The following is a 288358-nucleotide window of genomic DNA, read 5'->3' as shown; positions in this document are numbered from 1 at the left end:
AAATACATCATGGCGAGAGAAGCCAGGGGGTATAAGTGCTTTATTTTCTAAACACAGTTTGGTACAGAAATTGATAGAATTTATACACAAACATTTGGTGGCTCTGTTCCTGCTCTGTGCTGACATCGTGTGAACAATTAAATGCGCCTAAAAATATCTCGTATAATTTTTGCATATATGAAACCAAAACAATTTTTTTGCTACATAGGCCACATCCACCGAGGATTAAAGCAAAATTCGAGAGAATTAGGATGATTTGATTGTCAAAATTTCCAACTCAAAACCATAGTGTAAAACGGTTTTCCAATCGCCACTTTTCCAGTCACATAAGCCAACTTTATCGTCATTTTCATCTCCTCTCAGGTGTCCACTTACTCAGTCTCTCAAAACAAACACAAATCATCCGAAACATTAATTCCCACCCATTTCATTTTGGTCAATTTCGGCTGTAGCGACAATTGAAATAATGGTCGTGCTGATGTTTTTCCTAAGGTGTGCGAGAATTTAAGTTGGTTAGAGTAGAAGCAAGAAATAATGTAAGATTGAAGCACATTCGCGAAAATTTACGTATAACTAGGACGGTTGGTAGTTGGCCTGAGTCACAAAAGCAAACGGGTGTCAAATTTTCATTCGTCAACACTTAGAGGAATTAGAAAAAAATAATTCCCTAGTAAAAATGAAAATAATATATAAACTTTAATACAGTATTTCAGCGATATGAGATACGTATATTACCGTTGGTACCATGATATAATGTTTTTAATTCCTTATCTCAACGGTGATTTCAAATATGTTTATTTTCTATCTTAATTAAGCAGATAATGAATAAAATTCGCATAGCTGACATCCATGAGGGGAGGAACCGAACTTTACCCGATGCATGCTTAATGATGCCCTACATGTGAGTTCGATAAGTTCAAGCATTCATCATTTCCCTCTATGACCGTAATCGGATATAATTTTTCAAGGATAATTTTTACTATACCGATTAACAAATGTAAAAAAATAGAGATGTTAACATAGATTAAAACTAGAAAGGAGTATCATGTGCGTGCCGGAGCCGATTCTACATTGTATGTGCAATTTTTCCGATGGCAAATGACTTAATTCTCAAAGGGATAAGGATACGATACGCACATTTAAGTTTCCCGGAAAAATCTCCGTTGAAGATGTAACCGATTTAATTCATTTTGTCACACTTGAGTGGCCAGCCATGATGCTTCCCATAATGTTAAATCGCTTCTGTTATAAGGCGAGAATATGTGAATTATCGGGCTAATATTTTTGCTCACTCGAATGATGTGATATTTATCTTTCAAATGAGACCTATTTCATAAAAGTCTATGTAAATTCATATTTTGGTCAAAAAACCTTGAAACGAGCTCTATGAGCAGGTTTTAAGGTTTCTCTTGGCATTAGTGACACTCTGGAAGATGCTACGATAACTTTGACTTATTTGATTTATTGATCCTGTCTCATAACAGGATTCGTGTCTTTCCAACTACCGAAATATTGCTAAAAAAGATTCATTCGTGATACCTCAGTTGTATGACCAAAAATTGCACATTTCGTTTATGCCATTATAATTATGTTTTAGCCTCGCAGGCTACCAGAATAATTATTCTATACGCAAGAGAACAATTACGTTTTTGTATTCTTTACCAAAAATAACAGTGAATCCTATTATTCCAATTAAAATATGTATGCATACATACCTGCAAGCAACCAACCCGAAAGCTTCGGATACAAATTGCAACAAACAACTTCCAGCTAACCCTTGCTCATTCCTTTGCAACGCGGAAACCTAGATTCGACGCAAATTTTTCACGAGATATTTTGAGGATTTACAATTACCTTATATTATAATGGTACATCATAGCACGATTAGAGGCAATTTTATCCATCTAGATACCCCCTCAGCCGCTATAAAATTAGTTTATTATTATATTCAAATACGTGAATTCCAGCGGGAATGTGATCCTTGCAGTATTTTTGTAGATTACAGTATTTCTCTTTACGTTGCCGAAAAATAAAAATGCATAAACTGTAACTAATTCTGTTCTCGTATGAACCATGTTTAAAACCAATTCGAACACAATTCTTCCATGATAACCCTGTATTTTAATGCGGAATATTTTCGTGCACCTGCTAAAGCTGGAATTTGCAGACCTCCTTGCAGGTTAAAAAGCAGAATGAGCTACTGAAAATTTTGTAGGCTTGAAAAATATATATTGAAAATGTAGCAGTTGAAAAAATTAATAAAATGTGATAGAAATGGAAATAAATACAAACATCCCTTTGCGATAATAGCCTATAATATCACACATCAAGACAGATGATGCGTAAAATATTTCTTGATATACCAATTTAAGAAGACCAAGGTTATGCGATTTTGTAAATCATCACGAGCGAGGGATGTGAAACTTAAGGTAAAGGTGGGTGGTGAAAAACTTGAGCAGGTTGAGCAGTTCAACTATTTAGGCAGTACGTTAGAGGAAAACGGATACAGTAGTAAGGGCATGAGGAAGAGAATCGCGCTAGCAAAGGAGGCGTTCATGAACAGGAAGGAGCTTCTATGAGGTTCGCTATGTAAGACTTTAAAGAAAAGGTTAGTGAAGAGTCTGATCTGTAGTGTAGCGCTTTACGGTGCAGAAACGTGGACAGTTAGGAAGGAGGACGAGAAAAGACTGAAGGCATTCGAGATGTGGGTGTGGCGAGAAATTGAGAAGGTGAAGTGGACGGAGAGGAGGAGGAACGACGAAGTGCTGGACATGGTGGGTGAGCAGAGGCAGCTTTTAGATGAGATACGGAGGAGACAGAAGGTATGGATGGAGCGAGTACTTAGCGGGGAGGGGATGTTGAAAACAGTGTTAGAGGGTAGAATGTTAGGTAAACGAGGGAGAGGAAGGAAAAGAATAGGATTTTTAGATAGAATGAAAGGGAGTAGGCCTTATTGTGAATTGAAGAGGGAAGTGGTTGATTGGGAGGGAGGATCCCAGAATTCTTCTCAAATACTCCATGGAAACCAACCTTAATCTTTTGAATAGTTTAATAATAATAATAATATCAATTTAGGTCAGCAAAGGAAAAGAGAGAGGCTGATTTGAAAGATATATATTTCAGATTTAGGAAAGATGTTTGCACCTTTAGCTAGGTGATGGGGTGAGCTTTCTAGCGTATGGAGGGTGGGAACCCCTCAAATGTATGTGCCCATCAAATAGAATCACCATGAAAACTACTAAAAGGCTGAAAAATCTCGTCTCCTTTTTTACGGTTTATTCTAACACCAAATGCATCACTCGGAAGACGACAAGCGATTTATTTCGTCAATGCGTTTCAAAGAGACGCCATAAAGTTAGAGTCAGTGGCTGTAGGGTCGTCATGCGATTTGTGAAGGATAAGAAATGCACAGCGTTAAAAAGGATGAACGGTGGTTACTCGAGCTTTTCTTTAAGAAAACAGAACTCTTGCGCATACGAATGGAGAGGAACTCGGTGAAAAGCAGGTACTTTTTCTTCTCTTTCCCCCTCCTTAATGTTAAGCAACTGCTTCGGTTAAATCTTTATGCAAGTCGGGAAAAATCTTTATGACTGTAAGAACTTATGATATGGGCAGATTGAAACATTGTATACGACCCATGCGCCAGATTTTTTTTCCTCTTCCACCTCCTCAATCACCACAGCAGCTGATCTTCTTTGCATTTTATCGACGCATCTGGTGAAGTATTAAGGAAGTGAGATTAGCCATTTTTTTTCAGCGAAAAACCGTTTTAACTGCACGCCTCGTCGAAATACCTCGCGTGCATGAATATGACGAGGAGAAGGATGGAAGAGAGGTTTAGCCGGGGTGTAAAAACCCAATATTTCCAACTCGCAAGTCTCATGTCAGAGACGAGACGCAATAACAGTTAACGGCTATCCTTCCGGTCACGTTCGCGTAGCAAATTGTTTATTTTTTTACCAGCGTTAAAAAAAAACTTTTTTCTTACTTTTTAAAGAGAATCACATTTTCCGTCGACGGGGAATGACTATTACGTTTGCATACTCTGGAGAGACGGCGGAGGGTGAGTTGAGGAAAGGGACCTTAGCACCCTTCTTTCCACTCCTTTTCTTGTCGGCATTACATCACCTCCTTAGCTCCGCTCGTTGACTCCTAAAGTGGAGACTTGTACGTCTCAAACGCTCTTCATCGCTCGCGCAATTGATTTTCGCTAACGTGCCTCTCTTTCACTGAGATCACGCGCGAAGAACGCCTCCGTTTCGAACTGCTTCGACAGCTCCACGAATCACATCGTATATTAGTTTGATATGCATATTTTATTTCACAGTTCGAGAAATAAAATAAATGCCGGAAGACCTGAGGATAGGTTGTGTAAATTCTTCTCGGGTTTCACGCCAGATCAAATCGTCCACACGGATCGACGTTTCGCTAGAATTATTTTCTAGCATCCTCATTGTCAAGGTGAGATCACAAGGTTAAGTCAATGCAACTATTTTTATAAACCGTAGCGTTGACTTTCTTATAAACGAGGCCCTTAATTGCACCTCAAGCTAGGATAAAAGAAGGAAAAAGCATGTGGCCCTGAGGATGTTAGAAAAGAATTACAAGCGAAGTGTCGTCCGCGACGGACCAAGGGTCACGGTAAAAAACCTGAGAAGAATTTACGCTAAATATATGCGTGAGTGAATAATACGCCTAAACTCAGTTCGTCAAAAAATACTACGAGCAAATAGAAAGAGCTATTACACAGCATTTACAAGAGGGATTGGAGCCAACGACTCAAAAACAAATTCTTTGGCTTAGACTTCTTAAATTAAAAATTTAGAACAGATATCTTTCAGAGGGACATGAAGAATATCATCGCAGAACCGTACTGCAATTCCACAATTCCAGGTATGACAAAAAGATAAAATGAGTGAGATATTATTCGTAACGAATTAACCCCATTCCCCCGAACAACAAAGACCAATTAATAAAAGCTACTTTAATCTTCTACAGTTAAATTGAGGTACATCGTGAGTACCCCAAGGGGTTTTCACGCCCTATGCAAAAAACTGCGCGCTGCTAGGCTCCTGAGCTAAGCGTTCTTAATCCACTATGATTCACTGCCAGGGAATGCCGTCATTAGAGGTCTTCCATCAGCGGGGTAGCTCCTGAGTCGACTCTTGCCTCATTGCCTCTTTTTCTCTTCAACTACTTTAAACTATCTCGTTGTCTCTACAACTACCGCACTAATACCTGAGTCTCATTATCTCTTTTTCTCTTCCTCTTCAATGGAGCTTCGGTGATCTCGCTGTCTCTTTGCCTAATCCTCTTCTTTTAAGTTTTGCCTTGTTGTCTCCTTTTCTCGTCCTCTTCCTTTTGGTTTTGCCTTGTTGTCTCGTCTGATCTTCTACGGTCAAAACTCCAGCAGCTATCGCATTCAGGGAATCGCGTAAAGGTGTGGTGGCTAGAGTGTTGGCTTCCCACCATGTGAGCTCGAGTTCAAATCCCGGCGATGGCAGAGAATTTTCAGAGACTGCTTGATCACTGCTTGAATGTTATGTAGAGGATATTTCAAGGACACTCCGTCCGTCGGATGGGACGTTAAGCCGTTGTCCCCTTGGCGCCTTTTGTTAAGAGCAGGCCAAATCCGACGCCGGGTTTCTCTCCACACTTCCAATTCCACCCTTCTCTCACGGCGCAAATGACTTAAGCTGTCGGTCGCCTCCTTCAAATACCATACCTTACGAGAGCATGCGTTTTTTCACTCTTATCTATGCGTAAACAGCTGGTTCCCTTGTACTTTAGCACCTTCCGCCACACGCCTATTGAGGAGGTTGGCGGGGAAGAGTGTAGATTTAGAAAAATGTAAAAAAAAAGGTTGGAAAAATAATGTCGAAAAAGAAGGAGAAAGGGAGAAGAAATAAACACGGCGTCGTCAATTTTAGCGCGAATGTGTGACAGGAACGTTAACGCTGAGCGATAACGCCCTTTCGTCGGTTAAAGAAATAATAACGCATTCTAATGGAGTTCTAAGAAGTATTCCAAAAGAAATCGTGATACTCTTCTATCCACGCTGAGAGTTAGCGAGATAATTCGTAGGGCGAGACGATTTATAAGCTCATGATGTCATTCTTTTTTTCGAGTGAGCCTTTGGGAGAAAAAATAAATGAATGAGTGTTGTCACTCGTAAACTGGGACTTAAAGAGGGGATCAACGCCGTTGGAAATATATCCTGGCGCCTATTTTCTACTACAAACAGGATCTGTAGCGTTGGCGTAAATTTTGCTGCGGGAGATTATTTTACCCTCGTTTAACGTGTATGGGTAAAGGTCTGAACCGATCCACGCATTCTGCATAACCTGTATCATTAAAGTGACTTCGCACTGGCGCCAAATCCCTCTCAAGGAATCGGAATTGCGGAGGTAACTCAACGAATGAGTTTCCAAGAAGCGATTCAAAGGTATCAGGGTTCAGAGGCAGTGGCCAAAAAATAGCCTGGTTTCGATCGATCAGGCAATTCAACACGAGCCAAGTCTCCATCATTATGCAGAACATTTCAAGGAATATACCACATTATTCTCTCAGCAACCTTATTCACTTGAAATTCACTCTCTATAATTTAATAACAATAAAAAACGCATTTGTAGGAAAGAATTGAAACTAAGAAGTCCCTTTTTCTGTCCAACCACTAAAAAAAGTGTTCCCATGGCGAGAATCCAGATGGAAGACTTAGAATAGACTAGATTAGACCACATGTAATCATTTGATCATTTGATAAAAAAATTGATCTTTTCCCGGCGAAAACTAAGGATTAAAATCCTCTCACATTTGTCAATTGCGATAATAGCTCCATCTCCAGGGTTTCAGTATGGTTTCAGTCATCGTATTCACGGATGAGGATGGAGCCAATTACCCAGTTGACAACCCAAGAATATATTATGCTGAAATGAGCATGTCTTTTCACCCCTTTTTACATTCTTCATTACATCTTCAATGTATGACAAAAACTTGAGACTGTAAATTCCTTTTTTTCATCCTGCTTTATGATAAATTCAAATATTATTTCATATATATCTTGGGATTTGGCTTTGGTTCGATTGCTAAGTGGTTACCCGTTGGTGTCGACGTCACGTTAGGCCTGCTTCCAAGCGTGCATTGAATACGCCACACTATTTTATTTAATCACCTCTGAAGTCCCGAAGCGGGGAGCTTTATTCAATTGTTTTTACGATCGCTTCCATGCTGCGTTTCCCAGATCATTACTTAAACCGGCCCCTCTTCGAACTCCTTTTTTTCTTTGCCTTATTCAAACCGCTGTAAAATCCATATCCATACTTTCGTCACGTTCTGAACGTTATGCGCTACTCAAAGAAATGAACCATTGGGGAGGAGAAAGGGGTATGGGAAGCGGGCTCTTAACGGCGGCTATGACATGTGACGTGGAAGGGCAGGAGACTTTTATATTTTGAACGACCCGTCTCTTTCAACTGTAGAGTCGTTTCTCCTCAAGCCACTTCCGAAGCTGTAAAAATACCATCCTTCAAAGGATGGGGAAACGGGTACGGAATGTAAACCCCCCTCACAACCAATTAGAGTATGGTGATGTTGGTAGTTTTGTAGTGTCTGAATACGGAAGGAGGAGTTATCCAAAGTCTTATATGTTATCCTTAGCTGACTTTTTTATGAGCCGACGGATAATATCCGATGGCCGTAGTTTTTAGAGTAGTCGAAGTCAGGGATGGATGCAAAGCCCATTCTGTTAACCGAATTTCAATGAGGAGGTTAAGAAGTTTAAATGCTGGCAAAGAATTGATATCCGATGCTCTGTCAAAATCGGTGGTATGGAGGAGTCTAATCACTTTGGCAGGTGACTCAGAGCTGTTATGACACTTTCACCGATGTTAATGGTTTTTCTTTGAATTGATTAGCGAAAAAACATGTCCAGTCTTCACCTTGTGCTAATTTGAGTAAAGGTAACGACAGGGTCTTCGAAGAAAAATCTGGTTTGCGTGATTCAATTCGCCCGGCACAGTATTTTCCATAATTACTACATAAATATGGGATGAATTTAATACCGAAGAAATAGACTTTGGTCGATTTCAGGTAGAAATAATGTCTGTAACAAAAGTTGTTTTTCAAGCAAAATAGAAACCTCTCGAAATCCCTGGGCTAATGTCATTTGAGACGGAGCTTTCAATCTAGTCGACAGAACTTCGTGAATCGTTTTAAGTCCAGGGATGGAAACTGACTTTACTAATTTGCATTTCACGAACGAGTTCGAATTCAACTCGTCTATGGTGTAGATTTTGGTGAGTTCTGCTCTCATTTATTGACCAATCGCTAAATCTTTTGGAGTACGCTAAATCTTTTGGAGAAACAGGTGTTATTCCTACCATTCCTCAAGGGTGTACTGTTTTATCATTGCGAGAGCCGATGAAGGCAAAGTTTTTATTACATAAATTGTCATTGAATTGTCAAGACATGAAAGATGGTGATGTTGTTGATAGTTTTAATAGGGATAATATTGCTAATTTTAGTACACGTAATAGTATTACTTGTAAAAGTATTTGGTATCCTGGATGTAGAAATACTATTAAGTCATCATTGTTAGGGCAAGAAAAGTATAAGAGCTTGCCAGATATATTATGTGCTATGAATGGTATGCGTAATTGCCCTATATATTATTATCCATGTGAAGCACCGCCTATTGCTGATTCTCTGAATCCATTTTCTGTACATGTATGCACTGTTAAGGCATAGAGTAAAGCCAATGAGACAGTAATTACCTACAGAAAGAACTCCATAGCTCCGAGGAATAGGACTGTCACTTGAAAATGATTGGCATGAGCTTCACACAACTGGAGTACCGATAAAAAATGCGGGATTTACAGAGCTTATTCTCAACCTGTTATATAAACGATACACGTATAATACCCGGATGTAGACAGCTGATCCCAATGTATCAGAAAAGAACCAATAAAAGGATGGTTTTTCCGATTTTTACCTCCGGAATTTTTAAAATTGCCCTATTTTACATTAAATTCGCAAAAATTTTCTGGGAAAAGTTTATTGAGGCCTCATAAAAACGGTACTTCTACGGTAAGATAAAGGAAAAATATTTCTCTCAAATCACAGAGTATTTGAAGTGACGTATTTTAAGGTGGAAGCCAATAGTGACGTGGCAAAATCATAGAGATCATGGGTGCAGATTAGTAAGAGTTTAATGTCTTTGGCATTTCCGTGCGGAAATCGGAATCGATATCCACAGTGTATATTGTGGAAACCTACGTCGTTTAAGAAATAAAAGCTATGAAATAAAACAACTGTTTTGTCTTAATCATGATTTAATTGACAAGGGCTTCGGAAAAAAATATATGTGTTAGAACCATTCGTTAGAACCTGAATTCTAATACTAAACAATAGGGTGGTGCAAAAAATAACGGAAAACGGTGATTTTTTTTACATTTTCATAACGAATAGGTATTTTACGTACAAAACCACCCGGAGATCAAATGTCTTCAAAATTCTCACAGCAAGATTCAAAATTTGTGTGCTTAAACTAAAAGATTACACGCATGGAGCAAGATATAAAGTCATGGACTCTGGAATAAAATATGGGAGAATTCCTCATCAGTAACGCTTATATCTTCGCGTAATGCTAGCACATTTATTGAAGCTACTGAAAATTTATAGCCGATTTCAACAAGATACTCCAACGCCAGAGCAAGGCGGAAGAACGAAATTCGAATCGTTTGAAAAACTGCTGGCAATTCAAGGTTTTAGTGCATTTTTATGCCCTTCTTGGATGAAGTTAACAGGGAGTCTAAAATATTCGTCGCATTCAAATGGCTTTTAATCCTAAACTAGAGCATTTGAATTGATTCAAAAATTGAATTCTGGATTGTCAAATTACACCATTCTGCGCATATATTCAATAATCTAATTATGCTGCTAATCCGACTGTCCCACTAAAAGTTGGATGAAATACGGCCTGGAGTTTAAATCCTGTTTTCAACGCATTCGTAGGTGATGCATTTACATTGAGGAACTAGATTTCCTTCATAAATGCTTTCTGAGGAGTGAACTAGTTAAAGAAGTCATACTAAATAGTATCCCAAGATCGGAGGCTAGACAAGCATGAAAGCTGCGCGGTCGTAATTCATAGCTTCACGATTAAGAGCAAGTTTACTGACGATGAACATGTTATTTCATGCATGTAAATATATCAATTGGGTTTTCTCCTTCCATTAAACACATTGCACGAGGCAGATACAGTAAATATTTGAAGCAGGTAAATTTAAAAGTTATAGTTCTATTCGGAGATATAAGTTAATTTAAGCAGGAGAATTTCTTCTCTGGCGAGACTTTCATTAAATTATTACTTTTTCCAGCCTCGACGGCGGATGGGAGCAGTCCTATCGGGCCAAATCGTAGGTCACGTGAGTCCCGCTTGGGTAGGTGGCTTCAATCCAGGCCATGGATGTTGTAGACCGCATATTTTTTGTTTGCTAAGAAAAAATATTGAAAAATCCTCCCTATGCGGTTTCGAAGGTAGTTGGGTATATATAAATCAATTTAGAATGGAACATAGATGACCAAGGATGTATTGGTAATTCTCATTAGGTAATGGAGACTGCCTATATGCGAAGAAGTTACCGCTATTTATTTATTGTTGAAGAGTAAATGCCTCAATAAGTGTCAATCGATGAAATAACATTCCAATGCTAAACACAGAGTGCTTGCGGCTAAGATATGAGGAGCTGAGAGCGCTTCCCAAGTGGGAAAAGTATTTGACGCGCAATGGAGAAGTGATGCGCTGATGGGAGTTCAAAACGGTTCACTTGGACGGCATATGGGAGAAGCTTTTACCTTCACCCGAGCTAATACTTATCAAATATAGCATTACATTTAGTATAATTGAATAAATAATGAAACATCCTGTCTTGAAATAACCGCGGAGGTCTAGAGTTTCTTTATGTCCGATTTAAAACTTAATCTCTCCCTAAATTTTACTTCAAAGCCCACAAATGGCATAAGCAAAGCCTGTGAAGAAATTGAAGATGATTGAGGGCATATTGATGCTAGCCGAAATTAAGAGCATTTTTAGGAAGATAAATGTAAGTTATATGTGATGATGGATCGATGACACAAGGAAATTTGGTGTTTTCGGATGATGGGGGACTACTGCGGGATGCTTCCCCGTGAGCTCACGGAAACACAACATTAGAGGAAATTCCGGGGCTATACCATAAAAACGAAGAAATCACGGATTGAAAGATGCTATTGCATGCATGCATCTGTTCGCTGTATGCATATTTCAATATGCTGTAGTTATTATATTCTATTTCAACATGATTCTCTTGCCATGTGGGTAGTAATCAGCCACACATGTGTAGGATTTACGCAAAAATGTGACTGACACGATGTTTTGAACATCATAATCGGATTCAGGAGACAGAAATAAGTGGATAAAAACGGCTTTTACGAAAAAGTTTTTTTTTAAACCGTTGTATAGTGTAATAGAAGTAATATAGCATATCCAAGAATTCCTTATAAGCATATACGAAGAGCATATGAAAAATAAGGTCTCCCAAGCCTAGGCTACTCAGCATGCTTAAAGCTTAAAAGTATGGTTGTAAACATTAAATTACGAATAGTCTAAGTGTTATAGATGCAAATGGTGCAAAGCAGTTATTCGTGTTTTTGGCCATGTTTTAACAATTTTAAAATTCTGAAAAAAATTATGATTATACTTTGATATAGGGGTAACAACATATATTTTTTTCGGCGTGTCTATTGTTTCCTTAAAATTTTAATTTAATTTTGAAAAATTCAAACTTACATAAAAGTTTAGTTTTCGGTCAAAAACTTTTGAAAAAAATCAGAATGCTAGAACGTAATAATATAAACATTTTAAAACCAAGAACAGGATTTTACAAAAATTGAAACTGGAATTATGGTTAAAAAACTAAAAATCGTGATTCAATTTTTTTTGGGTTAATTTCCATTGTTAAAACATGAAAATTTGGGGAAAAACAAAATTTTTGATGCACTTTAAGGGTTTATTTTTTATTTTTCAAAATATCTGGGGGAACGTTTTACCATCTTAACCGGCTAGACCCTTTGATATTTAGAAAGCGTCAATTTACAAAATCTTTCGCGGTCCATGATCGTCAATTGTTTCTGGGGTAACCCGCGCCGGAGAACATGATTACGAACGTAGGATTAGCGAAACATGGATTCCAGTCATTTCTATATTGAAAAAAACACCCAGAAAACTCTCTGCCAGTACCCACCATCTGCAAGTTGACCCTCAATAAAGGCAGTGACACGGTCATAAGCTCTGATGATGTCTCCAGCATAGGAGAGGAAACGCTGGCCATTTTAAAATCATGACGCGGGTTATCCCAAAAGCCATCAATATTGACGATTTTAAAAAGCACTTGATAACTCAGCTTGGATCGTATTTTATTTATGCCCATACCACCGAAAAAAGCTTATATTGGTCATTACATCGGGGTTTTACAACAAGTTAACAATAGCATGAGCACGAACAACCTTGGCGAATTTATCGTGAGTCGAAACCATCGTGAAACGATTGTAATGTGCACGTTGTAAATAGTTTAAAAAAATGAAATTAATTGATTTTGCACGACTTGATGGAATGAAAATGAATTCATGGTGAAACAAAAAACCAAGTACTGTTCCACAAACGTTTATTAGCTGTCGACTCGTTTCGACAGCTACAGAAAGCGACGTCGAAATCATCTTTCCTCATCTGGCCTTCCTCCATCCCTAGTGTTGTCGAAGATATGTAAGGCTCGACATTGTAAGCTCATCTGTTTATCTTGATAATGACGCTATAGCCGCCGACACTAGTCGACAGCTAATAAAAGTTTGTGGAACAGTACTTGGTTTTTTGCTTCACCATAAGTTTAAAAAATACAAACCGCTTGAAATCTAATATGGTGTCCTAAATCGTGGTAATTTTTAACCACTGACCCAGCTTACGGGGTAGTATGTAGATGAATTCAATTGGCACCTTGTTATACACCTATATCTAAACAGTGGCGTAACTAGGAATATGCTTTGGGGGGGATGGGGAAGGGCGACCTCCCACCCCCCGCCCCGTTTGGGAAAATTTTGTAAAAACATGCCTGCAAGTACTTTTTACATAATTTTGGCTATTAAAATTTGGGTTTCATTAAAAGGTTACGTTAAAATTTACTATGTGTCAAAAAGAGACTATAGTTTTTAATATTATTTTATTTCTCTGAGGCTTTGGAGGGGAACTATCCCCTTCAGTCCCCCCCATAGTTATGCCACTGTATCTACATACTACCCAGCAAGCCGCCTAAAAGACGTGTGGCAGGGGGTGTTAGGACACCAGCCATATGCGCATAAAAAGGAATTGCTCTAACGAAATTACGATTGGCATTCATAATAATCCTTGATGGTTCGGGGGAAAAAGGAATGCGTATATCTATCCGTTCGGCAAAACATCTCTCTTAATTTATCGCTTCTGTCGCACCTCGAAATATAGTGGGGCTCTAATATTATGTTCTCCGTGTCGCTCTTAAAGATATCCATTCTCAATTGGTCAAACAATATAAGCCTATCGCGCAGCCTCCGAGTCTCCAGCGGCTCCCAGCCTAGTTCGCTAACATCTGGGTGACGCTATCAGTACGCCTGTAGCAGTGTTTGACGACCCGTGCAACCTTCCTTTGTGTTTTGCTCAGTTCGCGGATTAAGGCTTTCTATTCTGGATCCCATACGCTCGCTGCATATTCAAGATGCGGTCGGACGAGTGTGAAATAGCCCCTTTCTTATACTTTCCATCCGAAAATCTTCTCACAATGTGCTTGACGAATCCTAATTTTTCGGGTCTATGCCGCAAATATTCCTTCCGCACGAGAGGTTCGAGGTTATCGTAACTCTTAGGAACTTCATTCGTCTGTTGCCTTTATCTTAATACCATCTACAGCATAAACATGGTTAAAGTTTGACGAACTCTGCAAAAAATGCACCGACATACATTTGCTCAGATTAAGTTCGAGTCTCCACAAATGAACGAATATAAGATGAATATATAGAATTATATATTCAAAGTGGTCACTAATTTTGCGATAGATGACAGAAACAATTATATTTGAAAGTACGACGGAATGAAAGCAATAAGGGCACAATCCTCCCGTGTTAGTCCGATGAGATCTCACCGAGAACCGTTCCCGCGTTTGCCGCGTGAACAGAGCAGGAGGATTTAGCAAATATTTCAAACGTGGAAGTTTCGAAGGCAGGCGAGGGTCGGCATGGAAGGGGAGGGGAGAGGAGGAGGTAAATCGTGGAGGGGTGGTCGAGGAAGGGTAAAATGCCGCGTTAGGGGGTGAGGGGTGAACGGAAGGGAAGGAGATTCGGGGGAGAAAGGCGCAGATACAGGCACAGCAGAACACTTTGATTTATCTCGCCATTGTCAGAATGTGGAACAGCAGAGGCGGACGGCCCCCGTAACCAAGGAATAACCCCCTTTCCCTCTCCCCATTGCTTTCTGCCGTCTCCCCCAACCCTCCTTTTATTTCTCCCTTTTTTTCCTCCGCTCTCTTCTTCAAACTTCCTCACTATGCCCCTTATTTCTTTTTTTTTGCTTCTCCTTTTCGCAGATCTTTCAGAGCTGGTCGTGTACCGATGCGCATCAAGAAGACCCTAGACTCGCCCTGTGCGAAACTAACACTTTTGGTAAAAAGGAAAAAATTGCAAAGCCCCGTCTAGTTATCGAGAGAGTCTTTACTCACCTTTTTTCCGAAAGCGGCTACGTTTTCAACCGGTGAGACTGCTGCCCCAGTTTTTCACGTTTTTTCCCCGCTTCACGAAACGGAGTGATTTTATTTATTAGCATGTGAATGGAACCCCTCTTTATTCCAGGAGATGAGATGATTAGAAAGCCTCTTGCGAGGTTAGATGGTTAGATACTCGCCGACCCGTGGATCTTTTAATCTGCACTGCTATGCATGTTTTTTTCAAAAACGTACATCGACTATTTCGTGTCTTTAAATGTAGAAATGTATGGGAATTCAACCGTAAAGTAGGGTAAAAATAGCATAAAAATTTAACCATAAGGTATAAATGATAATAAACATAAATTTATTCAAACTTCTTATCTTGAAAGTCCCAAATAAAATCCCATGAGACAAAAGAAAAATATAGATATTGGAAATGAAATTATTTATGAAGCCTAAAAAACGAGGATAAATTAGCCTCAGATCAAAAAAATTAAGTATCTGAAATGAATACAACAAATGAACTAATTTTTGAGTAAAAATAACTTAGTTTTATTTAAAAATATTAAAGGAATAGGATAAAATAGAACACACCTCTAACAAAATTCTAGAGTTAATCTACTACTAAAATCTCTACCGATCTATTAAATTAACTAACAACCGATCCATAAAATGTTTGAGCAAGTAAGGAAGTTAATACTAAGTGTTGGCAATTCTAATGAAACGTAAGAACTATCATCTTCAGTCACACCATAGCTTTAGCGCAAGTATTCTTCATTTTTTCATAGGATCTATTCATGGATGTTTAAGCAGTCAAGTCATTTTTTATTAAACGATAGAGAAATGATGGAGAAGGGGTTAGAAAACCTAATTTGGTTAACCTTGGTCTCCTAATTACTCATCAATTCTATCTCTGATAAATGAATTTTTTAAACCAGAGTTACACGCTATTAGCCTACTGTATCAGTAATCAGAGGCAGTACTTCATGTCTTTCAAGCGTTCAAGCGTGAAAAACCGCATTCATCTTGCTGATTCAAATAAAAAACTTTCCAAAACTAGAGTGGGTTGCTGATAATATTAACCTCGTTGAAGTAAGTTAATCTCAATTTCCAGTTTATTTCATTACAGCCGAGCGATGAGCTACCGTGAAATAAGACTTCTAACTCGGGTATCTCGAATTTTTGCAAGGACACTGGGTACCATACTGTGATTGGTCATCCGTTCTTCAGCTGAATGACACATTCTAGTTTCTGTGAGGTAATTCATCATAGATTAATGAAAACCACGTTTTCAACACTACAATGGTATGAAGAAATTCACTACTCGCATAAAGATAACGTAGAGAGCAGAAACCCGGGTCGAGTGTTTCTCCATATAGATCTATACCTATATACTACCCCGCAAGCTGACAAAATAGGCGTGCGGGTGGTGGTGTTATAATATCAGAGTTTTAAACAAAAATAAAAGAAATGGAGATGTTTTTGGAGTTAGGTGACTACTGAGTGGCACTTAGCACTTATGTTCTGTATATTTCAAATCTTTTCATCCAACTGCGTCTAGATTCTGGAAATCTCTTCCGCCAAATATAAAGACGTCACAATCACTTCAGTCGTTTAAAAGAAGGCTGTGCTCCTATTTGAAGTCTGGGGCTAAATTCAGCCTCCTCAACCCATTGAAGTTATTATCTTAAAGTTGTGATGTTATCGAAACTCTCTACATAAATGGTATATGTATGTGTGTTTTCATTACTGTCTGTGTTAAAACTTATATTTTTGTGTTTTTAGCATTGAATATTTAACATTTTTTGTATAAGTATCTACTTCTTGTTAGCCTAGCAATAATCTCCATAATGCCATATTTTTGTCAAAGTGCCTTTTATTAAGAGTAGAACATTTCCTATATTTTCTATTTTTTGCTCTCATAGGTTTTACCTAGAGCATAATAAAAATATTCAATATTCAATACTTCGGGGGAACGCAAATTTCTAAATCTATCCGCGCGGTAAAATTTCTCTTGTAATTCATCATTTCCATAGCACCAACTTAGTGTGAGGTTCTAAGATGTTTTTTTTATATGTTGCTTGGAAAGATATCTCTTGTTAATATTCCACCCAATATAAGGCTAGCATGTAACCTTGCAATGCCCAGCCTAATTCGTGTGGAATCTATGTAAGTACTCTGTCCGCTGGAAGCAGTTTTTGACGAAACTCGCGGCTTTCCTTTGCATTATGTAAAGTTCAAGAACAATGTCTTACAGCGTCGGGTACCATACGGCTAAAATTTAAATAAAAGTGGTGTTGAGAAAGGTAGTCCGTTAAATCCTTATTTCTTCAGCTTCTCATCCAATTTCGTGGTTTCCCATATTTTCCATTTAGATTTTCGAGATCTTCTCCGCCCTCGTCAGGAGCTTTTGCAACCCATTCTCTTTCCCTTCCATTAGCCTCCATCCCTTTCCCCACGGATTCTTGCGTCAGTGTCCACCATGACCGCGGCTAGAATGCCACGGAGGGTGGGGCGAGCGAGCGAAAGGGGTTGGGCGGACAAGGGCTGATGAGGACCATGGGGGGGCGGCTGAGTTGTCGTTTGAGGGAGGAGATAATTGCGAGGATTCCGAAGAGCGCATTCCAACGTTGGACTCGCGCATTTTTTTACCTACTCCCCCCCCGAGTCCTCTTTTTTTTCCTTCTCATTTCTCTTTCCCTTCGTCCTTGCCCCAAAGGCGTATCGAAGGGACGGGCGAAGGGTTTGCCGCCGGTGACGAGTTGGAAGATGGAATAGGAAGCGGTGGGGATGGGGCCGATCGACTGAGGGTCGCGAGTTGAAAAAGACAAAATGGCAACAAAAAAACGACTTTAGAGATTGAGCGGGAATTTCGTGGCGCACTTCCCCATTTGAATGTTTTTTTTAGTCAGCCAGACTGCACCAGAATAACGCGCTGCATGGAAACGACAAATATATTTTCCCCGCTGTGGATGATATACTGGGATTTGCAAGAGGAATCTGCAATACTTCAGTGGGTGGTGGGGGACACCATTATAAGCATTTTTTTATCAATAAACATGGGGTCGCAACTCCTGAGTAACTAAATGTGTACTATGGCAACGAAAACATTTTTTAGATGCACTTAGCTATTACCATAAAAAAGGTTTTCTGGGGCATCCTGCCTTTCCGACATTTTATTTAATACTCTTGATTTCTAAAGACATGAAATCATTAAATTTGGACGAAAATATTCGATTATAATTGTCTGAAGCTATTAATCTCAAAATAGATGTGATTATGCAATCGTATTGCTGAGACTCACTCAAAAGCCTCGTTAAACTAAGTTCAAAGATGAACGGAAACGAATGATTGTTTGAAAAACAATGAATAGCACGAAACAAGTGATTTTGTACGCAGTCACGCACACGGCTCCAAATTACACCAATTCTCCTGGAAAAATCAATTGGCTTAGCCGGAATAAGAGCCTAGATTTCCATATTGTCAGTTTGGTGAAAATTTTATGTACTCCACCAACTGGAAAGATATTATCACGCTTTGCATATTCTTTCAAACGTTCTTTACTTCCATTAAAGATCAGTTTGAGAGAGTGAGTCGTGAAAATAAGGGTAGTTTCAATGAATATTAGCATATGAATTGAAGTCAAAACAAAGATTTTTGAATTCATAAATCAGGAAGGGATTTTTTAAAACCCCTTTTGAACGGAGACTGCTATGAAAAGTTATGATACAGGAGAGACGCTTGTGTTTAAAAACAATATATGCATACATATCTGATACAGTGAATTTAACGCAAGGTGGCGAAACGCGATGGGAATAATAGAAATATTTGGTCTCAAAAATTCATAAAAAGATAAAGTTCATAAAGTTGATGGATACTAGAAAAAAAGATTTTTTTCTCTAAAATATTCCCTAAAAATTTCCCTATCGAAATCCGAATGTAAAGGAAATTTGTGAAAGATTCCTTTCATGTCAAAAGTTCTTTTTAAGAAAAAGGAACAACTAACTAGCGCCAATGGGGATTTGATGAGGGCAGTCACTGACGTCAGCAACTACCCTCATTCCCATCGGAGAAATTTTGCTTTGAAATGTTGACCTCTCGACTCCGACTAGGAAACGGAAGAGGAAGTCTTTTCACTACTCAAATAGACCTTAAATTAATAAATATTGACAAGCAAGCCGATGAATTTAGTTGTAGGTCGCAAAAATGGAGATCAGAAGTGCCAAAACTATGTTGAATCAAGTTACTCTTGGTGAAATATTATTTTTTTAGTTTCTATAATAGATAAAACAGTAAGGACATCCGGAGAAGAATTTCCATAGCAAAGGAGGCACTCTTGTATAGGACGGAGCTTATGAGATGTGGGTGTGGCGAAGAGTGGAGAAGGTGAAGTGGACGGAGAGGAGGAGGAACGATGAGGTGCTGGACATGGTGGGTGAGGAAAGGAAGCTTCAAGATAAAGAGGAGACAAGAGGGTATGGATGGAGCGAGTACTTAGCGGGTTGGGGATACTGAAAACAGTATTAGAGAGAAGAATGTTTTAGATAGAATGAAAAGAAGTAGGCCTTATTATGAATGGAAGAGGGAAATCCATTGAGGGAGGGAAGACTGCCGGAATACTTTGTGAATACTACATGCAAACCTACCTTAATAGGTAGAAAACTTTGATAGCAACAATAATATTAATAGTTGCTGTCCATGAAATAGCAGTACACATACTCATAAATCCACATCATGGGAGGAGCGATTAAGTGTAAGTTGGGTCATGAAAGGATATAGCTACCCATTAGATATAGAAACTATTCTACCCGTAATCATAGGCCCCTCTGGGACTTCTGAAAAAGCAATAGTAAGCAAGGGCGTACCCAGGATCATAACTACAGGGGGCAAGCTATGGGATTTATGAGATTATTTCCTTGAAAAAATAATTTTATTTTACATATCTTATACTAATAAAAATCATTTTTCGTGGGTTTAAAGAAAATTTGTTGATTACATTCGTTTCAATTCAGTACTGATCATGCTTAAAGACTTTCGCGATTTTTGCTTATAGGGGGGGCAACTCTCCCAATTGCCCCTCGCTGGGTACGCCCATGATAGTAAGTAAGGTTTTAGTTTTAAGCAATACATCCATTAGTAATAAATTGGAAATAAATTCACTCACTTCAAGTGCACACAGGCATTGCAAACTTATAGCGGAGTGCCAATATTCAAGAGAGAAAACTAGAGGCAACATGAAACCGAAATAAAGAATTCATTTAAGGGAGGATATGGAGTATTATGCTTACGATCCAATAGATAGCAAAATTACAGGTAATTTTTGAACCTTTTGAATTCCCGATTATGAGTTTCATTATTATTTCAGTGACCAGTAAAAGGTGTCAAATGAAAGGAAGTCAAAGGAATCAAAATTGTGTAGCAAAATCATGGTGTTAAAATTTTGTACCATGTGATTTCAATAATAAAATTAGCGCATAAAATTTCCATCTAATAATGCCTAAGCATATAGCTTCCGACTTTGTTATTGGAAAAAGATTCATCTCTTGATACTGAGTCAATAAGAGACAGATATGCATTGTAGGTTCACAAATTTTTAATTTAACAATCAAGCAAGGATCTACAAGAAAAATTGTTTTCTTGTAAATCCTTGCTTTTCACAACTTTAGTAAACTAAATATTTTTTAAAGTAATACCTTCTTGAAGAGAAAATATTCCTGTAGCGTTGCTTAATTTATTTATATATATTATCAGGCTGAAAGTGAGCAAAATGCAATTTGTGAGTATCATGTGATAAGCGCCAGCATAAAAAGAGGAAGAGGATTGACTGCAGATGAAGAGATGTGAGAGATAGTAGCCTGATGAAATAAAAGTTTGCAAGAAAAGAGGCTGGGATAACCAGTGAATACTTGAGACTGGTGCAAAAATGCTAGATTTTTATCGCACCGAGTTTTATTCGTACGACCAGGTAAAATCAGAGAAAGCCAATAAAGAAAAAGCTAAATATTTCACATTCCATTAGAAGTTTCTTTAAATAAAATTTTACAATAGTAAAAGCAAATACAATACCGGCGAAAAATCAAGAGCTAAATGGATCAATGTGTCACACTAGAGAATTCAAAATTAATACTAGAAATTTTAATCTAGCAACATTAAAGCTCCTAATAGTCAATTTATTTAAGAAGACTTTTATTACTAACCCCATTAGGTATCTCACTATAGACATATGTTGTACATGAATACCAATGAAAATTAATTGAAATAGGATTACCTAATAAATATTACATAGTAATAGAAAATCTAACTTTTGTTTGATGAATGAAAATATGCAAATGATTAAGAAGAGAGATATTTTTCGAAGCATTTAGGGTATTTTTCACGTCATCAAGTAGAGCGCAAATTTTGCCAATAAACTTTTTTCAACCATCGCCTAGTGCTCTTGAACTCTTTTGGAAATTTTCAAAAAGTGATGACTTGTGGCCACCCTAATCTATACTATAGAGCTGCGAATAGAGATGTCAGCGCAGTCCTATATCCTAAATTCGAAATCGTACGAAAAACCAATAATCTGTATGTTTTGTATGTAGTCAGGACCATTTCTTGTTGATAGTTAAATTAAAATGAAAATACTGACTCTTTAAGATCAAAATACTTAATGAAATAGAGACTTACCAGCAAATAAAAGCATCAAATACTCCATGATAAGGTATGTAAGGGTATGATCGCATCCCCTATTATCCTCCTAAAAATTAAAATATCACCCATTAAAATTTTTTTAGCGTATCAAGTTTGAATTTATTGGAACTTTACAAGAAAATTAGCTCCTAAATTCACTTTTTTACGCCTATCAATCAGCACATTAATGATTAATGTGAATTTTATGGACAAGACTAATGAATGAATCTAATTTTATTGTGTAAACAGTCATATAAAATATTCACTTAGAATGCGTACTTGAAATTACTATTGGTTGATTGGTGTGAAAAACAAGTGCTATGATAAAACATAATTACATTCAAAATAGTAATTTATTTTTTGATATCATTACGTAGGCCGGAGATGGTAAATTATAAATATTTAGTATTAATATGAAAATACCTGGATTTACAGGGCATAATTAGTTGAATCTTAGGCATATAGAGGTTTTGTTATGCATAGTTCTAGGGTTACCAACGGTGTAATATACAGAAAATGCTCCTTCTTTTGGTGTCCCACAAATTTTCCAAAATTTCTAAATTTTTAGGATGAAGTCAAACTCTTGGGCAAAAGGTCACGTTGGTGAAATTATGCTGACAATTACGAAACTAGGGAATCCTACATGATAGCATTTAACGAGAACACAAAATTCTGAATTATGAAATTTTAGGTGAACTCTGTCATGATAGCCAACGGAACTATATTTTATGAAACTCATTAATGTTGTTGGCCTCTTTGGTAATTGTGTACCTGCTAAGTAGAGTTTCTCACAGTATTTTTCGATTTTTTTCTCATGGCAAGAACTTATTTTCTGGAGTAATAACAATATACCTACCATTTTTTTACGATCTGATACGATATAAGACGAAAAATCGATATTTACCAACGTATTTAAAAAAGGCGAGAAACTGGTAATATTATTTTTTCATACCAATGATGAAGTATCATCTAACTAGTACCACATATTACTTACCTTTCTTTATCTAGACTTCCCCCTTTCCTGCACATCAACGCAGTGATTTTTTTGTAACTTGGACTAAATTTTGTAAGGCCAATTGAGTCCTCCTTTCCACTTTAATTTCTTTCATTTGAGAGTCCGTGGAGCTCAAACCTCCCATTGATTTCTCCTTTAATTTGGTCCATGCATTGGCACATGTTCCGTTCCGGTCCATCGAAATTGTTCAACCATTCAGACATTAACTCGTACGGGTTTACGTAAAGGTCTTTATAAAATAAGCTTTATCGCATTTGTGGAAATGCAGAAAAGGGGTGAACTTGAGCCGACCGAAAGACTTATTCTCTCTCCCGCTCGTTCAACGCGAACCACCACCGGTGTGGTCCACGTCTTCCGGAGAACCGAGTGGCATTTTCCCCGACGTCCGGGAAGTAATAACGCGCGACGAATCGTATGCACAAGGGCGGAGGAGGGAGGGGGACTCTGTGGGGATGCCTCGAGAAAACTCAGCGCTCGAGAGCGCCTTCATACAGAGACAGACTCATCCCAGCCACCCACTCACCACCACGCAACAACCCTTCTAGCCCATTTCCCTAGGCGTGGCCCTACCTACCCATCCACCCAGCCCACTTCGTGTCCGCCCTAATGGGCTACCAAGAAAGAATCCAAAGGGACAGAAATAAAAATCGCGGAAGAGGAATTATTTTTTGCCCATTCCGAGAATTTCGACATTTTTGATGCTCTGACTCGCCTCCATTATTGTTTCGCGAGAAAAAGCTGTTGGCCCGCCATGGTTTTAGCGTATACATGACTCCTCCCCCATTCCGATGGTCTTACTTATTTCTTTTTTCGCCGCATCATTTTGGACGGCTGAGGATGCAATTAGGGTGGGCGGTTGCTCGGTTTTTTTCTCACGAGGTGTTCGACCGTCATAATCGCTCACACGAGCCACCTATGACGGATATCTTTCCGGTTCATGAGCGAGTAGGGACTTCCCAGCGTGCGTTGGAGAGAAGGGGGTGAGGACTGATATTTTCGTGATTTCGGTCCCCGCACTTCCCGGAGCGGAGTTGGAGGACGAGATTTAAGTTGGGACCGATTTATGGAAAATTTGGCGCAGCCCTGGCACTTAGGTGCGTCATAATTCACGGTGACCTTGCGAAGAGAACTAGAATTGAATTTAATGACGAATTGTAGATTGTCACATGAATAGTGTTACACCCTTGTGATTATTATTTCCGGATTTCCGTTGGAAGGGGCCAGGATTCTTCCAACTCCACTCTTAGCATCACACCTCAGATTTTTATGTATTTACTCCAAGGGGACTGCATCGAGGAGGCCCAATTCCATCCCATAAAAGGCTAACCTCTGTTGCCACTTCGTTCGTTTTTCAAAAATGTCCGCGGTGCGGTGATGAACGAAATGCGATCCACTTTTTTCTGATATTTTGTTATAAAATGTTTATCAATTCGAGGAATAGCATTGAAAAGTGATGAATTTGATAGATCACGTCAAAATGTGCAATAATTTAGCTTAACACCCCTAATTAAACCTAATTTCTCAAATGAAATCGGAACAATTTGTCCGTCAGCGACACGAGTGGCGACTTCTGTAAACCATTTAAATGCGCGGTGGGTGGCAACACATTTAGAGGACGACTTGAGGATCCTCTCTGAGGATTCGTGACTAGGATCTTCGCCCGTGATCTTGCTCGTGGTACGCATGTATGTCAGAGAAGTCGCTTGTGTAAATAGCAATGCGTTTCTTTGGAATCTTCCGTATCGTGATAACTATTAGAAAATATTTTTATTAAAATTTAAGAAAATATTTTTAATTCAGAAAATATTTGGACAGAATCCGAATTCATTTTATACGTTACGTCCTCAGTTTATACGTCAAAGTTAAGGTCAAAATATAATCTAGAGATACTGGCAACCTCAAGCTACACCATTAAGTTCGTGACAACTTCAAAAATACTATATTCTTTTAATAACACTGACATTTTTTCTCCACCCCGTCATACTCTTTCTACAACGCCAGTCTCGGTGGCAATGGGGTAAAGTCCTCGCGTGCCAAACCGTAGGTTCCGGGTTCGAATCCCGCCTGGGTAGGTGGTCCCTACCCAGGGCTTGGATGGTTGTGTCGTGCTTCGTTAATTCCTCCGTTGTAAAGGCCTCTGTAAATGTGCTCTTTACGGGGAAGCTGAAAATAAATAAAAAATAAAATACTCTACAAATATCCCTTCGAGCACTAGGCGGTATATTCCTAGGACTTTTGAAATTCGTTCTTGGGAGTAGTATTTGAGGTACCGACCGGCAAAGTCATTTTCGCATGCGGAAGAGTAGGTAAGTAAGGGTGGAGTGAAACCCGGCGTCTCCATTTCACTCCTGTTCTTCATCTCATTAGCCTGCTCTTAACGAAAGGTGCCATGGGAATCGAGACTTAACGTCCCGTCCGATGGTCGAAGTGCTTGAAGTGCCCTTCACAAAGCAATATCCAGTTGAAGCCAGGAAATCTCTAAAATATCGTCGCCACCTCCAGGATTTAAACCCAGATCTACTGGGTGGGAAGACAACACTCCATCCACTAAAAATAACTCCGAAATCTATTGAAGTAACTTTCCTCAGAAATGAAAATAGAGAATAACGCCCAAAAGAAAATCAACATTAATACTACATCTGATTGAAAGTGGGTTAGTCCAAGAAAATTGGTGTTACAGCAACAGAAAGATTCATATTTTATTTTTATTTGTTTATTTATTTATTTACACACCCCCGAAAACAGCACTATTCGGCGTTTATATTGGGGTTTATGATAACATTTAACAGTCAAACGTGCATAAATATCCATGCCCTGGATGAGGGTAAATTACCCAGGCCATGGACTTTTGTTTTGGCAGGTGAGAACTTTACCCCGCCGCCTCCGAGGTGGCGGCAGTAGTAATTTATATAATATGGTAAGAATCCTCATACATTGATCGAGCCAAAAGAATGGAAAAAAGTAAACGGTAAATAAATAAGGGCTTCCTATGAAGAACTTCGGGGAACTGCATTATCTATTAATCCGAACGGTAAGGGAAACATGTTGACGTGGTATCAACCACAGGTCAACATCGAGCAGGGTGGGAGTTGAATACTACTACTGATACTAGAACCGCGTTTAGGCGGGCTAATACACGGCTAATAGTGGAACTCTCACTTTCATTTTAAGTATTGAATCATAAGGGTGGTCCTTATTTTTCGATTTTTCGAATTTCTTTCGGGCCCCCTCATTTTAAGCCAATTGGTGTAAAAACATATCCTGTAAAATATAATTGCAATTGGATAACGGGAAAACGTACAGCATCGCACTCAAAGTAGAAAAATTTTGGTATTTTCGGCTGTTTTTCGGATACGAATGGCGATTAGAAGGCGCTGGTATTTTGCAACTGATTTTCTATGGTAACTAACCATACATTGGACATTTGGCATACCGCTCCTGAACATTTTCCAATTGTGACCAGTGGTTCCCGAGATACGGCCCCAAAAGTGAGCGCGCCCCACCCTAGGCAGACTTTTTTGGTGGCTCGCGGGTTGCATACGCTCAACATTTGTTGATCATTCTCACTCATCGTAAAACCATAAAATTCTTTAGATACACTTTAATAATCGTCAATATAACCTTTAATGCTATATTTATCACTGTTTATTGCCAAAAACGGGCTATTATTTGGTCTTAGTGATCTATTCTCCATAGGTTTTGAAATATTTAAAACAGAGGAACATTAGTGTCCGACGACTTCCCGATCTTCGTGTCGAAGGAGGAGCGTAGCGTTAAATGAGGGTGCGTCCCGAAAGAAATTCGAAAAAATCGAGAAATAAGGACCACCCTAATGGAGCATGATATCAATGTTGCAAAATGAAAGCTTAAAAAATTCCATAACCTTCATCATGCATTCCTCGTAATTCATTACGTTTAATTCGGTAAAATAACCGCTACATTAACTCAATGGAAATAACTTGACAACTGACATCATCCAAGAAAACGAGTAAATCAAGAAGTTGTTTTCCTGACTCCAGATTGCTGTTCACAAGTGCACGAGATTTATTCAAATCCTCTCATTTTACGTATCGATTTAACCAGCGTTATGCTCAAAGTACTGATGCACCTTAGGGAATCCCAAACTTAATCGTGCTAATCCTTTTCTGCAAACGCTCTTTCAGCTGAGAGAATGACTATAAACTCGATCGCCAAGAGGAAGAAGTGGCAACATACCCATGACAGATTTATACTCCTTTTGGTAGCAGTGACCTACTTTAAGATAATCCCTTCAGATATCTCCTGAATTTATTACGAGGAGCGAAAAGACATTTTACATACAGACTTCGCAAGCTTTACGAGTATGTTCGGGAGATGAGCATCCTAATACCCCTGAAAGCAAGACCTGAAGATGCTCGAACGTTAAATGCAGATGTGATTTAAGTCATTTTATACGACCTCCGCATTCAATGGACCAAAATATATCCCCATTGCCAAGAGCGACTAAGGTGGGATGCCACAGGTCTCGTAGAAATAAAAGAACCACAAACCTTGCACATTAAGAACACACACAAGGTGGCGAGTTGGGTATAAATCAAGCTGCTAAAGGATGCCCCATGCCAACGGGTAAACAAAAAAGGTGGGGGGATGAGTTGGGAAGCTGGAGTATGGGATGTAGGTTGGAGAAAGGAAAAACAAATGAGGGTGCTCCTCTGTTTGTATCGCCATATTTCCATGGCAACACGCCCCCAGTATCGAGTGGAGAGTGTTCCACTCGATCAAGGCAGAAGAATCCCATTTTAAATCACATCTATGCGTATACTTATGTGGCCTGCGTCCCCCTATGCCTTCCTCCCGGTCCGCCGCCAATGCTGCGAGATCAGGTTATGCTAATGAGGGCGGCGTTATGGTCCATTGACGTGCATTGACCGTGGGAATTCTGGAACTGCTCCTCTCGTCCTCTGCCCAGCGATGAAGACAGCTCCAGGAAATAAAGAAAGCATTTGCGTGCACATATAAAATCGACGCAAGCCAAGCGCAGTGTGGAGGCAGACGAGAGTGTAAAGTGGACCACGGTAGTGTTATTTATTTTCACATTATGAAAATGCCTTTTTCGTGATAAGGAATTTATGTATGTGCATAGCTTCTCCGCGCCGAATGCCATAAAAAGCCGTTTTTATTTATGTTAATCGATGTCCCATAATAAATAAAAATTTTATGTCGCATCGCTCAGTGCTTGATAGATGGTGTTCAGACACTCCGTAGATATGTACATGCTTAAAACCGGATTAGCACTCAGAGAAATCGAAATTTATCGAATATTTGGCATTTCGCGAGTTTAAAATTGATCTCATAACACGATAACCTCTAAACTAGATCGACTCAGTGAGTGCAGCACGAAAGTGTGATTTGTTTTCCTATCATGAACATTGTGTCGTACTATATGTTTGACTGATCATACATATAGCTTTTCCGTGCCTGCCTTGTTTCATAAAAGGATTTAATTTCTATGCAAAGCGATGGTAGTCTACAACGAAGCGACCATCTACAGTTATCCAAACCAAAATCACGTTACCTCGAAAATACAAGATAAAGTTTCTTACATCATTCTTGCATCTTACCCAATTTAATCACTTTTTTTTGGTTTTTTAAAGGGCTTTCAGTAAAACTACCTTATTTAGCAGCTAGTAGATCTAGTTATCATATTTCTTCTGGAAATATGTCAAATACATACAATTTAATATGACTCATTGTGCATCATGAAGGAATTCCACCATGTTACGCCACCCACCAACGCATTTATCGGTAGCTAAAATATAAAAATTATTTACCCTTCGAGATAGTGCTCTTGTATTATTTTCATATTAGAGGTATAGGTAAATAAAGACAAGAGTAGTCGTTCAACGCCCTGAATATCTCAAGACAATTACGAACTTATTATACGACCGATACCCCAGGAAAAAATATCAGTCGAGTGTGCGCGCTTCGTTCCCTTTACGCTGCCATGCCGCACACATTTTCACCAGCTAAGGAGGGATCGTAACGCGTAAGTGTGTACACTAGGGTGGATCGGAAAAAAATCGATTTTGCTCTAAGAAACCTGGCGTAAACCTGAGCAAAAGCTGTGGAACTAACTCAAAGAAAGACCGAAAAAATATTTTTCGGGCCTTTCTCAGATTTAGTTGTTATCAGAATCCTTATCCTCTTCTCCGCCTCTGAATAAGACCTCTGAATTGACCCTTGGACCCAGCCCCTGACCGCATATGGGGAGGAATTTAAAAAAAGCAGAACTTTACAGTCATTCCCATTGCATTTTGGCGATTTACGGACTTGCAGGAAATATTTTGTCGGTCTCGTCGTTTCTTCCACATTTACCGTTGTACCAAATGCTGACTATTTAGACCACGATGGTGGGGGATGCCGGGCAACCTCGACGCAGCACGGAGTCGAGGTGCGGGAGGGCCGGAGATTGCTCGCGCCTCCTGCCTGCTCGGCGTGAACGAATAAAAATTGATATTCCATGAATCTTTCATTGATGGTTTATCAAATACGTGATTTATGAAAAAATTCAGGGGATATGTTTTAAATTATTTACAGCTTGAAACTAATAGCCACCCTCGGCGGCGGCGAGGCAAAGTCTTCACACGCCAAACCAATGGTCGCGGGTTCGACTCCCGCCTGGGTAGGTCGTCCTTATCCACGGCACGCATATTCGTGTGCATTAAATAGGGTAGTTTCATCAAATAAAAGGAAAGGCATTGATTGCGATTCCTTACCCACCATTAGTGTATTGATAATATGCAAATTATTTGGTTTTAGAAATTCCGGTTTAGACGAATGGCACTGGTCAATTTTATCCTCATTTGAAAAAGGCCAGATTGGCGCCCATGCGATTCCACTCCACGTGACGTTACAGGGACCTAATTTCTATACGAGTAGATAGGAGTTTTACATAGTCTGAGATTACCAATGCATGCATGAGGCACAGAGCTCAAGGAAACATGTCTTAATAATCACCTATTAAAACTGGCTAAGGTCGGAAAGTTTTCTTCGTTTGATAAGGTATTAATAATCCTTATTTAAGCCAAGCGCTACCAGCTAGCAGGGTACTCTGCTACCTGCTAGCATCCTGCGTCGTATCAGCGCTCGAAACCTCGCCCCAAGGTCACCTCACTTGCGGAAGCGGGAACCAGAACGACGTCACACGAGGTTTTCCCAGCATTCATACTCAGCCGTCGCGTTTTCGTGCGCTTGAAAATTTTCACTTTTCATTTCATCGCGAAAAATAGATATCGTCATTTAAAAATCTGAAAGCGTGAAATACGTACTCCAGGAGTAATAATCTTTCGATTTAGACAATAAAAAATAAAGGAAACCACCCTATTGTCAAATTTTATAGAAAACTCCGATGTAAAGGCCAAATAGCGTTGTGGGATACCAAATAGCTTCTCGGATTCCCATTGGGTTCATTTATCCATAATGGCCAACGTTTTAGCTCCGACTCGGGATTCATCCACAGGGCTGAATCAATCGGAGCCGAGTCGGAGCTTGAAACGTCAGCCGTTATGGAAATATTAACCGGAAGGTGATCCCGAGAAGAGTTTACCGACTTTATTCGCTGGGAAAGCATCAAATCACATTGCCAAATAAACACACGATTTGTAAACCACGTTTTCGGTGGTTTGGCAATAGGTAAATAAAAATTTACTACGTTCAACAATCCTCTTTGACATTCCCCCACTCGCCCCAGGCTGTTTATCTTCGGATCCATCGGCGAGGAAGCGTAAAAAGCCGCCTGTGGATACGGTGGCGAAAGAAGTTCCCTTTCCACGACTCGATATTTTCTCCTTTCGTATGCAGGCGAGTTCGCATCGCATTGGCGATCGTTTCGATGCGTCTCGTCGCAGCCGCGATCGTGTTCGCACGGCAGCGTGGCGAATTCCACGCGTTGCGAGGGAGAGAGAGAGAGCGTGTCTCGAGAATCCCAGCGGAAGATTTCCACGCCTCCATCAATTCTAAGCGCCTTTCAGGAAGGCGGACGAAATGGCAGCCATCGATTACACGCGGACGAGTAGATTTTGCATTTGAGGGGGTGAGACGCCAAGAGGTATAAGTGATTTTTTAAAACTGAGTTAGGCACAGAAATTAGATAAAGAAAACAAACGAGATCAGCTTAGTATTTAGTAATACTTGGCGTATCAATTGCCCGGATTCTCGGTCTTTCAGATTATCTGGATTCTGGATTAGTATAGGCTGGGCTAGCATTGCCTAGTGAAATTAAAATTTACACTGGAGAGATTTCTATGTCACTTTTTCACTCCTCAAACGCAACGGTTATCATTATTATAGTATTCTATCGATTAATGTAGGTTTCCATAGAGTACTAAAGAAGTAATCTGAGAGCCTCCCTGTCCTTCCAGCACTGCCTTCTTCAACTCACTTTAAGGCCTGCTCCCTTTTAATCCATCTAAAATCCTATTCTCTTCCTTCCTCTTCATGGTTTACCTAGCATTCTTCCTTCTAACACTGTTTTCAACATCCCCTCCCCGCTAAGTACTCGCTCCATCCATACCTTCTCTCTCCTCCGTATCTCATATAAAATCTACCTCTTTTCACCCTCCATGTCCAGCACTTCATCGTTCCTCTTCCTCTCCGTCCACTTCACCTTCTCCATTCTTCGTCACACCTACATCTCGAATGCCTCTAATCTTTTCTCGTCCTCTTTCCTCAGTGTCCACGTTTCCGCACAATAGAGATCGTAACTCCAGGTCAAACCCTTCACCAACCTTTTCTCTTAAACTCTTACATGGCGATCCTCTCATAAGTTCCTTCCTGTTCATGAACGCCTCCTTTGCTAATACAATTCGCTTCCTGATGTCCGTGTATCCGTTTTCCTCTAATGTGCTGCCTAAATAGTTGAATTAAATGCAACGATAGACAAGGTAGATCACCACATAGCACAGTAGCAAAGGTCGGAAATTCGTAAGGAATAGCACGCCGCAAACGTGAATATGACAATAGTAGTGGAATACAATACTTGACACAATATTCATAGATGCATGTCTTTAGTTTTCTTTAAGTGTTGGCCCTCAAAGGGCAACACAGACAACTAGCAGCAGAATGATATGATTAATACAAGTAACTTGTGTGATAAATTCGGCCTCTATAGTCTTTTTGCATGCTGTTTTGAATCTTAATACCCAAATAATACCCAAAGGAAAATTTTAACAAGCAGCAGAACTTTTCAATCCCTCCATTTAGTTGCTATAGTGACGCAAATGACATGCATCCGCATGACAACCAGAAAAAAGCACTACAATTCCGTTTCTGAGAGCATATTATTTTTTATATCAAAGCAATTTAATTGCTATCAGTAAACATAGAGAGTATACAGTTTTTATACGGTGCTCTTAATTTAAAAATCAAATTTTAAAAATTGGTTTTCAAACTCGGGGGATAACAACTTTGCAACTGATAGTAGGATGTTGATGGTTTGATGCGTTACTTTATGGAATTTATTCATATTGAATGAAAATTAAACTTTGTTTTTCCACATAAAATATTCATTAGATCATTTTGTACAGGCTTGCCTTAGTTGCCTCAAACCATCACCTTCATTAAGTGCGCCTGTCACGCAACTAAGGCAAGCCAGTACAGAAGGATCTAATAAATATTTTATGTGAAAAAACATAGTTTAATTTTCATTCAGTATGATAGTAGGATTGCTGTCGAGTGATGACGAGATTGAAAATAGAGGAAATACGACAAAGGAGATATCCCCACGCTGAAGACCAATAGGCAATCAAATGGGCCAGCACATACGAGATAAAAAATGTAGGGAATGAATGTAGATGAGGTAGTAATGAGGTCATCGCTATCATCTTATCATGGCGGGGTCTTTACCTGTGAATGGGGATCAAGGAGTGTCACGGAAGGCCACACAGGGCAACACCGGCAGCACTTCTACAGCCTTTACGCTCCCCACTTCACATACGCACAAAAGATTATCGAACTCAAGTGTCGGGCTTCATGTTAGAGAACCAGTTCTTCTTTTCATTCCGGCAGGATCTCAAATGCAACGATAGACAAGGTAAATCATTATATAAAACAGTAGCAAAGGTCGGAAATTCGCAAGGAATATACGCCATAAACGTGATATTACGATAGTATTGGAAGACACTCCTTCACACAATATCTCGATTTTGGAACATCCTTAAAAATCGAACCCAAATTCTTTCATTATTATTTATTTAATAGTATGAGATTTCCTAAAAAAAAAGGTTAACCTGCGGACTGCATAGCTTACAGAATAATTTTGTACTGATGAATTTTGCGGTAAGTATTTTGTTTCTGCATATTATTATTATTACTTATTATTATGTGATTTTGTTTCATTCCGATGAGGATCTTACTTATCTCTTACTTCTCCACACTTTTGCATCATCATTGAATATCCCTTTGTATTTAAATAAAAAAAACTTTCAAATATCAAAATAGAATTCTTCAGTTTCCGTAGTAGGAATATTAGTGAGCCGAGAGTATAAAAATTCCCAAAAAATTATATTAGAAAATTTTACCGAGAAATACCGCGCAAAAATAAATGAAATTGAGATTTACGTGCTTTAGCCCATTTAAAAGAGTACAAAAAATATATAAATAAAAAAATTACAGTTAAAGTCTTGTTATGCTAATAAAAATTCCTTAAATATTGCACCCCTTAATTCAAATTTATGATGTACTTCTTACATCGTAGGCAACAAAATTGTACCATTGGCGGATTCGCTGGAATTGATGTCATTAGAGAGTGATGGATGGCATACAGTGAGCTCAGTTCAGAAAAAGAGAAATGACCACGATTTTCAGAGTTGAAATGTAAATATTTTAATTTCATGTGAGCGAGAAATGAGCCCCAGAAAAGAAATTCAAAATTGTAATTTTGATTTCTTTTAGGTGTGATGCATAATTTCCACTTAATTGTGAATATATTTGAATCCCAAATAATTTTCAGCCGATTTCATAGCAAATATTCTTCTCTTCTGAAGTCGTGTGATTCTTAATATAGGTGCATTATATGCTTAAGACATTGAAAAGCATCATGACGACACCTGAAACCGTGATCCTCAAGAAATTACCAATGTTTAACAAGTAGTCAATTGTCAATGTAATCGTAAAGACATTCCTCATTTGGAAGTAGGAAGCTTCATTGTAAATAGAGATCGAATAAAATCTTCCTCGTACTTGCACAATCGAATAAGAGCTGCAACCTTTATTTATTAGGGTCTCAATTACTCCATATTCCTATAAATTTAATGTAATCTAGGTGTATGTAAAGAGCACTAAATATGAGGATTGCACGAACATTCGTGGTCATATAACTTTTCGTCCGGCGTAGCATCTGCTTTCGCGAAAAACATCGCGAAGATTCTTGTTCTTCCGGCGTTCAAAAATTGGAGACCAGCGGCTGGGTAAAGAATATTTGTATCCTAGTCCTGGCGGACAATATCTCTTCTATTTCATCAGGGAGAATGGATCGTTAACACCATACGACTGTAACGGACGCATCTTTACAACATGTCCACAGACTAATAACAACTCAGAAGAACTTCCTCCTGAGAGAAAGGCATATTACTAGCAGAAAGCAGCGGTGAATCTCGCTTAAATCTACCTCCTCGGACTCTTCATTTCCTGCTACCTTTTCTATGACCGGCATAGCACAAGGATAGGATACCTCCTCATAGATATGGCGCTCGCATAGTTACGCTCAGGCAAACAGCAATTCACTATCTCCTATTCTCATCTCCCCCCACCACTCCCCCCACATTCCTCACTTCAATCCTCACCCTCCCCTCCTTTGAGAATACCCCTCCCTCCCCTTTCCCCTCTTTCTCATCCCCTCCCTCTCCTCGAAACTCCCTCCCTCCGAGGCGCGCCATTGGCCCGCCGTCCGCTCCTTAGCCCCGCCCACTCCCGTTCCCGAGGAGTCTTACAATGCCTCACTCTCTCCCACTCCATTCTTTTCTACTTTTACCCCTTCGCTCCGTTTCCTCCCCATCCTCCTGCTCTCTTCCTTCGCGTCCGCTGTGAAAGTGTACTACCCCCCTTAATTTCTCCCTCCCTCCCTCCTCATCGAGAAACTTTCCCCTCCTTCCCCCGCGGGAGACTCCCTCCTGCCATATAAACACAGCCCCTCTGCCTCATTCCCTCCGATTACTTACCTGCCTCCGAAAGGAATACCTCCTATCGGCTTTGCTCTTCGGTCGCCAGTCCGAACGCAAATACAGGTGGGGACTGCTTTGAGGAGGGCCTCAGTTCGTCATGGAGAAGGTTGATTAATGTTTAGCCTCCAAGATGGACAAGCCGGAATATTTCGAATGTCCTTTGGTTGAAATTTTTTGGCCTTTTAAAGCTCTCTATTAAATGTAAAGGTCGTTTCGGCTGTTATTGAATGATTAAATAAATAAAAATTATGGAGATGCTGTAGAATATTACCTATATGAGAGGTTTGGAGTGATTTCTTGAGCGATTTCTTTTTCCTAAACACACTTAGGTACAGAAATTAGGTATAGAAAACAAGCGAGATAAATTAGATACTTGATATAGTGCATTTGGTTTTACACTGGATGTCAGCTCAGAACTGAGAATCACTCGCATCCCTTGGCAACCAATTTTCGTGTATTTCTTCTAATAATTAACTTTACCCAACTCTGTTGAGAAAAAAATCACTTGTACCCCCTGGCTTCTCAACCCCTCATATAACTTCATATGGGCTACTAATATTTGGTTAATACCGAACATTTCTCTGCAATAATTATCATAGTTATCCAGAAATCGCTACTGATGGATTATGAATCGTTTTATGCGATTTTATGGAATATGCTGACATATAATTCGAGCTTCTTGAACTCCGCCATAATAATACTAATATTGTAGGAAGCGACGAAACTTTTTATTATTTTCTGATAAAGGCTTCCTTAAATTCCACCTTGAATAATATCAATTCTATCCCTATGGTATAAATATTTTGAATAAGATTGATTGACGCATAAAATGAGGCGTGCGTCAAGATATAAAACTTTATTGAACTATCCCATAAGAATACTTATCATCGGAAGCGTGTATCCCGCGCTTCACGTAGGTCGTCTAAATGAAAGTGGAGGAGGTAGTGCTTCAACCTGAATATCTCGGAGGACGGGAATGATGCTACCACTTCACGTGCTTTTCATTCGGTTTTATTAAATATTAGCTCGCGCGGCGATAAGCGTAGAGCCATCTATTTATTCCGAATGTGTGCATTAGAATATTTGCATTCGAGAGGAAAAGCAAGGAAAATTTACTGATAGACAATTATAGATTTTATCCGAACGAATATAAAATTTCGGTGAACAGCCCTATATATTACATAATTCCCCTTGCAATACACATCGCTCTACCGTCTCAGCCGCGAGTGGTATGTTTTTTAAAGCGATACAAATGCGTCGTGGGTGACAGCAAATCGTGTAATTGATTTAATTAGAATCCTCTAAAACAATATTTGAGAAATGTATTGCCTCCAGGAAACGATGGTTGCGAAAAAGCAGCTCTCATGAAAGGAGGGACTTTGACTTTAGTTTATTTATTTATTTTTGATTGATTTCCAAATTCCCCGTAAACAGCACATGAAGGCCTTTACAACGGAGGATTAACAAAGCACAACACAAACATCCATGTCCTGGATTGGGACCACCAACCCAGTCGGGATTCGAACCCACGACCTACGGTTTGACAGGCGAGGACTTAACCCCACCGCCACTGAGGCCGGCAAACCTTTTATTTAACCTGGCCCAGGTGAGGTCATAATCCGGCCTACTCTTCCCCTGGACCACAGGGAGGTGGACAAACAGGTCACTGTGTTGTGTGCATCTTTATCGCTTGCAAAAGCGTCTCCCAATACATGCTATCCCGGTGAGATCAAGTGAATGGCATAACACCGAAGGTGTGTCACCAAGCGCCAGAATTGCTATTGCTCCCTCGAGAGGTGATTTATCCTCGCTTTATACAAGCAGAAAAATTTCCTAATTTTGCAAACCCAAAGCAATGGAACCTCAAAATCATAGTAACAATGCGTTTAAATTTTTTCATTCCTTAAAAATCTTAGACAGATTCTAATGTGAACCGTTAACGACTAATTGTTAGCTTTCAGTATTTGATTTACTCAAATTTTTTATCATTTTTTCATACTGAGAGCAAACACAAAAACAACAAAAGGAAAACATTGCCCCCTGGAATCACTGATTTGATTGAGACAATTGTGCGTGTGCATTCTGGTTAATGTCGAAGCTCGATAATTCAACGACTAATCCCCATGAATTGACAAATTCTTCGGAAGTAGATGAACTTGTTTTCAATTAATTCTCTTTTCTGATCTTCGTGGCAATGAATAAATTATAAACTAATCAATAAATATCTTTCCAGCATTTAAGTGTAGCGTATTTTTTAGTCTGCTCAAATGAAGTCGCATGAAGGTTGTACCAACGTATGTTCGCTGCGACGCAAGTCAAGGCTTACTGGATGCCCTTGAATCTCCCCATAATAAAATAGTACCTATTTGACCATGCGCAAATCGGCTAGAACAAATAACAAAGAAATATGTAGGTAGTTCAAAGTAAATGGACATTTTGGGAATCCTTGAAAGATGAGGTAACTTGTACAAAAATTTTACTGGCAAAACTTTATCATCAAAATGATATTTAATAATGAGGTTCGAGAAAATAACTTTTACGGCTTATTTACTGAATATTAAAAATATGAATATTCATAAGGTTTGATGCCACATATCAATTTAAAACAACGCTTCGATTTTGCTTCATTATTTCTAATAAGTATGTTACTTATAAGTGATAGGTGTACTTATTTTTTGAGGAAGAGCTTTTAGGCATTAATTATTAGTCTAAATATTTAGATAGTTAAAAAAATGGTAGCCGAAGTTCCCAAAGGAGGAGGTAAGTACCTACTTGGTGCCGAAGAATTGAGGAAACAAAAACTAGGAAGGATACGAGTGTAAGGAAATAACATCAAGGATACGATGAGACTAGTTTAATAACGGGAGAAATCGAGGGCTGCAGTTCATCAATATTATGATTGCAACTCGGTTTTTATAGAGAAAATATTTCACAAAATAGTGAAATTACATGATTTGGCCAAAATTAAAAGCTCTCTTTCACTCCGATCGGTCTTAAATTTGGTTTATCGTCGTATCATGTGGTCTAAATTGGAAAAATAAATTTTTGAAAAAAACTATATTTTTCACGAATTTAAGTATACCGGGACTAGCCACGGTGATAACTTTTACGGGAGTCACCCGCAATGCACAATTGTGCGAAAAATCCACAGAGAAAAACCTTGTCCGGTATAGTCCACAAATTTCCACAGAGATGAATGACGCCTCGGTAGCTCGGACGGAGTGGACGTGTTTCGGAGCTACCTGTGAGTCAGCGACCGAGGTTTTTTTTCCCGGCGATCGAGCCCTTGATCGCCGGGAACGTGGTTTTTGCGTTCCCGGTGGAGTGCTTTGCCTTTCGGTTGAAGGCAAAAGCTTTGTTTTTTGTGGGTTCGCACCCCTGTACCAGGGGTGTGCGGACAGTGTTTCGTGTCGGTGTACGCAGAGCGAGCCGTCACAATGCCAGTTGAGAAGAAGAACACTCTCCGTGTCAACATAGAGAGTGTGAGTGAGGCGCCATCAGTCCTTGAGGTCCACCAACTGCTCGGTGGAGACCTCGGGCTGAAGACAGAGGAAATATACGGAATCAGGCTGGGTCCGGCAAGGAAGTCGATCTTCGTTAAAGTGAAGCAAGAGACTACCTTCGAAAGGATTATGGTGAAAGCGGGTGAAAAATTCCAGTTCCCGACCAAGGGCCCCCAAAGGTTCTCTTGGTGGTGCGAATCTATTTCCGAAAGATATATATACGTTAAAGTGTGTCAACTACCCTTCGAGGTGTCACGTGAGCAAGTGGAAGCTGCATTGTCCAAATATGGAAAAATATTCGCGTATGTGGAAAATAGGTGGGCCGGCGATGGGTTACACCAGGGCACTTTGACGGGCACTAGGACCGTTAAGATGTCCCTCACTGAAAATATACCAAGTGTCATTAGTATTGAAGGTGAACGCGCTGTCATTCATTACGACGGGCAAAAGTTAACGTGCTCAAGATGCGGGAGTGAAGATCATTTGAGGTTACAGTGCCCCAAAACGAAGGCGGGACCGTCATACGCTAATGCACTTAAAAATTCTGGGGGGGGGGGGAGAAGATGAGAACGACGAGGAGAGGATGGACATCCCAGTAGAAGACGGGGGGGTAGTACAAGTGGCGGAGGAGACGCCCAAATCGGTTGAAAGTGGGGGCAATGTTTCGCAAAATAACGGCGAAAGTGCTGTGAGTGCAACAGAGGGGGTGGAAGTGAAGAAAAAGGAGAAAAAGAGAAATAGACAACGTAAGAAAAATATATCCAACGGCATAAACAACGACAGCAATGTGCTTGTTTCCTCAACCGAGACGGACACGGAAGAAGCAGTAGTGTTGGAGAGAAATGTTGTAGTGAAGGGGGGAAAACCCGATAGTAAAATTGTGGAAATCATAAGTGAAGGGGAGGGAGGAAATGTTTTAATGAATGCCTCAGGCACTGTGGTTTCGACCGAAATCATAGATTTGAGGGAGGGAGGTTGTGATGACAATATGAAAGTGCTGGAAGAAGAAAAAACGTCCTCGGCCGTTGGGGGGGTGGGAGGGGAGGGAGTGTTTTCTTCCTTTCTTACACAACCAGGTCCAAGCAGGCTGTGGTCGCAGCGAGACGACGAGGAGATGGGCTCTAGTGATAACGCGGCCCTCACCCCCTCAGAGGATGACGAAACGAATAGAACTGCAGCCGCAGTCGCGAAAAAACTATTTGGGAAGGACCTCACACAGAAAAAGAAAAAGAAGTGGAATGACAGGCTTAGAAAACGAGGCATCAGAATCCAGGGTGGTGAGCACAAAAAGGAATAAAAAAAATCGTCCAATTAAAAAAAATAAAAAATTATGGATAATAATTCCTCCAAAGTCTTTGTAAATCTAACGTTAATTAATTTAAATAGCTCTTGCTTTGCTTTGATTATAACTATGCATGTAAATTGTCAAATAACCCTTGCTTTGATAATCAGAGTTGTTTTATATGAACCATGCCGAGGGCCAGACTTTACTTTCATTCCTTACTTTATAAATTTGAACATTTTTTCTCTTGAATATTTTTCTTTAAATACCGAAGCTGTCATGAAAACGGTTTCTATTTGTTTCCCCAACATTAGAAAGAACTTTTTTCAAATACAACAATGAGTACCTCTCCAAGTAAACGAGAGATAACGGTGGCGTCACTGAATGTGGCCAGTATTACGAATAACTTAAAAATCAATGTTATTAAGAATTTTATGTACAATGATCTAAAAGCAGACGTCATCTTCATCCAAGAATACAAAGAATCGACTGCTTGGCAGAGCAAACATTACTGTATATTTGGCAATACTGATGGCTCCTCTCTAGGTACAGCAATTTTAACTAAAAAGTCTTTAGAGGTAACGAATGTGCGTCGTCATGCCTCCGGGAGGATAACTGCACTGCAAATCGGGGACACGCACTTTATTAACGTATATGCCCCTGCAGGAGGTGGGATGTGGAAGGACATGCGAGAGTTCCTGGCAAGCGAAATTCTGCCTTACGCATGCCTTTTCAAGGACAAGGCTATAATGGGGGGAGATTTCAACGCTATATATAGGAGGGAGGACAGCTCGGCAAACAATACGCAAATACGATACCCAATAAACAAGACATTTAAAATTCTAGTCAGCAATATGGACGCAATAGACACCGGTAAAAATACAGCTCAAAACAGATTACAATTTACCAGAATAGGTACGCACTCGAAAACCAGAATCGACTACATATTTATATCAAAGAAACTAAAAAATGATTTAATTCAATATAGTACGACCCCTATTGCCATTTCAGATCACCACGCAATTCACATTAAAATTAAACTGGACCTTGTTACACAGAGGACATTCAATAAGAAGGAACAAATTTGGCGCGTAAATACCAACTTACTAAAAGATGTAACATTCTGTAAAAAGGTTGAATATGAAATATTAAGGCTCTCAAACCACGCTCTTAGCGAAAAAGACATTTTAACCTGGTGGGAACAGATATTTAAAGCAGGTATTATAAAAAAACTTAAAAAACTAACTAGTGATTATTATAGAGAGAAAAATGAAGGAATAGCATTTTATAGAGAGGTGCTTCAACAGCTGATAGATTCAAATTGCAGGACACCCAGTGTAAATTTCGAAATTAAAGAACTAAAAAAAGAAATTTACAGACGGGAGGTGGAAAAGCTTGCCCCGAGGGAATGGGAGAGAGGGTACGATACGAGTGAATCAGAAGCTCTGACTTTGGAACAAATACGGATATTAATCAAAAATGCGAGTGGAGGTGAAGTGGGAGGGCTAGTTGACTCCGAAAAGCGGCTCGAGGAGGCGACGAGTTTTTACAGTCGACTTTATAATCAGTACGGGGTATGGGAAGACGGAGATGGGCCGCCTATCTCCCCCCTCCCCAAGCTCAACCCCGAAAACACGAAGAGCTTCGAGGCAACGATCACAGTAAACGAAATAGACGATGTGAAGCTAAAGCTGAAAAAGGGAAAGGCTCCAGGGGAGGACGGTCTGCCTAATGAGTTCTATCTCACATTTTGGGAACAAATGAAACCTATTCTATGTGCAGTCTTTAACGCCATCTTAAAAAATGGGGAAATGTGTGAGCGGATGAAAAATGCATTAATCACACTGGTTCCCAAAAAGAGAAACGCGAAGCACCTTACTGAATTTCGGCCAATCTCTCTGTTAAATACAGACTATAAGATATTAGCCCATATTGTCGTCCAAAAAATGACCATGATAATGAATGGCGCAGGCCTAGAGAATCAGTTTGGAGTGGGAGAAGGGAAATCCTCAATTGACGCTTGTATTTTAATCCGGGACATTATTCTAAGTAGCATGCCAGAAGAGGAAAACTCACTATATATTTTAACTATTGACCTAGAAAAGGCTTTTGACAACATCAGAACAGAATGGATTTTTAAGATTATGAGAGAAAAACATTTTCCAGAAGGAATTATAAGCATGATTAAAACGCTTTATCATGAGATTACATCTCAAATTAAAATAGGGAACAAATTATCCGATCATTTTATGATTAAAAACTCAGTCCGGCAGGGGTGTCCGTTGTCTATGTTGCTGTTTTCTTTGGCAATGGAGCCACTTATAATAGACTTGAAACACAGCATCGGAATCAGGAGGTGTGGAAAAAGTTACGCATCCTGTATATATGCCGATGATATCACTGTCTTTGTAAAAAATAATTTAGAACTAGACAGAATAAGTGGAATAATGGAAAAATACACCTCAATAGGCATGAAAATTAACATGTCCAAATCCGCTCTCATCCATGTTAAAGGGATAGAGTTTTCTGATACAAAAGGTTGGAACAAAGTCGATGGCCAAAATATATTAGGGCTATGGTGGGAGAAAGACCTTGCCGCCACCATTAATAAAAATTGGGACATGGCAACCGCAAAAATTCGGAAAACCATATTTGGCTATGCGGAATACAACACGCAGATTACATCAAAAATAAAACTACTCAACGAAGTTCTATTCCCAAACCTATGGTATGTGGCTCACGTCTGGCCAATGCCTGAAAGAGTAAACGCTAGCGTTATAAAGATGACGAACAAATTTATTTGGAGCGGCTTCCTTCAAAAAGTTGCAAGGAAAAGGCTATACGCGCCCCCAAAACTGGGTGGTCTAAACCTAATCAACACAGCAATAAAGGCACGGATAATAGCTATTAAAAATATCGCTAAGATCTTACACGCAGATGATAACGAAAGAAAACGTTTATTGGTTAACTCCATGGAAAAAACAAGGGGGCTGAGGTACTTTAAGAAAATCGTGCACGAAGCAAATAATTTCGGGGACAAATATGCATTTAACAATACTCTGCAGTCCACTAAACAAATATACGAGCGCGTGCTAAAGGAGGAGCTGGAAGCGACTCCTTACACAAGGTCAAGCAGAACCTGGGAAAATTACTCCAGGCTGGGAAGTGGTGCGAGGGAGGCGGGCATAATGTTCAGCATATGTTCGGACTGCCTGGTGACTAATGCCATGAGAAAGAGACTAGGTCTACGAGCAGAGGACGAGTGTCCGGATTGTGGGAGGCATGACGACATACCGCACACTGTTCTTGGTTGTCAAGAAAAGCACGATGTATTTTGGCAAACGTTGAAAAACATATATAAAGAATTCGATGCTTTCGGCACGGGAAGAATTAACGATGAGGATCTATTAAAATTGAATTTCCAACTCTTCCCATGCACGAAGAAAAAGATTTTAACTGAACTTGTGGCTGCTTATGTTTTTAGCAAACACTATAGAGGAGACATCAGGTATAGTTTAATTGAAAAAGTGAGATTTCTAAACAAAACTGTAAATATTACAAAGGAACAGAAGGAGTGGTTGCAAAATGTTTTTTAATTAAAAAAAAAGTAAGTGATCTCTGCTTTGGCTCATTTCTCTCTTTCTTTTTCTTATTATGTAGTGCTGCCTATGTATATCTTCACTCTATTTTTATATAAATATTTATAAAAATGCATGTATAAAGGTGTGCCATATAACTATTCTAAATATTTGTATAACTGTAAGTGATTTTAAAGCATATTTAAAAAATATGTAAATATGTAAATTTTTATATATTGTACTGTGCCAAAGTAAGCAATAAATGCTTTTTAAACGTAGCTTAACTGGCTAAAGCACTCGGCCGGAAATCTAGGGATCCGGGTTCGAATCCCGGTCAAGGCGAATGATTTTTTCTCTCTGGATTTTTCGCACAATTGTGCATTGCGGGTGACTCCCGTAAAAGTTATCACCGTGGCTAGTCCCGGTATACTTAAATTCGTCAAAGAGAGAGCACCTATATGTGTTCAAAGTTCGGACTTTACTCTCCGGCTGTGGCGCCGTGCGCACGATTTGCACTGCTCGTCGCATAATATGCTCAGCAGTCCATACCACCTTGTCCGGTATAGTCCACAAATTTCCACAGGGATGAATGACGCCTCGGAGCTTAACTGGCTAAAGCACTCGGCCGGAAATCGAGGGATCCGGGTTCGAATCCCTGTCAAGGCGAATGATTTTTTCTCTGTGGATTTTTCGCACTATATTTTTCACCCCAAATATCCCCAATAAGTAGATGTATAGGATTTGACAACGCTGTAATCATTTAAGTATCCCAAGGATTAAGGCAGTTTTCCATGGAGTACTTAATAATCATTCTGGGAGCCTCCTCATCCTTCCAGCACTTCCCTCTTCAATTCACAATAAGGCCTACTCCCTTTCATCCTATCCAAAAATCCTAGTCTTTTCCTTCCTCTCCCTCGTTTACCTAACATTCTAACCGCTAACATTGTTTTCAACATCCCCTCACCCCTAAGTACTCGCTCCATCCATACCTTCTATCTCCTCTGTATCTCATCTAAAAACTGCCTCTCCTCACCCACCATGTACAGCACTCCATCGTTCCTCTTCTACTCCGTCCATTTCACCTTCTCCATTCTTCGCCATTTCCACTTCCATTCCAACAGTGTTTTTCACGTGACACCATTACGTCGACTACCTTTCGTCTGGCTCCTACCCTTCGACCTATCTGGCATGGGTGGCCCTACCGGGAATAATTTAGAATTAATCCCGCCAGTGCTGCTCTAGGGGTCTTAGGAACTCGCAAGCCTTTCTACTGCGACAAGGTTGTAGCCCAAGGGAAAGGAACGCTGTTATAAATGGCAAATTTAGTGTTTCGTCAATTTTTCCGAATTTAGAGGGGGTCGATTCTGTGAGTTTTCGTCGTATCTTGTCTCATACACTTTAAAAATTTTATGAGTCAATGGTCGGAAGTGGGTTTTGAAGTATAACGGATACAAGGTTATCCTAAAAGAATGGTGCGGTTTCAGTAATCCATAGGAAGGTTGGGTAGCAGAAGTTTTTCAGAGTCTGCCCGATGCCTGCCAGAGTGCCTTGAGGAGGGAACTTCAATTTCAGCACTCCGTCCGTCAGATGGGACGTTAAGCTGTGGTCCCTTTGGCGCCATTCGTTAAGTGAAGGCTAATTTTGATGCCGGGTTTCTCTCTTACCGAGCCACCAAAGGCGCAAAAATTTATTAATTACGTGCAAAAAACTGTTTGAGACGACAAATTCGAAAAATAAAAATACATAATCAGTAACAAATTTTCTTTTCTTTAAACTATGTTCAAAACCGCAACCATTCTTTTATGATACCCCGGTATATGTTATGAATGAATGAATTTTCAAGAAGGATGGAACAGAACCTATCATTTGAAACTACTCGATGTTCAAATGGATCATTAACTGTTATTCCTTCCACGCCTTCCCATAGACATCATTGACTTTGTACGGCTCACCATTTTAGCAGTGAAAGTAATTATTCTTTCATTGCCCATTCACCACGATTTAGCATTTCAAATGACATTGGTCGACTGCCGCCTCGCAAAATGCTTATCTAACCAAACAACGTGCCCGTATTGCCCAAGCAGCAGGTGTACCGCGAGGAAGAAAATGCCGCGAATATGTGTTTCATATCATGGGGGCCCATTTGATCGTATTCCGATTCCTTCCCGCCTTTTTCGGAAGCGCAGTCGCTCGCGTGTCGCGCTCTTGGCCGCCTCTGACGCATCGTGCATCGCTTCGGCATTGCCCTCACGCACTCCTCAACAGCGTCACTTCGCGGATCCTCACCGTCCGTGATCCCCACTGATCCCCCTTGCACTCTCTCCCACCCTACCCTCTCCCCCCCCCCCCCGCGAGCCAAGAGTAAGGAGTAGGGACGAGGAGGAATAGGGGATCGGGTTGGAGCGGTGGCTTCCGTCCCGTTGAGTCCGTTTGCGAATTCGGAGCAATAGCTTAGATTTATCAAAGATTGACTATTTGTAACTGATCCTGGAATATTACTGATTGCGCCCGGGCAGCAATAAAATCTGACTGGGATCAGTGGCGGATCCAGGATAAGGACAAGGGGTGTAGGGAGTAAGATTAAGATTCTATCTAGTGTAAATTGAATACCCAAGGGGAGGGGGGCTTGAGTCCCTCCCTTGATCTACCTCTGGATTTAAATATACTAAAAGTATGTAAAACAGGCCCTGAGTTCAGAGCTGATTTGTATTTCAATTCTTTAAAGAAGGTAAACATGTAGGAAAATATAACTAAACACTATTGTGCCAAGTGGTAACCCTCAAATACTTCGATTTTACCTAGTGTGTGTTTCGACCCAATGCACAGTGGGCGGAATCCAGGATTTAGGCGGAAAAAAGTCCAAAAACCGACTTTACAGTTGGGACAATTTTTGCCGTTAACCTTGTCCTGGGATAGTGGGAGCACCCTTTTTCACCCTTGAGGTCACTATCCTCGGCACAATAGCGCCGCTATGGCCATTTAGAGGCACCCTTTCTACGGAGACGTATTTCCGACCAGGCTCAGTTGTATTTTGACAGTGAAGTGAAGAGCTTGCAGTAAGGTGACCAGTGCAAAAGGCATATATGTAGAATTTGGATTATTATTTTTAAGGTATGTTCTACCGTTTTTCATGATATATAGTGTTACATTTACCATTTTGAATTTTTTACTGTTTTTTTAAATAAACATTGCAAAAATACTTGACTTTTTGAGATAGCAAATGTTTGGTTTGGCTTATAAAAAAATGTTCTAGGGATGTCAAGCTCATTTAAGTAAAAATGTCTAGAGAATGTATTCAAAAATGAGGCCATAAAGGGATTTGGTGCGGAAAAGTGTGGAAATATAGTTTTTGTGTTTTTTTCAGGCGCCATGAAGAGCGCTGTCGTGACGCGCGGAGAGTCTACTTCGCGACAACATCGAGACAAAAGACTCATTACCAGATTATTTAATAAAGAAATTTGATTTTAGTGACAGTGATATTGATACTAAGAAGTGTATTAGTGTAGCTATTAGGAATTTTTTAAACAATTACGCCAGGCGTTTAAAAAAAAGTGGAAGAAAATATAATATTTTCTTACAAAATATAATACGTGGCTTCAAAACCCATTGCTCCTACCCAAAAAAGTGACAGAAAAACGTCTCAGAATTTACTTTAGTGCCGAAGCTGAGCCATCAACCTCCAAGGGAAGACCCAGAAAATTGTTCGAACACTGTACGGATAGAGCGAAACGGACGAGAGTGCAGCCGTTGATTAAGTCGCACACAGAGGATGAAATCGTGTTCGCGGCCCAGTATACTTTCCATTCTTCTGGAAAACGAGACGCTACAGCTATGGTGAGAGAAGTTACCCACAATACTCCCCGTAGGGCTAACAAACTAAAGCAAGCCTACTAATCGCCCCCACAACCATCAATAACATACACTGGGGAGGAGGCGCTAGCGCTTCTGATTGAAACTGGATTGACAAAGGCGCAGTACACGAGAATCAGGACAGGAGCGAAGGACAGATTAAGCAACATTTACCCGTCTTATGATGTGTTAAAATTGTCAAAATTGCGGTGCTATCCTCCTAAGAAAACTATAAGAGTAACAGAAAGGTGTGCAGAAATCAAATTACAAGCACTTTTGGACCTCACAATCGAACGCATTGCGCTAGTGCAAAAGGATGTTCTCATGCACTGCACTATTGAGAGAAAACTGCATTTAATATTGAAATGGGGGTGTGACGGTAGTAGTGGTCAAAGCGCATATAAACAGCGCTATGAAACTTATGAGGGTGCTCAGAATGATTCATCTGTGTTTGTCATCTCTCTCGTACCTCTGGAATTATATCAATGCTGGGACAAAGTGGGAATAAAAAGATACTGTGGAAAAATCCACAACCGTCGTCCACTACATTCTGCCGGCCAATAAAAATAATACATTGTGCTTCCATAATAAAATCAGCCATTCTTCCTATTGTACAGTTGTCAGAAGAGGCATAGGAGGCAAGAAACAAGGATTTTAAAAAAAATTTAGGAGAAGGCATGCTAGGAAGATTTCTCATTCCGAAAATATTGAGGATGTCTTCTTTAGGTTGCTAATTTCTTCAGATCCTCTGATTTAATCCAAACGTCAACAAAGTACAAAGAAAAGTAATAATATTTCTGCTGAAGTTTTGCAATTATTAACAGAGACATGTGAGTTTATACCAAGAGAAAGTGAGGTAGATGATAGCAGTGAAATCGAAACGTCAGACAGTAACTAATAATATGATAATATTATTGTGAATATTATCATTCTGCTGCAGAGAAAATTACTTGCATAGCAAAATTTTGACTCGTATATTAATATTAATTAAACTTTTAGCCACCTTTACCATCTGTTTAAAACTATTATTTTGCTATTCTTCGCTAATATTAAGTGAATTAATGAAATAGATATTTTGTTTTATTTGAATGTTTGTAGCCTTGCTCTGCTCATATTTGTTTTTTTTTGTCTTTGGGGAATGATTTGAATACCTGATCGTATAATATAAATCATTTATATTTATTTGTTCTATATTTTACTTCTGCCTCAGTCAAAATCAACAAAATTTGTGCGGAATCGAATTCGTGGAATAAGTTTCTTTGTTATCCGCACGTACACTGTCGCGTGTACAGCCATAAACCGCCTCCCCCCCGCAAACAAAAGTGCCATTATTTCCTACGATTTGGAAGACATATTTTTGGAGACATTCACAATTCCTGGGCAAGTAAAAGGAAGTACCATTATCAGATGTGCATGCAAGGTTGCCATTGTCAAACCGCCAGTTTAGGCCTAGTCCCTAACTACCGTTCAAAGGTATTGAATGGCTAAATTTGAGTTTAAAGCGAATTTATGCTTGAGTAATATTTTTGGCTAATACTTTTCACCAATAAATTAACAAAAATCTGAAGATAGTTCATATTTTGCCCATATTTAGAAAAAAATATTTTTTCCGCCTAGATTGGGCATTCCGCCCACTGTGCAATGGGGGGACTATAGCCCCCTTAGCCCTCCCCCCACCCTTAGATCCACCACTGACTAGGATTGAAAGGGAAGGTGGTTGCACTTTGCACAAAAAATTAAATGCGTACAACGCGTTTCGGCTCACAGATCCATCATCTGGTACAAGACCAGATCAGTATTGTACCAGATAATGGCTCTGTCGTACTTCGAACTTCATATGTCGAACGAAATTTCGAACTTCATATGTCGAACGAAATTTCGAACTTCCACTATAAAACGCCTAAATCGTTTGAACTTATTTTCCCTGGGATTATAAATACGCAGGAATAAAAAGAAACAAATTAAAAATATTGAAATAAATGCTTGTAATTTTCCAGGATTATAAAATTTGTTACGATCTACGTTTCGATGTAGCCACAGAATCTTTAAGGTGACGTGGTAACACTAGGACGTAGGTCTTAAAAATATTTAAAACTGAGTCAAATTGCGAGTATTTATTTCAAGATAGATAAATTTTTCGGCATTAGGCTTGAATCTACAGATTTTATTCAAAATCAAAAAATGCTTGCTAGCCAATTCCACATTGCATAACTTGACGAAACATTATGAAAGACCCCTGAGTCAGGAGAAGAGGGAGCCGATATGTGGCCTCATTTGGGATATAAATAAATAAATCAATCCCTGCTTAAATGCATTATGGAGGGCACCTCAAGTACGCCATACGTCCGTCGGATGGGACGTTATACCGTAGTCCCAATGGAGTGACTAGGCGTTCATTAATACGAAATAACTGATTAGAGATCGCTAAATATTATTGTGAAGAAAAGGCTAGTGATGAGTCTCATCTAGATTGAAGCACTATACGGCGCGGAAACGTGAACACAGAAGCAAGAGATGAGAAAAGACTGGATGAGTGAGGATATGCAAGAGAGTGGAAAAACCTAAGCGGACGGAGAAGAAAAGGACCTAGGAAGTGCTGGACATGACGGGCGAGGAAATTTCTGAATTAGGCAAGTAATTAGCGGGGATATCAGCTAAAAAAGTAGGTATGAGAAGGTATGGGTTGAAGGAATAACAACTTTGCTATTTCCGTGAAATGAAAACCTTGAAAATGTTTCGCTGCAGCAAAACCATGGTCGGAAAATCAATCCCCATGTGGGAAAAGCGAAGTTGTTATTCCTTCAGCTACAACAATATAGGATGCACACCAAGTCACGCCTGCTAATATTACTTACTTGTTATTAGAGGGTCAAATCTTATGAAAGCCTGGGAGGTGGAGGAAGAGAGTTGGATACGCAGATGTAATGAAAGGGAATAAGCCTTTCAGGGATTGGAAGAGAGGAGACAGGCCGCAGTGAATTACATAATTTTCCATTTAAACTATGCTAACCGGTTACAGTTCAATGCTCCAATTTGGGAACAGATTAATAGAAATTCATGAAAATTATATTTAGTATCTGTGATTACTTTCATAGCTTTTTGTACGTAAATAACTTCGTCTTCGCTTCTGTCAGTCGTAATTTCCTCCATAGCTGTCAGCACGGATTCCGAAAAGGTAGATCATGTGTAACACAACTCGCGCTCTTTCTTCACGACGTTCTCAAATCTGGTGAATCGAAAAGACAATTTAACGCATTATTTCTAGATTTTAAGAAAGCTTTCGACACAATTCCTCACAACAAACTTTTGTACAAATTACAGTCATGCGGATTGCTGCGCGGTTCGTCAAAAACTGCAACGGGTGTACAAATAGTGTTACCCGAATGTTAAGCGAATTAGGGTGGAAGCCGCTGGAGACTCGGAGGCTGCGCGCTAGGCTTAGATTGTTTGCACAATTGAGAATGGATATCTTTAAGAGGGACACGAGAACATAATATCAGGGCCGCATTATATTTCCAGATCCGACAGAAGCGATAAATTAAGAGAGATTTTTTGCCGAACAGATAGATATGGGAATTCGTTTTTCCCCCGAACCATAAAGGACTTTAATAAATGCTGGTCCTATTACATATCGTCCTTTTTATGTAAGAATGGCTGGTGTCCTAACACCCCCTGCCACACACCTTTTAGGCGGCTTGCAAGGTATTATGAAGATGAAATGAAGTATTTTTTTAAGTGAATCGCATGACTTGTGTATATATATTGGTCGTTGATTTTACCTTTTTAAAATTCGTTACTTTCCCCACCTCTGTAGTGAGTATGCGGTTTATTCGATAGTTTTCCCTACACTCGCTCTCCAGTAACAAATGCTCATTAATTCAAAAGATCAATATATGTTACACTGTTAAATGTAGTTTTTTGGCCAAGTTTATGTTCACTTTTCAAGCAATAGCAAAATTTTGTGGCGTGTTCCCATTAAGGAAAATGCTTGAAAACGCATTAAAATATTTTTGTTCGGGATTTCTTCCACAATATCTCTTAATTAGTTGTAAAATAAATAGGGTATGCAAAAAACAATAAAAACCAGTAGGTATGTTAGTTCGGTATTTAAAGGTTAAACCGGCACAGAACCATCTTTAACACTGTTTTCTCTTCCCAAATTCAATCAATTTTAATGTGATCTCAAGCTTTCTAATCTAAGCTTTTTAATTTTCAGTATTTTTATTTCAAATATCAATCTTTTCTAAATTCTGATCTGGTCACAGTACCGTGAGGGCAAAGACAAGGAGGGATTTATGGTCGCCGAGGGTAACCACGGAGGGGGAAGCCATCCAATGTGACGGAGAAGGAGGTGGAGATGCGATCGGAAGCAATTCATTTCACGTGCGAAGGGTTTTTTCTGCCCAGACGCCATGCGCCTCTTGCACACGAACCAATTAAAAGGGTAAGCGCCGGCAAGCAGGCCGTCTGCCGCCAGGAGGCTGGTCGCTTGACTCACGTCGGGATCTCTCAATGAGACGGAGAGGGCAAGAACTCCGTCCCTTACTATTCCTACTGTCGTCTCTCTAGATACCCTTCCGCTTTATTGTCAGCTATAAATATTAGTACCGTTTCATTTTCCCAGCTTTGAGTCGTTTAAAGTCACGGGTCGTTGAATGAAATATGACCTCCGACCTTTTTGCACTCGCAAATAATTTGGTTTTCTTTTTACACCTCCCATATATGCTAGGCAAGACTTAGGAGCGTGTCACGAATACTCTCGTGGCTCATTTATTCACAATTTCATTGATGCTTTGGAGCACGTAAGAAGTACTAATGCATTGGTACTGTTTTTGCTCTTCCATTGAGAATCTCCGACTCTCGAACCCTCACTGAAATTATGGAAAGAATATTTTTTAAATAGTCTGAGTAATAGCTGAGACTAAAATACTTTTTGTGAAGTCCTCATTGATTCAGAAAGATATTAATTCACTAATTGGGTAGTTGATTTACTTTAATTTTTTATGAAGTACTACAAATAATTATGACGTATTGCACACCCTCAAATTAATAATGAATTTATTTCAATATGAGAGTTCATCAACTTTCGATCCAGGAATTTAGATCATTTTTAGGCATTGTACAAATCCAACTGGAACAATGGTTTTTCAATTACTCAGAAATGCATATCCATGTACTCCAGAAATTGAGGATTACTGAGATATCTCCTCAAGGTTTAAAAGTGACTGGAATAGACGATTGTAAAGATAGATTAGCAAGGAGACCAAAAGCATTGAAATAAGAATTATTTGTGTGTATAACCTTAGATAAGTTTTATGTTCCTTCGATACGTAGAAAAATAGAAATAGTACGTATAAAAGTATTTTTATTGACGATTGACATCAATTTTGAGGAATATCAATAAAAAAATACAATATATACATCAATTGCTAATAACCTCAGTTAATAACTCCGAAAATAATTCTCAGTTCGGTATCTCCAGTTTTATTCAATTTTTAATTGGGATTCATTAAAAAAAGAAACGATATTTTCCTTTTTTCGATACGCCGCCTACTCCTCGAACCATTCGCGGCGGAAAATCGATGACCTTAAACTTTTCTCAAATAAGTTGATGACGTCACAAACTCATTACGTGCGTGTCAACACTTTTCAGCTACTTAGAACATCCCCATCATGGCCTTCCATATTGTAGCAAACAGTGGAGTAGATGGATTTAAAAAAATTTAAATAGATAAAAGATCGTAGCACTTTTCCGCAAAAATTTTACTGCGTACAACGTGTTTCGGCTCACTGAGCCATCATCTGGTACAAAACGATGGCTGGTACAACGTGATGGCTCAGTGAGCCGAAACGCGTTGTACGCGGTAAAAATTTTGTGGAAAAGTACTACCATCTTTTATTTTGCTGCCACCAATTGAAGCCTAAATCTGTTGAACTTATTTGATTAAAAAGAAACTTGATCTTCACAGGGGTGGACAGGGTTTGGTGTCCCTATTCCTATTAAAGCATAGATCGTCATCAATTCAGGCGTGATTTAGTTCGACATATTGAAAGAAAAGGTAGTTGCAATTTTCCACTATAGTTGATCTACTACAATTTATCGGCATATTTACATTCCTCAAGTATTATGCGCGATGAATCAAAGTTACCAATAAAACGAGTCTTTTGCAATTGATACACCGCAGTATGGTTCCCGATGACCATTTCCCCGGACCAGAATGACATCGACAACAACGAGGGAAGGATAAATATAAAGAGGAATATGTGCTTGACAGGGACGATGCAGAAAAAAGCAGAGCAGCGGCAAAGGGCCACGTACGACTCTCAAGTTCGAACCCAGAGTACCTGAGGCCCTTATTGCGCCGCCTCCGTGCCCCGCATTCTCTATTTGCGACGACAAACGCCGCTGCGTTCGCTTGCGCCTGCTGGTCACGTCGCCCGGGCGGTCAGCGAGCGCGCGCGTGACAGTCTTTTGACTCCCCCGCGGCTCCTGCGGCGGCCTCTCCACGGCTGCCCCCTCGGAGGACGCCGCGCTGACGGCGCACTCTCGCGCCGTGGAGGTCAGGCCGAGGGGGGTGGATGCAACCCCTTCCTGCCAGGAACATCCCTCCCGGCTTTGAAGATGTCATGATGGAGAGCAAGACACTGAGTGAATCGGAAAGTAAGAAAGATTACAGGACCAAATATCCTCATAGGGTGTTTCTAGCTTTCTTTTACTCAGTGGTTAGAAACAAAGTTTGTCTTGAATGGGAGAGGATAGAGCTCACCCCGGATCAAGACATAGGGGTGCGATGGGAGCAAGGCACTGACTGACCGTTACAAAATTTTCAGGAAAATCTCTTATCATCGAGTTGTTCTCCCTTTCTCTCTCTCACTTGGATTGGTAAGGGTAGAGCTCACTCCGGATTAAGCTACATGGGTCAAAATGAAACAAGACAATGACTGACAATAAGATATTATCTACCTCCATTCCTGTAATAGAGTGGCTCCCTCTCTCTCTCATTTTCTCTATCTCCCTCTCTCTATATAATTCAATTCTATGGTTGGTTTGGATAGGTAAGGTAGAATTCACCCCGGAATTAACCTACTCATTTCACACATTGAGGCCAGGTCACCTTGCACTTTCAGGAGTTTTCATTTAAGGCCTTTATGCGGGATTAAAACTCAAGTCCCTTTGATAAGTATCCCAACTCTCAAACCACCCTTTCTATGAATAGTACATTTCAGCTTCCGCTGGTGGAAGTCTGTGCTACCCCAATGGCCGAAGGAGATTCCCCCTTCGCCACCTTCCCGGACCAAATGCCGGAGGACTAGACGTGCCTATCACGTTGAGACCCCCGATTCCCTCATTCCTTCCCGAATTCCAGCCTGGAATTTCAAGACTTCTGACAAGACAAGGCTTCTGGAGCATCACCCTGCAAGTCCGAAAGGCTCTCGTTTTCACTGACCATACGAAAGTCAAAATGATGAAGTGATAAGGAGGAGAAGTGTAGTAAGATTGGTATATAACAGGGGGGGGGAGTTTAATGGCCATTGACTTACTGAGTATTTTCACCAAGGCTTTATTACAAAAAAATAAAAATAGGCTAGAAATTAGTTAGAAAATAATAACTTTAAGACCTATGAAACTACGAAGGTTTTTTTTTCAAATTCAGGTCATATGAATCTAGACTGTAACCTCTAGTATTAGTCTAGTAACCCTCCGTACGTACCCAGGGTAAAAGTGATCGGGAGAATAACACGAACTGGCCATACGATGGAATAAAAGTATGTTATATTAACTAAGGATCACACTTATTCAGCATAGAATATTTCACTGTGGAAAGAAATGCGCCCCCATAAAAATCCTCACATATACCAAAAGCTGTACTTATAATAACGGTCTTATCGAGATTTATAGGATTAGAGCATCACGGATACAGGTGATCATGTTGTAATGCATGACGCCTATTTGACAGTAAGCACCTAGGATATTATCGTCAGTCATAAATTCCCCCGATTTTTTCATTACTGCTCTGATTACAAGGAACTCAAAATTATTAAATAAAAAAATTTGGCTTTTATATTTAGTATCTCTGACAATCATTCCTCATATCGCTTAAAAAAAACACAAATAAAACACACTGATATTCATATAGTTAAAACAGTTTTTAGTTTTGTTGCCTCGAAGTAAATAAAAGTTTGACAATCAAGTTAGCTGTAAGTACTTTATATTTCATTAAGTCTTTTAGAAAAAATGGTTATCTCCTAAATCCCCCACTGGCAATATGCTGGAGTTAATATAGTTGAGGCCATTTCAAGAGCTGTAATGCATAATAGCAACCATTTGATAGGAGTACCATAATAAAAATGGCAATGCATGAGGAATAAAATTTAGCTCGTAAATTTGAAAAGGTAAGCAAGATTACTGAAACGTGCCTTGCACTTAACATAATTAGCAGGATAGCTGGAGTGAATCCTATGAATAATGTTAATTCGTATAAGGGTGACTGGGTCACAATTTTAACTACATCAATTTTTATCCATTTTTATTCAAAATTGATATTCAATGCACCTAGATATAATTGTGTGACATAATTTTCGCCGCATCGTTTAAAATTTGCATTCAAATTAAAATTCAACTAGGTAATCATCTGTAACAGATAAACGGGATACCCCTGTAACAGAGTGGCTGCAAGGACCAAACCATGATGCCTTTAAAAACTGTCTAAAGATGCCCAATTAAAACCCAAATGTAATGATGATCAAAAATTAAATCGAATCCATTTTAATAACATACGTATTTACCCTGAAAATAATGGTCATATATATTTCATAACTTGACTGGGAAAAATGAAGCCTCATCCATCAGGTGTCAAAGCACGGGTGGCCTTAATAGAATGTAATATAGGAGTCACTAACGAATGATTCGAGTCTAGTTTAATTTTACTTAAGTGGTGCGTTTAATGATGCTGCATATAGTGGTAATTATATTTTACAACCAGAAATATTTTCATGGCTATCTAAACGAGATGCATTTCACAGCGCCACCGGAGACCGAGGAAAGTGAATAAAATCGTCATGAATTATTCATGATGCCTCGGGCTCTTCAAATTCACTCGGTCAGTGTTATTTTACGACATAATTCAAGACTCATCTGCCCTGCATAGCGCGCGTAGAGCACAATTTATGATTTCAAAAAAAATTTCAAAGAGATTCAACTCGCGATTTTCACCATAAAATTCAATGGTAGCCTCACAAACTCACGCTAGAATTTTTTTATAGAAGCCGACCAAATAATTACGAAAGGGGTGGAATGCGGTAGAGAAATAATGTATCACTTAACTGAAAATTAATTCACAGCATTATTGCTGAGGGATGGTAGCTAATGACCGATTTCTTCGTAAATAAAAACAGCTTCGGGGAAACCCAAATAGTCTGGTATAAAAAAGGATAGAAATTAGAATACCAACTATAATAGAGAGGAACTGGACGGATAATGGAACAGAGGGGTGCAAGAAGATTTAAACGGAATAGTAAAAAAAATTGAAACAGGAACTCAGGAAGCATTCTTTGAATGATTTTTTGACTCTTCTCTACCCGGCCGGAAGCAGTCCGAGAAATTCTTACCGAAATTTGTTCTTCAAAGTATATGCACACCCCAATAAATTACATATACGAGAAAGGAAGAATTTTAAAATAAAAATTAAACGGGAGAAAATTTATAGCTATAATTCCAAAAGAAGTGGACTGGCTGAGCAGTAATGCAAAAACTTCGGCTATAAACTTTTAGGGTCCAAAAAAATATAAATTCGATATACATGTACGATGAATATAAGAAATGTAACAAGGAATAAAAGCCTAAATAAGGATATAACATTTAGGAAGTAAGGAAATAAAACTTTGTAAGGTTCACTGTTATTTAATTAATTAATTAATTAAAGTAAAGCCTAAAGTTATTAGTTATATAACATTTACATGAACCAATGATATCTTTGTTCTTCGAGTATTCGAAGTGTTGCATTAGAGAATTCGACACGTGACTTAGTGTATTAGTGGCTCTTGACCTCGAGTATTGCAACTGTTATAATTGATATTTTATTCGGAAGTCCATTCTTTCAAAGGCGACACTATTAATTTCCTCAATACAAGAATTCTTCAATTTAACCCGAATAAAAATTGGAAGACTTAGGCAAGCAGGTAAGAGCAAACACAATTATAACCCCTCGGATTGAAATAATGTGAAAGTAGATGTTTATAGACTGTCAAAAAAATTATAATATTTTTCGAGGTATGCGTCGAAAACCATCGCATGTTATCATCTCACACGAGAGAAGAAAATGCAACCTGGTAAAGGATGAAATCAAGCGAATGACTTTCAAAGCAGTATCTTCCTAAGTTATGACGAATTGGAAAATATGAAAATTTAGGAACAAAGTTTGGACACTTAACAAATAAGTACGTCTTAATCCCTATTATTGCCTTTACTATGTTTAAACGACTACATTAAAAGACGATACCTTTTACTTCATGCCTTCCTTTAAGAGGTGATTGAAAATTTATTTCAAACCTTACTTGAAAACGCGTAATTCTATAACTTCACTTCATAATATGACTCTAGGGATAGGGAATAGGATTCAGCATATGAAATGGAGAAGGTATGGACGAGACGCTCAGGTATCTCGAAAAGAGGTGGCTCACTCAAGGAAAAAAAGTCAGGGGTGGTATTACCCGACTGGGTGGAAAGTTGATTGCTGTGCTCCAAAGAGGTCCGACCTCTGATTGGCCACAGAGAGGTCTCCCTTGACAACCCCACGCCCCACCCACTTATTCATCAACTCCCACTTGAAGACCCACCCTTCCTCCCTCCACCTCCCAAAGTGACCACTCCCCACCCCCCCAGCTCCCCTCACCCCCTCCTTCTACCGTCTTATAGCGCCCGGAATTTCCTCGCGTCCTGCGGTGGGACCAATCCGACTCCGAGATTTTTTTTTCGTCCGCTCGTCTGCGGTGCGGGGGCTCGTTATAATAACAGTGGCCATCACAGCCTCCGATGATGTACGGCAAGGGCTGAGTGAATGTCACTGTGGCATCCACGGGCATTTGTCCCGGTTAAGACCCTCATAAAAATATGCCATTACGGACTCGAAGAACTCGTTTGCGACATTATATTCCGACTTCGCTCATAGTCTCTCCTCTAAATATACTCACATTCCTGTTTCAGCACCTTTTACTTGTGATACACTTCAACGCTGCAGTAGACGACATCACCATTGTAGGGACGGAAAAAAGATAATATGTGCAGGTGTATGAATTGAGCATAGAATATGTTATTTGAAATAAAAGGTGAGAAATTTTGGACACCGAATGTTAACATCCATTTACGACGAAATAAAGCGACGTATCCTATTAAAGTCATTCCATAATATATGGATACACTTTCAAGGAGCTAGGAAATGTAAAACACATCTCAAACTTTAATATATCCATCCGCACAATGTCTTTCTTAGCAATCGCGTTGCGCAGCTTAAAATTCCTGTGGGAATTGAATGGAGTTTTGTTTCGCAATTTGTTCTATTAAGTAGCTTCATGTCGCACCTCCTTTCAGTCCATGGGCCTTCCACAATAAGGAAAGTTTCACACTTAACTGGGTAGAGTAATAACATATTGGTAAGTATTGGTATATAAGTAAAATTTGACGGTAACTTTACTCAAATTTTCTAATAGCACTTCATGAACTATTACTATACATTTTTTATTCCTTGAAGATAGCATATAGTAGGTAACGTATGGAAACCGGTGGAGTAAAGAAGTGAAATAAAATTATTTGCGAAAAATTGCCAGCCACTTTACCATAATGATCTTGAAAATGATTGGTTCCCCTAGCATTGGAAAGATCACAGCGACATTTTTACCTCGGTTGCGGAGTTATAGTACGACAGTGGTCCTAATGATTTATTAAGTTGGAGAATCTCATACAACGGCTGCACTAATACTTATCCATCAGGTTATTGCCATACCATCCATTTAGCTCACACTAGCATAACAAAATACATGATCAAAGTAATATTTTCCCTCTGTGCTCAAAATAAAATATCTCTGAGGCAAGTAAAAGAATTAAACTCTATGGAAAAATAAGCTATAGAGTAAAAATATCGTAGAAGACTAAAATAAGCTTTAAGTAAACTTCAAGCCACAGAATTGCAGATTTTTACTCATCTTACAATTCGCATCATTTTTTTTAAGGAATCAAGACTCATATGTTTTAGCTGGAAGGATGATTTGATTTTTATACCTTGATGAATCATTATTTTTTCAATAAATACCTAGGTGAAATTTTATGCGTGGAGAATTTTTGAATAGTAGTGCAATGCGGACTGCGGGAACGCTTGAGAAATTATTATTCCTTCAGAGACATGAGACTTGAGAAAGCTAGGAAAAGTAAAGTGGGTTGATAGAGTAAGAAGTAACTCATAAAAGGGAACAGGGGTGTATTTGAATAGGGTGGTTTCCTATTATTTTTTTATTGCTTTAATCGAAAGATTATTACTCCTGGAGTACGTATTTCACGCTTTTAGATTTTTAAATGACAACATCTATTTTTCGCGATTAAATGATAAGTGAAAATTTTCAAGCGCGCGAAAACGCGACGCTTAAGTATGAATGCCGGGAAATATCTCCGTACGTCGTATTTCTGGTTCCCCCTCCCGCCCGGTGAGGTGACCTTGAGGCGAGGCTTAGCGCTGATACGTCGCAGGATGCTAGCGGATAGCTGAGTACCTTGCTGGATGGTAGCGCTTGGCTTAAAAAAGGTTTATTAATACCTTATCAAACGAAGAAAACTTTCCGAACTTAGCCAGTTTTAATAGGTGATTATTAAGACATGTTTCCCTGAGCTCTGTGCCTCATGCATGCATTGGTAACCTCAGACGATGTATAACTCCTATCCTCTCGTGTAGAAACTAGGTCCCTGTGACGTCACGTGGAGTGGAATCGCATGGGCGCCAATCTGGCCTTTTTCAAATGAGGATAAAATTTGACCCTTGCCATTCGTCTAAACCGGTATTTCAAAAACCAAATAATTTGTGTATTATGAATACACTAATGGTGGGTAACGAATCGCAATCAACGCCTTTCGTTTTCTTTGATGAAGGAAACTACCCTATTGAGAAGGCTAATTTAGATGAACTAGTCGGGGGATAGTGGAAATAGAGAAGATGAATAAGGAGGCTGAAAATTATTGACGAATGAAACATAGACGATTAAAGGTAAAAATAAAAAGGGAGATCCAGACGAGGATTAATTGGATAAAATTCCGGTACTGCTGCATAATTCCTACTAATATACATTATACTATATGAAAAAAACTGATCTAAGAAAAAAAGTTTCTCTAATTAAGCCTCACTTATATCATAGTTCACCCTACATCTTCATTATTTCGGGGTATCGAAGTAATGAGTGAGATACTTATGAAAAGTGTTAGAAAGATCGCAAATACCTAGCCATGGAGCGAAATGAAACGAGATTAAAAGTTCTCGTGGTTCCATCTGGTAATGGTACAATGTTTTTAAATGGGTTCGCTTAATCAGCATAACATAAAAAATGCCCAAATAGTATTTCAATCCTAAGAGTGGTATACTGCAGCCCTCCATCTCTTCCTATCTCATGCTAGTTCTTTTACCTTCCTGATCTGCCCTAGGTACTTCTCACTTCCTCTGGGGACTTTTCCATCAATTATGCCTTTTTCGGTATAGCATCAAAGCTAAGACTGGTAAGTAGAGCCATGGGATGCGATCTATACTGTCTTCTAGAGCTACTACTGCCTTCTATAGTCTTTTTATACAGGTGAAAATAAATGAAAAAACCTGTTTTATACTGAAAAATCATTGCCCACAAAGATATTGGCTATGTACAGAGAAAAAAATCATTTTCGACTCCAATAATTCGCGATGAATGCCGTCAGATAGTAGGAATTTACACCATGCAACCTCATTTCTCCCCTTATATCCAAGGGCCTGGCCTTAAATGAAAATCCTTTCAGAAAAATCTTTCGGAACTTCACACGATGATGCCAAATGCGTTGGCGGATCACGATGAGTCAAGTTATTATATCCACATTTATAAATGAAAAAAGTTTCCTTCATTCCATTAGCGAGCAATAATTTCTGTCCGGATATGAAAGTGGATGTGAAATTCCTGTCGTAGAAAATGATTCTATCAACTCCCTTTTTCATTCTTTTTTAAGAGCTGAAAGTGAGCACGTGCCTATAGCACGTGAGAAACAATGGAATTTCGCGCGGTTTATGGACAGACCAAATCACGGATCAGGAGGGGCGCAATATCTGGGAATTCGATGAATTCGCGCTTCGTCATTGAACAAATAACGAGAGATACAGGTAGATTTCAGCGCTTTCACGGAAGAAGTGGCTGATCTTCTGAGTCAGAAGATGGCTCACTGCATATGACAGCGGAAAATGTTACCAGTCATATGAAGTTATTCCAAGGAAGAAGAATCATAATATTTTTCCCGGTAAAAATGATTAATATACCTAAAAATACAGAAGGACATCGAATCACTACAATTGAATAGTATTTTAATATACACAATTCCTTAGGTAAAAATCGAATATTTCGTCCGCCTCTTCACGATATTTTCAGCATAGCATAGGTACACCTGTAGCTCAATTTTTTCCAGTCGGCTTATCGTCTAGTCGTCTCATTTATCATTACGAATGAGACAAGCTTCATCAAAGTTAAGCTAAAACTACTGCTTATAGTTGGCAGACCATGCTATGTACACATTCCCTCCTACCCACATAGGAAATAAAGCTTCTTCATTATTTAATAATTCTATTTCTTTAATTACTTCTAACACCAATACTAATATTACTAATTCATGAAATTGCAGTCTTAAGAAAATCCCAAGTAGTAAAAGGTATTTTATCTGTGGATAATGTTGGATTAAGTCAAATAATTTATATTTCTGCATCGAGAAGAGAAATGCAGAAATGAAACAAACCATTTAAATAGCCTTAATATAGACGCAAAAAAAATAATTTTAACCGAATGATATTATCTCTAAAATAGTGTGCCTGCAAATTTCGATGAAAAACATTTACCATAAGGATCTTTGACGAATTTATTTTTTTCCTTGCCTGTCTTTGACGCAATAAAACGCGATATTTTCCTTCGATTATCTCTTGAAAGCTGTTTCCCAAGAGGAGCGATTGCTCGCCTCTCCTCATCGCACAAGCGATAACTAAAAATAAAATAAAAGACTGGAAGCCCCGACCATTTTCACTCTGATAGCCTCGCACTCTCTTTCACTCAGCCAAAACCATCCATCAAATTCAAATCGCTAATTCGTTCCGTCCAACTCATTTGGGATCGCTCACAATCACCTCCGAAAAGCACAGACTCCTCCCAAAATGATCCTGGCCCCCTTCCCCTCCGCCCCCAATCCACTCGACCGGAATCACTCCGAAAAAATCAATCAAAATTTCACCCCCTCTCCTCCCTCCGTGGCGTCCGGCAGCGTTCGGGGCACGGTGGTGCGCTCTCGGATCTCTCGTTAGCCAAAGTGCTTCGTGAATACGTGGAATAAGCAGCCAATACGCTCGTTAACCAGGTTTTTATTGACGATTATAGCATCCTCTATGTATTTGATAAAAAAGAGACACAGAGATCAGATAGCAACCTCTTTATCCTTTCCTTTGTGTATCATCATGCATATTTTTCGCTTTTTCGACCCAAAGCCTGCATGTCGAGCAATTTTCTACGATACACCAACGATCTTAACACTTTCGCTGATGCTTTGATGACGTCATAGACTCTTTGGAGATGTCACCGCGCCTCAGCTGCTCCTCTCCTCGACGCATTGGTCTCGCATGGTTATATGTTGTTTTCATTATTGCAAGGATTTCATTCCCTCAAGAAAGGATATCCTAGAACGAGCTAGTGAGCTGAAACTCTAATGATAAAAGGAAAGGGGTCGCACTTTCGCTGCTTCTGTATTAAATCATGCGCAGGTCACAACGGACCAGTGGAATTCTCCCACTCTTTCGTTTACATTTGCCTGCTGGTCTTTTACGCAATAAGTGTTTTATTCGTATTCCCCGATTCCGTCTCTCCATCACTCATTGTTTCCTTCTCATTTTAGTCGATGCAGGTGAAATGGTCACTACATTTCGCCACATTTAAGCAAGAACTTTATTTTTTTTAATTAACGGGTATATTTCTTTATAAAATATTATGGTAACGTTTGTTGAAATATCAAAATAAAATCACATTATTACCTATTATTATTCAAACTATTAAAAAATGTGGGATCACAAATGTGAGCAGTCATATTAGTTAAAAATACTGGCTATTCATAAAAGTTGTAATAAATTATACAAAAGAACTAAAAATATTATTATATTCCAGTCAAGTTACTGACATTACCCAATTCCTTGATATGATGCCAACACCGTAGGAAATTGGTATTTGATTACCTACCACCTAAATGAACCTAACCGATATAACTCCTATTGTTTTTTATGTGAATGTAAAATTTTATGCATAATTAAGGACATATTAATCGGATAAATATTCAGCATGGGTAAACGCTCTCCATTAGAGCTGAGAGATACCCTTATTATTAAGGACGGGATGGAATGTAATATGAATCCACTATTCATATCCTCATCACCCCAAGGATAACTCCACTGATAGGGTTATTGAAATTACGAAATTACACCAATAATGCTCTCTTTGAGGATAATCGTTTGAACCCTTGTCAATGGAGGCTATATAATACAATTTCATCTTAAAAGAGACCACTGAGAATGAGTAAGAAAAAATTGAAGTTTTAAAAATGAAGCTCTTTTACCCCAATTACGGAACAAAAGAAAAGAAGATAGAAACTTAGTGAATAAGATTTCATGCCTCCCCGGTAAATAGCAGTGATTAAATCCTCTGGGGCTTTTCGCAATTTCAGTGAATTTACGCTAGCGTCATTTCCAGATTGACGCTATGTTTAACCACCGCTGATTGGAAGGTATTTTCGAGGTGGACAGCCAGAGAAATTAGCGATGGTTGAGCATAGCCTCAGTTTGGACCATCGGATTAATTGGGACGCTACGTGTGTTTCCTTCAGCTCAGGTAATTTTTGGCGATCGCTTGACAAAGGATGCGATAGAAATAATAATGAAGAGGAGGAAATTAAACCGAGAATCAGGCTATGACATCACCAGCTCTTGGAACAGAATCCAAAAAACAATTGAAATGGGCATAGCGAAGCCAGCGGTCAGCGGCTAAAGTTCAACTGTAGACGTCCTCGAGTCCCACAATCGGGCCTCGACCAATCCTCACTACTAGCGTCCGTATAAAACCATCGGACATTCGTGACGTTTGCTTAGAGGGTGATAAACGAGTCGCTAACCGAAACGTTGGCATCATTAAAGCCACAAAACCCGGTGTTTAGATCAAAGAGAGTCCATCACATAATCGATAGTTTCACCGTATTTGGTAAGGATGCAGCAATGAATGGTCTTATCTCCTTCAGTCAACCATTCCCTCATAACTTTAAAATAAAAAAACGCGAAAGATACCAACCACATTAAATTAGTTGTTGGCGTCATTAGAGTTCTGGTTCACTTATTCAGGAAAAACGCTTATTGAGGGAAGTAATCACTGACAACAGCATAAATGACAACGAACAGCTTAAGACCGATCGCCATGGCCAAGGAGTAGATGAGAAACGGTGACCAGCTTGGTTGGAGTTCGTGAAATTTTCAGTGTTTTAATAATCAACAATAATACTATTCCCACAATGAAGCTACGGGCGATGGAGTGAAGTGCACTGTAAAACGACGCCACTGCCCTCTTATAGGCACGACTCCACTGAAGAGGAATATTTACACAGTGTCAATATAATGTGCTCGCGTAGGGCAACCCTGGGGAAGGTGTGGTCTATTGGTGGACGTGGTTTAATGAGTCCTCAAGCGCCGATGCCGCAAGTAGAGGGATGAAACGATGAGTGAGGGGTCCGCGACACAAAAGCAAACGATATAATGGGGGCGGTCGTGGTTCTAGTGGCGTAGAGGGGATACAAGGGCACTTATGACTGGATGCAAGTGGCGGCGTCAGTGCTGTCAAAGGGATTCAGACCCTTTCGCGGGTTTCGAAGGGGGCTTTAAGCGTGCCTACGCGATATATAGGGAAACTCCCCCTCCTTCCCTCCCCTCTGCTACACCGGGGTGTAATTGCGAACGATCCTCGATTGAAGAGTTTCCGAAGTTCTCTCGGAAGTAGCAGCGGGAGTTGTGTGCGTTGTGCCCACCCCTTCGCGAGGATTTAAAAAAAATGCCGAGCCACAATTCAGAGTTAAGCTAGTGTCCGCGAATATTACAAAAGAGGATCCTCAAGTCGTCCTCTTAAATGTGCTGTCACCCACCGCGCATATAAATGAATTTACGAAAGTCGCCACTCGTGTCCCTGACGGACAACTTGATCAGAGTTTCACGGGGAAATAAGGTATAATTAGGGATATTAACAGTTTTCTAATAATTTAAGCCACGAACACCACAAAAAGGAATCCTCAAGTCGGCCTCGAAATGTGTTGTCACCCACCGCGCATTAAAATGGGCTTACAAAAGTCGCCACTCGTGTCGCCTGCGGATAAATTGATCATAGTTTCGCGGGGAAATAAGGTATAATTATGGGTATTGACCGAAACTTATACACACGATGATGTGATCTACCAAATTCATTACTTTTAAATGCTATCCCTTGCAATTACAAACATTATAATGAAAAATATTGGAAACTAAGTGGATCGCATTGCACTCATCACCGTGACGTGGACATTTTTGAATACCGATTAAAATGCGACCGAAGATGCAACAGAAATCAGCGTTCTGTGGGATGGAATTGGGCCTCCTAAACGAAGTTCCCTTACTAGTCAGTCGATTGAGTCTGGGATTCTGGGGAGATCAGTCTGGGATTTTAATGGAGGAAGTCACTCTAAGGCATGCCAATATTTTGAAGGCGTAAAAATGGACGCTCTCTCATAATGTACACCAAAAGACGCCGTTCATGATGAGGAAAAACAATATTTTACGCGTCGGATGGGAGTTTTGGGCTTTCTCTACCCCTTCGCGAAGACTTCAAAAATGCCGAAACAGTTCAGGGTGAAACTAGTGCCAGTCGATAGAGAGGGGATTTGAATATAGGAAGTTTCTCCAAAACAGAAATATTTCTAATGGCCTAACAATGGTGGCTTTCTCATACTCCTCATACTGCACACCTAAAAAGCTTCGTGCATGATGTAATGTGTAGGAAAAACAACGTCACTGCTTTGAAGATTTTGGAGCCAAAAATGGTGCGTAAAACATGTGGTAGGTAATCACTGTGATTTTAACTTTATAGGTATTTTGTATACGAAATAGCAAAACTACCTCACTATTCAGTTTCAAATGACGTCAAAGTGCTCACGTAGCCAGGCGAAGGTACAACATTTTCTCATTCATTAGTAACCCACGCTTTACTGGGTATGCTTCATTCGGTTACAACTTCAATTCGTATATAATCATCTCTTGATGCTAAAAGAGTAAAGGTTATTTCAATTTGATTTCGGGAAGTCCTTGACGAAAAATCCATCATTCCACCCCGCTAATTCCCCTGCTTCATGCAGCCACGCACTGCATTCTAAGGATTCGGCCAGGAACGAGTTTCACGGAATCCAGTCACAGGTTTATTCATTGGGGTAGTCCCGAAGTTCCGAATCGCCCGACGAATAATGATGAAGTGGAGCACCAGATTTCCCGAATAAATTTGAAATAAAGGCCACCGTTAGCGTCGGAGGCATCCTCAATTACCAAAGAAAGGAGAGTAATCCTGTCACGTAAAGTAGGTCCTCGCAAAGAGAATCGGTCACTCTAATTGCTCCTTAGCAAAGGAGCTTTCTGTTACGGCCGGGATTCAACGAAAGACGAAAATACTCACAGAAGTTCCTAATTTCTTCCCCTTTATTAATATTGCCACAAAGAATCCCAAACTGGGTTGGTCGTTATTTCCACTCTTTCCAATTAATTCAGCTAAACTGAACGAAGAATGTATTAATTATCATAGAGCCTAGAGCTTCGAATACAAACAAGGAGACAAATAAATTTTTAAATTGAGCGAAAAAATGCTATACAACGTTGTTTTTACAAATTTATCTCATTATGTGTTGAAATTTATAACATCCGAGAGTTACGATAAAATATCTGAAAATGATGCAAATGTATGCCTACAGCAATAACTTTGCTATTGGGGATATTTTATGCTATTGCTATGTTTAACACTAGGAATACCGGACTTGACACCCCTCCTAGAACTACCAAATGGAGTCATTTTGACTCCTACCTTATAATTGTTTATTTTTCCAGTTTATCTATGTTTTTATTTATACATTGCTTTAGTTTATCATTATTGTTTATTATTGCATTATTTCAGACGTTATTTAAACAAAAAAATCATATTTTTTAAAATGCGAGTTTCGACTGTATTGCTTTGAAATTCTTTTTTCCTACATGTTATGTTGTTTTTATAGGATTTTCACAGAGTAATTGGATAAAACAGCAAACATAGACATTTCAACACATTTTATTTTCATGTTTGAATGATCAAAAATATTACCTAGGCTATATGGAAGTTGGGAAGAAAATTAAATACAGCAAAAAAACTGCATTTGATAAGCCACTAATTTGGCTAAGGTGCTTTACAGTTCAAGACTTGTCGTTCATTGTCCACAGTTTCCCACAGAAATACTTTTGGCAGGTCGTACAATTCCAAACTGAGCGATTCTTTCTGCACTTTGGTATTGCCTGGAAATATTTTTTTGCAGAATCCCGTCAGAAGAATATGCAGCATTGGACACGCCACGCTTTTGTCGAGATCTAATTTGAGTATCAGCCGACTCTGTATCGAGCTTTTTCAAAAGCGTCTTGCGCGAAATGTTTTAGGTAGTCTCCTTGTACACTGCCCATGAATACCTGCTAAGTCGGAAGTATTTTCCAACGAGTAGATAGGCCATCGCTGAGTATATGTTCTTGTGGTAATAATGTGATTTCATTTCTTTTGGTACTTCTCTTCGAATTATTTACCTTTCCCATAATGCTAGAACCCTAGCTTTTTCGCTGTTCGGCGAGTTTGACTGAGGTAATGTAATTATCTACAGTAACATTTCAGCCTTTTTCAGAAACGTTTACATTAGTTTCAGTACTACTAAACGGCAATCTGCATGAAGTTAATAATCTTTTCCATCATTAGGGAAGGCATTTGCAAAATATTTGCTATCATTGTTAACAGCTAGCCAATATTCATGGCCGTATTTGTCCGGCTTAGATAGAATGTACTGAGTAAAATACACCTGATTTTACTGGGGAGAATTCGTTCAACAACCGTGATGTATGGACCAGGTTTTTAACAAGGAATGTAATTATCTGTGAATCTATCCTACACTCTTGAAAAGATGGCATAATTGACAGTTTTGAGCCGCTGGAATTGATTAGATTTCTCATCAAATCTTAGATAATGCAAAATTTTTACAAACCGGTTCCCAGTCGTTCATTTTAGATAATGGTATTCCCCAGTCGTTTGACCAAATACTTGCAATAGAGAGATCATTTGTACCTCATATTCAATGGCATAAAATATGGCTATACATGCATCTAGCTCCCCACCGAAAAGAGTAAAATCTTCATAATTTTGTTTGCGTGCTTCCACAATTTTACATCACTTTATGTGAGTCAGTTTACACGAATCGATAAATAATTGTGGATAATATCTTTGTTTTGTAACTCCTTATGAAAGGGAAAGTAAATGTAAATTACTGCATGTCTTTTGCACGTATTATGTCTGAATCTTCAGACTAGCTAGAAACGTTGTGAGGAATAAAATCTTTGACTTCGTCAGAGACGAAATGATGTTCCTTTTTGCATTCCGATTTACCTTCCGGTATAGAATGCAACATAGAAAGGACTTCACGCATTAGCCTACTTCTTCTGGTCATACTGCTAGTCAGGAAAAATGAAAGCCTTACTTCACTAGAGTTCTGCAGTCCATTCCAGAGTTCACTGGATTTACTAATGGGATTTTCCTGTGCGGCGCGCGACAGCCAGCGCTGTCAGAGCCGACAATGCTAGGACAATAACTTTATTTCATTCTACTGATTTATTTTCCTGGTTCATCCTTGTATCAATGGAAGGATACAAAGGTAATTTTTCAGGTTTGAAAATGAACTTCCACAAGATCAAGGGTGAAATAAAAGCGCTGCAGTGCAATACTGTGTAACAGTATTGAGCTGTAGCGAGCCTGATAGGCGGGGAGAAGGGAGGGGTAAGGGATGAGGGCAAGACACGGCGGCTTCTAAACACATGAATTTGAAAATGCTCAATATGAATAGCATATTCACCACTTTATCGCAGGATAAAATTATATCAGGACATTCATATGGTTTGTAGTTCCAAACACGGACCCATAAAATTAGAAATGCCTTTAAATTCTCGCAAATATTGGCCTGAAAGCGAAATAATTATATATTTAAGCCATCGGTTGATTTAAATTAATTAGTAACATAAGAAGAAATAAACTCTTGAACAAATATTACTATTTGGCGAAAAGACGAGCAAAATACAATAGGGAGTCAAAATGACTCCCTTTGGTAGTCGAAGGTAAATTTTAAAAAATAAGTACTATTTTACTTTCTAGAACTATTTTGATCGTAAAGTTTTATTTCATGTCAAAAATGAATAAAAGTCACGGAATTTCAGGCCGGAATTTGGAAAATTTTAGTCAGGGCAGAGAAATAAAAATCGCGAGGAGTCAAAATGACTCCATCGGTAGTTCTAGTGTTAAGCAATAATTGCCCCCCCCCCATGAGTTATTTCAGTCAGCATTCATAAAACCGTTTATATTCCTAATCGATGAATATGTTTCGATAATTCTTATGGGATAGTTGCACACGTTATTTAAACTTGAATATTCAGTTTCTTGGGAATCAGTTTATGTCAACATGTTCTCTTCCTTGATAAATAAACTTCCTGTAAGTCTCTCTGGCATTAAAGGGCGAAAGAAAATGAACATATCAGGAGTCGTTATAATACGTGATAGGAATTACTTCAGCAGAAACAGAAGAAGAGATGGTAATAATGTCAGGGTACAAACATAACATTATAATATATGGAGGTGGTTTATTTGGCCAAGGAGAACATGACGATGGGAGGTGGTATCTAAATCATAAAGTAGCTCAACTACGGTCATGACAGATAAAACTAAACTTAACTTGAAGTAAATTCAGAAAATATGTTTCGGATATCTTCAACGTTTAGTTATATTTTATATTGATGCAAATTTTAGATCATCGAGTTCCTAGGGCAGAATGATTTTCGCTAATTACTGAAGACCCGGTAATTTATTTGCACACTAATTGCTAGTAATGGTGATGCCTTATTGATGGATGCCTTACTGTCAATAAATTAACAGATATATTGAAAATCAACAATTCGTGGATATATACCTTCAAGTTTGTGGAAATAATTGTTATAGATGTCTCAAAAATTACTTCGACTAATACATTTTCTCGCACTTTTTTGGAAATACGTATTCCTGGTGGAAAAAGTTGTAGATCTACCTGCATAACTTGGCTATATTAGACATATAGCCGTAAGGATTCTTCCGTTCACTAATTGGAGAATTATTTCCAATTACAGATATGATTTCACACGATTGACTTACATACATTTCACAGCATTTAACACGACCAAACATAGATATGTATCTCGAGTACGATGGCGATGAAAAGTGAAAACGTTTTTCCCAAGCGATTTAAAAGGAGATGAAATACTCGCGGTCAAGTTCTGACACGTTTAGGTTTGAATTTCAGAGGTCAGCATATCCGCCGACCGGCAGGCCCCTAAAACAGGCAGGGGCACCTCTCCTTCCACATTCAGTTTCCAATATGTATTTTTGAATTAATTTTATATATCAAAACGGAAATAATTAGTTTTAGCTCAAAAAATTTCATTAATCATTAGAAATAGGTTAGCAAAATATTTGTAATCTTATATAACCACGGTTAATAAGAATTGGTGAAATGTAATTACCGCTCCCTTGAGTCACTTCACGTGGCAATGGAGTTGATACGTACGTGACATGAAAGTGATATCAGGTAATAGTGCCATTCATATATACCAATGATACTTTTTTAATAACACTTGAGTACATAACGTATTAATTAAAGCGTAAAAATTGCACTAATAATTTATTTCCTTTGACGCTATATTATCACTTCTGTAAAATATAATTTTTAAATCTAGTATAGTTTAAATTAGCATTTATTTTCCCGGAAAATTATTTATCTGAACATGTTTCATGACTTCATCTCAAAGCAGAAAGAGGAAATGTTGTTTCATAAAACTCAAGCTATTACGACTTCGTGATATTCTCCCATGCATTCGATCGCATCTCCCAATTTTTGAGAAAATTTATTATTTATTCCACCCTACGGCTGGGCGCATTATACCTTTAAAAACGAAGGGCTGCATCTTAAATTGATACAACTACAACGCATGCAATGATTTGAAAAACAATTATCTGAGTAATAAAAAAAACTCATACCAGTAGTGACCATTTTACGATCTAAGGGTAAAAAAATTAAGACCTTTTCATACGCAATCAGAGGTGTCATGGTACCGGAACGAGCCGGAACACCGTTCCGACACAGGTTAACAAACGACATAATAATCAAATAACACTTTTATCAATTTTGTTGCCTCAAATTTTCTAATGTATACATTTGAAACCGAAACAAAACATTTTGTAATAGAATGTAAATAATATTTTGTAATAAAAAACATAAAGAGTAATATTGCTCTTCTAAAAAAAGTGAAGGAGAGTGCATTCCGGGCTTCCGGCACTGCTAATTTTTCTATTACGCCACTGTAAAAAATATGCAAATATTCGAATCCCGAAGATGAGGGATAAATTAATAACATGAACGAAAAATATTTGCATTTTACATCAAGGCAGTATTGCAAAAGGCTTACTCGCGAGAATGAACCTGGACTCACTGACGGCAACAACCTTATTTCGGATAATTTAAGTAGGTACATTACCGGCACTGGCCACGGTGAAAACTTTACGGAGTCACCCGCAAATGCACGAACTTGTTTTGGATGACTGTTAACAACTTTGATGACGCCCTTGCTATTTAGGAATACAAAATCATTCCAACTGGAAGGTTCTACAGACGATGAGCTGGACACAATCCAAAATTTTGGAGAAACCCGTCAATAACCGCTCTCAAAGGCACCGCACCATTAATTGCGAGCCTTTCACTGCATTCCCTAGGGGTCCCAATATTGTTCACCTTCCTTCTGAGCGCCTATCGTTAGCAAGGGAAGAGAGGTAGAGTTAAAGCTTGAGGAGGACTAATCCCCTAATTCATTAAAGAGAGTGGAGGATCACGGAATTCCCAAACCTAGACACCGAGGTCGATGGAGGACCGGCTTCTGGGACCCGCGACAAAGGTAATGCCCTCAGCGGGGGCCTCTCTCTCTCGAGGACAAAAGGAATCACTGCGGATGCCTCATCATTTCCTATCGTGGCCATTAAAAACGCGCCGCAAAACGGGGACAGGGAGACGGGAACGTCATTAGGGGTTCGTCGCGCCCTCCACGTACCCCTCCACCCTTTTCCGCGACAAACAAGTTTACGTTTCCCCTTGGCGCACGGCTCGACCCGAACCAGTCTCCGAACCCCTTCCACGTCTCTCTCTCGCGAGGGAAAACCCTTTTTCCCCGAGCAGCGGGGGAGACGGGAGAAGCGGGGATGGGGAGTCTCGGCGGCGCGGATATCTTAAAAGGATCATCCGACTAATCTAGGGTCCGCTGGCGGGAGAGTTCATGGGGGGAGGGCCCCTGTTTGGGGATGGGGAGAAGGGGTTTTGGTGGGGGAGGCCCCTGGGGTGTGTTGTGGCGGGGCGGCGGGGCTGTTTTTCGGATGAGCGTATTGGGCCGTATCGGCTGGGAACGAGGCAGTGAAATAGGACGGACTGGTGGAAATATTGGCGATCATCCCGCAGGTATTTTCATGACTAGCTATTCCCATTGAAAAATTTACAATAGGAATTGTATAGCAATTAAAAATATTCCTCTCAGTCAGCTATTTTCTCAAAAGTTAAGAAAAAACGCCAAAGTCTCTAACCGCATTTCATGAGTTGGTGACGTAATTAGAGTTCTGGTTCATTTACTTGTTCAGAAAAATTCGCTCATTGAGGGAATAAAGCGCTCACGGGAGTACAAATAACAACGAAAATCCTACGGCCAATGCACAAGGGCAAGAAGTAGATGAGAGGTGGTGACCCACTCGATTTGAGCTCGTGATATCATCAACTTATCAGCGAAACTGTTAGGCCGTCGATTTTTCGCCGCAACTACAGATTCAAATACAGAATTTCAGAATAAATTCAGAAACAAGTCGATTTAGATCGAGAGACTGAAAAATACATATATCTTCAAATATTTAACTCCAGCACGATCGAAAATAACAAGAAATTGGTTAACGACCCCATTATTATAAATATATTGACAGGCAAACAGATTGGGTGGAGAGCGCTTATCTTATCAAAATATTCTAATAAAACCGTTCATCTTGCCAACCTTCTTAGTCCTGATGTCCTGAAATTGATGTCTTAACATACTTTATTATTGCACTGTTCCTTACTTTATATTTACTTTCTTTCACGTCACTACATACCTATTTCACCTATTTATTTCTGGGTTCATATCATTCCCATTATTTTCAATCGAAACGAGATCTCAATAAGTAACGCAACAGTTTCATCAAGAGCCGTCAAGAGTATCGTTATGGATTCTAATTAAACTATTCATCTTGCCAACCTATCTTGTCTAAAGTCTTGAAATTGATGTCTTCACACAGTGCATTATTATGCAGTTGCTCACTTTCTCTTTTGTTTAAAATCTTTTCATCTCTAAAGTCAATTTGTTAACTCTTCCCTTCGATTTGAAATCATTTTGAAGCAAACGTTAGTTTATTCAATTATTGATTGGAACATAGAGACAGCAGAAGTTACGTTCGAAATCGTAAATTTCACGTAGCAATATACAATTTTCAGAGAAAGTCATAAAAGGAATGGTAAATCGCGAGATTCTGTGGAAGATAAACTGCAGAAAAATATACAGGTACTTGACGCTTTACATACAGATACTTTATAGCACGTACTGTGATTGCACCGCATCCATTAGATTTATGTGTACTTATTTAGTACTCCATATTTAATTTTTATTTCTCGAGGTACTCTTCCAATCGCAGTAAAAGTGTAAGAACATTGCATTATCATCTAGGTCTCAGCTACCCTGGAAATTTCAGCGCTCTAGTTAATCAGGAAGTAGTCGAAATTTGAGTTGCAAAATTTTTCCCGGAAGGACAAACAAGAAAGCGAGTACTATAACAAAACGTGGTAAAAAAATTGAATGAGTTCATGTAAATTTGAGTATCTCGTACAAACGGAACGGAAGTGCTTTTTTCTGCTTGTGTAACTAATTTTATCAGCTCTTTTTTAATCAATTTCTAAACTTATCCAAGCATTTTCACCTCATTTCACTTCCAAGTTACTTTTAATTCTCTCTATACAGCACTCAAGACTATTTGGTTTCACCATTAACTCTTTCATTTTACCTTAATGTTATATAATAGATCGTATAGAAGAGAAACTACTCCATAGTAAAGCCATTCCCAAATCACTTAATAGTTTTATAGCGTTGATCGTGAGATAATTTTTTAAGTGCTCGACTTTCTATATGGATTAATTGTCCTTGTTAATGAGTATTTGATTAACTTCGAGATTGCCTTCTTATGAAAGCATGCGCACAAGTTAAATCAATATATTTCATTCAATGGCTGGTGGGTCTGAAAGAAATACAAAGTCAGCAGCAAAATGTGTACCCACAGTAAGCTTTTTAATTCTAATTCCCAGCGCGTATTCAAGAAAATGCGGTCAATTCAAAGACCTTTCCAGCATTTGTCTTCGAAGGTTGCAATGAAAAAACCCGTGTACTTCCCTGCAAGTTAATTGCCGACGTCAGTTTTATTATAGACGTCCGATGAATTAACACTGTATTTTTCCATTTAACAAGCATTTATTAAATAAACAAGCATTCATTCACTAAACAATCATTTTATCACCATCATTTCAATTTTCCTAGAAATTCTATTTCAAGCCTATAATAGTTATTCAATGTTTGATTACACGAACGCGGTTATAAACCAATTCAATTTTTAAGCAAAGTCTCCAGTAAGCCGGGGGTTTTTAGGGAATACCTCTGAATGTCTCTCAAAGGCTCAATGTAATTGTTTTTCATTGGTATGGAAGCATTTATGAATAGAAAATCCCATCACTTCGCTTTCAATTCAGCCAGCAAGTTACTGAGGATGACGTTAAGAATAAATTTTTTTTTAGTTTCAATGTCTAAACATAACATGAAATTTAACGCACGGTAAGGACCGTTTTCAAGACCGAAGTGTGTCAATCCAAGAATTTAGAAGTGCAGATAAGGAAAAAAATTGTTAATCCATTTTTCTTTTAAAATACGCATGTTTGAAGTAACGACCAATGCAATGGCTACAATGATCAAATTAATCCGTTCATATAACAAATAGCAATAACAATAGCAAATACGGCACCAAACTACTTCTTCTACGAATATATCTAAGTATTCCCATTATTTTCAATCGAGAAGAGATCTCCAGAAGTAACGCAACAGTTTCATCAAGAGCCGTCAAGAGTATCGTAATGGATTCTAATTAAACTATTCATCTCGCCAACCTATCTTGTCTAATGTCTTGAAATTGATGTTTTAAGGCACTGTATTATTATGCAGTTGCTCACTTTCTCTTTATATCGCCAGGTATTTTATTATAAAATAATTTATTATCGTAACGGAAGAGCAGCTTGGTTAGAAATACGCGAAACATGGCATAATTTCAGTGTTCTGGTGACCCAGTCGTGGAAACGATTTCGAAATGCTCTGCTCTGAGGAATAGGGATTAAAGACTGCGCCACCGCCCACACAAGTTCCCTCACTCATATATGTATATCCCTCAATCGGGGGTGTAAACGGATCTTGAAGCCGGGCCAATGGCACTTGAAGGATATATTCCCGTCTTCTAGCGGAAATACTCGCCTCATCCTCTATCCATTTCTATCGCACTCAATTCAAACCTACGCACTCAAGCTTGCCAATGCACCTTTTGGGCTTACACTACTGAAAAATACGGATTAACTTTCAAAATCATATACTAAAGTAGTTATACTCATATTCGAGATGGTGAGAAGCCAAGGGGTACACGTGATTTTTTTAACTTTCCAGATAAAGTTAATTGTTAGAAGAAATACACAAAAATTGGTTGGCAAGGGGTACGAGTGAGTCTCAGGTCTGCGCTGGTATCGAGTGGAAAATCAAATGCACAACTAACTATTTAATTGATCTCGTTTATTTTCTATGCCTAATTTCTGTAACTAACCTAGTATAGAAAAAAGAAATCACTTCTACCCCTTGGCTTCCAACCCACTCATTTGTAGTGACTCGCTTCCTTCCTTACAACAAAGGGAATTGTAACAAAAAAATTACTCGGTGTTTCAGGAGGAATATTAAATATACGATGGGGGACCCACAAATAACCGAACGGAAATCGCTGCGCGCGTCTCTCTTATATTTTGGGTTTCTCCCACTAGATGTATGTCATTTCACCATTTCTGAGTCAGTATGCGAAACGGCGTGGATTTAGACGGTAGTGGCAAGCCCCTGTGACAGTTTAAATTCTAAGAGTTTTTTGAACTCTTCGATTTTTGAAATGGCTGGTATTCGAGAACAGCGTGCAGCGTTGAAACTTTGTTCTCTGCTTGGTAAAATTTAGTCGGACACGTTTAATACGTTGTCTAGATATTGTAAAGGACTCGCTGGATGATAATGGTGATGAAAAGGAAATATATTCATCACATGACGGAGGTGAAAATTGAATCGAAGGCGGTCATGCAAGGCATCGGAAACAATCGAGTACCAAAGGTGTTTCGCGCAGTGGAAAGAACGTTTTAACCAATTTATCAGTTTAAATGGAGAGTAATTCGAAGGTGACTAGCGTTTGTAACACAAAATATTAAAGCTTGATTTTTTTACACTGTGCCCGGTTATTGTTGGGTCCTCCCTCGTATTAGGAGGTAGTGGGGGTAACAATTTAAACCATTTTCTGCCCACAAACATGGGGTCAAAAATCCTTATTTAGTGAGCTATGACTACGCAAACATTTTTTGGAAGCATCGTGCAGACATTTTTCGACATTTTATTTTTTACTCTGGATTTTTAAGGACATTAAATATTTAAGGTGAAAATACCCCTCTCCTGCGTACCAAGTAATTTTCCCACCAGTTTTTGTCACCTCCTTCCCGCTTAGTACTCGCTAAATCCAAACCCAATGTGTTTTCTGGTTCACAATTAAAATCTCTCTCCCCTTTCCAACCCTATCAAGCACTTCGTCATTCCTTTACCTATCCGTTCACTTCACCTTCTCCATTCTCTTCCGCACCCACATTTCGAACGGACACTATTAATGAACGCCTCATTTGCAGATGGAAGTTCTTCCTGATGCATTTACTGCAGTGATACTCAATAGCCCTGATGATGATGGCCGAGTCAAACACTGAAACGACGTAAGAGTCTCGGCTTCCGGGCGTTTCCCCGCGTTGAGTTGTCCAATGGACATAGCTGATCAGCAGGATGGCGTCTTCAGGTCAGATGTAGCGATGCATAAAATTTTGCCGTCCTATATAGGTATAGGGACCTATATAAGACGGCCAATTTTATGCATCGCTACTTCTGACCTGAAGACGCCAGCAGTATGGCTGGAGAAACTGTCGTCACCTATGGACAACTAAACGCGGAGGAACGCCCGGAAGCCGAGACTCTTATGAAGAAACGCCGGGGAAACCTCAGATCAAACTGAAACGACGCAGACGGCAGCAATACAGTTTCTGTCCCGGTGACCATCCCGAGAACTCTTCACGCAATTCCAGTTGAAATGGTGACAATGTTTAATTCATGCCCGTATTGATATACTCGTAATCCGTTCTTATTAGTATTCTTGACCGTCCTGCCCTCAATCCCACATACGGTTCTAGGGTGTGTAGTGCGTACCCCACTGTACGGCACCCTACTCCTCACGCCCACTGCCCCCGTTCCCTGAATGACACCCTGCGCAGCTCATCCCCACCGATCACCCCACTGAACGCAACCACCACGGTCTCAATTACGCACCACGACGCACATTATGCGAAGTAGTGAGGCTTTGTACATCCCCTAATGTTATGATAATCTTCAAGAACATTAATACCGTTGAATTTGTGCGGCATTTTCAACAAAAAAAAATTATGCTAGAATTCTTGTGTACGAATTCGCAGCGACTCACTTGATAACAGCAGGATTTTGGGTTTTTCAGCAGCTTTCGTTGACTTGATGAGACAGCAGTTACAGAAGCCATCCTGCTTTCGTCATCGAGTCGAAATTATTCTCGAATTTTTAATTACTAAATCTTTATTTTTTTAAAGTAGCACAAAAAGACTTATAAAAAGTACGTCATTATTTGCACTTCAGGAATGGAATTCGCAGATATTATTTGATATTACTTGATCGGAAATTACACGTGGATTTCCAAATGCCACACAAAAATGTCATGCGTGGTTTTACTTGGTGGAGATACCACTCCCTTTCCGTCAAACCAAGATGATACAAGGACATAATAATGAAAATATTGCAACGTACAGTTTGGTTTGATAGCTCGCTCCTGTTTGAGGCAGGAGATGTTATTGCTGCTATTATTTAATTAAGTTTTCCTGACGCTTTATCTCGTAATTTTAAAAAATGTAAGAATTTACCCCAGTATTTTTTCTTTGACGAAGTGGAATTGAAGTTTTAGAATCACTTATAATGCTTTCTTCTTTTTCTTCTTTTAATGTAAAAAAGTGGACAAACGCGACAGATAAAGGATAATACTAGATGCATTAAAATCAGTCGTAAGTCTCCGGAGGTACGAAGTAAAACACAATGTGCTGAAACCGGCAGATAGAAGATGTGAGATAGAACATTTTGTGAATAATTGACCGTAAAATAATATATTAATAAATATAAACGCCAGGATGCTAAGGCAAAAACGACCATTTGGAAGGGAAGGAGGCGATCTCTCAATTTTGGAAAAATAGAGCATCTACATCGCTCCCTATTACCTACCCGCGTCCTCTCTCTGACTGCCTATAACCCTGAGGCCTCACTGGGGTCCCATGAAAAAATTCTCCACCCCTTCCCAAGCACGCTCCCTTCGATACAATACACGTGTATCTCCAGTTCGGTACCGCTCCCCATCGGACGAGTATGTATCGCCGAATCTTCGGCGCCCGCGCCTCCAACCCCCTCTTGCCCCCTCTGCACCCCTCTGCCGCACCACAAAGGGGTCACTTGGACCCCTTAAAAAGGGGTCGCACATGCGCGGCAAAAATCTCCTCTCGATACACACCGGAGAGGGAAAATGTCACCCCATCACTCGACTCAACCCTTTCACTCCCCCAGTTCGCTTCCCCCATCAGTCATGTCCCGCTCACCACTCTTCCCTGAGTACGAAATAACCCGCGTACGTACCAGCGTAACCACTTGACGTCCATTCATACCAATTCTCGTGAACGTGTTACTCCTTGCAAGAGAATCTGTGAATAACAAGTGGAAATTGAGCAGCTTTTCCTGAACTGTATTAGAAATATAACTTCTCAGAGGGTATATTATGTCTTTAAGAACAGAAAGGTCAGCGGATTATGGGGTTTCTCTTCGTTTTTCCTCCGTTGCTCCGTTCTTCAATATCATCATTACCTACTTCAGAACTTATTTGTGTCATTGACACATCAATTCCAGTATGATGGGTGGAGAGAAACCCGCCGCTCAGTAACTCTCTAATACGGCGCATTCATGAAGGCAAAACAACGGGTTGTCAATAAGGTTTTAGCATTACGACTAAGTACTTATTATTTACAACGAAATAGCTTCAGAAGCCGATCCCACGAAATATTTAAAGATGACAATTCGAATTAATTCCCAGGTAGGGGCCATCCATTGAAAGCTGATTGTAAATTGAATAAAAATACTAAACTTATGCCCAAATTACATAAAACTCTTCATTTAACACCTTACTATGTGTTTTATATTACCTTCAATGACTCACGGTAACGATAGAACTCACAGATAGATCAGATGACTTTTACTGTAGCCTACTAACCTATGTATACATTAATGCATGTTTTTGAATTTGATTATTACTTCTAACGGCATGTGGTAGAATAATTTTTTAGTATGCGTAACTTTTTGGACCGAGTGGTGTGCATATGCTACATGCTGGTAATTGATCACCCCCTGCCTAACACCTTAGAGGTCGCAGGGTATTATGTGCATGTAGATGTACATTCACTACCTCAATATATTATGCGCATTTTCCTCTATAAATCCTCTCATTTTACATATTCCTCTACATCTGCATCTTGAAATTCTTTCTAATGCGTTTCATACCTACCTATAATTAAGCATACATCACAAAACGGCATGGGTATTTATGATCGTCATGAGTTGTAATGTGTTAGATTCCCCCGCTCTGAAGGCCTTAAATGCGCTATGTTCGGGGGGATGTGGATTAATAGAAAAGGATTTTATTTATTCTTACAGCACCGAGAGAATTACTATTGACCTTTTACACCGAGGTTTGTCACAAAACATTTAAAAGTACGTGAACATCCATGCCCTGCATAAGAACAACCAATCCAGGTGGGACTCAAACCCGTGGCCTCTTGTGTGGCAGGCAAGGACTTTACCCCCGAGATCGAGATCGACTCCTCTTTTTTCGCAAAATGTTAATAATCAGGATAGTGAAACGATGGCATTCACTGCTAATTTGAAAAAAAACTTTGATGGACCATTATTCATTCGATAAGCCTCTACCACTACCGGTATTTTGCCGGCCTGGGTGGCGGTGGGGTGAAATCCTCGCCTGCCACTGTAGGTCGCGGGTTCGAATCCCGCCTAGGTAGGTGGTCCCTATCCAGGGCATGGATGTTTGTGTCGTGCTTTGTTAATCCCTCCGTTGCACAGGCCTCTAGGTGCTGGAATAGAAAGATCAACAACTTTGTTTTTTCCACATGATTCAACCTTTATAATGTTTCTCTGTAACAAAACCATGGTCGGTCTCAATAAATTACCATGTGGAAATAGCAAAGTTGTTGATCCTTCTATTCCTGCGATTATGGATTTCCACCAAGTTACACCCGCTACTATTAATTACTCTATGTGCTATTTATGGGGAATTTGGTAATAAATAAATAAATAAATTTGAAGGAGGATCATCTAGATGGGATGTAAATCCTTCGTGACTGACAAAATCCAGGCTGGAGGACTGGAAGTCAATGGTAGGTAAGGATCGTTTAGTTCGTAGTAGTAGCGACACTGCACTTTCCCTTACCCCCACCCCTCTTCTACCCCCCCCCACACCACCCTCCCGAACCGCCCTCACCCCACACTTCCCCTCCCTCCCCCCCTCATCCTCCTTCGGGCTTCTTCCACTCTATCGACGGTTGGCTGAGATTTCACTCTCCTCCCCCCGCCCTCTTTCCCCTCCCTTCCCTGACACGGCTCACCTCCTCCTCCTACCTTTCTGTGTGCGGACCGAGAGGCGGGAGGGTGAGTGGAAAGAGGGGAGAGAGGGGAGGGGGGGGGGAGGTTTTAGAGTCCCACTCCTCTCGTCCACACACGGCTAGGCAGACACACACCATTATATTCACTCATTCTCAAAACTCTCTCACTACCACGCACACACCAAATATCAAGAGGCGCGCACACTGCAAAATCCAATCCTCCTTTTTGTCGCTCTTTCTCTTTTTTTTAATTCAGAATTTCGCGCACGCTTTCCATCTCCGAGATTCGTCTCGCGTGCCTGTTTTAAGTGTGTTTTGTTTGCCCTCTCCGTGTGTGTCTATATCGGACTAGTTCGCGGTGGACTTTTTTTTATTTTTTATTTTTTTTTAAGCGCTAGCGTAATTTATTTTTTATTGCGCATCCCCACGTGGTCTACTCCTAAGGACATTTGTCTAGACGATCATCACCATTATTTTGTGGAATCTTCGTCGGGTTCAAATTTGTGTTTTGAAATACTTTTGTGGAGAACATTACGATTTCGACAGAAAATTTTTTATTTTCATTAGGACTTTGCGTTCTTCAGTTATACTTGTGTAATTGATTATTTTTTTCTGCAACTTTAGTGTTTTCAAGTAATTTTTTGTGCTTGACGGGGGCGATTTTCTGAGTGATATCCTATTGGGAAGGTGGACATTGCTGATTGATTGGAACAGTTGATTTGTTTGTGTGTCGCCGAATACGGTAAGACCGACAAAAAGACTCATTGTGAACCAGGAGCACATATCCCTGAACTTGCTACGGAAAATTATTCCATTTTTTCTTATTTTTCCTCGAACCCAGAAACCGTGCTTCACGCCGTGTTTTCATTAAGCGGGACACGGTGACAGTTCCCGAAGTCCCCTTTTGCTGTTTGTCTTGGCGTGCCGCAAGGTCTCGACACATCACCTCCGCGACCCCTAACACCGCTACAGCGGAGCAGGGATATCCCGCGCCCTTGAAGCGCGTGTGTGTGTGAGTGTGCCTGTCTGTGTGCAAGCAAGGAGTTAAGTCTCTTTCTATCCATCCTCTGGAGCCGGAGAATTCGAAGGGAAACGAATTATAAATCACGCTCTCTCTGTTTTCGGAACTTACAAAAAAAAACTTTTTTTATTCTCGCTCTTTCAAGTTGGCTTGTGGAGGGGAGTAAAAAAAAGAGAAGATCTCTGGTCTCCCCTTCCCTAGCAGACACTCCCCTACCGCCGCAGCGCTACGACCTGCCCACAAGCCTCGACCACCGAGGAGCGACTTCCGAAGACCGCCCGATAATCTTCGAATCACCCCGCGAACGAGACGTGGTGGTTATACGGATCCCAATATCCTTTTACCCTGTCCGAGGTATCCTTGGCACAGAAGGAGCATAAGGAGCACAAGTGTTAAGTGTGTCCCCAAAACACCAGTGATATCACGATTTAAAATTGTGCACGTCGGAGAATCTCAACGGCGGAGTGCTTCGGAGGAGTTTATTAGGTGTTCACGTACGATCCGGATGTTCGAATGTTGTTCGGACCAGGTTGACATCGCGTGCGTCGGACGTTGAAAACCTCTTCAGGACAAGACTGACGTCTTTTTGCTCGATAGTACGAGATTCGACCAAACCAACTAGGTGACAACCCCCCTGTGACAGCATTCCGACTTGATCCGTTTCTGAAAAAGTACGTGCAAGATCTAAGCCAGTGTTTTCGGTGTTTCGAATACAGTGAAAAGATAAATAATTTTCGTTTCTTGTTTATTAATCCAGAATAGTTTTCAATGAGAGAGTTTGAGCTTGTATTGTCGCGGACGAGATCATAAAACTTAACTAACGGAGAAACCGTATGAGGCAAACTATTCCGGTGGAAGTGCATTGTTGTCATTACCATGGTGCCGCGGTTACAGTCCTAACAACTTCACGTTGCGCGTGTGCTCTTACTGGTGTTGATGCTTCCCGATCCAGGACGGACTAGACTCGAAAAGAACTTCGATGGACGGACTAAGACAGTGAAGTTCCCTTATCCAATAGTTTGCCGTATACGTACAGAGTGGTGCGAACAACTGCGCGAATTTCCGTGGACAACCCCGCGACCAGTTCGAATGAGCAATCCTCGTTGGTGAACCCAGTGGTTCGAAAAGGTTCCTCCCGTGAAAGAGGGCAGAGCCAAAAGTTTTTTGTGTTTCGCGTTGACCCGCCCCTCTAAGGGCCGGCGTATGCTCAACCCGCGTGGACCCTCGGAGTCGGTGTTATTGTTGCGAGTCAGTTCGGCCCGCACCTGCGAGGAGGGTTCGCCAGCGGCTTGGTGCGGAGGGAGTAGGTCTTGTGTGCCCGGCGGAGGGTCTTCGCCCTAGCCGCCGAGTTCGCCGAGAGACCCGGCCGGACAGCGATCGCAGTGAACGGGGGGGCCGCCGCAGCCTCGCCGGCGGGAAGACATCGCCTCGGCGGGCGGCGTTTTTGAAAGGAAGACCCCTTAAGAGGACACCGGTGGACCATGTGGCCCAAATCGACGCCGATGGCGCTTCTGTTGATTTTCTCCCTGCTGGCCGTCGTCGAGGTGGCCAAGAACCGTCGCGGCAGGGGACGTGGGAGTATGTGGTGGTGAGTACCTACTAATACACCCTTTTTCATTCCATTCTTGCGTGTCATCGATACTAATACCTATTGGTATGCGTCGAACATACCCTGTCCGATAATTCCTTAGAGAGAGGTCAGCTACCCATGTGCGCCCCCCGATACGATTCCATGCGATCCAACTAAATGTGTGTTATTTATGCATTAAAAATAATAAACAAGAAAGATGCTCATGCAGTGTTTTTGTTCACAATCAGTGCAATATTTTTCTATTTAACTTGGATTCGATATGCTGGAAATTACATCCCAAAAAGACACGAACATTTTAACATTCTACTTGCGATAAAGGAATATTTTCCGTCCCTTCCCTTATTAAATAACAAAAATATTTTAAGTTATTCATTAAGCTCCCTATAATGCGTACGAATCAATATAAAGCATGGAGATTATATTACTCTCTAGGCTTGAATTTTCCTACCGACATATAAGCGCACGGCTTTCGCATTCGCATTGTTAAATACTCGCGGGTACCGCTTGAGACGCCGAAAAAACTGGGTGGAAGTTTTGAGTAACCCCTTTAGGCTTCGCCGCGTTCCCAAAGAATCCCCCTTAAAGGAATTTCTGTCAGCACATGAGCGTGTCAAACCCGATAAAAACCCTGAGCGGATCTATATTAATTAGAAATGATTGAATATATTTGCGATTAATGTTAGGTCAACGGCTACATTAGTGTCCATCCCCTAAAAATATTTTTGATATTCTATAGAAAGTGTTATTCCGCTATGCTGCTACCAGCAATGAGTGCTCTGAATCTTGCGATCGAATTATGGATTAACCGACCACTAAGGCTTACCGAGAAAAAAAATGTCGAGCATAAGTACTGAAAGATTTGCTTAACTGAGCCTCTTCTCTCATGAGGTGATGGAATTCCACAAGGAATGGTATAATTTCAATGGCATAATTTAGGATAAATTGACAGGATATCTTCGAATGCCTTGAGTAAATTACTCCACCTTTAGGTGTTATTTAGCTTTTTTTAAGCTATGATGTTTATGAGTCTACTGAAGGATCTTTATATTTTGTGCATTTTTGAGTAAATGGTCCCAAATGTCACACTTTCCTGAGTTAGTGCTTGAAATAACCTAAGGCAATTGGTAGTAAGACAGCAAAACAGCTTTTCTTTAAATATAGCACCCTGTATAGAATTATGCCAAGGAGCTATATCTCCAAAATTAGCAGCATAGCATAGTAGCTATGTCGCGTTTTTGGAACCTCAAGGCAGAATGAATCAAACTCACGTTGATCCAAAGATTCCGAGCAAATGCGTTGTCGCGGAACTTACGATTAGATATAGTTTAAAAAGCTCCATTTTTTTCAAGGATATTAGGGCTACGAAGAATTTGTATTCTCGGGATTTGACCGCGAATTTTTATGCATTCAGTCACAATTCTTGATATTTGAGTTATGTATTTTAGTCCTGACCTGGTACACTACGTTTAGGAGCGGTAGGTTCCATTAATTTCTTCCTTCTATTTACGATATACGCTGAGCGAGAGCCAAGATGCTACACACACGTGAGAAATTCGTAATTTGACAGAATGTACCCAAAACCCTCACGACGGAATGACCCGCCGTCAAATATGTATTTTAGAACGGAGGGAAAATGGAGAGTGGGGAGAATAATCATAAAAATCATGGATTTCCTACACCAATGATTGCAAACGCATTTATATATTGTCTTCAATCACTTAATTCCTTACAACTGGACATTCATATAAATTTATGAGTAATCAAAGTCTATGGTTATTTACTTAGAAAAACACAAGTTAGTACCTTTTTAATATATTTCACGCTTACAAGACAGGGCATGCAGTTATTTCCTATTTACTCCATATGAACATTCCCGTAACCTTGTTGAATAATAATTAAATAACGTTATCGAAATAATTTAGGCAGCGATAAAACATTAATAAATGAATTAATTCAAACAAGACCACATTTGATTTGATTTCATTTATTTATTTTATGACAATTTTCATTTAAGGATATATTCAATATTAAAGCGAAGATTTTTAATTATTCTTTATTCATATCTAACTTTGAATTCTTCCCCCATTTTACTTGTATACATTCGCAGTTTCATAGAGGCACGAAATTTTGTTCCCATTCGCCTAATGTCGCGATGCGCCGAGAGCCCGGGTTCCATGAATCCATTCCTCCCTTCTCCCTTAATGAGCGCATCTTATTTTTACGGGCGGATGAGGCGCCAAGGTGGCTCCCACAGGAGAGTGCCCCGCTGGATGGAAATACACGCATCGGGGTCGGAGCGCGTTGAGCAATGCTGTTTACCTTTCCGTAAATCAAAAGCGCGCCGTGCCCAAAAAATGAAGACGGCGGCGGAGGGCGCCACATTCGAGGGGGGGTTGACACTTGGCGGACTTCTGCAACGCTATTCCCCTCTTCCAGGAGCGCGCCCTTTGCTTTTCCGAGGGAGGACAGGCTTTGAACTTGGAACGTCTTCCCGCGTGCTTCGGCATTACCTAGGTTCTGCGTCGTAGACTCCGAGATGCACAGGTCAGGACATCCGAATTTCGACTGTTATCTGTTCGACATTAGTAGGCCAGTTTTTGTGCATATCCCTATGGGAATACTATGAAAATTCCTTCAATTCAGCTCTTGATATTTAATTCGTACCGAAAATTTGTATCTACAAAATATTATATTTATTTAACAACGCAGCAAATGGTTCATGAAGTGTTTTGTACCTTTTATCCATCATATTAGCACTTCGATCATAACGTTTTTATGTAACACCATTATCCAAGTTATTTTTCCACTAGGATAATAATACATTTATGAATTCAATGAACGAGAAGTGGCCCATAAAATAAGCTGAGCGACTTGTATAACCATTTATGTTACTGAAACTCCTCCATGAAAATACTATAGGATAATTTAATTTGTATGGTAATTTGTATTGACACATGAAAAGAAACGTTTGACAAGATATAAAAAGTTAAACTTTATTAAACTCTGCCATAAGAATACCACTGTAAGTTCATTTCCAACGTTTGGCAAAGGCCGTCAAATGAAAGTGCGGGACGTAGAGTACCGACTTGCACATCTCGAAGGCAACGTTCTGTGTACATCTGCGAAACGAATTGCACGTGGGGGCCTTCACTTATTATTTGTGGCTTATTCCAAATACGCCTCGTGAACGAAGGGAAATTCACATGATTTTCCATGGAAAAAATAAAATTCAAGAAATGCGATCTTTCGGTAAATATGATCCAGGTCTTACATAAAATATGATAATGTTCTCGCGTAAACTGGTGGTTTATTTAATGTTGAAAGGGTTGAAATAGCATTCAAATGCGTTCCGATTCTATTCTTTTTACCATACCTTGAGTCCGGAATAATTATTCAAGTTTATAAGTGACACAATACAATATTGGAAACCCTCGTTGTAAAAGGCCGTCATTTGCTGTTTACGGGGAATGTGATTAAAAATAAATAAATTAAAAAAAAAATTATTCTATTCCAAACGCGTATTAATTTCAGGGAATACTTCAAACATATCGTGGTCAATCTACTGAGCTATTCTTACATTACCGACCGCTGACAACACTACCCTCAATCTCGTTGAAAAAGTGACGGACGCCTTTAAAACAAATATGCTTGAATACTATCTTTGAATTTAAATCAGAAGCCACATCATTCGCGAGTGAATCGGAGCCACATCCAATGATCCACTATCCATACCGATTACAAATTAAATAGTACAAAAATAATCCGTCGTGAAATGCAGCACCGACATGCACACGAGATTTCATAGCCACGGCTAACGATTTCTCCGCAGTTATTAGGAGAGTAGATAGGTTTAAATTCAATTACTACCTACTGTGCACATTTGATTACACAATAACGCAATTTTTTCAGCAGTAAATTATTTGCATGATGCGATTGGACACTCGAGTCAATCAACTGTCCATCCATTACTCTTCCATTTGCCATTTTTTTATACTTCCGCCTCGTCCGTTGCAATCAACCCTATTATAATTGAATACATGTGACTTTTGCGTGAGGAAATATTATTCACCCACTAAAGTTACGGCTACGAATTAGTCTGCGGTTGTGATTGGCTGCACCAGGTGTTCCGCAATGCCTCTGGGCTGTACATAAATTTTCCAACACCATTTGTAACTGCAGGCATTCTGAAACAGCATATTTCTTTTATGGTTTTAATGGGAGCGCATCGGATAGCGAATTGAGTAGAAAAGTGGTCATTAGCTTGCGATAGCGGTCATTAGCTCGTTTCAAGGAACAACAAAAGTTTTATACTCGAGATCCCTTCGATGAAATACAATACATTTACGTTCCTGCGCTTTGATCTTCACTGTGAAGCAAATACGATCCTCGTATTTAATTGAACAAGAAGAGTATCATCTCTTGTAAGAAAGAACATGATGAGGAATCTAAAGTATGAGCTGGTAATGGACCAAGAATGGAATAGCTGCCGCTGCGTAATTGATGAAGCATTGCCGGTAGTAATGCGAATTGTAACTCGTCAATCCGAGTTCCATCATCCATGATCGGTGGCACGATTGGTAGCAAACTGGAATGCAGCAGGTAATGAGTCATTTGCTGAGGTTGTTATTACGCCAATTAGCATTGGTAGATGTGCCATAAATCTCACCAATGATACTAATGAATCTTTAAGTGCCTTCACAATACCCGTTTAGAAATGCATTGCTCTGCCTAATACGTGTTGGGAGGAAAAAACGTAGCAATTAATGATTGTAGAAGATAAACCACGATGAGAAATAGATGATGAGGAGTTTCGAAATTATAGGTCTAGGTAGCATTCAAAGATATATTTTATAAACAATTGCTTCCACTTCATCCTTTACAAAGCAAAAATTTTGGATTTGAGTGAATTTTTTTTGTGCTGCTGTCCCGCCCCGCGACAGATAATGCATCTTACCATACTTACTCTATCAGGGTTTATTTATTTCATAAATGACTCCTCGGACTATGCGATAAAAACGATATAAGGCTGTAATTTTGGAAACACATGAGCGAAGGCAACCTTCATATCACTAAAAGTGAGCAAAAATCCACCCAGTTGCGTTTGCTTGTATTCGAAAACCCAGGGTTCAAAAGATCCTTTATCCAACGGACTTAATCCAAAGGACTTTATCCAAAAGGACTTTATCCTCAGGTTTACCCGTCCACTAATATACAATAAATTAAGCTTAAAAAAAAAACGATGAAAATTTTTCAGGGATTGTGGATTTTCGCAATCGTCCAACTGTACCTTGAATATGCAGCGAGCGTATGGGATCCAGTGCAGAGAGATTTAATCCGCGAAATGAATAAAATACAAAGAAAGGCTGCGCGGCTCGTCTAAAACTGCTACGGGCGTACAGACAGCGTTGATACCTTTACCTGGATACCTTTAAGAGCGACACGGAGAACACAATATTAGAGCCCCGCTATATTTCCGGATCCGGCAGAAGCGATAAATTAAGAGAGATGTTTTGCCGAACGGATAGGTATGGGAATTCGTTTTTCCCCCGAATCATAAAGGACTTAAATTCTAGACGTAATTTCGGTAGAGAATTTCCTTTTATGTGTAAACGGCTGGTGTCCTAACATCCCCTGCCACACGCCTTTTAGGCGGCTTGCGGAGTAGTATGTAGATGTATTTGTATCAAAATGAAATCGGCAACTGCTGATATTTTCTCGGAGTATATAAATTCCTACCGTTGCGTGTGGAGGAAGGGGGTCGGCTCCCGATTCTGAGATAGGCAATCTGTCCGTCAACCCTGTCTCTCAAACACTCATTGCAATGGCTCGTCCTTGTGTCTGCGTGTCGTAAATCAGTCCCCGACGCCGCCACCGAATGATGCGATAAGGATCGCTCATCTCCCGGTCTCCGAGAAAAGTGCGAACGGCTTGAAATATCCTCCCGAGGGGCTGACTTGATGAGAGTTAGTCGCGTTGTCTCTTATCCCTCGGTGCACATCACAATGCAGTGCCCAGGGTAAAAAAAAAGCTCGGGAAGGTCGCGGGGAACCTCTCGGGGAGGGGAGGCGCATGTCTTGGCCATCGGCAAAATGTTTGATATCTCAGGACTTGATCGATTCGACAAATTAGCCGAACCTCATCCGTCTCTGGATACTCCTAGTTAATTCAATAAATCATCACTTAAACTCCAGAAAATATAAGTATGAAAGGAAGCCATGATTTTATTAAGAAATATATGCAATTATTACGGACCGCCGTTTCATTTTTCACCTCTTTATTCGTACGTTTATTAAAATTTTATAATTTCATTTCCTTATACTTTCGGCTGGTACTTCTAACAATTATTTCTTTAACGCCTACTGTGGGTCTTTGAAGACTGTTCCTAATTATAGAGCGCTGAGTTGACTCTAAACACTTTAAACAGTTTTTTTCGTTTTTTACCTTGACCCTAATGTAGTAGTAAAGCAGAGTATTACCCTAATTATTAGAGTAACAGCGATAACATTTAATTCAGCGAGCTCTGATCTTAAATGGCCAGTATATGAATATTTCAACCGATTCATATAGTTCTCAGCACATTCCCGGCAAATTAAACTAACTGTGAAGAATTTCCAATCGGGGAATCATTTGCATAAAATTATGTGCCCAGAATAATTTTAGATAAAACGTTTCTCAAAATAATAGGTAGGAATACAAGCAAATAAAACGTTACTCGGCAATGGAGCACCATTTTTCACTAGCATGAGTGATATACAATATTTCTATGAGGGATTCTCGATATCGATTCCGATTTTTTGCCGCACCCCATTTTACGAGGTCACAGTTGATGCGGAATTAGGATTTTCTGGGGCAAATCGAGGAATCGGGCATGGTGCAGGGGATTGGGGCGACGAATTAGTGGGAAGGGGGAGAGAGGGACATTCATGGCTTATACTTTTGTCCTCCCTCATCCATATTTCATCACGGTCCGTGAGAAGCATTCCTTCCCGCCGCTGCAGAGGCAATAGGCCCGCACTCCCATTCGGCCACTCACGATGGGTCCGATTGCATTTGTCCGGAGATGGATTGTTTCCGGAGAACAAGGACCTTCATTGACACGAGGCAATTGGTCGCATGTCGACCGTGAGAATACAGAGATCGGCGTATCGATTTCATAGATTTATTTTATTTGGACTCGAGATGAATATAATTTACAGCCCAACAATGGCCTGAATGCAATAAAGACGGGCTAATTTATTTCGTACCCAGACACAATATTTTCCGACAGCGTCCGACCATATAGATCAGGTTAAACTGATGCTTACAAGTTCATGATCTTGTTATTTGATCTAATTCAATCACATCCAGTCACTCCTTTTCTTAGAATAGCACCTTAATTCATATTGAATATGTTAACGCCTAAGCACTGGTGACGAGAAACAGTCTTAACCAAGCATAAATAAGTGCTTTTCAATATTAATTTGTGCATTGCCTAAGGAAATGAAACATTACTTTTATTTAGGGCATCCGCTTGTATATAAGGATGAGTGTCAAGTAATTTTTAATTATATGGAAGCTGTATGAAAGCAGCGGGACAATACTGTCAGCGGGAGAGATCTTTTGTAAGAATGCTGGACAAAAATTTTCGATCAACAGCATGAGCAAAATTTACCCCGCGGGGAGTTTAATCCCTTGTCCATCATGTGAACCCTGAGGCTGTGTCTAACATAAAAACTATTTTCACTCCAGTTAATGCCTGTCTATGCAATAGTATTAAAACGTAAAACGGATTGACACGATACGAAAATGAGTAAAACCGTTCGAGTCGGGTACAATTGGGGAAACCCTGGAGTCCACTGAAATCCGCATCGTAAACCGTAATGCCCTCGTAATTGATTCTCGGAAGGGAACAGTCACCGCTATTAACTCGCCATCTCACCCACGCCTCGTTCTCTCACGGGGACTGTTCAGAGGGGGTAAAATCGCAAACTCGGTGGGTCTGCACTCACGCAGTCAGACGAAATTCGCGTCGGCATTCGGCGATGCGTGATTCGCATACCCTAATGGGAATAGGCTCCGTAAGCGGGAAGTGTGGAGACATCACCTGATCCGGGAACGCAACCTTGCCGAATTTCTCGCCCCGGGAGTATCTCTTCTCTGCGTGGGGAATTCCTCCTAGTTGCCGTCACAGACTCTTATGAGTCACCGCCACTGCCCCCGTTTCTCTTTCTCCCTGATGTGAAGAGGAAATCAGATGGATTTTTTCTCGATTTGTCTCCCCTCTTCATCGGCTGCCTCAGCGAATCTTCGCGGCATATCCCACGGTCCCCGCCGGGTGACCGCTTGAACCGTTTCCCTGCCCTGGACGCTGGGCGGACCAACAGCGGGTGCTCCTAAAAGTAGGCCTTCGCTGCAGGCCAGAGGGACGGGACGTTTTTCGTTAGACTCGGCCTGCCGTGTTTTCATAAATTAGAATAAATCCATTAATTATTATCGTAGATCTTCTAATAGCTACCATTAAAATTTTTCGATTCCTACCGATGGATTGTTTCCCATTGCAATGTTTCTGGAGATAACTTTGCCTTTACAGGTGTCAAATTGATATAAAGGGTATTAAAATTATATTTTGAAACTTTAATTCTACTACCAGCGCTACAAGTTTTAGTAATTTAGAAGGATTTGTTATATAGATGATAGAAGACAATAACGTTTCACGTCACGTAAAGTACAACTTCTGCCGTGAAGTAAAAAAACGGGGATTTTTTTTTAATCTTAGAGCAAAAACATGAACTATTTTTGCGAAAAAAATTTTTGATTGAAATACATTGCGTAAAATAAAGCAATATTTCAGCTGATGCAATCTTTTGTCTTCGTGCTGTTATTTTTTACGGAGAAATAAGCTTTCCGACTTGAATGAACAAACAAAAATTGTAATATAAATAAATGTATTGAGCAACTTTATAATATTTTATTACTATCTAGCTGAGAACATGAAGTGAATTACACACACTTGGATAAACTATTCACGGTGGCAATTCAATTTGAGACAGGAAAAGGGCCATACGAAATTTAAATTTTCTCTCCCACCAAACCATGCCTCTATCTTTAAACCACCACATTACACCAAAATTAGGTGATCTCACACTTGATTGTTTTTATGTGCTACAATGATAGCCGCAATTCTAAAGTTCACGCGACCTTTGAACGACTTCGTCACAATTGTGTCATTCTGACTCACATAAAAAACGATCAGTTTTGAAGGTGACGGACTGATGATTTCAATACCGATTGCTTACAAATTTTCATATCACTTTGTGGCAGAGTTCTTGCCGATTTTATGCTAAATAATTTTATTGTGTGCTCACTAAGTTTTTAATGGGAAAATGACCTCCAAAATGCCTAACAATATCGCAATAAAATGTTTCTTGGTCGAAGGTACCAAAATTGATGGCTGTAAGAGTATCCAATATTTGGTTAAAACATGGAAAACTTAGCTGAGCATCTAAATTTGTGCAGAAAAATCGCCAATAAGCTGTTCATTTTAGCCTTGGCGGCTGGATATTAATTTTAGTGCAAAACATTCATTCATCTAATTTCTCGACTAACAAGCTATTCGTGGGGGAGGAATTGCTCCAAAAGCCATCAATAGTAAATTGATATTAGCAATGAAAGACTCTTAGGTTCTTCCACAAGTTTATAAAAAATTCTATTTTATTACCAGTTTCGGCTATTACACCATTATTAAATACTAATAGTCATATGTGAGATCACCTATCAGTGTAATAGCCGAAACCGGTAATAAAATAGAAATTTTTATAAACTTGTGGAAGAAACAAAGTGTCTTTCATTATTGATATGGAGCCCTTCCACCACGTACGTGCTTCAAGTTTCGATTTAATCAATAGCAAATGCCTTCCATGGAGATGTGTATGTCTACAAGTAATGTTAGCCGCAATAGAGAATTTCTAAAGGGAAACCCTTTGAGGAAATTGAATTTTAAACTCCCTCTCCAAGGATTCATTTAGAAAATACAAGTGGATTGCGGAGCAACCACAGAACTTATGCGGACACAAAAAAATAGGACACTAGCGGAAGAGCAGATGCGCGAAATGGTTGCAGGAATGAAAGGGCCTCACTCACAATTCGCCGGAAATGAAAACACGGTGTCACAGGAGTGAATCGCTCCGTTTCCCATAAAGAAATGATTTCATTCCCTTCCGTGGCTGAGTCATCCAGGGATCATCGAGGTGTTCCGCAGCTCCGGCTCCAGGGATTGTCCCAACCTACCTCATTCCTGCGCCCAATCGTCAGTCTTAACGCACTTAGAATGGCTAAGCACCGATTAAGGATCGTCAAAGGGAGACCGAAAATTAGTTTCCGATAATTCAATTGTCAAGGCCTGAATTGCTGAAAAGGTGACGCTGTCGATGATTTCAACGGAAGGGAAGGAAGCACTTGACTCTGCCTTAAGTATTTTCTAGCAAAGCTTATGAGGGTGTATCACTTTTGCTCGATCGATCATTATTTAAGTGACTCATCATTTAATAAACTTATGTCACCATCTTCATAATTTTATTGTAGGCATATGAAGTAGACATTTTTTTACTTTATTATAAACTGGATATTAGGAGTGACGCAGGAGGTACTCGAACCTTCACCTTTGGTTTGACAGGCGAGGACCTTGCCCAGTCTCTACGGAGGCTGGCAAAATGATACGTTATTAACGAGTGATTTGTCGTGAAGTATGCAAAATACAACTGCTCTTGAACGAAGTATACATCCCTTTAACTCTACAATCATCAAAAAAATTCAAGAAGTTTAAAAAAAGGGACTGCGACTGATGTAGCAGGAGTGATGCGTCGTTTTAAACAGCCGGCGGCGTGCGTCTAGTTGCGTAAAGAGTCCTTGATCCCATTGAGGGAACGCCACTGAGAGTGATTTCTATTTGTATAAGATGCTTGCGCCCGATGTACCTACTGCCCACCGGCGTCTTTTAACGGAACACTCATTGCTAATAGGACTCCATTGTAATCCGTCACCGATCGTTGCGTCATCTTCTTGATACACCTGACTGTTTCGCGTCCTTGGGAATGACTCACATCAGCGTTCTAGGAAGAAATTTTCGAACATTCTATACCGACAGGTGATAAATTGAGGAACTCGGTTTGAATGCTCTTCTATGTCGGGAAGAGCGAGTTTGCAGAGGAGTAAAAAAAATCTATAGGGTTGATCAGCGGAGGGAATTGTGGGAGAGAGAAACGTACGTGCTGTTTACAGCAACGCGAAAATTTTTCATCAACGGTGAAATAAAATTAATGGTAAATACGCTATAAAAGGTGAGTAAAAAATTCATATTTTACGAGGAAAAATAAATCGTATGTTCATAATAATTAAATGAAAGAAATTTGTTTCATTCCGCCAATTTGAAATTTAAATTTGTGGAATAAAGCCAAGATTTTTCCATTTTTATTATTGAAATGAACCTCCACAATGTTCAGCTTCAGATGATAGAGATAAATATAGGTATGTTCTTTTCTGCTGCATTTGTCTTGATTTCTTCGCCTTCATGTCTAATTCGTAAAAATAAATCATGGGAATGGTAGAGAAAATATTACACATATTGATTCTCCTTCTAATCAAATTTGTCATTAGCTCTAACTGTACATCCTCACAAGCTCGTCCCTAAAAACTAAATTTAAAATGTACCAACGGACGTATTCCGAAGCCTGCGCGTTGGAAAATGAAATTTAACATGAATCATGGGTGTATTCGGGTATCAGTGCGATAGAAATTCTTCGAAGAGACGGTGTCTGTCAGACACCTCGCCATGAGCCATTTTGGACCAACCGTGCGGGTGGATAGCGTGACAAAGAATGATGATTGTGCTCTGGGCGCTGGCGAAGGGACTCGCAAAAGTTTAACTCTGCTCTGTCCGTGCCGTATAGATGCGAGCCTTTGACAAATCGCACGATATTTTGATAAATGATATTTTCGGGTAGGCTTAACAGGGAACTTTAATGGATTGATATGATATCCTGGGAAGCCTCAAAATAGTAGCTTACGCGTGTTATCGTGATACTGGGATTAATTGGTGCTCCTATTACTTTTATTGGATGATAATGAATTATCGGTTCTGCTCCAGACCAATTCATCTAAAGTTTCAAGCGTGAGAATGGTAGCGTAAAGAAATGCCATTATCTTTTCGGTTACAGGATACTTGATGGAATGATTAAGCTTTACAATACCGCAAATGTAAAACCACTTGATAGGTACGACAGATATTGACGTAGAAAAATGACAATTCAAAGTCTACGTTGAAGTCAAAACGTTTTTGAGTTTTCAACGTGCTTTGTTGGATATTTTTTTCCAGCACTATAGAAAACACATCCTTCATCATACAATACTTACGAACGGAACGTTTTCGGAACCAATTATTCGTTTGGGTAGGAATTTCATCACATCGATCTTAACAAATAATTTTAATTTTGGATGCATACATTCTGAAAAACTTTCATTCTAGTCCTAGGCGTCGAATTTTTTCATCTAGACGTATCATATTTTATGCTGATTCAAAAACATTTGCATGTCATTACATTATACACTATGAATAAAATTCACGCGTCTTCCAATAAATATAGACAATATAATTGTGCGTTCATTAAAAACTTGCTAGTAAAATTAATTTTCATGCCCTGTAGTTACAAGAGAAGACTTGCTAGTCAAATTATTTTTCATGCTCTGTAGTTGCAAAAGATGACGGGAAACAAATTACCAGCTTTGAGAACGATCCATTATATATTTCATTGGTGTAAACTAAACCCATTTCAGAATGGAATGAAGGTGGTATTACTCCATGTAAGAAAAGAAAAAAATATTTCAGCGTTAGTTTTTGACAGAAATAATGACTATATATTAAAAGAAGAGCAGGAATTGAGACCTCATCATAGTCCTGAAGACAGGCATAAAAGTTTTTCCTGCAGTTTAAGTGGTAAAGATGCAGAGTGAGATCGGCAGTGAGGAAATTACTCGATAGTATACTATTTTTTGCCCTGCTTCAATAAGAACGTGGGCTCTCTGACCTGAAACTCCACTTAGTACCTAGAGATGGGATCAACTCCTTATAAGAATGCATACGTCTCGAGCGAAAATCTTCCGACAGATTCCCAATAGATGGTTTTTTATCCTGCATACAGGTGAATATTCTACTGCGGTAGAGCGTAAGGCGGGTGGATGGAATCAATTTCTCCCCGTCATTGGCTAGGTGATCGATTGCTGCATTTATCCATCACCTCTATTGCTGCCTAACGTCTAATTTATCGCGGGTTATCAGCGCTTAATTGTGGCGGGCAAATCTTTATACTCCTGAAGATGATTATTTTCTCCTGATTTATGCACTTGCAAGAAATGCGGCTTTATGAATGATAGAATTGATATTGCATTGCTCTACTAGTGTCATGCAATTGATTCAATTCGATAAAGTTCCAAATCCTTTCAATCAATTTCTATTCCTTTTATTTATTCGAACAAACTTTTGAAGCGTATGTTAAGAGCGAAATTGTTAGAGTGTAAGCACAATTAAAAGTTGTTGTTTCTAGCCCAATGGAAACGCTTAACGTCAGAATCTGAATTTCCTCATGATATTTTTCAGAAATTCGATTTTCCCTGTGGTGAAATTTATTGTATAACCATAGTTCTACAAGAATGGCATTTACAAATCCTTCCTTGTACTTACTCTCAGGAGATAATTTCACAAAAAAGAAAGTGAACTTGTGTCGCTCTCTAGATTCACACGGTAATAAACATTTAAAAATGCGATGGAAAGAAATTACACAATCATACCACGCTCGAAACAAATAGTTTTCTTTGCAAGGAAAAGTGAAATAAATATATCGCGTGAAAGCACAGGCTGTTTGTCCTTTTTCGCAACTCTCGTACGCCGCGATTTCATCCGCAAATTCTGTTTGGATATTAGCTCTCCCATTATATATTCCGACTTAAACTGCAAGGAATGTCATGAATCATAAAAAGAAGAGCTTAGCCCGTGGAGGGCAGAAAAAACACAAATTGGTTTTTGTCGGGGGAAATAAAAAACACACGAGGGAGTTTAGGGGTGCCGTATTTGGAAGCATCAATATACGGAAATATGTGGGGAGAGGGGAAATAGAAGGGCCATAATAAGTAGCTTGGTTTTCTGAGCCCTGAGAAAAGTAAAGAAAGAGCTGCACATACCCAAACGATTTGCGAACGTCGTCCACAAAACGAAACGCAAATATCTCTCACGCAGGACGACAGAAATAATAATGATACGGATGAACAATTTTCGTTGGGAGCATTTGTTCCTGCCTTTTACGGGCTCGGAGCTTACACACATTCGCCCTACCCCGTGCAACCGATGGCTTAATGATTGCCACTCTACTGGAATTCCTTCGGCGCATGCACGAAGGGCCCTTTTCCACGCGTCCCGGGGCCGTTTCTCATCATGCAACATCTCAATGCGCATACATTACCTACTCGAGACCACTCTCGCGAAGAACTCCATCCTTTTTTTTATTCCTTGGACAAAACCCGTAACTTTTTCGATACCTAATTTTGAGCCATCCCTTAAAGTCGAACCCAAGGGGCCATTACCGTAATTGAAAAGTGCCCGCCGTTCCGACATAAACAACGATTCGCCCGTTCTCCCTCTCTCTCTCTCTCCGCAAGAGTTTGCACATAAGTCGTTCTCTTTCCCCGTTGGCTCCCTCGCCCGGGAGAGGCCGACCAATCACCGTTGGGGTCCCGTGTTGTGTATCCATAATTATTTGCAATTTCAGAGTCTCGTTCCATTACCCGTTTGTCAGTATTCATTAGCGGCCTTGGTGGATGAACGCTATCGTTACAGCGTATTACAAAAGCGCCGATCGAAGGAACGCCTTTGCTCAGCGAACAACGCGTGTAACTTCCCCACGAGTACGACCACGTCGCGTTCCTAAAAGTCCTGTGTCCCACACCTCCGCCCCATTTGATCTTCATTTCTTTTTTCTCTTGATTTCAATCCTTCTTATTTCCTTCCGCTCTATCCTCAGGGTTGACGGACAACTGTTCACTCAAGGCGTACCCGAGACAGTGGCCTTTTTCCTGATAAAGCCCGCTATTAATAATTTTCCTAGTCTACCCTTTGAATCATCGAATTTAGCTGAACAATTGGTGGTTTAGCACCGAAATTAAAAATAAAAATTCTACCTACGTTCGAGTCATAATTTCATTTTCTAATTTACGTGAGCACTTTACCAAAAGCAAACATTTTCGTAACCTCTCAAGTGTTTTTGTATGCGTGCACAATACGCGCCGCACAGAAGGGCTTTCTATTTTGTTTTAACATTTGAATTATTAGCTAAAACAATGTACAATGATATGAAATTCCTGTGTTTTCGCGAAAGCTTTCCGCTACAACATACATGAAGGTTACACTGACAGATCAAGCCGTTTTGTTGACAGAAAGCTGAAAAAGCGATGCACCCGTGGGGCGACTAGACAAATTGTGCTCAAATTCCGTTTATTTGCGTGGTAAATTTATGAAGTTTTAAATCAAAATGGTTTGCATGCCGCCAGGAAAAAACGAAAGAGATTTCATATAGTGTATTTGTTTCAAAATCGATTGATCGGCCTTTAAGACATCGTCTTCAATCCCTGCATCAATTTTGCGACGGACGTAAGTCGTGGTTTGGATACTTTTTAAAACAACAGTCGGAGGAGACTGCGTGTTATCGATGCCATATACAATACTGTTTAATTTATCCTTTCGTTGAAAACAAGAAATAATATTTTCTGATGCAAACATACAAATGATCATTTAGTTATGGAAAATAGTCCCTAAAATCGGACCCAATCCTTTACAGTTTTAGAGATGTGAATGTGGAGATCAAAATAAAAAAACCGTCGTACAAACTGAAGATCTTAGCGCACCGTGGACTCCAAGCTGGAGGTTGAAAACAACAGTTGGAGGAGACTGCGAGTTATCGATGCCATGCATAACACTGTTTAATTTATCCTTCGTTAAAAACAAGAAGTAATATTTTCTGATGCAAACATACAAATGATCATTTAGTTATGGAAAATAGTCCCTAAAATCGGACCCAATCCATTATAGTTTTAAAGATGTGAATGTGGAGATCAAAATAATGAAATAAATAACCGTCGTACTTACTGTAGATCTTAGCGCACCGCGGACTCCAATGCGAGGGTGGGAAACGACGAATGAAGGAGATGGGTGAAATTCCGCGGGGGAAGCAGGATAGGAGGGGCACGAACGGGGGACTCCCACGCGGTGGGACGACCGCGCAAATGAATTAGAGGAACGGCTGACCATCGTCGGTGGCGCAGCGTTTCATTTCTCAGCCGCCGACCTAATCGCATTCCTCGCGGTGGAAAGTGCGCGTCTTCTCCCGTTCCCCTGAGACCAATCCTGCCGGCTATCCTCCCTTCGCTAGCTATGCCTCGCATTCTTCGTACTTTTGGGTCGTTCAAGTGTAGCGAGAGGTCAGACATTACCGTCGTAGGATTCCGAGAGTAATGCGATCGCCGTCCGTCCCGCAAATGCTCTCTTACATGCCACCCTTCCACCTCGCTCCGGTTTCTTTTTCCGGCCGCTCCTCCCTCGGCATTTATGTGTCCAGAAGGCGGTTTGTACTTGAAAAAAATTAATTTGCCGCACGTATGCGTTCCTTCCGAGGAGAGGAGATCCAAGCGTCATAGCAAAATTTACTGACTCTAAGAAAATGTATTAAATGAAGACTACAAAAGAATACAACCCCGGCAGTGGCGCCGACTCCATGGGGCCTGAGGGGGCCCGAGCCCCCTCAAAAATTCGTTATGGGTAAGAGGAAAAAATTTGTCTGTCCTGTCGATTTTCCCCGGAGTGTCCAGATATCGAGATTCGATCTGTCAAGGTTCTAATGCTGATCGTGTGACCCTTCTAAAATGTATAAAAAAATTAAAACTCACTACTTATAAAATTTCGCGGGGCAAGAACCTCGGTTTGGGCCCCCCCAATAGTTTTTGTAAGTCGGCATCCCTGAACCCCGGATCTATATACCAAAATTTGAATCAAAACTGTGGAATAGTAACCGAGCTGTTTAAATCTGCATAGCTATATTTTTAGCGCATAATTCAAATTAGCGCTTAAGTGTAGTTAGGATGATATTTCTTGACTTTTCAAAATGAATTATTAAACCGTAAAACCGTACCTATCAAAACGTAAAACCGTTCCTATCAAAAAAAAATTTGAATGACTAAAATACACAAGAAACCGTGCATTTAAAATCGGAATGGCTATATTTGTAGGCAAAATGTTAACATTAGTGATTACATTCAGTTGGGTTGATATTCCTTGACTTTTCAAAATGAATTATCAACAAAAAAAATCGTATCTATCAACCAAAATTTGAATCACTATAATACCCTAGAAACCGTGCAGTTTAAATCGTAATGACTATATATGAAGGAAAAATATTCGCATTAGCGCTTAGATGTAGTAGGACTGATATTCTTCGACTTTTATTATAGTTTTAAATGAATAAAGTAGCCAACAATCATCATTTGAAATGACAAATTTAATTCAGGAATTACTAAGAATGAATTAGAATATTAAGTGCCACATAGACGGTAACATTTTGATTCTTTTGAATGGCATTTGGCCTCGTACTCGGGTCGTAATACTCAAGGACGGCAAATATGTATTTTACTCCCAAGATGAGTCTCCGTATGCAAATTATCTCAGCATGTGAGCTCGCAAGGGTCTTCATTTTCAGTGAGTTGCATCGTTGTTAATGAATGACTCATAAGTTTACCGGTAGTAAAGTATAAACCGGGGCTTCCATGGCGTCGTTTTTACTCAGCTCTCGTGACTTGGGAGGTGATTTAGCACGAGAAAACTTGGATTGAAATTTTACTAGCCTTAAAGCTAACTCATTTCGTCAGGTTTTTAATGCTCTTTCATGAGCTGAAGTAAATTGAATGTTCTACACTTAAAAATGGGACCTTCTGCTCAAGAGAACGCACATTATATATGAAACCTTGATTCTATTAAATATAATTTTCAAACAGTCCCTCGTCTCTGAACGGGTAAATTAATTTTATATCTTCTCATGGGTGTACCCTTTGCTATTTGAGGGGAAACTTTTTGCAACTAGAATTCTTGACCAATTTCTGTTTCTTATGGGATGTCTTTATCCTTACTCTTCAAGCAGTCGTGAAGTTCGTTTCAACTCATGAGGATAAAATTTATACACTCTTGCACAGCTGGAGAGTGTTCCAAGAGGCAGATCGCTATTAAAATGAATGCAGTGTGGAACACATATTATCAATGGCATTTGTCCGATAAGATCAACATCATCACATAACCTTTACACACTGCGCCCGTAGTAATTAAGTGCGTGATTCAGTTCCGCTGTGGTTTTATTTCGTTCGCATTAATGGTGTTTGCCTCTTCACGTCTTAGTAATAATTGCGGCACGAATGTGGGGAGAGATGGAAAGCTTTTAGATTCATTGAATCGAACCATAACAGATTCTAGCCATCATCCATTGACTATTTATATAGCTGATGGGTCATTTTAACGTTGACCACGTGCCCTTATGCACAATGAAGGCCGATTTTTATTGCGTTTGCCCATTCGAGCGGTCAACCGATCGACTAAAAGGGTGCCTTCATTTTACGAGCCGGGTTATTAGGTCCCAAAAAGGTGATCAGGCATCCTTCATCACCCTCCACCGTTGATGTTGTATTAACTGGAAGACTCGCGTGTAGATCTGAGGAGTGGGTTAGCTACGGCAACTCTGAAGGAATGCCAACCACAAAGGGTATACAAATATTGGTAAGGAGGTTTGTTCGATTGAACCAAAAAAGAAAGAAAACGTTCCATCACGATCATTTCTAAGAGGGTTGACAAAAGACATCTTAAATACGAGAAATTTTGGTTTTATTGATAGATATACTTTGTTTTACAATTTTTTCTTTTTTCTTGTAAATATACATTTAGAGACTGCTTCACCTCAGGTGCCGAAGTATCATCCAGTTTATAGTGTATCTTTTATAATCACCATTCAAAGGATTTAACTTGCACCAAGCTTAAAAATCAAACACATTGCGTTTAACTGAGATAAATTATGAAATGATTACTCACAAAATATCCAAAATCAGATGATCCATAATAAAACTTCGTGGCTACAATATACACTACCTACCCACTGCACATGGTATTCACATTATCTATCGCGAGAAAAATCTCCCTGGAGAAAACTATTAATGAAATGACGTCGCATCTGATTGTGAGTTGAACGCGTTCGCATTGAAACGGAACTATATGATCTAACGCAGCGCAATAAACTTATTTGTGCGCCTCTCAACTTGCCTACGATATTACCTACTTCAATGAATATCGAAAGGATATCCTGAAGAAATTTCTCAGAAATAGCCAAAAGACTAATGTATCTACAGTAGGCGAAAATACGGAATACTGCAGCGTTGGTTTCTTTTTCTCCAAAATATTATTATAAGATATAAAATGAACGTCAGATCCAGCTAAAATCAATCGCCTCGCAATAATGAATGAACTCGCGGGCCAAATACAGTATTGGAAATAAAATATTTTGCATACTTATCGGGGAAAAAAGAACAAAGGAAATCAAATGTCAGGAAGAAAACACTGCTCATTTTAAGCGCATGACAAGTGCAAGATTAAATCGCGTGAATGAAGATGGAAAGATAACGGAGCGCCATTCCATCCCGATGATCATCCAGGGACATTGGCCCATCTACAGTTGTGACACCTGAAAGAGGACGGATTAAAATATGCGTGCAAGACAAACGCGGAGGCAGTGGACAGAATGATGTGCCGAGTATATATTTGGAACGGGCGGGAATATTTATTCGAAAATGGTTTCGAATTATCAATCTCTCCGTTGCGTTGAGTGTGAGTCGTAGGAGTCGTGGATCGAAATCGAGTCGCGAGATGGGATTGGCTGACTGGAGCGTAGCAATAGCGTGGGAAAAGAAGCTGCACGAGATGAAGGTGAGATGGAGACAAGATGACGATGGAGGCGAGACAAATTGGTGGCCTTAACGGAGGGACAGATAGGGAGTGGCTGCCTGCATCTCCATGCCGCGCCTTCAATTCCACCGTTGAAAATAGCTGTAGATGAATGTCAAGCGATGAGTTTGAAGGTATTAAAATCATTCTCGAGCAATAAAAGTTTTAAAAAGACGTAAGACGTAACTTCTTTTCCAGCCGCACAAAAGGTCGCGGGTTCGAGTCCTGCCAGGGTGGGTTGCCCCTATACAGGGTATGGTTGTTCGTGTACGTTTCAATTTTAAGTTATAAACCCCTGTGTAAAAGGCCAATGGTGCTCTTATCGGTGGTGCAAGAATAAATAAATAACATCCATCTGAAGCTATTTTAAAACGTAATTGCAAGCTCTTGATTTTTTCACAAGGAAAATTAATCTACGCTACTTTCGAATTATGAATCCATGCAAAATATTCGTGGATAAATAGACCCACATGCGGAAGGATGTAATAAAAAACTGAAGGCTCCAGGAAGAATAGTAACTTCATAAAAGAGATGAAATGGAGAAATTGATCATCATAAAAATATTTTAAGGTTATGAAAATAACCTGAGGAAGTGGATTTAAAATTTTAAAACGCACCGAATTTATTTGGAAATCAACATCAAATGTTTATCGAATGTTAATAATTTTTACAAAAAATGTACTACCTTTTTAAGTACTCTGGCTATAAATTTTTCGCTTGGAAAATAGCATCCCTCCTTATCTACTAATATAAATGCTAAAATACTGGAGTACATGATAATTGCCTGCTGGGAATTAACTTTTTTCGTTTAACTTATTCTATGTTGATTCATTTTGAAAATTAAACACCGAAGCACCTTATCTACCACTTCATTGATGCCACTTTAAGGTCCAATTGGTACTCATATGAAAGGAATTTTGCAGAGGCATTTCACTGCACTAACAAAAATATTAATCCCTTAAATATAATAAGAACTGGATATGGGTTATATCCAGTACTCACCCACTAATTGCCAACCCATACAAATGCATCCTATCAATTCCTTTCCCCCGTTCTTATTTGATATGAAAAGCCTCCCATCAGCGCAAAATGCTAAGAGCGTTTGTGACTTCTCAAGTTTTAATTCCAATCAAGCAATTTTCTCCATCGCGCCAGGTACCCAATAAAGGCTAAATGCACCTGAGACAAAAATCTTATTAGTTGCTCGGTTAATATGTGCCTTTCCCCACATAAGATGGCCACCCTATATGGAATAGCCGCTTCGGGACGGTACCTCCCTTGATGAAGTCATTTGCGAAAAGTGAGTAATCAGAGAAGGTGGGGATTAGTGGAAGGTGCAACGAAGGTACTCGTTCGAAAAATCTTAATGAAAGGCGCCAACTCTTTACATTTTAAAGACCCCTGCAGTGAGTTGCAGACTGCGTATGATTAGTCTCCTCGCAAAACCATCTTTTGAAAAATGATTACCTCCCAAATTGTGTATCCTTCCTTCGCGCATTCCGCGGTCATTTGAAGTATAAATTTACCATGAAGTTCATCTTTGCTCACTGGCCTTAAATTACTGCGATGCAATTTATTCTAAAAGATGCTCCTATTCACGAGTTTTTTTTGCACTTTGAAGGTATAATTTCGTGAGATGAAATGGCAACAACACCGTGAAAAAAATCACCGTTGTTGAATATGCATCGGTGCAAAAAGAAATAGATGAGCATGGACGAGTTCAGATAACAAAGAATGGACTGAGTCGCTCTCATACCGCTGAAATATTTTTCTTATTGGAATTAAGCGAAAGCCTTGTTCCTCGTTCATCACCTGCTGGGATAAACAGCACTCATTCTTGCTCGCATCGAGTTCGATAATGGTGATTAATACCTGGGGACATTAATGAGGTTTGCCCTTTCATTCATAATGAGTAATTCAACTCTTTTTCAGTGTTATATTTATTTATTTTTTTTACTTTAATCCAAATTCGCTCATCTTTTCATGAATCCTTCATTATGTTCCCAGACCCCTCGGCATGCTTCAAATCGGAATTTTTACGGATCACTAGAACTGAAGATGCCATCCTCCGATTCCTCTCTGTCAAATCCTTTTCCCGATTCCTCTCTGTCAAATCCTTTTCCCCACTCCCTTTGATCTGCTTTGCGATTCGACTCACATCGTGCCCTGCATGGCGCTACCGGAAAATTCACGTCTTTTCGTACTCATCCACCTCGGTAGAAGCCCGTCCACATTCTATCATGATCCTCTCATTCCTCACCCTATCTCTTTCCTTACGTGATGAACATGTAGGCATGCACAAATATAATTAAGTGCTTTTTGTTCTTAACATGATGGGGGGTCTGACGTGTGTTTCGGTTCGATCCGCTGGTAATTACTGGAGAAAACTCACGTATTATGTCTCCATGCTATGAAAAGACACGTCGGTAATTACAGCATCATTTGAGTATTTAACGTATTTCGCGTCGGATAGTCGGATAAAAATTATTAGGTTTTTATTTAAGCTTGATCTTCCCGGCATTACTGGTAGTCTAGTAATACAGTTTTATGTTTTCCGGACCGTTTTCTAGCCATTATGAATGTATATGTAGTAAACAGCTTCTATCTGATGAAAATGATAATTTCTGTTTGTTTTCAAACCATATTTAAACCTGAGAATTGGTACTTAGGCGTTCTTTAATATCGTATTTCAAGTTTAGCTACAGCAGTAGGTATTAGCCCCAATGATAGCATGCACAACTCGTCTTCTTTTCTCTCTTATTCATCACGTCTGGTTTCTTATCCTCACTTTGATTTTCATCGCCTCTTGTATGCTCCGGGTATTCCTTCATCAAAAAGAATGTATTTTGTTCGGGTTTTTACATACAAAAACTGATCTCTTTGTCCCATCCTCGGGAGATTCAATTTTGTCAAATTTCTATTCGTGCCAAACATGACTCTTGGATCAAATTAGACTCTTTCAGCAAATAAGGTGAACATATCATTCACCTTGACCGGAATACGAACCCGGATCCCCCGATTTCCGGTCGAGTGCTCTAGCCAGTTAAGCTACCGAGGCGTCATTCTTCCCCGTGGATATTTGCGGACACTGATTTTTTTCTCTGTGGATCTTTCGCACGATTGTGCATTGCGGGCGACTCCCGTAAAAAGTTATCACCGCGGCTAGTCCCGGTATACTTTAAACAAGGTGAACCTAATTATTAATTCGTCCGAGAATGAAAATTAATTGAAATAATCAATGAATTCCGAAAAGCAGAGATGATCAAATCAAAGGGTAGGAGATCGTATTATGGGACACAACATTATAAAGTTTACGGTTAGGATAGAACAAATACATCCAACAGTCAGGACCTATAACTTTGGGTCGACCATAGACACGCCTAAAGAAGCAGCAACACCTGCGCTCATTTCGGACGACATTCCTGAGTAAAGATAAGAATAAAGCGAGGATAAGTGGGGAAGGAGAGAAGAGGCGGTGGAGGAAGATACGTCGGTAGTGAGATTACGAAAAAAAAAGAACGAGAATAACAAACGGAGTGGGGTTCCGCTGAATAAATGAGGGGAACCCGTGAACAATAGCATTATGCTCACGAGAGTTTTTAAGACGCAGAATGTTTTTCGGTGGGTGGAGACCGAGAAAAGGGGTCTTTTTTTGAGAAGTAAGGCAGGCCCAAATGAAATTTACATAGAGAGTCGTCAGTACATCCCGCAAAAGCTTGATTTATGCTGTCATTTCGTTAACTTTTTAATCGGGTTTATAAAATCCTCGCAGCACGGTATTCCATTGCAGAGCGCTCCTTTTTTTTTCAAGAAGTTTGCAATAGAACATGGGGTTGCTTCTGGCTTAATCTGGAGGGATTCTAACATACTTTCAATTAAAATTTATTTCTTAATTTTCCAAAAACTCAGATAACGATGATACGGAAGGTAATTATGCCGGTCGTGTGAATAAAAGAGTCGGTAGAAAATTACCAGTGAGTCTCAATTCGCGATACTTTCACGCTCAAGATGTTAATTTTTGCTAAGTTCGTTGCAATTAAGTTGAGAAATTGTATTCAGTTATGAATTCTACAGATTCAATCTTCTAAAATATAAACTTCGGTTGGCGGCCCAAATTATATTTAATTTCCCCGATACATTCGGATCGCTCGACCATCGTTCGTCGCGAATGGCGACTTCAATCAACACTTTTGAATGCGCGGAGGGTGTTAGAACATTTCCACCGGCCGAACTGGAGAATCCCTCATTGTAATATTCGTGGAAGGGCCTAGAGAAAGAGAGATCGTTCTGGTAAAAAAAAAAGCACGCTACGGTCGGAAGAAATTATAAGAAAAGAGGCGACATGGGATGTGGGTGGGGGGTTGCATGAGGACTCAGTGGACTGTGGAGTGGGGACATGGGTGTGCCATTTGGTAGTGAGTTGTGTCTGTTCTTATGCCGCGACCGAGTGCTTGCGTTTGAATCGTCGGCGGCTGGGTGTGGTGCGACAGTTGTCGGTGACTAACGACAGCGTTGACTAATTGGATGTGAACCTATCCCAGTATAATGACGCCTCACGCTGCACCGCCAGCTCTCCTCCGGTCTCTCTAAATGTAGTTAACCGCGTAATCGATTATATCACATTGCACACGGGCTAAACGGCGGGGGGACCACTTACAAAGAGCGCCCGAATTAGGATGAAATATGGTTCAAATTGCACGAAATCACTTCCGATCTAATTTAAAGATACTAACAAGATACTGCAGCCAGGATGATTACTCTGTTACAAATTATACTTGGAAGGGTGCCGAGCATTACGGCGTAAAGTTAATTGGCATGGATAAAGAGAGGCATATTTTACATTCTCATTATTAAGGACCTTTCCTTAGTAATTTAAGATATTTGGCAATTTTATGGCTTAAAATATAGCGTTTCCTTTGCCCACATGAAAAACAATGGAAAGCGTATCAGTCTAATATGTTAGTTAGAGCTTCGGGATACTTCAGGAGATCCTATTGAATACCTCATTACCTATCAGTTGGATTTTGCAGCATTTTTCTCATTTTAACACAAGGAGATGTAGAATTAACGACTAAAATAGTTTATTGGACTGCCTATTGTTTGAAATAAAATATAGCATTACATTTAAAAAGTATGTGATTCTTCTTATCGTCAAAGATTATAACTATGATGAACAGTGTGCTCGTTATTGTAAATATTTTGAAAATCGTTTCTATCGTGTAGCATAGATGCAAATGGAAATCTTTCAAGGATTGAAATAATACGAACAACAATATACGCCACAATGAATGAGATATAAGATGAAGTTCTCAAGCAATGTCATTCGCAAAATGTGCAAGTACTCTAAATCCTTCCTTTCATCAGCGAGGAACACAATTATTTCAAGGGAGATGAGTTAATTGCAACTAACTTGGCAAGCATAAAAATAATGTCTTATGGTTGAACGTCCAAAAGTCCTCAATGATCCTCAACAGTCCTCAACATTTGCGGTCCATGAAGTATTAATTGGAGAACATTCCCGTGCTCCTTCACTACGAACAGGATAGTCCGCGAGCGCTTTGAGCATAAGAGAAAGTCGGGGCACAGCCCTTCCTGGCCCCCGGGAATTGGAACCCTCCTTCCGCGGCAACTCTGACGTCTGAAGCGCCCGATGACCCATCCTAAGCCCACTACCTCTGACGAGAGGACGGGCCGCCACCGGCGGCTGGGTCGCCGGTTGGAGCCGAGCCTCCTCGGCGGTCTCCTTCTAGCGCCGGTCCCCGAGCTCCTCGGTCACCGGTCCAGAGTCTCCCCAACGCCGAGAGTTGGATTTTGAGGTTCCCCTCGACTGTGCCGAGTGGGTCGCAGCGCGTGTAGACGGACAGCGAGGAGGGGAGAGTGGGGAGGCGGCGGCGGCCTCGCTTTGGCTCAAGCGGGATCGGCGGCAGCGAGAGGCAACCGGTTCTCGGTGGCTGGCCGGACCGCCAGCCGAGAGCTCAAAAGGTCCCGCTCTCGTGAGTGGATCGCATGGCACGGGGGAAGCCCTCGCCTGAGGATCCTTGCCGTGCGCACGGCAGATAACACTTTACTTGCCCGGTTCGGGGGGGATGTTTCAATTTTAGACGATGCGGTTCACGCTCAGTCTCTCCGACCGGGTGAGAGTTTTTTTTTTGCTGGGACGGACGGTGGGAATTTCATGTGTATCGTTTTCTTGTTACTGAGAACGGAGGGGTGCAGTTTTCGAACCCCTACGGTGGGGTATAGTGCACGCGTCCCTCTTATAAAATTTTTATACTTTTTGCTAGTTAACCTCAAGCGTAGAAATTACATGGCAAAGGAAGTGAATGCATATCTGATCTGATTTAGTTTATTTCATCTCTACCAGCGAAAATGATCCTTATAGTTCTGAGGCATGCAGATTTCAGGTGATAACTAAGTAGGTATCTGCGTTTTGACATTAAATAAAATCATTAAATCGATTCATTGTGCCCCTTAGTGAATGTTTTATATGTAACTGTAAAATATGTTTTTATAACATTTACAAGTCTACTTTCTGTCTACTTTTGAGAAATTACTCAATGATAAACATGATTTTTTAAGATGTGAACCCTTGTAACGTATTAAAACCGGCAAACCATTGCAATACGGTTTGTAAAGTGATCCTTTATAAATTATTATTCTCATCGCAATTCCACTTCCACCAACACAAATATAATAGTGGTTCCACGTGACGATACTGAAATATTTATCCTGTTTTGAGTATGTAGAGATCTAATATAGGCTTCTAATATTATATCTTGGCCAATAGTAAGAAAAAAGAACTGCTTAGCATTTAGAGATTTAATATAGGCTTCTAATATTATATCTTGGCCAATAGTAAGAAAAAAGAACTGCTTAGCATTTGTATCCATTCCTTTCATTCCTAATTTCCATGTTATTGTATTACAAATAATAATTTCATAAATACGCCTTTTTATAACTAATTTGAGAGTTGATTAGTTGTGGGCTCCTCATGTTTCATGCCGTCCTTTTCCGCATAACTATTTACTACACGGAATGAACATTGTAGCTTCATAAGCTATAGGAATATGAAAAAATAGTTTTGAAACATGTATCTGCTGCTTATTTCCAACAAACATATTACTGAGTACTAATCTGCGACAATATGCATGCAGTTCTGGGATTGTTCAAAACCACTGCAGTTGACATTAGATAAAGACAGAAAATTGTGCCCGTACACAAGAGTTACAAAAGGAATAACTTTTTAAAAGTGATGGCATCGTTATATTTCCACTTTCTGAGCCTTTCACTATTCAAAATTCTTAGGTCGCGAAGTTCACCCTTGTTTGTAGCTTTAAAAGCCATTTCTGGATCTCATTAGCCATGATTTTTTTTCGCGGCACTGCATGAAAATTGCATTTTAAGAATTCTCATGGTATGCACAAAACTATCACATTGCCGAAATTTTCGTTCTTTCAATATACAAAGAGCTTTACCCATAAAGGAGTAGATGTTTCTCTGATATCTCTAATTTTTATCATATATATTTTAGACTTTATGAAGAAGCTAGCTTTGGAGTGAAGAGGAATATTTCCACCGCTCTCAGAACCATTTCCTGGTTTACGCCGCTATCTTTATCACATGTCCACTCGGAGCATGAATGAATCTAAGCCTCCCCACGTCTTCCATTCCTCAATTCAATTCTCCCACGCTGCACGGAGCATTCCCATGATCCTTTGGCCCGAGAGCGTGTGTATTCGTGCCGGCTTATCGGACCCTGAATATCGGTAGCATTCGGAATTCCTCGTGGAAGGGGTGGGAAAGAGGAGGTTGGCAGGGGGTGGGATTGGGATGCCGGATCGAAAGGGGTGAAAATGCACCGCGGGGAAACAAATGAGGGTCTAACAGCGGAATAAAGAGCGACTAAATCATCGTGCATTCGGATTGGGCGCCAACCCTTCCCCCTTAACGCTCACGAATTCACGGCGCCCCCTCCCAACGGAATCGCAGCAAGCATTATTCCTCATCTCGGTCTTATCGGATCTCTCGTTCCCTTCAACCCTCTGGTCGTGATACCCGGGATCTCTTCGGATTGAGACCGTGAGTGATTCTTCCTTCCGGGGTTTGCCGTGGAAAACCAATCAATTTCTCTCCTTCCGAGTGAGTGATTGGATTCAAAAGAGAAGCCCCGAGAGAAAGAAATTGAGAAGGGAATGGGTGACTCATGACGAAAGGTAAAGTTTCTAGAGCAAATATAAGATGAATGGCGAGATCTTTTCTTCTAGATTTTCGTGAAATCACACGCTCTTTGCATTGCACCTAACTTAACATGGACTGAAACTCAAATAACGAACAGTTGGCTTTCAATAAAGTGGGAGTAGTTATACTTAATCCTGTAACATGTCATTGCACACACAAAAAGATGACATGATTGAAAAATGTTTTTTTATATCATCCTATGCCTCTCTCATGGACTACAAAGAATAATATAAGGCATTTCTGTAGCGAGCGGGAAAGGTTTAGGGTATGTTCATATTCATATTATACTAATAAATTTAGATTTGTCAATGACAGAATAAATAGATTTCCACATCTTAAAACTCACCAAACGGATCCACTCTAGTTATGCCTGACATTAAAATATCAGAAAAACATAGAGGATTATTAAAAGCTAATTTGTAAGATAGGAGCACAAGTATCAACTGTAAATCTACTCTAGGAAAAATCGTCGGTTACTCTCAAACTCATCAAAAGACAGCAGGCAATTAATTACCATGGAACCTTTGCCTGAAGCGAGACTAGGGACATTGAAAACGCATTTAGAGCTGAGAGTAGCTCGTACCCTTAAAAGAGGCGCGACCTTAGTTCCACCAGAAGGAGTCGGAATGAGCGCGTGGTTACCCTCGCTGTTAGCTTCACAAGGGTGCTTCTCAGCCTCTCTCCTCCTCCTCCTTAATGACGCTCCTCACTTAACTCCATCAGCTGCTAAATATAGCGTGCGCTAACACAAAAGCACCCACAGACACCCTTACCTTCCACTCCTCCCCACTCACAACCCTTCGACCCTCGTTTGCCCCAGCACCCTCTCCATCCTATGCAGCCGCCCGTTTCACTCCCACAGAAAAGTACCACAGACTGGCGTTCGAGAATCAAGTCACACATTCATAAGGATCCCTTTAGGCCGCTTTGCAGAAAAAATCGCCAATTGATTTCAATTAATCACTCAACGAAAAATTAGCGTCTCAGCTTTGGGGCGTTAATTACTATTTTATAAACGTGTGTTCGGCGCCATATGTGATTCTTCTGCAGAACTTAGATCAAACTGCCGCACAAAAGGTATTTAAATTTAGTTGAGTCTTTGCTTAGAGCCATTGATGTGTTTTCCGATTTTCCTGACTTCTCGATTAAATAAAATATCCAAGTTATTTTTCATAGCTAGATATCTTCTTCCATGATTCACAGTCAACTAAAAAAAAACAATGAAGAGCGCAAAAAAATTGGCTACGACACAGGATGTTCCAAAGTTTTGCGCAAATTTTCCCGTTTAGTCAGCAATTAGTTAGTTAATTATGGGGTGAAGCAATCCGCTTTTTGTTGCAATTTCATACAAACCACACGAGATAATCTGGAAAATCCATTACTTAGCTACTCGAATATTAAGGCATATAGAATGTCGAGAAATCTCCGCCTCTGTCTCTATTTAGTAAGAGACTATTTAAAAACATGACATTCCTCTGAAAGTAGAGATAGCCAAGTAATAGTATGTCGGGGAAATGATGGTTAGTATTTGCGAAATGTTGACCTTGTACAATTTTATTTAAAAAAAATGTGCACGGCATTGTCCTTTTATCCATAAAGGTATAGTTATACTCCATAAATAAAGAAATAAAATGTATAGTTTTCCTCCTTTTTTATTTTGGATCTCTTTTGTACCTGATAAAAGACAATTATCTAAATTTATCAAAAGATCTGATACATTAAGTTTTCTCACGGTTAACCAATTAATATTTCCAGTTCTCCATCGTTCCAATGAATGTTGAAAGAGCTAAGAATCCATGTGCCGGTAATCCAGAATAATTCACTGTGGAAATTAATAGTAATGATACTACGGGATGATACAAAGGAATGATACTACGAAATAGGAATGAAGACAGATCTAATATATAATTAACAACTATCTTAGGAACTGAATTCATCGGTTGATATGGGACAGAAATATTTTCATTGACATGCTATCAAGATGCTTGAAGACGTAGAAATAACTTGACTATTTTTTAATCCATAAATCGTTGTCAATTTTTTTCTCTGGTGAATTACAAATACGTACTTAGCTATTACAAGTCAATTTTATTTTTGTCCAGGGTTTAGGGCAAAGTATTGTTCCGCGCACGTTTCTTTGCAATCTTATGTTCACCTATTGGTGAGAATAAGATTAAATAGACCAATAGGCTTGAGAAGAGTGGCATGTTAGAGCAAATAATGAAAAAGGAGTCTTAGACGCGTGAAGATCTAATAATATTTCATTCAGTACATTTTCTTTTCTTTATTAATCATGTGCTGCATATGAGGGCATCTGCCTCTCGAGAAAACATTCCGAAAGGATATTTCAGCGTGCACTCCATCAAATGAACTGTACTCGCTCACCGCTTACGCATGTAAACACTCCATTACGCTGGGAGGCAACCCTTCGGGTCATCCGTTTCACGTGTTTACATGTACAAGCCAAAAGGAAAAGGGACGAGAAATTAAGTTGTTACTCCATTGGAGATATCGCGTTACATGATAAACTCTGTTCACGACTCCATCCACCATGGGTATAGCGTGCGGTTCCTGAGATTTCCCCGGACCACCTGTGGAGCGGCCGAGGGATCGTCCGGCCCCGGGACCCACTGGACAGGCGTCGCGCGTATGGGCCGGCAAATACCTGGCTGAAGAGTCCCCCTTCGCTGCTAAGTGTCACGCCCTTCATAAAAACGATATTACGGAGATGCGGCTACTGCGAGCATCAATGCAGTTACGGGGAAATAAAAGTTGGGCGGTACGCAAAACCCCCATTCAGAGCAATACAACTTTGACTTATTTTCACGAGTGAACGCCACGATTTTTCGATCGACCCGAGATTTCGGTACGCACTACAGGACACTCCTTCAAACGAAATAATTTGTTCCTATGAAAAATTGATCAATGGTACGACAAAAAGCGCAAGGTATCTTAAACACACGGGACTTATACACTTGTAGAAACTTCCATACATTATTGAGAGCCGCGAAATTTTCAATCAAAAAATACGCCTTGGTAATTGTCACAAGTATTCATTTTAATTTAGTAAAGTTAAAATTAATTGAATTTAAAATCAATCAGAGCACAGACTGTTCACCAGTCATGCCATTCATATTTTAGTTCTGACAGAGTTATCATTGGTTCTCTGCGCTAAATCCCTTGCTGATTATTCCACTTAGATAGTGAGGATTAAATAGGTAGACAATGAAATTATGAGCTTTGCTAAACTACGCCAGCTCAATTGAAGTCATGCCTTTTAAGTGGTAACGCACAGTTGTCTAATGATTTTATCTAAAAATTAAATCCAATAAACGCTGAATTAGTTTCTTTTAAAAGAAGTTTTAAGGTTAAAAATGCTCCATTGGAAATCGATGTACATACCCTATGTAAGTGCACAGCCATATGCTGGTAATTTATGGTGACTTTTCTCGTTAGAATCAGCCCAGTGACCTGCTTGGAGAGAAGCATGTCTGTGAATTAGTAAGACTAGGGGAGAAAAAAACTAAGGCGAGCGGATGAGCTATTCTAGAAAAGTTGTCGTTGGAATTGGTCTAAATAGCATGTGGGTCAAATTCATTCAATGGTGGGCGATTACCAACACACTAAATTCAGTTGACCTAGAAGTTTAAAAAATTAATGTTAATAAAATTTATAAATAAATAAATTTTCAAATTATTTGAATTATTAGAAAAAATACGGTTGGGCTAAATTGTATATGAAGCAGAGAAGTCAAAGAAAATAAATTGAGCAGTTGAGTGCGGTAAAATCTTGTAAGCAAAGAAAATATATTGGTCGTAGCTTCAGACCTTTCGATGTATGTCATTTATGTCATTTTTATATTTTTGCAATTTATTTTGAGATTCATTCTCATGTCTTATCCTACGTTATTTAAAATTCATTTTGTCTGTCTATTGTGATTCCTAGATCGGCGTCCGCAATGCTATGCTAAATGCAAATGATAACGCAATAGAGAGGAGTACTTATACACTATGCAAATGGTTTATCATAATTTATAATAAAATGCCAGAAATTAGGGCAAGGGTGGCCCGTTGATGGTTAAAAAATATACCAATTTACTGAGTCCTAGTCTCTAGGTTTTTGAATATACTTGTGGAGTAACCCGAAATTGAAATACTTCACTTCGATAACCCACTCTTCAAGAAAATATGGCAGCGGAATCAAAGGGATCAGTAGGTTGGTACGGTGGGAAAGGAACCTGGAGGAAGAGATCTCGATACGATGAGAGACGATCGATGGGAAGACAAAGTGAATGATTTATTTATTGTGTAAAAAGAGGACTGATTGAGAGGGAGAGGATTGACCAGCGGGCGGTCCACGGTGAGGGAGGGGGGGATTTGGAGGCTGGATATTATAGGTATAGTGTGCGTGGAGTTTTGGTGAGGTCCATGGGAGGGAGGTAGGGGAGTGTACAGTGGATTGCATGGGGCGAGCAAAGGGGACCAGCCAGGTAGGGTGGTCTCCCGAAAGAAGACGGAGTGGAGGGAAGACTGGATCAGCGGGAGATGAGACACTACCGCCAGTGGGGAGCTCCGGCGGCGGTCCATCGGTGAGCAACCTCGTGACTCGGCAAAGACCGTGCAAACATGCGTTCTATATTCTGGAATATCCGTATCCTCATTTCGAGGTATCCACCTCAACAACGAGACTCAAAACCAGGAATTGCAAGTGAAACGAAACGAAAATGTTTCGTTTCGACCCGGAGGGGAACGAAAATACGAGGCCTAGGTTTAGTATCGTTCCCGCACGAAATTAAAATCACCAAGGAGTCTAGTTTCGACCCAAGACGAAACTCTACTCCCAGGAACGAAACTAAATTAATCGAAACTCCGCTGCTCATTGTTAAATTTCGATCCCAAAAGTTTAGTGGAGTGGGATAAGAGGAAATAGTTTTGACCCATTACGATTGACATACGCGTAGAGAAGTTATAAGTTAAGCTTAAAAATCGAATAGCCAGTTGGCGTTCACCGTCCTCATGTTCATGGCAGAAATATGAGTGCCCCATGCATCGAACCTCTACTTCATTCAGTCATACTTCGTAATCGCTGTGTGGGTCGAAACTGAACTGTTCGAAGGTGAAGCACGTGATCCCTTCGGTGCTTAACATAATCAACGTTTCGTTTCGCCCCAGACTTTTAGTTTAGTTTCGACCCGAAGTAGTTTTAACTCCGATTTCGTTTCGACCTTAGGTTTAGCTCCCCGGGTTTAAATCCATTTCGTTTCTACATTTCGCCCCTGGGAACGAAACTATTGAAATTTGACTGGTTTTTTTACTTTCGTTTAGTTTCTCTGCTCAAAACAAACATAATTTTACCCAATTGTCGGATGATCAAGTTAGTGAGGTAGGTAGAGTGAGTGCTTACTAGCCTGTGGGTTCGGGTTGAAATCCCGACGTTGCTGTACATTTTTCACGGACTGTCCGACCGCCGCTTTGGTGCTTTACGGTATGCACTTCAAGTTCAGCACTCCGTCCGTCGGATGGGACGTTGATCCGTGGTCTCCTAGTCGCCTTTCTTAGATAGCAATGCTGAAGTCGGGTCTTTCTCTAACTTTCTTCCCTTTCCCATTACGCATATCTTAGCTGTCGGTCGCCTCCTCGAAATACCATTCCATGCCTATTACCCTATACTTTAAGCAAAACATTTTCGTCCTGGCAGCTTGGAATTACTTAATAAATGATTATACTCCAACCACTAGAATCAAGCACTGTTCTGAAAAATCTTAACATCTTCTGTCGTGATTTTAAAATTTCTATAAAGACGAGATTGGAAACGAGGGAAATTTAAAAAAATAGGTTTTGACTGGGTTTCTTTGGTAATGAAGTCACAGCACAATTTCATGAGAGAAAGTCATAGAAGCTTAGCTTAGGAATAAGTTATCTGACCCACTGCCAAAAATGACAATCGATGGACGCCGGGGTCTCAAAAAGAGGAGCATAGATTCTATAATATTTTCGCGAGTTGAAATGTTTCTTTCTCTTGATTGTAAGAAAGACACTTGTAATTATTGCACTTAAGATAAAAATTACCTGTTTTCCTTTGCTGTTTTGGTGGTTTTTGTTTTTTTCATAATTGAGTAACCAATGCTTTACAAAAAGTTACCTCTGTTATTAGGTAAAATGGTTTTTAATTGATCGGGAACATGAACATTGGGAAATTCATAATGCAGCACCAAATATAATAGTTACCCTTTCTTTTCTGATAACCAATCGTTTGTAACCTACCATTTATATTTTACCTGTGTGGCAAATTTCCTCGCAAAAAATGAACATTTTTCTGACATTGACAGATTGACAATAGAGCTGCGTGGGTTGACCAATCAACTATTGGTTTTAGAATAACGGCCTACCCATATTGACCATAGAGCACATTTCTTGCCATTATCACACTCGACATCGGAATCCCAAACCCTGACCAACTTCAAATGACTCCACCTCCACATCTATTCCCACAGGTCTGGCAGCTGGCGAACCATGAACCATGAAATTAGAACTCATACAAACGTCCCTGCAGGGGCTGAAAGACGGATTTCTGTCACCCTCGCCGCGTTAAACGGATGAAAAATATCTCGTTTCCGGTACTTTCCGGAATGCCATTCGGTGATCGATGTAACCACTCCGCGAGGAACGGGGATTTGTCCGTGTATTTTATTTTTCGTCCCCACTCCTTTCAACGTTGCCTCGTTCTCGGATTAGGCGGGTTATGTATCAATGTGGGCGGGCGAGATGGTAGCCGAGGTTCTTGTCGTCGCACGGGCCCTTTCCTTCAGGGATCGCGCGGGAGGGGGGAGATGGGCCCCCCCGTGTTTTCGGACGAGGGAACACGGGCTCTCGGTGCGCCGGGCCGCCGCACGCTGGGATCGCAGACGGGCGGGTATCACTCACGCCACGGATACGTTTGGGGAGGTCGGTTCTCAGGAGAAAACATCCAGGACGCGCGTTTAATAATGGAATGGACATGGTGGGGAAGCGGTTTAGTTAACTAATTGGGGGAAAAAATTCATACTGAATTAATACGAAGATGGAGTAGGTAAAATTTAAGATTACACCAATGGGAGGGTACAAAATCTTTGCAGAGGGAAAAATTTACACTTATTTTCGGGAGGTGCTATCATTGACGTGATTTTTATTCAGTTTTCAGGTCACTTCAGGCCATATCATCAGAGGTAATACCTAATATTAGCTTCAATTTTGAATTGCAAAAAAATGCAGGGCCTAATTAGGAGGAATATGCTACCTAATTGCTGATATTGTTATCATACCTCCAACTTGCATCATTGCTTAGGCTAAAATTGCATTGCATCTGTTAAAGTAACCAATAGGTAAAAAGAAATTAATAGCATTAACATACAAGGAAAAGAGTTGAAATAAATTAATACGATAGATGGAGCTTAACATAAAAGAAGATCAATGAGGGAAGAAGATGGCCACCAAATCAGACATTAAATTCGACTCAGCTGACGCAATGCATGGTGTTTTACAATGAAGAATGTTCCTCATCAATTACTGGTGGTCCAGATAAAGGTTCGTCTCTTCGCGGTAGTTCACTTGCCAAGTGTAGCACTATTAGGTCAGGACGGCTTTTTTGCTAATTTTTTTATAGGAAGTAAGTTGTATGATGGCATAGTTCAAAACAAGAAAAAGGAAATATAACGCTAAAATTTTCTAAGACATGGAATTAATTGATTTCAGACTTTAAAGAGGAAATAGAATGCAGGTGGTTTATATTCAATAGTGAGGTTAGCGTTAGTGTTAAAAATATCAGCTAATTTTAACGGTGATATTGAAAGAAGAACTTACGCCAAATACGCGCTGCATAAATTGGATCTACAAAGTTCTCATTGTCAGAGCAAATTACAAAAGTAAGTTTCCTCAACAGTTGGCAATATAGAAAATAAATCATAAAAATAATGAATTTATATCAAAAAAATTGATTTTAATTCAACTTAACATTATAACAGCGCGACAGGCAGAAGACTGACAACGCGCTTGAAAAGCTCTTGGCACTTCATTCCAAAAAAAAGCACTCTAATCGCTCCACTCCGCGCTAGGCATGTGCAAGCAAATCAGTGTTGTGGCTATCGGAAGGAAAAAAAGTAGCATGCATTTGAATTAGTTACCGTTGACAGTGAGGAATAATGAATTAACTTGTTTTACTATTGCTGGCTAATTACTTTAGCTAAAGCATTTTCCTAATTGGTTTGCGCTGGGACGTTTTATATAGCATTCATTATTCTTGCATTAGTCGTGTCGATTAATCTTCTGGAACGTGAGGTTGGTAAATAAATGAATCATTATGTTATTTGTAGAATCCATTTATAATTATTCCATTTGGTCTTATTAGCCTTTTAAGTATATAATAAATAATCTGGCAAAAACATTAGCCATGAATCACATCTGTCTTCATATTCATTTATTGGGTGGTTTCCAAGCTCTTTGATGAAGTAAGCCAGCGTCTTTAGCTTCATGTTTCCCAGTGATCTATCACCTAGAGCTGTACTTGGCTGCCAGTTAAGGTTGATGTATGTTTTCAAGAAAAGCCAACGAATATCTCTTTGTATGTGTAATGGGAGATTACCTCACGGGAGCACGCTCACACGGAAACTTCCGTTTAAAGTCATTTGATATTTAACAACTCCTTTCCTTTCAATTACCAACAGGCATTAATGTGTTGATTTTTGAATGACGTGAAGGTGCTTGGGATACTCCGCTTGTTGATTACTTTTGAACTAGCGGCTGCACTATATGGCATTTGAAACGTTTTGCTGACTGAAATGGATAGCTTTTAGGGAGCGTGAATATTCCTCTAGCGATTATACTCTGTTTAATGAATACATAGAGCTGAAACCGTAACATGCCCTTCTCATGTTATTAGTTTAGGCAGTAATGTCGCTTCTTTGTCTATAATATTATCCACACCAAATACATATTCAGTCTGGTATCAATAGGAGATCAAATTATATACGTCCCATTGGGAAAAATTTTTGTCATCATCAAGTTATCAGTCCTAAGATCAAGGAAAATACTTTCCTGGGAAAGGGCTGCAAACTTAAAACTTTCATCGGCACACATTATGGCATCCTAATTATCCAAAGAGAATCTTAATTTTCTCAGGAAAACGTTTAACATGGAATACTAAATATTTAGGAATCGAGAAAGAACGAAGAACGAACATGAAGATAATTGATTTCGAACTTGGAAAAGGGGAAACAAAATACAGGAAGTTTATATTCAACGGTGTGGTTCGCGTAGCTACTTTTTAATCCTATCAGCTATTTTTAACGCTGATATCGAAAAAGGAGCAAAGCGAAATATATATGCATAACCCAAGGCATATTTACAAAGTTTATGTAGCTTATTAAAATAATTACATAGGAATTCTTGTACCAGATGATGGCTCAGCGAGCCGAAACGCGTTTTACGCAGTAAAAAGTTTGTGGAAAAGTGATACGATTTTTTATTTATTTAAATATGTCTAACTTCCACCAATTGAAGCCTGAATCTGTCGAACTTACAATATTACAGTTTCCCCAAAAAGTAGGCATTGAGAATATAAATGATGCATAAATTATTTTAGGGAGGGAATAGAGTACGGTATTCGACACTCTCACGAAGTTAAACTCATTTCGCTGAATGATGGGCATGACAACCTTCAGCTAAGGGCGCCATGAAAGGTTGATCAGACTCCTGCCATATTCGCAAGGGATTCATCAAATAATAATAGTCCGCGGTCTCTGCCCATCTTCTCTCCCTCCTTATGTAGTGCCAAACCGTCACTCTCCGTCTTCGTGCATTTTTTTACGCTCTCCTGCAATGTCTGTGGAGGCGATACGTGACACATGGGAGATTGGAGCCAAAAGGGAGCACACTTCCTTTTGCGGCTATGAGGACCGGAAACTTGACGCGGAGGCTCCTCTCCTGTCGACAACCTAAAAACATCGTCCCAAGCGCTACGGAGAATCGTAATGCCATAATGCTTTTTCCCCGCGCCACCTCCACTTCAGTTGCTTCAATGAAACGGAGATGTTGAATGACTTGTGAGCGGAAGGGCGGGAAATAAATTTCTAACAACTGCACACTACTGCTTCGCAGGACAACTAATTGGCGTGTGGTGGGAGGTGTTGGGTTACCACCCGTTTACCGCAAAGAGTTTTCAAAACTTTAGAGCGCACAGCGTGTAATTTGAATGCCTGAATTCACTTCGACCTGGAATTTTTAAGCAATTTTTATTTCCCTGGGGAAAAGAAATTTCCTAAAACCCATCCACCAGGTAAAATATAGATCTCATTTAATTGTTTCTGTCAAATTTAGAAACATTGTGAGGATGATGTATCTAGGATAATTTTCCACTTGCCGGTCACCAAGATACCTATTTCCTCTTGATTACTCAAGCAATCTGAGTCTAGCTCGTACCTCCGAGCCTCTACGGCTCCCTATGCATGTACAAACTGTATAATGCTATCCGTTTTCTCGTAGCAGGGCATAGGATAATAGAATACGGAGAGATAAATATAGGTTGGGAGGGAAGTAAAAGAGGAGTACTGGAGGAGAGAGGAGTTTTACTGATATGGCAGTCCGTGGGTGGGTTCATACAGTCGGAGGATAACCCAGGAGATCAACCGCTCGATCGGGAGTAAAGTTTGCGGATTGAGAGTGTCCCCTGCTGGTCTGGATGACGAATGGCAAACAAAGCACGTACACGAAAAAAAATATCATCCGAATCCGTAATCACCGCGGGATGCCCGTACCAAGTGGTGAATTTCAACTCGATCGGCTTGCATCTTCCCTCATAATGCCACTGAAGCGAGACGCGGGAATACACGACTGTGTATCCCCCGATACACATGATAACAATTCACTACTCCCTGTCGCTATCTTGCTAAGCATCAAATTTTTTTAACACCAGCAGGAAGTTAAATTTTTGGGGGGGTTAAAAGTCATATCACTGAAAATATTCAAATATGAACCTTTTTATTTCATTAGAATTAGTGAGAGGGAAGGAAAAATTCAGTTAACTACCCACTACATACATTTTAAATGTATTATCTATATAACAAATAAGAACATTCGCGACATATGTGATTGTTAGGCATTGTTATCAACAAAAGTATGAACTTATTCTCATTGAAACAAAAATATTATAATAATTGCCTTGGATTATGTTAAAACGATCGCTTTCATTGGCTCGATTTCTTTATAATTAAAAAATATGAATGATATCACTATTACATCTCAGAATGGTAATCAACGACACTTAATTCAAACAAAAAATTTTCCAGAAGCTGAATTACTTGTTCTAATCTTGAATCATCTCAAATGCTATCCTCTCAGTTGTAACTCGCGGCCGTTGAGAAACAGTCTTCGGCCTTCGCGGGTCACACATCAGGCTCTGCATCCCATAAAGGCGTCAATACTCGGCTCCAGAGAGTCTGCTTCCCGCTCCACCCAGCTCTCTCTCTCTCCGCTTGCCTTCTACAAACAATGTCGCTCGTGAGCACAATCGCGACGCGGGTACCTTGACATCAGTTCGTATTAAAGGAGCGCTAAGGAAAAGAGATGCAATGGAACAAAGATTGAAAAAAAAGGAGTCTTCCTTGTGTTTACCCTATTCGATTGGAGGTTAAGGGAAATCACTTGCAAGCCTACTAGATCTCTTTTTTTCCCGCGATTTCCACAAGTTGTCGATTGGCTATTTTACCGCATTTGGTTACCAGCGTGAACTGGTCTACGTACGACCTCCAACACTCTGAAGAGTTGATGTCTGTTTCAAAATCACCATGGCCACGCAGTAAGTCAACATAAATTCACCTTATTGCCTAATAGGTACGCTGAAATAATACCGCATTAATGGTAGGAAAAAGGTGACAGAAGTTTCACTTTGAGGCATAATTTTGATAAAAAAATTAAACTTTAATAATCCTACTTCAATTCGCTACGCTAAGAATTTATTGAATAGTTTCAAGAATGGATGGGTTGCTGAAAATGTATCTTTAGATAAATGAGTGAACATGGCAACACTGTGCCATTGATTCCAGAGAGACTTCAGGCGGACTTAATCGCGCTAATAAATGCCAGATTCAAATTCCATGAATCGGTGGGCTGAGTTAAAGTAACAAAGAACGCACATGAACCTAAAATATTCCAAGGATACTTCAGTCTGTCTGCTAACTTCGCATCAAATATGCTTCATTATGTATTATTTCCAACTTAAAAAGCTAATTATAGTACTTTGTTCTTTCCCAAAGTCGAAAGAAGATGCACAGGGCATGATAGTGATGATTGCTTTTTATTAATATAGGTTTTTCAGGCAATTTCTTAGGCTAAAATAATTAAATTTTTACCCGGAACAAAGAACGGAAAGTAATTAAATTACATGTGTTCCTCCCTTGATAGCGACCTTGCCCTCTTATTTTTCTTCCACGGCGACTTTTATAGCCTCCAAAGTTTTTTTTTATTCACGGTATCATTCTTCGAAATCCCATTCCGGATGGAGTTCTGCCATTTTCTCCACGATCAATAATTTCAAAGAGAGCCGACATTTTTGAGAGTAAGTTCTAAACGGATCCTCGTGAATATTCAACCGTCAGTCATCCATTGAGTGCACGCGCCCGTCGGGGGAACGGAAACTACGCTCGGGAAAGCACGCTGAAAAGAGTCGAGTCTTGGCATGCACCCTTAAAAAACGTGCAAGGGAATGGAGTAAAATTTAGTGAACGATAAAAAAGGAATGAGATAATGAACTGAGTAAAAATACCCGAATCTTATTAATTGCATTTCGAGAAGTGCCCTTCCTATTCCTTTCAAATTAAGTTAGGGAGAGGATGAGATACGGATGGATATCTTTGACGGGATAAAATGTCACTTATTGTGAACTCATGCATGTCAATCTCCCAAAGCGGCCACGCTCTCTTCAGATTGTTTCATTTATTTCGGTATCATTATCATTAAAGCTAGTTATGACTTGATCAACGAATTGAAGTTTGTCATAAGTAATCTTTTCCTCCTTTTCTTCTTCAGCAGCGATAACCTCCTGCATTTTTATCTTTTTCCCTTTTGCTTTTTATCTTCCGACACGCAAAATATAATTCATAAATACATGTATTGAAACAAATTTACATATAAATATAAAAGTACCGTATCAGGCGAACAGCAATTCTGCTGAAATATTCAGTGGATTATTCGATATCTTCATTTCAAAATAAATAGCACGAAAATTATTTCTCCAATGTCCACGAAAAAATCATAGTTTTGTGCCCCTGAGTCTAGGAATGAAATTCAAAGGGACAATCAGGAAACAATACATTGGGTAAATATTGGCATAGCTTGAGACAGTAAAGGCCATCAACTTCGGTAATGAACGCATGCATAAGGTAAAGAAATGTGACGCGTGATAAAATTTAAATGCCTAGCTTATAAAAGGAAATTATTTTTGGATTCGGAGAACATAGAGAAAGGTAAAAAAAACATAATACTGAATTTTAACAAGAGTCAAGTGCATCTTTTACCTTTCTCAACCTTCCCTCATTTCAAAAAGATGTACTTATCGATCCACAAAGGAAATTTGTAGGCAATTATAATTACGCTTCAAATGCCCTTACAGTTTGTTCTACCAAGCGGGAGAAACTTGAGAAATAAGGGAAAAGCCAAGACACTAGGATACCCTGCAAGAATAAAACGCGACGCAAATTGGACATAAATTTTCGTTTCCCCATAGCGCTCCCACCCTGTTCTCTCTCTTCTCCATCTCCGTCCATTTCACCATCTGTCTCCTTAGGCTGAGTGGCCGGGGTCTTCTACCCGCGATCTCTCCGCACCAAAGGCACCCAGCCACCGCATAACTTCGCCATACCGGCGGGGCAAATCCGCCGCTGCTCTTGACTTTGATACCGCCTCTCCTCCGTTTCCAACATCCCCCGTGCCTCCCCTCTTAAGTGACCATGGGAAATAAAGGCAATGGAGGGAGGCAGAATGAGGCAGGCAGCCCACTTTAAGCGCATACAAATTGAAAAGGCTCAATAAATAAAGAGGCGATCTCTTCCCCGGGGAGGCATTTTGTAGCGGCGTAGCGGAGGCAGTGTCTCTTCCGCCCCCGTGCCTCCCCCGTCGTCGCCGCCGCCAGAGGTCTCGTAGGGCCCTTAATGAGGGCCCCGCTATACGACGTCGGATTTTTCCCCCCCTGGGGCTGTCCGCGGAAATGCGTATCCGACATACGTCGCGTACTTTCAAGACGATTGGTTGGGTATTTCACCCGTTGGAGGCCATGTCTCTGATTCTCTATGCCCCAAGGATAGCAATAAGTTGTGGTAAGACCAAGACATGCTCAGTTTAATCGAAGTCAATACTGAACGGTGGTTAAAATTCCATTTAGGATCACTTTTGCAAGGGTATAGGCAGAATACCGTGCAGAATGCTAAAAACCCGTGTGAATAGTCAATGGTCATGAACTTAAGTAAATATAAACGAATTCCAACTTTTACCGAGATACCTCCTAATTTAAGTTACTTAATTCCTCTTCTGCGGAAATCCCATTCTTTGTTATCTTCTGAGCTAATTTTCATTTAACGAATAAATTGAAACTCGGACAGAAATTCATCGGTAATCAAAATTGTGTGCGGTGTCATGTACCACAGCACTCTATATAGAAATATTAGCAGTCTATAGAGTCATCAGATACAATATTGCTAATCTCTTATGTATCTTTCACAGAAATACCTTAAGAGTAGGTTTATAAACCTACTATTTGGTTCAAATTGCAGAATTGAGATGATTTGGTTCACTTATTAGGATAGGGAAACTAAATTACAATTTTTTCAAATGTGTATTCTGCTCATGAACAGCTAAATTATTTCCGTAAAACGCTTGACTGAAGTTAATTGAACCATTATGTTGCCCTATATATCTACAATATCTTAGAGAAAACGTGATAGTCCGGATACTGAATACCATTTCAATAGAAGGCTCCTGCGGTGGATCTCCTGCAGCACCCTCACTACCTGCGAGACTGCTTTTTCTGCCACCCTAGTCCCAGAACACACGAATCTCACACTGCTTCGCAAAGCATTTTATTCGACTATTACACTCGCTCCAAAAATTATCTCCATCCCCCTCCATCAATTCGACCAGTGACTCGGTAAAGGCGTAAAATGCGTGAGTTTATCGCTCCATTATTTCATGCGAAGAAGCTTTTGGGCAAAAGGGAAACTGAAAAGAACCATTTTTCCAAATTAACTCCACCTATTAAGGTCCGGACGACGGTCCCGACTAATTTCAATCACCTCCGATGGTCTTTCCGAGTCAGATGGGCTCCGGCCAACTCTCTGTCCCCATATATACATATCTACATAACACATATAGGTAATTCAAGCGCACCTATGTACACGCTCACGTGCCTATTTATCCACGTAAAAATATACCGGCCACCTACCTACCTTCCCATAGTGGTCTGGAGCCACAAAGGGCGGACATTAATTAAGGATTCAGCCTGCCGAGCGTTCGACAGTCCGCTCCTCCTCAAAAACCGAAAGTCGGCGCCTCGAAGGCGTCCGGACCGTGGGGCATAACATAAAATAAGAGACGGGGACGAAGTGGAGGGGGGAAGCAAGGTGGATAGAGGGGGTTGTGGGGTGGGGTGGCGAGCGTGAGGTTGGTCAGGGGAGGAGGAATGGACTGGACTGCCCGTTCGAGGAATTTATTGCCACCAATAAAAGGATGACACTGAAGGTTCGATCAGGAGAGATAATGTTACTCGATTTTTCCAATCTATGAGGAAAGAAAAAAAACAAACACTACTCATCCCGTCAAGGAATCCCATATCCATCCCATTTATATGTTCGCATTATTTCTCTCCTCCCCATTGCTTTAGGAAGCTTAACAGACTGACTCAACTCTCTAATGCTCAGCGGGCAACCAATCTATCTTATCCTAAGGTGTTCATTCCAATCCTCGTCAATCTCATATGTGAGTGCTACTTTCCAGTCCGGACAGTTTACTCTTCCGCGCGACTAAATTGGGCTTGAACTGCCGATTAACTCAGTCGATAGGCTCCGTAAATAAAGAACTTATAACGCTCGACAGTGCTTTGGGTTTGTAATATGAAGACCACTTTTAGTGACGTTCTCCTGCTCCTCAATATGAATGAAAGTTAAATAAAAAATTAAAAGAAAGAAATATCGTTTAAAGGTATATTTGAAGGCCTAATTACATGTTAAGAACATAGTGGAAGAACGTCTTGGTTACTTCACAGACGTTCCAAGAGTTAATACAGATATAGCACATGAATGTGTACACTGTACATAACACATGGAGTTAATACTGATGAAATTCATGCACAATAGCAACTTAAGGAAAGTTCCCTCATTAAAGTTCCTAACATGGGTAGAGCAAGCATGGAAGGATAACGCAAATATCAAATTCAGAGTATTCAGGAGTTATTGAAATGTAAATCAGATAAATTACTATCCGGGATAGACAAATTCTAAAGTTGCTATGATAAGCTATACCGTCGTAATCGTCGTTTAATTCATGTGGAATTGGCCATCCTTTCATTTATCATTGATAGAAACATAAAAATCGTTGATGCAAATGATAATTCGACTTCATTGCAACATGCAGCACGTCATTTTTCTATATTTTTACATTTTAATTAGCTAGCCGTTGACGAGGAGTAATCCAGGTTAGCCAGCATTTGGACAGCTATGTCATCGAAAATCATTGCAATAAATGTTGAGCCATCGTCCGTCGCTCATACTCCGATGCTCATGTGTGCTCTGGATTAACCGTAGGGTTTACATTTGCACTGGATCGTCGCGATCGTGGCCGTTTTGTGAATTATGGCGACACGGAGCAAAAAATTCCGCGCAACGCATTTCCCTCACGTCCGAATCGCGGCGGCGCGCACGTAGAGCCTGTGACTCAAATCACGTGCAAGGTGAGCTAGAAAAACAAGTCGGGGGAAACTGCAAAAACAACGCCAACGGCGATCGAAACAGTGAAGCACACAGCCTGGAGGCCCCCATGATAATTCTGCGGAGAAAAAATGATCAACAAAGCGCTCATCCTCGCAAAAATCTATATTTAGAACGGCCATGTCGTTTTTTATCTTTCCCTCTCCATCGCGTATTGAGATTCCCGGCGGATCCTACGTCCGAATATGGGCGGATGAAAATATTGGCGGAACGGCTTCGCGAAAAACTCACGAGTGAGTGGAGTTCTCCACTCATTGATGTTGGGGATTCACTTCGCGAAAAACTCGTTCGGAATCACGGCACGTCAATCCCCTCAAAACAGATTACGCTTCCTTTTGAGGCTGGGGTTTTTTTTCCACGTTGCCCCAAAAACCAACTTCTTCCAGAGAGTGTTACGACTGAGTGCCTGCATCGATTCCATGCAAACTCTTGGAAAAGTTACAGCAAGCCATCACCATCAGCTTATTGCGTACTCATGTAATTACTACTCATTACTGGATTGCACTATCACCCGTGGAAGTATGTTTACGAGAAATATTTCATAAAAAAATGTGACGAAATGGTAGTGGACATCATAGAACTGGACAGCTCGATACATCAACTTGGTGGAATAGTTTAAGGAAGCTTTGGAACTAGGGTGAGGTCTCGTCTCTTAATACCAACGTGACGACCGAGACGAATTTCAGTCGCTGGGCTACAGACCGTAGAAGTAGGATGTTAAAAATATGGCTTTTCTGGTGATTTTTTTCAGATTTGTTTTCAGAAAAGTAAAAAAATCATCCTATTATTATAAATAGAATAAAAGCAAAATCTGCACTAAGTGAAAATATAATTCTCCTTGCCCCTAATGGAATATGTACACAGTTAAAGCGTGCGATGCTGCCGTGTAAGCTCATTTGTTTTGAAGCACAATTTCGCCTCGAGAAGCTATAACTTCCATTTTTTAAGATTTCAATTACCTTAACATGATATTTCAAATATTTTTCATTGTTAAAATGACAATAAATTAGACAAAATTCCCTATTTTTCCACAGAGATTTCATCGGTTACTTTACCAGCTCTCCGAGATTGGAGAGATTTCAATGCTCGTCAGAGCGATTTTGAAAACCCTGAAATAAAGCTTAACAAATTCTCAATCCCATATGCTTCACTCACTTCGAGCCTCACTTAATTCCATCTAAGCGTGCTTCACGGTGGCAAAAAACGGAGGGATACATAATGAATGGGATACAATTACAGGGAATAGCGCTATACCCATTTATAGCCATGAGCACGAGCCCGTTCCCATATTTGGCCCCGTTTATCAATATTTATTGAATATTTTGCCTTTTGAGACGGCTAATCGCGACAATCCTACCCTAGGTAATGCACAAGAAGCGATTCTCGGCACGCGTACGAGAAGCCGGGGTCGTGGACGGCCGGCTAAATGATGCGCATAAAGATTTCGTCACCGGGGTAAGCAAAATACTGCGACGTTGAGGCAGGATGGAGTGCAAACCCTTTTTGAGCATTGACTGAGAACGATGGGGAGGATATAGGGGTTGAGGGATGAGTATAGAAGGATGAGCCGCTCAATTACCGAGACCCCTTCGCTTCTCCAACAAACGAGAACGGATTTCCACGCCGCGCAATTGCAACATTCTCAGCATCTCATACACGCGTGTGCGTGTACGCGCGCGTACGACAGTCAATTTTTTTCTCCGTGTGTTGCCCCGGCGGCAGCGAGGACCGCATATCAATGAAATACGAATTCTTGCTCCCTCACCCCATACATGCTACAACTCCCTCCCGCCGCAAACATATCGGTAACAGTGCGACCTCAGTCACTACGTCAACCGACTAAGTCGTTTTGCGCGTCAGGAATGTTTCATGAATCGGCCGAGGTGGAGATGGGTAGAAAAACGGCAAGGGATAGAGGAAAATGTAATGAAAGGAAGAGGTAGAGAGGAGAACAATATTGGACTATTAATCGTGTGGGGGTTCATGCTCTATGTACAAAGAACTGTCTTTGTTGCGTATTTATTTTCAGTCGCATTCTATATGGCATTAAAGATACAATTGGTGTTATAAGCTGTCTAAATAAAATACACGGTTAAAGGCGCAGCTTAATGGAATTGTGTCACAGGCATGACGAATAATGTACTAAGTATATTCCACACTATAAAACTTTTCTTAACATTTCCTAAAATAAACGTCACTCTACTGTTACTGATCTACTTTCATCAGAGCAGCAACTTTGAAAATGATCTCTGTGAAGTCGAAATCTAGGAAGAGTGGGAAATTTTTTTTTTAAATTGTCTCGTCAAGGTATTATGTAAATCATATTTCCTCTTTACACGTAAAAACAATTATAAATATAGCTTATTGTTATTACTAATCGGTTTACCTTCGTTAAAACAGCATTTAAATCAAGGGTAACAGGTAGAAAATTACTAGAAAAGTGATTAGAACTGAAAATTTTCTTTGTTAATATGCGCACGTTATTCCATTATTTAGGGGAAAAAGCGGGGTCATAAAATGGCTCTTGGGATTAGTAAAAGCACCGTGGGTACGTATGTGACTTGTTAGCGTTCGATTAAATGACTGGGCAAGACACAGAGAAAAAATAAAAGGTGACCGAGGATGGCTGAAGACAAAGTTTTTCCCACAGAAGAAAAGGTGAAGATATCTCGAGAGAGTACTTCACGGATGAGGAGTCACAGTGATGGAGACGGAAAACACTACGTTTTTGCACCATATACGTCCACTTAAGTCGCCATGAGATCCGAAGCGACTTGTTACAAGGCTCTTTATAGCGTATTCAGCGCACACGCACCCCGCGAACATATTCAAAAGAACCAACCAGTGGTCGCCTTTAACAGAGTCTCGAAACACAACGGAGACGGAAGACGAAGGGATATAGGGATTGTCGCGTCCCCTACCCCACACCCTCCAGCCCCACCTCTGGTCATTGAAGAGTTTATTCCTGGAAAAGGATGTACATAATTTAATGTTATTAGTGGACGAGGAATCGAGATGCAAGCGGGTTACAAATCCCCGTATAATTTCTTCCATGGTGATCTTTATCACTACATCAATACAAATAACAGAATGGAGACGATATAACTTCGTGCCGTGAATTTCCGACAAGGATTTAAAAGACGTAAATGGAAGAAAGTATAAGATGAATGGCTTTTGATTGCTCATTAAGATCTTTATGAGCCCATGACTCCCAGGTAAAATTGATTTATTAACCCATCACAATCTTGATTGGAAATGCTTCGATTATTAGCTGACCAATGTCCATGATTATTAAAAATGCAATCTCTTAAATGGGTTATATAAATCTGCTTTGCCTAAAGTTTTAAGGTGATCAAAGGGCTAGATTAAAATACTAAAGTGAAATATGCAAGTCTAAAAACAATCATGGATATACTTTTCAAAAACTTTAATTATTCGAATTATCGATTTGGTCTTATCGTAAAATGTGGAGTGGAATTATCAGGTCCTTCAATATAATAAAACACAAAAGTTAATTTGTGAGATGAATAATTAGCATGCAATAAGCAGCAATAATATAAATAAATAAAGTAAATAATGCATAGAAGCAGAAATTTATAACTATTTCGTTGGAATTTCCAAAATTTCTTGTATCATTGATGTACTAATAATTAAGTTTGTGCATTTTGCAGAAAATAAGTATATTTATTATGAAATTTTTACCGAAGGCTGATATTGTCAAATAAATTATACCAAAACTGGTAATAATATTTATGAATGCTGATGCAAAGGACAGAATTTAATTGGAGCAAAATATTTTGGAGCCTGACTATATATAGTGCTAGTTTGATGCCCATATATGTCGCTTGATTAGTATTGCATGTGAATACGCAACAGAACTTAGAATTATAATAATAAAAAAATAGTGTCAGAGCAGCACAAAATGAAAATAAAATTGTCTGTCAGCTGAACGCTATGTTGTTATTCAATTTCGTAGCTATGCGCATTTGTTGAAAATGGAAGAAAGCAACATAAAAAGCATGTATGCCCACAACAAAACGTAGTTCTTTTTTAAAAAATTCACTTTTACTTTACAAATAATATTGTCGATTTCAAAATGGTTGTTATTAATTAATGCGAATACCATATCCTTCCTAATGCGATAAGCGATTGTTGAAGCTCATTCCAAACTTAAGCGTTGCAAAAGTCTGTAGTCAAAAGAATTGAGTACGCCCGAATAAACCGTAGCATAAAATTTAGTTCTTTTCAAGGATTCATCATATCATTTTTCATTAGGAACCAAAAATTTAATAAATTATTTTAATATGTATACAAAGTGCAAGAGACGTAATAAGAGAAATAGTAAAAAGAAAAATCCTTCGCTAATAAAGCAAGACACTCTCCGTGCATACGAATTCCTTGGCGTTTGGCGTAGGTAACTGTATAAGTGAGCTTTTGAGGAGCACTCCGATTGAAATGCATCCGGCGTTCGCATGAAAAGATCGAAAAGCCTTAGATGCGGCTCGTGCATTACGAGGAATTAAAACATCCGCAGCTGCATCCTTTGCGACGACTCGGGCCATAACTCACCACCACGGAGGAGACAAATTTTTATTTCTCCTCCGCAGGAAGTATATTTTTTCTTGCGCCCCGCAGTGGTGGGTGGGTAGTTTTCGTATCATTTGTATGCTCTCTCTGAAAAGGTGACTCGCGTCTGGTGGTGATGCCGATTGGTCTCAGGGACGCCGGAGGGGTGAGGAGATATCCTACCTTGGAGAACCTACACGCGTCTCCTTCGCTCGAGCGAATAAACTTCCACTCGGCTGAATAAAGGTGGCCCAATAAATTACTTGTCGAAAGAGATGGATAGCGTAGGTTGCATTTGGGAGCAGCCCGCCGAGTGGGTGAGACGTGAAGGGGATGTGAGGTGGTCGCCGTACCTCCCAGAATACTAAAGAAACCCCTTGAATCATTGGTACAGGAAGCGGCTGCGAAAGATAAATTGGACCGATGAAATAAGAAATGAGGAAGCGTTTAACGTTTTCGTATTTCACGATTGAATGAGGAGAGCTTTATGGAATAAAATACCAAATGAATTCTCCTAGTTACTTCACTTTCACCGGAAATGATCATCTAAAATCTCAAAACAATTGCGAACAATGAGAGTTTTTTTTCTCTTATATTTAGTGAATCTTACACTCTGTAATGGAGGCTATGCATATAATACTATTCGTAGGTGACACAGATGAAAGTTCCACTATTAATCTTATTTCGCCGAAATTAACCGACTAAAATCTCAAAAAAATTGGTGAACAATGAGATTTTTTAACGAATGTTTGGCGAATCTTACACTTTGCAATGGAAGCTATGCATAAAATAGTATTCAGAGATGACAGAGATGAATAGTCGTCTATTAATCTTATTTAATCTCGTTAATCCACAAGTGGCCGAAAATAATGAGAAATAGAATAGGGATGGATAGCACATTTGTCATATGATTATAAGGTGTACATAGATATGCAGCAATTCTTATGCAAGTATGAAGAACCACAATGGTACAAGTAACATCGCACGCAGAAGAGTGCAATGGTGTATGAAATGATGGAAAATTTTATTCTTTTGCAAAAGTTGAAGCAAAGAAATAAATAGAAATAAAAGGCTTTCGTAGTATTGGAGGAGCTGAAAAAATGAGTTATGAGCTAAAGATGGGACATAAATTCAAGACGAAGATGAAGGAATGAATGAATAAAAATGAAATTGGAAAGACAAACTCCTAGTTATTTAACACAATTTCAAGCGGAATTTCAAATGAGAAGAGAAAAATATCGTGATAAAATTAACAGCAATAAAATAGTAATTAAATTACAGCACCTTCTTCAGCAAATTTTCACAATTTTTTTAGAATGTTTACAAAAAAAAGACTAGTTATGAAAGCCTACTAACTGCCTATTAGGCTCGAGGAAGAATTTTGTATTATAATAACTGGAATTCCAAAGAGCTGAATCCACAAAAAATCGTTTTCTACATCTTTCCTGCTCCTTTGAAATGTGGTAGACTGAATGTCAGCCCGGAACAAGCACTGCGGATATGTTCACTTTAAGTTTCAGCATTTTTTCAAGAAAATTCACTGATAATCGTGTGAGACTACTTCTAACGTAATTTTTTTACGAATACGCGATGTGAATAAAAATTTTATCCCATGAACCTCATATTTAGCTGAAGAGGTTATGGTAATTTGAAAGAATCGCTGTTTAAAAATTTTTATTAACTTCGATTCAATTGATCAAACATTTTCGCCAATTTTTTAACGTCATATTTTTACGGGCTTATTCCAAATATTTGAGTACAGAATTAGCATGTTTTCAAATCTAATGCAAGAAAAGTAGGTAGTGGGTATATGTACTTTTCGTATCCAAAGTAACAAATAAGGAGGATTTCAAATTCCGCATAGATACCTTTAATTTCTGAATGATTATAGAACGAAAATTCTCCTTCCTTGGAGATTCAATGACCGAAACAGCCTTCAATATTAATTACATTGGCTCATAAGAATTTTATAGCTCAATTTTTAGCCGTGAAATGCGATAAAGGAATTCCGGGGTCTTGAAACCATCCCTTCCCATTAAGAAATGACCGATGAAATCGCTCGAAATTTATTTTAGTAACACAGCTATAATGCCTCGTGAGCAGCAACAATCAATTCGGAGCCATTGAGGGCAATGATTACACAAAAAATGCTTAACCCCTTGAGTAGCAGCAAAGCTATCCCCCACACCACCTGTCTCAAAGCTTTCGGAATTATTCAACCCTTCGGACTTGAAAAAAAAATATTACGAGTTTTTAATTCGTGTTTCCGCCCAAATTTACATTACATTACACCTGGGCGAGTCAGAGCCAGCATTCAGTGGATATAAGGGCGTCCATATACGTCTACGTGGAATATATTTTTGCCTCCATTCATTAGTTTTTTTACCATCTCGACCATTCCACCAGCTCCAGCCGTCTGATCTCACCCTATGACACACCTAAGTCAGTCCAAGGAGATTGGATTCATCATATCGCTATGCAAACGGGAATTTTTAACCTCTTTTTATTATCATTATTATTACATTGCTAATCACCATAATTTCAATTAGTCCTCCGTTTTGAAGGGAGTAAAAAAAAAACATACGACTCAAACAACGGCAAGGACGTCCACGCGAAATGCCATTAAATTTTGAGGCCCAGGTTCCGGAAATTCAATTCGAGCCTTAAACACGAGCAGCCAAGAAGAATGGGATGGCATAAATTGAGCCGTAAGATCATGTGTGGAAAAAAAGGACTATGGCGCGGAAAGGAAATTCTAAAGACGGACGTTTCCAAGCGGCGGAGGGAAAAAAAGAGGAATGGTAAATTAGTTTCAAAGTATCGAGGAAAAGGACAAAGGAGGAAGAAATAAAAAAGCTTTCAAGAGATAGCGATAATCGTATTACACCCCTCCGAACGGGTAGAATGGGTGTTAGCCATAAAAACCTCTTTTTTTGCTCTCGGTTCGTAAAGCAAGGAGAGAATGGAATATAATATATTTATATACTTTTCTGTAAGGCCTGTATAAAACTATCACTTCTAGGAAGAACGTGTCCCTCTCAGACCTCACGCTTCTATGCCAAATTTGCCTCAAGGCATCAGCAAATTCATGAGATAATCATGAAATTGTTGTTTTTAACCTTACTTAAGGATATCATTTCTTGGATAATTAATGATGCTAGCGACTCCGAAATTTGGAGAGTTATATTTCGCTTATTTAGATGAGGTAATTTTATTGGGGCTCTTCCACTTCACGGCCAAATAAATTTAAACTACACAATTATTTAAATTTGCATGGAAAATAACGATATCATCGTTAACGTCAGCAAAAACTGCCTCACTCTGGTGATGCCTGTTGTGGCTACTAGGTCCACGCTTGAGATGTTTTTTAGAGAATGTTTTGGGGGCATTTTTTCTAGAATACAAAAAGCCTATCCCTCATAATAAGTGTCATTTAACATAGGCAATAAATCGATATTTTAGCACAAAGAGAAACTTTGAATGCCTCGCACGAGCTACGAGGAGAAAGAGGCTCTCAACAAAGAAGGTATTTAGAAGTTGAAAAACAAAAAATTGCGTAATGCAGGATTCAGTTAGAGCTTTCAGTTTCTAAAATTATAGATTTTCAATTTTATAAGTGAATAATGCCTAAACCTTTCACTATCCTGCTTACTCATAAATACACATATAGATTGAAGATAATTAATTGATGGAGCATAAACAACGCTTACCACGATAATCAGGGTAGCGATAAAATGTAGATCAATTGAGTGAATTTCGTGTTCTTTTCCCTACAGGTAGAATTGGCGTAGGCGGCTAGAGAAAAAAAGTGTTTTCCCATTCTTAGAAACCATAAGTTTCAAGTTATTTTAGGAAATAACTACGAACAAGTAAGTTAGTTACTCTGAAGTGCACACGAGAGTGCGCAGAAGAAAAACCACTTGCCTCGACGGGTTTTCGAGTCCCCATACCCAAAAATTTGTTTCAGACGGAAATTCCGTTTTGTTAAAAAATCAGTAACTTTCTCATTTTCGCTACCGAATACCTATAAACTGACACCGTAACCGCCTCAAATCCCATGTAGCAAGAGGTGTCAGGGCACTCTCTTTGTACGAACTTTTACTTAAACTCTTTATATTTCTTTAAACTCTTTTTTTCTTGAATTTTCTTTCCATACGGGAATCTTGCGAATTCTAAGGATCCGGGATCCCGTCTCGGTTAAAGCAAACGATCTCTCCTCTGATTTCCATGCCCTATGGCTCTACTTTTCATTAACGAATGGGTTGATAGAATTACTTATAGGTGTTACTTTATATTAATTAAATTATGAATAATTATTAATTCGCCGGTCTCGGTGGAGGCGGGTTGTGGGTCTTCCAAGCCGAAGGTATCGAATTCGTATCCCTACGGAGTAGTTACTTCCGCAGTCCCGGACACGGATATTTGTTTATTTATTTATTTCCATGCCACCGAATACAGCTCTATGCGGCCTTTTATATCGGGGTTATTAACACGTTAACAATATAACGTTCGCAAGCAACCATGCCCTGGATTGGGGCAACTTACCCAGGCGAGACTCGAACCCGCGACCTCCTGTTTGGCAGGCGAGGACATTACCCCGCCGCCACCGAGACCACTTGCTAATTGTAAAACATCACAATGCAAAGGCATTTATGTGCTGTTTCCAGTTGTCCCGAGAATAACCAAATAAGTTATGCAAAAGTATCTTACCTTCCAACTGATATTGCCTAAAATATAAAGAGATAAAATTAATGCTTATGAATAAGGTAAGAACGAAATTCAAGCTGTTTTACCTCCTTCAATTTCATTTCTAACTATTCGTCAGATCAAAAACGGTGGTGAGAAAAAGAGAGGGAGTTATTAGGGTTGGGGATGGGGGGAGGCATATTATATGATGGAGTGGGGGGATGGGGAGTTTTGCGAACAGGTGCGTCTCATCGCGACAGGGTGCGTGTGACCTCACAAGGGTTAGGAGGGGAGGGAACGGAGGGGAAGTGAGGGGGTGGGGGGGAAAGAGATGCGAGTAAGGAAAGGAATGGGAGGTGGAGGCCTATGTGGAAACACGGGAGGCTCTTAAAAAGATAAAGGCGGTGGGGATACTATAATAAAAAAAGGAACAGGTTGAAGTAGCTCCGAGCTGGATTTCCCACTCCTTACCTTTTGGGCTCACTCAAAGAGATAACCTTTTCGGCTGCTACCTCCTCCACCACTACCCAATGCCCACGCGGCAAACACACTAAACTCCGCTCCACGTGCGAACTATTTCCCTATCCCGCCTCCATTATCCTGTCTACCTTTCTTCATTCCCATTTTTCCTGCACCTCGTGCTCCACATTCTGTGCGGAATATGATTGTCTTGTCGGTGCCCGATGCTTCCCAAAAGCACATAAACGGATCTCAATGCATCGAGCGCTTGCTCGGAGAAAAGATCCTCATGATTTCAACCATCAAGGTGGAGGAGGCAATAAAATTATCCAGCCCGTTAAAAATTTGGTATTCTGCTGCCCTCAGGTGTTGGATGATTGAAGGCGGGCGGGCTCTGGCGCAACCTTCAGAAGGTTACAAGCATTGGCTTTAGGCTTTGGACCAATGTTTTGAATTGGGAGTTGCAAAGATGAAACTGCTTATGTGACACAAATAATATTATGGGTTCCAGGTAATGTAGGCAGAGAATCCAATGTAGGCATCCATTTATGCCTTTAAATTTAAGCGTTTTTTACATAATATCAAAGGACCTTCCGTATCTATTAAACCACTAAACCGCGTTAACATATTTTCCAACCTTATTTATCGATGAAAGTGCCGCTTTAGTTCTAGACCCCGGCAAAATTTGTCCTCAACATCGATAATTATAAAACGTATCCCTATTCTGCACTTCAAATTTTGATGGTCTTGTCAAACAGGAAAACAATGCCAGTCGAAGCATTTTTGGCAATTATTTTGGTTCAATTTTGACGAAACTTCACACCTGTGCCATTTTCCTCCCACGTCTGCTTTGTATCTTTTTTCCTTTTTGATGGGAAGAGAGAGTGGTCGTCGCGCTGTCTCAATCTCGTCGAGAAACTTTCGCACAGCGTCTGGACGAATTACTTCGACCAGTCTTAGCATGAGGCTGGTTTTCTCAAGATGCCGAAATCCCTTAGAAGTGAAGGCATTCTTTTCCAATCGCAAACCGATAATTGAGAAACAGAATAGGGCTTCCTGAACATGTGCACAAAGACGAGACTTTGCTTTTTATTTTGAAGTAGATGTGCACATTGGTGCTCGTTTCCGTAAGTTACTGCGAATTAGCACTTCAGCATCAGATTTTTCACAAAACACAACCATCAGGGGATAACCCGTTGCGTTTCAAATGATTTTTTCGTAATCTTTTAACTATTTATTATACGGATTAATTCACCACCTCCAATTAAATTGCATAATGTTAGAAGCACAGATATATATCATTCCATGACATGTGAATTTATCATGAAAAATCAAATGATGAAAATATTTTACCAGTTACACAATGATGTTGAGTACAAAAATTCCCAATCATTGTTGGTAATTCTTGAAATAGTGGACGTTATGTTAATAACTTTTTCGGAAATGTTAAACTAGAACTAAAGTTAAACTTTTTGCTTCTTAGATTTTTTGCAGATATCCTTACATATTTTCTTCCTTATCTCAACCTATTTTCGGTATTTATACCCAACGTGGTCAAGATGCGTAATTGAAAGAAAGGAATAAGAGTGCAAATTAGGGGAAAATAATAAGATTGAAATCGGAAAGGTAGGACTTGACTCGTTTTCGCTTACATGTCACCTTTGTCTAAATCTTCATCCTAATTTTAAGATAGTGATTCAAACTTTTTCACCTTATGAATAGGTACTCTATGCAATCATTTTTTTGTACTAAAAAAACCGGAAAATTTAATTTCAAAGTAATTGTAAGTAAAAAGTGGAATAAAATTAGAAAGTGGACGGAAAGCATGGTGGTCACGTTAAGCACTAAATTTTTAAACGCGTAAGTCATAGTTTGAATAAAATATCGTTGTATACTTTGTTTGTCAACCGCGCCTCCTTAAACGCGAGCTATCTCTGGGCTGAATATTCCATTCCCAATCTCGATCCGCGGACGTAATTTCCATGTTCAGTCCACATGGGAAAAGCGGCGCTGTCAGCGTGACACCGGAGCCCCGTTCACTCGACGGAGGCCCCATTCAACTCGTCCCGACAGTTCGTATTTCGTTCGCCACTCATCGCGTCCGTGTTCCTTATCTTTCTAATCAAGGGCCTTTCCCATAATCCCTCCCACAGCCACCCAATTCCCCCCACCATAATCCTCTTTCCCTTAATATACACACACGCTCCATTCTTCGTCAACACTTTCTTTCAGTTATTCTGCTCCATAGACTCGTCACTTCTCATCGGCTCCTCTCCACATAATATCCGTCAATCGTTCGCTCCCCTGCCCTTCTGTCTCAACCGTAATCCAACTCCTAACTTCCTCCCTCCATTCCCTCCGCCCTGTCTCTCCCACCGGTGATGGCGACTGGGAAAAAGAAGCGAACGATCCTGCCAGCCGTGCTGAAAACAACTTGTGACGCTGCTAGATTGAATCCGCTCCTCTTGCTGCTTTGCCGCATGGATTCGGCGAACCGCTGTGCGGTTCGTCTCATTCATCAGCGAGCACCACATTTCCTCAAAGTAACGTCGATCACGCGGTTAATGAAGCGAGGAAATCTGTGCGCATTACTGCCCACTGTTCCCACAGTGACCATTTAATGAAGAGATCACGTGTGAGGCTTGGAAGCGAAAAAGCATCTCTAGGTAATACGAAAAAAGTCTTCATGAAAAATATTTACGGTCCTACACTATCCTCATTATTGATTTTTTAATTTTTGGTGGATCGAATTCCTGTGATACGATAATGATAATATATATGCCTGATAAATTTGAGCCATTGAACCGACTCTTGCTCTTCTGAACTAAGTATATGTTATCCATTCAAAGATGGGTTATTTAGGAATACCCGGTATATACAATTTAATATCTTATTAATTTAGCATTGCATTTGAATTTCTCGTAAAATATATAATTGTTGTCTAATTTACTAAATATCCTTCGAAGTTATGTACTCATGAATTTCAATATATTTCAACTTGTACCGCTACATGAAATTAATGACAGGCGTCAGTTTGCGAAAAAGTTCATAATACATAAAATTTTATATGAAATGCCACCCTATTTTTCAATATTTAGGAAAAATTGTGGAATATACAAGGTTTTTTTATGTAAATTTGTTCCGCTTAGTTTTGCTTAGTTCCTTAGTTTTGTCCTTTCATTTGTTTTTTTATCGTTAAAATAAAAGTTCTTGCGATAAAAAGAATTAGTCAAACGTTTGCACGACATAATTATCCCATAAAAATACATTAAAATTGATAGAAAAGAGTTAATTATGCATCAGAAGTTTTTGAATTAATGCTAACAAAATTTAAAAAAATTTATTTATAGTATTCTTGAGTGCTATTCCATTGTGGGAATGTTCGTTGTCTTTTTCCATTCTTCCATCACACTCCCCTCTCCTCTCAGCACTTTCTCCCCATCCTCCCCTCCCCGCCCACCTTTCTCTCCAGCCCCTCCCCCAACTTCTACTTCCCCATGTTGGAGAGGCGGGAGTGATACAAGGGTCATGTGGAGTGGAGTATGCGGTAACTCAAGCGACACCATAAACTAGCCGGAAAGGGAGAGAGGGGTGCTGGGGGAGGGTGGTGGCCCCCAGGAATGCTGAAGTGGCGGAGGAGGTGGATTCGAGGGGCAAAAAATTAGAATGCTTTAAGCAGGGTATGCACGGCGGTGGTGTGGGAGGCGCAGGGCCGGGTCGGAGGGAGAGAGGGTTAGGGGTTTTGTGGGGGTGGAAAAGTGGGGTGTAGGGAGGGAGGAGGGTGGGCCAAGTGCGTATGGGGTGGTGAGATTCAAATTCGGTGCGCAAAATTTCCCAATCACTAACGGCGCCGATGACCAAATATTTTCATCCTTAGATCCATTTTTTTTATAATCCATCACGACTACATACTAGCAAAATGGCATTGTGCAACCTGGTACAAATAATATGGATTTGAGGCTGCATACAAGAAGCTCATTAAATGACATCAAATGAATAAAAGGTTTTCGGGTGAAGAAGTTGGATAAAACGAGTTCGCCCCCAGCTTTACGCATCGACTCGACAAAAGCCCAGTCGGTAACGCCCGGCTCATTCTGCTGTTATTTTAATATCAGTTTAAACAAAAGCGGGTTTAATTTCCTTTGTCAACCCCAGAGATCGAAAAACTATTCGCACTTTAATAATGTAGACGGGAAAAAAATCGGAATATTAGTCAACACTTAGCGTGCTATGAGCGTAATATTACGCCACGTGTAATCCATCGAATTTTCCTTTAGCGTAATATTACACCGTCCGTCTTTTGAAAATCCGTAGTTTGTCATTTTTTTTAAGAGTCGTAAACCTCCAAATCCAACTTCTAAATAAACAAATGAAAAAACAAAATCGCAATTCATTGTTTAAAATGATACCATACACCAAATCCTCGAATCAAAGGTTGGTTGTTTAGGGATAACACAGAAGTATTGATAATGAACAGCATTGGGATACAAATCGATAGTACTGAGTCATCACGATAAGTATTAATTATGATTTTAAGTATATCATTGTTTAACATTTCCCATTATAATACGGATAGTTTTGGTACTAATGCGTTTTAGCTTTTGATGACTGCGCAATCATCTTGAGTGCTCTTGCATAGAGATGGTTTCCACCCGACGCCATTGATTAAGATCTTCGCCATCTGTGAAACTACGTTGCATTACGTCTCCCCAAGTTCGCTTTGGTGGATGCGTTGGCCTGTCGCTCGGTGACCTCCTTCCGCGGCCGATGAGTAGGCAGGCAGACGTTTGGCCGAGGTCTCGGACGCTGCCTGCGTCGTTTTCCTTTTCACTGTTTTGACGCCCTCATGGCTCGAGTTCCCACGTCTCGACGCGATAACGAAGGTAACGGTGACGCATCGGAGGGAAGAAAACGGGGGACTGACATCAGACCGGACTGAAGTCATTCCGCCCCGAGGTCAAATGCAAGACGGTTTTGAGTTTCACGAGAAAAGACACTGTTGACGTGCCGAAAAAATGTTCTTTGGTAGTGGCCACGATGGTGAAAGAAGGGGAGAACTTGAGGGATGGAGGAGTATGTGTCGTTAAGGAGATATAAATATAATTGAACGATGAGTGGAGGGAGTTGTTGGTTGCCTACAAAATTCTATGGTCCAGACCATTTGTTGGGATTCACACCACTGTAAAATAAAACAATTGTGATCTCTGCATTAAGTTTATATAAGATATACTCTGAGGTGGCACATTAGTCATATCCATTTTAAGAAGCATTAAAATAAAATTTATAGGAATTGAGTAGAATTTCTAAATCTAGGAATAGTGTAGTTTGGGGTTGTTTCACTCCAAAAAATCTAACATTTTAACTCGCAATGCATCGCAGGAACATATACCTTCTTCTAATATCATGGCTGAGTTTTTCCTACCGTTCAAAACCTATAAGAAACTCATTAATCTCTCACACTTAACCAATACAAGGCCACTGCCACTCCTAGATTCATTACCTTGCACGCAACAGGAGTTCCAGAATGAGATTTAAGTGCTGTACACATTCTTACCTCGTCGGGTTACGAGTCATCCGTGGTCAGATTCGAATGAGGTCTGACCCTTTCCTTAAATACACGCTTTCATCCATTACTGAGGAGGGATTTTATGGTGTTCCTTCCACGCCGGATTGCTCGCTCAGGAATCGACGCGAGGGCAGAGCAGTGTGCATGTGTTCGGAGGAAGAGAATGGCTCCTGGGATTGGACTTGAAGAGGAGAAAGAGGGCTGGGGAAAATGGTACATGGGAAGGGGAGAGAGGTTGGGAAACAAAAAATCAGATCCGGGAGTGGCTTTGGCGCGCCCCGCGTTTTTGGTTCTCAGGATCAGGCGAGTTATATCCATCTTCATTCCGCCCGCTATCGCCTTTCCGCGGGAGTCGTTAAATTTGTGAACGGAACGACTTGAGTGGCCGATCTCTTTGCGTTGGAATTAATGATTTAATTTACTGGCGGCCGCCCATCAACCAATTTTAGCACAGCAAGCCAGATGATCCTTGTTGGCCCGTGGTGATGAGTTTTGTGTTCAAGCGAGGTGATTTTGGATTATCCTCCTCACGTTCGTAGCCTATTTTGCTAGATGCTATTTAAAATTGTGATCCAAATTCCTCTCTTTCGTGTGTACTTTGAGTTGATGAGTACATGAATTAAAATCAGACATGGAACATTTATTGCAATCTTTGTATATTGAGCATTGATTTTTTATATTTATCTGATTGATGACATAAATTCACTCGTATACCTTCCATTCTCAATAAAAATTAACTGATCTCCAGATTGTAAAATCGAAATGCGAATATTTTTAACAGGTCTTATTATATTTAAATTTGCTCCTTACACTTATTTCTATACTTTGTTCAATATATTCCACGTTCAGCTCCCTCTCATTCCCGCTTGAATTGAAACAACGAAAGATTCCTCAACATCTTATTAAGACCTAAAAGTTTGGGGTAGCCAAGGAGTCAATAAGGTTCGAAGACCTGCGAGACATCTATGGTGTCTTTCGGCTAAACACGTGCATGGGACAGCATGAATGCCGCTGATGGCCAGATATGACTTCGTATAAAATCAAAACCTCACGGGAAAACTCCATTCCAGATGCGAGATACTGCAAACCAGTTAGTTTAAACTCGCGGACTTAAAAACGCGGGATTGATAGCTTATTGCTTTCTCAGGGATATGCAAAAAATATAAGTCTCAAATTAGCGGCAGTCTTTAGAAAATGTAACGGACAACCGCATTAAAATTTGAGTTTTATTGCAGAAAGGTATCCACCCGTTACGCCAATTATGAGGATTTTTTGCAGAAACCACGACTTCCTAGGTTACTTGATGAGTGTGGGAAAAACGCCTCCTGTACAGCCATTTAAATTCCATGCCGACCGCCCAAGAGTTTCTTTACAATCCCTATCCTATGGCGAGTATATAATGTATATACACTGCCGCGATACTTATAATGTACTGAATTTTTTTCATTGTGATTTTTTCCCAAATTTCCAATAATTTCTAACAAATTGAACATTTATATAAAACTAACGTTTTAACCCTTCAATTTTACCTATAGATTAAATCTTTTATAGAACTGAATCGTTACTAGAACTGCAGGAGTTTATTAATTTGAGTAATTATATCATATGTACCTACATGGACAGGAAACTGACATGATGGTCATGAGATACCTTGTCGTAGTTAATGAACGAAAATCGAGGCGATTCTCAAATATAATAATGATAGTTTACTGAAAAAGATAAGTAAGAGCTACAAGAAATCAATTTTCCTAGTAAAACGTTAATTCTCCGCATTATATTCTTTTTAGTAAAGCAGCTTAAAAGGAACTGCTATTCATAAAATTAACGAGGATTCTCCTCTCTGATATTAATTATGCAAACCAATGTACCAAGTTTTTTATTCAATATCGGATTCAAAATCCAAATATTAAAGTAAACCAGTATATTAAAAATACATTCTATAAAACTCCATGTTTCATCCCCGCATTATGTCCTTTACGGAGTTTTTAGACGGAAAAAGGAGGTGGATGCCAATTCTTTCCTTCAATTTCGGAGTGAAAATCCAAATATTAGAGTGAAATCCAGTTAATTAAATTCGATTTCTTAACGCACCATATTTAATACCCGGATCAGTACTCTAGATCATTTTTTGACGAAGGAAAATAGACTAGGAGGTGGCTGGAAAGATCGGGGGCGGTGTCTGGATAGATGACGCATGCGGAGAGGGGGGACAGGGAGGAGAGGAAGGGGATGCAGAGGAGAGTGATGAGGGTGGGCCGGTCGGGGGAAGGTGGAGTTAGGCAGTGAATAGACAAAGGGATATGTGGGAATGAAGGCATGGAATGGCATGACTCCGGAGAATTCGAAGATCGTGAGGCGGGGATTAGGGAGAATGTGGAACGGTAAAGTAGGAGTGCGGGGGCTGGAGGAGAGGCGGTTTGGGGTCGGGAATATAAGGGCCCTGCGAAGTGGAATGGGGGATATATGTACCTATAGAAGGGGGTTGTAGCTGTCTCATGGAATGAACCATGCGAGCAGGATGTGTAGTGCGCCTGAGGGAGAGGAGAGACTGATGAGGGCGGTGATACGCGTGGAAGGAGGATCTCGTGGACAAAGGGGAGGGACAAGGGTAGGTGTGGTGGCTTCCTTAGCCTTTGGGCCCAGGTTCAGATCCCGATATCAGACGATCATCATCTCGTATCGTACTCTGCATGTATGAAATTCACACGTCTGGGGCTTAGTCCGGGGTGAGCTCTACCGTGACCGATTTAATCAAATATATAGTTGAATCACTGAGTGAATGAAATTTTAGGTGGGGCTAAGTAGTCATATTTCTTAATATGCCTTTGAAATTTTCTGTTTACGTTTGCGGTTGCGCCTTAGTCCGGGCTGAGCTCTACCGTTACCAATTGAATCAAGCATAATGTAGAATCATTGAGTGAGTGACATTTTAGTTGGGGTTAAGTAGTCAAATATTTGGTGCGCACACCTTATTTGAAATATTCTGTAAACGATAGTGGTTCTTACACACTCGGCCACACACCTATTAGGGCGACTTGCGGGGTGGTACGTTTATGTGCATGAAATCCATCAGTCCAATTAAAACTTCCTATTGCGTGTTCCAAATCACCCGAATGAAATAATGCGGTAGGTAATATTGGTTGAGAGTAAAAGGCACAGATAAACCCATATTACAAGTAAGTCTCCAAGTAATCCTCTAAATGTGTTGTCACCCACCGCGAATTTAAATTGGTTTACAAACCAAAAAAGTTTTCACCGCGGCTAGTCCCGGTATACTTTAAACTGGTTTACAAAAGTCGCCGCTCGTGCCGCTGACGGATAAATTTATACGAGTTTCTCAGGGAAGTAAAGTTAAAGTACGCCGACCTCGGTGGCAGCGGGGTAACGTTCTCGCCTGCCAAACTAGAGGTCGCCGGTTCGAGTCCCGCCTGGGTAGGTTTCCCCGGTCCAGGGCATGATTGTTTGTGCACGTTTACTTGTTACTTTTGTTGAATACCCCGGTGTGAATGGCCAATAAGAGCTGTATCCGGTGGTTCGAGAATAAAATAAAATAAAAATTAAATAAATCAGGGGCATTAAACGAAATTTATAGTTACAAATATATGATCTATCCAATAAATAACTATTCAATGCTATTACTTGCCATTGAATACGCAATACTGCAATTTATTGGATCGCAAAACACTCATCTCCATTTTTGAAAAGAGAGTTAAAAGCGGCCGAAGTGGCTACAGAAATCAGCCAAAAATGGATGGAATGGGGCGCCTATATGTAGTCCCCTCGGAAAAGGGTAGGTCTACTTTTCTGTCGAACTCAGTATTCCAAACAGTAAAATATTCATTTAATTGTAAACGCAATCAAATGTGACGGGTGGCATGCCATCCCTGATTGAGATGGATAAAACCAGTTAGTTAATTTAGAAAGAATTGGCTGTCGTTTTCGAAGAGATTTCATTCGTGTCGCTTAAAATTTTTAACAGGGAGACAGTTATACGCTCACGCTAAACAGAAAGATTAGATCTCCTTTCCAATAAAACGTCAATACTGAGGTCAGAAGAAAATCTTAATGTGATCACCCGATATAACATTTTGGCATTCCCAAAAGTAGAGACTGCGATGTGTTTATTATATTTTTGGCTGGAGTTTCGGCATCAAAAGCGATGTTCGAATATTCTTCCATTTTCTTGCGGTTGTGCCCATAAATAATTAGTAACGATTGTATGAAAATTGATAAAAATTATATCCTTGTAAACCATAGGGACTATCTAACAAGAAGTTTAATCCAAATAAATACCATTTAATTGACAAAATAAATTGGCATGAAAGTCTAAACTTTGTATCATTACAAAAACCAACATGAGTGTACCATGTGATGTACTAACTAACACGATGATCTATTTGGAAATCTATTTATATATTTTGCCAAAGCGCAAAATTGTCACAAGAATTCACTCTTAACAATATCCTGATAGACAATAGTAAAAAATTGCACGGCCTCGTAACTGCATGTTATAAAATATTGGAATAATTTTACAAATCACTCATAAAGCACGTAATTTTTTCATTAATATATAATTGATTTTTAAAACGGTGCTGAAAAATGCCCATCCAGCCTTCTAGATATTTAATCCGAAAAAAAATTCTCACGGTACTCGAATTTGACCGCAGCTTTGGGATCACGGACAAATTTTCCCGGGAGTCTCGGAAAATGAGAGAAATTTCACATGGGAAAAGAGTCGGCCACCATTCACCGTTCAAGAAGAGAGAGGAAGGGGGGGGGGAGGGAGGGAATGGCTTCCTGACTGCAGGCGCAATTATTAAAACAACTCCTCCAACTGTGTGTTTAAATTTTTCGACTACCTCATTTTTTAAAACGTCTTTTTCCCCAACTTTTTCCACTTCTTTTTCCCATCCTTCCCGGATTTCATTCGTTCCCTGGAAAAGGACGAAAGGAGATGTGGAAAGATGGCTCAAAGGAACGAAATAAAAAGAATCTTCATTTAACTTTTTGCGAGACGGCATTCCACTGAAAAGGAGGTAGCCACGTGATGTGGTATGGACAGGGGAAAGAGAGAGGGGGGGGGAGAGGTAAGGATAAGGATGCGAGGAGGGGGATGGGGGAAGATAGAGAGAGATAATTGGGTTGGAGAGAGACAGGATGGTATGCATAGGCAGAGGAGAGGAGAAGAATGAATGGAGGAAATTATTTATCACGGGAAAGAATTCGGGACAAGGGTTACATACAATCCGAGCGCGAAATAAATGCCACTACTGCGGCCTTTAGGAATTATGAAACAATATCAGTGTAGATCATTATGAAATCATTCCGGATATTTTTCAAGAAAGAAACATAATGTAGGCATGATAAATCATAATGCTCCCACTTGTTTTTGTTGACGTGAATTTCTGGTGTTTTGCCTATAGTATCCCATTTCAGCCTCATTAGTGTAAATAGGGATTTCGCAGGTAGCCTTCAATAAGACAGCTAGAAAAAATGAAATATAAAATATTATATTTTTCAATTTTAGAACAAAAATATACTACTCTCTGGGTGGTACATGACAAGGATTGGGTAACCTCTCAATTTTGCTAAACCTGTCCATGAAATAAACTATAAAATTACAAGTGTAATTTTCCCCATTCATATTTAAATGAATTATGATGCTTCTTTTTGGGTGACTCTAGTTTCTGCTATCAAAATGTTTTAAAGGGTGAAGAAAAGATATCTGTGATCTTATGGAAAATAAGGATGAGAGCGCTAAAATATATTTTACCGTTAGTATTAAACTGGGAAGTTCTACGGCTTTCTAGCAATGTACACATTATAAAATCAGTATCTTCGTATTCGTTGTAAAAGAAGCCTATAAAACTATGAGTGTTGCATCAAGCGAGAAAGAATTTTGAAATCATTCGTTCAAGTTCTGGTCATTTAGTGACTATACTGGAATAATAGAGGGAAATCGCCAATAATTCTCGGTTTATTGTACTCACTTTAAGCTCAGTATCGTCATATTCTGCTTTATGAGAGATAATTTAGAGTCGTAAAAATATTAAACCGTGAGAAAATTGATGGTTACGACATTTTCATTACGCGCGTAGACTGGCATCCTAGAGAAAGAAATGAATTTGTTCAGACCCGTTGGTTATCGGAACTTCCAAGTCGTAAAAATCCACTCCATACCGTTCCTGCGGACCGTTTGAATGGAGGTGAAGAAGCACGAGTGACAAAAAAAGTCATTTCGGTGATTCTGAAAGGATGAGCTAAGGTGTCCCGTGGATTCTCACCCCTTTGTGTGGGCTCCGCTGAGATCATCTTCTTACAGAGGCCTCCCAGGGGTTCCTTATCTTTCGGCCTGAACTCCCCATCCACCCTAACCTATGAGGAAGAAATTGGATTGAGGCAAAAATTAGCAATAATACCTTTAACCTCCTCAGTCCTTGGACGTATGCCGCTATTAGAGTCTGAATTGCATGTTTTCCAGTTAATTCCGAGTTTAAAAACAACATTAGCATTTTATATGCTTCTTAATGATGATGTCATTTGTCAGGAAGCACTGAACAAGTCAAAATAACGATATTTCACTTAGCAAAGCGGCAAAATAAATCAAACATCGAAGTATTGTTTACAATACATCAGGACCAATGAGTCTATTCCAAACAGCCACACCCAATTACTCGGTATTTACTACATGGACTTCTACACACAACCATGCTCAGAAATCAAGTAACCCTGTTGTTGAACTATGCACAATGGAGTGTGAATTTTCTGCCCTGACGGGTACTCGAACCCGCAATATTCAGTTGAGCGGGCTTGGACCTCGCCTCCACTAACACCGAGGCCATGATTTTGACTTCAGAATCTTCATACGATCCACCCAGCATTCTCTACTCTTCTCTATTGAGCGAACTTGGGCGCTGTTTACATAAAGGGTATTGCACGAGTGAAGAGAAACGGGGAGGGAGATTTTTATTTGTAGGCGAAGAATGACACGTCAGGGAGGAACCTGACCGCGTTGTGCTTTGACTTTGGAGAGGGAGACACAAGGAGGAGGAAAGGGTAGAGTCTGGGAGGGTGACCAGACTGGGACGCAAGGGGGGGGGTTGCGGGAGGAGGAGGGGTGGAGAGTCCGGAGTCAGATGCGGTGGGAGGGTGGTTGGGTGTATGGGACCATCTGATAGGAGAGAGGTAGCAGACAAATGAGAGTTGTTGTTCGGAAGCGGAAAGGCGTAGTCAGGGTGAATATAAAGGAGACGGAGGATCGGAAAGGCGAAAACGGAGAGGATGGAATATGCAGAAGGGGGCGAAAGGGGAGTGGGAGGGTGGTTGGCATAAAACGGGGAGATTCGCGGGGGAGAGAGCGGGGGGGGCGCAGGGGCAACGAGATCTCTGTCCGATAAAGTTTCTCAACGCCTTTCTCCCTTCCACCTCTTCCTCCTCCTCTTCGTCCTCCCGAAGCCCGAATCTTTGATCCACATCTACATGGGAACCGTGACAGAGCCTATGCATGAGTGTGCGCGTAGGTGAAAAGTGAAGCGACCAGAAGTCAAAGAGTTTTATTTAATCATTGCTAGAAAGGTATTGATCACGACAATGCCAAACCTCAAGTGTAAACAAGACTTTTTATCTGCTTTCTATGATAAAAACCAAATTTAAATAACTTATGAAGAACTAAGAGGTAAAAATTATTCTAAAAACCAAACTTTTATAGAATTTCTAGAGTAAAATACATTAATCCTCAGGAAGCACATTCAAGAGTCTAATTGTAATGTTTCTTTTTTAAGAAAAACGTATTTTTATTAACATCTTTTTTAACTAGATAATTAAAGTTATTCATCAGCTTTCAGTTACATAAGAAATTTCTTATTTAAAATATTTGATAAATAACGCACACAAACGGTTGTTACTTATTCTGAACCTAAAGCAGTCGCAAAACTTTTAAAAATAAGCAAACAAAATTTTTTGTAATAATTTCGTATTTTTCCCTGAATTATTGGCTATACATGCAAATATTTTTATTGTTTCAACATTTAATAAGCAGCTCATCGGATATTATTTCCCCTCCAGAGATAAAATGCTTCAGCTCTTCTCGTTCCGTCTTAGAGGCATTTCTAGTGGAAGTTATTGCAAGAAGGAAGAAAGGAGAAGATGGGGTGAGAAGACCGCGGGAGACGGACGCTAGTGGTTGTCAACAGAGTCACTGAAAATGATAAATCTTGGCGATGGGAAGAGATAGTGTCGCAGCGAACAGGGAGGTCAGAGAGGATGTACACTTCTCCGCGGAGGACCCCGGATTCATTCATATCTCGCGATATGCTATACCTCGCCAGTTAAAGCTCTTGGACACTTGTGAGCTGACCGTGGGAGACCAAGGGAAACAAATGGGGTTGAGCAGATAAGAGAATGTTGGAGGACAAGAGAGAACAGCGAAACAGGAAGTGGAGGGTGTGCGAGTGTAAATGGCAATGGATATCTTCTTGGACACGTTTTTCAGTCGTTGAAGTCTCCACCACCGCACCGTGAACAGGAGTCGACAGGCGTTGAAGTCTCGAAGGAAAACGCTGCAAAAGACGCATTAGCAATCGATTGAGGCTTTGATTACAGAGCATTTACATTCCTGCATCGAATTCAAAAGCAGTAAACTGTGTTAATAAATATAAAGTTATGCCCCTTGATCGCTAAAATAGGCATTTATTTTGGACGAGCATATATTTTATTTGGAAGTTTGTTTTTCTATGCACACCTTTTAATTCTGTAGCATAACTAAAATTTACGCTCACCTATATTTCTATACAAGCTAAGAAATAGAAATTAACTTTTATATCCATTAAAACCAAGGAATGGTATTGTTACATTCAATAAACGCAGAAAATATCATGATTTTAAAAATACACTCAAAAGAATAAACCTACAACGATTCAGCGATTATATCGATAGCATATGTCAGTCTTGACGTGTAAATGTATTGTGATTGACTCCATTTACGCGATTCAATTGCGTTGCAAATGGATGCTTAGAAATATCTTCGCCAATCTTTTTTTGCCAAATGAATGATTTAGTAAGGAAAAAAAAGTTCCAATGGTAGTATGAAGAATTCTTGAGATTACATAGTCCGAGATAACAACTTTCAGCTCCTGTTATTAACCATAAAGCGTTACTTGAGAAAAATCTTTTGTTTTAACGAACTACTTGATTAATAAATTATATTCAGATATTCCACCGTTTGCGACTTTAAGAAGCCGTTTCAGAAGTCCTGACGATGAAGATCAACCTAGTATCCAAAAGGTCGGCACAAATGGAAATTCAAAGAATGCGAGAGAACCGAGAAAATATTTACTCATCAGTAAAATAAATAAATGACCATGGCACGACCCCCATCTTATATCCCCGTGAAATCATCCTATAAAATTTTCCGATGACCTCCTCGACGACGAAATAGTCCCGGACTGTCCGCTTCGGGTGAAAGGACAGTGGACGTCGTTCCTAATCTACTACAGAGTTCAAAAAGCGGGAGATGGAGAAAGATGGGAGCAAAAGAGAAGGAACGATGGTGGAAACTCGACAGCGAAGGTAAAAAAAAAATATATAAGCACTGTCGCCGAAGCGGGTGGTGAAGGCAGCGGAGAGATGAGGTGGCCGCGTACCCGAGGTTCTTGGGAGGAGGAGACGTAGGAGACCGTGGGACAATCCAACGGAGAAGTTATTTTTATTAAAGTTCATATAAGAATACCGAGGTTCAATTTTCCACAAAAATTAATGCTAAAATCCTGACGCGGAAATACTGCAAATTTTTAATAAACAGATTTAAGTTAATTTTGAAACTACATAAATTCCTGAATTGATACTAATGTTACCATATATTTTCAAGCGGAAAATGAATGAGAAAGATAATTTCCTTTATTTTTTCCCGGTAGAATTATTTTGGTTCTCAGACCCCACGTGTAACAAGTTAATTCATGAAAACGCCAGTTTAGTTAATCGCCTTTAAAATCGTTCATTCATTAATTCAATACCATTTTCTATTTTTCATCATTTAATTAAAGGTCATTTCTTTTTATAACCTGGGTTTCAATCATGTTACCTCTTAAATCGTCGCTGGGGTGTCATCATCACCCTAATTTTGAATGTGAATAGCAACATAATTGAAGCTACGATCGAATCGATAGTTATTTTTGTGAGAAATTTCTAAATTCCATTACGATTAAATCTTCGGATTTTACGTTATTATAAAGTATTCCACCGGTTCTAGCACTCATTTGGCATTTTGCGAATTACTCCGGCCATTCTCCTAACCCAGAGTTTTCCTCTTCAATTCAAAATTACACCAATTCTTTTCATCCCATAGCTACAAATCCATTCCCCATCCTCCCCCTCACCTATAAAATTCTTCCCTCTAACTCGGAGGAAACATCCCTTCCTCGCTCAGTACCAATCTCACTGTCTCCTCCTTATATCATTTACAAGTTTCCTCTCCTCAGCGTGGAGGTGGTGTGGGCATGTATAAAAGCTCTCCCCTTTCCTCTCTCGCTATCGGGGGGAGAGCCAGGGAGGAAGATTTTTGTGAAAGTCTGATTCGGCTACTTTCTCACGCTCTTACGCGGTCACATTTTATATAAAACGCTCGAGTCTACCACTCCTCCACCTCCGAACTCGACGCAACCCATTCCTCCCGACCAAAAACCTTTTCCACCACCGTCCCACTCCTCCAACCTTTTTCCCGAGGCCCACCAACAAGCACGGACATCAGACTTCACTATCCTCACACGCCGCACCGCGCTGCCCCATTCTCCTCCCATATCCCGCCCTCCCCCATTTGACTTCCCGCTCTCTCTCTCTCTCCGCCCCTTTTAACTTCGCCTCCGAAGAGAGCTGACACTCACCTCTTTCCCACCGTGTCCCATCCTCTAAAGGCTCCTGTCACTCCTCCGGTCTCTCTCTCATCGCATACCACACCGCATCTCTTGCGAGATCCCATCGCATGCCCCCATATTCTCCTTCTCCGCCGCCCGTTGCCCCCGCTGCTATGAAAGCGACCCTCCTCCTCTTCCCGGGCACCCGCTGTACCCTCTCTCCCACCTACCCCTCCTCCGTCCACAATAAAATCCCTTGTTGTCCTCAACCCTTGTTTCTACACACTACTCCCAGAGGAAGTTTCATAAAAGAGCTTTCTTGCTTCAAAGTGCTCTCCATCAAATGAAGCGCACTTTGAAATAGGTGACTATAGTAGCGTAGTCACAAATAGAAGTATTTGCTTCTTCATCTTCCATATTCAAGTACTTAACCCATGCTTCCAAATAGGCAGAGTGAATGTAATCAGGTGAGAGTAAAACATAATTCAAAATGCTTTGGAGTAGAATTTGCAGGCAGAAAAGCGACAATTTCAGACGAAAGGCTGCATTAAAATTAATAACATAAATGTGTTAGAATAGGCAATATTATAACTGTGTAACAGTGGGACCGTCGTTGGAATGTCGCCTCGGTTGCTTAACTGGCTGGCTAAGCTCTCGACCGGAAACCAGGGGATCCGGGTTTGAATCCCGGTCAAGGCGAATAATTTTGCTCTGTGAATTTTTTGCACAATTTATGCATTGCGGGTAACTCCGTAAAGTTATCACCGTGGTTAGACCCGCTATGCTTAAAATTCGTCCATATTTGTCATTTTGAATCTCGCCTAATCTCTTAAAACACTGTTAGCAAGTCGCCTAATGACAATCTATTCCCGTCCAACTAATTTTCTATGCTATCAGCATTATTTTCTCCTCGTGGCAATACTCACTTGTTCATGCACATGCCATTTACGTGCAGCGGTTTCAAATCCACGCTGGTTTCACATTGCTTGTGTACCCACCAGGTGGAAATTTTTGAGAAAGCTCAGCGTTTTAATGATAATTAATCCTCTCCCCGTTAATAGGTCATCAGAGAATGCTTAATTTTGTGAAAGCCGTTAGAATGTCGAAAGGTGGAAGCTGACCAGTTCGTCTCCGTCCCTAAGTAGTCGTTGGGAAAAAAACTGTGGAAGATGCCTTCCGTGCATATTTGTACAAACGAAACGAGATTTTAGGTAGATGGGTGACAACATAATTTAAGCTAACTGCGTATTTTTGGGTATTCATAACAAAAGATTGATCTGGGCTCCTCTTGAATGTGCCAGGTCACCATAGGGTTCTCCTGACATGACGGTAGAAATACAACTATGATGTATGGTTTGATGCTTTTCCGGCGAATGTGGAAAACTCTTCTCGGCACACCCACCGGGTTAGTTTATGCATAATGGCCAACGTTTCAAGTTCCGACTCGAGGTTCATTCTTAGGGCTGCTGAATGTTGTTTTGTGATAAAAAATAAATAATATGTCTCCATGTTTCTGGGTTTCACCGCGTGGATTTTCTTTGTGACGACAGTCCGCGTGGATTTTCTTTGTGACGACAGTCACAAAGAAAACATAAGACACCAGAAATGTGGAGACATCATCTAGACAACGCCGCGGAAAACTACGCATCAAATAAATAATATGGCTAATATATGGATAAATTAACCCGGTGGGAAACCCGAGAAGAGGTTACCCATTCGACTATGATGTCTCCCAGAAACAACCTCAAAGATTGCTCAATTCAATTGCTCCCTCCAATTCCTAATTTGTAACGAGCAGTACTTAAAAAAATATGTAAGCTCTTTTTTTTCAACACACCACAAAGGAGGCAATTTCCGACAGAGAAGTCAATTAATGAACTGTTGTGTAAAATTGCACTTACACTGGGAACTATTTTGAGAAATTACTGCTTCAAGATATTGCGGAAGATTTAAAATTTAATGACTTTTTTTCTAAAGTAAGAAGACATTGGTTGCTGAGGCACAAAAAAATGACAGCTGCCTAAACCCAAGTCGCACGTTATCAAGCGTTGAGTTTATTATTGTTTCATAGTGAAAAATAGAAACGAATAATTCGAGTGGGGAGGATGAATATAGCCTCACGGTGCTCACGATGTTGAAGAGGAAGAAGAAGGTAGGATAGGTTGAGAGGGAAGGGAACGAGGAAGTGCTAGGCATGGTGGCCGAGGGGGATGAAATTGTCACTAGAAATGCAAGAGACGTAGATGGGAGGTATACTTCGAGGTGAAGGGATGTGTGGGAGGGAAAGTCTGTAGTGAAGTGAAGAATACCCCCAAGGGACCATAAAAGAAGGTAATAGGCGTAATGAATATAAAAATGTTATAATAGAATACAATGATGTAATACCTTGTAAGTATAGGAAGAGAGAATACGTCATACGTCGGCGCAAAACCTCAAAAGCGTCACTCTTTCTTGAGCAAACCTTTACCAATTTTTTGCATGCTATAAAAATAGTTTTTTCAAAATTTTTGTTGGAAAACAACTATAGGCTTATGTAATGATTAGCTTTGGATACATGTAATAATCATCGTCACATGGTACAAAACTATCTGAGCATTAAGCATGCGGCTGCAGAACAGGAAGTGCATTCTTTCCTCATCGCGGTTGGCTTTTACATATATTTGTCTCCGTAATCACCGTAACGAGGTTTGAGGGGACAATAACTGGGCCTTTATGCTTCTGTGGCATGTTGAAAGTGCATAAAATGCGAAAGCGCCAACCGCAACGAGGCGCGGCTATTGTAACACGAAGGAAAAGCCGCATGGAATGCAGAGAAGAAGCGATTGGAGGTCGTCACTACAATAATCCGAGGTTAAAACGGAGATTATATTTGTGTTTTAATGGCTCTCTAAATTGCCTGCCATGCTGAAGATTCGATAACAATATCGAAGGGGGTTGAAAGGCATTAATTAAAGAGCCATATTTAGGCGTCTCAACCGAAGGCTGAGCAAAAACGCCGCGAAAAATCTCCATCAATTTCTCAGCGTAGGTATTGAATAGCCAACGAGTATCTTATGGCTTAATAATGGTTATCCTTGCGGATTAAAAGAGAATCAAACACCATCGATGGAATGAAAAGTTTACATCGCAAGTGCACGTACCATGTTTAACCATTTTGCTGTTTCCCATCAAAAGCAATCGCCTTGGCTTTTAAAACCTATAATCCCATTGTTATCGATCGTTCAGCGAAACTACTGCAAATTTTCCTTCATCTCCCAAATTGATAATTCACTTGGCACTGCCGGGATTTTGATGCTCACTTGTAAGACTCAAATTCGATGGAGTAGGTAAAATATTTGCCAAATGGACGTACATTGACGAGAAATTTAAAAATATGACGCACGGTAGATATGTAGCTGAGGGGAGCATTGAAATGGGCGACATTGATCGGTGCTGCCTCCTTTGGGATACCCATCGATGAAAGAGATTATCTCTCTTAGAACGAGGGGATGAGGTTGTGAGAGGAATTACGGATAAAGACAGGCATAAGATGATTGTAATGAGAGCAACGGTGAGCAGCACGAAGTCACGGTAAGTTTTACGACTCGATGCAGGTGATGGAAGGCTGCATATGACGTTTTTAAAGAGTTTGCAGCGAGGGAAAAGTGTATTGGACCGAGGGATGCCGAGCTTAGAATCGTTTTCCATTTTTCCAATTCACTTCTCTCATCAATCGTTCTCCCTGGTCCTCCACCCCTACCTATTTTTTTCGTCAATGGATGAGGAGTACGAGAAAGTTAGTTAAGAGGTCATAATGGCTTAGCTTTCAGATAAAACTCGCACAGGTGTGGAGAATGTATCACATTACCGAGTAAACGCTATGGGTTGATATATCGCCGGTACCTACATGTACGCACGCACTCCCGTATAAACACGAAATCGCGGGAGTGAGAGTTGAAAAAATTATCGGGGTTGAAGTGCTCCCATCGGCGGCGGAGCGCGGCCGATTCCACCGGGGAAATATCCAGAGTTTCATTCCTGAGGACGGGACACCTGCGGGAGGCGCAGGTTATGGGGGACAAGCACGATTATCTGCAATACTTTCGCAAAAATCGCCGTCCGAGCACCTATCCGCTTTTTTGCGCAAAATTTCATCCTCCGTTCGTGAATCTCCTCAACCTTTTAGAAGAATCGCGGGTTATTAAGAATTTCCTCGGATAATGGTGATTGGCGAAATAAACTCACCGGCCGGAGGGTGGAAAAAAAAGACAATTTGGACGATAACTCAACCTGGATGAGCGATTACAAAATCTAAACGTGATGTCTTCTCACCGTGTCCAGCCATAAAAGTAAACGGTTGAGCAAAAAATAGAGCTGTTTGTATAAGAATAAGAAGCGGCGTCGTAAGTATAAATTGGAAAATGCGATGAAATACGGGTTGCACATGAGCAATATTTTTTGTAATTCACGTAAAATTTTAAGTAATATTTGCAAAGAGCCATTAATATTCACAATTAAGATATAATCTTGCACTTAATTGGTTGACCTTTAGCACTCTTAATTTTGGGCAATTTTCATAGATTGCGTGCATTGCGGTGCTTGCACATGAAATTGCGATATATTTTTTTGGGTGATGAAGAGATTAGTTACGGGCGTAAAAGATAACTCACTCATATAAGTCATTTTTGCCGTTGGCTCGTACACGTGTTTCAGATGGTCGTCCTCACATTTTACTACATAGCATGAAATAGCATGTCATCAAAAGGTTCGATTGTCCGTGATTGGTTGAAGTGCTCCGATGCATATAAATACTTATTACCACAAACACGCCAAGTGCAGGGACACAGGTGCGCACGCGTGAATAAACGAACGCAGATGGGAGAAGGTAATAGATCAAGGGCACATCATTGAAGGGGCAAGGTCTCCACATGTCCAACAAGTCTCAAGCTTGCCTAACAACACTCTGGGCTTCCCAACGCGTGAGGCATATCCAATACGGACGAGTAAGTTAAAGTAACGCCAACAAAAAACAATTTTAACCCAATTTTTCTTTTGTTTTCTTTTCTTTTGAGTTGTATCATTAAATATCCACATTATTCTGCCGTTATGCTTGGAAATTTAAAAAAAAATCAGGTTCTCGATGATTACAAAAAACTGATTTATTTAAATTTTAGTAGACTGTAGATCAAGTCACTATAATTAAAATGTTTACTCTATTAACCACCAATCTCCTCGTTGAACGAATGACATTTATTTATTAGAATGGATCGTTTTTAGAACTGACATTAATTCCCCGATGACATTGGTTATCTACAAACCAACGAAATGACAGCCTTAAGCTCATATCCGTATTATTTATTGAGAAATAGGAAATCAATAAGAAATTAAGTCATTATTATAATGTCCCCAATCTTAAATCTTATTACAATCTCTGCTGAAAATTATGTTTTATACATTATTTTTTTCCTCGGTTTGGGATGCATTAAAATATATTTATTGCAAGTCAAATAGATTTTTGCAAACTTTGTCAACAAAATTTCATTCATCCTCTGTTAACAGGAGTCTGGAGACAGCTTTTTATTAATTTATTTATCTCAATAACCCCCGAAAACAGCACAATGAGGCCTTTGCATCGGGAGTTCCACAATCAGTAACAGACGATCACTCACACCCATATCCTGGAAGGGGCAACCTATCCAGACGGTACTCGAACCCGCGACCTCCGGTGTGGAAGGCGAGGAGTTATCCCCGCCGCCACGTTTTTAGAACAATTTTATTGATTTGTACTTCTTATAGTCACGCTTTTAAATGAAAATCAAATTAAAAGCATGTTTTTCATTATTTTTAAATAAGAATAGTCAAGAATGAAACTAACTGCGAAGCAATTCCCAAGCAAAGAAGAGTGTAATGATTGGACTAAATTTATCCTTGGCATAGAAATACAGCTAAAGGCAATATTTACAATGTTTCCGCCTTCAAGGTCGACGGAGAAGCACAACAACATACAACATGGTATTATCCAATGAACTTTTAAGGGCTGTTTAAGCCGTGATTTCCAAGAAACCCATCAATAGGAATGACTGAAGAAAAATCATCATCCAGCTTTCGCCAGTAAAAAAAACACCCGAGCATCCTAATTATGACGTCTTATGACTACCCATATTTTTATAGCCATAATTGGGTTATCTGGCTATAAAGTTCACATCAGCGAAATGAGACGACTCGTGTCCTCGAGGAGTAAAATTTGAAAGCCTACCCCGATTAAACATTTCTACGACCTTTAACCAAAAAGCCACTTAATGTTTTTCTTCCATAATTATTCCATTTTTTTTAGCTTCCCTGAAATTTGGCAAATGGTTCCCCGTCGTCTACCTAACTCAACCTACGCGCTGGCCACTTCTAAGTATCGCAAAAGACCTCCCCACCAGCTGGGTCGGAACTGGAGGAGCTGAGCCTTCAAACCTCTTAGCTGAAATCCAGGGAGAGTCGTAAACTTCTCCCAAGGACCGTAAATATTATATCTTTGTTCCGCTCTAATTTCTAGAAAAAGAATCAAATAAACACGGCACTAAAATTAATTTATTCTACGCACTAGGTCCTTTTATGATATGTACACATTCATCGCTGAGTAGATGCTGGAAAATAATCAAACAAATTGCTCGACACCCGAAGTAATTACTTTATTAGTATTCGTTTCAACATTTGTCTGTTTTCCTACGATGTGCGTAATTTCTGAGAAGGTCAGGTGTACTTTAAACTCGGTAGCGTTGGGGTAAAGTGGTTGACTGCCAATACGAAGGTGAATGATGAAAATTAATCATTCTCTAATTGAACGATGATATATCAATCAATCGACGTCAAAATCACAGGGAAAAGTTTATTCTGAGGCTTTTAAAGGATTTTTAGCAACCTGATTTAACCTGATATTTAAAAAGCTTTAAACGTATACAGGGCATAACTTTCAGTGAATCACTAACAGCAGAATGAATAGCGCAATTAATCTTCCGATACAAGGTTGCTGCCCAAATGAAAGGGAAAAAGCGGCAGAATACGAATACATGTTTAATATTACAAAAATATGTAATCTTGATGAGATATCTTTAAATATTTAACATACACTTTTTTGAACTACCTACCTTTTTGTCCGAAAATTATTATGTATGATCAACAGGATAAACGATGTAAATATTCTCGAGCATATAAAATTATATGTATTTTTCTCTTTTTCCACATTCTATATAACACAAGGAAATTAAGATAAGATAAGTCATAAAATTTCGATCGTCCACCTGGAGGAAGTCCCGCCAATAGTTTTCCAAATGGTATTTCCTTGTGCGATTACCGCAGGATGAAAGGTCATGACGAACAGGGAAAAAAATGTTTCGATGTAAGAACAACAACCATTACAATCAGCCACAAACCTCTCTAAAGCTGACTTATAATATATAAGAGAGACACCTTTTGTTTCCTTAATTCAATAAAATTACCGCGGATAGGTATCATAGGAGGTGGTTTATTATAACATACTCTTGGGAGTTAGACCCGTTCCTCGTCATCTTAATATAAGCATGGCGTTTGTTGAGAAATGAGTCCAATCTCGGAAATCTAACTACAATGAACCATCTCACGTGGTTCACAACTCTGTATAATTTTATCAATCCTGTAATTTCTTCCGATCAGTGTAACTCAAGATACCGCGACGATGACGCGTGAATGAGAGTATTTTTTCGATGAAATCATTGGAAACAGCAACTGGGATCATATTAACGCCGTCCATACATGGAGACATTTATAATCACTCGTGCAATCTCACTAGACAGCATAAAGAGACCTATATCGTTTACGCTCTCTCTTAATTACAGTTATTTTAAAGTTAAATGCCTAATGATTTACAATCCTTAGCTTTATTAGTTCAATTAGCTATCTGTATCTGGTCTATCTCAAGGAGGGGTACCCTTGTCGCGGGAGATTGACATAGTGACTTATCGATATCAAGAATATGTAGAGAGCATGTAAATTATTCATTAACTTTTAGCCACAGAAAAATCTCAAACGGGATTGTTAATACTTTCTGATGTGTTCTTTTATAATTGACGAGGAATATTACATAAGTACGGATATTAAAATTTTAACAAGGATTTCAATTTTCAACATTCCTGCACCAGCGCTAAAGGCCTCTAAAGATTATTTTTCAAATAAAACATGCGATCCGTAATCATATAGTGATGATGCATTAATTTCACTAAAGACATTTTTCAGATTAAAATATTTGAAATCCCATTCCTCCCATAAAAGTAAGAAATCAATTTGGAATAATTAGTTGAGGATTGTAGTACGATAAAAAAATCGCTGATTGATAAAGGGCATACCGAGTGTTCTGAAGGTGAAATCTTCGGAAAAGGAATTATTAATGCATTCTGATGTGTTCTTTAATAATTATTACATAAATTGGAGTATTACATAAATACGGATATTAAAATTTTAGCAAGGTTTTCAATTTTGCCCCTTCCTGCACCTATGCTAAAGGCCTCTCAAAAGTTCTGAAGATTATTTCTCAAATAAAACATGCGATCCGTAATCATACAGGGGATGAAATAATTGCACTTGAGTCATTATTCAGATTAAAAAATTTGAAATGCCATTTCTCCCATAAAAGTAAGTAATCAATTTGGAATAAGTAGTTGATTATTGCAGTACGATAAAAAATCACTGATTGATAACGGGTGACGCATACCGAGTGTTCTTAAGGTGAAAAGGTCTCTTTATTCTTGCCACACATCATTATCTGTAAACTATAGGACAGGTTTTTTCAGGCTACTGGGAGAAATGAAGAGGTCCCCAAATGGGCATAAAACTCACAAAACAAAACCCCTCCATCCTCCTCCATAAACTTGAGAAAAAAATCATCCCGGATCCCGGATGGAAATAAAAATTCCTTCTCGTGATTTCATCTAAAATTATGAAAAAAATCAAGATGGCCGAAGCAGGAGTCCAATTGGGGGAAAATTTTGAAGGAAATATCAAATAATGGACAAGCTACTTACATCGCTTCATAGTTATCATTTTTATTTTTCGGCTCGGATTCTCTCGGACTCCTTTTTGTGCACCTCAAACGAATTCGGAGAGATAATAGTGAGTAGATTCTCAAAATGTCATGGAGAAGCCAAGTCAACATATCGACACAATTGAAAATAGTCATAATGCGAGTGTACTAGCAAATTAGGCCTTGTTGAAGAAAATCTTATCAGTTCCTAGTCCGATTTTTATCCATACGAGTTTTTGAATGCAAATCTTCAGCCAATACCTTTTAATCGATTAAGTGTCAACAATATTTGAGAATGTCCACTATATATCACTTGCCAAAAAGCGTTCCCACATGAAAGTAAGCAAGTCCCGTAACCATTTCAAAGTGTCTATAAATATTTCTATGCTCCCTAACAAATCCACTTTGACGAGTTTTTGAAAAATAGTTTCATTGCAGGTACGTAATTAACAATTATCCTCTCATAAATTTAATAGATTTCTGTTAACAATGAAGGGATGATTTGGCATTGCTTGTTAACCTTCGGAACATGCATGCGCTTTGTAACTTACTCCATTTAGATCATATGATGTACATAATACTTACGCTTAATGAACTCAATTCCGACTTTGACTCTTAAAAACTTACAAGATAAACTTCACCTCAATCTTAAAGAGTCGAGCATGGCCTTCTGTCCTCATTCAAAGTTCTGCAGTGAATTCCCAAATTAAACATTTTTTGAGTGAGAAAGGAGGGGTTGGCTCGAATGGGCATATATACACTTTTTCCTCAAGAAAACAGTCTGGGCCCACTCCCTTTCCACTCGACCCGTAATCAGTCAATGTCGTCTATAAGTCGACCGAGAGGAAAAAACAATGAGAGGCAGAGAGTTTGGAGGGAAAAGGGTTTTAGAAAAAAAAATGAGCTCGTGGAGACAAACGCAAAAGTTGACTTAAAGTGGAGTGGAGTCGGGCAGAGAAGGAAAGAAAACACAGTCCTTTTCCCATCGTCTCATAGTGATTTTTGGGACCCCAGAAAGAGCGCGTTCCCTTAGCCGGGTTAAGCAAACAAGGAGTTGAGGCCCAAAGGTTGGTTGGGAAAGACACCACGGAAGAGAGAAGAGGCGATTTTCGGAAGGAAATGAGAAAAATGATTTTTTTAGCCATAACAGTATTCAGTAGTAAATTCGAGTAAAAATCCAGCTGAGGTTATCCTGAATTAATTATAATGGACTTCGATTCTGATTGTTTCTATTACATAACGAGTTCAGGAAAGTAAATATAAACAATAGTTTTATGCTTCCATGGTGATCACATGGTTTGTTTCCCCTGCCGTATGAGTAAAATACGCGCTGGATATCACTACATTACACTTATTTACGTTATACGTAACAAATATTATCCAATATTTGCTATTTAATTTTTATTACATTTGTTTCCTAATATTTCGTGACTATAAATGAAGTGCTTGTCGTGATGGAGATATCTTGACGTCTTTCATGGAGGCCTCTTCAGAACGGAAATACGTGGTTTAGTGATGAAGGAGCGCGATTATGTAATTCGATTTTTTTATCCTCTTAGTCTTTCTACTAAGTATTAAGAGTTCAAAATTACAGCGAAATTTTAGGATAAGAATTTTTGTCAGCATACAAAACGAGGTAGAAAAACTTGCGTGAATGAACAAGACAATACACATAATTCTTATGATTTTATATCAGTCGTGTATTTGCTAAATTAATTTAACATTGTAATTTTTCAATACATAGGCTAAATACGACACATTAGGGAGAAGCTAATGATTGAAATGCGTTCAAGTGATCACCGGATTTTGTCTGAAAACAAAATAGAGAAAATCGATCATAAAGATAATCATATCAATTGCCGCTATTTATCGCGACTTGTTTTTTACCACAATTAAGAAGGATCGACGGAAAAGAAAGTTGACCGAGATTAAAAAAGGTATTAAAACACTTCTGATAAGTATAATACGTCATGACATTTCGAGGAGCGACTGTGGCTTTGGAAATGAAAGTATCTTTTGTTTTTCGGAAATTTTCCGCTAATTTCTCAGGAAATTGAATCCAATGACATCCTCGCCAACACATCAAACCATGACAATAGAATTGCTACCGAATGCGTAGAGAAAAACAAAAGAAATCGGTATATTCCATCCGCGTACTCTTTTGAATGTACTTTGGACTCATTTGCTCAAATTTATTGCGACAGAGTCACGAGGTCGGTTGAGAAACTCTTAAAATAATTTTCAAACACATATAAAAGTAAGAGGGCATCAACCCGTTTGTCACGTTTCTTTGGGAACACAATGCACGCCCACACACGGACACGAATCTGCAGCTGAATTCCCTGAAAAGTGCAGCGCTCTCGGGAAATCGTTCTAAATTTTTGCCATAATTTATTACAATCCGCACAATAAAGCCGCCATTATGCAACTGTCTATGCGGTTGTTTGGAAAAAAAGAGAGAGAAAAAGATAAACAATCAGTGGAGACGAAACCAGCCGACTAAGAAAAAAATAGTTTCTCGCCTGCCCACGCAAGATGAAGGGAAAATATAAAAGTACACCGTACGGAATAATCCATTCCTTTCCATTTATGTGTAAATAGGTATGCGTAGGAAGGAGGAGTCCGGCTACCGAACAGCTGACGAACGGGCACCGCCACACAATGGGGGTATTCGGTTCCGCGTTTCACGGCAACCGATACGGTCGGCACGCCAAATACGAATGCTAAGCATAGGACGGACCGCGTACACGAGCATTACAAACGGTTGGCATATCCTCCGCCCTAGTATTTCGACTTTTGAAAAAGAAAAAGTCCAACAAGATATTATCCCTTGAGTTAGCTTTTAAAGTGGTTCGATCCTTTTGTGCCAAAATTCAGTTTTATTTCTACAAAGTTGTAAATTATCGTAAATGGCCAAATTGTAGGTCCCGAATGATTATATTGATTTTCTGTTATTTAAGGTAGTATCGCAAGAAATACTAAAAAGAGAAACAAAGTTTTGCAAACATATTTTTTATCCCACTTTAAGCAATGTGACTGACTAAATCCAAGTGACGGCTAAACTCAGACAATATTTTTAACCCACACAATTTTTATACGGATCCAATATCTCAGTTTTAATTCGTAGAAGACCTAAATGCAACGTTGTTTCGTCAAAAATATCGCTTGATACCTTCTCGCAACGAACCTCCCTCGCAGGATTAATTTATAAAGACGAACGTTAATGGAACACTATCAATCTCAGAGGTTTCACTTTTGGAGCCCTTTTTGTATAACGATTGTATTCCTCCAATATTAAGCCCTCCCAAAAATATTCGTAAAAATGAATATTCCATTATGCTCAGGTTATGTTGCTGAAATCAATGAATACACCAAGGCAAACCACTTCACACTCCTGCATCTGCATAATTTTGGAAAGAGAAGTAGATTCCTACGTGAGCGCGACCCCATGTCGTCTGGGAAAGTCGTTGCCGCCGGCGCGTCTGGAGACCTGGGGGTTAAAGAGTGAAACCGCGAAAAGAAACGGACTCGCGGCTCCCACACAAACGCCCGCTCCAGTGGCGGCCTGCTTGATTGAGTGCATTAGCCATTGGAGGCCTGGAGACATCGTCGCCTCGGTGTGAGGCCGGTTTCCGTCGCGACGGAAACAAATAGGACGGCCGAGGTGGCTGACGGAAATGGGCCGCGTGATCTGGGTCGTTATCACGGCGGCAGCCCAGCCAAAGGTGATGGATACTACTTGCTTTCGACGATGGCCATTTACACACGCATTGCCTTCGCCCGAGGAGGTTGAGACGTGTTACCCGATATAGATTAATTCCAAATTTAAAATAAAACACTTTTTACGAAGATGATATCACTTAAAACTCTATCGATATTTTTTTTAGATTCACACTTTTTCCTATCAAAACCAAAAACTTTCCAAATGGTCTCTATATTTTTTATGTGTAACAGGCAATTAAAAAAAATGTGGAATTCCAAATAATTCCCGCCGTGGCAAGGGTATCGATGAGACAAGAAAATATAATTAAATGATACTGCGATGAACTTATTAACTGTCATGCTGGTTACTCGGTAATCGTGATCATCACTCGAGACATCATTCGTGATCGGGTAGAACTTCTTAAATGTTTTTAGGTAACTTAGGGTAACTTCATGGTTAGATTTCAAAGAAATGTTTAGATTATATACGTCTTAAATATTAAAATACATATCTTTAAGTTTGGACTAGTAATTAATTCTTTAAAAATAAATCAGGTATCCATAATCTGGAGTATATTAGAAAAGAACGAAAAAGTTGAGGATAGGTATGATTAACAGCTTTTATGTTACTTACTTTGTAATGATGTACGTGGCAACACGACTATTTCGAGAGGTAGCTCTTCCAATTACTCCCGTGCAGTGGCGTATTGATTTACGTTTCTCCGGCATCCTGATTTTTTGCGCCCTATTCTGAAATTAAATCCGTTATTACTCCCCGCAGTTAACCATAAAACCATTTCTGCCGAGCAGTTGGCCAAAATATAAAATTGGATCCCTAATAAAAGTTCTTGGCAGCTGTGTGCCTCCTGTATTTTTCCTTGCTGAGTATATTTACTCTCGATGCTTCTTCTTTAACTGCTAATTTTACAAGAGTGACCACATCTAAAAAGGTGTCATGTCATGTCATATAGAACATAATTCATTGGCGTTTTTACATTAAAATTGTAATTACTGATCTTTGCATTACCGTGCCTTTAAAATTAGTTCAAAAATTGTACTGAAGGTATTCCTTTAAATGCAACACATGCGGCTCGTTACTTCCGCTTAAAAAGGATTTTATTTATCTTAGCCCAAATACTATTCAAATTTCTATGCATCGTTGAATACTTAATTGAATGAGGATATGCAGGGTGCAAATTTCCCTGCTTTTCAATAAACAAAATACATTGGTCTATAATCACTGAATTTCAAAATACAGAGGGAGATTCCACGCAAGCCAGGAAACTTATTTCACATCCTACCGAAAGGCAAAAGAGGGCAGTATGAAGGCAAACAAATATTAATCGAACCGCAGCACTTGACATTTATACATTTCCTCGCTTAACTATGTCCCGGACACATCGTTATCAATTATTATCGAACAGAACAGCGTCGTAAATCCAATCGCTCTCTGAATTGTTTACGTTCCAGAAAAATGATTTATACTTCGTTTAAGAGGTCGTTACTACTTTAAGGCACCAATAAATCTTCGTGCTTACAGCGGTTGTGGCTTGTTGCGGAGTGAGAGGAAATGCAAGTATCAAATAAACCCCCTTTTTCTCCACCCGCCTCCTCCCTTAATCTCTTCATGCCCCAGCGAATACACTCCGATACTCTAGCACATGAACCTCCATCTGCCCAATGGTTACGTTGCGGAACGAGACCGTGCTTTTGGGCCAGCAATGCAAAAATGCACGAGATGACGTCGGGGAGTGCATGTCCCGGGCGAAAGCTCGGAAACTCAAAAGTAATTAGGATCAAGCAAGATAAAAAAAGGAACCAGTTTCCTCCTTGTAACAAAGGTATAAAAGCTGTCGACTATATCCATGAACGGGGACGCAAAACACGCCGTATATCACTTACGGTATTTCATTTACCTCGCACTCAATCTGCGGTGGAACTTCTTCTAGGAAGTATGAAGCGGTTGGACGTCCCGAACAGAATTCTTCCTCCACTTCGGATCATAAACGTTCGTAGAGTGTATTCATGAGCATAAATTGCGTTCAAATGTTCCCTCGATTTATAAAGAGGAGAACCTATATGTATATATATATTTCTTCCCTTCGTTTTTATTAGGTAAACCGTCCTCCACTCTTCATTTAAATCTTCGGAAAGACCTTTTCTCAACCTGATATCCTGGTAAGCTCGTTATTTCACCTTTTTTCTTTAGTTTTGTCGACATTTTTAAATTTCTGAAAAGAAAAACCCTCGAGGCGTTCCTATTTCTCTCCCAGACGTACAGGCGAGTTCACTTCATCCATAATCCTGAATCCTAAAATCGAATCTTTCTCGTCATTTCGAACTTTCTATCGGAGTCTCGGGAAGAAGCATTATTATGGTCGCGTTCGGTCGTCTCGGAGACGGGAGTTGAAAATCACTGAACGGATGGGAAGAAGCGCACACTCATAAAACTCAATTTTCAATCTCCCGGAAAATATCCTGAATTGCTTCCCTCCCGCTTCGAAACACGGATAGACATGGACGTTTACGGGCACGCAGAAACGTTATCTCCCTCATTTTATTTCACCGTCTCCTCCACGCTAACCCCGTCTCTCCGCGTTCCCCCGCCTCAGAGAGGGATGGTGGCTCGTAAATAAATGAAGTGAGCAAATTAGCGGATCAGACTTAACGGTAATTCGTGGATATATATTTTTTTTCTTTTCTGAAAAATGAAAAATCGATTTTTACGAGCATCCGGCCTTAAAAGCGTCCCATCTGGATGAGGAGAGATGCATCTTGCTCGGGTTTTTCGTCGAGTGAAAAGAAGCTGTTCAAGTGGGGTGGTATTACGGTGATAGTGGCTCTAGGAAGACGCTCATGATGATCAAGGGCGTGGGTCGGGGAATGAAATGCGCTTATAATACCCGCTTCAGCATGTACAGAAGTAATACCCGTCGTAAAATCGTTCGCGCGAGTTTCTTGACCCCCATCGCGCGGGCGTCAGAGAGTTAGATTTTGTTGCCCAATGGGATCCTTCCGCTTTGATATTGCATAAACGTGCAGTTTACCATCAAAACGGGATCACTTACTTTTTTTTATTTTTACGGAAGTCACGCAAAGCATTTTGTTGAGCGCCAATGTACGTGAAACCGATGCTGCGCCTCCATATTTTTTTCGACATTTAAGGGGGTTTTTGAGGCCAAATCCGTGTCTGCGACATGCGCTATCTTCATTGCTTCGCGAGTAGGAAGTAAGGCAACTTTGTCAACAATCTCAAACGGTGAACGGACATTTATGCACGCCCTCGAATGAAGTGGGCATTTTACGCCCATAATATCTAGTGGCTATAACTCGGTCTACGCTGAGGAGCTAAATAATATGTAAAAACTGATGGAAGATATGCGGCAAGTATGAGTGACAGTAAAAGAATTTTGTAAGAAAACGGATGTGCCAGTTGTCACTCATTTAATGAAATGGATGTCGCACTATTTGGGTGGAAGGCTTATTCCGATATCTATCAATTTTTTCCGTGTGTTTATCCATTTCGCCAGTAAATTTAGACTTTGCATTGAGGATAAGTTCATATCAGGTCTTAATATCCGATAATTTTCGGCCATATGGTGTGAAATGATTTTAGGTGGCAATCATGAAGCGATGTGGATCTACTGTGACCAAGTACTACTATATTTACTTTCAGCAGACATACTTGAAGATGACTCAAAATGTATTGAAAAAGGTCGTGAAATCAAAATTAAAGTACTTGTGGAAAATTGTCAGTAACTTTATTTTTAAGGTGCTAGTATCCCACCACATTAAGCCGGAAATGACTCAATTCTATAATTCTATATTCTATGGTTGTATTATTTATATTATATTATATTGCCTTAGAGTACATAAATTATTTCCAATACAATTTTCTCTCTGCATTGTAGCTTCACATTACTTTATTGTCTTTGTACCATCACGCATCCGTAAATATGAGAAGGATCGAGGGCATTGCCCACGGACAGTTAAAAATGGAGAAAACTAAAATCACAATTTACCTCCCTGCCTAAGCATTGAATTTCTGTTATTTATTCCATAATCTCGATTTTATCCATCAAATAAATGTTTTTTCGATTCCGCAGAGCTGCAGAAGAAAAACACAAAAGCTTTTCAAACTCCATTTCTCCGTGTACAAATTATCCTATATTTATTAAGCATGCGTGAATTTTATTCTTTTAATGGAATGTTTCAAAGTTTTCATGTGAGCCAGAATGAAAAATAACAATCATGTCTATTCAATGATACTTATTATCGTTGCATTTATGACATTTATCGTCCAAATTCCTCTCTGTTCCTATTTCCATGCATGAGCACATGATTTCCCAGTTTCACTCAACATTTATGCTCAAGAGTTTTGCAATATATTGACATCTCTCTTGACGAAGTTGTAAAGGTTTTTACAGTGTATTTCCTGGCCTCCATTTTTTCGTACTCTCTATACAGCAAGGCGTATATTATGCTGCTCTTCATTACATGAAATTTTAATTTTTCCGTCGATTATTAAATTAATAACTGCTTCTCTTACTAAAATCTTTTTCTCACCACTCTCTTTCGTCTTAGGGGGATCGCGAGGGCGGGTGAGCCGAACAACCTGCTTCCTCTGAGCCCAGGAGTGCTTACGATGCACTCCACGGTGCACGCCACTCTGCGTCGCAAGCAGCGTCGGCTGGTGCGCGAAAACCCGGGCTCTCTAGTGGCGGTGGCCAAGGGGGCGGCGCAGGCCGTCGCCGAGTGTCAGTTCCAGTTCCGCAACCGACGATGGAACTGCTCCACGAGAAACTTCCTCCGGGGGAAGAACCTCTTCGGAAAGATCGTGGACAGGGGTGAGTACTGAAATCCGTTTTCATTCATTTATGTATCTTCAATACCCCGAAAACAGCCCATTCGAGGCCTTCACAGGTGGGAATCGAACGAACCACAACGTTGGACGATCACAATTTCCCCTGCCCTGAATAGGGTCAACCAAATCAGGCCGGTTTCAAACCCTCGACCTTCAGTTTTGCGAGGACTTTGCGCCGGTGCCATTGAGGCAGGTTTCCCAAAACATTTTCATGTCTGATCCAACGTCGCCGTAGCCAGAGAAAAGAATTAAGAGGTTTTCAAAACATGCAATCTTATTTTATTTATTTATTTCCATCACCCCGAAAGCAACACTATTTGGCCTTTATATCGGAGGTTTTTTTAACAATTAACATAGTACAATCACAAATACAACCATGCCCTGGCTCGGAGTTAACCATCCAGGCGAGATTGAAGCCCGCGACATTCATTGTGGCAGGCGAGGACTGTACCCCGCCGCCACGAGAACGACGAACTAACGAGGTGATGGTTGGTGTGGTTGCTAGAATTGACTTCCCACCCCGTGGGTCCCGGTTCAATTCCCGGCAGCGACGGAGATTTTTCAGAACCACCCGAACTCTACATGAGTGTTTGGTAGAGGGCACTTCAAGTAAAGCACTTCGTCCTTTGGATTGGATGCTAAGCCGTTGTCCCCTTGGCTCAGAGCGGGCTAATGCCGTTGCTGGGTTTCTTCGAATCTCGACACAGATTTATCAAATTACGGGCATTATTTTGAAGCTCATAATTTGCACGCGAGTAACGGCTAACTCCTCTGGATGTCCATTCTCAACTCTAATCCGTTACAATGTCGAGTCGAAGCTTACGCTTACACTCTGTGAAAGGCGGTGTCCGCCATTGTTAGGCTAAACTCCCCCTTGAGGGATAATGAGAATTGGAAATTCCTCTCTAGAATTGTCACACTTCATGTGCGCTTGCGATTAACTGCAAAAATACGCCGTAGGCTAGCGTGCGGGTATTTCCTCAATAGTGAAATATATATGTTGGCTCTTTTGTGGTTTAACATAAATTTCTTGTCTAAGAATAGCATTTAATGACGGTATTTAATTCTGATAGGATTTGAAATCATTTAATTTTTATCCCATCAGAAGGAGGTAATGGGGGAATGATTTTATAAATAGATTGACTAGCAGCAGTGTTAGCATTCTCTTGCCCCATAAATATAAGTAAGATAGAACTATTTGAATTACTTAGGGTTAACTTCCAATTTAAATGTAAATTTTGTCAGGGAAAATTGGAAGGAAATTTGAATTTGCTACATAAATTTTCGAATCAATGATTACATTGTGGAGAGCTGTCGTAACATCTAATCTTTAATGCATTTCTATCACTTACATAATTGTTGATCTGACAGCAGGATCGTATTACTTTCGGTGATTTGAGCCAAAACCACCTGAAATCCTTTTCATCGGCATTCGCGAAATATATGTGCGGCTGCCATTTATATTTCTGATATGCATTATTGTATAACTGGCATAGTATCTCAGGTCATTGTCATCAAGCGTCACAAAGGGTTGCCATGAATAGAAAACCACAAACAACCATGTAAGAGATTGACGGCTATTTACACCTTATTAGCAGATAGGTTATTAAAATGGATGATACTAAGCCTCAAAACGAAAACCGAAAATTCTCCATGAATGCATGCAGTTCAGCATTTTTCTACCATTTAAGGGATAAATGACGGTCCACCACTGTTAGGCTAAAATCTCCCTTGAGGAATATTGAGAATTGAAAATTTCCTCTCTGGAATTTTTACACTTCACATTTACATCTTATTTGGCTCCTTCAGTGGGCGTTTCATTAGAGATTGGAAGTAGTTTTCTGTATGCATTAAGTGCAAATGGCGTCGAAAATGGAACCAGGGAAGGACAAACCACCATTTGGAGGGAGTGGGAAGGAGCAGAAAAAATATTAGGGGATGCGGAGGAAAGGGCGCATGGCTGCAGCGTCGTCGAACGGCGTTTAGTCGTCCTATTTTCACCCCCGGAGCCATTGTGCATATGCAAAATCGGAGAGGAGGGCCCCGGGCGAGCGAGCATGTCACATTAATGGAACGGTGGGGGAGGAGGCGGGGGCATTTAAAAAGGCCCGGCCCTCGGGGTCGCCATGGGACCCGAGCGGAAACGGCCTCGCGGGGCCTCTCGTCATTGGCTCGCCCTCATCTACCTCGAGAAAAGCGCCCTTTTACCCAATGATAATCCCCCCTTTGTCATCACGGGACAATCTAACAAGCGTCGTTACACAAACGCGATGAATGGATGGAGGAGGGGTGGGGGTCGGAGGAGAAATGCACAGGGTAATGGGTTGGGTAAAGGGTAAGGCCGGAGTAGGAGGAAGGATGGCACAGAGGGAGGGGTAAGGGTGAACCATGTGGACATTTTCAGGGGACAAGAGCGACCATACAGGCGGGCGACGCCGGTGAAGTGCAAAAGATCCTAGGGTCTCTCCCTTCCTCTTATCCCATGCCATCTAACCCTGGCTTCGGTCCTTCCCTTGGGATCCGATACCCTCTTGGATTTTCCATGTGTCCTTTTCTAAAAGTAACTCTCTACTCTTTCGAAGCTATTTATGTGAGAGGTATAGTGATCCTCTCAGGCTCTCTCTCTCTCTCTTCTTCAGTCCCGTTCAGAGATCCTAATCCCTGCCTTATCTTCTTCTACTTAAACCTCCATTATGTTCATTCTTCTTCTCCTTCTTTGCGACCCTTTACGTAAGAAGATCCGGTGTGAGTGTGTTAAAGTGGAAGTTCTTTTCAGTCACTCTAGTCTGGTTTTCAGGTAAATCGATACCTACTCAGTCGACAATATCTGTATTGCATTAGAAGGCGCTTTTTTTTAGATTTCTGCTTAACATTCTTCCGGGAATGGGGAAAATCGTGGAAAGTATCACTTAACACTATGCAAAAGTTTGCAAAACCTTAAATACAGTGCAGATTAGGTGGTAATTCCATGAACTTTACTTTTTTGATGATTTTAGAAAGGACAAATAATTTCGAAGAGATATGGAACAAAAAAGAAGATAAATAATAAAAATAAATTTAAGGTGGTGGATAAATTTAAGATGTACACTTCGATTCCTTCAATTTCAGGCAGGCTAACTAGAAAAAAAATTATATTTTCGAGGCAGTTTTATCCTGGCAAATGTGGCATTCATTTATTAATCATCTCATTTGTTTTTGTCCGTCATAAAAAAAATCGCTCATCTCTTTTTAATCGGTTTGATTTGATTAGAAAAAATACGATCTACGAAATAAACAGGTTTATCGTAGTTATAGTTTATGCCCTGTGCGAGAAAACAACTGCTGAACATCACTGACATCATGATGAATTTCTGGCAGAGTAATTACGATTTCATAAAATAAGAATATCACAATACGTATTGTGAATGTTTAACCTGCTCTTCCAGCAGTCAATGCGGAAATACTGTATCCATGTATTCGTGATATGTTATTTCTTTGGCTTTGAAGTGACTCGAAATAGCATTAATTGCGTTCAACACGGTTTAGTGGCATTGCGGAAACGTTTGGCTGGGTTGATTTTGGCCCTCACCTTTACTCAATCAATTATGTCACTTGGTTTCCGACATCAAGTAAAGCGAGGAAAATTCATCTTATTTCGATAGGCAGGCTGAGCACAATGCGTTCTCGGAGCGGTCGTGCGTTCACACAAGACTCTCGCTTTGACACAAATTAGCCGCCTCTGATCACAACCCTTCCCCACTCGCTCACAGGAGAGAGAAAAAAAAGGAGTCTCAAACACAAATAAACTCTTGCCAACCGTTTGCATTACCGCTCGTCACTCCGAGAGGGTTGACGTGATTCCCCATACTTTGATGTGCGACGACGGGAATGGATGAGATGGAGACATAATTGGGACAGTTGGAGGAGGATAAAAAAAACTGTTTGAAAGAAGAAAAAAAAGCTGTTTCCACGAAGTCCCTGGAGATATATATATATTCCGTATCTGGTACGAGACAATGGGATGACCCGCACATAGAAATTGACAACGGCCGGGTGTCCCCGGCAATGGCGTCCTGGTTTCCTCAGCATGTATATACACGTACGAGTGAGGGCCCGAGAATGGAGTTCAGCGGCGGTTTAAAGCGGGAGTGCGTGTTTGAGTCGGGTGATTGGAGTGGGGCGCTGCTAAAGTGCTCCAGGGAAGCACGCTCCCCACAAAAACGCGGCGAGATAATGGACGTTTCCGAATGCGCGCCTTCGCGGAGCAAGTATATACACTGGAGGGGACCCGTAAACACACACTTCCTCGCCAGACCAGCCCTCAGGGAGGGTCAAGGGGGACACTTGCCAGGGGGTCTAGGCCTCGTAGGGGCCATGCTAAGGAGCAGCGTACTATGAGGACGAGTAGAAGTTTTCATGGGTGTGACGTTTCAACGGGTTCGCTCATCTCCCTTCTTCTACAGTCATTTTCACGAGAGAAAGAAAAATTTGACACCAGTATTTGTCCGTTTTCCGATCCGTGAACAACTTCTCGAGTCATTCGCGGAGAAAAATAGATGGCTGCATCCCTTTCGCAGATAAGTTGATGACGTCATAGACTCTTTGTCAACGGCTTTTCATCAACCCATCGGCATAGAAAATCGGTCTAACGCCGAGCTGTTCTTTATCAATAACACACTAGCAAGAGATTCCTTCCCTCAAGGAAGGGTTCTCTCTGAACGAATTTATTAATGAGAAAAATAGACGACCGTATCCCTTTCGTATATAAGCTTATGACACCATATTTACAGCTGCTATCAACTCCTCGGCATAGGAAATCGGTCCAAGGTGACCCGTGATTAACGCTCTAGTGAGCGATTCTTTCCCTCAAGGAGCGGTTCTCCCTGAACAAGTTAATCAATCGAAGCTTAATTACGCCAGTAACTCAAGGAAAGTGGGCAGCAACTTACGAATTAACTTATTTAAAATTTTTAAAAAGATGAGTGAGCGAAAACTTTTATGAGCTAGCTGCTAGCTTTACTTTCCCCGTTATTATGTAAAATATACATGTAAATACAGTTTGCAAATTTTACTACTATAATGGTTATACCTATATTTAATTCTTTAATGAATACATGAAATACATTAGGAATTTTGCAACAGTCGATATAAATGGAATGTATGATCTTAGGTTTTCCCGGCGTATCTGGTGCAGAAAAGATTCTCGGGTTTTCGACCGGTTAATGTTCTCCGTGGCTTCCGACGTTTCGAGCAGCGACTTGCTGTTCATCCTCTGTGAATGGGAGACATGGAGAACGTTAACCGGTGGATAATAACCAGAGAAACTTTTCTGATTTAAATTGAAGTTGGAGAGAGGCATCTGAGGACTGCTACCAAATTTTCCCAGAGGCTCCCGAATATTTCTGAGCGTGCCTCCTCTTCGCCCAGCTCATCCTTCGAACTCGCACTCAAGTTTTCCATTCTCTTCTAAGAGCCTCCCTTAACACACACGGGAAAGTGGCGAACTGGGCAGGTGGGTGGGCAAAGAGGAACAAGTAAGGTGAATGCGTTCGGACTCACTACCACTCGAGAGAGCAGCGTGTGTGGAAGAGAGAACTAGTGTCGAAAAGGGCTACAATGGGCTGTTGTCCGCAGCTCATGTTGGCGATGAAGGATGAGCCTGGACGGATCATTCAGGAAGTACGTATGCACGACGGAAGGGCTATAATCGATCGTTTAGCAGGTACCACACACAAGCTCACTCGCTGGTGATCAACCACTTCAATTTTCCGCGCAGTTACAGCTGTCGTTGGTTTTTGTCACTGTTTACGACTGATGTGTTGCTTAGGATTGGATCAGGACGGAAACGCAGCCAAAATATCTACGGTCCGATTTTTTTTACCGTCTTCGGTCTCGTTGAAAGATGCTGCCAAAATTATCCGTGTTTTGCTAAAGTACACTTTAGGCAGCCTCACTTATTTGTCGCCCAATCAATTATTTAATATGAAAATTGTTAATAACAATTTAAACTGATAAACTGCAAAAAATATTTAGTCTTCCATTCATTAGTCTATTGTAAGCTGAGGTTATCCCGTCATTATTCTGTTTACAGATACTTCCCACAAGCAAACACATAACACTTCCTTATCACGCAAATGAAAATTCTACTGACAATGAGAAACTAAAGATAATTTAACATAAATAATACTAAGCGATCCGTAAAATATATCTCACTTAACAGACCACATTTATTTCGTAATAATATCTGTTAATATATAAACGATTATTTAGTAGCCGCACGCCTCAGAGCTTTCAAAAAATATTATTGAGCACCATTTAAGTTCTAAAACTATTTACTTCAAAGATCACTTATACATTTTGAATGTAATAACCTGTCAAATTTGGAATTAGTTGCACTTAGAAATTCTAAAATTATTTAAAAACCAATACTAATTTCGATTGAATTTAAGAGTTTTAACTGAAAATTAGCGGTGGCGATTAAGGAAAAATAAACAATGTGTGCAGATGACAGCATTTAAGCCGCATTCCAGCCGTGGTAGGAAAACAAACAAAAGAGGGAGAGAGATAACGTGATGATTATCTTCCCTCCTTTCCGCTGGCGCTGTCCACGACACAGGGAACCGATCTCACGGCGGTCATTTCACCGCAAACATCTCCTTTCCTGTGCCGCGGGACGGAGGGTGTGTGTGGAAAATAAATAAATACGAAAACACCCGAAAACTTTGGATAAGCGGGAACCTCTTCAATAGGAGGAGGAGACGACCACGGAGGATGAAGGAAAAACTATATATGTATAGGAGAATCGTCGTTGTTGATGTTGGCATTCTCACTCGACCGAAGGAAACTAAAAAAAAAAAGGCTCGGTGCAAATAAATCGTTTTCCGTTTGAGTAATATTTGAGTGTCCCCTTTCGCTCTGTTAAAGGTGGGGTTTTTCTCCCTGTGGTTGTGTGAGTAAGGAGAAGGAAAAAAAAACACTCCTTTGCCCATCGGGCAGGCGGCGTGCTGACTAGGGCGATGGTGGGCTCCCTGGCTCAGAGGGCCGATGGACTAAGGCGACCGACCATGTAGGAGAGGAAGTAAGGAGGTTCCTTCCCACTCCCTCTTCCTTATGGACACAATACCTTTCAAGAGACTGAAGAGAACATCTTCGCTCTCTCTCCTCAGGCTCACACAGTATTCTGCCGAAGCGGAAGGCTTGCCTCCAAGCTCACCTCAAATTATGTGCCCAGCAAACATTAGGTTCTCTCTCGGTTCCCGGTTATTGCTGATTATTATCATTCGCCAATGGTTAACCTTGTCCACTCAGATTTATTTCCATCAACATTTTTTATGTCCTCACCCCTTACAGGCGAAATCATAATGAATTTATATTTGGCTAATTAATTTTATTAGGTTTGATTTTCGCCTTAGTTATAGAAAAAAATATTTCCGTACATTCAGCAACTCAACGGTAAATTTCAATTAGTAACTTCACCATCGTAAATTGCGAAAATTTCCAACCGCTCGATGCGTTGGCGACGGCGCGCCGCGGCGTCAGAAATCCGGTTTGCTTTACTTTCCGCAGCTTCACTTTCACGGTTCCAGCTGTGGCGCTCATTTTCATTACTACGTGGATTCTCAACAATTTGCCAATTCCCTTACCGTGAAGAATTGAAGGATTTCTTTTTTAAACTACCAACTACGCATTAACAGGAGACTGAATATCAAATAAAAAATATCAATACCTTTGAAATGTCAACAATATAATTATGTCAACGACAATGTTTATATTTCAATGGGGACAAGTCGACTCGATTCTTCAGGAATCCCTATTACTAATATACTCTTTTGCTCTCGAAACTCACAGGAGATAGGAAATTAAACTTTTGCTGAATTCCTGAGTCTTCCATTCTGCAGACGAAAATGGTTACGGTTGAAAAACCATCGGAAGTAGGTTCTCGAGGTTAGGAGCTTTGGAACTCACGCGGAAATCTACTCCTATTTCCGTCTTCTGAGGCGGCACGGGCTGGTGATTTTTTCCTCCCGTCTATACGTGAGGGTGAGACGCGCGGCCCATCCCCTTTAGTGAAGCCCCATCGCCTCTCCATCAGCGGAGAGTGGAAGTTCTTTCTCTGAGTCTCTCCACTCCTCCCACGCTTCTTTCCCGCGCACACCTACCACCGATCCATCCTCCCTCCCTTCAAGAAGCCCAATCCTGCTTATTTGCCCCACTTTCCCACCCCTAACCACCCACCCCACCCTATCCACCACCGGAGTAAAAAGGGGTTGTTTGCCAGAGGGAAGCGGGGGAGGAAAAGGTGGAGGCCGAATGTGGTTCGGTGTCTCCATTGACTGCGTTGGCCCTCCTTCGCTAGGGGCGTTTATGTGGGTTATTGGAACCTAGCGTGATTCTGCTGGCACAGACGACCCGACCACGTGAGGAAACATGGCAATCGTAGGAATGAGTAAGTTTTAGGAATCATGAGAATTTCTGTCCGTGTCAGGGTGCATTCATTGCTTCAGAAACGTGATATAATCTATGCGTTTGAAGTGTGATTTTATTCTCTTTTCGTACAGCATGGTGTAATGTCATTTTCTTCAAAGTAAACTTTAACAAGACCGATTTCTGCTCCTGCTTAGACGACCAAGACAGAAATAGCTAAATCAGAGTATACGTGATCTAGTTGACAAAGACGAAAGCGTTTCTTTTCGGGTCGTTCGTTTAAATTGAATATTTTATTCCCGTAACCAAGAAATCAAAGAAACAAAAAGTAAATAATTAAGCTCCAAAAATGTAGTGGCAAAATTAGGAATAAAAATCGTTCAAATGGCACAGTAATTCTGCTCAAATCATGAATTCCTCCGCATTACAAGACGTCTTCAAATAATAATGATTAGCCAAATCTTATTCCAATTTAGTGGCAATCCAAACGTCTCAGTAAACTTGAGAAAACAATTCTCCAGCATAGCCACACGAGCTTTTTCAAGCCAGTTCATTAAAGTCTCTAATATTACGATAATACCTATGATATCTCTATCTTGGATTATTGAAATATATTTCTTAATTCGTAATTATCTAAAAAATGTAAGAGTATTCTGCGATGTAAAATTGTATATACCACCCAGGAAGTAAAACTAAAATAATGATGCTCGGACTTAAATATTATTTTCTGAGTATATTGAAAGATTTAAAGTATCGGGAAAAGGTAAAAAAGCTGAATTTACGGAAATAAATAAAAGCAATGGCTTTATGCCGTTATGCATAAGAAAATTCACTTTGACACTGGGAACAGATGAGGATGCCAGGTCGGTATGCTGTGTTTCATTCCAACCTGCCTTAGTCGGTAGATTACCGAGACTAACAATGATAATAAGATTATATTGAATAGCCAATTGTGTTACATCGGAATTTTCCCAGCAAATGGGATTACCGCTAATACATCGCCGGAATGTATGATTATTAAATTCTCTTTTACGAAGACAATACAACCGTTTCCTGATTCCCTCGCGACCTTATCGCGAAGTCCTTCAAAGAGGCTTTGGGCAATTAAAGCGCTGGATTAATTCATAGATGAAGAATTTCAGTCCGCGTCAGCCGTGCCCATCATGCACCGCGCGAGCAATCACGCGCGCAATGAAACGCAGGGTCTCTTCACAAGCGCAGCGAAATCGAGCTTTGTGTGGAAATCCGCGCCATAGCGGGCGGCGACTGTCTCTTTTTTTATTCAATTCCCTCGCTCGCTGCGCAGTAAAAAGCGGATGAGAGGAAGTTGAAAGGAGGGAAAGAGGGTGGGTTTAGGCGAGGACTCCTTGTTGCGCAAGCGGGGAAGAGAAGCGCGTGTGCAAGGCTTGCATGGAAGTAGGCGTGTGGAGATAGTCAATTAGGAAGAGAGGGAATTGTATTGGCGGAGAGGACTATTTGATGCGGCGGAAGGAGCGAGTGAAGAGGCCGGCTTGGGTCGTGAAAAGCGCCGCTCTTTCCGATATGAAAGGCCGAAAGAACAAATTTACAGTTTATAGCCGGAGATGGACACCGAAACAGTTTAAAGTATTCGAAACATTAGTTATACAAACAAGCGAGGGAAAACGTTCAATGGCGGAAATTTTGTGAGCTAACTGCGTGGACCTCGTAGCGGTCCAGTAGAATCCAGATGAATCTTGAAAAAAAAGAAGACGTCACGGGGCGTTCACCTAAATTATTGTATTTAAATATATAAAAGATCGTAGCACTTTTCAAAAAAATTATATAATATTTAAAATAAAATATTTATAACTTCCACCAATTGAAGCCTGAATCTCTTGACCTTATTTTATTGTAATACGAAAAAGTTTTTTTCCATAATGTTACGAAAAATTTCTTCATCATGAATGGAAATGAATGCTTTCCCCATTTATAGAAAAGCATACTCGGGAATCAGTTTTAAACTTATCATAAGAAAGTTGTAATTGTTCTGTTATAAACAGATGAAAGACAGATATTTAAAACAGACAAACGGAGATGTATGATTTGACAACCACCGGTCAAATTTTATTCAATCCAAATGTTATTTTCAAGTATTTATTACCATTCGAGGCATGGCTATTACACCAAATAAAACAAGTTTGAGATATTTTTAGAAAGTTTTTTAACCTATCAAGGTCTCCGGTTATGTTTTTCCTCGGTGCATCAATTTTTTTCCCCACTGATTTCCAGAAATCCTTGGATATGAATAAGCTGTCAGTTGTCAGCAAGTTCTTCGCCATCGATAAAATCTTCTCATAGCATTCCATGGGAATATTTTTTAGAGACTTGTGAACTGAAGAGTGGCATCAAAGAAGGAAGGCCTGTGATTTGGCAAAGTAGCTGCTCGAAGGGTATTCAGGGTCACCAGGGTTCCTGCGCACAATCAAGGTGGTTTGGGGTCGGGAGCGCATTTGATGGAGGGTTTTAGGGTTTGGGTGGGGATCGCGACAGAACTCACCAGCGGGTTTTTTTGTTTCGTCGTCAACGACGGAGATGTATGTTTTCAAAGGAACCGAGAGGGCGGAAGACAACGCGATGGGACACGGCTCTTGCTTCGACGGCAAATGGAAGTGGAGATGGGACGGGTGACGTCGTCAGGGGAAGGAAGGGTTACCGAGGCCTAGAATGATAAACTCAACTGTAGATTCCGTCCTTGAGTAAGAAGAATTTGTCGAGGAAATGGAAGACTGTAATTTAGATAACTGATCCCATTGCCATCCCGAACAAAATTTGGACAGATACCTTTTCAAAATTTAATGGATGTCTATTTAGCATCTTACAAACCACACACCTTACACATACACCTTACCTTACCCACAAATGATTTCACTGAGTTCAAACTTATTTTTGTCGCAGCGAAATCGAATTCAATATTTCAATTGCGGGCTATGTAGGTATCTGAATACCAATTTTCCAAAGTTAGGAATGAATTTCCGACTAATAATCTAACATCTTCTTCCATGTTATGACACCTATGTCTCTGTTTTTTCATAAGTCCAAAATGATTAATATTGAATAAGGATTTTAATGGAGATGAGCTTATCTCGTTCATCTATGGTAACACACACACACACACACAATCAATCTTAAACGATTTAAATGAAATCCTATAGATCATGGACGTGGGTATGTCATCAACTGTTTAATTTTTCGAGATTCTTACGCTTACTTACAAGTCCAAATGGCATCTTTCTTAGACATTCAAACCAACGAATGACTAAGATATAAAAATTACCCTTAGTTCGAAAAAAATGTCCGAAGTAATAGATAGAAACTCGGGGGGAAACCCGAAAAATACCATCTCATCCGGACAGAGACTCCGCTTATGCCGACACAAAACTAAGGTGCCTACCTTTAAAATGTGAATGCTGGCCCGAGAAACCTTTCACGAAAGAGAATAAACCCATACCAATGTATAAAAGTCGATACTATTTGAAATCGCCATCGGCAATGCTTCGGACGGATTGCGCGGGACGTGGAGGCGGGGCCGCCGGTTGGGGGGGCGTACTTTAAATCGAGGGTGGGAGGGGGGTGGGTCGCGAATGCGAAAATCGGGAGTGGTCGCCGAGATAGGAGAGCACCCATGCGTGATTGGCCGATCGTGCTCCTTGCCCGAGATAGCTGCCCCATCCTTCTTCCCCCTCGGGCTGCGGTCGTCACGGCCGCCCAATCCGATCACCTCCACCCACGTACGTCACAGTGACTCGTGAAGGGGCACTCCCAAGATCAACTAACTCTACAGGTACGCTCATGATTAATATTACGGATAACCTAGGGATGTAAAGCTGGTAGTGCAATTTTCAGCTCCTGTACACGTTAGCTGGCATTGGCATTCATATACGATGGAAAATTTGTTTGAATATCGGATAAAAGTTTTACCATTAGCTTACTAGTGCAGATTATCACGATGAAATTGAAGAAAGATATAATTCTGGATTATTTCTTCCTTCTTAACATGGTACACGATTTAACGCTACTTCGCAGCCAGCACAATATTTGTATTTATTCTTTCGTTAAGTACATCAGTTTTTATGCTCCGCGGGAATATTAAACATCACAGAACCGATCTACACTGGTGCCGCGTCTTCATTTGCAACGTTATCTAGTATCAAATACGAGTGAGAAAATATATAACTGCTCAGTACGCCTTGGTCAGCGTTAAAACTGTAAGATTTATACCTATGGTTCCTTTAAAATATATACATGAATAAAACATAAGGGCAACAGTAATACTATGAGAAGAGCTACTTCTAGACAAGCTCTCGGAGAAGGAAAGAAAGGTTTTTAATATATATTTTAGAACGTTGATAGAATATAAAATTTGCGTGCAACTGTCCTTACATTATAAAATTCAATTCTTAATTTCATAAATTAAAGTTATATCCTCAATGAGATGAAAGGATGCAAACACTGACCATTTATTAGCACAGGAGCCAGGAATAGCACTAAAAGCCGAAATACGTATCACATTGTGTTGACGGGATATCTAGAGACGTCAAGTGAGTTTATGATTCGGAGGATACACTCCCACGAGTCTTACCGACCACCTCTCCCTTCGCCTGGGAACAAGAATCCGAAAAAACAAGAGGACATGTTTGGAGTGGGGTTAGATTGGGGGGGGGGGCACAGTTTGCGTGGGAGCAGCGGGGATGGGTTCGGTGGATTACCGAGCGACTGAACAGCGGACCGCACGGAGGGGTTGCCGGGACGACTCGAGAATGGTCCATTGAGTACCACTAAATTAGGAGACAAATTGGCATCCGAATAAAAAGAGGAGAGAACCAAGGGTGGGAGGTGGGTGGTTGTGTACCCACCCTGCTCTTCTCTCTATGGGATATTTTGGGGGGGGGGGGAGGGGAGTCAGTCACAAACGACTTTCATGTTATCATTCGAACCGATCGCTCTCTTTTTCTTCTCCTTCTTTCTCTGCCTCTACTCTCCCATATTCTTCCTCCTACTGCTAACCCCACACTGCTTTTCATCCTCCTCCCGTTTGACAGCTCTCCCGCCCCCAACGCAGCCAATACAAGTCTCCCAGGGGCCTCCTCCTCCTTCCCTCAGCCAAAGTTCCTTCCGCGTCTCTGGCGCTCGGATCTCTTTTGCTTAAATGCCCCATTAAACCCGCGCGCCCACATACGATGGCGGCGGTGGCCGACGGAGGGAGTCGAATGGGGTAGGAGTGGGCTGCCGTCGCACGCACTATTTTGCGTCGGGCGTGGGAACGGTCGCCATGTTGGTAAACGGGTAGCGAGCCGCCATGTCGAGTTCATAATTTAAATCGTATTGAGCAATATGGAAAGAGTACCCCGCGGCATTGCGACCTGATGAGCGATTGCGCGAGCATAATAAAATACGGTGCTTACCTAAAGTAATAGTTTCCTTCTTCATTTACATGGAACGAAAAACAGTAAAAGGTAACTTCCAACAAGGCTCTTTTTGTGCCTACTTGAGTTGAAAGTGCAGTCCCTCCAGTATTAAAGTTAAAAATACTTTTTTCATTGAATTAAGCAAAATGAAATCACATCCGAACAATTAAAACTTTTTGGCACGCCTGAGCTTAGACATCTCTGATGACAGAGCAAGTTAAATGGAAGAATGAGCTGAATGTATGTCAACTTTATAGTTCTGAATGTTTAATGAAGGTAAAGTAAAATGTATATTTTAAAAAATCGTGTGATATACTTACAGAATGAATAAATTGATGCACTTACTATGAATCTTTCATCCATAATGACAATTTGGCGCACACCGTTAGTTATTTGGGAAACTTCTCAATAGCCATGTCAAATATTTACGAAAAAAATGCTTAGATTATGCACAGCTATTATAACTAGGAATTAATGGAAACCAATGATTTACGAATGATGCCCCTTATCCACGTCCGTTGCTCCTTAGGTTTTAATATTTGAGTCCAAAAATCGTGTATCAAAAAGTAAGTAGGGGATGTATGGAGTCGAGAGCGTGTTTTATGAGATTTATTCCCCCTTGTCTTCGATTGACGCAGGCCGCCGAGGGCTGTGGGGCTGTCCATTGTGCGAAATGCGTGTCCTCGTGAACGTCTCGCCGAGTTTGGGGCCGATTCGGTGCTTTGGAAACGGATCGGGAAGTTGGTCGAGAGGGTTGGAGAGGTCCAGCATTGGGGGACAGTCCTTAATGTGGTCGAGCGAGATGGATGAAAACGGGAACCGAAAAAAAAAGAAATAGTGATTTATCCCTTTGAGCATGAACGAGATGATTCATTGGTTGCCATATATTTGTCCAAAACTCCCATCTTCCCCAATTTCTCATGGTCTACCCCCCCTCCCCGTTTCCTCGTTTTGAAGACTGTGGTCATACACTTTTCCCTACGCCGCCCTCGATATGTCGATAGGATCTCATCATCAGAGTTGGTCATTCATTTCCCCCTTTCTTTCGATGGAGCTGAAGAATATAATCCGATTTCGAGGAAAAATAATCAAATCAAATACTCAGCATTGGGTATTTTTGTGACCTATTTTAAGCTTTTTAATCTGGACATATATTATAATCCAGTATCGATAGGGTGGTATGGTTCCATAGTAAAGTACAATAGAAAAGAATTTATCTCATGTACTTAATTGAAAACACGAGCATTGCTAACAAGTGTCGCCTTCAATTTATGTAATTTTTCATTTCGAAATTTACAATCATACGTAAAAAGGCACATCAAATGGCACCGGGATATAAATGTTTTTGTCAATGAGGAACTTGCATGGGTCGTAGATTGCTCTAAAAACTATTTTGAATAAGTCAAATGGATACATTAGCTCGCAAAAATACCTTCAGTTTCTCCATTCAACATCAAAAGAAATAAAAATATTGCATTTAAAATCGAGAAAAATTTCTCTGAGCCGACCACTGCGCGAAGACACCCGAGCGTTGCCGAGGCCAGGCGTGACGTCATAGGTGCCTAAACAACCGTAGGGAGTAGGGAAATACGCTGAGCGCATGGTGTAAAATTTGTTTTGAAGGAGTATTTAGCCGCTCATCGTCACTTTATTTTGTTCTGTTATTCTGGGGCAAGTTTTCCTATTGCTATTGTGCCTAGATTATTACTTGGGATATTAATAATGCGGCATCGGGATGATGAAGTACAAGCGTTTCACTTCGTATGTTTTAGTTATCAGAAAAATGGATGATAACGTTGCCACTCGTTCGAATAGTACACCTGAAATTCATCTACGTCTACATAATACCCCGCAAGCCGCCTAAAAGGCGTGTGGCATGGGGTGTTAGGACACCAGCCTTTTTTTAGGACACCAAAAATTGATGCCACGACCCTCATGGAATCTGTTAAGACAAATTATTGCTATACGTCGGCGGAAAATCGAGTTGTAAAAGAAACTTGTAATACTGGAGGATAACGATCGTAAGCTGTGCTGTTGACATTAGAGTAAGCTGTGCTGTTGAATTTGGCAACGCCGGATTAACGGAGAAGGTAGTCCTATCCTACGGTACGAATTCACAGCAAAACAGTCTGCACACAATCCACATGTGAGATCGCGAATCGGTTCCGCTGCCAACACACACTCAAGCTACAACCTATTTCAATAATATAGGTAAATCCATAAACAATATACTAGCATATACCATAAAAATATAGTGGGAAACAGGCAAATACTCTTATCAAAAACTGGATGTCACTATCACATTATTATATTCATCACGTACAACTTACAATAACAGAACTCGTTATGATGAATACAACTATTTATTCACTGATTTAAACCCTTAAATTAGCCCACACATGTGACACAGGTGACATTTCTCACTACTATTCGTTGAAATAATGGAATAACAAACTTCACACACAGTTTTTATTTCAATAGCGTGATCGTGAAATGTCATATCTACGGTGAACAACGGAGATTAGCACGCCACTGACAATTTTTACACTACTGTTAGACATTTATCGATAGCGTAATAGCACTTTTTACAATTCAATCACGATGGAACACTGATAACTCTTGGCCGATATTTTTCAACCTTGTCAAACTTTGTGCATTACAACCACTGTCACTGTGATTATTAGCAGTAGCTTAACGGGAGATGTCACGTTGAAAATAACACTATTTTGGCATAAAAATGTTCCTAGATGTCTCAAATCAGCGAGCAAAAGTTGCATTGACTGGAATTCACCCCATAATACAAGCACAGACAGTCCTAAACGACGAATTCTCCGGTACCTACAAATAAACGGATGAAGCTATTGTATATAAAAGCTAAGCGGACATTAGTAAACATCAAAATCGTTCTAATTACATACTTAAATGAATGATATGCCGTCGATAACATCAACTTACAATTAACGTATCCCCCTTCCAATGGCCGTGGCTCAGACTCCTACAACGATGTTATTTAGGTATTATCAAATTTTTGGTTTAACTGCTCCAGTTTTATATTTTATGCCCTTACTCAGATATTAATATTATAAATAATGCAAAATACGAGGGCTTCCAAGCCTCTATCGTCGGATATTTATCTTTAAATATAAAATAATCAACACGTCTAACAAACGAAGCTCTCACAACTGCTGGCAACTATTACAAACAATCACAACAATAGCTTCGCGTGATGTTTAGGCACCTTTGACGTCATCGAGGCTTCGTCGGCAGTGGCTTGGGGGGTGAGGGAGTTTTTCCCGCGCTTTAAAATTCGTTATATTTATCATTAAATATCTCGCGAAGGAAAACTCAGATTTACATGCGGTTTTCTTTGTTGTATTCAGAAAATAATTTTCTGTCCGCCTATGAAATAAAAAAAATTCATGCAAGTTCCCCATTCACAGCATAGATAATATCCATTTAGCGCGGTCTAAATTAGTTTCGCAGAGCGCAACTACAGATTTTTAATGTCGAATATCATCGATACTGCTGCCTTGCAATAACAAGTGTGTATATAAAAGTTAATATTCAATGGAAATCAGTAAATAAATAAATAAATCTAAAATGATAATTTGCTATATTTCAAGCTGCCTCTAAATACCCTGCCTCCAATTTGCCAAAAACATAATATATTTGATCAATAACTTTCATAAGCTATTTTGTATATGTATTTCTATCGAAGCCACATTTTTCTGTGAAGAACAGCCAAGGCCATTTTCACTTTGCCCATGTTATATGGAAAGAGTAATTATTATCGCATGCGGAAAATAATAGAAAATTTCAAATTTAGAATCGAGTTGTGCCAGCACTCTTTTCACCAAGTGGTCTACACCTTGTCATTCAGAACCTTCTCTCTTAATATGGCACTTTATCCTTGATATTGGACGTTTATTACAAGAAAGCCGCCAATTAGTAAGACCTGACAGGAGAATTACTGCCTCAGCTGAATGCATAGATAATTATAAAATCGATAGATGAACTCGCGATGAAATAGGCATTTATACACCTCTGCAGTAATTGACGGCGGCAACTCTTACCCTAGATGAATAGTATTCTCAAATGGATGAAGACGTGACGAAAAATCTCTTTGGCAATCTTCATACATGCTCGCTTCCTCGGGATGATGATGTTTCCAAAAGAATGGACGGTTTAAGGCCTTTACACAAGCGGACGCATTCGACACGACTTGTCCGCGCCGATGGACAGAAGAAATGGGCACCGATCCTCCGGCCACAGCTTTGAAACATTACCCCCAGCTCACAGTGGATTTAAAATATCGCTTTGATTTGCGGAACGATGCCAATAATGGTAGACGATTCCCACCTTCGGAGGATAATGCGACGATGACCCCAAGCCGCCGTGGGTTTGATTTCCCCGAACAAAAAAAGGAAGAATGGAGGCCGCCAAAGGTATCGATTTGCTCCGCTCGAGATAAGACATCTAAATACTCCGCCGGTCTCTCCCTTTCTTTCTCTCGTGTCCGGGTCTTGTCTCCAGAAATCCTATCGGTCACCCTATCCACAATCGGGTATATTCCTCTTTTTTTTGTAAGAATCGGCGCACCCGGCCACGTAGAAGAAGAAGAAGAAGCAGCCTTGCTCATGTAGTAGGTAGGTCAGTTACGCGGTTCCATGGACCAAATCGGATTAAGTCCTTCGCTTTCCACTGTCGAGGCCGTATTTATCGGATTACCCCGAGTAGTAGGAGGAGCTGGCTGCCAGAGTGAAGGGACTCCACCCCCGTCCAGATGCTGTTTTGCTCCGGTCCCCTCCTTTCTTTCGGTGGAGAGAGGCAGGAGATCTTACCGAGATTTGCTTCGTGAACGGCACCAGAAACTTCCGAAAGCGGTTGGCCCCGGTCGAAGGAGCCTCGCTGATCACAGAATCCATGTTCCGGCGTTGAGGGCGGATGCCTCGGGGCCGGCGGGCCGTGAACTGACCGTTTCCATTTATTCCCAGCGCGCTATCTCCGATTCTCCATCTCTTCTTCTCAATTCTCCGCTAAATCCCACTCCTCCGCCTTCATCGCCTCCGCCATCCCAGGATTCCTTGTTTGCGTATGATGCGGAGATTTGTTATTTGCCATTGGAAGGAAAATTCCCAGGCGCTGCAAAATATCTGATCGGACAGACAGTAGAGAAAATGGCTTCAGTGAAAACACCTCATCGGCAAATACCATTTTGCATCTCTGGTTTAAAAAAACCGGCTAAGTACGTCGAGTAAATTATCTATGGCGTCAAATACTTGGCAAAAGGCTAATATTGAGAACTTCAACGCAAATACTTTCATCTGTTTTTCTTATCCGATTTTAAATTAGAGTCTAAAATGAACAATTAAATATGCCAAATCTTAAATGCCAAATCCCAAATCTTAAATCCTTTAAATATTTTTCTCGTTGTTTTACATAATTTACTACTTTAAATAAAGTGTTCTACACAAGTTTACTCGTGGGGAGGATAGAAATAATATGACTTTTCGTAAATCATTTCCGCAGTTCAAACATCAAGATATCCATGCATCGTTTTGATTAAATGTTTTAGGATATTTCATAAAAAAAAGCTGTAAGTTATTAATCTGAATGTTTGGTACAAAATCATTAATTTCCGAATCACTACAGTCGTATTTGCAAGAGGAAAATGCCCATCAGATCAGAGAAAATGCGTTTTAACCTGGATTAGGCAATGGTTACAATCCCGCAATAAGGTCACCGAGACAACAAAATACTCAAGAATAGATGTCGGTAGCGATTTTCTCGAGTATCAGCGTACCCTGACCGGGAGTTGCGGTGGAACTACAGAGGGACTTGAGGCGATCACATTTCCAGGAACACGCACAAACAGGACAAGCGAAGGCTACCCGTCCGCGTGTGCGCCTAATATGGCCCGCGTTGCGACGCAAAACATTCCCCGAATGTCTTACCTACGCGCATTAAAAGAAAGATCGAAAAAAAAAGAAATGCACAAAAGCTGCTCTTATAAAACCATTGCCGTCCTTGCGTTCTGAACTCCGTTGCAACAGAGAGGACAAAAAAGCGACGTTAGTGGCTCAAACGGGAAGCGTAGAATGGGAAGAGAAAAAAAAAGGAATCACGATTTTCCTAGGCTTTTCTCTCACACTCCAATTCCCCCCTTTCCTTCGCTTCGCCCTTCAGCCATTCCCAACCCCGGCGCCATCTGATCACGCTAAAAGCATTGCTAATCCTCTTTTTTTTCCACCTCCTCTATGTCCTTTTCTTTCCATATACATATATGTATGTACTACTCGTACATACATACAGATCCCCGGAGGATGAGTTGGAAGTGATGGAATTCCACACGCAATCCCACGCATTCGATGCCTTTAGCAGACAATACATGAATAAACTCTTTGCGGACCTTTTTGCTGACGAGATTAAAAGAACTTTGTGCGTAATGGAGGGAAGGTTTAGCAGGAGCACCAGAGGCGGAGTGGAAAGATATGCAAGTTAAGAAATATCGCGCTCTAAATCAAAGCCTTTTCGTATTTCTGCACGCAGTGCGCTGTGACCTTTGTTAGAGGATCAAGGAGGATAGCCGCGCGAACGAGTCGAATATAGTTTTTTTTATCTCAATGGAGGAAACGATGGGAAGGGATTAATTGCATCAGAATTGCCGGCATTATATTTTTTCCTACAGATTACCCGAGAATTTGAGATATTAATCTTCGTCTCGTGTTGTTAAAATTCCAAATCCGAGATTCCAATATTTAAAAAAGGCGTATATAATTCAAGAGGGGTAATAAACACGTACGATGAAGTTCATTTCTATTTCCTAATTCAAGAATTTTTTCCTTCACACAAAATTTAGCACTTATTCCAAAAAATCCTGTTCGCTGTTAGAATACGATGCAGTTTATTAAAAAAGATTAACTTCACATAAAAAAATCAAGGTGATGATCTTTCTTATAATGATTTATATTTCGAATCCACGTCCAGGTCATTATCTTCATCATATGAAATAGATTTTGGTTCATCTCATTTGTTAGAGAGGTAATTTTTGCTCTGCAGCGCGAGACAGCGGATATCCTTTTTTTTAATATATATAAATGAGCGATGATTCATCTGAGAGATCACCGAAGTGTCACCTAGTTAACTCAAATTCCGACCGACACTTATTTCATTTTCCTGAAGTATTGCGTCACGCACTAAATATATCATGCGTTCAGAGCTAAGAAAAAAGTACGGATGAGTTGTCAGAGTGGACAAAAGCGGGCGGCATCTTGACAATTGGCAGATATTTTATCTTTCCCCCTCTTTCTCCCGAGTCATAAAATCCGAGGACAGATATTCACGGGAAGTGAGCAAATTTCCGAAGTGAATTGCGTCCTCAAGGGCTCTCCTCCCAGTAAGAAATGCCCTGCAATTGCACAATGACTTGCTCTCAAACGCAAACAAATGTGGTGAGGAAATTCTCCGATACCTAAGGGCTTGGCCTTTGCGATTCCCTTATGCTTTGAGCGAACCTCATATGATATTGTCAGTGGTGAGTATGTTACCCCATTATATTCTTCACCGAGCATTTTATTTTATTTGTTATTTTTATTTTATTCTCAAACCACCGAATACAGCTCATATTGGCTATTTTACATCGGGGTATTCAACAAATTTAAAAAGTAAACGCACACGAACAACCATTCCCAGGACAGGGGAAACTTACCCGCGCGGGACTCGAACCCGCGACCTCTTCAGCAAGCGAGGATATTACCGCGCCACCAACGAGGCCGGCGATATTTCATATTTTTTGGCATATCAATTGTTCGAGGAATGTCATGTTTTCCCATCATCTTGCAGCTCATAGCAGACGGAAAATATAAACTAATGAGCACGAAATGGAAAGTTTTTTTTCCGGAAGGTGCAGTAAATTCTTTCCTTTTCAATAATCATATCGCTAACTGAAATGCACATTGTCGGGTAATTTAGTCATTGCCTGATGCGTATAATATAACCCACGCCTAATGAAGAAGAAGGGGTATTAATTGGATGGGTAGTATCTCATTTCGAGTCCAATGTGGCTGCCCGTGTGCTTATTAATCTGATCTAAGAGAAATGGTCATGGAATTAGGTTACAATGTTTGAATTTACGATCCTAGAGACGAATTAACAGTAATTCCAAATACTTTCATTCAGAAGTGTACTTATTATCGGAAAAAATACCATTCATATTGATAGAAGAATTTCCTTAAGCCCAAATGGAATGCGACTATATCAATCAAGCGATTTCTTAGGACATTTCTTAAAACATGTAATAACATCTATGTATGTCCATTAAATTACTCGCCGCACTATCCATCAGTCATTTGTATTTTTGTAAACATTCACAACTTAGGCCCAGCCCAAGTCACAAAAGGATATCTGTAAAGCTTGTTGCTATCAATATCTCTAAGCTTTGCATGAACTAAATTTATGTATGACCCTCAAAGACTCAAAAACGAATTTTTAGACTCTTTGGTTGAATATTGATAGCCATTACGAGGTATTTGCACTCCTTGGACTGGCTCATGCTATTTAAAGGTAATCCCCTTGACTCATTCCTTAGGGACTCAGTTTTTTTGTGAATGAGTCTGGATTTGACTAAGGCGGGTCCAGTGGAAGGTTTTAGTTTCCTGTGATTCCTAGTGACATTATGGTGCGGTGTGTGCAGGCGATGGTCAAAAGAGGCGAGTGAAGCGTTGGATGGGGAGTGTGAGGATCAGTTTGGTTGGCTCAGAGAGGGTGGAAATGGACGAGCTATTCCAGAATGAGCGTTAAACGTCTTGTGTGCCCTCCAAGTATACCCAAGTCCATTATGCAAACACATCGTTTCCTAAAAGACAAACAACCACTTCCTCCTGGGGTGATAAAACCGAAGCTGTTATTACTCTCACTATAGGTACAAGCTATTTCCTCCGGTACAGTACTTTAAATGAATGATAACCGTTCAAAATGCGTCCCGATCACGGGTATATATTTATATCCGTAGAATTAAGCCAGAGAGTTTATATTGAAATACCTTTGATATTCAATCCCATTTTGGTACTTCCAAACAGTTACCATAAAATGAGAATGAATATCGAAGGCCTTCACCTGGCGAGGCCAATACTATGCAGAGTTTGTAACAGTGAATAAAATGGTCCACAATTGTTAGATGAAAACGTACGTACAGTAGATTTATAAGGAGGAAAAGACAGATGTATTACGAGGCAGTATAAACTTGATGCAAAAGTAATAATAAATCAAAAGAAGGAAATAGTTAAGAATAAAATGTTCTGGATAGATTTCCCTATGAATTCTCGACAATGGTTACCATAAGTGACGTAAAACAGTGAAATCTTTCATCGAAATAAATATTATAAATTATTCCGAGAAAAAGCAGTTTTGGAATGGTTTGCATCCATTATTAGTCGATACTCAGGTAACATCGTGACGCAAAGTATGCCAGTGACATATAGTCTCGGCAGTTTCATATCGACTGATACGTGATTCCCGAGAACGGAGCAAAGGAGATTCGCCTTCGTTACCTCCACATAATTCAAATAAATAATGCGACTAAGCGGCTTCATTTTTCGTTCATTTGACCTGACTTGTTCTCGGCCGAGAATATTCAGCCCGCTAAAACACGAAGTCATCCGAACGCTCCATCCTACTTCCATCACTTGGATCATTCCACAAAGAACACCACCTAAAATGTTTCACAATGAAAGAAATCCTTCAGGGACTTTCTTCCCCCCAAAACAGTTCGCCCTCTGACAGTTCCTCCCTTGTGCTCGCAACCCCCTCGCGCCTGTGCATTACGAGAATGCACCATTTAAAGAGGGGTCCCCACTTGAACGTCACATTTCCTCCTTTGCCAAGAGTGTGTCTTTCCTTAAAGACCTATTCCTTTTAAGCACGAGGAGATTTTTGACTTCAAGGGTTTCAGTTCTTTCCAGGCATTGAACACGAACAGCCTTGATGCATCATCGCCAAGAAGGTGATGGACAGCACCACACGGGTTGAACCGATTTTCGATTCACGCTCCTTTTGATTACTTGTTAAATATAATGCGCGTCTATTTATTGGAATTAATCTCTCAGGAACTTGATAATATCCTTCTTCCATGATCATCCTATCGGTATATTTCTCACCTACGGTATATGGATATTGGAAGCGGAATAGAAAAGCAAATGGCGAAGCGAAAAAAAATTGAAGAAAAAAGACCTCGAAGGCAATGTACATACACAATCGTTTGCCGACTTGGCATCATCACGTATCAAAATGGAAAACTCTTAAATTACACTAGGCAAATTTTCTTGTAGCTACGATTGTTACCTACTCACATCCAAGGAATATCTCATTTAATGCTTCCAAAAGAATCAATTTACTTACGTGTTCATCTCGAACATCGACGCCATCTCGACATCTCTCGTTCGTGAGTAGGCTTGTACAACTCCGTTAAGGCTCGATCAAGATTAGCGCACTCCATCCGTGGTCTGCCACAGGATAGGGGGGCCAAATGCGTTTGGCTACTCATCGAAGGGTCCCGGTTTCGAATCTTGGTGAACCCCTGCACACTCTCAACAAGAATTCTCTGAGGCAACTTTCCTCTTTAAGTACTGAATCGGCATGACGGTCGTTTCAATGTACGAGATAACTGAGGAACTCTTCTCCAAGTCCACATTTCGGTATCCAACGAGCACTACTTTCTCCATCGCCGCAAATAGGGGAGGTTTAATGGTGAGTGCTCTATACGAATTTTGTGGTCGGCTCAAGCGCCCTCTAACAGCAAGGGCAAAATGCAAAACTCACCGTGCACCGCCAACATTGGCTTCTATTTGATGACTTCACAAAGGTTCACTCGCCAGTCTGAACAATGTTTCAACACTTCCCTTTTCCTCCTGGTCTCGGTAGGAGCTGGGTAAGGTGTTTGACTACGATCTTGAAGTCTTAGGTTCAAATCTCGCATAGGGAAAGTTTTCACCATGCAATGTATGGATAATGAGTGACTCTTTCTCGACCGACTTAAAAAAAACCATGATGCAACACTATCAGTGCCTGTTCACGCTTTAATGATAAATAATAAAATAAGTCAAGAGTTTGGAGCTTCTAGATGAGACACCTCTGCTTTTAAAAAAATTATTTTTACTTTTTTAACCGAATTGAAATTTTTTTAACTTTAAATGCTATTCACCGCACGTTTGATCGAAAAACGTTTTCCAGTTGCATTCATTTTTTTATAATTCTACATTCGATGAGCGCTACAAGATTGCTTTATCTATTTGATCAGGTGTTTTCTAGAGGAATGTGGAAAGGCTGAGGTCATCCTGACCTAAGATAAGACTGTCTGGTCGTAACAATAAGTATGATGTCATAGATGTCCAAAATAATCCGCAATACTCCCTATCTGCCGGATGGGAGTGCGCTATAGGTGTGCCTTTCTTTGGTCCCATTTTGAAACTTATATCGGACTGTTTGCTCGGGAGTACTCATATTTTCTTAGGAGCGTCAGTTCTATTTCAGTTGCGATGTCACTCTCTTCTGAATCGATTCCAAAATGAGAATTGCCATTTTGTCATCGCTCCTCTTTTCGCAAGTAGCTTATCTCTGCTTTTAACGCCGAAAATGTCAAATTTACCATTTCAGTAACGTAATATTAGGGAACGCTGCGCAATTTATGGAAGTGGTTTCTTAGTTAATAACATCATTGAAGCCTTCTTTATGCCCTGCATAACTGCCGGCGTCCCAAGTGACAACTTGTCGCTCATCTTGCAAATGGGTGACGAGTAGCAACTTGAAACTTCGGCAGCTATGAAAGTAAAAGCATTGTGGATTCCGATGAACTCTCACTATTGAGATCGGATTTAGACTTTTTCCCCCTTAGGCCTCACAAAATCCTTTAAATGATGAAAGAATGTTTATTCTACAAATTTTTGCCACTTTATTAAATTTTTAAAGCTTATAGGTTAGGTGAAGTTTTTTATGCGTTTGAATATAAAACATTCTGTGCAATGACCATTAGTTATTTCTCGGACATCATTTTCGACCACGAAATGACAAAAATAGCACTATTCATACAAAATGGTCGCTATTTTATCCATAATAATTTGGTAATGTCTTAAATTGATGTTTTGTGATTTCATCGTAGCACTAAGAAAACTTGAAGTATCTATTGGATAATGCTTATTAACTCGCGACATTCAATTGCTGTGCGCGCGAACTATTGTATACATTTTCATACCATACCAATTAATTGGCCTTACTGAACCCATATTAATCCTCACGAATTGCATTGCAAATACTGAACCTGAAAAACCAAATTCTATCGTTACATTTTCCTACTATACATAGTAGAATATGGTTGATATACCGCAGCTTCAGCACTCGATGCAATGATTCCATTAATTTCGATTTCCCAAACTTATTTCCCTTTCACTAACTTCTGTATTCCTCCCGTGAACCTTTCTTTAAAACACCGTCGATCTCCCTGCCGGTGAGGCAAGCGTATCTTAAATATATTTAGTCCCCCTGAAGGTTGACGACAAGAAGAAACATTATATGGAAAAAACAACTGACGGAACACGGAAACGTAGAGTGCCACCGGACACCTCGTCTCCCGAGGTCACGGAAGTTTCGAGGGAGTAGCCGTGGTAGCAGTAGTGTCCTCTGGACCCCGAGGGCACAGGGAGGGCCGCCTTCCACACGGTGGTAAGATGTTCTTCTCCCGGGCCAGGCTGGGGAGGGAGAGTTATGGGAGGTGCGTGGCCCAGGGGGGGGATAAGAGTGAGGAGATAGCCGTGTCAGGGCGAAGGGTGAAGAAAGAGGCAAGAGGCCACTAAGAGACAGGCCCACTTAATTTTAGGACCCTTCTACCTTCTACCTCCTCCTCGAGTGAAATGGTTCTCGGAACGACTTTTAACGAGGACTAAGAGACAAATAGATAGCTGCCGTAACTTTGGTGCCCCTCTTTAATTCCAACAAGTTACCGATGCGCGTTCGAGCACTTCTTCTCCATGCAGTACCATACCATACGCGTCCAGATTTTCTCTCGAACGTCCACGTTTTTTTTTCGACGATTAAAAACGATCATTAAACTCCCCTGTCGGCCGAGTTGATTTGTTCAGAGCAATAGGAGATAATTTATAAATTTAAAAATAGGATATTAGTTCTTAACTGGTGTGTGCAGATATCCTCGTTTTACTTTAACAATATTGTTGTTTTTCTTTCGAAATTTTTAAGACTGTTTTCTCTTCTCCGAAGATAATATTCTTCTTTCATAACGGAATGTTTTATTTGTATTAACTAATCAAAGGAGGATCTATTACCACTGGTTTCTTTTGCTATTGTAATGAAATTTTTTAAATACACAGCGTCATACTGGTCTGATATTGACTGATAGGAAAAATATGAGTTTTAGTATAAAATAAGCTGCAAAATATATATTAAGACTCATGCTACCCTAACGTCTTTTTCTGACTTTAATGATGTTGGGAGAGGTGCAAGTAAAAACGACGTTACGTCGGATAAGTTCAAAGACAAACCTCAATACATTCGCATATAATGTCAGCACGAATGCAATACCTATTACAAAACAAGATTAAAAAATCAGCTTCATCAATAAAGTAGAGAGAACGGAGATTTTGCTAAGCGTCATAAACATTTTCGGGGAAGAACTCGCTTTGAAATGCTCACTCCATTGGTCTATCACAGTACTCTTGCAACTTCCGCATATATAATTCCAGGAGTGACTATTTACGTACACTTTAGGTACCTGCAGTCAATTGGCTGTGCGCCATATATTTTCCGGGAGGAGAAAATGCGACGTAGGATTGAGAGAGAGGGATGGGATGCTTTTAAGTTTCAGGGTTCCCCTTCCCTCTCATTCAGGGGCGGGGAGGAAGGAGGGACGTCTTCACTACGAGCTCTGTACTCCAGTTCACCTCCCTCCCTCAGGCATCTCTCTCTCTTAAAGGGGAAGAGTTTTTAAAAAGGTCATCTAGGGTGAGAATCCATAAACCACGGATAGGGAGAGAGGGTCGCCTCGTGGGTTTTAATACACCCCGGCCATGTGCATCCCTGGCTTTCAGATGAGATGGCTGCTACACGCGAAGAAGGTTTCCAGCGAGTGAGGCGCTCCCTTGGCGAGTGGCCATTGGAGGACAGAGGGGCCGGGCCAGAAACAACTCGCAATCATTTTTCCTCACTTTAGGCATACATTTTGCATGATTCTCCCCTCTCTTTTGTTCTTACGGTTTGACTTAAGCGTGTCCTGACGATAAAGGGGACGATGAAAACAGTGATTGACGGAAGCGTAACATTGGAAAATAGGGGATTGGGGTAAATAGAACAGAGTTCATGGATTGAGTGACTAGTATTTGACCTAATTCGACGTTGAAAAGGGAATTTTTGTGGGAATGAGAAAAGGACGGATTGGGTTTGTATAAAAGGTCCCTATGTTCCAGGTAAATCTATCTTAACCGATAAACTGCCCGCAATAACGGCAATATTTCGACCTTGAAACATTATACTTACCTATGTAAAATTCACTACGTTTTAAATTATGGTTAAGACTTCGTAAATTGTGTTTTAATGAAAATGTATGGATAGAAAAGTGAAAATAGACAATACACTGTTGAAAAGAGGAAGGTTCAGAACACCATCAACAAATGATGCAACTCACCCCTACTGGAAACATAAAATAAGTTGAACATACCTTGCAAATAGTCTTATAACTCTCCCAGGAATTAAAAATGAAGCGTCCAAGTATGCAACGTAAATATTAAAAATAAAACATTTCGGTTAGTAGCGAAAAGCGTACATAGTTTCATAATATACTAATAAGTTTTACTTTTTTAGTCCATTTCAGCGAAAAGAGTTCATCTTAAAATTTGTAGGCACATCAGCGAATTTTCCTGACGCTAGGATCTAACTGGCTAGTTGTCTTGCCACCCCTTGGAGCGGAGGAGGAGGCGTTGCTGGACCTAACTCCGATAAATAAATGGGGAGGTTTGGAGAGAGGTCAGAGATCAGGGGTGCTGATCGAACGATATATTCCCCGTCTTGATCCTGACGTTTGATGGAGATGCTTACACCCGGTTTTAAAAAGATTCTTCCCCGAATATTACATGGACTGCTTGAAAGCCTCCGTCTCGTCTTCCATTTTTCTCGAAGACTGGAACATCTATATCCCTTTCTCCAGCGCTGTTTGCCTTGCCACGGGAGTTCCGTCATTCGTTAAATGAGAGGCCATATTTAATGGCGGTACGGTGCCTCATCACGATTAAATTTCTAAAATGGGATCGGCTAGGGGGAATGAGAAAACCTCTATACACGTCAACAACAGAAGAGCATCGTCCAGCTGACCACCAGAGGCGCTGATATTCCGACGAAGTTAGAATATTCTTCCTAAGGCACGCAAGATAAATGTGATACTTAAATGCTAATATTTTTAATGCAGGCTGTATGTTCGCACATAAATCAATGTGAATATCACTGGATTAAATATTCGCTATGGGGTATTCAAATATTCTAGTATTGGGATATTCAAATATTGTAGATCTATCTCAATCTTGTGGTAATGATTAGTAGCGCTACAGCACGAGGAATCGGTAAATGATCTTGGCTTTGGCTGTAATTAAATTGCATTATATAAAATATCTTCTCTATTACGGCTTGTGCAGATGCAATTTCACTTTATACAAGTACTTGTCATACATAAAACGATCCATTGATAAAATAACGTTTGGATGTTTTTGTTTTTGCTCATCATTAATGGCATTCGGAACAAATTGGGAGGAGAATAACAATTAAAAATGTCTGACGTAATGGACAAGCAACAGCTGTCATATTTCGATTCAGTTAGAATTGAGTTCCTCAAAAACAACAAGATGCAGCAAAACTCAAAGTGACATTCCCATTGCCATAGGAGGTTCTCAGGTGAGTCCGAAATTAGTGTTACCCCGTATGTATAAACTGCAGTGAGTGCTAAATAATGTTGGTGGGTCTCAGTGGAAGTAGTGCCCGGAGGAGTAAGAGGAGGCGTCGCTTAGTCTGACAGGGGCACACAGGCGCCCCGCCACGAAGTGTTTTGAAGAGGGGCTGTTCGGCCGGCTGCGGAGCACGCGACCAAACCCACCCCCTCCACTTTCCCCTCTCACTCCCCCTCCCATCCCACACACACGATTTTCTGGCCGCCTTCTGCTTTCCGTCACCGCTTCGACACAAAAACGATGCAAGGCGAGAGTATCTTTAAGGAGCGCGCGCCCTTTCTCACCCTATCTTAATGCACAAGTGTTCCACGAAGGGTGCGCAGTTGTGGTTGGGATGGAGCTGACGGGGAGGGGGAATATGGCAAAGAGGTACAGGCCGAGTAGAGATGTTCGTTATGAATGGCAGAGAAGTTGGAAGTGAGTTGCCATGGGATTTTGGGGAAGGATGGTATATTGTATTATGTGACACGAATACATCCACAACCTCATGTTAAGGCCTGTGTACACGGTACATTAACACGTACAGGTTATTGTATAAATGTATGAACGCGAGAATGTACGCCAAAATGCACCGTGTAACCACCCAACTTGTGCGAATGCATGCACAGAAAATACAACCTGTTCTAATTTGATTCATGCATTCGTGTATGCTCCGTTCCGGTCCACAAAAATCATTCACGCAAACGTTCATTAACTCGTACGTGTTAATTTATTGTGTAAACAGACCTTTAGACATAAAACAACGGTATAAGGCGATGTGTGATGAATCATCATGCTTAAATAATAAAAAACAAAGCCATTGTACTAAAATATTGTACCGGCTACAATCTTAATCTTTACTTCGACGCGTTTCAACGCCTAAATAGGGACAATTGATGTCCTGATTTCTGTGTCTTCCTGAAGATGACGCCGAGGCGTTGAAGTATGATTGTGGACAGTTCAAAAGCTTTGCTGATTAATATTACTCCTTCAAGACCCTTTTCAGCACTCTTTCAAGAGCGAGAAACTACGAAGCGATATGAAAAACAACGTGTAACCGCGTAAAATGGGAAAAGACAGCAGATCAAGAATGCTTGAGCATCCAATAGATTACATCACTTTGCATGGGTATTTCGCGAGCCACAACTAAGGAATCTATCTATATAATTATCCATAAAAACTGACTGAGTAAAATGTATGCTTTTCATTCATAGAGTGATCGTACACAGATATATCAGCCATACTGCTTTGAATCATCACTGCGCATACTTGGCAAATTGTAAGCTACGACAGCAATGAGCTGTTACCACATTAGAACGCGAATCTAATCGTTTTTTTTTACCGTCCAGGAGAGCTATCACTTGCGACTTTTCTCTCCTTCGTAATCGGCCTCCTCCAATTACCGCACGGCTGCCGAATTAATTGATGCGTGCTCAGAGAGCACCACGCCTCGTCGCGAGTGCTCCCTTGGAATTATTTCGTGGGAAGCCGCCACCTCGGCGGAGGGCGTCGACGGTCTCCGCCCATCTCCATTGCTCCTCACTTGGAGAATAATTACGGCCATTGTGTTCGCGGAGTGACGTTGGAGGGGTCGCTAAGTGGAGCTCCTTCGGCGAGGTAGGGCGCCCTCAGCCGGTCGACATTAGCACCGCTCCCGCATTCTCTTCTCGAGAGGATTTCTCAACGATTGGTCGCGGAAATTCGATTCGCACTCCGGCATTGGTTGCCCAACCCACATACATGCACTCTTTCGCGTAGCTGGATCAATTGGTGCATGTCCTTCCACGGAATCGCCCTTGAGAAGGCCAGCCGGGGAAAATAGCAAGGAATCCGAGGGAAAAAATCGTTCAAAAACCCGATCTTAAATTATAAAAAAAAACTTAAAGTCGATTCTAATTGATTTGGGCCGTACGTTTGTAATTTAATCGCATAAGCTTGGATGCAATTTAGCCATCAAGGTTTTTTTGTCCGCCAAGGACTAACGAAGGTTAAGGTCATGCACCGAGTATAAGTTGCATTGATTACATATTCATAACCTTCAAAAAGAATTACAGATGCACATGAATTTAGTTATAATTTTGCAATGACATGGAATTTCAGTGGTAAGCCATGCCATTCAAATGGTCGCAAAATAACTGAAAAAGGGACTGATTTTTCATATAAGCATAGACATTAGACGTGGATCAAATTGCTTAGCCATTACAGAATGAATACGGTCAGGCGCTGAGAAAAGTTAAACCTTTTCTCACCGACAGACTTATACTAATATAAACTTACTAATATATTTTATGAATGATGGGAGCTTGCAATTGCTAAAAATTAGTCTCTAAAATAAGAATATACATTGAGTTAATTGGCGCTGAACTGTTACGTCCCTGGGGGAAATAAAACCCTTCATTATTTTTGTCAGTCCTTACTCTCTCAATTATGGCACCTGATCAACACACGCATTATCCTCGGAAGCTTTGGTTTAAGCACTGGATGTGATGGCGGAGAATCCTGGTTTCAGCAGAAATTGAGTAGTTAAACAAAATAATTTCAGGAGGAGGTAGCAAATAGTTTACCATTTTAGTAATCGTTAGGAGATATATAAGGATTTTAGGTGAGCCTTGGTCCATTGTTATACATTCAGGTCATCAGGAATTAATATAAGTAATAAACTCACAATTACAGCTAATTAAAACTCTTTGAAATGCTACTCATCATTACGGATAACGACGATGGATAAATATGTTAAAAGTATTGCGATCTTATTTTATAACTTAATACATCACAGACATCCTCATCTTTACTTCCTCTCTGGACAAAATTGCCTATTAGCGAGAATTTTAAGGGAAGATATTCTCTGGCATCAATCTTGTGCTGTGTAACATGACGGCGCTAGTTAACAGCAGAGCAACGCTGGGCGCAAGCACCATAGTGACATGTCCCAATCCATGTTGGGCCCCATAGAATGATAAACACGGAGGATAGAGCAAATATTTACTACATTCTTCCATCCTATCTTTCACCTTTTCGAAGCAAATGCCATTCATAAATAAAAAGCGTGTTGTTGACACCACGAAAAAGAAATTTTTCGTCACGACTGGCAGTGACAAATACTAGCACTCCTATCCTGGAATGTATTTTGCCGCAAAATATTTCAGCCCCAACACCGCCCGTAATCAGGATTAATGGCCTTGCAAATCAGGGAAGCACTTCGGGTTTGAAAAACTCCTAAGGCCCCGCACACTCATTTAAACCACAACATCTTCAATGAATCAGTGTCACTTGCAGCTTAGACAAGAATCAAATTCAGACTGCAGGAAGTGTTTGGTTTATGTCTCATGGATTATACTCCACGCCAAAAATATCAGAGAAAATAAAACATGAAAAACCGAGGATCTACGTTTAAAAACTTCATCAGGAGAAAAATAAGTTACTTACATTTCAATACTTACGTGGATACTAGCTTTGATTGTTGTGCGCGCATGCATTGAATTTTTTAAAAATATAATAAAAAAATTATTTGAATTATGTAATCTGAAGGCCACACAAAATAAGAATAAACGCAGAGACCATCCCAAATTAATAAGCATAGAAAACTATGAAGAGAATACTAAGCTATCATTTTTGGTAGATGGCGGGAATAACAATATTTTCATAAATGAAACCCAGTCATGGGACAATGAGAATGATAAGTTTCCTCGATGAAGTAATGGATACTTCATTTACGAGTTAAATGAGCGTGTGGAAGTTTAGCTGCTCTTTTCGTTAGTTTCTCTGAGGTACAAGCGCGTCAAGGGTTTATGTAGGAGAGCCTATGTTTAGATGTCACAAACTAGCACACTAAAATCCTCGTCGTATTACCTTTCAGCACTTCTGGGAGAAGCAGCACTCAAAGAGTGTAAGGATCATTTCAACCTCGAAGTAAAATAAGCCTGACTATAAGAGATAATTTAGACCATGCTCATCACTTTACTGACTCGATAAAGACTACTTTCAAAGGTTATTTTGGAATGCCATCATCAACTGAGTCAACCGAGTCTCTCGAGTACAAATATATATCGGTGAGGATTGCTGAAGGTTATTACAAAAGCGTATGCACATCATGTAAAAGCATGTCTTTCTAAATTAATTCAGGATAATAGAAATCATAAGAGACAGGGTTGCTTTCCGAATGTCATTCCACAAAGCATGATTGATTACAAAGAGTGGAAAACTCCTAAAAATTTCCGGGTTCGGCTGGCTATTAAACTCGAAATTCTTATAACTATTTAAGCACTCATCCGAAATGACTTATGGATGAATAAATAAGACATAAGATGCGCCAAAAATTAAAGTAACTATACAAACCTCAATCATATCAACCGCCGCATTTCCGTATTGCCTCTCGCATACGGTACCAGTTACTCCACCCAGTTACAACCATGGAAAAAATTTCATTCTCCTAGCTTCATATACAATTCCATTCTGTTTCGTGTATAAGTTAAAGTATTCGAATTAGAAGTCGGCGTATATTAGTCGACGCTAAAACTATTTACAAAGAATAACATCATTCCATCCTTTACGCGTGCCAAGTTAGTGTTAACATTAAACAAAAGACAATATTAAATAATCACATAAAACCGATGAGAGTGTAATTAAATTTCCGCAACGTCGACATTTTTTTATAAAAGGACCTAAACCTCAATATTTCATCATTATAAAAATTTAAACAAGAGGTGGACAACCAAAAAAATACTTTTACTTATTATCATAAAGTTCTCATCGCACCGTCATGAATTTCGAAAAAATGCCACATTTTTGGCCTAGTCCCGGACCGGAAATCACTCTACACTCAAGCCTTGGGAACTCCCCAACCCCGTAACTGCAGTATCATAAGTCATCGACTTCTTGACCCAAATCAGGAGCATGACCTTTTTTGTATAGAACTATTGGAATAAAAAAATGGTGAGGAGAACGGAGGAAGGTGAGAATTGGAATAGAGGCCTCAGGCCACGGAATAGGGAGCAGGGAGGGGAGAGGGCTATTGAACATCCACGTGGGTGGGATGTAGCGTCGAGGGGGATGTTCACGTGGGGTTCAAGGGAAACTAATAATTGAGGAGCGGGTGGCGTGAGGGTCGTGGCTTGGGGGTGCGAAGGGGCGGGATTCAAAGGCGAAGAGAAGGAGAGTCTCTCACGGCGATTTAGTAGAGAGAGAGAGAGGAAAAAGAGGCACTGCGTTATGGTGGAGGAACTGTCCCTCACAAATAAGAAAGGTGCTCAAAGGGACGTGAAAATACTCCGTAGAATACAGATGAAGTAGGAATCTTGTGGCTCAATTCAAATCAATGTATTAGGCAGAACTGATGAGCCAAAAAAACGTTCCATTAGGAATAGTAGGAACATAAACTTGATAACAGGATTCAATAGCATCAATAGTAGACCATTCAAAATAAAATACTAATTTCAACAGAACTTATTAGGAGCCAATTATATGTGAAACATTATTCAATGCATTATGAAACTGTAATGGGCACGTTCCTCTAGTATATCCTGTCCACGGACTTAAAATAATCCTGTCCTTTCTTCTCACAATACAAAGCCTATTTCAGTTTAAATTTGACAACCAACGTTATTTTGTCGGCAGCTGCCCGCTAAGCTACATTTTTTCAGCCTTTATTTTCAACTATAGGGGATTTTCGATAAAATAAACGCTTCGGAACTATATTTTCTTTCAAAATGTTTTCGTAGGGTGACATGATTCCTTTCGGGACTTTCATTTAAAGCATCAAAAGAGTAGGAAAGAGCGGTAAAAGCATTACTTCGTTGTCGTGATGTAAGAAAAAGATGCCCTTCTTAGTTTTCGAAAAGTCTTTCTGCTCTTAGATTCTATACCGCCTCACTTCAGCAACGTAGAGGAAAAAGAAATGGAAGTCAAAAATATGGTGCGAGCATAACGTGCATCCACCATAAAGCACCGCAAATACTTCCGTGAACAAATTGGGTTGCCCAATATTATACCGGAGACATATTGCGATACGACTAGAAGAGATGACAAAAAAACTGGCACTCCAAATGAATTGGAAAGGAAAAAATAATTCCTTCACGATAGATGGAGCCACGAATGGAAAAAGAGTGATATATCGCTTGAGCAAACTGAAGCAAAATGAACAACTGAGAAGACCAAGACGATGGCCGGCATTCCTCTCGTCCTACGCGAATTATGATGCAATTATATTCCACCCCATAATTTCACCGACTCCTTTCCTCCTGTCAAGCGAGAGAATTTTCGGAACAGGAATTTTTACGTCACGTTTCTTTTTCCATTCTTCTTTTTCCCCTCGGCTTGTCATTTCCCCTTCACTCACGTAGTTCCTCTTTCGTTTCGTTTTTCAGAGCTTATTCTTTTTCCTTTTATCGGCTGAGATATTCGGGACGGGTCGTCCGTGCCATCGGAAGCGCCTACTCCCGCCCTCTATCACACACTCACCTCTTCACGTCCGCCTTTCGCTGGACGCCATTTTCTCGAAACGAGAATGACAATTGAGCAGCGCTCACCGCCGCGCGCCCCTCATCACCACGGACCGTGAGTGGACGGGAGGTTTTATAAATACCTCCACACCCCTTATCTCCCGCTGGAGCTCACATTTCCTACACTTCCCGGTCCTCTTGTTGGATGTGCCATTGTCAAAACGCATCTCATCTCCACTCTCTGATTTCTGTCACGCTACACCACAAACGAACCGTATGGGAAATAGCTGAGCCCTCAAAATGGTTGACATGTGAATGGGGGAATATTTGACTCCAAACCCCACTTGTCTCTAACCCGGTGACGGAGGTATATTTCAGAATTGATAGTTTTCTTCATTTTGAGAAAATGGGACACTTTTATTATTTTATTCTCAAACCACCGGATACAGCTCTTATTGGCCATTTTGTACCGGGGTATTCAACAAATGTAAAAAGCAAGCGTCCTCGAACAACCATGCCCTGGACCGGAAAAACCTACTCAACGGAACTCGAAACTGCGACCTCTAGTTTCGCAAGCGAGAACGTTACCCTGCCGCCACCGAGGCCGTCGATTGTTGTATTTTTGTTGATTTTTTTCACCGAAACCGATTTAATTTAGCGAACTGCATATAGGAAATGACCTACAGGAGACAATTTCATTTTCTGGCTATGAATAAGCAAAAATTATAGCATTCAATTATACGTTAACCTAATTCCCTTACTCAGGTGATGATATGGTTGAGAATCCATAGCCTCTCCGTTTTCAATGATTTAACTTTACCACACACTATACATTATGCCCCCTTTTAACTTACAACTTACTGTGGAAAAAAGCCATCACATCCGTTCAACGAAATATTTATGTGCCAATTACGGTTGTGACAAATTCCAATTTTCTTGGATCAATCAGGCACATTGCTCTTTAAGTCAAATTAAGTTTCTCATCCTCCACGGCCTCCATAAAATCCTAACATTTACCTGATTAAATTAAATTGTAGAGCGTTGTTCGTCTACGATAGTGCGACACCATATCGCCACCATTTGTGCGAAGCTGGCAGGAACTGGTTTATATTTAGTGATATGGCTTCACTTAGATAATATGTAGTCTCGGAAACATTGTTTTTGTGGCCTACCTCAGCTCATCAACATTCCTCCTTTGAAATATTTCTATCGTCAAAATCCTCTTCTCCTCCGGTTTATTTCATCCCTTTAATTTGCAAGCTTATGTGTTTGCTGATATGAACTCCGCAGAATTATCCAGCTGAAAAATACGCCAAAGTAGTTCCTTCGCAATTATTTGATACGGCTATAAATTATCATAACATAGGAGTTCTCATGCGTTTGCAGAGTTTTCACGTCCGAAACGGGAATGTAACTGTATGTATTTTAGTGACCAGTGAAAATGGCGAATTGAAACGAATTATGCTCCAACTAAAAGGGTATTTATTCTTCATTTAATTTTTCCACGTCGGCTTTCGTTGAATATCATATAATATATGTAACTTATGACCTTTGGCGGACCAAGAGGGCCACTATAAAAACAGATCACACAACATGACCCTTGCGAGTCGCTGCGAGAAAGAACCTAACCCATCATTATAAAATTCCTGAGGAGAAAGGAAATTGCCACAGACAGTAACGGTAGCGTTGTCGTAAAAGAAGGATTCGAGGTATGAGAGCAGAGAAAACGAATAGGTAATGAAACGGTGGGAAAAATGACCGGCAATATCTAAGAATTATTCGGTAAGCATAGCTGAGTACGTTAACTAGGTCATTTCATAGGATCATATTCGAGGAAATCTCTTCATTACTGATAGAAAAATCACTGGTACTTTTTAAAAAAGCATTAAAATTCAAGTGAACAAAATGATTATATAACTTACTATTACATGCACCGTTTATGAAAGAGGTGACTGTCAATAACCCTTCTGATATTAAGACTCTAATTTTTTCATGTCCATTTCAAGTAGACAATTTTTCTGTTACTCTCTTCATCTATTTTTCTTTGCCACTGCCACCTTAAGCGAGAAGGGAAAGTATAAACTATCAATACTGTTTAAAAAATAATATGTGGATGTTATATGTAAAATTTATATGTTGATTCTTAATCATCATCATCATCATTAATGGTCAAAACTTCTAAGATTAGTTCGACGCAGCTCTTCGGTCATTTCATTAATCAGCTAATATTTTCAAACTTACGCATGTCATCTCTTTCGCATCATTCTTTACCTGTTTCGTATATTTTCTTCGAGGTCTTCCTTTTCCGTTCTTGCCATCTACTTGCCCCTTGAACATTTTCCTCGTCAGTTCATCGTATCTCAGGATATGACCGATAAGGTTGTTCCGTCTTCTTATCAAGGTTTTTAGGCGTTTTCTCTTCTCTCCTACTCTTCTTACGACGTTCTCGTTACTCTCTGTGTCGATCCGTAAGATCTTCATCATTTTTCCGCAGCACTACATTTCGAAAGCTCCGTCATTTCTCCACTGCTGTCATTGCCCATGCCTCACTTCCGTAGAGAGGCATTCTCGAAATGTCAATTCTGATGAATTTTTTCTTTACTTCTATGTTTAAATTCCCACTGACACTTAATGTCTTTAAAAATTCTTTAATACCCAGCAGAAATGTAAGAACAATCTTGAAATTCCACCGTAAGAGAGATTTAGAACTGAAGGTACACATAATACCTTCGAGTGCCAGTCTGGAGTATTTTTAAAAATAATTTTTTGTAACTTATTTACTTTTCTTTCGTTCGTTCCAACACTACTTTACCTGTGGCTCACTCCACCCAGCCTTCTCCCCCCCAGCACGAGAAGGACAAACTTAAACGACATATTTTCACAACTAAATATTTTTTCGTGGAATGATGCCTGCGAGGTCATGGGAAAGTCATGGACACCCAATTTCCCAGAGAGAGAGAGTCAAACGGATTGGAGGGGGGTGGGGGCGCAGGGTTAAAGGATTGGCCGAGTGGGGTGGGGAGAAGGAGAGGAGGCCTTGGCGGTGGGGTTGAGGGAGCGATCCGATTCCTGCCATTATAAATCATGAGACAATGGACATGGCCCAGAGAGGTTTCTCGGACCTCACATATTTTATATACGGCCGGGTTATGACTGACCGACTCCGTTGACTAGATTATGACGGGCCGATTCAAGATGAGCGGGGGATAGAGGTGGGGTTGGGGGAGTAGAATAGTCTGTGGAGTCCGGGGTGGTGACGGAGGATTGACATGGTCCGTGGAAATATCCTCTCCCGACGAGACAGCCCTGATGCTTCTCCTCCCGTAGCGACGAATCCGTGAGAGCACATCCCAAGCCTCGGACGACTTTACAAAAGGACGAGCACGCAAGCAAGACTCTAATTGAAATCTCTGATCGGAAGGATCGCCCATCCCAATCTTTGATCTTGCAGTCATTCATGGTGGTTATAAGCCCCGCGCTGGGCATGCCTGAGAGATATATTATTTTCATTATGCCGGTGACTATACATGCATGTTGCTGGAAATTTAAAAAATTAATTAATTCTACTTGAATTGAGTTATTATTGTGAAAAATTTCCGAGATCTTGCATTGAAATGCTGCACTTCTACCAGAAAAGATATTAAAGTAATTGTCTGTGGTCTTTTTTGATAACTTATAACTATCATATACCTAAGTGAAAGAATTCATTAAACTGCAAAAGAAGTGACAAAAAATTATTGATCACCGCAGATGTCTATAATGCATTAATTCATATTATTTAGAAACCAGGTTTAAATGGGTTATTCGACACCTTCAAAGCGTGACAAATTCATATTTTGGGTAACCCTTGTTCAAGCCAAGGTCTGAAGTTTAAGAAAATCACAAATGTTAAATATTTCATTTTCTATTTACCATGATATACCATTTCCCTGAAGTAGCTCGATTACCGCAATTCTCTTTCTTTACTGTCCATTCTAAAAGGGTAATATGATTTATAGCAAATCAATATCTCGAGCAATATTTCGGGCGAAGTTTATTCCATGTAGATTTCATACCAAAGAAAGTTATTATCTCATACAACAATTATCAATAATGGCCAAGTTTTGCAAATATTTTGCAAAGCGTGAACAATATTTTAAGATCACAAAATATATGTTAAATTAATCATCCCAAATAAATAGGGTTGATTTTAAACAAGGGAACAAAACATAAGTCAATGGGTAGCCGAATTCTTTGGATGCCTTTCGCTTCAGTCCCAAACGATTACCAGGAAATCACACTCGCGAACCAGACTTCAAGGTTGAGTCTTCAGAACAAAGGTTTCGGGAGAGGAACAAACAAAAGGGAGTGAAAGGTTTTGTAATTAAAAAGAGCTACAAAGGCCTAGAATTCTGAGTTAAATAAGAAAAATATCGCAATAATTTGGTAAAAATTCTGAATACTTTTGTAAAAATCGGAAACAATCTAAGAAGAAAACAGAACCAAAAACAAAAGAAATGCGAATTCCAAATACTGGAAGATTGTTGCGTAATCCTTCAACAATCTTTCAGTTCGTAATGAGCAATAAACATATTTTCCAATACAAGTTCACAGGCCTCGAAAATACCGTATAGAATATTTCTTCCTTCCACTTAGACTCTCAACTGAATTTTCTGCAACTCATGAGAAACTGTTTATGAGCACTTAAATTTCAAGATTTGGAATTAAATGTATTTCCTCTCGATTGCAGGTTGACTGTCACTGTTTGCGGTCATTTAGGTGTCTGCTTTCATTCTCAGATTCAGTTCTAAGGCCTTTAATCATTAATCATAAAGGTAATCATACCGCGGTATTGCTGTACTTTTTCATTGTTATTGCGCAACAAACGGACCGAAGTTGCGCAAGAGGCTGCTTTCCAGGCGTAACAGCGCGGAAAATTACGCCTTAAAATGTTCGCGGGATACTGAAAGTCAAAAGTGATTGCACATCCTCCATACTAGAGAGAATTTATGTCTCTCATGACGCAGAATTATCCTTATGGCTGAAGCAAAAAAAAGAGCCCATACTGCCCGAGTTTTAAAATTATACCTCGACTTTCTAAATCGTCCCTTTTTTTCTTTCTAGAGTGTGTGTGCTCATGGTAGGCTGCTTTTTTATTGTATGCCATTTTTCAAAATGAGAAAAAAATTTAAAATGGATGCATATTTTTTTTACCTCAAGTTGCAGGCTATCAAAAAAATTCAGCTCATATTCCATTAAATCTATTATACCGATTAGTCACGGAAAATTTTATAGGCCAACGTGTTGTCAAACAATTGAAACCTAGACTTGTGAAATGAATGCGAAATTTACAGGAGACGGAAGAAAGAGGTTTGCCAGCAATGTGAATCGTATATTAGTGTACTAACTTCGTCAATCGTAGCAACTGAAAGATTAACTTTATACCTTGTCCAGGCCATTGGCATGTGCATATACTACCATATCCATGAAAAAAAAGAAATTTCTATTTTCTCTGAATTACTACCTTTCTCGTGTCAATGCTTTAATTATTCTTAATTAGTGCAAGTCTAACGAGATTATGGATTACAGTAATTACGGAATTTATAAAACACATAATAAAAAGTAACTAACGCATCAAGTAATGAAAATAGATCAGTCCGTTCGCTCGTTAACAAACGAGGAAGAGATTCATAAATCGAAATATGTTGACGAGGAATGGGTCGGTGTATAGAAATTAGAAAAGGAAATTTACCTCTTTACTTCTTAAGTTGTCCAAGCTAAGTGGCGGGGAAGACAAGTGGTTTAAACCCCCCGACATTTTTGGGGCATACAGTTTCAGGTGTGTCACTTTCCTCCCCCCCCTCCCTCTCCACCAAAACAATTGCTTGCTCATGCTATGTTCACCTCTCTCACCAAGATCTATCTGTTGGAAAAACATTAATCTACAATATCGACAAGCAGGTTGTTTCCCCAAATGAATGCCGAGAGCAAAGAATGGTAGAGCATCCAGAGAAGGCCTCTTAGAAATACGAGCGTAAATTTACACGTCGCGCTCCTACACCTCACCGGACGGATTTTTAAGTACCCCAAGAGTCGCCACTTCCGTCAAATCTTTTTCTTCTTAGCCTCCACAGCGAGTAATAAGACGTGACTCCCATTTCGGAAGTGGTCCTCCCGGAGAGCGTAATGTAAATTATAATAGGAACTGTCAGTGCTGTTTTTGGTGAGAGAGAAAGAGAGGTATGCCATCTTCCACGCGGTGAAAACCTCTTTCAATCCCTACCGCTCACAGCCTCATGCCTTTGCGTCTCGCTTTTCGGGAATGGCCCGGTGGTAAAAAAAAAAGAAAAGCGAAGAGCAAATGGTCGGGACAAGGTGTCCTCCTTGGGACGTCAATTTCTCATTCTTAATAGCGCCTTGCGAAAAAAAGGTCCTCGTCGCCGAGCGCCCATTACGTCTCCTCAACCCTATTCCCTCTTTATTTATTTATTTTTTTGTTTAACAGTTCAAGATCGACCTTTTACTCTTGCTCCGACCTCATCCATGTCCCTCCACTCCATTTAAAGCTAAGAGAGCAGGGGAGAGGGGAGGAGGAGGGAATCCTTTCGGGTGAGATACGTCGCCGATTCTTCCAGTAGGCATGGCAACCTCACCCTCCCCCCTCCCCCAATCGGTTCTCTCCCCTCTCCTTCTTGATTTCTTTTTTTTTTCTCTCGCGAGATCCGGAAACGCCGGAATGGGAAAACGGTCTCCCGGTTGAATGCCATACGCGCTCCTCACAAGGACACAAGTGTAGCCGGCCGGTGAGAAATTATCCTTCAGAATCGATCTGAACCAAGCAGAATTCGTTTCGATCCGCCGAATTTTTTTCACTCAGGCCCAATTCAAGGGTTAATACTTTTATTCGATTTTGAATAGAAGAATAGTCTTTTTAACTTGCTTTGATTCAAATGAAATATGTAGCGAATATGTTTTCGATACGAATTTCTAAAGGGGAAGTCGATTTATTCATTAACAATAAATGTTATTCGTTTGAACAGCATTGGTGTGAATAATATTTATTTATACGAGTCTGTTTCAACCCGATATTTAGTCTCACCCAAATCAATTTTCTTCATTTGATTTAGGATGCTTGAATCCTAAATGATAAAAATCCTCAAAGAAGGGGTTAAATCGATTAATTCTGGAAATTGCTTTACCGAAAAATAATAATTAAAGGCACTGTGGCCGTTAAGTTGGCATTGTTTCATCATGCACTGAGTACAATGCAGATGCAAAAACAGTGGAAAGTTTTCCCCAGAAAATTCCCAAAGGATGTTGAAAGACATAATATCATAATGTCATAAACTATCATTTTAGAAGGGAACAATGAATGGCCTTCCTTTCCTTAATCATGTGCGTAGCACAAACAAATGCAGCTCATTCTCCGCATCCCACACTTCTCAATGGATAGGTTGGCTTTTAAGGTTCCCATAAATGCTGATTCTAAGTCCTCTATGTCTTTATGGAAAAAAATTTTAAATTTCGATATCTTACATCCTTCCACAAGAACAGAAAGTTGGGCAATTAAATTTATTCCTAAAAGATATTTCGAGGGTGAATCTTTCGTATTCCGCGAAACGGACTCCATCTAACTGACGGATCGTGGCCACCTAGTAGGAAACCCGGAAAGTGTCACGCAAATACTTAACCCTATCTCTATACCCACGAAAGAACACAAACACGAAAATATTAATGTACCCTGCCCGCAATAAATTTCGGACGCACCAGTCTTAATCTCAACGTTTTCGTCCTCCTGCTCCTCCTCGCCGACCGCCTGCCTACCGACGAAGGAGCGACAGATTGGGAAGAAAATTTTAAGGGTACGATAATAGCCGGGAGGATGGGACTTCCAATCTGTTGAGTAGCCACGCAAGGGCGACCCGGTCCTCCCGCACTCTCCCAAGACCTTCCGAAACGTCACCATAAATCCGGAGGCAAAGCCCCATTTGCTCCCATCAAAGCTCTCAGCCACACATGCAGCCAAGGACGCGCGTGCGCTAATTAGGAGTGCTCAACAGGTGGACGGGAGGTCGCAAGCTTCTTTCTCTTACGTGTCTAAATGAACCCCAATCGCCCCCACCCACCCACCCTCCGGAAAAGACCCTCCATTTAACCCTCGGGATCGTGAAGAAAATTAACCCCTTTTTCCCGGCCAGTCCCTCCCACCTCCGACAAATTTGGCTCCCAGTGATTGCTTGAGTTTTCCTTTTTATATTTATTTATCCCAGCTAATAGAATACCTGAGCTAACGAACGGTCAAATAATTCCGAATAAAACACCTTGCGAGACGTCAAAGCGGGGTTTAAACAACCGTCGAAAGACACACAGCTCACGTCCACCCCTGAGTTCTGTTGAAAGGGGGTAGAAAATTATAAATGTTTCCAAATAAAGGTGTTCTCCAGATTTTAGGGTCTGTTCAGTGATGAAAAAACGAGAAAATCTTACCCGAGAATACTCATTTTACTCGATGTTCATTTTATAAGGGAGCAATTGTGATTGTTTTTCATGGTTTTCCGTTGTAAAGGTGGGATAATGGAATAGTTTGGTGGAGTCTATGCACACCAATATATATAATAAACCGCATTTTTTGCCCATTCGCCACCAAGTTCCATACAAATCAGGGATGAACAATTGAAACATAAACACCCCAATAATTCAGAATTAAAAATATAAACTGAAAAATGATTACATCACTCAGGTAATAAAAATAAACTTTTCGTAGTTCGAGTAAGGACCATCAATTTGCCACTCTTATTAAAGAATAGTTGAAACATTTCAGACGTTAATGGTTATCATTGGCTATTCATCCTCGTTCAATTACTTGAATTAGTAATTTTTTAGCGAAGGTCCTTGGTCAGGACGATTCAGTTCACAATGTTATCTTTGTAAGATCATGCGTCTTACTCTTTGTCGGGTGTGTTAATGGAGTAAGTGTTTGGGATACAATGTATGTATATCACATAATCAACTCCAAACATGCTTCACTTGGTCAGAAAAATATGTATTTTCCTAACTGCCCTCTCTTTATTGATCCCGGAGCTGAAATTAAGCCATTCTTAGTCTTGCTGGAGAGAAACGACTCAATGAAGAAAGAGTATAAGCGGGCGAAGGTTCCGGAGGGCTCGAGCATCTCACGAAAGAAATAGTGCTTACCCTCTTCGGGTCGTATCTATGGGAGATCATCATCGTGTTGCTCGGGTCCGCCGCAGTTTTTATGAGCGCTCCATCCGAATATATATTCTCCCTTTCTTCCGTGTTTCGGTGGCAGGGGCGAGGAGGGATTTCAACCCCTCGCAGTGGGTGCACTAACGTCTCTGTCTTCGCCTCGGAAAGTCGCACGGGTGGCCGGGGAAGGGCCCGCACGCGTTATAAGGCCCATTGTAAGACCCTTCCGGGGGCCTCAGACTGTGAGCGAAGATCATGGAGACTTGGCGATGATAATTTACGAGCGGTTTTCTTTCTCTGGGGGCCTCCGGGAGTGGCCAAATTTATTAATGGCCGTAGACCGAGCTCGGGAGGAGATTTCCCTTGAAGGGCAGTGGAGATTAGGTTTTTTTTATAATGGAGAGGCCAACTCATTGGATATCTATAAACATGTATGAATGTACAAGTTTCACATGTCATTCCGGACAAGGATTCTGTCAGCGTGTATTACTTTACGGCATATTTAAGAATCACGCCGCTCCAATAGCAAGGTATGCTATAGTGATGTAAAGAAATCAGGCCTCTTCATGCTCTCTTCCTGAAATTTATGATGGAGAAGCAATACCAGTTTGGAAAGCTTGGTTTAAAACATTTTTCCTCAATTGCATTATCAAATCATCATTTGGAAAAACTGGTGCATTGAAATATTATAAATTAAAATGAAAATTGACAGAATATGACGACTTGAATCGCTCAAGTGAAACGCCTGGGTCATCCCCAAACAGAAAAACTCATAGTGCGAGATGCCCAAAGGGTAGGTCGCGGCACTCCTACCCTGAATATATGTTATTCATTCGTCTGTGGTTTTTCCTAGGGTGAGCGTTACCCTCACCTATCAAAACCAACCTTCGGGTTCAAACGCTAAGTCAGTAAATTATAAATTAGACCGTTGAAAACTTCTGAAGCTATGTAAAAATTTTACCTTGATATATTGTAATATTTTTTTATATTTGAGAATCAGAAAAATGTTGAATATTATCCACCCTGTGGACCCAGAATATTTCAAGATGAGGCATGATGGAAACGATTTATTTCAAGATTCAAGTTTTACATAAGTTATCTGTCACGACAAAAAGACGAATTTCGAAGAGCTAAGCGGGAGTGATGCGTCTCATTAAGGGTTAGTTGGCGGGTTAAGATGAGAATCCACAAGGTCATTGGTCTCCCACAGATTGGTGATATGTGTGGGCGTGGTGAGCAACGTGAAACAGTGAATTTCACCCCCAAATCATTTCCTTACGTGCCTCCCTCCTGTCCGGCAATATTTATGCCCTTTTCATGGTGAAACAGAAACCCAGTACTATTCCACAAACTTTTATTTGCTGTCGTCTAGTTTTGACGGCTGTAGCGTCATTATCAAGACAAAAAGGAACACAAACAGAAAGAGCAATTACAATGTCGAGCCTTATATATCCGACAACAGTAGGGGGGGAGGCCAGATGAAGAAGGGGGAGCCAGATTAGAGGGAGTGTCAAAGCATAAAAGTATAAAAGCTGGGGAGAAGAAGAAGGAGAGAAGGCCAGGTGGTGATGAGGTTAATGGGGAAGAGAAGAAGGATTGGCAAGGAAGAAGTCATATTTTAAAACAGTCGACTAGAAATGGGAACACTTGAATTAAGTCACGTCATTTAAAATTGTGGTATTATGTGCAAGAGCGCAATTCATGATTTTGAGAACATATAAAACATCAAGTTTAACACTTTTGTCGGATTCGTGTAAAAATTTAATTGTGACAGCAAATAAAACAATCTGTGGAACAGTACTGGGTTTTTGTTTCACCATGAATATCACATCTTTCCACTAAGTCACGCCAAAATCAGTTGATTTCATTATGCTCTTTTGTACCTCCACGGTTTCCCTATTCACAGCCATTCCTCGTCCCCCACTTCTATCTCTCTCCTACGTTCACCCCCAAATATAACTCTCGATCAGCTAAACTCCTACTTTTTGTCAACTACGATTAGTCATAATGATGCCCCAGCTAACTCCAGACTTGAGCGAGTTATACCATTCAGTGATAACAACTTTTACTTTAAGCACGTAACTCCTGAGACTCTGATCGAAGTATTGGAGTTCTCCAAGTCAAATGCCACTGGAGTTGACGACATTCCAGTAAAGATTATTCAACTTGCCAAATATGCCCTATTACCTTACATCCTTGAAATTTTCAACCATTCTCTCGATAATTCAGTATTTCCATCGGAGTGGAAAAAAGCACTTATTCGTCCGATAAAGAAGACAAAAAATGCAAAATTACCTTCTGACTTCCGGCCAATCTCTATTCTGTGCGCCCTGTCGAAAATGTTGGAGAGAATTGTTTTCAAGCAAGTTACAGAGTACCTAAATAACAATAACAAACTTGACGCTATGCTATCAGGTTTTCGGCATGGATACAGTACGCAGACGGCACTACTAAAGATAACCGATGACATTCGACTTCATATTGATAAGCGTATGGTTACAATACTAGTTCTTTTTGATTTCAGTAAAGCATTCGATCGAGTTGATCATAATCTACTAATCCATAAGATGGTGAAGCTTGGTTTCTCTTGTTCAGCTTTAAACTGGTTCTGCTCCTACCTAGGCAATAGATTTCAAGCAGTCTTAGGACCTGAAAATAACTTATCCGCATGGGCTCCAGTATCTTTCGGAGTTCCTCAAGGATCTGTCCTGGGACCTCTGCTATTTTCTATATTTGTCAATGACATTTCAATTGCGATTAAAAATTGTAAATATATGATATATGCAGATGACCTTCAAATATACATCCATACTTCGATTAAAAACATAGCTGATAGTATTAACCTAGTGAATCATGACGTGAGAGAAATCACAAAATGGGTGGGTAAAAACCACCTCATACTGAACTGTTTGAAGACGAAAGCAATAATCATCGGTAGCTCAAGGATCCTAAACAAAATAGATTATAATCACCTTCCTCCAGTTGTAGTTGGTGACCATCAAATACCGTTCAGCGACTCTGTTCGCACTCTTGGACTAACCCTCACAAAAAATTTGTCTTGGAACCAACATGTGAACGAAATCTGTAATAAAGTCAATATCACACTGTATCAACTAAAACTGCACAAGCACTTACTTCCTATATCCACCCGAAAAATGTTAATTTCTACCCTGGTATTCCCTTCCTTTGACTATTGTAGTCTTGTTTATAATGACATGCCTAAAGAGCTGGATAAAAAGTTACAAAGGCTACTTAATTCATGTGTAAGATATGTATTCAATTTAAGAAAGGATGTTCATGTATCACAGTACAGAATCAGCCTTGGTTGGCTAAATCTTTGTAATCGAAGGAAATATCTACTCGGTGCTCTTCTTTTTAAGATTTTCAGAGAGAGAATCCCTAATTATCTCCGGGAAATCTTTATGAACAGATCAGTAACCACCCATATGTCATCTCGCAAAAATGACTATTTATGTTATCCTACTCCACGTACTAATATCTACCAGAAATCATTTCTGATAACGGGATCAAAACTCTGGAATTCTCTCCCTGAGGATCTTAGACAGAGGGGCTCCATCCATGCTTTTAAAATTAAATTGTACATGGATTTACTCAGTGGAGAGCTAAAATAAACTCCCACGAAAATACAGCCTATTATGTATCATTATTATGTATTATGTACTATATTCCGTCTGCCTATGATGTCAAATTTCAATCCTTGTTACGTGTTCTCTCTTTTTTATAGGTGCGTATCAAACAACTTTACTTGACATTTTTCATGAACCTTTTGCTTTGATGAGCCATTATTTTTGTAAATTGTGTTTTTTGCTCCAAGGGTTTTTTCCCAGAGCATAATAAATATCTATTCTATTCTATTCTATTCTATTCACCCCTTACCCCCTCCCATTCCCACCCCACTACCCCCACTCCTCGCCCATTCGTCCCGATCGACCAATCCATCTCACTTAGTCCTCCCACCGAGAACTAGTCTCTGAATTAGTTTTCGCCGTTCTGTTTGCCACCATGAATGATTGATTTTTACGATCTCTGCCGAGAACGAGCGCGGTCCTAAATTTTATTTGGCTTGGCTCCGGAGAAAGCCGTTTTTTTCGAAGAAAAACTACGGCATTACCGGCAAAAACTCTGTCGCTCAAGGTTTTCCTGAATTGAGTTCTTGTTTTCGCAGTGACCACTAAATAACAAACGATTTGGTTAGCCATGCGATTTTTTTGATCGGTGCATGAGTCAGCCGAGGTATCATGGTTGATGCCGCTTTTAAACCAAAGTCACATATTTAACCAGTTGCGCCGACTCCATGGGGCCTGAGAGGACCCGAGCCTCCTCAAAAATTCGATATGGGTGTGTGAAAAAGATGTGTCAGTTTTGTAGGTTTTTCCCGGTGGGTCAAGTTATCGAGAGTCGAGTTTTCAGGGTTCAAATGTTGATCATGTGAATCTTCTAAAATGCTAAAAAACTCACTTTTTTTTTAATTTCCCGGGGAAATACTCCCAGTAGCCCCCCAGTATTTTTTATAAGTTGGAATCCCTGTAGTGAAGAGTTCTCGGCATCGCCACCGGATCAGGAACTCCATAACTGCCGACTGCCGACTCGGTCATCGAAACGTCGGCAGTTGTGGAGTTCCTGACCCGGTGGCGATCGCGAGAACTCTTCACTAATTGTAAGTATATTCGCCGGGAAAGGACGAAATCTTTCTTTGGCATCCCTGTATTCAAGCGAGTGTTTGCACGCACAATTATGGTTTTATTGGATATAAAATGATATTTACAGAGTTTGATTTGATTTTTACTCATTTTTTAGCCATTTTACAGAACATTTTTTTCTATTTAATTTTGTTATATACCTATGTTAGAATTACTCGAGATGAAGCTTGAACTCTATGATTATTGTTGTTTTTTTCACGTGCCATTTCTGAAATAACTGTCAAAATACTAGGAAATTTAAAAATACTCACGAAAAAAATATTTTAAAAAATAGTGTAAAAACGGGAAATTCAATATATGCAAAGTTTTGGAGAATAATCCATTTCCACTCCCATGCTTTTCTGCCGGTATCAGTAGCGGCGCAGCACGGGGAAGTCCTTACATGCTAATCAGGAGAACGAACATATCCGCGAATTCCATACGCAAAAGTTGCGCCTGTCATGAGTGTTAGTATTCGCCAAATGTTAATTTTGGCGATCTTTGATTTTAAATGACAAATCCCACTCATTTTTAGTTTATAGAAAACATCGTTTGGCATAATTGCAACATTAATTTTATCAAAAGGAAGACAATATGAGACACACGGCTTCTGCTATAAGGGAAAAAATTAATGAAAATAATTTTGTATTAATAGATAGAGCTTTTAAAAAATATCTTTTGCAGACACGTCCCCAATTATCTCCTTCGTATCTCTGGCTGCATTTCCGTTTATCTTTGAACCCTTTTCTGCATCACTCCTTCCGAGTCCTATTCCCATACGTTTCCCACCCGTATCCATCTGCTACACTCCGGCCAGAGAGATGAGAAATGGTCTCACAACGCAAGACAATAGTGCGTTCCACACAAGAGGAGGCAAAGAAGGGGAATGCTGGCTGCGAAGAAGCCAGCTCGGTGTGTGTCGTGTGGGAGGTGGCACATTCTTCTTCCTTTCTTCGCGAAAAGCAAGAGGAAAAAAGAAAGAGAGTCATGAGACCTTCGTGCGGAGGAGGAAAGGACGAGGCAGATAAGGAAGGGCTCAGTACTCGCGAGCGAAACTGAGCAGAGAGTGGCATTTCTGGAGATTAAGGAAGCATCCGAGATATGCACTCTGCCTCTGGGAAGTGGGACGAACATGAGACGCAGAGATAAAAGCGAACGCGGCGTGTGTTTCAAATATTTCTCGAGCTGTGCATCCTGGGAGGATTCTCAAAACTTAAATGGAGAGCTGGGGTTTGGAAGAGGTAGTTTTAGCAAAGAGCATCGTATTCAAAGACAATGAATGCATTACTTAATGTGGTGGTACAATAGGAGGAAGATTTGTGAATATTTTACCGTGCAAAACATCGGGAAAATAATAACGATAAGCATTAATTTCCTGATACAAATTTATAAAGTCGCCTTCATTAACGGATACAAGGTGCACGGACGAAATTTTCTGGGCCTTGATTCTGATGAATAAATTCGCGTCACAACCAACACAAATTTATGAAAATGACTTGATGGTATTTAAAGGTGGTATTTAAGGAATTTACGATGTATCCTCTTCACCAAAAAAATAGGAACAAAAAAATAATATTTATTCTGTTCATCAGTTTAAGAGCGGGGGAGGGATCAGATGGTTTGCATGCATTATATTATTCGTAAGAAATAAGCTCGTTTGTAAGGGAGAAATATAAAAGTATTATTCACGTTGGATCATCATCAGTACCAGTGCATTTTATCCCCTTCAGTTCCAAACATCCGTGCCTTCGTGCACTCGCTTGGTATTTGAAAGGCATGCAGCTCTCTAGAAATGAGGAAATCTTTTCCGATTGAGCGAAACTAAAAGGCTTAAACGGGGCTCCACAAGAAGGACGAGGCTTGGTGTGAGGGTATTGCGCCAGACGGCATGCGATCAAGTGACCGGCCACCCAGCGTGCCCGCCACGGTAAACTCCCGCGCCGGCCCATCGAACAGCCGTCAAATGCTCCCACCGCACGCAGAGCGCGCGCGCTTCCCATGGACGAAAACCAAACACCATCAAAGGCTCTCGACAAAGACGAGCAGCTCTGTAACCTTTTCGGATTCAGGTATACATGTCGACGAAAACTGCTCTACCAGTAGCTGAAGAAAGATACCTCATTAGAGTTATCATCACAAAATTGTCTCAGGGTGACAATACGCTTTTTGATATAAGAAGTAGAAAAAATAGGTGGCTGTTGCGAAAAACTTTCATCTCCTCTTCTGTAAGAGAAAAGTAAATTAAATTTTGACTTACCATTGATTCATTATACTAGATAAACTGAAAAATTTTATATCCAAATATATTCTCGACCTAACTTGTTAAATGAAATCGTTAATTTAGTCGCATTAATCAAAAATTCAGTGATTTAACTCTGAGTTTGGTAAGAATACCAAGGGCTACACGAAAGTATTTTACGCGAGTATTTAAATTTGAGGCAATATTATTCAAGTTCGCCTTAAAAACTCGCGGCAATAAAATACCCAACGTTACACCCCTGCTACTGCGCTCCTGCTTTCCCCATCGAATGCATGGCCTTCAGTTTTCTCAACCTATTTAACGCACACAGTAAAGTGCATGATGCTGGCGATCGAGAGCAGATACCTCTTGTATATTCTGCGCGGCGTGGCTGACTCTCCTGCACTGGACGCAACTCGCACTAATCCGTCACCAACAGGGGGAATGAGTCGAACCAAATTTTGCTCTCAATGGCACGCGTGCGGAGTGTTCTTAACTTGTACGTGCGTACGAAGATCTTCCCTTGTTTTTCTTTTCGCCTTCCAACCTTCAGCTACCGAGGAAAAGGCCATGTTTCCAGCGACGTCTATGGATCGTTTCGAACTGTAGTTCGTGACCAGCTATGTAGGGCAGTCTTGCGTTGCCTTATTAATCCCAGAGCAAAGAAGAAGGGAGAAATTTTAATGAGAGATTCACAAGCCATTCTCCTCCTCGAAATTTCTCCCGTTTCAAGTCGGTGTTTAACCTGTGATCTAATTCAGCCCAATAGATTTCGTGAAAAAAAAATTCGCGCCCGGTCAATAGTTTAGTGGCGATGGATTCCTCCGCGATCTTTCTTTTGACAAAATCACATTTGGATAATTTTGTGAGGGACTCTTTTAACCACTGCCTTAGCATACATGAACTGAAAGGTTTTTGCTAACAGTAGCCGTAGCATTGCATTATTTATCAGAAATTATGAGATATCACCTGAATAAACTCATCGCCATAAACTTTTGATTCTTAAATTTTTGATGGGTGATTGATTACATTGATTGATTGAATACATCGAGCATGAATATGGATAATTGCTCTTAATTGCGTCATAATATTCATTATTTAAACCTCCTCGCCTACTTTAATATCTGCAATAAATTGAAATGTTTTTATATCTTAAGAGGCACATATTTTTGGAAAATTAAAAGTAAAGTCGTCGCGAAATAAAATGCGTCTACAGGAAAATCAAACCTTAACATTTTACTGCACAAAAAATTTATAAGATCACTAACACGTGGTTTTAAATTGCCAATGTGATTAGTTTCTCCGTTAATCGGTGGAAGGAATACCAGAAACTCTTAACATCCTTCAGCTGGTTGTGATTTCACTCTCGAATTGCCTCGTGTAACTACATTCATATTTAAATTCATTATTCACATTACATTCATAATTACAATGTTATTTGACTAGGTATCAACTAATGGTATCCTTTAAAATGAAAGTAAAAAATAATTACAATAAGTAAAAAAAGAACGGCGACTTAGTCAGCACACTTAATATCCTCTTCGAACCCTAAAAACGATACAATTCACGCAATTTTTATGGTCCAGCTTAATAACTTACGTGTTTTTTTTTGCCCCTCCTCTCGTCGTGTCTGCCCATTGCTATTCCATCCACCGTATTTATAGTAACCTTTATGCCCCCTCTCTTCCACCACAAGCCTCGTCCGGGTTATAATACAGCCGTTTGTCAAGTCATCCCACTCATGCATAAAAGGGGCACAAATGGTTTCAGGAATATGACAAGATGACAAGTTTGGCGCTATCAATTTTCCTTTCAGTGTTGTGCGGGGAATTGAAGACACGCTGCGCTTAAATTGAATAAAAATTATACGTATTTTTTTGTTGTATACCTCGGAGCTCATATAAAAGCCCACGTGTATTCCTTACAAGGCCAATCAGCCTTTCTCCGTCCGCCGGCTCACCAGGGCGACAAGGGGGTAATGATGCATCAGACGGACCGCTAGGAAACTCCGTGGGGCTGAGGAGAAAGAAAGCTTGGACGGCGGGATAGAAAAATGTAACATTTATTAATAATAATCACTAAAATGGAGTATCGAGCGTGATTATATTGCATGCTTAATGATTCTTTAAACTCAGGTGGTTGTCAAGTTTGATAAAATACAACATATTCCCATCAACCTATAGTATACATACACAACTTCTCGATTTCTAGGGGAAAGCACTCAAAAGGCATGAGCGATTCCTTTGTTACGAGCGGAGCTTTCAGCGGTGAAAATATTCCGCTTCATATTTCCTGAGCAATAGAGCTCATCAGCCGAAGAAATAGTATCGCCATGCTGGTAACATTCAGAACGGTTCACCAAAATGCAATAAAGTGGGCATCGGTGAGCATAAATAACTAAGGAGGAAGCTTAACTTAAAATACCGACCATCTGGAAATTAATAAATCACAATCATGGAAATAAGTGTGCTCTTCAGCTGCATGAATAATGAATGAATGATAACAGTTAACATTCGCTTGAATAAAAATTATGAACTCAATTCATGGAGTTCAACGCTTAAAGGTACTTTCAATTTTATTATGCTTGGAATACAAATTGGCAGGACTTTCCTGAATTATTATACCACTACCTTGATTTTAAAGGCATTTGTATCTAGCAATTTCATGAAGACATTCATCGATAGCTAAAATTTAAGTGACAGCTAATGGCTTGCCGAGAAACTGTATCTAGTATTAGCAATATTATTACTTCGAAATTAATTTATTGAGAAACTTGATATGATGTTATGAGGATCCATTTTATTTCAATCCTGTGACGCAAGCTCTGATCTCTCTGATCAAAGGTGAATTGGGAAGTGTGGATGATAATGTCAGTAATTCAATAAAGAGAATAATAACTGAAAAATAATGTTAAAGCCATGTGCGAGGAAATTTGGACATACATCTTTTTCCCTATAGAAGGCTCGTTTTCATAATGCTTATAGCAGCGATAATACTCCACCTATTACAGGTTTATCAGCTCCCATCGTTCCCCTTTTGAGAGGCGGTTGCGGAAAGGTGACGACCCTTCGAAACTTCCGTTCTTACTTCCAATGCCCTCACTCCTGCAACGGGAGATGTGTGTTATTTCGGCGACTGTCAGTAGCCCCATCGTTAAAGGAAGCAGCGTGCCTACACATTTTCACCGGTGCAAAATGGCTTCCGAATACCATGGAGTGGGTCTGTGTATTTCAGAAAAAAAAAAATGAATGAGGCATTGCGATAAAATAAAAGGAAGGGATCTTGTTTCCTTTATGTCCCGAACCTTCCACCTTTTGGTAGACTTTGGTAGAACTCTCTTTTCTCAGGAAGGGTTTCACGTTTACATAGTCTCCGTATCTTCTCCCAGCCTTCTTCATGTTTTCACCGTTTTTGCATCATTTTGGGGAGGGACTCCTCGGTTAGTTCCCACCACAGCTCTTTTCATACAAGAGTAGTGCTGCTTTTTCATGGATGAAGGGTAAACAATCAAGAAACATCTCCGATTTGTTTACATGACAGGTTATCGACACTGAATTACAGCCTATCACTCCTAGTTAGTTGATCTGCGGCGGTGTAATTGGCGGATATAAATGCTGAAGCAAACCTTAATAGCAGCACATTATGAATCATGCGGGTCAATCATTAAATGTATCATAACATAATTTAGTACTCAAGTAAATGCATAATGATCCACAGACCTTCCATATCGATCTCCTCTTCGGCACAGAAATAATCTTGCTATCAATTACTCACATACTTAGTGATTGAATTCAATTAGAGCTCACCTTCGACTAATCCAAGATTAGTTAATTACACACGCACAGGAGAGAGGGGCCATTTCGTTTCAATTGGCCACCTTGCACTACGAAGATTTATTTACGAGGGTGACCAAAGACTTCAGCTGGAATTCGAACCGGACAGCATAGGAGCGACTTCGTATTGACGTCAGCACCGAATTGCAGCTAAAATAATTGAGATCGCTGAAGTTGTGACACCAGGGCGTAGAAGAAGGGAAAGAATAAATACATTAGTTTTCTATGGAAGAGACCTGTCAGCAATTCATTTCTCGCTACGGGGTAGACACTTGGACCCGAAAGGATTGTTCATTAAAAGAATTATGGAGATGGAAGGGAAATTTTATATGAAAAAATATTCCTATCTCAAACCATTTCGAATACTTTCAATTAAAAGAAATGCGTAAATCACCGCCCGGTTTTCATGAGTTGTGACGTTATTAGAGCCCAGGCTCAGGGTAAACTTTTTACTGAGGAAAGGGCTCATAAGAGGGCAAGCAACAACGAACCACTCGCGGTCAATTCAAAGTACTTGTTTTGATTGCTTACGTTTTTATTTCATGTTTGCTACTGCGTCACTGTTAACTGGCACAAATGCTATGCATAAACAATTTCGGTGGCGGCGGGGTAAATTCCTCGCCTGCCAAACCAAAGGTCGGTGGTGTGTGAAATAAATAAATTTATTAAATGAATAAATAAAAGACTGTGCACCCTACGCTAGAACACCCGCTGCCAAAGAAGCAATACAGCAACAATACTAGGGTACCATAAAATTCCCACTGAGAGCAAGAAAAATCTCTGGGAACTCACTCGGTTTTCGAACCCAGATCCTCGAGGTAGGAAGCCAAGAAGCCACGCCGAGTTAGTCCTCCACCTTCCTTCCATTTCCCTCCTCGTCTTCTCAGAAAGTTCCCTCCCAGTTCGGTCGCACGTCCTTCTCTCAGCTCCTGCCTTTCCCTCGCCTTTCTTCTCTTCCCGACCTCTCCTCCCTTGTCCTCAACTCCTCACCTCCACCGAAACGGAAGGTTCTCACATTTATGCGAGGCAGGACACCAAGGACGCTCCCAACTATCTCCATCTTCATTCTGGCCTCCCGGCAAATGTCTTTGACTGCGGTCGCCGGTCATAAGGTCAGGGCCGTTAAGGAGCCTCCCGCTGCTGCCCCCCGACCCTCTCCCTCAACCCCTTCCAAACACCAAACTCTAGACCCCTCACACTGCCCATCCCTTTAGCCCCCTGTCAACAGCAACTTCAACGCCGCTCATTACTTCCTATTCCTTTCCTCCGAAAGATTTCTCACCCGCGTATATCTCTGCTTACTATATTTATTTCCTTTATCTTCCCGGGGATTCCTGCTCGCCAGTTTCATCCACAGTGTGTGGTGTCCCCCCTCTCTCCCCTTAATGGAGATGTTTGATTGCCAAATGGAGATCAGTATGGAGTACCGGTTTCTAATCTCAATCCCTGAGGCGTCGTTTAATTTATAATGTTAAAAAATTTACTATGCATAATATAGCTACCCTAATAAATTTATTAATTAATGTCAAAATATATGTTCCAATAAAATTAATTTAAAATTAAGGCTCAATAAAATTAGCAGCGATCCATATCTTTGTCAACAACTCAAATATTAGGAACATTATTATTATTTAAGTATTCTTCCGATTACGGTAGCTTTCCATGGATTATTCACGAAGAATTCTGGGAGCCTCCCCTTCCATCATGCTCTTATCTCTTCAATTCACAATAAGATCTACTCCCTTTCATTTTATCTAAAAATCCTTTTCTTTTCCTTCCCCTCCCTCGTTTACCGAAACATTCCTCCCTCTAACACTGTTTTCAACATCCCCTCCCCGATAAGTACTCGCTCCATCCATACCTTCTGTCTCCTCCGTATCTCGCCTAATAGCTGCCTCTCCTTACCCACCATGTCCAGCACTTCGTCGTGTCTCATCCTCTCCGTCCTCTTCACCTTCTACATTCTTCGCCGCACCCTTCATTAGGCACATATATTATTTTTTAATTCAAGAGTTAGAGGCAGAAATTATTAGTTTTAAGGCGAAACAAAAATACAGAAAATACAAGGATTTTTTTTTTGCCATAACCCACCGAATAACGGCTAAACAGAAACCACTACAGAAAAAATAATTTTCCTACTGAGTCACGCGTTTCCATCAGCTCTTGGATCTCCGCATCCAAACTCCGGCGGACGAACTACCTCTCATTTGATTAAATAAAAAAATAGGACATAAAGCGAGGAGCAAGATTTTCCTCTTGTAAATGCTCAGATGTAGAAAGGAGAATGATGATATACGTTCGCGCCATTATGCCCAACTCAATGTATCATGCAGCGGCATCTTTCACCATGATCGCGCACTTGAAAGAGTGGGATTTCGGAGGCGAGACCCAAAAGCCATTTTCTGCTCCATCCTCCACTCACTCTTCCCCCCCTTCCCCTTCATCCCACCCCCCAACCCAAGCACGGGTGGTCCGGGCCTCTCTCCCTCCTCGCCCTTACCTCCATTCTACCTTTGCCCCCCATCGGGAGTTCAAGCAATATATATCTCCTTCCCATCCCAACTTCCCACGGAGACAGCCACGGACATGAGAGAAAATGAAGGGTTCGGGAGGACGTGCCCCCGAGAATTTCAAACCCTCGTGAGCATTTTTTGATAAAAATTAACTCCCGGGCAACGGGATGCGTTGGAGAAAGCCTTGTGTTGTGCTCTTGAAGCGGATATTAGGATGGAGCCGATAAGGAAAAAAAAGAATGCTTAGATGGCTAAATTTTAAGGATGAAAGGGACGCACCCACCTGAGCTCATTGGTAATGTATATATCCATCATTCAAATGGCCAATATAATATGATATGGGAACGAATTAATTTTTTTTTTTGTATTTAGGAAATGCAAAACCATTGAAATACTAGGTGAGAAAATGCTAAATATTAAATTTACGAGAATTCTTTAGACGATATTTAGTCATTTAAATGACCTACAATGAGATGTATTGTGTTTGAGCTGAAAAAATCGCGCTTGTAGCAAAATATATCGACTAAGATAAAATATTGCTGACACAAAACTTAATAAATTCACAAGATATTCCGAATGTTTTCGTGATGATGATTTCGTGTCAATGGCAAAATCTCTCCCATGATGCTCACTCACAAAGAGACAAATACCATCTGGGAAACATGATTGAAGTGGTCCAAATTATAGAAAAAAGCATACTATAATGAAATTACTCGTTTATTAGGTAAGAAATAACAGTAAATAATGGGATTGCAAGAAAAATATGAATTGCACCAAAAATAAAGTGGGCAATGACATTATTTCCCATTTGATCACTTTACAGATAGTTACTAGTTACGACAGAATTAACTTCAAACCGGGTTAGCCGTTACGAATAACGGAAAATTATACCAAGGTAATGCGAAATTACCAATGAAATACTGTTAAAACTGCTTAAATTGCTCCAATTATATTTGGGAGATATATTACGATCTTGCTAGTCTTCTCCTCTCTTCTCTCTTCACTCTTTTATCTGTTTGTATACAAAATTTTGATTACTAAGTCAGCCAATCGTCCGTCTAAAATCTCGGTCAAAGATGGTCCCTGAATTTCAGAAGTCCCGCATTCCACTCGTTGGCTTTTCCGCGCAGTGACATCGACACCTCTCCTCAACCCTCTTCGGTCACGCTCTGTCAAAACGTTTTACCGGGACCACAAAGAAAGACATGCCAATGAGCGAGAAAACTACCCTCGAAGAACCACCACCCATTGCTCCCCTACAGGAAACGACACACTGTTAAATGGGGTAGTTTTTTCGCGATGGACGCAATGAAAGGGAAGCAATGGTCACCTACCTCACGGGGCCAGGAACATGAAGAAGAGAGGAGAAGAGTGCAGAGGGAAGAAAAGGAATTGAAAAAGTCACGGACATAACGAGTGGCTGGCTCTTTCTGAGGATTTCTGAAATTCGTGTCCCAAATGGGGGAGTGGGGGTGAGAGGCTGGTAGAATGGCAGATAAAGCAGGAAGGAGAACGGAAAGTAGTTTGGGAACACTAGTGAGATACATGCGCGACAAAGAGGACTAGCGGAGGGTCTGCATGGGGCATGTGCCCGCTACCGTGTCTAGTACCTGGCTGATCCTTTCTTCGGCTTCGCGGGAGGGGGGACAGGTGAGTGACGCTGGCCGGAGGGTGGTCTCCTGTCTCCATTCTCGGTGAGGTACCTGACCGGCCGGGGGTTCTTGATGGACATCCACTGTTTATTACTGGTACCTCCACGTCTACCGACGACAACCGTGATTCCTCTCTCTTAATTCCACCGGTCGCACGTCCTTGGCTGTGGAATCTGTTTTTCGGACATTCCAGTCAAAGATTAAAGTCACATCTTTAAGGTAAAAATTCAACAAAGATACAAATCTAGCGGCAACAATTTATAACTTTGCGATTGAAAGTAATGAGATAAATAACTCCCTAAAGGTTCCTAATTCAGATATTATTAAATAAGCCTTATATAACGTAATTGTAAAGCTAACATGTAATTAAAACCGAGTCTAGAGCATGTTGAAGTGTTGCTTGAAAATCATTGAAATATTGAAAATTGTTTACATGATCAGCAATTTTAATTTACCATATTCCATCAAACAATGCCATATTTGTGCAGAAAAGTTTCTCGGGTTTTCCAGCGGTTGATCTTCTCCAAGTCTGCCGACGTTTCGAGCAGAGATTTGCTGTTCATCCTCAGTGGATATTCTGAAACCTAAGATCATACAATGCCTTATTTAATGAATTTATTAAATAAATCTTCCTCGTTGTTACTAAAAATATCAATGAATGGCTCGTTTATAAGCGTGAAGGGAGCAATTACGACAAAAATGGAAATGAATGTTACTGAATGAATTGTGCCATTCAGTTTTTTTTGCACAGATGGCTGATGATAATAGGACTGGGAATTTATTTTGTAAGTGGAATGATCACGATGGGAAAGAGATGCGTTGCAACCTTTATCTCTCCCATTCATTTGACCAGACACTCCTCGAGCAACAAGTAATAACCTCAGAAATGTACAGAGACAACTTTGGACGGTTACAAATCAGTGAGTCATAGTCTAGTCAAACCGCTTCATATAAAAGTGACTTTTATTACGGCGAGTTGTGTTGACTAGCCATTCATACACGATACCGGTCGAAGATAAAACTCTCATTTGGCAAATTTGAGCTACGTGGGCGTGTACTCGAAAGAATATAAACACATTCTTTCCGAAGTGAGGGTCAACGTACCGAGAAAGCAAGGATCCCCGACATCCTTCACAATTACGCATACACTACTGCGCCTAATCCTTGGCACCGCACCTCCTTAAAACTCCTAAAAAAAGAAAGATGCTCACAAATATTTTGAGTCGTGAGAATGGCCAGGATTCAACGACCTCTTCAGGACGGAATAGCTAAAAGCGTCGTTACCAGGCAGTCTCGTCCTCCTCAGGGGCCACAATCCTTTTGTTTATAAACTCTCTTTTTTCCCCTGTTACCGATGAATTAACGCGAGCCGGCCTCCAGAAGCAACTCAGCCATATCTTCTGCCCACCTCTCACAAATGGACGACATGTATCCCGGGGTTAGGGTGACTCTACGCCCCACACAAAGTTATTTACCCCAACGGATTATAGTTCATTATCCCTCTCTCCTTGAGATGCTGTCCATTTTTCCCTTTTCCTCGAGGGAGACGTTACGAAATGTAACCGTCCGAGGTGTCACTCTGAGAGGGTAGACGGGATTGGGAAAGGACCATTGTCAGGGTCCTGAGCCTCGGAGGGACAGATAACAGCGTCAGTACTGTCCACTTTTTCGGCTTTATTATCCTTCTTGTGTGCACATGAAGGTACAATGTGAACTGAAAGGGTGTCATCCTTTAGTAGCTAGCGATCACTTGGGATTCACATTGCACTCCTTCACAGGCTAACAAGTACCTTCAATTCCCGCTTCAATTTCCTCTGGTTGGAAAATAATATCAGTATCATTTAAGTGCCCCCCCTGGTGCTAAAACTTTTATGATATTGTGGGGGAAAACCACAATTATGAAAAGGAACAGGGCGAAAATAGATTTTTATAATTTCTGAAATGGTAAAGGAGTGTTAATGATGTAAATTTGCAATACGATATTATCTAGACTGAAAGCTAACTTCCAATTATTGGTAAGCGAAGTTAACAATTGCTTACCTTGATTTGCATCAATGTTATTTTTGAAATTCTTTTTGATATTTGTTTTTATCATATGTACAATTTTTTTAAATAACCCAATGTAAAAGACTTACGGCTATTTTTGGTTTCAAATAAATAAGCAATGATGGGCTATGATTTTCAGCGAGCTCACCTAACTCATTATCAGCGGTAAGCGAATTACACAATAAGGCAATTATCTTCATTTGCTTAATTGTTATATATAAAATTCTTTTATATATTTGTTATATCATGCATGCCTGCATAATTTATTTTTTATATACAACCCAATTTAAAGGCCTTACTGCTATTTTTGGCGCAAAACAAATAGATAACTAATTACGGGTAATGATTTTCAGTGCAAAATCCTCCTCTACTAATATCGCTAGTTTAAAATCATATTTATTCTTTTCGATTCCTCTTTTTTTGCTTTTCCCAACGCTGGTGGCTACATTTGCCTTCGTACTTCTCATTTATGCCGTTGGTGGCTGCCCCATGAGGATGGGCGAACGAGGCTTCCTTCCCCCTCCCCTCAGGGTCTTCTTGACTTTCACCCCCTCCCCTTCTCGCCTCTCCCTGTCGCTCATTTGCCTCATTAGTCACGCCTCGTGCCTCAGCAACCCCCCCTGCCACACCTCCCTTCAAAAGCCCACCTCCCCCTTCCACCACCTTCACTCAAAAGCACGCTGGCTCGAGGGCTCATTTCCCAGTTGGACCGTGACAAGCGTAGGTAGGTCCTCATCATGCCTTCCCGTGTGGTGGCGATGAAAGAAATTACAATGGGGTGCACGAGGCGATGCAGCGGGAACCGGATTGCGATGAACTTGTTCGGGCACATTGCGTGATTTTTAAAGAGAGAGGGGAAATGGGTCAGTTAGAGATTTGAGAAGGATTGTTGTTGCAGAGCACTGGGTTATGCGATCCCGGGGCTCAAATTTAGATGACGGCAATTCGACACTTTTACCCTGAAACATTCGTACTGCAATTTTGCGCAGTTTTCTGAGTTCGGGAATGATCGCAGGTAACATCTAGAAGGGATTTGGGAGAAGGCCTTTCAGGGTAATTTATGACTCAAGTGAATAAAATTGAGGTAGCAACATTTTTTGATAAAACCCAAAAATTATATTTGAAAAGTGTAGCACAAATGAATTTAAAAAGTCCTATTATAATACCTTATAAAACTAAAACAATGGATTATAAACCATGAATGGGGATCTTGGTTTTTCCACACCTATATTAAATAGTTACGAATCGATAGAGTAAATCCGTTTACAACCCTCGAGTTCTCTTGTGCTGCCTTTAAAATGAAATAGATATGCTCTCGAGGACTAAAAGGGCTAAATGCAATAATATCTGATACATCACAAAGCACCATATTTTTCACAAGCACAAATGGTATGTGGCATAGCAAAAATGTATACCATGCTGATATTCATCTCCCACGCTTACATAATACTTACTTAAAAGAAATTGGAAAAGCTATACACCCACTTAAACATGTTAAGCGAATTAGGCAGGGAGCCGCTGAAGACTCGGAGGCTGCGCGCTAGGCTTAGATTGCTAGAACAATTGAAAATAGATATCTTAAAGAGCGACACGGAAAACATAACATTAGAGCTATTACACTATATTCATAGGTCCGATAGAAGCGATAAATTAAGAAAGATATTTTGCCGAACGGATGGATATGCGCGTTCCTTTTTCCCCGGAACCATAAAGGACTTTAATAAATGCCAGTCGTATTTTCGTTAGAGCATTTCCTTTTATGTGCAAATTGCTGGTATCCCAACACCCCCCGCCACACGCCTTTTAGGCGGCTTGCGGGTTAGTAAGTAGTTGTAGATGAAGCATTTGGACAAATATGATAGCAAAAGCCACTTACCAATCGTCGTGCGACACTTCATACTTCATGTTGTTTTTTTTATCTTCTCCCTTTAAACGCCAATTGGTATCGAGTCTCAGGTAAAAATAGCAAATAGGCTTAGCTCAGGTAGGCTTGGCTTTCATGAGCTACCTTTCTTTATGAAGGGAGAATTCCTACACCTTTACCATTCCCACCGGGCATATTTTACATGCCCAGCATTCTGAGTGCAAAGGGACAAAGCAAATGAGAGCCACTGTTACTCCTTGGAAGTGATTAATACGAATCCTCGAAAAGAACAGACGGGAGCAAGTGGGAATCATAAATACGCAACCGAACAAAACCGGAACTAATTACTGGTGTCTTTTTCTTCGAAATTCCCGGTACACCAGTGACCTCCCGTGGGACGAGCGACAGGTAGACAAAACAGCAACCAACCCCATTCATTGACGGGAGAGGCCTTCACTTTTGCCACCTGGAAATGAACACTGTCCGTGGTGCAAACCTAACTTTACACATAGACCGTGGCAACAATGTGACCATACGGACACGCCCCGACACTTAGCTGTAGAGGTGTAGTGGGGGGGGGGGTTGAACAGGACCACCTTTTCCTTGCTTCCCTTTTTCCCGAGAAGTGCGTATGTCCGTTTTATGTCCCTCTGAGGAATAAGAGAGTACGGAACTGGGGAACGTTACGCGCATAATCGATTTGGTTAGCGGAGAAACGAGGGTAGAGAGAATGAAGAAAGTGCGGAAAGCGAAGAATGACTGGGAGAATGAGAGAACCGAGTTGAATTGTTCAGCAGCGAAAGATTATTTACGGATGCGTTTCTTGAGAAATGCAAAGACATGATCACGCCCCACCTGGTGGTACTGAAAAAATTCAAAATTAGGAACGGGAATGATCTTTGAGGGAGCTAAATAAAAGGTTTAGATATTAATACAGGAGACTGGAAATTTTACCAAAAAAAATTATCTCATTTTCGATCGCATCGGATACAGATCGTATCATCACCAGATGATATCAGATCCGTTCTTCACTCTCCTTTAGAGTTCCATATTAAGGCTACAAAATACAAACCATGAAATGGAAAGTATTTACAAAAGATCAATTTTAATAATCTCGAATTCAATACAAAATTAAAAATCATGACATCATATTCGGTAGAATAGTCAGCTTACTAGGCTTTTACAATTATTTCCAAATTTTTTGCTCTAACCGTCAATGTAGACAAATTATGCGGCTTGATTGAAAAATATTAAAGAGTCGCTTATATTTTCATGGAGAAGTTTTAATACTTATTTTTTGTCTTGATTCGGGTGAAATGAATTTTATCAGTTTCACAGGGAGCGTCAATCTCCTGAATGATATTTCCACCATCTAACAAGACGGTCCGCGCCTACATTAAAATCCTCCATTCTTATCTCATCACTCTGATTATGTGTCTACATTCATCGTTATTTTCTATGCATTATAGCTTTACCGACTTAAACTTGAACAGTTCAAATACGAGATAGAAACTGATGGATAAATTACGCAAAACCCCAGGCTAAAGCGTTGACAAAAATAAACTGCTCCGCTAATTTCACTCTCCGGATACAAGAAACAGCTCATGGATTACGAACAATATTATAATCTCGCCTCCACAGAGAGATAACACTTCTGATCCATAGCTTCACTCAACTCCTAAAGGATTACTCCGCTGGCCTTCGCAAAAATATTTCCATTCCCTCCCCAGCACTATTATTTCTTTCAGAGAGACGCGTATCCCGACAATTTATTGCCCTCAAAATATGTTGTAGCACCTAAAATACTTCATACATGGAAGGCGACACGTACAAATCCTCAATTCATTCGAGTTTTATTTGAATACAGAAAGAAACCACATAACCCCATGGCACAATGGTGGTAATCCCGACCAAATGGGGCCATGTATCAAACATCTTTCAGGGAAGGCATCTCATAAAACCTGGCCGGCCTTTAATGCTAATCTACCATAAAAAATATAGGGGTGGAGGATTCAAAAGGTGGTGAGATGAAGATGTGGTTTACCGGACACGAGGCAGTTTATCTCTTCGCTTCCTCTCTCTCTCACTGCCTTTCACCTAGCCAACGGGGATACCTCTGCCAGCCCATTCTTTTTTTCACTCCCTTACGCGAATATAAATATATCTGCCGGCAGGGCGATCCTTTACAGGGTTTTATGGCCAAGTGAAGTTGAAAAGTCCGACCATTGTCCGCTGCCTTTGTGGGGTCCCATGTCACCTCACCCCATCTGCAACCCCCTTCCCAAAGCTCCTTCCTTTTTCCTACCAGTCTGCCTACCCGCGCTCCTACCCGATGGTCACTTGTGGCACCTCGGCTTGGCCGCCAAGTCCTTCTCCGGAAGGCCGAAGCAGCGGAGGAGGGCAAGGCGGAAGAATGGAAGTGCGAATAAAGGAGAGGAAGATTATGGTCAGGCTAGGTGGAGATGGATTTTCCACTGCGCGACACTGAGATATCGTCTTTGGTAAGGAAAGCGAAAGAAATATAGTATTTACGTTAGATGGGCTGGATGCGGGTCGTCATTCTTTTAATTTAGCAAATATTCGTAAAAAAAATCAGCGACCGGGGATACAGGAATTTTAAATCCCTTCCAAATGGCGTTTGAGAGATTATTTTTGGGAGAGAATAATGTGTCGAGACGTGTGGCGCTTATTCCTCATAAAGCTCCAAGGGTAAAGGGTTTAGCGTCGTATTCTGACGGACAGGAAGACTTATGAAGTTCTCCTCGTATCAATTATTGCTCTTCTATGACGGGGATCATATGCCCTTATCTTGAATTTTTCTCGTGGCAACATCTATACAAACACTGTGAGCAATATCAGTAAGCATCGTAAAATTTCCCATTTGAGACCTGGTGTTGGAGGCACCCGCTTACTATTATTGAACATCTTTTTTCGGAATGGATGTAAATAAGAAATGACGAAATGAATATGAATAGGAAATTAAATGAGTATAAGCTTTAATTTCATATTTTCTATGACCCATAAAACCATCCTCAAGAAAAAACATTTCCCGACGAACGACCCCACACATGTGCTCCAGACTAACTTACAAGACATTTATTGCTTTGAAGATCGAGGTGAGAAATTCTAGGGATTCCTTTTCGGAAGGAATACTGAGCTTAATTCTTGAGCTTACCACATTACGATCAATTCTTTAACCAATTTTTCACATAAGAAGACGCCGCTCGATATGGAATCTTGTGGTGTTGTTGAAAGTTGGAAGCGTCATGCTACAATACAATAGAATCTGAATTTACTTGAAATGTCTGATTAGGAAGATAAGTATAATTTTAGTCGAGATTGCGGTAATACAATTAGATATTCTAGGAATTCTTTTTTGGAAAGAATAATGAGCGTAATTCTTGAGCTAACCACATTATGCTCAATTCTTTAACCAACTTTCAACGGATTATGAAGTCTCTAGTTTTATTATAAAAAAACGTACATCGACAGAAGAGTTTTCAGTTATGTAGCTTGCTTACTTTGCCCACGAGTTTGTTTCCACAGAAAACAGTCTGATGTTTTTAACAAAAAAACGTGCAGGAATTAATATTTCCCTCGAAAATACCCACCTGAGGTCAATAAACAACACATTAGTTTTCCCATAGGTGGGCCTCAGTGGCGGTGGGGTAAAGTCCTCGCCTGCCAATCCGTAGGTCGCGGGGTCGAATCCCGCCTGAGTAGGTGATCCCTAACCAGGTCATGGATGTATGTGTTGTAAGTTGTTGATGTTTAAAAACTCGTTGCAAAGGCCGCAAAGTGCTGTTTACGGGGAATGGGAAATAAATAAATAGAAAAAAGTGATGAAATTTTTTAATGACTAAAAATCCGTTTTCGGATTTACATTTTCTTCGGAAGTACTCCCTTCAGTTTGAACAACACGCGACCTTCAGTCTTTCTCTTAAAATGTAGACAACATTGAATTTTCATGAAGCAGGGAGAAGAATTTTACGAACGTGTGCGCGTTCCCCATTCCCACCGATATCGAGGAGGAAAGGGAACTGGAGTGAACGCCGTCGTCTCCTTATCTCGCTCGCGCCGTCCCCCTCCCTTTGGTGTCGGTTGGATGTGCACGAGACTAAACACGCGGGGCGTGGACCCGCGGCTTCACTTGTTGATTCAAAGGCGCATCCTGCTCACTTCTCCCATTGTCACCGACTGTTTCCCCAAGGAGGAGCCACCTCACTCGTTTAAACCGCCCAACCCTAATAACCACCCACGCCACCCAAAAATCTCCCCATTTTCCCACCGAGCGTTCGCTCTCCTTTCCCGAGCACTCGAATCGACCGTCCCCTCGCGTCACGAGTCACCTTGGTGACCCACCCGGATGTCGTAGTTATACGCCGCGCTCTTCTTATCACGCCGCGGAGGAAGAAGGTGGACCCTCACCGGACGAAGAACGAATATACTCCCCACCCCGGTGAGATCCGCTTTTCTGAAAATCTCCGATCGTATGTACAGACCTACATAGACGCAACTCAATTCCACCTCGTAGAAGATTTATGTTGTCACTTTGGGCGCATTATAATCGATTATCAAAAATGCCCCCTCCGCTGCGTTATGTGTTGATCAATCCATGTATTCTAATTAATTGCAAAAGAGTGTTTTTTTACTTGCGAGGAAGTGAATGGAAAAGTTATTTGTTATTTATGTCGCCACGAGAAAAATTACAGTCAAAAGTCGAAATTGTACCATATTTAGCTGTGACATTAAGATAGCTCTGTCGTCGGCGACGGCGACTTTTGAAAGCCCTTATTAATACGCCCTTAGAGGTAGGATCTTGGGGTGGGATGGGATGGGAGGCCGACTAGAGAATCTTCTTTCGTATTATTCACGATAAAGACTTCAGTGTAGAGGCTCTCTTGTTTCGGATTCCCACAGTATTAAATGCTGGTAGCTAGTCATATAACAGATATAGGTAACTTTACTGAGCATCCACTTATGAGTTAATTAGTTGGCATTGTCACTCCCATTTACGACGTGCGCAGTTTATGATGCCAAAAATAATTAATTATTCACATGGATATCCCATAGCTCACATGGATAACCCTGAATTTTGAGTTATTTTTGGTAATGATATGATCACTATTAATATTTTATTGATATACTTTGCATGTAAATAATAATGAATATTTTGTAGAGCCATAAGGTTTTTTTATACAGAGAAGTATGCTCTGTTTTACTCCAATCGTATTGCTGATTATCCCAAGAAAAATATTTAAATCTTCGTTAGCAGTACACCTTGCGAAATTCATTTCGGATGTCTAAAGACCATGTCAATGATATGCCTTACTGTACTTCGTACAGTTAACATATACATAAATCACTATCAAACCAATAATTTTTAATCGCCCACGTGCAGCAACAATAATAATGGCTTCTTTTCAATAAATATCTCTACGGGTTTGCATTTTAAACACGTTTGGCCACATTTATTGCCATTGAGAGCAAAAATGATTCGTTACAACGCGCAACATACTATGGTTTCCGCTAAATAATGAATGGAGATGCTCGGAACATAGATATTCATTTCAAATCCATTCACAAAAATGTCAGCTATGAAATCCCGTGCTGGAGCCGCGTATGGTTCCTGCCGGGGCTCAATTAATTGGGACCGCAGGACATGAAAGGAACCCATCCAGTCTCTATCCTATGACATATCCTGAGGTCTACTTCCTCCGGTAGCAGCCCTATTCGCAGCATGCCCGCCCCATTCCCTAAATATGAACGCATTGGGCGTGTATCTAACAATTGGGTGGGATGGGATCATATTATTCCGAGCAATAAGAAAAAATAAATAAAAATACACCCCGAGAGACTTAAATGATCGCTCCCGCATTGTACATCATTCTTCAAACGTCCGGGGTGGTTCAACTCCATTTTTCTTTCGCCCTTAACCAACCAACCTCCGTGGGATCCAGCCCCCAACTCCTCGGCCCGTCTCCTTCCTGCGTCCGCATTATATTCGTCGTGTGCTCGATGGGGAAATCGCGGCGATTTGTATCCCACCGCCCCCGTCCGCGGACCGGCGATCCATCAAACGAGGTAGGGCTACCAGCACGCCAGCCTTCCCACCGCGGGGAATCGCTTACTAATCCAGGGGACTAAACATAATGTAACGAGGCGCCAGTCCGTCCCTTTGGGCCTTGATTTTTGTGGCATATTTTAACAAGTTTTCAAGAATGTCCGCAGTGACCGAAGAGGTGAAAGCGATCCATTTATTCTTGATGTTTGCTACAGTGTTATCATGATAGAATTATGCGGTTCTGGACATGCTTTTAAATAAAAAACATTTTTTTAAAACAAGCTCAATTTTACAGGTATTGTTTTATTTTGAATTTTTACAGGTTATGTTTATATTTTTAGAATTTTTCATCGCAACAGTTTTTTTACATAATTAATCGATACATGTACCCTAAGTCGGTCGACGAGAGAGAAACCCGCCGACTTTAGCCTAACGAAAGACGCCAAGGGGACCACGGCTTAACGTCCCATCCGACGGACGGAGTGCTACACTTTGTGCTCTCCTCAAGGCACTCAGGCAGGAATCGGGCAGTCTCAGAATAATCTCTGCCACCCTATCTCTACCATCTTCCGATGAATTACTGGAACTGTACCAATATTTTATGATAACCCTGTATATCATTTGCAATGACGAGGAATAGTATTGAAAGTGTATCACTTTGAAAGGTCACATTATTAAAAGTATAAATTTTTACCAATAGTCTTTTAATGATAGCTTATTTCCTGAAAAAAATACGGATATCTCTATCCTTCAGTGACGAATTTAGTAAACTCATTAAACTACTCGGTTGGTGACAACACATGTATAGGCCAGCTAAAGAATCTGCCTTACCTGCAGGCATAACGAGAGTAAAAATCATTTTGCTTTGTTAATTTAAATGAAAAAATCTCTATTATAAAAACTTGAATAGGTGCGCGTAAAAACAAAAAGTTTGAGAACCATAATTAAACGGCAGAAAAGACATTACCATGGCACGCTGTGATTCTATTCGGACAAGTAAAAAATTACAGGTTCATACATACATACGTAAAACTTCACTTTAATTGTAGAAAGATACCCTAGTTCAAATCCAAGTCTATGCTATAGTACATACTGAGATCGTCTTCAGGTACGGTACAAGCGGGGAAAGGATGAGACTTTCCATGGCTACCGACAAAATCCTCCCATCCGCGATGGACTCTCGATGGCCGGTCGTGCGTAGCGTTTGACCCGGAACGAGCCGTGGAGGTAAGAAGCAGGCGGCGATTACGGTTTTCAAAGCAGAGAGAGAGAAACAGTGATGAAGGGCCGAGCAGGGCGTGAGTGGGGTTAGGCGATTGCACGAGAAAGGGAATGAAGGTGTGCAGGGAAGTTACCTCTATAATTATAATCAACGGTACTAGGGTGCGCTACTAAAGGAAAATCTGACTGAAAGCCAGGAAAGTTGACGATTTACGGTCAGCTTATGTCCTCTACTTCGTCTAATTTGTGGATCCAACAGGTTTATGTATCATACTTTGGCTGTGAGGAAATTGGATTGAATATAAAAATGTCCTTTGTAAGTATCTTTCTCAATGAAAATTAGCGACTTTGTTTTTTGTACACAAGAATAATTTTAATAAATGCGTAGTAATCAAGGAAGGAATGCGATATGTCTCAATGATGATTTATCACCGGGATTTAAATGTATGTATACCAAGTCAGTTCAGGTATGTCATTATTAACACACTTCATGTTATTATACGCATTTACAATCCACTTTTAGAGTCAATTTACAGGGTTATCGCATCTGAAATCCATATCATGGCAAAGGAGAGGAACTGCTTACTAAGCCAGTCGAAGGTAGTAATTTAGAAACTGTCAAACGCCATACTGTCGTGATTCAAAAACGCACAAACTTCAAACCACTGCTTCCACAAAGTAACTAGTTTGCAGTCATATGCAAGAGTGAAGAGCTTGAAAATAGCTGTACAATGACAAGGAAATTCGCTATAAAAAGTCATCAAGTATAATAAACATAAATATTAACTAAGCACCACACTATCAGTATAATTTCAAAATCTACAAGTGAATAGCATGTACTTTGGACGTTGAAGACCATAGGCGATTAAAAATAAAAAGGAGGGAGTCTCGTGAGAATGCAAGAGGTTTGTTTGATTATAATATATCCCAAGGAAAGCTCTCCCGCTTCAGACCGAGAGACATCCGAGGTAAAGCTCCGTGCTTTCTTCAAGATCACGGAGCGGAGATAAGATTTCGGTGGGGACATTTATGTTGAAAGGAAGATCAAGCGATTGCGGGGATACGGTCGGCTTTACGGGGAGGAGGAGGTGGGCATCCAGGCGAACAGACGGCACTAAATATGACTCCGTGGCGTAGTCAAAAGTTTATCTCTTTTTACTACGGTGATGATGTGCTCATTCATCGGTTTAAGGTGCGCACGATAACCTGGCCGTTTACTTGCGTCAGTCCCCTCGGATGAACACGAATTCCCTTCCGGCGAAAGTTTTAGGCCGTGCTATAAAATTTATCTTGCGTCCGCAAAGAGAAGGAAAGAAGGGAGGGAGAAATGAGTTGCAATTAAGTACGAATCTACGTTGTGAGGAAGCTCATAATTTTTATCGAAACTCTCCCAACCAAGTGCCGTTTCACAAGGACCCGACCTTTTGATTTGAACAAAATAAAAGGTCAAATAATATTTTATGTGAATTCAACCGATTCAGGTGTGATATAGTGGAAGTTTGACGCATTGAAATAAAAGGTGGATGCACTTTCCTACCATTATATTAACGCGTAGATCATCTAGTTGAAGTTCTGTACCAGATGATGGCTCCTTGAGCCGAAACGCTTCGCACCCATTAAATTAATTGTGTTTAAGTTCAACTACCTTTTATTAAAAACTATTTTCTATATTTTACGCTAAAGCTACTTATATTATGTAAATGGCGTAATGTTATTAATAATAATTAGGTATAAATTCATACAACTGTTTATTAATGACGTATAAATTGTCTGAAATATAAAACTTCTGGAAAAATCATTCTTCAAATTCTATGGTATTATTTATATATTTTATTGCGTTACAATGTCCAAACATTTGGAAGGTAAAAGTTTAAGTGACGCATTATATAGTCCGCATTGTATTTTTTTGAATGGATACATTTAAACTTGCATTTTATCTCTGGGAGGCCAACTTACTCTCACTACTCATTATTTTAAAAAGTCTTAATGGCTCAAATCAGGTTCCAGAAACATGTTGGGGTAATTTTAAGTCACTCGACGTGATGACGCAAAATACATGTTGTGATGAAAATAAACGTACTCGTAATGCGGCAGCTTCATTTTAATTTAGACTCAAAATGAACAATAATGTATATATAATTTCATTTCACCTTAATTTATGTCAATTGCATCTCCATATATTCACGACTTAATCACTAGTCCACGAGAAAAATTCACCGACAAAATCACCCGATGCAAGCACGTGTACTGGGCTTTACCTCATACTCTTCGATTGCCTTTACATATCAACGGAGACCATTAATCCTTGGCGAAATGAATATTCAATGGCCACCAAAGACGACCAAATGGCCATGTAAAAATTTAAAAACGAATTTCCACCATCGATTGACCACCTACCTCCAGTTCCTTCCCCCCTGTAACCCTTCTTATACCTCAACATCCCTTCTTCCTCATAACCTCTCATCCCACCAACAAAAAAAGAGACCCATTTCCTTCGCCTCAGTTCCTCGACCTCTCATCCCTGGTTCCAACACTCCCTCCCTCGCTCTCCGCATAGCGAATCCAGTTTCCCCACCCTCTCTACACACCCTCTCCTGTTGCGAAGACATGATAACGTAATTACGCCGGCCTCGAATCTCCACGGGGTGCCTCTTCTACACATCCTTCAGCCATATTCGAGAGTTTTCCTTCTCCCGGGAGGGCTTCCCGTCGCGAACGCCCCCTACAAACTCACCCCCCCCCTCCCCCCCACAGTTACTCCGCTCGTACGCACGAAATGCAAAGGCATTGAATCGGATCGTCCAACGGCACCCGCCAAGTGAGTCCATTACCGCCGCTAACCGCTCCGGTTGGGCCCGCACGTGCATAGGGATGATTTTTCAGGTGCATCGCGGCGGGGTAGGGCATAGTGGAGCATTTTTTGAGGCGTGGGAACTATCAGCAACGGATTGGGATGAGAACATTCCAGAGACACTATAATTTTCCATTGAAATGAGAGACTTCATCAATCACTTGGTGGAAATTAATGCTGAATCGAGTGAAGAACCATGATTGTAAATTTAATTTTTTTAATACATCTACATAATACCCTGTGAGCCACCTCTAGGGTGTTTTGCCGGGGTGATCAATCACCAGCATGCAATTGGACTCCCACATGCACACCACACAGTCCAAAAAACGTCACACATGCTAACAAATTATGCTACCATAAATAATAAAAAAATTAAGAAGTATGCATTAAGTTTTACACTAGTTAGTAGGCTAAACTACAAGTCATCTAATCTATTTATGAGTTCTCGAGAATGATGCCTAATTGTCGAAACGCGTCGTATCGATTTAAAAAATCTGTAGAAATTTGCAAATACTGATTTTCCTCATTCTTTTCAATTATTGAGAAACAACAGCGGACCAGCCAGCGGCGTACCTATACGGGGTCACCCGCAAGTGCACGCTCAATTCCAAGTTCGGGATTCGAACCTGGAGCTCCCGAATTTGCGGGAAAGTACGTTTTCATACGAAGTTACTTATTCGTTCGCGAAGGTTCCTCACAGGGTTTTTTTTACACAGGATGGATAAACCATCACAGGATGGCTAAACCATCTCCGCTGATCGGACAAACTTTAAAAAATTCTCGATACCTTAAAATTTTAAATAAATTAAGCGACTTGAAAATGTTATACGCCTAAGATTAAATCGGAAGCTGTCACAATCAGCTAAAACGGCAAAACAGATATACAATTCTTATCGAGACGACCTTACAGATCATCCGCTGTCCAAAAATTCCACGATTCTCCCAACTGTCGCGGCATGCGGTTTCGAGTCTTACGACAGCAGTCCGTGGATTTCATTCTTAGCGCGCAATTCCTCGTCCATCACTCCGGACGAATTTGATGTGGCCTTTCTCTTCCGAGTCCACGCCCACCAAATTCAAAAAGTGCTTTTATTGAATCGAGACGAGCGCCCGCGAAAAAGGGCGGGGCACCCGGGAGCTGAGCCTTCTCTTCCCCCGGAAACTTTCACCGCCCCACCCCGCTTAAAACCCTTCCATAAACCCCGCAGCAACCTCACGTTGTGGAATACAAAAAGAACCGAGCCAAAAAGACTCGTACTGGGTTACGGCTAATAAACCACCACCGGGCATACTTCTACAGTTTGTGGCGTGGGAGGAGTGAGTGAGACATGAAAACGATGACAAAAACTTAAAAGGAATGACTCATTCTTTTATCCTGACGTCTCCAAAGCGATCATCTTTCACGAACCCTTTCTCTCTCTAGCTCTCTTCCTCTTCCTGTTGCTCCTTTCCCACCCGGGGACATTTCTCTTTGCCCATGCGGGCCTCAGCGTTTTTCGGCAAGGGATCCCATCGGAATCTTGAATGGGAGTAGCGTGGTGTGTGGGTGCGGGTTTTTTTTTCCACGGGGGTTGATGCTCCCCTAAAAAGGGTGGATTTCAAATTACTATAATGAAGGATCGCGTGCGGAGCTCAATGGCTTCGACAACCCCAGCGCTCCCTCCATTGAAGCTGAAAATCTCCTAATGGCTAAGAACCACGCCCCTTCCTTGAAGACGCGGTGAGCTAAGACAGGAGTGAGATTTCTTTAGAGAAAAGATCGGGGAACGGGATACAAAGGATCTTATCAAGAAAACATCTGCAAGACCGGAAAAGGAACGGCTGTAAGTTCCCAGGCAGGATGAGCAACGGTTTCGGGCATAACTGCGAATAAATACGAGGATAGACGGTGACGAACTTTCTCTCAAATTTCCGAAAATAAGCGCCACTATGGACGTTTTTGAAAACCAGAATTGCAGTTTTATTATAACATGGTGAATTGCAATATCTTGGAGTACAAATGCACCTTTGATCTGAATGGAACATTCATAGCTTAAACTGGAAACTTTCAGAACCTCGTATTTGCATTCCCTTTCTTACTGTCAATCCTTGCTAAGTAACAAAGAAGAATTGATTGGACCACTTTATTGTTTTGTTTGCCAAAATTATAATCCTCAGCTTTGTATCAACGGAAACCATTTCTTTTTTCCTCTATTGACTCATGGATTTCCCTCACATGACTGCCAAGCTATTCCCTTGCAATATATTCTCCTTCTACTTCCTATAGCAGCTAGAATATCCTCTATTCACCGCTAAGATGCTTTAATTTTACAAATTTTCTTGTGCGTTTTTTATTAATGTGGAATGATAAAAAGTAATTTATGAGGGACTTGCCATTTGATATTAGATATTAAAATTGATTAAACGATACTGAATGCATATTGTACTAAAAATTGTCGAGTGCGGAATTATTAGCCAGATCAAAAAGTGTTTCTTCCTGGTTTTCCTTTCATTTCCAATCCAGAACGAAACAGGCTTGCCGATGTAATTGAATGTGTGAGAAAAAGTATATTTTTAATGAATAATCGTATTTATCGAGGCATAACAGATGTGTACTTTCTCATGTTGTGTAACTAACCATTACCTTCACTTTTATTCACCAGGTTGTCGAGAAACGGCGTTCATCTACGCGATCACGAGCGCGGGCGTGACGCACGCCGTGTCTCGTGCGTGCAGCGAGGGGTCCATTGAATCGTGCACTTGCGACTACGGTCACCGCGGCGGCAGCGGACCCAACACGGCGTCGCGCGTCAGTCAGGAGGTGCTTTACTACGGCGGGGCCCGAGGGACTGCCGGGGGCGGACCGGGGGACGCGGGGGCGGCGCTGACGCAAGGGGGGCAGCCGCCCCCGGGCCTCGGAGGCGGCGGGGGCGTGCGCCGCGACTGGGAGTGGGGCGGATGCTCCGACAACCTCGCCTTCGGCTACGAGTTCGCGCGGGAGTTTGTGGACGCAGGCGAGAAGGGACGACACCTGCGGGAGAAGATGAACCTCCACAACAACGAGGCCGGACGAGCGGTGAGTACAAAATTACGCCGTGAAATCCATTGCCATGCATGTATACGATCAACCTGAGTTGGGAAATTGGATGAAAACTGGTCCGATTTCACCCCAATGTAATTTTATTCGCGACCAAGTAGTTACAAACTTTTGGACTTATGGACAATTTCCCTAATTTGGCCAGTTTCGCAAATTTTATCTCTTTTTCCAATTATTTATGTACCCATTTCACATAACAACACTTGAAACAAAATTTTTTTCCTGAAACGTATTGAATATAAATAGTTCTCTGAACACGAGTTCAACTGCCTTTCATTCTAACAAACATTTTCTCATGCGCAAAAATAAATTTTTATGCTTAAGTATCGTGTTCATAATTACATATTTCTGACCTAGAATTTCAGCTCGCATCCTTAGACCTTATTGGCCAATCCACACAATCCGTCATCCTTTAACCTCTTACAAGTATAAAAGCAAAAGAAACAAATTCAATGGTTGTATATTTTCACTGCAAGGGAAATTTGTATTTTACATATACGCTTACCGTCCACCAGGCGATAATTTGCAGACTATAATTACTGAATCCTTTTTCTGTTTCAGAACGATAAGAAAATTTAATTTTCTGTTATCTGCTATTTGATTTACTTTTTGAAACCTCAAAGCAATGCCCTAATAGTTTTGGGAACAAATATTGAGTTTTAATATTCCATTACTAAATCTCTAATGTGACCTTGCTCATTGTAGCACGTGGCCTCGGAGATGCGGCAGGAGTGCAAGTGCCACGGGATGAGCGGCTCGTGCACCGTCAAGACGTGCTGGATGCGGCTACCTTCGTTCCGTGTCGTCGGCGACCACTTAAAGGACCGCTTCGACGGCGCCTCCAGAGTGCTCGTATCCAACTCGGGCTCGCTCCGCGGAGGACCCGGATCGGGAGGCGGCGGCGGGGGCAAGGGCGGAGGCGGAGGTCGCGGAGGCAGGGGCCGAGGGCTCAAGGCCAAGAACCAAGGGCTGCTGGCCGGGGACAACGCCATCGGGGGCGTGACGGACGGCGAGAACAGGCCGGGAGGAGGTGGGGACTCCAACAACACCACCGCGGCCACACCATCGAAGCCACAACCACCAAACCCTTCCCCCAACACCACCGCACCCACCACCACCACCACCACCTCCCAAAAGCCCCCAAAGACCCCGCGCCCCTCCCCCGCACCCCTCCTCCCCGGACCCACCCCCCCGGCCGTCGCCTCCTCCGCGGCGCCGCCACCCCCGGCGTCCTCCTCCTCCTCGCCGTCCGCCCCAGCCCCCCGCCCCCCTAAGGGCTCGGCCGGGGGCGGCGGCCGGGGGACGGCGGGGGCCGGAGGACGGTGGGGTGGCCAGCAGCGGAGGAGAACCAAGGGGGGGGGAGGAGGAAGCGGAGGTAACGTGTGCTCTACTCTTCTACTACTTGTCTACTTTCTTCTTCGTTCTATTTTATCTGTCTACTCTCTCTCTCTATTCCTATCTATCTGTTCATGTCTATATTTTCAAAAAAAGCAATCACTATTTGGCCTCTCACTGAGACAAAATTTTATCTTTGGCCTCGTTTGTTATTTTGATGTGGATATTTGAATGATGTCGGCACCCTTAGCACTTTTTTTAACTTCATTTTTCATAATTACGGCGGTCGCAATCATTTCCTCTGAGGTGCAGAAAAAAGTTCTTCATTCGAAGGGATATAAGTCCATGAAGTCAAGATGAAAACGGAATATAAGCCAGTACCTTCAGAATATCGCGTCATCGTACAACGTGAATATTAAAATGCATTTTTTTTTAAAGTTGCATAAAGAGGTTGTGATTCAATTAGAATAGTGAGGCGAGAAAAATTGTTTTAAGTTTTGATAAAAATCAGCAGTACCAATTTTAATTACAGGGCCGAGTATTCTTATGAATAATAACAGAACTAATGCTAATTAGCATCGTTCATTCAACCATGGATTAACATAGATGGGGGACTTACGCCAACCAGTCCATGAAATATCAAGGTGAAACACATTAAAACATGCATGTGATGTAGGTAAATTAAACCCACCATTGAGGAATGAAAATACCCTAACCCGCAGAGAAAAAATATCAAATTTATGTAGACCTATGTAGATCACGTTCAATCAAATTATGACATGTAAATGGACATATTTTTTCAGCTAACCCATTGCTAAAAGAATATTAAGCATTTGACTAATTCTTTAACGCGTGTTAATAAATTCAAAGTTTTGAAATACAACCTGGTTCTTGTGGCCAACGATGTTTTTGCTTAAAATATTAAAATGAGGGAAATAATGCTAAAAAAATGTTGACTTGGGCATAGATGGTCATCATATCCTTACTCACTATTTTATCAAGCGAATACCGAATGCACGCAGATGAAATGGAGTGTTTCCTCTCCTTCTCCGACCAAGTTATGGCATATGATACTTCCGATATCTTTTGTTCTAGTCTTGCAGAGGATATGAGAGGCGTAATTTCATCTTCTCTTTGGGTCCTGTTTTTCTCTGTCTCTCTCTCTCTATCTATCTAGCTGGGTGTACGGGGAAGATAGCATTTACATGAAGCATTCTTTAATGTTTTGCCCGTTTATTTCTAAATCGCTTGGAATTTTTTTTGCATTGCTGGCTCGCTTTAACAAAATACCTAATCATTCGCTCTCACTAATTGCACTGTTATGGGTTTCTCTTTTGCTTTGATGGCTATTAATGAGAGATACACTTTGGGGCACTCTTACCCTTTTCGTTTCGATACCTGATTCATGCCGAGAAACGTAAAAACAAAATAATGCAAGGAGAACGTCTTTGGGAATTATTTGGAGACCTATGTGGACCACGTACAAAACTGAGAAGAGGAAAAAATTAATTAAATCTTATTTTACCGCATATATTCTTCTGAAATGCCATCAATAAGTTAATATTCCAATATATGAACAATAAAAACACTCAACCCATTGAATTTTGAACTACACCAAAGAAATGGATATAGATGGGAAAATATAGCCATAAGTAGATATAAGATAGATAAGTAGATAAGTAGCCGAGCCATGACAGGCCAACTAAAATTTGGGATGAAAAAAAAAAACATTCCGCAAGTATGCTTCAGATTAAGACGTTCGGCATGTCATTTCTTAAATCACCCTGACGGGCCAATGAATTATAGATACATTTCCTATTGCTTCAATGTTATGCTCTCACTTTTACGAAGGTGAACTTCCTTGTGGATGATAAGAAGTTTCATGGGCACATGAGAGTATAAGTTGCCTCCCCGCTTCTCCTCCTGCTTACCAACCCGACCAGACTTGAATCCCACCGTCCCCGGCATGATCCTTACTTGCTCGAATACACGCTCCTCACATGCTTTTCGGATCGTAAAGTTCTTTCTTTTGCTATTGCCATTTTGCTTTTAAAGCTTTATCATACTTTTGAAATTGCAAGTTGACCTTATTTTAATTGGTGTTAATTGTGTGCTTAAGTGAAATAAATTTTGCATCCATCAATTATGTATATGTACATTCTAGATGTTTGATGTCGTGTATGAATGGATGTATAAATTTCAATATTTATTTTATTAATTCCAAATCTTGAGCATGAAACTTTTTCTCCCATACATTAATTCAATTCTGAATCACTTCATTGATGAACGAACATTCATATAGTCTGCGTGTTGAGCCAATTGAGCAGATATATCTTTTAAAAATCGTCGCAAAATTTGCAGATTGTTTTCCCATCAGGACTTATCGTTTCTATTCTGGTCTTCAGGAATATCCGGCAATGGAGCCAACAGAGGGCGCGGAGGGTTCATGGGCGGGGGAGGAAGGGGCAGAGGCCGGGGTTTCGCCAACAGAGGCAGATACTCCTTCCAGCTGCAACCTTACCAGCCGGAGCACAAACCTCCCGGCAGGAAGGACCTGGTATACCTTGAGCCATCACCAGGGTTTTGCGAAAGAAATCCACGTCTTGGCATCCCAGGTAAGTAATGCTAAAACAATGTTGTAACTCATTGATTTCAATATATGAATGAAAAAACACTTAATCCATTGAATTTAAAACTACCCCAAAGAAGTCGATGTAGATGGGAAAAACATTGAATTGATGAACATTTGGTAAAAATTACATTCATCCACTATGAAGTAATATTGTCCACTATTCTGTTTGAAGATCTCTTTTTAAAAACTTTTCTCACTTACATTATTTAATCCCTAGTCTGCCAATTGAATTTGAGCACAGATGGCATGTGGCATGAACCTTTACTTAGCTCCACGCCTATAACATGCTGATCGAGATTTTATCCTTACTTAGCAGAGAACACTGATAAACATTCCTGAAAGGAGATTTCATTGTTTCATAAGTTTATCAACAAGGAAATTAGCATTTTATATGAGTGCATCCTGCTAAGAAAGTTAGTTTTAAAGATTAAAGGAATGAAATTCTTATCACTTTCCCGGACGATATGAAATTTACATTTTATTATTATTTCCCATTTCATCAACTTCTGGAACCCTAAGAAAATAGATGTAGTCTTAAAATTACGTTATGCTAATTTTCTGGCTTGGAAGTGGCCCAATAATGAATTATTTAATTCATCAGTTCGTAGAATTTTTTACAACAATAAAAAAAGCAACAAAAAGGGGAATTGCTATCGTATAAATAATGTGCCAAAATAAAACGTAAATACTATAGGGGGAGTGAAAAGACATGTCATACTATGCCTATAGGTATCGCCTTTGCAATTAGGCTGAAAAATTGGCTCATCCTTCCCGTCATAAGTAGTTGGAAGCAGATTAAAGTAGTATAACATAGTAGTAGCATAGTAGTAGTAGCATCTGCAATTAAGCAATGGTTTATGGAATTCGGAATCATAGAGTACATAAAGGCCACGCAGACTACGCAAAATCTAAGCTACATAATAAAAGTGGGCGACAAGAGAATCTTAATGAGCAATTGAATTGGGATTAGGATGGTTTGCAGGCACTAAATAATAAAGGTGATAAAAGTGAGAATTAGGTTCTTTGGTGTCCAACAGAAGCAGATTGTGGCATGGTAAACGTACATTCATTTCACTATAAAGTAATATTGTCCGCTATTCTGTTTGAAGTTCTCTTTCTAAAAACTTTCGTCGCTTGTTTGAGTACATTATTTAATCCCTTGCCTACCAATTGAAGTGAAGAACATATCGCATGAGCCTTTACTTAGCTCCTCGTCTATGACTGGACGCAGATTATCAAATAAGCAATGATTCCTTGTGAAGTAACTAATTTGCTCTTACCTAAATGCAATTCTCATACTGCAAAAAATATTAAATGCAGCGTTATAGTAATTGGCTTAATTATTCTTCACAATTTAAAGTAATCCAAGGAAAAAATGTACTCAAAGAATGTATAGTCTTATAAATATATACTCTTGACAATATGTGACTGAATGCAGAGTAGAGACCATTTAAATGATCAGTGTATTAGGTTTTTCTTAACTAACAATCCATGTCTCTCTTTTCAAAGGAACGCGAGGCCGGCCTTGCAACGCTTCCTCACTTGGTGTCGACGGTTGTGATCTCATGTGTTGTGGACGGGGTCACAGGACAACGGAGACGGTGGTGGTAGAGCGGTGCGCTTGCACCTTCCACTGGTGCTGTGAGGTCAAGTGCAAGCTCTGTAAGACGAGGAAGCTGGTGCACACGTGTCTTTGAGTGTGGTGTGGCCGGTGCCCATCGGCCAGCTGTTGGAGACTTGAACGACTGACAGAGACTTCAATGCCTGAGATTATTCAAATTCTTCCAGAAAATCATGTGCTGGTGCCAATTAATTCATTAGTGTTACGATTTGCTGGCCGTTTGGAGGTGAGAAGAAAAGACTTCGACACTGCAAGCCTGTGAATTCATTTCAGGTAAAGCTCAGTGAAATATGAATGGAAACATGCCTGGACGATTGAGACTCACGAGTGAGCATGACCAGGGGTGTAGTGAAATGTGATTCTCCAGTCCTTAGGGAAATGGAGGCAAGAGACTAATAGATAAATTATTTATATAATTATACTTGTAAAATTATATATGGTGAATGGATGAAGTATATCAGTTTCATGTACGATGTGTTTCCGAATTCCTGTGAAATAGAGTTTCCTAATTGAGGTAGAGAATTCAATTATCTATGGCCGCAGAAATGTCCACTGTTTGCATTATGCGTAATTCCTTGAGTCTTTATTTTGCAGTGCATAGCTTCCACGACCAAATATTAGTTTAAAAGTTTTATTAATTATAATGCTACAAAATTTTAAGACGGCAGTCTTCGGTATTTTGATAAGCATATGCTGGTTTACAATTGTTTGTGTAAATAATTTATTTTTCAAAGAGAAGCCATGGTAATTACGATAAGAAGCGTCGATATCCAAGCATTAAAGATGCAATAAAATTAGACCATTGGGTTTTAAATGACTCAAATTGGTGCTTACTCTGAATGATGACAAGTTTTTAATTTAACTAGCAAATTATTTAGAAGTTTTATCATTGTGATTTCTATTTCAATCAAGAGAACGGTACAGATTGTTTTCATTCATTTATGTTTTAAATAACTGGTGGAAATGAAGTTTTGACTATTTTCAATAATCCGATCCAAAATGGTGTTTTTCCGAGACGCTTCGTTGTGACCAGAATCTCAAAAATAGATGACAAAATATTAAATACCGCAAAGACTTTTAATATCCACTGTTAAAGATGTGTATGCGAAAATTGGCAATTACACTAATAATCTTAAAGATTTCAGTATTAAGTTTCATTTCGAGACGTTATTGAATAACTATTAATGTGATATAATTATGCTTCTTTTTGCTATGCATAAAATTTGAAGTGCAGAATTTATTTTGTAAGGACTACATTGTATGTTTTTGTAAATTTTGTAGCTATGATATAAAGGCTTTCATCAAAATGCAAGTCAAATTTTCACAAAAATTTGCTTAAATGTGAACGAAAAATAGGACTGATAGGAACGCTTCAAGATGAGAAAGAGTCATATTTTGCCCATTTAACATAATTTCCTGGAATAATTAAAAATTAGATTTCAAAATCTTACGAATTACAGAAAAAGGTTTTTGCAGGAAATTCATTTTGTCATTCACATGAACAGGGTTAGTTGTCCTAAAGTTGTACCGATCAATATAAGTTGACGAAATCTAAGTATTGAAGATTAAAGAACTAAATTATATCGATTTCTCGCATTAATCTCATCTTATCAACAGCGACTACTCAGTATTTTATTTTCTGATTCCGTCTTTACTAATGTAACATTTTGTGTCATTTTCTCTATACGATTTCTTTATTGTGCCATGAAGGTTTTCTTAGTCGAAAATTAAGAGTATCTCAAGTTTGTTATCAAAATTTAACAGAATGTTTTTACCTTCACATTTTTCATGCCGCTTTCCAATGTTGACCCTGTAGAAGTTTCTAAGATATAATTCAGTGAAGCACGATAAAAATGTGTAATAAAAGTGAAAATAGAGAATTCCTTTTACATGGTTAAATCCTTATTTATTTAAGTTATTTGATGAATCCAAGGGGAATTTACTAGCTTATATGTTGTATCGGTATTTTTCCTAAATTTTGAAATTATCTTTTTATTTTCTTAATGTAAAAACTGTGCACTGAAATTTCTATGTAATGGTAAATGCTCTCCATAAAACCATGTAACACTCCTGGAATAATTGTATTACTTGAGACTAGTCAAATTCGATGATAGACAAATGGAGGTTTCCCATGGGTCCTCCATATTTTGTAAATATTTGTATTCCAAGAAAATTGTTTTATAAATAAATTTGAACATATAATTTCCTTTTAATTAAATGTAACATACCTAATAGTTTTTAACTACCCATTTCTAGATCTATGATGAGTACCATTATTATATTATGATGAGTACTACATCATAAAAAAGTATGAACATGCATGACTGAAAAATTAGACTGTTCACCTACGATCTTCTCCATCATTGAGTCAAAACTAAGCAGTTTCGCCATCGTTACCTATACTATTATATAAAAATTGAGTGCTGTCTTTCTGCCTAATGCACAATCACACAATAACTACCGAACCGATTGAAACGAAATTTGGCAGGAAGATCCTTAGCATACCCGGTTTACATAAGGGCTGTATAACAGCAGCATTGGGGCTTTGTAAGGCCCATTCACTGCAACAACATGAAGGCCCTGGAAGAGAATATGGGTGTTGTTCAGAGGTTTCCATTAATTTCCTTTTTCAAATAACTCAAAATGAAATTGGTGGTTGTAAGTTTCATAGTTAATGGAATGGGAAACGAATTTCATTATTTTTCACTCAATTTACTTCTACGATAATAATTTTTATAGTAATCCGTTTATAAGGTATCACTAATTTCCTCTCTTTTCAACAATAGTTTCTTCTAATATGGGCGTTATGGTCGTTGAATTCGTCATCGAGAATTTGAGCCTGGACTAGACAGCCCATAAAAAAACTAATAAAATTTAACTGAGGCCATTCACATACACTAATGTGGATAATATTAGTAGTTACTCGCAATTTACTTATTAAAACAGAGAAAACAATTTGCTGATATTGTACTCCATCTCTATTTATGTACATGTGTGTATTGTTAAATGTAGTTTATTTCAAACCTGCCACTTCGACAGCGGTGAAATTCACGTTAATTCCCATGAGAAAAAAATTCCCTTGACCGAGATTCGAACCACGACCCTTTGGCTTTTCAGGCCTCTGCACAGACCCCTACGCTGTCCATTCTCTTTTTTCATTAATTTAACTTTCTTTTATTAATTTAATTTTACCAAGTAAAAAATGAATAAAAATCAAACTGTCAGTCAGTAATTTAAGCAATATTCGTTCAAAATCGTTTGAAACCCTAGGAATATTTGTCAAAACAATATATTTTATATCTATTACACTGTTGCTAACTTTCTCTGCGCTTCTACTTTTTGCGGGAATCTTGGGGTAAAAAAATCGTTGTTAATGAGAAATTGGAACGAAGCTAGTGATTGGCTCCAAAGTCATTGTGGCCGCCTGAAGTGCACACCTTGTGACAATCAGCATGTCTGGAAGCTAAGAACTGTTTGGTATCCCTAGGACTCCACTCAAGTAGGTTAGATATCATAAAAAAAAAAGATTGTAAGAACTGGCAGAGAGACCGGAAAAGTCTGCACGCCTTTCCCATTCGCTTAAGCCAGCCATCGGAAGCGAGTAATATTAATTAGAAAGACAAATCTTTGGCGGCGGAGTGAAGTCCTCGCCTGCCAGTTAAGAAGTCGCGAGTTCGAGTCCCGCATGGGTCGGTTGACCCCATCCAGCGTATAGATGTTTTTACACTTGTATCTAACTAGTGATTTGTTGAAACACCCCGACGTTAAAGGCCAATACGAGTTTTTTCTGGGTTATGTGAATTAATAATTTTAAGAGGCATATTGAATAAGCAGTGAAGAGCAGAACTTTGTAGACATTATTTCTACAGCTAAGCAAATTTAATTTATTGATTTGCTTGCACTGAACTTGAATCCAATTGAAACCAATCCAAAGTTGTATTTTCATACCCCGGGAACATATCTACACTCAATCCAGTTCATTGGCACAACCAATGACCCTATCCACTTCATGGAAGCCATACTTCTCAGAAATCTAGATGGAGAAAACTTCCAATCGAAGCAGAACGAAAAAAATCTGCTCGGTGGTACCGTGGTGAAAAAAAAACATGAAGAGCGCCCAACATTTTTCTTTATTTCCTTAAGCCTGGGAGAAGCGCCTTCTCTCTCAGACGGAGCCGCAGAAAGCTAGCTACCTTTTAAATAGCCAAGAAAAGAATAACAAGGTAGGTTTGCACTTTCTCCTAACGCATGTTCTCTCCCTTTCCGTCAAGCCGAAATAAGATGTTCAAAAAACTTTCCGTCACGGACGAAAATGAGGGAATGAACGGATGAGTCTGGAACGTTTGAAAAGAGACGTAACGTTGGACAAACTGACCGTTTCGCATTGATTCTCCGCACATCTCACGACCAGGGAGCAAAAAAGTAGCGGCTGGCGTTTTAATCTCGACCGGAGACGTTTCAAAGATCTGTGGCGCGTGCAATTCAGCTTCTTTTGAAATCACTGAACTGCAGAGCGCGTCCATTACCCTCGGGCTATTCCACGAATCGAAATCACTTTAGAAGTTCAGCTAATTGTTCGACCCTTGTCGTCTGTCGTGCGCTTTCGTGAAAGACACTTTTATTCAGGGTTACATGATCATCTCAAAGCGTTCTTTTCATGTCATTTTACCACGAGCATCATCCATTCGGTGGTCGCTCTCACCCAGCGTAATTTCGATGGCAGGGTTATTCACGCTGACACAGCAGTAAAGTTATACGCGTTACTCACCATTTATAGCTTAATGTGTGGGGAGACAATTGAATCAGAAATTCGGTCTCCTGAATTGTAGTTCCCGTTAACTGAAGTTCATACTTAAGGTAAAACCTTCATAATCATATATACAGTCAGCAATCCGGATGTAGGTTTTACGATGGTCTCTACTCACTTCGCAGCTACCAAACTACTCTGTTAGCAATTACCTAATTATACTTATTTACATCCATCAATACAGAACCGTAACATCTTCTTTCCTACTATTTTTTCTTCAATGACTGTTTTTATCAGACAATTGTGTGACACTATGCGGCCCATTAAGATATCCAGTCTTATTCTAAAGGTTTTCAAAAAACCTCTCTTCTCCCCAACTCTTCTCAAGACTTTCACAATAACACGCGATCTATCCATTTGATTTTAATCATTCTTCAGAGATATTTTGAATGCTTCCAAACTCGACTTCTCTTCTGCTGCCATTGTCAAGGCCTCACTACCATAGAGTAACATGCTTCAAATGATAAGCCCTAGTGAATTGTTTCCTTCTTTCAAAGCAAGTTGATCCCTATATTTTAAGAAAGCCCTCTTCTAGGCTAGGTAAAACGTTACTAGCTAGCTTTATTGCCGTTTATTCAGTCATATTTCAGCATGACTTAAAATTAGGAGACAGAGCAAGGGATCACGGCATTCGCTTAACAAGATTGGCTCATCTAAAAGTAATTTTTAGAGGAGGATGTAATGAGAGTCATCGCTTCTCTTTTTCATTCCTTCCTTCTGCCTTCACCGCATTTGAGAAAAAAATTAATGGAAGAAAGGACTAATTCAACCGATTCAGTCGTGATATAGCGGAAGTTTGTCATAATGAATGCAAAGGTAGTTGCACTATTCCACTATTATTTTAATGCGCACGACACGTTTCGACTCCCAGAGCCATCATCTGGTACTAGGCCAAGGCATTGTACCAGATGATGACCCTTATTATTTCTAACAGCATGTTTTGTGTGTTCTAGCTATATTGGCAAAAAAACCTTAATGAGTAGTTGGCAAGTTTTGCCGTTGGATGATTGTGGTAGTATAATCTTTCGGTATGCGTAACGTTTTTCGGACCGTGTGGTGTGCATGTGGGAGCCCTATTGCATGCTGGTGATTAATCACCCCCTGCCAAACAACCTAGATGTGGCTCGCAGGGAATTATCTAGAAATAGATGGCTTGTACCATGTACCAGACTTGGTATTGCACCAAACGATGGCTCTCTGATCTGAAATGAGTCGTTCAAATTACATAAAATTTGGAAAAGTGGAAGAACGATTTTTTCACATATTGTTATGGCATTTGAAAAAGGCGACTGGCAGATAAGATCATATGCGCCAATATGCAGGAAAGGAAGAGTAGATATAAGACTGGTTGGCATTAGCCTCCTCTTAACCCTTCTGTGACTGTGCGGGGTAACTCAGTTACCCCAAATTTTATTAATGTTGTATAATTTTTTACATTTTTATTTTGTCCCTTTCATAAAGTTTGAATTCAATAGATTTTATTATATTATAACTTCAATAACGCCAATATTCTGTATGATGGCACCTCTTTTACTTATCTTTTCATAGCATGTTAGTCAATATAAAGTTGCAATAGCAAAATATGAAATATTCATGCCATTTCGTACAAATTCAATGTAAAAACCTAAGTATAGCCTACAATGTATTTATAAATTATGCAAAATAAGATATTATATCGTTAAAAAAAGCACCATGGTGTTGAATTACAGGAAAGACTAAAATAAAACATAATTTATGGGTTGTAAATGGGATACCTGAGATACCACACACAGACGTTCGCGTAAGTTTTCTAGGCAGTGTCACGAAAGGGTTAACGAAAGGCGCCAAGGGGTCCACGGCTTGACGTTCTGACGGTCTGAGTGCAGTACTTATGTGCCCCCCACAAAGCACTCGGCCAAGCAAGTGGTGTTCGGACATTCTCCGAAAAAATCTCTGCGACCGCAGGGATTTGAACCCGGACCCACGGGGTGGGATGTCAACACTCTAGCCTCAACACCTACCCGATCCCCATTTCCTCATGCTGAAAACCTAATCTATTCGTTACAGTATCTCAACAAGGAAGACGACACACCAATTTTACTTAACAATCCCGTCTGCATCCATTCCCATATTTTATCTCCTTCTTCATCTCAGAATAAGCCTTGAAACTAATCATGAGCCTTACCTCTTTGATCGCCCTTCCCACTCACCAAACATACCTTACCATGGCATTCGGCAACCCCTATCCCTTGAGAGCACGCTTCATCCACACCCTCGGCTCCCTCTTACCTCCTCAATCAGTTTCCTCTCCTCATCCACCATATCTGAAACTTTTGAGATTTTTTCACTGCATCCATTTTTCCTTCTTTTTTCTCCTCCATATCCGCATTTCATTATTCTTGTGCTTCTTCTCCTCCTACTTCTCAGCGTTTCCGTTCCGAATAGCATAGCGATCACTATGGGACTCTTTAATACATAAATATAGACTATATAAATTCATAGCTCTATACTATCTCGCCGCCTCAATAGATGAGTGGCGGGAGGTGACAGAATACTATTTATTATTTCTATTTGCACCATAAAAATTTAGGAGTCCCTTATTAGGTTGATTAGAGCACTGTCTAAAAGTTATTTAGGTCGTGCATTATACGAAGGAAAAAATAATACTGACACCTATCCGTTAAGTAAAATATCTCTATTACTTTACCTGCCGGAACAGGACATACCCCGAGGGTGGCTCTGAGATGAAGTCCGAGTCACTCTTAAAGGTAGCGGTTTTTAAAGGCTCAATAAATCCAATGGCAGCAAGCAGCACCCGAGTTTACTAAAAATTTTGTTCTTATGTCACTTTATTGAATTCGTGTCACAAGGAACTATTTACTCCGACTAAACAATCGAAACATATCGATCTAATTGCTCTATCTTAATGTTCTAAATTTAAATGTTCAAATAAACACTTAACAATTTTCCACGATTATAGAATGTATTCCGACTTAGGTTTCGAGAAAGTACGATGTAGTGAAATCGAAACCAAGGTTGGAATAAATTTTATAATCGTAAAAATTGCGAGCATTTATTTCAATATGGAACAATTTCACTCCATCAAGTTGTATCTTCGGATTCTTTTATTCGATCTGAATGATCAAATGTGTCAGATAATTCTATAGACCGCGTCAAAATAATCTTCTCACTGCGACTCCCCAATGGTAATCTATCGGCTGGGTAGCGCGCGTTCGCCGTCCCATGCATACGATCTCCAAGGCCGGCCTGCGTCTCTCTTTTGTTTCTGGACCGTGCCTCCTCCTCCTCCTTCTCTCTCGTGCCACTCTTGGCTTTGTCCGCTCTCCTTCCTGTCGCCCACATGAAGGGTTGCTCAGTGCCATCCATCGGCCCGCCGCTGGACACCCAGGAATCCGGGGATTCCTCCGAGCGATGCGTCCCGAGCACATGCATCACTGGGTAAGTAATAGCCTGCCCTGGACTCGGGGAGTTTCTTCCGTGGAACTGGGGAGTGGGAGTTAATTTCCCCGAGACCGCGAGGGAAGAAGTCAACTGATTCTCCGAGCTTAAAAATTATTGCATTCCGAGGATAAACCAAGTTGGAGGCCTTCAATGCTCTCTGCCTCTTTTATCGAAAAACGGATTGAATGAGATAGAATACAGTTTTGAAATTGATGACTGATCATCCGATATTTTAACATTCAATTTAATTGTACTCCTCACTCATCACGGTTAATTACGCGAGATTGTTCTCCTTATACTCATTAGTAATAGCTAGTGTGTTAAAAAAGAAATAATTAACAAATTCTAGCTGCTTTCGAAAATGAAGATCATTAGAAATACGAATCGTAATGAGTTTAATTTCAACTGAAGGGAAAAGAGGAAAAGGAGGCTTCAAATCGAAGTCATTTTCGTTGCTACATTGAAAGAAAAAAATAGCTCCGGATATTTTGGTACCTAAGTTGATTCATGTCTTTACTCGTGAAAAATGTCACAGAAAAATTTTCTTCATTTAATAGCCGTGTATTTTTATAATGTCTAGTCTGGTACAATTTCTCGAACTGGTTTCTAGCCAAAATTGAAGCACTAAAAGAAGATCTTAATTGAGATGAATATTTAATTTATTGCTTTATGAATAAAAAAATTATATCACTGAATTGGTTCGGACTGAGACACTAATTTGAAAGATAAAAAATTGTTAAAAATATGTTGAAAAGAATGTTTGAAAATCATTATTTCCTTTCCCGTGGAAATTTTTCTCATCATCACATTATTCATATCATCAACAAATACAAACGTTTCAATTTAATATGCTAATCACAGCTCATTCAATGCTGCGATAACAGGTATGTACACTCAATTTTAAAACTAACTGGCTTTAGTCAAATTAGTTCAACATAGAGTAATCATTCTAGTCCATTTATCATGAATTTAAAAAGGGAATAATTTGCTATTTTGTTCTTTTATTTGATTTTTATTCTATGGGAATACTAATCATGGCATTTTGCACATGAGCAGTAGAAAAACTTCAAAAAGTGGCCACTCCACGCACAAAAAAGTAATTGTAAATCGAAGGCTGCGAAAAACGAAAGGCTGCCTATTTAAATACACAAGTGAACCTTACAAAGTTTTATTCGTTTTAGTGAAGAAGTCTCGGGATCGCCATCGGGTCTGGAAATGCATAACTGCCGACGTTTCGATGTCCGACTCGGCCATCGTCCTCAGGGCTATGAGCCGACAAGCTGTAAAACCAACCTGTAAAACTGTACAAAAAACCATAGCTACCGCATTATCATTACCTTGATAATGATATGGCCGTAATGAAACCACGGTCACTCACAGCCCTGAGGACGATGACCGAGATGGGCATCGAAACGTCGCGTCGGTAGTTATGCAGTTCCTGACCCGGTGGCGATCCCGAGAACTCTTCACTAAGTCTATTCGCCGGGAAAGCACGAAATCATTTTATTCGTTTATCTCCGTTTTAGCTAAGAGCATGCGATCGGTAAAAGATAAATGCAAGCCAAACAATAACAAGTGACTTGATAGCATCATTTTAAATCCTTATGAGAGTATATATATATATCCTTCACCTTTCAACCGGCAAATATGGGTAGGTCTAATATTCCCACGCAGCAACCGACCAATTCCGCCACCCCATTTCCATTAAGGAGCCACCGACTCGGTCATTTGAAACTTGAGAACATTCTATAGGGCTCATCGACGCGAAGAATTCCAATCCAAACCAATTTTCTAGGATATACAACTCCGTTTGCTTCACACGTCCATCCCATTCTTCGGAAACTCCTCCCCCGTCCTCACCGCCAAACCTCAAACTCACGAGTGCGACCGCACCGCACACGCTCATGATAATTTCCCGCTCCCACCTTTTGTCCTAATTCCGCCCATTAGGGCCTTCCGCCTCATTTTTCTCCATTACGTCTCCCACCTTCCGAGGAGTGGTGGGGTCCTTTATCTTTTGAGCCGGGCCGACCGCCCTTCCCCCCAATCATTTCCACCTCTTCCCAATAGTCTTTGCCCAACCCGCCCACCTCCTCCACCTCCCCAGTGTTCCCAAATGGTCTCATCTTCTCTCCGCGGCCACTTCGACCACCAGGGTAGTAGAGTTTCCCTCCCCTCCCCAGAACTAACACTTTAGGTGATTACCTCTCCCGTTTTCACTTCCCTCATCCCTCGAGAGATGGGGACACCCACCGCAGAGAGGCACGCCGACCAATCCTCCTTCCCTGCCCTCCCCTCTTTTCCCTCGCCACCGAAATGCTTTTAAGGTAAAAATGAAATTCACTTTTTAAGTTCGGCACTGAATATTTATCAACACCGACCGTGGTTTCATTACAGCCACATCATTATCAGGTTAATGATAATGCGGTAGCTATTGTTTTTGTTACAGTTTTACAGGTTGTTGTAACATGTTAGAGTTAACGTTAATTGGGCCCTCCACATAGTTCCGCTGTTTCATTTTTTCGCAAAAATAGCATCACAGTTCGGCTTCTTGGCCGGCTCAACACCTTATTCGGAGGAAAATAATAAATAAGGCTGTTTTAAGGATCCACCGTCAGGCTTAATCAATGCTATAACTTTCACATATAGGCAACTTGTAGAATAATGCAGCCTTAAACTGAATGTGACAATGGATTGCTACCTTTACCTCTCGTACTTTCACGAGTTTAAAGCTAACACACATTTATAGAACTAGCCCATATGGATAGGCATAGGTAGGCCTCCGAAAACAAAGCCCGTAGAAAATTTTAGAATCAATTTAAATAATTTCCAGCAATAAAATTTATTTTTTAATAGATAGTGACTTCACAAACCCCGCCACATTTTCAGTAATGTAGCTTGCTCGGAATATTTCTCCATTGACTAAATCTCCTACTTGACTACACTAGGGTCTTACGGGAGCCACACTCACGCGCTCTGCGTGCCCAGAGGCGACCATTTCCATTTTGTTCTCGAGTAATTGTATTCGAAGGAGAAGGGACCTGGATGATAGACATAGGGCTTAAAGGATTTAGTGGATTCCAAGAATTGAAGGACGGGGAAATTGTGAAGAATAGAACACAGAAAATATGCCGTCGGGAATTAAGGAAAATGAGAGAGTTCAGAATTGGAGGAAAGATTAAGAATATCTTTGTTCATCTGTGAATTCAACGCAGGATCCTTCACTCCGGAAACAATAGACGCCGACTTTCAGAGTTGGGAAGAGAATTTCAGTAGAAAGGGACAGAAACTGAGACAGCTGAAATGTTAAGTAGAAACAAAAACATCTTAATTTGAAAATGACACAACATTTGAAACCTAGGTAGTCAAAAAACAAAGGCAGTGTAATTGATTAACGCGTTATCCATTACGCAAAATCTCCCCTATATCACACCGAAATATATTTCTTCTACTTATAAAACATGTATGGAGAGGGTAGTGTCCTCATTGGACAGAGCGCTGGGCTACTTGCTCTAGGGTTATAGGATCATATCCCGGATTAAAGCTTTGGACACACCCAAAATTAATCCTCACTGACCTAGATAACCCACAAAAAAGAATTACCTATTTATTATGAATATACTCTCCTTTACCACAGGGACATGTGAGCTTTCATTAGTCAAGACCAAATTTCCGACTGGAGCAGTGGCGGGTCTATGTAAGGGGGTTATGGGGGCTATAGGGTCGAAACACACAGTAAATAAAACCGAAAGTTTTGGAGGTTACCACTTTGTACCAAAGTATTTATTTATATTTTCATGTACCTACATTTACATACTTTAACGAGTTGAAATAAAAATTATCTCCAAACCTAAGGCCTATTTACACACTTTTGTTACGTTACAATCCATTGGCCGATCCATAGAGGGTTCAGGAGGGGGTGTAGTCCACCTTCCCTTAGGTATTCAATTTACACTAGATAGAATGGCAATTTTGTTCGGACCCCTACTTAACCCTTTTTAGCCACCCCTTGTCCCGATCCTGGATCCGCCAACGGACTGAAGTAATAAGTGAGTGAAAGTTTATTTCATTCGCATACCATTTCTCAATTACTTATCTGAAGGAAGCCCAAGATACTAGTAAATTCAGACTGGTAATTTTCCTTAGAAAGGTAACGGTTTCGATAATATTCGTGTTAGCATCAGGGATCCAAGCTGATGATGATGTGAACTGTTTTAATAACGGTAGAGAAGATGAATATTTTTTTAAAGAAATTCCAGTCTGGTTTCATTGATGTGGTCCAAACTTATCTCTGGTCATCATGGCACATATGACGCAGTACATGATTGCAAAAAAAAATTAGGATACCGCTACTAACAACACTGGTGCGTTGCTTTTCCTGTCTAATTTTTATCAAAGAAATACTGCGAAGAATGTCATGAGAATATATATTTATCTTACCTTTGAAACCTAATACAATTTTAGCAGTCCACTAACTACATCACCAAATTCCAACTCTTGATATTTACATCTTTAGAGTAAGTACTGAAATTCTGGACTCCAAAAAGCGGAAACAGCTGGTGAATGACGAGGAGAATTCATTCTCCCATTTTCTCCTCTTTCATTTAAATGTGTTTAAAAAATGAGCCACTACTCTTGCACATAAAGAAATGAGGAAGACTGTTAAAATAAAACGTGAGAGCAGATGTGTCAGTGTAAAATTTTCAGTCATATTAAAAACACGTAAAAGAATTCAAAGCTAGCGAAAAGATTTGGCTGATAAGAATATAATTATGCTTTTAGAAGTGCTAGCAGTTTTTATAGATCTTGTCTCAGTTTCCACTCCTGCACGCTAGAGAAAAGAGGGAAACATGATACGAATAGATAAAAACGTTTATAACTCAACAGGTGTTTCAACATTGACCCCGGGTTTCTGAAGCATTTTTTAACAGTCTCCTAATGACTACTCGACAAATAAACGTACATTTCGGGGAAATCCTATAAAATATAACTAACATTCGTAATAAAACAACCTTCATTCCTTAAACTTAAATGTATACATTAGGGTGGTGCGAAAAAACTCAAGTTCCAAATTTCGTGTCGTAATAGTGCGGAAAAGTTGCGATACGTTAGTACAAGAAAAACAAAAAAAGAATTATTAAAATCGGACGTCATCTTCCGATCCCGCAAAGCACCTGAAAAAATGACAAAAATTAAAAAAATTGTTTTTTTTTTCGTCGTAAAAAAATTAAATAAAATTAATATCTTTTAACGCTGTAGCAAAAAATGATTACAAATAGCATAAGTTATTATTTATATATGCATATTTATGGCTTTTAACTGTTATTACCGATCGCACAAGATCATTAAAAATGTATAAATTTTGCAATTTAGCCGGTTTTTCAGAGTTGTGTCATAATAACTTAAGGTAATATTTTAGTCTAAAATACATGTTTGATTATGCAGCTCTTCCTTTGTATATATATGATTTAATAATATTTAAACAACCCAGAACTCACCGCGGAGAGGTGGCCGCACTTTGAGTTCTACCCACACCCTCCATCCATCCAACCAATGAGGGTTACTGCTTCTACGATATTTAAATTTTTTGTCCTTCTTTTAAAATTTGACTTTTGAAAACTACTTTGTACTGCGATTTAGTGGTAAGGTCTGGCATAATGGACCTTGATTTGAATTAGCCCTAATAAATCCATCTCTGGATCGATAGCCACAAAGCTTAAGGGATGCCTCCGTTACCAATTTCACACACGGCTCCATTGCTTGCGTGTGATATGGGAAGTTATAATATCCCAATCTTGTTTATCGCCAGATTCAATGAAGGAAGCTATTTCTTCATTCGTAATTATTCTCATAAGAAGAGGTGGAGTAGATAGTTTGACTACATTCCAGTCAATCAATTCTATATGGTCAGTTATTTCGAAGTTCATGGTAGGAGTAATGAAGTTTACAATAGGTTTGCATTTTGGTTAAGTCTGTCTGGCTTTAAATACACTTTTTAGCCCTAGCTCTCTAATGTGCCTTCTGTAATAAAAAACCATCGCCATCAATACATTCTCTTCGTGATCAAAGTTAGAGTTCCGTTCAATAACAGGGAAAACTACTTTCTTTTAATATCCAGGTATGTATCGAGAGGTTTCCTTTGCTCTGTTCACACGAGCCATCTAGCATGTGAAAATGGTCCAGTATCCCGGTTTGCTAATTCATTTGGAAAGTCGGCACTTGTGATTGCTTGAGGTATCAATAAGGTATCTTTGGTCCTTGCTCAAAATTTATCGATCAACTGGTAGAATTTCACTTTCAATTGTTTGGAAATGCAGTTTGGAAGCTTTCCACAACCATTCATATTAGTCCAATTGGCCCACCAAATGATTTTTGGCCACTTGTTTCACCATCTAAATACTGAAAAATATGACAAAAGTTATTCAATGAAATGAAGTAACCCAACTGCCCACTGCAGCGGGTGTCATTGGTGTTTTACGAGCTTTCTCATAGTGCAAGCTTTCCATCTAATGTTGATGTTCGTGCCATCACAGCAAACTAACTCCAAGAACTCTAATGATACTCCTTGATCAGAGAGATAAGATAGTATGGAGACCACTAAATCTTTAGCAGACCCGGAGCTTGGAGAAACATAACTCAAATACACAAAAGCCGGTTCTTTTATTAGAGAATGGTGTTCCGCTATATCTGTCCGACAGTACTCCTTCGATTCAATCATTTCTATAACTATGGTATTGTCTACCCTTCCGTCAAAGTATAACCCTGTATCTCACCTAAATCAAGATGGATTTGCTGTAAATCGCTAATTATATTTTTATTTTCCCTTTTAATTCTACATACGTCAATGAACTTAGAAGTATATTCTTCAGTTATAACACCAATGTCTACAAGTACACTTGATGCTATAGCAGAAGCTGTACGGTGATAGAGCAGCTGTACGGTGTAAGGTATCAAGGTCTCCAAGGTGAGACCGAAAGTGAAGATGTTGAGGTTTTAAATGACGTAACGCAAAGTTCAACAATCAAGGAGAAATTTGTTGACTAGGAAGATTACATGCCTAGTACATCCAAAAAAATATAAATCACCATGGCAAATGAGGGTAAAATTCCAAAGTACAGCTTTCCAAAGTACGGGGATACCGTATTGATCACAATGAAAAGCTGTACTTTGGAATTTTACCCTCATTTGCCATGGTGATTTATATTTTTTTGGATGTACTAGGCATGTAATCTTCCTAGTCAACAAATTTCTCCTTGATTGTTGAACTTTGCGTTACGTCATTTAAAACCTCAACATCTTCACTTTCGGTTTCAATAGGGTTAACATGCTGCCTTTTCATGTACCATAATGTGGAATAAATATATATATTATTATTATTTTTAAATTGCAATTTAGTCTTTCAATTCTAGTGGTCAGTTTTATTGTCATTTTTGATCTAAAGAATTAATTAAAACTTCTCAAAAATTATCCTCAAGTAATTATTACAAAACTCTGAAAAATAGGCGAAATTGCAAAATTTATACATTTTTAATGATCTTGTGTGATCGGTAATAACAGTTAAAAGCCATAAATATGCATACATAAATAATAACTTATGCTATTTGTAATCATTTTTTGCTACAGCGTTAAAAGATATTAATTTTATTTAATTTTTTTACGACGAAAAAAAAAAACAATTTTTTTAATTTTTGTCATTTTTTCAGGTGCTTTGCGGGATCGGAAGATGACGTCCGATTTTAATAATTCTTTTTTTGTTTTTCTTGTACTAACGTATCGCAACTTTTCCGCACTATTACGACACGAAATTTGGAACTTGAGTTTTTTCGCACCACCCTAGTATACATGCTACTTCTGCGTAGTTATTTGAAATCTAATTTATGTGGAGTATATGTTATTATTAACCAGTAGTATGTTTCTTGCCATTCCTTTCTGAAAAAGGAGATCTTTGTTAGCGCATCACTACATTAGTCAACTTCCATCAACAAGCTTTTTTAATGAATAACTAAGGTTTTTTCACAGAATCATTGTGTGGAAAAATAAGGTTTAATTTATTCTTTCAAAATGTGCAATAATTCCACTAAAATAAGTGTCGCTGGAAACCTTCAACTTAATACTCAATGAATCCTGAGGCTATATGTTAAACGTGAGTCATACGATTTGTATGACACGACGCGGATAAGTTGAGCTGGCCCTCAGTTGATGCCACTCAATTAGGCAGGACACATCCTGATGGCGGCGATTTGCATACTATTCGGGGCCGTTGGGAGAACAAGAGCAGGATGAAGTGGATGGGCGAGAATGGAAATGGACAGCATCCCTTCGAAGCGGAACGACTGCGTGTTCTCGCTAACGAACACGTATCATTGAACTACATTTGATCGGACATACATGTTTTCGATAGTGAAAGGCATCCTTTTATTGGTCTTTCCTCCTTTTCTCTTGTCTAATTACAAAATTACCTCCTTGATGACTTAAACATTTCCTCGTTCACTAAAATCTTAATTGAAGGGGTGAGAAGCCAAGCACAAGTGTTATATTTTTCTAAACAGAGTTAGGCACAGAAATTAGATTAAGATTACAAATGAGATCTACCAGATATTTAGTGGTGTCTTCGATTTTTCACTTGATGTCGGCACGGAATAGATACTCACTCGTATGTATTTCCACGTCAAGGTTTTGTATATTTTTTCTATAAATTTCTGTATCTCACTCTGTTTAGAAAAAATATCACTTCCACCCTTGTCTTCTCATGGCCTCAATTATGCATCATTGGTCTCGCTGACGAACACGTTTAATTTAACTACATATTTCAGGGCATGCATTTTTTTTATATTTATTTAAAGGCAACTCATTTATTGATGTACTCTCCCACTGTCAAAACAGAATTAAATAAATGTCTACTTGGTGACTCTCATCATTTCCGCAACATTTCGCCCTTTTATTTCAAAGTGGAATTTCCTGAGCTTTCCACCGGTATGGACGTAACAGTACAAAAGAGTTTCCAAAAATAAGCTCATAAAATATAAACGGTCCCAAGTTTATTTGTAAATCACATAACATATTTCTTATCTTCAAACGTAGCAACAACGAGAAAAGCCTCAAAAATTCAAATAGAAATATTCCTCTATGAAAAGCTATGATCTGAAGATTCTTTACTTGCTTCGTCTGTTTGTCCGTTTCATCCATGGAATCTTGTAATTGATCTTTGAATTTTGCAAACTTGCTTGCTACTGATGACAATGCAATATTCGGCAATAAAACATTTGAATTTGTGTTCCATCGTGCTATTATTAATCAGCTACATTTCATTTCAGGAAAATTAGTTTTAAATTTTCTCAAAAGTTGGCGTTAGTTGTCCTTTTTGATGAAATTTTAAAAGCAGCTTCAGTTTCATCGATTACGTTATCCATCAATATAAATTAAAAAATAAAAATGAAATAAATAGGATTAAAAAACTATTACCAAAATCGTCATTAATTACCATAAAAAGTAGAGAATAACCTTTTCACCACTCGGAGTGTAAAGCATGGTTGCTGATTAGGTTTAGCTGTATTATAAATATTGCGTGCTCATCTTTTTTCTTAAACTTTAACAATACTTTTAATGTAAATGCAATCGAAAACTGTTGCGTACTCGTTATAGCTATCGATAACAACAAAGGATATGTAATGTATTGATATCAGTACTTGCAACTTTCCACGATTATAAATTTTATTACCACCTAGGATCTTCAAGGTGATGAAGCAACACTGAAATGTTGGTCGTAATAAATTTAATAATCGTATAATCGTGGAAAATTGAAAATGCTTCGATGCGGGAATATTCCACTCCATTACGCCTTAATCTTCGGATTTTATTTATCATTAATATTACTTATAAAGGACTTAATAACGTGTTTTCTTTCATTCTAAATAAGAAACTCTCCTACAATACATGACACCTTGTTTCCACAGTCATTAATTACCTCCAGATACATCGATACAAGGCTCACCAATCCAGTTTCTTCTATAAAAAAAGTCATGCCTCGGAACAGCAACACAATCACCAGTGCAGTGGACCAAGGCCGGATGCAGGAATTTTTTCTAGGGGTGGGGGGCACAAAGGCGTGACAGGCTAACGGACATCTCATATTTGTGATTAAAACAGCATACAGCAATCACTATCCGAAATTTTCTTTTTATTTCAATATGAAAGTTATTAATATAGGAATAAAAGATTGAGACTCCGTAATACAAAAATAAAAAATACGCAAGGGTAACCGTATTTAAAAGCTTGTATATTTTTAAAGCGTCCGGGGGGAGGGGGCACGTGCCCCCGTCCTAATTCCGCCTATGCAGGGGACAGTGGCTTGAAACTTGACCTCGCATCAATGAGAGACGCAAGGGGACCGTTCGCTTCCTCATAAACTTCCCCTTTCCCCCCCGATACCTATCCCTCCCTGGCCCACAGGTCGATAGACAATCGGCCGAGATTGGGTGCTCAGATGGAAGGAGAGGCTGAGGAGGAGGAGGAAGTGGGCGCCGATTGAGATAAAATAAAGGAGCTGGGGGCGGAGGAGGAAATCCCTTTGGCTCGGCCGAGGCGAGGAAACCGTTAGCTTAATTGCACGGCGGCGAGGAACACCCAAGTCGAAAGGAGAAGCGACCTCTCATATTCCTCATCCCTCCCCCCTCAAACCCCTCGGGGGCCCCCCTCCAATGCCCCCTCCATCCCCTCCCATCAGCCACCCGGAGGAGCCGCATGCGACCGGGACCCGGAGGGTGAGATGAAAATGCCGAGATGAAGACGTTTGCAGCACGGGGAAGCGTCATAAGTCCTTAAATGGGAGCGATGCTGGGAGTTCCTCACGAACCCCGGAAGAAGAGACGTGTTTTTGTGGTAGGGGAAGGCGTGGGGGAGGGGAAAAAACTGTTCCCTTTCGGAATCGGGTAGGTTTTTGGTAGCTAGAGTGTTGGATTTCTACCCTGTGGGTCCGGGTTCAAATCCCGACGGTAGCGAAGATTTCTCAGAGACAGTCCGATCCTTGTACGAGTGCTTTTCGGGGGCTTTTTGAGAGCAGCACACTGTCCATCGGATGGGATGTTAAGTAAGCAGGCTCTTAAGGAAAGGCTCCTCCATACCGACGTAGGGTTTCTCTCCACCCTTCCTTCCTAACCCTTCCCTCATGGCACATAGTACTCACTTACTTCCCATTACTGATTTATTTAAATATTTGTAGCATCTGATGAATTTTTTCCTCACATCTATAGCTGAGAATGCAAGTATAGAAGTAAGGAAAAATTTATCAAATGCTGTATATGGAGCATATTTCTTTATGGAAGCGAGGCTTGGACGTTGAAAGCAGCAGAGAAGTCAAGAGTGGAAGCATTATAAATGTGGAACAACGAAAGAATTATGAAAATAAAATGGATTGACCTTGTAAGTAACGAGGAAGTGCTATGAAGAGTGGGAGAAAAAAGGAGTCTCCTGAAATCGCTACGCAGATGGCGGGACAACTTAGATGGCCGCATTATGAAACATGATGACCTGATGAAAACATTCGCAGGACAGCCTGGAAGGGAAGAATTGCATGTGACGGCCCCGAATGAATTACATAGAATAGGTTATAAAGGATGTAAAAGAGAAGAAATACGTAGCTATGAAAAGGCCAGTGGATAGGAGAGAGGAATGGAGAGCTGCGTCAAACCAATCTCAGGATTGTTGACTAATGATGATGATTGTAATACTTATGTATTAACCACTTAAGCAATAGCTTTAAAACGATAAGAATTCACAAAATGATATGGGACTAAGAAAATCTGATAAATATATGCTACCCAAGTGTATGAATGCACACGATAAAAGCACTTCGGCGCATTGGTTCCTAAATTTTAAACCTCCTACCACATCAATAGAAAAAATGTCTCTTTTTAAAGTTACAACTCAGACACTGGTTTTATGACGGTCACTTCCTCGAAATATCATACTAAATTATTCTCTTAATCGGCTTCGTGGCAACCCGTTGGGATGGGAATTAGGGTGCGAATCTTGGCAATGGAGGAGATATTAAAGACGTTCATACTTTGGCCACCCTTAGACTGCAAGGGTGCATTTTCTAGGGATTGTAACGAGGCCCTTTCCCGCCAATGCATTAAGTAATATGAATGGGGTAACATGCACGGCTGGGGAATTCCGCGGGCAAGTAAATGTGACCGCTCATTGGGGAGTAATTACAAAGTTCAGAACTGAAAAAGTGACAGTGGCTGATCCATTATGCTGGCATGTAATTAAGAGGCTTAAGTGACTCATTTGCGACAGCTTAGGTCAGTCTAAAACCCAATTTACGATTACGCGCAAGGATTTCGAAGTAATAGTTTACTTACCAAGAAATATTAATAAAAGACTACAGCGAAAATGTTTCATGTATTGCAGTATATATTAGGGAAAACCTATAATATCTTGAGGACTTAATCGCGACTGAATACAGCGGAGGGTAAAATTTAATGTTTGGTAACATGACAGATTTATTAATATCAGAGCGGTATCACCCGCATCAGGAACGGTAACTGCGGAAATTAAACCAAGATAACTTTCACCTTTATACGATAGGAATCAATTACCAAAGGTTGCGGAAATAAACTATTTGCTCTGGTGATTGGTTTAAAAGATTTGCATAAAAGGATAGTAACTTACATAAGAAGGCCAATGAGAAACCACAACTTTTGAGACTCATTCATGTCGTTACATGCTTTTTAAAAACTACCACACTTTCAGAAAATTGTATTTACAATTACGTCACATATTTGCTTCTTTACACCAAAGTAGTAACATACAAAAAGTTCCAAACGTACTCACCTGTTAGATGAAAAGCTTGATTGAATAAATATGGTCTGTCCATTTTTATGGATGTATTTTTGACATGTGTATGATTTTTACCCTATGAATGATCAACTTTAATCACATATCATAATATTTTCAGTATCCATGATAGCTATATGACAAGCTTATCCGTCTCATATATTTAGACGCATGGAGAAAAGCGGGAATTCCACCACCACTTCAACGTTCAGTCAAATCGACGCAAGTCAATGCACCCTCCGGGTGTTTTTCTTCCACTCCAACAATATTTTCCTGGTAGCAGGTCGAAGTCCTCTTTCGCTCGACCTTGCTCCGTGGCGATTAGACTACCGCTAAGCCAAGAAACTCGAGCTTAAGGCTTAAACAAAAAAGAAACTCTTCAATTAAATTTCCACTCATGCGAACTTACATTCCATTTGATTCTCACGTCAAGTTTTCGCTTGAAAATAATAATGATGCATAGAAAAGTTTTTTCTCATTATTTACAGTAGGGCAATGAAAAGCAATCACAGGAGTTAAAATGTGTCAAAGAATAATTTTTACACACGTGGCGTACACTCAGAGCGTAATTTATTTTGTCGGCAGATAAAGCGGACCGGCAACAAAGTCCAACAATTCACACTAGTAGCTGGTTATCACACCCTTCGTGAGATATCAATATTATTGCATCAAGTGCATAAGTTTAGGCTGCATGGTCTAATATTTATTTTCGTACGCGGACCAATACCTATGTAATTCATACAGCGGAGAGGCTTACGGGATATACACCGCGTGCGTCCATCTGTGAAGACGACAGTTTCGCCGGAATTGCAGCTGTCTCCTTCAGGTCACTGAAGAGCCAATGTGAAGACAGTCAGTCAGGCACGCCTGCCTCCGACGATGCATCGCGATGTGTGTAAAAGACGATCGACACCAACACTCTGCGCGGTCTACGTGGGGTCTTGCCGGCTTCCCTCATGTCTTGGACAAATGTCGGACCAATAGACATTCCGGAGGAGAAGAGTTCCATCATTTTTTTATATTTACCCTATCTGCTACAACCTCACAAACAATGTATAAGTAATAACAAATTATGACATGCCATGAAGAGGAATTGTTTTCCCATGACGAGGACCTTACTGCAAATAGCTATAACTCTACCTTACCGTGTAAATATGGTCATGTACACTGCAGTGTAGAAATAAACCGTTTTGAACTGAACTGAACTGAGCTGAACACTCTGCAATTCAGTGACCTTAAGAAGCCAGCAGAACTGCCGTCAACGGAGAGGTTTTCGAGATATACATAACCACACGCGGTGAATATCTTGTAAACCTCACCGTTGAATCTTCGGCACACCGCGAAAGGCTACGCAAGGTATGTAATAGATGAACTTATGAATATAGGGTCTAAATTATAGCCCACGGCTGCATGTATTGGGCAATTTGTCCTTCCTTCGTCATCCACACCCAATAAAATTGATAGACTGTCTCTGTTGCCGGAATTACATGTAAGCCAACGAATTTTTTTACGGAAAATATAGATAAAAATTAACTAAACAAGAGTTAGCCTCCGTGAAGAGGATCAATTACGGTTGATTGGGCATTTTGGGATTTGAAGGAACAACCTACAGCTCACATCAGGCATTAAATCACTTTCTGATGTCACATCATTCATGCACTATGATAGCTGAATCTCATTTGCATATATAACCTGAGGATCTTTAGAAGTTTGATGCTAGCGGTAAACAACACGGTTCGCGTAATTTGAGCAGATCAAAGAGGACGATACGAAAGAAAAATTATGATTTCTTACATAAAATGAGGAGCAAGGGACAGAACGTTGATTTGAGGCAAATAATCCTCTCCAATAGCTTCTCCACGTCTGTCTTCAATGCTTATCGAGGAAAGCTCTTAGTACAAACGGCTGTGTATCATCATGTTGCTGGAGCCAAAGAGTAGTCGGGACTCAAACGATCAAGTACCATCTTCATTTGACAAGTGCTGTCGCAAGGTTCACCCTTGGCGTTATAAGTGGTAATCTACACCGGAGAAAAATTCTGGATTTTTATCTTGAGCTCTGAATGCAAGGAGTAAATACTGAATACTTCCTCAAAAGCAGACTCGGAAAAATACTTAAGCTTTATTCCATAATCAACCGCCAGTAAAATAATATACGATGATATACACGAGACACAATTAGACTAGTTTTCAAGATTGAATTTCTCAATTCTTTGTAAGCAACTTGGCTTAATATCTTGAGGATGATTTTAAAATTTATTCGATGTAATCCAAAAATTAATTGGGCACAGAATAATTATAAATGAAATAAATAAAATACTAATGTGACGCATTGACACCTACATAATTATGTGGAAAATATATTTGATATTCATGAAGAATTGAAAGGCTCACTTCACCCTATTTTTTGCATTAGATCTATTCTGTACTGTTAAAGCTCGTCAGCTACTTTTGAGATTTGTAAAACAACACCTAGATTTAAGACAACACGGTTTGGTTAGCAAAACTTAACTTTTAAGATAGCAAGATATAACACACAAACATAGGTATTTGATCATTTTCACATTTCATTTCATTTCATAATTTTCACCCAGGGCATTAAACATGCAATAGACATAACTGTAAGAATACTATCCACTTTAGCATCAAACACAAAATTACTCGGAGAATGACGCAAAGAAGTTAAGTTACCATCGTAACTCAGTGCTGCCCTCATTGTGGAATTTTGTCAGTTAACAACTGATGACGTGACTGCGTGAGGAAATCCAGGGAATGAAGGAAAGGGAAAGGATATTGACGTTTTCATTGGTAAAATTAAATTGGACAAAACTGTCTGTGACTCAGCATCATTCAATTCTTACTTAGCAAGTAGATATCAACAGATATATATGTGCATGGAATTTTCTCATCCTACAAATGGAGGTATTTTGTTTACAGGTATTATATAAATAAAGTTTTCTATTCGACCCACTCCGTTGCAACATTTCTAGTATTAGATTACTGGGTTATCATAATAGAATGTTGTGGTTTCATTAATTCATAAAAATATAACAGAGATAGGTTGTAAGAGATTTTTCAGAGTGTGCCCGATCCCTGCTTGATTGCCTTGAAGAGAGCACTTCAAGAGCAATACTCCGTCCGTCACATGGGACGTTAAGCCACGGTCCCCTCGGCGTCTTTCGTTAGGAGTGGGCTAATACCCCGTTTATACTTCTCAGGTAACTACGACGGTCGCAACTATCGCGCGTTTACACGCCTAAAGTTATCATCGTAACATTTACAAATTTAGTAAGACGATCTGTCCAAAAGCTAACAATATTCCTGCTTAAAGGACAGTAGATATATCGCTCTGATACGTTCCAAATTAGAATAAACCATGTTGTCAACTGGTCACCTTATTATAATACAGACTCAATCCGGCTTGAACGTGCCCAAAATAAATGTCTCAAATTTAATGACTACAAATTAGAAATCTCACTTTCTGATTACAGCACTTCATATCTGCTATCCGTTGTAATTAAAACCCTTACACGGAAGACGATATTCCAACCTGCCCTATTCCTCTACAAAATTATTCATTCCTGCATACATTGTTCATCTCCTTTCTCCAAATTTCATAGAAATCGTCGTAGATATAGAAATCCTCATGCGATTGTTGTTAATAACCATTGACCAAATATGCCTTCAATTCCCAGCTATCCAGAATGATAAGGTATACCTAAAACTAGAATGAACTGCCTGTGAAGCCGAAAAGAATCTAGGACTCATCAAGAGAGTGTCAAAATTTTTAAATATTCATGCATAACGGACAGTACATATTTTTCTTACTATTAAACTAGAATAGGCTTGGATTAATTACAAGGTGCAAGTATTGATTTCTTCATGTCTTTATCTAGATTTAAAAGTTCTTTGTGGCAGAGTTGCTCTTGCTATCCTATTTAACGATTATAATTGGTTTATTCTATATGTCTGTTTGCTGCTTTCCATAATTCGTGAACTTAATGTAAGATTATGTTTAAATGGTTAACGATTAAATGAAGAAATGAATTAATTTGGTTTTCTGTAGTATATTCGCTCTCTTTTGTTAAATAGATCATCAGAAAAAAAAAACTTTTTCCCTTATCACCTTCCATTACCTGCTCAATACTTTCTTCAATTGTTGCCATAGATCTTTGATATACTATACTATTTATGAAATATCTAATAGCGTTTCCAGATTGCAATGGCGCAAAAGAATTATGCATGCATCGATGTTCATTTCCTTACTCTTTCTTCTCTGCGCACCAGCGCTAATCATCGTAAGTTGGCAGCGTTGGGTACTATAGCCTACGATAGTAACTCTGTGCATTTGCACGACGTTTTAAGGCTACGATGGTACGGACCGTGGTCGGTACTTACGTAGTGTAAACGGGCAATAATGTCTACGTCGGGTTTCTCTCTTGCCGATTGACTAAGGGCACATATAATGACATTTATTAACTATGTAAAAAAACTGTTTGAGACGATAAATTTGAAAAATAAAAAACATAACCTGATAGTAATTCAGTAAAATTAAATAATAAACTTTATTAAGTTCGCTTATATATTTGAAAAAGCGCGACCTGGGTTACATCATCAGATACGATGTTAAAAGGTACACCTGGCGCTATAACTGTTATGATACCCGGGTAGAGCTTTTTCAAATATATTAGTGAACTTAATAATATACACTTTTATTTTCCATAATGGAAAGGTTTCACACAGTTAAGTCTGAAATCATCAGTTACCTATTCTTACTTACTTACTCCCACGGCCATTTATACCCTAATTTGTATTTAGCCTCGCCAACTCTGCCTCCAATTCCTTCTATCTTTTGCATACTACTCGCTGATTCCCATTCTCCTCATATCAATCAATCTTTTTTTTGGTCTTCCTGGAGGTCGTATTCCACCAGGGTTATCTGCCCAAATTTGTTTTACAAGAGCCTCTTGCTCTCTTCATCTTATGTGCCCTGCCCATCGCAATCGAAATCATCAGTAACATGTTAGTAATTCTGTTTTCATTTAAAACATTTTCAAAACCGCATTATTATTATATGTGATAACCCTGTATTTAATTGTACTGAGCCCACGGTGAAGGCCTCCAGGACGGAACGAAGCTGCAAAAGGCGTAATAGACATCGCGATGGTGAACACGAAAGTGCATCAAAATAAACGATTCCCGCACAACGCATAGCACGGTGACAGTGATGCACGGACGCATGCGGCCGACGTCATCCCATTCACGATATATTGGACGCGTAGTTTCACCTCATTCATCGCAAAAAGGTAACTCTTATTCAGTCAAGCGATGCATTCAGCGTCTCCCCCACCCTTCCCCCTGATTTTTCCCCCATCCCTCCGTTAGGGACGGAATTACACTGGCGAGTTTTCGCCGCATCGATTCAAATAACTCAAACCCCTTTATTCTCCATCCTCCGCTGCGTCCTCGTCGCCTCAGACCTTCAGCAAGCAAAGCAACCCATGCCACTCACCATCCGCCTCTCTCTCTCTCTTTCTCTCTCCTCCCGTATCTCCGATGGCATCTGACTACTCCTTGCCTTCCCTCCTCCTCTTGCTTCCAGTGGACCCCACCCCGGCTACCTGCTCGGCCTTCTCATCCTCCCACCCCTCCCTTAATACATAGGCCCCCCACCCTCCCACACTCCCATCTCCCTCGAACGTCCTTTATGGTCCACGAATTCCTCGGCAGCCCTCTTTCCCTTTACTTTACTTTCGGAATTTTTCCTCGGCGATGTCCCCGGTCCATCCTCACTTCTTTACTCTGACAGCAGCGCACACTGGCGCGCTCCCCATTCCACAGTCCCCACCCCACTCCACCCTCGACTCACCATCCCCTCCGCTCCCCTCCTCCCACTTTGCCAGTCGCTTTATCCAGTCTAGTTCGCATAAGGGAATACTTTCCTTTCTTCTGTGAGTCGCTCTCTTGACTCGCGTGCTGCGATACACGCTCCCACTCACCCTCTAGTGAACTAACTTTGTGATTTTTCATTTGGGTAGTAGCGAAATTTCCTGCGAGATATTTGATACATTGAAACCTTATAACATATATAACCTTCAGAAAAAAATATGTTGAACATATTTATTATAAATCCATATTCATTTTTTTTATTTAAGTTGAACGTGTGCACATTGATAAAAAATGTTATGATGTCTTAATAATAAATTTACTCACTGCAATCTCATAAAATGCAACAATATCAATAGATACGATACGATACATCGGCCTGTCGCTTTGGAATTAGGGTCGTCACTGCGCGATACAAAACATGCACTATTTTTATAAGTAAAAGTGTACATTTAACTTAAATCGAAGGCACCCATAGTGATTATAAAGTCGTAATTAGGGTACACAAAATGTGGATAATGAAATCCAAGTATTTATAAGATACCCACCATCTACTCCAACTTCTTGATCTGACCACAGCGCCATTTTCAAGTAACTAATGTGATTTGATTTTAATCGTGGCATTCGTTACCTGATTTCTTAAAAAGCGATCCGGTGAAGAGGCTAGGTATATTTATTACCACCAGGATTTTTATGGTGTAACCCAAAAGTAGTGACGTAAATGACTGCACCGTAAACGGTTACTTAGACCAATATGGAGGATGCGCTACATATGCCTAAGGAAAAACTGTCTCCTTAATTGTTTTGAAGTACAATGGCCTTAAATAGAATCCAATTTATAGCTTAAAAATATATACAGTTCCTTTCACCATTCAAGCACGGTAGCACATTTTTTTATTTAGCACAAGTCACAGCCATATGACCTCGCGGTAACACGTTATGGTTATACCATTATTTTATTTTAAGCTATTTTTACGACTATTTTTCTTAAGCTACAAGTTAATAAAAATATTTCCGCGTCACAGGAACTTGATATAAACTTGACTTCATTATAATAGTTCGCAGTTCATGATTCCGTTAGCTTCTGCTGTTTCAAAATTATGCGAAGCACAGCGGCTTTTTATATGGTCAACGCGGAAAAGAAAAGCTGAATTCATTACATATTACATATTATAGTTTCATATGGACTTAAGTATTTTTTAAATAATTTTCAGTCGAATAGAGACGACTCTCGAGAATCCATCAAAGTAAATCCAGTCAAAATGGAAAACATTATTCGAAGCAAATTTGATTCTGTGAAAAATAATAGTACCCAAATATTTATACAAGTCGTAATGCAAAGTTAATTCCAGAAAAAGTCTTATAAAACATGGAAAAACTTTTCATATTCAGTCGCAGATACCAAAGAAAGCCCTTACTCGTTCTATCGTTACACTACCTTAAACAGACTCAAACTCACCTTACTAAACTCCTTCATGTACCATACGTCAAGGTTCTGCCTCACAGATTAGTCCATCCCATCTGTGAACATATCTAGATAATTTAATCATCCAATTCCCTATGCCTAAGTTCTGTCTCGTAGGGTGGATTGGGAAAATTTTTCATTGTTGTAAGGGTGTCAGGTGCTCTTGCACTTAGGCTACGTCAGTCCATTGTGATAACCCCAATTTTCCCAGCCCGCAAACTGATGACAGCACACAAGAACGCCACGGTTTAGGTACTACTGGCGATCTAACTAACCTTAGTCCGGGCCCAACATTCTTAACTTATTGACTTTATCGAATCCGAATATGGCATGGACCTCGGTCCTCGGAAATGCAATAAAACAGTGAAAATCTCTATCTCATTTGTTACTACGCCTAGATTCTGCCTCGCAGGGCAATGAAAGTTAAAATCCCTATCTCGATCATTTTATCAAACACTGTGTCCGTATGGATCACCTCCAACCATCCATTCTTCCAGCTGCCTTCATTCCTCTTCCAACATCTCCACTTTCGCTTTCCAAAGCATTCTCCGTACTCCCCCAAACTATGCACATGCCCTCAAACTCTTTTTGTCTGGAACGCTACATCAACATTTCTTCAACGAGTTTGATTTTTTTTGTAATGCCTCCTCCTCTGAGAGGACAGCTTAATGTCTCTCGAACTTTTTACGTTACAGTCACCGTGACTCCCACAACTTCTAAATTTAAGGCGCCGTGATTGCGTGGAAGATGGAATGCCTGGATCTCGAGGAGGCAGGCGACCAAAAGATCGAATCCGGTCCTTGGCGTGCGTTCCTTTTTTCGTATCATCTCCTCCCCCGAGAAATCACTGCGAGTATGCGGTTTTACGCCCATTCCCACACGCCCGAATACTTCCAACGTTTTTCCACTCCGCTTCGGCCTGCCTCGCCTCTCTCACTTTGACGATCCTCAGGACCTTAATTTAAGGTCGCATCTCCCTCCAACTACCCTCTCCTCCTCTCCCTCTTAAATTCCTTCCGTCTGCACATGACATCTTGACGGCACTAGCTCCATGGTCGTTCTTATTTTTAATGTCTCGACGAAGTACAGCTCTCGCGTCAAAGGTATGAGAATGGTGTAAATACAGGCGTATTTTCCATGAACGCAGGCTCCTGATCGAATACGCAACCCCGTGTTCTTGTCCTTTTTAGGTCTCATATTTTCCATCGCAGAAACGTGGCTTGATCTTAAATAACCTCCTCAGTCCCGGGACATATCTACACATTTCTATTCAATTAGATGTTAAAAAACAACATTAGCGATTTCGGTGAACCATGCTTCTGCATGATGCTATCATCTGTCCAGAAGCACTGAACTGGTTGGAAAAACGATATTTCACTTAGGTTTTGCATTTTTAGTTTGGAAGTTGATCTTTATAAACTATACAAAAAATAACATTTTAGTGCACACCAACCCTTGCTGGTGTAGTCTTCATATCTCCGCGTTAGAAGTGACATTGCTTAAATACCTAAACGCCATTATGATGATAAAATAATTTGTCTTGTTTACGCTTGCTGAAAATAAAATTAATTATTGCCTTGTCGTTGTATGTTCAAAATGAAGGCTACAAAATGTACTGACGCAAGGGTCCCCGTGATGGGAGCCAAAGGCGCTAATCGCTATGACCGAAATTGAGGAGGAAACTTTATTTTGGAATTATATAAGGCTTGTTAAAAGTGCCGCATGAAAATTAATTAATTATAGTCAAACTAAGGCCCATTCAATGAAACTACTACCAGTTCAGAGATGCGTTTGCGCCAGCTACGGAGTAAGGTACCTACGTGGTCTACCCATGTTAGCCAAGCGGTGAAAATATTCAAACGTCGATGTATTGCATACAATACGCGAGGACCGAGGAGGATAAGAATTCTGGCACCTCATATATAGCGTGTCATGGTAAGGAAATAAATTATCCAGGGAATATTTCGAGCGATGTAGTCTGATATTGATACAAAACTCCACTACGATTTCAGATCAACTGTGTTTAATGTTTTGATGTAGATCATCTGGTAAATTTACTCCTTGAACTGAATGAGCAGTGTAATGATTCTCATTAGTTCAAACAAAAAATACTTGTTCCACGTGATTCTATGGCACCGGGCAGATTTTTTCCACACCTCCCTTCAAAATGTCGCTGCATTGTTTTGACAAGGTTGTAACAGCTTTGGTCGAAGATGACGTTCTCTATTAAAATCCTCATCCGAAGCAAGGTCTGAACGAAAAAATTAGTTTACCTCATTATAATGGAGAACTAAAGAACTATAAATCTGATACATAGCACAAAATTCAACCTAATTGCATTTTTTTTAGAACAACATCAGGAGATAAAACTATTTTAACCAAAGTTTTTGCAAGGACCTCGTTTGCAGGCCTCGTCAAACAAGGGCAATATGTGATCGCATTTCCACCCTTCAGTCCACTACATTCCTGACGCATGTATTTGAGTTCATCATTGCGTATTTACCCTACCGTCTCCGCACTGACAATGGCTTTAATAGAAGGCGGGGACCTCTCCGCCTCAATTTTACCCAAAGTCAGACGCCAATCAATCAATCTGGCCGCGGTGCCACTCTCCAACCGCGCGATCCGGTCCTCCAGCTCCAAAAGAGGAGAGTGAAGATTTTTGCACGGCTCCCGAAGGGTTGAGTGAAATATTAAAATCAAGCTCGAAGCATCGGGGGGGAAGACCCTGCTCATGGCCTCGCCGCCATATTGGGAAGAGACCACGAAACGGATCGAAGTCATTATTGTGGTTTCAGCAAGTCACTCGATGGTTTGAATGCCGTCGACTGGCTCCAGACTCATTCTATGATCACGAAATCAAGTGTCACCGTGTGGAGACTCCGATAAAATAAATTGGCCAGCATATAGGTTTTAAAGAGGACGACATGAACAAAGCTAAATCAATCAATTTTACCGACCATTAAGACATTCAGTTGGCCCAGATAACGGCATCCCAAATATATTTATTTGGTTGAGATTGGCTGCTGAGTAATGATCCGTGCTACTGAACAGCGTAGTAATTTTTTACAAATGAAGTTTTGGGATGACCTATACCACCTTCCTCGATCTAATATCCATGTTGCATGCCAAATATCTAATTTTGGTTTCTTTTCTCGCACTTACTCCTTTTATCGCACCCAACTCGGTCTACTTCCTTTACATCTTTCTCCATGAATCCTACTTCATACATGAATCATACTACCATTTGTTCCACCTATTCTACCATTTACCGTGTAACTTTATTTGTTTATTTATTTAAGGAGCTGCTCACGCACAGAATTTCTGCCAATTTATAGTGACGCAGTGACAAACATGAAATTTCAACTTAAAAAATCAGAACAAAGAGCACAGGCATAAGATAGAAACGAACAGAAATAGAAGACACGTGGAAAGGGAGGTTTATTTATAAGCCGGGGAATGGGACATGGCGAGTTTGACAAATGCGTTTAAGGGCAGAAAAAACGGATCAATATTGTCTGGTAATGAATTGAGCAGGGAGCAAAGGCGGTGTTGGAGTGAGCGCTTAACGAGGGATAGTCTAGGGATAGGCGTATAGAGTAAGGAATGTGTACGAGTGGATCGGCAAGGCAATCTGAAATTAATGGAA

General features: G+C 40.1%; 1 protein-coding gene across 1 annotated transcript; it reads left to right on the top strand.

The window, feature by feature from the left end:
* Nucleotides 1-81717: 81717 nt before the first annotated feature.
* On the top strand, nt 81718-258472 carry LOC124155233 (protein Wnt-1-like). The gene is made up of 6 exons (XM_046528949.1): nt 81718-84202; nt 172925-173187; nt 250253-250665; nt 251392-252061; nt 254349-254636; nt 256163-258472. Exons 1-6 carry the CDS (start codon nt 84096-84098, stop codon nt 256348-256350), a joined length of 1929 nt encoding a protein of 642 aa, XP_046384905.1. The 5' UTR covers nt 81718-84095; the 3' UTR covers nt 256351-258472.
* Nucleotides 258473-288358: the final 29886 nt, after the last annotated feature.

The sequence above is a fragment of the Ischnura elegans genome, chromosome 3, assembly GCF_921293095.1.
Source record: "Ischnura elegans chromosome 3, ioIscEleg1.1, whole genome shotgun sequence".
Taxonomy (NCBI): domain Eukaryota; kingdom Metazoa; phylum Arthropoda; class Insecta; order Odonata; family Coenagrionidae; genus Ischnura; species Ischnura elegans.
The sequence above is the reverse complement of the archived record's forward strand: the minus strand, read 5'-3'. Positions and strand labels throughout refer to the sequence as shown.

Excerpts from the sequence above, each read along its gene's own strand:
- LOC124155233 (XM_046528949.1), top strand. The coding sequence starts at position 84,096 with ATGTGGCCCAAATCGACGCCGATGGCGCTTCTGTTGATTTTCTCCCTG. Across the intron at positions 84,203-172,924 it reads GGACGTGGGAGTATGTGGTG|GGGGATCGCGAGGGCGGGTG; the intron begins GTGAGTACCTAC and ends CTTTCGTCTTAG. Across the intron at positions 252,062-254,348 it reads GGGGGGAGGAGGAAGCGGAG|ATATATCTTTTAAAAATCGT; the intron begins GTAACGTGTGCT and ends CCAATTGAGCAG.